The following is a 288,358-nucleotide window of genomic DNA, read 5'->3' on the forward strand; positions in this document are numbered from 1 at the left end:
TATTTGTTCAAGGATCAGTAAGGAGGTCAGTGTCATTGGATCCCACAGTATGATGGAGGGCATAACATCTAAGAAAACTAGAAAGGGAAGAGGGGGCCGGGTTGTGAAGGACTTGGGATGCCAAAGAGCATTTTCTATTTGTTCTTAGAGGTGATAAGGAACCATTGCAAATTCTTGGGTAGGGGCCCATGCTTTAGGAAGAACACTTTTACAGCTGAGTGGGAGTGAACTGGAGTAGAGACAGATGATGGAGGTGGAGCAGCCAGCAAAGCTATTGTCCTGCTCCAGATGTGAGATGAAGAAGGCATACAACATGGTAGTGGCCAAAGTGGAGGAGAGAAGGAAGCATTTACAGGGTATTTAATGAAGAGGTGAGTGTGAATTCAGGGACACCTAGGTTGCAAGTCTGGGTGACTGGGAGGATGGGGGTGTCCGAAGAGAATGGGGGCACTAACATTAAGGGGGATAGGAAAAGGCTTCCTGGAGAAGGTGGGATTCCTAGCTAGGACTTGAAGCCAAGGAACCCAGAAGATGGCATTCAAGAGGGAGACCATTCCATGTATGGGAGAGTGCTGGTGAAAATGCCCAGTCAAGAAATGAGTAACTGCAAGAAGACCAGTATCTGCTGACCTTGGTCAGCAGAGAAGGGAGAAGGATAAGGCATAAAAAGACTGGAAAGTAGTGGGTGGGAGTACAGATTATGAGGACATTAAAAGCCAAACAGGATCCTGAAGGCAATAAGAAGCCACTGGAGTTTACTGAAGAAAGGGACGATATGATTAGCCCTGTGTTTTAAGAAGATTAATTTGATAGCTGAGTAGATAATAGACTGAAGTAGGGGAGAAGGATGTCCAGCCAGAAGCCTCTTATAGTAGTTCACATGTGAGGTGATGAAGAATCTGCACCAGGGTGCAGTATCAGAGACAGAGGAGCATGTTCAAGAGATGTTACAAAGGTAGAAACTACAAGACTTGATTACTAATTGGTTATAGGGGATGAGAGAGAGGATGACCATCATCTGGAGTAGCTATTAGATCTCTGGCCTCCTAGAGCAGAACCAGGAGCAATGAGTGAAAGTTGGAAAGAGGGGAATTTAGTCTTGATGCCAGGGAAAATTTCCTAAAACTTGGACCAGTCCCAAAGTGGAAATGACTTACCTCTAGGCGTGGTGTATTCTCTCTCTTTGGAGGTCTTCAAGCAGCAGCTGGATGACTGCTTGTCAGATATGTTATAGTGGGTTGGACTAGATGGTCAGTAAGATCCTTTCCAATTCTCAAATTCTGATTCAGACACAGCTGGAAGAGTCTTCAGGAACCCCCATCTATTGAATCCAGCCTCACTGTACAAATGAGAATACCGAGGCCCACTGAGGCGAAGTGAAGTTGCCCATGGGCAAACAGTACAGTGGTTCTTGTTCATATCCTATTTTGGAAAGGAAAGTTTACATTAAAAAAAAAGGAAAGGGCAAAGAATGTGGATTTGAAAACAAATCTTTCAACGTAAAAGGAAGAGAATTTCTTCTGACAGGTTTCTTGAGTCACACTTTAAATCCTCACTTATTTCAGGAAGGATTCCCCATGCCCCTTCATCATTAGTTATTGGTGTATTCCTAGAAGAATCCTCTCCTTTGGATTTGAGAGGGTGAAAATGTCAGGAGTCCAGCCAGCTTTATTGTGTAAGATTTTACTGGTATTTTTTTAAGTGCCTGTATCTGAGGCAGAGGGTGGCAAGTGTGTAGTCCACTTTCCCCTCAAACTGTCAGATCTGTGACTGAATAGAATTGGCACAGTGCCACCTGGGTTCTGCTAACATCAGCTTTTTTTTTTTTTTGCTCTGGTGAGGACTGAATCAGATTAAGAAGAGAAAGTACTTTCATAGCTAGATTCTTATTAGATTTCCCAAGTATTTGAAGATGGAGAGAGAAAAGATGAAGAACATAGGTTTTAAGGCTAAAAGGGACTGTAAAGTCAACAAGCATTTATTAAGAGCCTGTTTTGTGCCCACCACTGTGCTAAACCCTGGAGAGGGGAAAAATAAAGCCAAAAACACCAACAAAACCTAATAAAATAGTCTCTGCTCTTAAGTAACCCAGAGTCTAATGGAGGTGACAACAAGCAAACAACTATGCATAAACAGGCTATTAAAAAAAGGATAAAAGGAAATAATGACTGAGGGAAGGCACTGGTATTAAGAAAGATCAAGAAAGGCTTCTCACATAGAAGGTGGGATTTTAACTGGAACTTGAAGGAAGTCAGGAGACAGAGGTGAGGAGAGGGAGAATTCTAAGCATGAGGGACAGCCAGTGAAAATGCCCAGTCAGGAAATGGAGTGTCAGGTGGGAGAAACAGGAAGGAAACCAGTGCCACTGGATCCAGGAATATGTGGAGGGGGGTGAAGAGTAAGGAGACTGGAAGGATAGAAAGGAATCAGGTTATGAAGGGCTTTAAGAGCTGAACAGAGGATTTTATATGTTATCCTAGAGCCACTGGAGTTTGTTTATTCATCCATCCATCATTTGCCACTGGAGTTTATTGAATAGAGGAGACATGGGTATGTCCATGCTATGAAAAGGTAAATTTGACAGCTGAATGGAAGGTGGACTAGAGTAGAGAGAAACAAGAAGCAGGAAGATCAAACAAGACTATTGCAATAGTCCAGGCCATGAAGCCTGTGCCAGGGTAGTGACAAAGTCACTGAGAGCATGAGAGATGTAAAGGTAGAATCCAGGTCAAGAGAGAGGTGAGGGCTGGATTAAGCAGATCTGAGAATCATTTACGTAGAGATATTTGTTTGGGGTGGGGCTGGGGCAATGAGGGTTAAGTGACTTGCCCAGGGTCACACAGCTAGTGTTGTGTCTGAGGCCAAATTTGAACTCAGGTCCTCCTGATTCCAGGGCCAGTGCTTTATCTACTGTGCCACTTAGCTGCCCCCCATTTATGTAGAAATATTTATTAAATCCAAAGGAACTGATGAGTGAAATAGTATAGAAGGAGAAGAGAATAGGCACCAGGGCAGAGCCTTGGAATGCCCATAGCTAGTGGGCCTAATTTAGAAGATCCAGTGAAGGAAACTTTAGTTAGACAGGTTGGGGGACACCAGGAAAGCAGTGTCACACAAACCTGGAAAGGAGAATATGTAGGAGAATGACTGACAATGTCAAAGGCTGTAGAGAGCTTCAGAAGGATGAGAACTGAGAAAAAAGCCTTTAGATTTGGTGATCGAGAGACCATAGGTAATTTTGGAGAGAGCACTGTCTAGGCCACCTCCCTTATTCTGCAGGTGACCAAGCTGAGGATGAGAGAAATGAAGTGATTTTCCTCAAGTAAGAATATAGCAGAACAGTTTGAGCTGCAGTTCTCTGACTCCAAATCTTTTGTTCTTTCCACTGTACTAAGATGCAGTCCAAACATTAGCAATCCTCTCTAACATCTCAGGATCCTCCCTCACCAGTTCCCCTCAAAAAATTCACATCCAATCCCTGCAACCTCCAGCTACCTCCATTGTAGCCTCAGAGGAGCAGCATCAAAGTAAAATAAGGGGACTGGGCTTGTGGCAGTCCAAACTTCCCATGTCCCTTCTCCTTCCTCTCAGGTTTGTTTTTGCTGTTTCACACCTTTGGCATCTTCCACACCACTTTTCAGATTTTAGAAATAAATTCCCTTCTGCACTTACCACCATAACCTGAGGGAGGGGCTTCTAGATGCAGAACTCTGTGACTGTAGAAAGTCATTTAAAGGAATCCTGTAACGGGTAGTGCACAAAACAACCTTATCTGGCCTGGGCAGCTTCCAGTCTTAAGAACTGAAATTTCCTCCTTATCTGATTTCCCTCCTCTCATTTTCCCCTGACTCATTTCTGTTTCTGGAATGACAAGCTGACTTCCAAATGTATAGGACAGACTTCCTTGTTGAGGGAGGCCAGGGCTTTTTGCAAGACATTCAAATCTCTCGGGCAATATCTCAGCTGAAAAAGAAGAGGGAGAAAAAGGGCCTGAGGGTGCCTGCCTTTGAGCCTACGAGGCTTGACTTGATGCCACATTTGGTAACAGTAGATGTCTTCCTTCATGTCTTCTAATGTAAAAGTTAGAGAGATGTACTTAATTGTTCTTGAGTCCCTGACAGAGCTGTTCATGGTGTACGCTTGTAATGGGGCCAATCTGGGTAACTCCACAAGGGTATATGACTGCTGCTTATGTAACACCCTGTGGCTGTGCCTTATGGGCTTATGATGAAAGGCACTGGAGGAACATTCAGCTGGTTCACTTGCTTCTAAATGATTGCAGGGCATCCATTTTTTCCATGGTGTGCCAAGGCTTGGAACTCTCTTTTCCCAAGCTGTCCCTTCCCTTTCCCTCACCAGCCCCATTGTTTACCTTCAATGTGGGAAAATAGCACTAGTGTGTTTTTCCTTTTAACTTGTAAGAAAACATGTTATTTTGACATTTTCTCTAGATCTTGAAATTCTCTTCCACCTGGGAAGGGTTGTTGGTAGCTGTGAAATGAAGGTGACATCACATGAGATGTGAGGTGTAGTTATGGGAGTTCCTGGGAAGGTCAGAAGTTGAAAAAATCGAGAAAGAAAGAAGCTAGGGGTATCAAACAAAATAAGCACCAACTTTGGGGTGGACAATAAAAAAATGACCCTGCTTCTCATTCGAATAATAGACTCATTCAAAAGATTTTTAATTCTGGAAGAAGGTTGCATGGAGCTGCTGTTTTTTACTCTTGTGTCACTTGGAGCCAAGCCTAAGCACTCTTCTCTGTGTGGTGGCAGGTCTCAAGTGTTCTCTCTCCTCTTGACCTCTTTCTTCCCTCACCCTACTCCCTTGTTTGGAGTTTCAGGGCTTCTGGGAAATCAGACAGATTTTGTATTTTTTTTAAATGACTGGCAAGAACATCATGAGGGAGCAGCCTGATGGAGTTTGGATCCTGATGTATTCATGGCCATTTCAGAAAAGGATATTTTCATTTGGAGAAGCTGCACATCTTTGGGCACGTCAGAGGCTCATCTTTGCTACCTCAAAGATGAGAATACTAATTATCATTTCTCTTTAGACAGATGATTCTCAGATCTACTTATCCAGCCCTGACCTCTAGACTCACATTTCCAAATGCCTAATGGTCATCTTGAACTGGATGTCCTTGTAGATATCTCAAACTCAATATATCCAAAACAACCCATTGTCTTTCCCCCTAATTCTCTCTTAATTTCCCTATCAGTATCAAAGGTATTTCTATCCTCTTGGACACCTAAGCTTAAAACCTCAACATCAGCCTCAGCTCTTCACTCTTACTCACATATCCAGTTCATTGTCAAACTCTGTTGTTTCTGCCTTCACAAAACCTCTCCCAAATCACCCCGTTGTTCCCACATAGCTGCCACCCTGGTGCAGCAGGCCAGCATTAGTTGGACTATTACAATACCCTTCAGGTAGGTCTTGCATACTTAAGTCTCTCCTCATTCCAATCCATCCTCCACTCAGCTGCCAAACTTATCTTCCTGGGGGCAGCTAGGTGGTGCAGTGGATAAAGCACTGGCCTTGAATTCAGGAAGACCTGAGTTCAAATCCAGCCTTAGACACTTGGCACTCACTAGCTGTGTGACCTCGGGCAAGTCACAACCCCCATCGCCCCCCCACACACAAAAAAATTATCTTCCTAAAGAGCATCTCTAACCACGTCCCAGTTTAGCCTTCTGGGGTTAAATAGCACAAGTCTGATCCCCTCCCACTCTTGCCATTGTCCCTGGAAAGACTCAGTCAGACGCTGTTCTGTGTAGAAGAAGTTTGGCATTTTTATTAAACAGTAGCAGCAAGGTTTCTGAACAGGCCCCCCCCCTCCCCCCAATCAGCCACCCTCCTCCTTGCTTGCCCATTATCTATGCTTATAGTCTTAAAACTAGGCTTCCCCAGTGGGAAGGACAGCAGGACCCACATTCTGCCCTGGAACTGTAATATAGGTTTGGACAATGGCCCTTGCTTCTGCATATAAGTCAGTCTCTCCTGCCAGAGCTCAGGAAACTTTATTCTTCCAGTTCCCAGTAACAAGGGCTGATGGTTGAATAGCCTGACATCAGGCTTTTATTGTTTACTTGTTCTCAATTAAAAATTTAAAAGCAGCAGGACTTGGAAATTCCCATTTCTCTCTATTTCCATAAAATACAAAAAGTTTCATGCTTATGGGATAATGCTGCTCCTGGCAGCCATAGATTTAGCAGTGTAGGGGATGGTAGAGAGGAATTCAAAGTAGAAGGAGGATTTGTAGAGACTGAAGTGATGGTTTGTGCACACAATGTCATGCCTACCATTAGGGTGGTAGTGGGTGATGGTGGTTTCCAATCTGTGATGTCTTTGATGTAGGGCATTCTTGGTCAGGAAATTCCATCTATAAGTCCTCTTCAATTTAGAGATTTCCTGGGCCCCTGAGAGATAAGTGACTTGTCTAAGGTCACCCAGACCCTGGGTCAGAGGCCAGTCTTGATCCAATACATTAATGTAAATAGGACACCTGAGAAACTACTCTTTTTTGCCCACAGTTTGTCTGTGGCAGGTTTTGGCATATTCTACTTTTGGGGGGGGGATATGGAGGAGAAAGAAGTTTCCTCATATGAAAGGGGGGCCAATAATGTCACTGTCATCTAAATCAGGTTCTTAACCTTTTTTGTGTTATGGATACCTTTGGCAGTGTGGTGAATCCTCTGGACCCTCTCACAGAATTCATCACCTATAGTCACAATTGGAAGAAATGCTAAATTTCAGTTAGACGTTAGTGAAAATAAAGATGCAATTTTTTTTCCACCCAAGGTTATAGACCAAGTGAAATCTGTCTAAGGAATCCTTAGGGGTCCTGAGTTACTTTAATCTCCACTAATGGGTAGTGTGGCAGTGATGTTAAGAGGGAAAGACGCCGAGATTGATTGTGGCTTTTGTTGCTCATACACCATGGGCTGAATGATCCCTTCCCTGGAGTCAAGGGCTTTCCCTGTGAGAAGGGGAGAAATTAAGTACACCTTGGGTATATGTAAGTTAATTACCATTTGAGGGAGGTGAGAGAGCTGGGTATTTTCCCCCTTGTCTAAGAGCAGGTGCTAATTAAGTGACTAAGGAGAAAATGAGGTGGCCATCTTGGCTCAAGAGCAAGGTATCTGCAAGAAGAAAGGTACTTACACCTGAAAGTCAAGCTAGTCTAGACTGTTTTGAACCAAAGTCTAAAATTTCCTAAGGTGTTTGGAATTTATTTTTAGGGAGTTACAGAATTTCTTTTTCAAATGGAAGGAGGAAGAGAAACAAGGGCAATGATCTGCTTTTAGAAAGACTTTACTCTCAAAGCCCAGGCCTGTCTTTGACATTCCACCTCCTCATTAAGAAGGCCAGCTGCTGAGAGGTTGGGTGTCTGCCTGGATATACTGGGTTCCACTACAACCAGAGCTTATTGGAGCCATATGCATGTTGACTAAATTTATGCATAACTACCAAGAGTCAGGCTCACACCTGTCAGCAGGTGACTGTGTTTCTGAAGCCTGACTCTCCCGCCCCCCCCCCCCTTTTCTGGTGGTGTCTAGGTGGCTTAGCCTTAGGTTGCATTTTCTTGGCCTTGGGGCCAAATCCACAAAGGGGCTCCAGTCCACATTTCATCTCAGGATGACTTAACTAAATAGCTTATGTACAGTGGAGCTGGATAGTATTGACCTTGTTTTCCAAAATGAGCTTCCCCAGCTGTATTCCCCCCTCTTGTCTCCCTTGTCCACAGGCTAATTTACACACAGCCGACTGAGGAAGAAATGGCTCCTCTTTTCCCATTGTTTTGGGGGCTGGCTTGGCCATGCCCTCCCTGGCTTTCCATTAACAGCTCCTCCTGGAGGCATGATTTGCCAGTGCCCATTGTTGCTCCAGGGCAGCGGCAGCTGCAGGTCCCCCAGGTAGGAAGGAGCTATCCATTGCCTGAGAAGAACTGTCTTCTGTGTGGGACCTGGTGCTCTCTTCCAAGAGGTGCATCTCGTGATTCGAAGCCCGCTGCTGCTGTTCTTTTAGCTCTGTGTAGGAACGAGAGAAGGTATGGAAGATGGAAGTAACTGGAAAGGCCATCAATAGGATGCCACTGAGGATACTGCTCAGAGCCACCACCTGCCCGGGGATGCTCCGGGGTACCATGTCTCCATAACCCACAGTGGTCATGGAGATGACTGCCCACCAGTAGCTGGTAGGGATGCTGGTGAACTCCTTCCCAGCTCCTAGTTCACTTTCTGCCAGGTAAACCAATGGGGAGAAGAGGGCCATGGCCACACAGAGGAAGAGGAGAAGGAGCCCAAATTCACGGGTGCAGCGGCGGACAGTCAGCCCCAGGGTCTGGAGGCCCAGGGAGTGGCGGGCCAGCCTCATGACGTACAGGATGCGCAGAGCTCGAAGGAAACGCAGCACGAGTCCCACGCGTTCCAGGTATTTATTCCCAGCCCCGCCTGGCTTGCTATTTCGGGCGGAAGCCAGATCCACAATAAGGGAGATGTAGAAAGGCAGGATGGCCAAGATGTCAATGATGTTGAGTGGTGTCCGGAGAAAGGCGCACTTACTCTCGGCCTGGATCGAGCGGAGGAGGAACTCAAAGGAGAACCAGGCCACGCAGACGGTCTCCAGCACAAAGAGGTTGTGGCATTTGGGGGAGCATTCACCCTGGGGAGGAGAGGGACACAGAATTGGCCATGGAGAAGAAAAAAGAAAGCAGGAAGCAGCAGGGAGACAAACCCTGAGTTCATTCTTGCCCGGGTGTGAGAAGATTCATTCACCAGTGTACACCTCCCTCCCCTCTCCCACTCACATGTTTACCTCCCCAGCTCCTTCAACCCTGAATGGTATTCAAATACAAGGGAATAGAAAAATGCCTTGCATTTATTTATTTTGTGAATGTGTGGTTCCCTTGTTTTAATTAAAATACCCGTGTTTAGGAGTGAGTATGGTATAGAGTCGGAGAGATCTGGGTTCAAGTCCTATTTCTGACACATGATGCCTGGGATCTTAGAGTCTTCCCTTAACCTCCCAGTGTTGCAGACTCTACATTGCCAAATAGGTATTGGCCTGCACTGGTAGAAGTTTCTTTATCAGGAGTTCCCTGTATCAATGAAATCACAGTTCTGGTATTCCCTTGTGTGACTTCCACCTTCTCTTTCCCGTGGTGGTAATAAAATCAACTACCAAACTTGATTTTGTTTTTGTGGGGTTTTTTGTTGTTGTTGTTGTTGTTGTTTGGTGGGGCAATGGGGATTAAGTGACTTGCCCAGGGTCACACAGCTAATGAGTGTCAAGTGTCTGAGGCCGGATTTGAACTCAGGTCCTCCTGAATCCAGGGCTGGTGAACTACCAAACTTGAACTGAGGAGGATGGGATAGATCAGGTACTTTGAGAAACAGAGGGAAGTCTAAATTTCTCTCCCCTGGACCTAGAGGCTATTGGATGCTTGTACTCATTGTGCAATGCCCATACATACATAAAGGGCTTTATAATTTTCTCTGTAGTTGGGTTAAAATACAAAGTGTGATTGGAAAGGTGACTCTTAGTCATGCTGTGTGTACTGCTTGGCTGTCAGTTTGCCACACTGAGATAAGTTATATTTTATGTACACTACCTTATCTGTAATATCCTTTCCAAGTTCATTTTGGCCCATCAGGAGAGTTTTATTTGGAATCCTCCCCACTGCAGCAAAGCAGGACACTCTTCTGAGAAGCAGCCCAATGTTCTCTTTGGACAGAGCCTGTTGCCATGTTCAAGGACTAACTTCTGTTCTCATTTATTCTTTTCTCAAATCTTGGTTTGCTGTTGTGTAAACAGGAGCTATAATTCTCTTTTTTTTACATTTAAACAACTAGTGGGCAAAGGAGAAGAACCAAAATTTTACACTGCTGTGTGAATTTTTTCAAATGGCATTGCCTTCTTTTCATGAGTCATTATTGACCACACCAGCAACACGTTTTACTCCGAAAAGTAATAGCAGGAATTTGCCTATTTGTAGATCAGGAGCTCCCTCATTCTTCTGTCAATGCTCACACTTGAACCTCTTCCTTCAGGATTCAAATGCAAGTTGCATGAGGAAAATGGAACCTGGCAGCAACCTAGCAGTGCCCCCTGAGCAAACACCTACTTTCTTTTCTTTAAGCTATGTTTGTGCCAACAAATGGCCCCTGACACAGTGGGTAGCACACTTCCATTCTTCTTTGGTCTAGAGAAAAGGGTTTAGGCTGAGTTGGTCAGGTTATCGACTTGGCCTCAGAAAGGGCCATGGAAAATAACTGGAGACGGGCAGAAAAACCACCTCTGTGCTCCAATGAGGGGCCAGGAGGGGGATGCCTAAATGGTGAGATGGACCAGAAATTGAATCTGCTAAAAATGAAAGAGGAAACAATCTGAGAGAAGTTATTGGTTGTTAACCTTGTTCATAACCTAATCCAACTTTGATTTAATGTCGCTGTCCAGTGGGCTAAGAGCACACAGTAGGCCTGGCTAAATAAACATCAAATTTAGCCATAGTACTATCTCGCCTGTTGTGGAACGCAGCCAGCAGAGCCCTTTGTTGATGCTGGGAGGGCCAACATATTTCACCAGCCTTCCCCCTTCAGACTGAACATTTTTACAGGGCTCATGGACACAAGATGCTGATCCTTTGTAAGATGATTTCAGTAGGGACAAGAGTCCCCATAAACAATACTTTAAAAGCAAACAAACTAAGCTCACTTCAGTGCCTTAATCAAGGAATTGAATATGAGAATTGCAGAGGACCATGGAGATTATCTGGTCCAACCATCTTATTTTACAGATGAGGAAACTGAGGTCTGGACAGGGTCACAAAGACTTGGAATAAGAACCCAGGCCTTTATCTTCTTTCCTTTTTCCTAACTCCCCTTTAGGCTCCTCCTTCAGATTACATCCTAGAAAGGTGTAGTCTCTTAACCATAGAGTCCTGTTGGAGTTTGACAACAGAGAAACAAATCTATTTGTATCACCACACTTAGTACCTTGCAGGACTGCTGATGCTCACAGAGTTTATGGCAACACACCATGCTTCCCATACATTGTCTTCTTCGATCCTCACAAAATCCTGGGAAGGTGGCTAGTACAACTATTATTATCCCCTTTTCACAGCAGAGAAAACTGAGGCTGGGAGAGTTTGAGTGACTTATTAAACTTGGATTTGGGTTCAGATTTATACCTCAAGTCTCCCCTCACTCCAAACCATTCTCCATGCAATGACCAAAGTGGTTATATTAAATTATAGGTCCCTCTACTCCAAAGCTTCTTTAACTATGGGTCGTGTAACTGAATGTGGGGGTTGAAAAAAATTGGCAACAGTAAAAGGTTATGTGTACCTATTTTATATACCTATATACCTGGGCTCGTGTAAACATTTCTTGGGCAAAAAGGGGTTTCAAGTGGAAAAAGTTTAAGAAGCTCTGCTCTACTCCACAAATTCTACTAACTCCATTACCTCTAGAATCAAATACAAGCACCTCCACTTGGCATTTAAAGCCCTTTATAACCTGGTCTGACCTACCTTTCCATCCTTATCACACATTGTTCCTATCCAAGCACCCTAAGTTCCAGCCCAACTGGCCTTTACTGTTCTTTATACACAACACACCATTTTATGTCTTCATACCTGGAATGTTCTTCCTCCTCACCTACATCTCAGAATTTGCTTCAAGGCTCAGCAAAAGTGCTGCTTTCTCTGCGAAGCTGTTCCTGATCTCCTGGCTGCTAGTGACTCCCTCTCCATATCAACTCCTATCTGTTTTGTGTATACACATATTATCTGTGTATGTTTGTACCCATGTATATACACATGTGTGCTATGTGTATGTGTGCCATATACTTCATATCAATAGGCACATTGCATGTATTATGTATTCATATATTGCATGTGCATTGAACACACATTTAGAAGCATACATGCATAATTTTGTGTACATATATGTATGTAACATATACAATCAGTGTATACATAAATGTATATACATATGCCATCAAATGTAAGTCATGAGGGTAGGGCCTGCCTTTGATTTTTTAAAAATCCCTAGTCCCAGCACAGTGCCTTGCGCATAGTGAGAAATCGATATTTGTTTACTGATTAATTGATATTACTCTTTCCCCAAACATGGTGTAGTAAATAGATCCCCTTGGAATCAGTAAACTTGGGTTCTAGTCCCATTTCTCACATTTCCTATGTAATCCTAGGCAAATTACTTAGCCTCTCAGTATAAGATCATTGCAACTCAGCACCGGGGGTCAAGAGGACTTGAGTTTGAATCCAGCTTCAGATGCTTACTAGCTGTGTGACCTGAGGCAATTCACTTACTTTATTTGCCTCAGTTTCCTCATCTGTAAAATGGGCATAATAATAACACCTACCTCCAAAGACTGTTTTGAGAATCAAATAAGATAATATTTGTGAAGAGCTCTGCAAACCTTAGAGTCCTGTGTAGAGGAGTTTTCTCTCTGAGAATTCCCTATATCAATGAAATTATGGTACAGATTCTTAAAAATGTACAAATATCATCCACATACTAACTTTGATTCTCTTGATCAAATAGATATTATTTGTAAAAAGCACTTATCACCATGCCTGGCACATAGTAGGTTCCATATAAATGCTTATTCCCTTGTCTCCCCTCTTGATTATCGATAACCCCCTTTTTTTTTTTGCAGGGCAATGAGGGTCAAGTGACTTGCCCAGGGTCACACAGCCAGTAAGTGTCAAGTGTCTGAGGCCGGATTTGAACTCAGGTCCTCCTGAATCCAGGGCTGGTGCTTTATCCACTGTGCCACCTAGCTGCCCTGATTATCGATACCTTTTGAGTTCACCTCATGCTTTAGCTTCTGGGAGGAGCCGATGTCACTATACTCTCCTATGCACTTACTCACAGGACCATTTAAGCACACAGAGTAAAGAAGCATCCCTGTCCAAAGTACAGCTATTAACTTGTCACTTTGTGAAGACTAAAGGAGCTAATTCCATTCTAGTTAATTTCTCTTCAAATATTTTTTTAAAAGAAGGTCAAAGGGGCAGCTAGATGGCTCAGTGGATAGAGCTCCAGCCCTGGAGTCAGGAGTATCTGAGTTCAAATCCGGCCTCAGACACTTAACACTTACTAGCTGTGTGACCCTGGGCAAGTCACTTAACCCCAACTGCCTCACTAAAAAAAAAAAAGAAGGTCATCACCACCTATTGCTCGAAGGAATATGTATGTATTGAACATATCTGGGCTCTTTCCATTAACTTTAGCATTGTTAATGAGCTGTCAAAATCCAATATCCTACCCTCTACATAAATCACCATCTTCTCTTGCTTAAGGTTAAATATTGTACACTTGCTTATTACCTTGCTCAGAGGTGGTGCCGACTGAACTGCTGGATGGTGCTTACACTGGTCCCCTAGGGATTGATAGAGTTTGGCTGAGGAACTCCTGACTGTGATACTGTTCCCAGCAAAAAATTCTTCTTTCTTAGTAATCTCCTTCCCCTCCCCCACTCCCCCTTCCAACATTAAACAAAAATAACTGAAATGAGACAAAGTACTCTCTTTGCAGAGAAAGTGGAACAATCACAAAAAATTCTAATTCAGGAAATTCTTTTACTAAAATCTGCTTTATAGTGTCTGCCCAAGTTAGTCTTATTTTTGTTTTCTGTAGCCGCAGAGAATAAACATAACCCCTCTTCCGTGAAAAAATTTTCATAGAGCTACAACTATGGTGGGAAAACCAGCACTGAATGCCAAGGCACTAAAATTTAGAGGGAACTTATAACACCTGCTTTCCTCCAGCAAAATAAAAGCAACTGAGCCTACCACCTAGTTAGCAAAATCATTACTATAGTTATATATTAAACATTATTAGTTAAAAGAGGAAGCTATATGATGGTAGGATTTCCCCTAACCCCCTGGGATAGTTACATCCCAAGTGACGGTCTCTCTAATCCCTTCCTATTTTGCTTCCTGTCTAAGCAACCAAAAAGTGTTCCAGGGTTTCTGTCTTCATACCCTCAAGCAAGGGTCTATCTTTCTTGCTTTTATTTTGTGGGGCAATGAGGGTTAAGTGACTTGCTCAGGGTCACACAGCTAGTAAGTGTCAAGTGTCTGAGGCCAGATTTGAACTCAGGTCCTCCTCAATCCAAGGCCAGCACTCTATTGCACCACCTAGCTGCCCCCAAGGGTCTATCTTTCTTGCAGGGGCCATCTACAGTTGTCCTGATAGTATATCTTGTCACTGGACCCAGATGGTTCCAGAGGAGAGAGTGAGGCTGGCAACTTTGCACAACCCTTCCTCACTTAAATCCAGTTCACTGCAAGGCATGACATCTATCATGGTCCACTTCAAGAACGAAGGACAAACAGCAACAGCAGCAGTTATTCCTTGACGTTTCTCTGCATCATGGTATTTCCTCATCGGCTAGGTGGTATTTACTCCTGATTAGGCAGTTGATACAACTGGTCTTCAATAAGTTTGCTCTTTGCAATATGATCTGGATCTAGCCAAGAGCCTTGCTGTGTTTTTCATTTGATTTCTGGCTCCCTACCTCCCCGCTTAGTATGAAATGGCTCTAATCCCCTTGTAATGTATTCTGTTATTAAAAAGTCATAAGCTTACCATTTAGCCAAGGTAAGTGATTACAGTAGCAAAATGCACTTTTGGAAAATAACTAGTTAATTCAAATGGTATAGGAAAGAGTGCAGCAAGTGGGCAGCCACTTCTTTAAGGCACCTGCTACTAAATAGAGGTGATTTCCATGAGTCACCCTCTATCTACCCTGTCTCAGACAGTGGAAACCCTAACTCAACTCCCCTCACCCCTTCCAATGTACTGCTTGGGAAGCTACTGCCTACTCCTCCCCCACTGCCTACAACAGTGCTAGAGGAAGATGGCTATCACCAATTATCTGGGACCAAAGCAGAGCTGCCTCAGATGCCAGGTCCTCACCTCTAGATTCTAAGCCTATGCACCAGACTTCCTGCAGACAAGAACCTCTTTGAAGAATAAGGCCTTGAGCACGGAGCCCAATCTCTCCTTTGCTCTGGAGTCTGAGAGAAGACTGACACCTATCATAGGACTTTTGAATGCCAGTTAAATAGTACTACCTTCCTATCCCAGGAATAAGCAAATGCCCATCTCTTCTGGTTCTGGTCATTCTTAGGTGCAGGCTGCCAATGTAAAACAAATGAACAAACCAAAACACCCTTCTTCTTTGACAGCAATAGGGCAGTTTTGAAGAAAAGAGGGTTTTTTTTTTTGCAGGGAAAGATAAGTTCAGTATTAGATATGTTGAGTATTAGGTGCTTTTACAACACCCAGTTTGAAATGTCTAGTGGGCGCTTAGTGATGTGGCATAGAAACTCAGGAAATAGATTGGGACAAGATATATAGGTTTGTGAGTCATCAGCATAATTAATAGTGCCGTTATTCAGAGGTGATAGTTAAATCTATGGGGGCTAATGGGGTTACCCATTGAGAGCAAAGAGGGTCTAGGACAGAACCTTGGGACACTCCTACAGTAAGGGTGTGAATGATGATGAGCCATCAAAGGAGACTCAGGAGTGCTCATAGAGATAGGAGGAGAACTAAGAGGGAGTGGTGTTATGAAAATCCAGGGAGGAGAGGGTAATCAATAATATCAAATGCAACAAACAGCAGGTTAAGAAAGATGAGCACTGAGAGAAGAGCAGCAAATTTAAGAGATCCTTGGATAACTTTGGAGAGAGCAATTTCACTTCAGTGATGAGCTCAGAAGACAGATGCCAAAGGGTTGAGGGGTGACTGAAAAGATAAGTAGTGGTGGGAATAAGTGCAAATGGCTTTTTCAAGGAGTTTAGTCATGAAAGAGAAAAAAAAAGCATAGGGCAATAGCAGGGATGGATTCAGTGAGGGGTTTTTTAATCCTAGGGAGACATGGGCATGTTTGTAGACAATAGGGAAACATTCAATAGCCAGAGATGGAAGATGAGTGAGAGTGGAAATTATAGAGTGGGTGATCTACTAGAGAAGATGGGATAAAACTGGACTACTTGTGTATTTTTTAAGAGTTTGAGAAATGGAGGGGAAACGGAAGATTATAGCTTGAGATGATAAAGGGCCTAGTGAAGGATTCTTAAGGATGGGGAGACTTGGGCATGTTTGAAGAGAATAAGGAAAGAACAAGGAGGAAAAGGTTGAAGATTTGAAGGGGAAGGAGGGGTTGATTGAGTATGCAGTCTCCTGGAGAAGAGAGATCTAGTGTCCATATAGAGAAGCTAACCTAGGAAAACAGAAGAGGGAAACAAGGAGAGAATGAGAGATGATGTCAAAGAGTTTTGAGATGAAAAGAATGGGAGAAAAGAGAGCTCATGTTGAATGGCCTAATTTTTTTTTCTTCAGAAAGAGGCAAGGTCCTCAGCTGTTACAATAGAAGGTTTAAAATAACTTCTTTGGAGAGTAAGACAGGAAATCAACTGCCTTGTTGCAGTGAGGGCCCAAGTTCAATTGCATAACATGAATTTCTAATGTTCCCAGTCAGCACAGTTGTAAGACTCTCTTCAGCTCTGTTCAAAAGCTTTTGAATAGGAGCAGAGAAGGCATGGCATCGGAGTGATTCATAATTAAGGCTTAGCAAGAGATGAGCACTTAGAGGACAAAGAAGTAAGAGATTTAAGAGCAGAATTCAGCATAGAGTTGAAATCACTATGGGGTTGAAATTGGAGTTGGAAGAAAATGAAGTCAGAGCAAGGTTAATAGTCTGAGAAGGTACTGAGAGGTAGAAGGATTGGAGGTCTTAATGAGGGTGAAAAAATATGTTTAGGAGGGGTGAGGCATAGGGAGAGGTGACATGATAGGAGGTTGTGGTCAGTTCGGGGAATGTCTGAGTTTTTACTCAGGAAAGTGGAATGTTTGTGTGTGATGGTGAGATCTAAAATGCTGCCACCCCTATGTGTGGCTGAGATGGAGTGAAGGCACTATCCAAAGTCTCCATTTTCTCACATATCCAGTCACCAAATCTTGCCCTATCTACCTCCACAACATCTCTCAAATCTGACCCCTTCTCTCCACTCACAAAACTATGACTTTAACTCAGGTCTGCATCACCTGTATTTCCACAGCCTCCTAATAAGTAGGCTACCTGTGTCTCTTTCCCCTCTATACTCTGTCCTGGTTACTGCTGCAAAAGTGACTTTCTTTAAGCGTAGAGCTGACCATGTGATTTCTCTACTCAAGCAACTCCAGTGGCTTCTTATTGGTTCTGGGATAAAATATAAACTCCTCCTCTATTGAGCTTTTTAAGCCCTTCACAACTTAGCCCCAACATAAGGGCTTTCCAGTTCCATTGGACATCCTTCTGCATTCTGTGATTCAGCCTAACTGCTCCCCCCCCCCACCCAAGCAATGCTCCATCTCTTGTCTGTGTCGCTTTGTGCTGGCCATCCCTCACACCTGGATTGTATTCTCTCTTTGCCTCCAACTCATATGGTCCCTTTCTTCCTTTAAGATGGAGCTCATGTTGGGGGTGGCTAGATGGCACAGTGGATAAAGCACCGACCCTGGATTCAGGAGGACCTGAGTTCAAATCCGGCCTCAGACCCATGACACTTTCTAGCTGTGTGACCCTGGGCAAGTCACTTAACCATCATTGCCCCACCAAAAAAAAAAAAAAAAGATGGAGCTCATGCACTGTATTTTGCATGAACCCTTTCTGTCTCTGGTTTCCTTGAAGTCCTAACTATAATCCCATCTTCTACAGGAAGAATATCCCAGCCTCTCATAATTCTAATGCTCACCCCTCTTAATTAGGTCCTATTTGTCATATATAGTTTGTACATGTTTATTTGCTTGTTATTTCTCCTATTAGATTGTGATCTTCTTGAGGTCAGGGATTGCCTTTTACCTTTTTTTTGGGGGGGTATCCCCAGTGTTTAACACAGGACCTGACACATAGTAGGCACTTGATAAATGCATATTGACTAACTGATTCTGCAAACTGCTAGTGCTCTCCCTCCCAAGCTACCTTGCATTTAAATACTTTGTATATATTCACTTTATATTTATGCTGTATATTGTTTTATATACTTGTTTGCCCATTCAAATGTGAAATTGCAAATCAAACACAAACTCCCTGTGAGTAGGGAATGATTCATTCTTTATACAGACTGTTCCAAAAGTCTTAGTACAATTTAAACCTTCAATAACTTAAACTACTTTAAGCTAGCCTTCTGGTTAGTTTCCTTGCCTCAAGTATCTCCCTATTCCTATCTATCCTCCACTCAGCCATCAAAGTGATATTAAAAAGCAAGTCTCACAATGGCCAACTAACTTTAAGCTACTAGAGCTTAAAAGTGCACTATGACTTTTGGTACATCCTGAATTGGTATTCTAAGAAACTAGCATTTTTTCCTGGCACATATTAGGCACTTAATAAATGATTGCTGATTGATTGAGACAACTCTGCTCTCATCCCCATATGCATTAGTCACATATAGCTCTATTCTCCCCCTTTAGAATGTAAGTTCCTTAAGGTCAAAGATTGTTCCCCTCTTGGTCTTTTATTCATATTCCCAATGCTTAGCATACTTCCTGCCTTAATAAATTCTTGTTGACTTCTCCCTAATTCTACACCCCAAAACCCCTTGACAACTGATTCCTATTTCTTTTCTCTTTTGCTCAAGTCTCTGCCAAAGAGATGATCCTCCTTACCAGGACCAATCCCTCCACTTGTGTCACAGCTCCCATCCTCTCCCTTCCCTTCCTGTCTATACCAGCAGCTCACCCCTCAGCCATTATCTATATCTCTCAGGCATCTGCTCTTCTTTTTAATCCTCAATCTGTCCCTCTCTACTGACCCTTTTTCTGCTGCTCACACCCATGCTTAAAACTCTGGCATCCCCTTCAAACTATTGTTTTGGACTTCTGCCTTTCATGATCAAACTTCTAGAAAAAAAAATCATCTCACTGTTTTCAATTTTTTCTCTTGTCACTCACTCATATTGAAAATGGAAATAAATGATCTCTTGATGAACACTTTATGATCCTTTATAATCTGGCTTTTGACCTCACTACTCAACTGAAACTGTATGCTCCAAGGCAACTAATGATCTCTTAATTGCTAAATGTGACCTACTCTAAGTTGCCATCCTTCAGGACCTTTCAGCATCACTTGATACGACTAACCATAAATAGGCCCTCCTTCCTAGGTACCATGACTACCATACCCTGGTTCTTCTACCTGTCTGGCCACCTAATCTTAGTTTACTTTGCTGGATTTTCATCAGTGCCTCACCACCTGTGAGTATAACCCATGGCTCTTTACACACTCTCTCGAGATTACATCAGCCCTAATGAGTTCAGCTATCATCTCTGTGCAGATCTTGTCTAGTCTCCCTCCTGAACTCTGGTCCCACATGAATGAATGAATGAATGAATAAATAAAAAAATCTAAGTGATTACTATGTACTATGCCAAGTACTGAGGATACAAAATATAAGCAAGAAAGTCCTTGCCCTCCAAGAGCTTACATTCCAATGAGAGAAGATAAAACAAAGGGGAGCTAGAAAGTGAAGCTAGGGATTATTACATGTCAGAATGATTTTGGGGGGGAATCCTGGTTTGGGGCAAGATAAGGTAAAATTTTTTCCCAGGGCACAGAGTGCAGGTCTGGTGGGAAGGGGAGAAAGAAAATTGGCAGAGTAGAGGTGGAATGGTTGGGAAATTGCCAGGATATCCCATGGGCATCTTAAACTCATTATATCTGTGAAAGAGAACATATTATTTTCCCTCCCAAACCCACCCTTCCTCCAAACTTCCCTATTTCTATTGAGGATATAATACTCCTATTCATCCAGATTCCCAATTTGGGAGTTATCCTTAACTATCCCCCCTACTTTGCCTATTTAATCAGTTGTCAAGACTTGTTAATTTTATATATATATATATATATATACAACATTTCTCCAATCCATAATCTCTACCAGCAGAGCCATCGACTAAGTTCAGGCTCTCATTACTTTTTGCCCAGAAAAATACAATAGTCTCCTAATTGGTCTCCCTCCTTACACTCTCTTCCCTCTCCAATCCATCTTCCACATAGCTGCGCAAGTGACATTTTTAAAGTGCAGGCCTATGTCACTTCTTCACTCAATAATCTTCTGTGACTCTCCATTAACATTAGGATAAAACACAAACTTCTTAACTCTGACCTTTAACTCCTTCACACTCTGGTTCTAGCCTATCTCTGCAGGCTTATTACACATTAGTCTCCTTCACATTCCCTATGTTCTAGACAAATTGGTGTGCCTCCTGCTTTGACATTGGATTTCTTGCCTCTATACCTTTGTATAAACCATCCCTCATGACTGGCATGCACTGCTTCCTAATCCTCTTCCTAATCCTCCTTCCTCTTAGAATCTCTAGCATCCTTTGAGACTCAGCTCATGTGATAACACCCTACCAAAAGCTTCCCTAATTGTGCTGTTGTTAGTGTTTTCCTTCCTGAAATAATGCATTTATTTAGATGTTGTATCTCCTCCCTCTCCCCCAACTAAAGACTATGCTTTCATTTAGGATAGGGAAAATTTTTCATTTTATCTTTGTATCCCTGGTGCCTAACATAGTGCCTTGCACACAGTAGGCACTTAACAAATGCTTATTGGCTTGATATGATAGGTGTCTCAGGTAAAGAGGGACACAACTACCACAGGCAATGGTTCATTTTTCAGCTGCAAAATTGTTTCCCCTGAAGGAATGATTTTAATTTTGTTCAAGAGGCTTGTACAAACATGACAACCAGTTCAAGAGAAAAGGACAGATTTTTAAAAATACCTGAACAGGGAAAGAGCAGCCAGGTCAAGTCAAATGACATTAAGATATCTTTTTGACTTCTACAACCTGTAATACTAGTGGCAGCTGCATCCTATTTATAAGTTTGAGCTCTTCAAGAGTCAGGCTGTATGCTTCTACTGGGGCACAGCTGAGAACAGAGAAGGAATAAGAACTGAGCTTCTGAGGAGTGAGAATAGATCTCACACAGCTCATGCTGAACAACACATGCATTTTACAAAGAGAAAAGGGGGGAGGAGGAGAGACAGACAGAGACCCTTTAGGTCTTCAATAAGCCATATTGAATTATTTTATACACAATTCTAACATGTTTACTTGTCTAATTCCAAGCCAACAAACAGATTAAAAGCAGGAAATTAGAAAGGAGAAGGGGTACTGCTATAAATTGGCACACTGACAAAATTAAGAAAAAACAGGTGAGAGACTCACCAGAGAGAAAAACCATTAAAATAAGGCACAGCATCCAGGACCCTTTTATACAGGGGCAAACAACTCTACTATGATTCAACAAGCCCTGATGCCATCACTCAATTACAGCACAGACCAATAATTGAGGTTTCTGGTCCTCAAGAGGTAGATACAATTGAAACCCAAGGCCTCACAAATTTGTATAGAAATATACAAAGAATGGGTAACCAACTGGATAAACTAGAGACCGCCATAATGAGGTAAAACTTCCTAAGTGTCACTGAGACTTTTTTTTTTTTGCAGGGCAATGGGGGTTAAGTGACTTGCCCAGGTTCACACAGCTAGTAAGTGTCAAGTATCTGAGGCTGGATTTGAACTCAGGTCCTCCTGAATCCAGGGCTAGTGCTTTATCCACTGTACCACCTAGCTGCCCTTGTCACTGAGACTTTTTTTTGGTGAGGCAATTGGGGTTAAATGACTTGCCCAGGGTCACACAGCTAGTAAGTCTTAAGTATCTGAGGCTGGATTTGAACTCAGGTCCTCCTGAATCCAGGGCTGGTGCTCTAACCACTGCGTCATTGAGACTTTTAACAGGAATTTAGTAATAGAATTTTATATTTTAATAACAAAGGACAGAAGCAGTGGTAGGGAAGGGACAGAGTAGATTTGTACATTAAGAAGATACATTCATGTGAGGAAATCTAGGAACCAGAGTGGGGGGCGGGGAGGCATTGTGAATGCTATTTGGATAAAGGTGAATAGAAGTAGAATATTTCAATAGAAGTATACTATAATCAACCTGGACAGAAAGAGGAAACAGATAAAAAGTTGAGACAACAAATCATGGAGGCACAAGATGATAGTAATGGGGGATTTCAATTATTCAGAGATCCATTTGAGTTCTCTGCCAAAAAGAGAATGGCTGATAAATTCTTGGCTTGCCTTAATTTAATTCTTCAAAAGTTGGAGGAAATGAGAAGGGAACCTGCTAATTTGGAATTGATTCTGACCAATGAGGAGTAACTGGTTGAAGTTGAAATAATAGGAACCTTGGGAAGAAGTGACCACTTTATCTTAGATGTTGCAATGAAGGAGGGAAAAGCTAAGCCTAGTCTGACATGCACTCCAGATTTTAGGAGAACAGGTTTGAGAGTTGAGAAAAAAAAAAGCTAGGTAGGATTCAATTACCTAAAATTCAACAGGAAAAATCATTTCAAGAGGAATGGGAAGTACTCAAGAATGAAATTACAAAGACAACAGTGGAAATTTTCAGTTCCAATGAGGAAGAAAAAGTGAGCGGGGAGCTGGTGACAGAAACTAAAGTGGACACACAGTTCTCTACTAAATTAGATGTTTAAAGGACACATACAATTGAATTCAACAAGCATTTTTTAAGATCCACAAAGAACCAGGGACATTGGCTGAACAGATTATAGTGTATGAGTGGAATGGAATACTACTGCACCATATGAAATGGTGAAAGGGATTATTTTAGAGAAATCTGGGAACACTTGTATGAACTGATACAGAATGAAAAGGAAAAGAACTAAGAGAACAGTTTATATGACAGCATTGTAAAGACAAAAAACTAAGACTTTAGAACCTTGATCAATACAAAGACCAATCATGATTCTAGGGGATGGATGGATGGATGGATGGATGGATCTATGTATCTATCCATCTTTGGACAAGACAATGTCAGAATTCGTTTTGCTTGATAGATTTCTGTTAAGTGAAAAAAAACGCCATTAAGAAATTAAAGCAACTGGGGCAGCCAGGTGGCGAAGCAGATAGGTAATCCTGAATCCAGGGTGGGTACTCTGAATTCAAATCTAGCCTCAGACACTTGACATGTACTAGCTGTGTGACCCTGGGCCAATCACTTAACCCCAATTGCCTTACAAAAAAAAGAAAGAAATTAAAGCGATATAAAAAGATATCAATAAAAACTGGGAAAAAAAGCAAACAATGGTCTCTGCAAAAAGTGTCAGGCACAGGCTCTCCCCACCAGCCCTTCTGGAGAATCACCGACATCCCTCTAAAGAAGTGGATGTCATTCTGAATCCCAGTGTCTTGTCCAGAAAAACATAGCTTGGGGAGTAAAAAAAACTCCACATGAAATATGAGAACTTTCTCTTGGAAACACCAGTATTTTCCTTCAAAGATCAAGGTTTATCATCATCTTTGGAGACCAGATTCTGTATCTGGAAAATATGTTCCTTGTTTTGATAAAGCAATGCTTAGCACTGAAAAGTTAGAATTTTCTGTGCTATGCACATGATAAGCTATTTGAAGGCACAGGGCATGTTCACTAAGCCTTCATTGTTAACTTGGATCAAACTCATTATTCAGGTGTCTTCAGCAGGGATTGTGAGGCTTACATGTAGACAAAAGGACAAAGCAGTTGATGGATTCCAAGTTGGAACAATGGGGCAGTATTCAGGTCCAGGTGGTAAATGCCGCCCATTGTTTCTTCTATGATACAATACAAATTCATGAAGCATTGCATTTTTAGTACTCTCCCTCCTTCAAAAAAAGTTACTTTGTATATATTTTGTATTTCGTTCTTTGTGTCATTCTGTATTATCTACATAGAATACCTTTTTTTTTTTTTAGTATCCTCAGTGCAACAGCGGATTCTTAATGGCTATTACTATGTGCTTTGAACCAAGAAAGCACTTAAAAATGCTAATTTAATTGTAATGAAAATCCAGTGGAGAACTACACACACACACACACACACACACACACACACACACAGTATGAGCAAGACTTCAAATTATGAACCACAAGTCCTAAAGAAAAAGAAAAATTATTTTGAAAGAACTTTATCCAGATTATCAATGAAGTAAGTGAAGAAATGAACCTGACATGCTAGGTCTTCTGGGTTTAGGGAATATTCAAGTATGATCTAATTGCTGCAAATGACAAATCTGAAGCTACCAAAACTTATCACAATCATATAGAATTGATAGCAGGATTATAGTCCCTCCCATTTTCTCCTCACCACCTCATCTATTTTACAGATAAAGAAATTGGAGCCTAGAGAGCCTTATGCAAGTCCAAGGCCACTCAGCTAATCATTAATACAGTCAGGATTTGAACTTGGGTCTTTTGGCTCCAAATCCAACACTTCCTAACATAGCATGTTACCTTCAACTTCAAAATGCTGAGAGGAAAACAGACCATCTGAGAGGTCCCATGAGGAGGAAGAATTTAGATAGAGAACTTACTCTCCTGGGAGCAAGATCTCTAGATATCTGTTCCTAGGTCTTATCTGACAATTAGAATATGTCCTGAAGAGCCTTTTCTTGAAGACAATAGATTTTTGAAAATAGGAACTGATTTTCTGTGGTAGCTTTTTAGCTACCTGTTGGTACAGAGTCAAAACTTGTGCCACATCATAGAGGAGAAATAGAAACTGATGTAAATTATAAGCCTATATTCAATGACTGCCTTTTAAAAAATTGCCAATGTAAACAGTAAGAATGCAGAGGAACTAACTGTCAAAGGTCTGGGAAATGATGTGGAATTTCCAGCAAAGGCAATCCTGCCTGCCAATCTCTGATGCTGCTAGCTGGGCCCATAAAATCAGCACCCATGGCACAACATTAGCAGGGTTGTTTATGCATTCGGTCCCCATCAAAGAACCTTCCACAGATGTTACTCCTGCTTTGTTTGTTTGTTTGTTTTTTGTTTTTTTTTTAGTGAGGCAATTGGGGTTAAGTGACTTGCCCAGGGTCACACAGCTAGTAAGTGTTAAGTATCTGAGGCCGGATTTGAACTCAGGTACTCCTGACTCCAGGGCTGGTGCTCTATCCACTGCGCCATCTAGCTGCCCCTGTTACTCCTGCTTTCTTGACAGCAGAAGCATGCTTTCTGTTACATCAAACTGGTTCTGAGGTTCCTAACATTCCCAGGGAGTCTGATTATGCTGGGAAAACCCAGCAAGATGCCAGATTTGGCATTGTATTTTGATGGGGACACCCTTCTGGAATAGCTTTTCCACCAGAGATCTGTGATTACCTATGAAGGTTTCTTCATTCCTAGTGACTTGGTGACTGGTATTAGAGCTGCACCTGCCAATGAGTGTTGAAGATGATCAGGGAGGTTAAGAAGCTCTCAGATATTTCTCAGGTCATATGACTTAATGTACTAGGTGAGCATAGAATATGGTTTGGGTGTGTCCTCAAGAGTCTGGAGGAGCATTCCTATTGACCCTTGACCTAAGAGACAATGGAAGAGCCAGTGGGGATACTCTCTCAAGGAATGGGTAGCACGATGGACGCCATGCATGACTATGCCCTAACATTAAACTGCTCCAAAAAATCATTAAGCAAAAATAATATACCTTTTCTATTAAAAAAAATTAGTGCCAGAAGTGATAAAGCTCAAACTGAGCTAAACCTTACATTGAATTCTAAGGACAAAATGGATTATTTAACTATGCCAGGGAAAAGAGGAGAGAACTACTGCTCTGAGTGGATGGGGAAATGAAAATAGATGACAGAGCAAAGGCAGAAATGTCCAACTCTTCCTTTCTTTTCATTTTCTTTGCCAAGATGAATGGTCTTCAGACTAGGAAGAATAAAGTAGAAATAACAAATAGGAAACTGAACCTAAAGATATGTGAGAAGATGTTCAGTGAGTCCCCATTGAGTTCAAGCCACTAGATCCAAACAACTTATGTCTTAGGATTCTGAAATAATTGATGGATGTATCTACTGTTACACTGGCATTGAGATCTAAAAGATTGTGAACAGTACTTGAGAAAGCCAAACATCATGATCTTTAAAGAAATGGAAACAGGCAGAGCCTTTAAACTATAGCCTCAAGATATTTATTTTGATTCTTGGCAAAATTCTGGAATGTATTATTAAAAGGATGACTTGTGAGAAAGGGAAGCAGTGATCATTAAGAGCCAGACTAACCTCAGTTCCTTTTTTGATGGGGGCAACTAGAGTGGTAGACCAGAAAAATACATTAGACACAGTGTGCTAAAATTTCAATAAAGCGTTTTGGATGTTTATTTGCTATTCTTTTCATTAAGATTGAGAGAGGAAGGCAAGATAAGAAGTATAGGACTCAAGGAGTAGTGAGTTAATGTCATTTTGGAGACATGTTGCCAGTGGAGTGCCTCAGGGATCTCTCCTTGGCCTGATGCTGTTTGACATTTTTATCAATAATTTGGATGAAAGTATTGACAGCACATTCATCAAATTTGCATTTGCTAATTGGCTAAGGGAGATAGCTAATGCACTGAACCAGAATTCTAAAAGATCTTGACAGGCTAATTAGGGTGAATACAGTGAGAACAAATTTGGTGGAGTTAAATGTCCATTCATATACTTGGCTGCTAGGTTGTGCAGTGCACCACCTAGAGTGTAGACATCATCTTCCTGAGTTCAAATCTGGCCTCAAACACTTACTACTGTGTGACCTGGGCAAGTCACTTAACCCTGTTTCCCTCAGTTTCCATATCTGCAAAATGAGCTGGAAAAAGAAATGACAAAACACTCCAGTATCTTTACCAAGAAAATACCAAATGGAGTCACAAAGAATTGGACACAACTGAAAAAAAATGACTCAACAACAACAACAAAATACTTTGGTTAAAAAGGCCATCTGGGGCAGCTAGGTGGCGCAGTGGATAGAGCACTGGCCCTGGAGTCAGGAGTACCTGAGTTCAAATCCGGCCTCAGACACTTAACACTTACTAGCTGTGTGACCTTGGGCAAGTCACTTAACCCCAACTGCCTCACTAAAAAAAAAAAAAAGGCCATCAACGTGCATGTTCAATATGAGCCAGCAATGACATAGCCACCCAGAAAGCTAATGCAATCTTAGACTGTGGATAGTATACAGGCATCAGGTTCAGAGAGAGGAAGATGATGCCCTGGTCAGAATACTTGAGCCCAATGTCTTAGGAAAGCCAAGAAGGAACCTTTCCAGATGAGGGTGACCTAGCACTAGCCCTAGATTCAGGAGGACCTGAGTTCAAATCCAACCTCAGACACTTGACACTTACTAGTTGTATGACCCTGGGCAAGTCACTTAACCCTCATTGCCCTGCCCAAATAAATAAACGAATAAATAAATGCATAGGTAGATAGACAGATAGATAAACAAACACACAAATAAATAAATAAATGAAGACAAAGGATAACTCCTGCCCTCAAGGAGCATCCAATTTAATAAGATGAGAAGACTTATCAGGATATGATAACTCTCTTCAGTAACTTAAAAGGTATGGAAAAGGGATTCAATCTGTAGTGACTGGCCCCAGAGGGCAGAACTTGGAGCAACTGATGGTAGTTGCAAAGAGGTAGATTTAGGTGAGGTGTCAGCAAGAACTTCCAGAGTATTAGAGCTTTCTGGAAGTAGAATGAGATGTGTCATTAGATAGTGGGTTCCCTTTAAGAGGAGAGGTCTTCAAGCAGAGGCCAAATCAAAACTGTCTCCAGATATTTTAGAAGGCATTCTTGTTTGGATGTACATTTACTGGCTCTGAGACTGTGAGTCTATGACTGAGGTATGTTATAGTATATTCCACATATGGAATTTAGGGCAACAGGGAAGGGAAAGATACATTTTAGACAGATTTTCATACAAAAATAGTCCAAATTAATTGGGGTACAAAAAAGTAAGCTGTTGGGGATCCAGAAACCTTGGGAATAAAGAGTCACAGAGAGCAGAGAAGACACTGAAGGCAGGAGGGGGATCTCTCTTCCCTGTTCAGCTAAGGTTGGGGGATAGAAGACAAAGGAATCCTTATGGCTGTATGTGGAGAGGGAAATATTCACAAGATAATAATAATAATAGCTAGCATTAATAGAATTCCTTAAGAGATATTTATAAATATCATCTCATTGTATCCTCACAACAACCCTTGGAGATAGGTGCTATTATTATTTCTCCCATTTTACAGATGAGGAACCTGAGGCAGACAGAAGTTAAGTGATTTGCTCAGGGTCACACAGCTAGTAAGTGTCTGAGGAGGGATTTTAACTTGTCTTCCTGTCCCCAGGTCCTGCTCTCTATCTACTGTGCCATCTCGTTGCCTCTCTGCCTCTCTGCCTCTCTCTCTTTTTTCCCAAAGGCACACCTTGGTTTATAAGTAAATCAATATGAACTGGTCACCTTTTAGAACTCATCACAAATTTTTTTCCCGGATCACATATAGTTAATTCAGTCAATGAAACTCAAGAAAGCTTTCCTAATCAAGTGCAATCAAAGAAAGAAACCCTTATTACCAAGTGGCAGTAACTTAGTGAACATTTCAGAATGGAATCAATGCCAATTACAATTCTAAAAGAGATTGATTTGTATGGGTTAAGAAACCTGTGCCAATGTATACATGTTTATGTACATATAACATGTATATGTGTGTGTTCTGTCCTTAATTTAGAAAAAAAATTACTTTGGAGCATAATCCAAGTGAATTCTTTTTATATCTTTTAGCCCTAATGACCCTATTCAGTTAGTCACCAATTTGGGCATGAAGCAAAGTTTTGCTTTAATTGATCTTACTCATCCTGCCTAAGGTGCTCACTCATTCTTTTCTTCTGCCTAAACAACAAACATGAACCATACCATGCACTATGCTAGGTATTGGAGATGCAAAGGCAAAGAATTTGATAGTTTTTGCTCTTAAATACCTTGCATTCTACTTCAGAGGGGGATCTATGGGGAGAACTGTATGTATACAATACACACACACACACACACACACACACACACACACACACATATATGGGCTTTGAAAGGCAAAGGGATCTGTTGAGGTTTGAATTTTACTGATGAGAGTTTTAATTAAACTTTATGATTATAAATGCCACCTATATGAGTGTTCACAATTTGACATAAATTCCATTTATTAGCATGTGAACTCATTTCTTTTCAGTGACAGATTCTGTGTCATTTTTTTTCCCCTGGTAGTTTGATGGATTTTTGCTGATCCATCTGCTATATTTTCTGGTCAATCTTGTGACTAGGGGCAGGTATTTAGCAGAAAGCCAGGGTTAAAATATAGTCTCTGGGCATGGAAAATTTCAGGGTAGGAATTGAAATTTGACACTTGCACTATATTCTCATCATAGTGTCATAGGATTCAGAGCTGAAAGGAACCTTTTAAATCATCTATTCCATTCTTCTCACTTTTCAGATGAGGAAACTAGAATCCAGAATGGTTAAGTGACTTTCTCAAAGACAAATACCTATTAAGTAGCAAGGTCTGGATTTGAACCCAGGTCACCCATTCATTCATCCATCCATTGCTCTTTCCACTAGACCATTATGGCTTGCCTGAGCTAACTCCCTTCTTCCTCCCCCCTAGTCCTTGCTCTACATTTTAGTGTCAGTTATTACTGTTTGGATTTTCAATTCATATATTCAGAGACTGGTTGTCTTGTGAATTGGTTATTCATGTCCCTGATAATCTAATATTCTTGTTTGTGGTCACGTTTTGACCTTTCTATTCCATATTCTGGGTGATTTTTCTCTTTGGGGAGATGATGAAGAGAAAGAGTACCTTTAAATAATATTTCTAGGGGATGGTACAGAGAATGTGAACCTAATAACTATTTACTGAGTGACCTTGCTCACTTTGCCTCTGTGAGTTCCAGTTTCCTTATGTGTAAAATGAATTATACAAGATGTAAGGTCCCTTCCAGTTCTGAATCCTTTGAACTGAAAAAAAAAAGTTTGGGTACTCCACTTATTCACTCTGTACTTAACCCCCTCCCCCATTATCATTATTTGATGAACATATCACAAGGTCTTAAGATCTAAGAACTAAAAGGGACTTTAACAATTGCAGAATCTTTTTTTTTTTTTTTTGCAGGGCAATGAGGGTTAAGTGACTTGCCCATGGTCATACAGCTAGTAAGTGTCAAGTGTCTGAGGCCAGATTTGAACTCAGGTCCTCTTGAATCCAGGGCCAGTGCTTTATCCCCTGTGCCACCTAGCTGCCCCAACAATCACAGAATCTTAAGAGGAAAGGGCCCTTTGAAATCCAGTTCCCACATTTTACAGACTAGGAAGCCTTGACAATATCAATATTAGCTTCTGAATACATATTTGTTGTGCTTTTCTGTGTGAGAGAGTTCACCTCTTTGACAGTCTCTTAAATACCTTATAGCATTTTTCTCAAGATAAAAGGTGAGTTTGTGCATCCACACAGGAATATTTGCCCAAAGATTTAGTATTTCTAATCCATAGCTTCTCTCTATGGTGATGACAGCTCAGGAAATAGAAAAAAAAGAAAAAAAGCAGTTTGAATTAGCAGTACTAGTCCATGAAGCCAAATTCAAATGACTGTATTTCATAGGCTTTTCAGATTTCTCTTGTCAGGGAGCCAACAGCAGTAGTTTTCAACTCAAGAAACTCATATTATGCCAATGCAACAATTGAAAAAAAATTTCAGAAAGAAAAGCTTATGTCCCTGAAGCTCAGCCTCACTACATTTCTCTGTTATATCTGTCCTCTTCTGAAATTGTAAGCATTTACAGTACCATGTAGCAAATATAGAATAATAATAGTAATGAAAATCCTAAGTCCAAGATTTGTCTATGTTTGTTTGATCTTAAGGGCTTACCACCATGCTGGAATCCTGCCTCCTGCTGTGTGTATTTGATTTCTTCACTTGCTTTTACTCAAGTCCTTTTATCTCTAGGTGACAAATATATAGCACAATTTCACTTCTGCTCCTGGATCTAAAGTTTTTGACTAGAGACTTCAACTTCTTTTCAAATGCTTCAAGACATAATAGTATCTAGTCTGTTGAACTCAATAACTTCATAATATATGAAAAGGATATATTAGAAAGGAATGAGGAATGGTGAGGTCCTGCCATGTACAATGTGCAGTTGCCATTGGGAACATTTATTATGTGTCTATTTCATATAGTAAGAACTTTGGATGTTTGTTGACTTAATGAATAAATAAGATTGTACCTCTGACCAGCATTATTAATAAATCACATTTCTGTACTCCTTCCTGTGAAATGGTTGTTTCAATCTTGACATTCAACAGTCTTCACAACTGTTCTGTCCTTAAAAGTAAATATCATGGTCCTCATTTGGCATGGGGAAATGGTAAGCAAAAAGCTTGGGTGACTGAGTTCAGAGCACAGAAAAAGGATAGAGACCACCTCACTTTTGTACACTCTTGGCCTTGTACACAGCTTTGGAATTAAGTTGAGAATGTCATATTAGAGGATGAATATTCTATGAATGACGGTTAAATGGAAGCCAACAACATGTTGATGGAGAAAATACCAAAGTAGATTCCTTGAGAGGATTATTGGTATTGCTACTAATTAAAGTATATTTGAGAGGTTAAAGGCATTTTCTATAGTGGTGAATTAAGTATCTAAGCATTGAATATACATAATTGTATGCAAAAAAGATAGAAGGTAAATTAAGTAAGCATTAACTATATATACATCTCTATGCAAAAAAACCCAAAGACATAGGATCATATATTTATACCTGTAAGAAACATTAGAGATCTTCTAGGCCAACACCTTCATTTTGCAAATGTGTCAAGATTGAATTAAGTGAGAGTGATTGACTGCTGATTAGCCTACTTCTAGTTAACTAGATTGCAAACACATCTGGCTGGCCCTTAAGAGGGTATTGTTCTCAGAAGCTAAAAACTTTGAATTTAACTCTAGACCACCTTCACGTCCAGTGAACCAATGGATTTGAATGATGCTAGCCAATCAGCTTGAAAAACCTCCCATTTCTGGGAGGAGAACAAGAAGTAGGAAGTGGATGCTGGCTGAGGGTGGAGGTACTCTTTTGGTTGGAGACAGCAGCTTGGTGGCAGGATGTCAAGTGGGAGGATTAGGAAGGCTAGGATTTCCATGCTATAAGAAATCTGTTCTCAATCTTTCTCTCTCTTTACTATCTTATATCTTTTAATAAATCCTTAAAAAACCTAAACTCATTTATCAGTGATTTTAGCCAGTTTCCCCCCAAAACTGGGGGTACAGATTAGAACCCATGTTTAGAATTTTAAAATACACACAGATAAGGAAACTGAGGCCCAAAGATAGGAAGTAACTTGTTTGAAGTCATACAAGTAGTAAGTAGTTCCTTGAACTTTTTAAATCAAAGGAACACATTAATCTGCCTATTTTCATTTCTTATTTTTCTGGTATAGCTGACCTTTCTATTAAAAATTCAGCGTTGAGCCTTCATTAAATGCACATTAAATCATTTAGAAATGCAAAATTAAACTGTCTTCTACTTCCTACTTAAGGAAAATCCTAGCTACCTTTCAAAGCTTTGCTAAAATTCTAAAGCTTATACTTGAAGCCTTGATTGATTGATTGCCCAGTCAACACTGATTTCTCCTTTTATTCAGCATCCTGAAGCACTACTTTTCTGTAACACTCATTTAGTATTTCTAGTCTTATAATACTGTTAATATCTTTATTTGTTCAATTCTGTTTCCTTACTCCCTCCCTTCCTTCCTTCCTTCCTTTCTTCCTTCCTTGGGTTAGGACATGGGTTTGAGGTAATTTTCCTTGAGAAGACAAACACACCTTGAAGCAAGATAGATAAGTCTATTAGGCATGGCTGCTGCCATGCCACTTTACCTTGAGAAAAATCCAGGGACTTCTCTTTTGGTTTCCTTTCTCTAGTGCCTAAATAAAATATTATTTTATTGTAATTGGATTTGTGTGCAAGGGGGTATAATTCTTTAAAGAGGAATAACTAAGGACCTCCACACCAATCATTTCCCCATGACCCTTCCTTCCTTTTGCTAACTACACTGTGACCTACTAGAGGGAAGTGATGTATTATCCTTTATTGTCCCTACACTAGAGTTCCTAGACTTTCTCTGTCTACGGTACCCTTAATGGCTCAGTAATTTTTTCCATGGTGCCTCAGGGCCAAAAGAAATACTTAAAAGTTCTATCGAGTGGTTATGACAAAAATTTTGATGTCCCATGGGGCCCTTTCTGAGTTTGCTGTTGTGGCTACACTTTGGGAACAGTAGTCCTATCATAACTTAAACATCGTAGCACCCAATAAATATTTGTTAATTAATTGCTCAAAGTAATAACAGCACCTTACATTTATATAATAAAAGTGCTTCTCATATTCTGTACCTCTGTTTTTGCATAACAGATCTGTGAAATAGTTACTATGGGCATTATTATTCCCATTTTCTAAATGAGAACACCGAGACTCCAGTAGGTTTTGTACATGCTCACAAAACGACTTGGTGTCAGAGTCAATATCTGAGCTCAGAACTCTTCTCATTCCAAGTTTGATATTCTTTCTACAATTCCATGTAAACACACACACACACATCACAGTTACATACATTGTGATCCTTAGATGGAAAAATGATAATTCTAATTTGATGCTTTGAATGGACCCATGACCTCACTGATGTAGGTACTCCTTCCACTTCCACTCCATACTCACAATCCCATTCAGTCAAATTCTTGTCCAAGTCCTCCCATAAATCTTTTATAGAGGACCTATCCTCTGTACTGAAGGCTCTTCTGTGAGTCTGATAACTCTGAAGAATAATAAAGCTGGTAAATAATAATAATAAAAGCTCAAAATGGCACTAAGACTTTTGGTACACCTTGTGTTCTGCTCACCCTTGGATTGTCACTCTACTGTCCTTCCCCTAGGTTCTTTTCCAGCCATGTATGGTGATCTCTTTGATACCACTTCTAACTGAAGTTTTAATTATTAAAATGAGGCAGCTTCCTCAGACCCAAAGACTGATATATAGTATAGAGTACATAACATAGGTTTTAAAAACCACTTATTTGTTACCTGTTTGTTTCACTGTGTGGCCTCATTTCCAGATACTAACTTGGGGCAAACAGTTCTTTTTGAAACCTTATTACAAATTCCCATGGAGAAGCAACCCTAAATGTCCAAGGCTTATGACATGGGATAAGTGCTATTTCTCCTTTAATTTATTTTGTTCCTGATTTAAGAGAACTGAGCATACCTAAATTACCTGCAGCTCAGGCAAAGGAGGAATAGCTGCCGTGAAAAATAAACTTCTCCCTCCCCATAAGCTGTTTGAATACAAAGTGACCTAAGGGAATCAGTACATTTCAGCAACACCTCCATTTCAAAATGGAAAAGAAAAAGGAGCCACTAGCACATTATAACAAGGGCAAAATCTGATGAAACCAAATGTTTCAATTCCAAGAACCAAAATAAAGACAATTATTCACTGGGGGAAAAAAGTGACTATGAACCTCCAGAATTTGCCTTTTTCTAATCCCATATAAACTGAATATTATAAGGGTTTCTAGTCCCTATAATGTGAAGCTTATGATGACATAACTGACATAGCCTTAAAAGTAGCCATTCCTTGGCTTAGAATTCATGGAAGAATCAAAAAGAAAGGAACCTTATAGAGATCCCAGTAAAGAAAATGTCTAGCCAGGCAAGTAAACAGGAATCCCAATTATTTTGTTTCCCTACTGCCTCTTCTGAGGAAGTCCAGGGCTAAGAGGAAAGGTAGATCCAGGTATATATACTTGCTGTCAAGACTTTTAATAAGGTCTCATCTCCATCCCAATTGCAGGAGAAGAGGGAACATCATCAGGCTAAACTGAGGCTTAACTCTAGGGTCATTTCTGGTGCCCAAGACAAGTGTCACAAAATCTGTCTCTGTTAATTTTAGAAAAATATGGAAAGACTTGGACCTATGAAAGAAAATGCTATCCACCTCCAGGGAAAGAACTCATAATTAGAAGTATATACAGTATGGTTTTACATAAATGTATATATGTGTGTATATATAGTTGTATGTGTATATATATATGCATATATATTCATGTTTAATTGTAGTCTTCCCTAGGATGAGTGGGGGAGGGAGGGAGGAATAAAAAGTACACAGCAGAGAACAAAAGAAAACTTAGAAGGAAACACAAAATAGCTGCACAGCTTTGAAAATAACATGTAGTATTTATTACATAGTTTTTTTTAAGTAAACAGTCTGAAGTCAAATGCATGGTTTTATATCGACCCTTCTCTTTATGTTCTGATTTGTACATGGAAATGTTCTTTTTTCTCACTTTTCATTTAGTTTAAAATGAATAAAAATTTTTTAAAAGCAAAAAAAACTCCCCCAAAACCCCAAACCTGCCTCTGGCAAGAAACATGACTGACTTCCTCAAATATTTAAGGTGAATTCATGAGTAAAGGGGAGAAGCCTTGGGACACAACAATTTGTGCAGGTTAGAGACTTCAGGATACTAATCTCCTGTGGGGGGAAGGCAGACACCTTCGCTACACCCTAAGGCTGCTACTTATGGTCAGATCTGGGGAGGCGTTGGTGCAGAGGGAGAAGGAAACTGACCATCTGGCAGCTTCCTGTTTTATCTCTTTCTTGTTATCTCACTGCTGTATTCAGTTGTTTCTCTCTTCTAAAGGAATATAAGTGCTATCAATGCCCTCTAAATTTCGGCCTCCAAGGGTAAAGTCCTTATCACCTAGCTCAGGTTACAGCTCTGGAAGCAAGAATATTCAAATTCTGTGAAATGTGTCTGCCTAGTCAGTGAGTACAATATTAGAGATGGGAAAGGCCTTTAACAGTAGGTTAACACCCACCTTTTCCAAATAATACTAATAATAGGAACATTTATATAGCAATTACCAGGTGCTAATCATTTTACAATCTCATTTGATCCTCACAACTCTTGGTGGTAGGTGCTATTATTATCCCCATTTTTACAGATGAGGAAACCGAGGCAAACAAGAGTTAAGTGACTTGCCCAGTGTTACTCAACTAGTGAAGTGTCCAAGGCCACATTTGAACTCAGGTTTTTCTGACTCTAGGCCCAGAACTCTATCCACTGTGCCACCCAGCTCCTCCATAGTACTAATTACTTACTAAGCTTCTCTGGAGTTCCAAGACCTGGGTTTGAATGTCTAGTCCAGCACCTCACTACCTGTGTGACCCTGGACAAGTCATCTTACCTCTCTTAGCCTCAGCTTCTTTGCTGATAAAATGTACATCTTGCCACATGTGTCTATCTTGAGGATCACATAAAAGAACAGATGTAAAAACAATTTGTAAGTTATAGAGCACCATATAAATGTCAACTGCTATTATTAATAGAGACCTTGCTTCAGTTCAGGTGACAGTTTCTATGCTGATGGATGGCAGAAGATGAGAGCTGGTTAATTTATATCATCAGTAATTTAACTCCATCTGGAAAAAGTGGAATCCACAGAGGTGAACTGCCTGGGTGTGATGGTCACATGTCCCCTCCTTTGGACACAGACAGATCATTATCTGGATATACACAAGCTCTTTTATGCGTAAACATTGTCTTTGATCAACTAAATTAAAACAGAACTCATTATCCTCACCCCTTCCCACTCAAAATCCTCTCCTTTAATAAACTTTCCTATTTCCAGTGTCCCAAGTTTATATGAACAGCATTATCCTTGCCTTATTGATCTCTCTCACCCCCACATGTCCAATTGGTTGCCAAATCTTATCCTTTATCCTTTCACAATATCTTCTGTATCCAACCCTCCTCTTTATTACCTCGGCACCACTTTGGTTCAGTTTCTCATCTGGACTAGTTCAATGACCTCATTAGTCTTCCTGTCTCAAGTCTCTCCCCACTTGACTACATCCTCAACATAACTGCCAGTGATTTTCCTTAAATGTAGATCTGATCATTGTTGTTCAGTTGCTTTCAGTTGTGTCTGACTCTTTGTGATTACACTTGGGGTATTCTTGGAAAAGATACTAGAGGGAGTTTGCCGTTTCCTCCCCCAGATGAGGAAACTGAGCTAAGTAGGTTAAGTGCCTTGTTCAGGGTTACACAGCTATTAAGTGTCTGGGGCCAGATTTGAACTTGGGAAGATGAGTTTTCCTGACTTCTGGCCTCTAGGCCTGGTACTCTATGCACTGCACCACCTATATGCCCCAGATTGGCCATATTATTCCCTTATTCAGTAAATGCCAATATCTCCCTATTGCCTCAATGATTAAGTATAGATTCTGGCTCTGAAAGCTCTTAATAATTTGATTCTAAACTATCTTTCTAGCTTTATGCAAAACTAGCCTTCTCACTGTCCCTCACACAAGGCATTTCATTTACCTTCTCTATTCCTTTGTACCTTTGTACCCTGTGCCTAGAGTACACTCTCTTTGCCTCATGGATTCTTAACCTTCCATCAAGATACAGCTCCAAGCTACCTTCTATCTACTTTCTTTCCTAATCCCTCCAAGTGTTGGTGCCTTTCCTAAATGGTGCTTACCTACTTTAAATTTATTATGTATTTGTTCTTAACATATTTATTTTGTATCCACCTAGATATGTACCTGTTGTCTCCCTCAATTCAATGCAATCTCTGAGAAATCAGGGACTGTTTCTTTTTTTGTTTTTGTATCTCTAATATCTAAAATAGTGTCTGCACACAAAGCAGATCATTAATAAATGTTTATTGGTTGGGCTGATCTTCAGACTAGCTTCCTTCCAACTATTTAAAATTTTAATTGATGAAATACCTGATCTTTCTCATATATAGCCAGGGCACCAGGAGGATTTACTCTCTTGGGAAATACTCCTGTCAAGCACTGAGCCCATAGGGAAACATAATGAATCTAAAGGATACTTGATTGAAACATGATTGCAAGACTCATTTGAAATATTTTCTGGGTAAACCCACTGGTCTCCAGTGAAACTATCAAAATTAAGTTCTCAAGGTAAGGTACTGTGCAGACCCATATCTCCAATGCCATCTCCTGAAAGATAGGCAAGTATAGTGAAAAGAACCATGAATTTGGAGACAAGAAGACCCAGATTCAAATCCTAGTTTTGGTACTTACTTGGCATGTGAACTTGGACAAGTTATTTCATATTTTGGGCCTCACTTATCTGTGAAATAAGAGTCTAGTGTAGAGGAGAAGGAATTGGATTTGAAATGAGGAAGACCTAGATTCAAATCCTACCCTAGGGGCAGCTAGGTGGCGCAGTGGATAGAGCACCGGCCCTGGATTCAGGAGTACCTGAGTTCAAATCTGGCCTCGGACACTTTACACTTACTGGCTGTGTGACCCTGGGCAAGTCACTTAACCCCAATTGCCTCACTAAAAAAAAAAAAAAATCCTACCCTAAACACTTAATAACTCTGTAATCCTGGGTAAATCACTTAATTTCTCTCTACTTCAGTTTCCTCATATGCAGAATGAAAGAATAGCCCTCAGTGGCCTCTGAAATCCATCATAATTCCATATCTATCATCTTATGATATTATTACTAGATGATTTCTTTGGTCTTTCTCAGCTTTAGAATCTTAGGAAATTATGCCTTAGCCACTGATACCTCTGAAAAGACTAGACTTATTTTAGAGGTACCCTGCAAAGACCTTTCCTTTGTGAAAATGAAAATGTCATGTGATATATGTATCACATGATATTTCATACACACACACACACACACACACACACACACAAGAATAGGAAAGAGCTGCTCTAGCTGAAAACATACTTGATATCAGGAGCAAGAACTAGCCCCATTCAATGATATTGGTCTCCTAAAGAGGGAAGGGAATTGGTACAGTATTGAGAAGAATTCTGTATTCAGCCCTTTACCTGGGCAGTGTTTAATTTAATGCTCCTCTGTTTTCAGAGCCACCACTGGGAAATGGTTTCAATATTACCCTTAATGTCCTAGAGATTAGCAGTTCTGAATATTAGTGATAAAAGTCTGGGGTCCCATATCTAATCTCTCAGTTTGTGTGAAGGGTGGCTAGGTCTGGGAAAAGACAAGCAAGGTACTTTTCTAGTAAGAAAAACAACTGATTCAATATCCCAGTCTGTTTCTACTACTGTCCCATTCACAAATGAACTATGGATTCCAACTGAACTTGAAATCAACCAACTCAAGTTCTGATTTTTAAAAATTTAAAAACACTTCCTGAGTTTACTCTGCGTATATGTGTGCCAGTAAGTCTAGCTGGTCTGGGAAAAGATTCAAGGCAGAGAAATTATAGAAGTTATAATCACATAGTTTTAAAGATGTTTCTTTACATGGATCAATTTGGGCTGAACTAAGAGATGTTAGGTGAGGTACTTTATTGTGTTCACCACCCTTAAGTGATAAAATGGATCTTGGAAGTTAGGGGATGTTTCTAGAAGAAAAGGATAGAACCAAGGAAGATGTAATTAAGTTGTAACAAAGTTCATAGATCATAGAATTCGAGATGCAAACTCTCCTACTTCAAGGATCTATGATTTCATCAGTGAGGATACTCCCATTAGGGCATTGTCTGCCTACGTCTTGGTTGAGGGGCTCATGAGTCGCTGTGGCTAAAAAACAAATCACCTGGTGGCCAACTCTTTGATGACTGGCTTCTTTGCATGGATGGGTTTCCATTGCTGGGTCCATAAACCACACAGCTAGTAAGTATCAAGTGACTGAGGCTGGATTTGAACTCAGGTCCTCCTGAATCCAGGGCTGGTGCTTTATTGACTGTGCCACCTAGCTGCCCCCTCAAAGTCCCTTTATTGTGCAAGTCCTAATCACCTCATACAATGATACATCAGAACCACAGCATCATAATTCAATAAATATTAATCCCTTTATAGGTATAAGATGCTGTACAAAGCATGTCACAGAAAAGTAAACTTACAGGACATCGAATCCAACCCCTTCCTTTTAGAAATGAAAAAAAACTTAGAGAACTGAGTATCTTGCCCAAGCTCAGGGCCTGTGTAGAGGACTGAAGGATGTTGGATGATATCATGTTATAATAGGGACAATGGAGCAGGGTATGTCCTTGGGCTTAGAACTGAAAGATTTGTGCTTTGGGGTGATGCAGCAATACCTCAATGGTACCTGTGATTGTGGGCTAAAGAGGACTGGCAACTGACTCAAGAACTGACCCAAAAACTGAGAGGAGACAAGATAGTCAGCCTCTCATTTGGGATATAGCAATGTCAATTCTCCCTTTGACTTCCATCAAATTATGGGAAGAACAACAAGCTACTGTTCCAGGTAACATGGCCCAGATTCCAGTTTTTACCACTAACTAGCCACATAATGATAGGAAAGCCACTTAAATTTCCCAGGGTCTCAAATTTTTTGTACTCAATTTAACCAAAATTATTTCTTGCCTTTTAGAAGCCAAGCACTATATTAAGTGCTAGAGAGATAAAGACAAAACTTGTAACAAAACAAGCAAAAACCCCAGCAAACAAAACCCAGCCATTACCACAGAGGTTATATTAATCTGTATAATGAGAGAGTTTGACTAGATAGTTTCACCAGTTACCAATGATCTCTTAATGGCCAATTCTAATGGGATTTTCTCAATCTACATCTTTTTTTAAAAAGTTCTGCAGCATTTGTTGGTGCTAGCTACCTTTTCCTCTGGCACAATCCACCATCATTTTTTTGGTGACATGTCTTTCTCCTGGTTCTCATCCTATCTGGTACAGGTCAGCAGGCAGGTATGTGAGCTCTAAAACTCCTCATTCCTAAGATGAATTTCCAATATGTTGCACTGCAAATAATCAGGCCAAAATTTTTTTCTTTTCAAGGTTTTTAGATTCTCTGACTTGAGCATTTTACTATTTATCAAGAATCTAGTACCATCTGCCACATCTATGGGCCTTGTTTATTCTCAGTGAGGTATTTACCACGACACTGAGTAATCTAAACAAAAAACATGCAACATTTAAATGGGAATTAGTGAGTGAAATAAAATGTAATTTGGTCTTCAGTAATCATTTGGAAGTAAATCCATCTGTGCCCAGTGATGTGGTGTGGGTATTTACTCATTCAATAAAAAACATGATTCAGAGGCCCTACAGAATACATTTTGCCCCAAATGTTAAAGCAAAGCAATAAGGGATGGAAGGTAAAAATTGCGTGGTAAAAACATTAAGGTTTGGCTAGGGATTTGATGTCTTTGCTATTTGTTTATTTAGTTTGTGGAATTTTTGTGTGAGATTATAATTACTACCTATTGCATATTTCCTAGTCTCTTGTTCCCAAAGCCTATACAATCATCCATTCTTCCATCCATCCATTCATTTATTTATCCATTCATCTTTTATACATCTGACAAATTTTTATTAGGTAATTCATATGAATAAAGCACTGTGCTTTGTTCATGTATTCAAAGGGGAAGATACAAATATAATGATGTGACTATGCCTTTGTGAAGCTTACTGTTAGTTTAACACAGGTAACAAAATATTCACAAAAATATTGTACTGTACAACACCTATAGCCAACTAGGTGGCACAGTGCACAGGGTGTTGGGCCTGGAGTCAGGAAGATTCATCTTCCTGAGTTCAAATACTTCCTGAGATACTTACTAGTTAGCTGTGTGACCCTGAGCAAGTCATTTAGCCCAGTTTGCCTCAGTTTCCTCATCTGTAAAATGAGCTGGAGAAGGAAATGGCAAACCACTGCAGTTATCTTTGCCAAAATGGGGTCACAGAGTGTCGGACATGACTGAAACAAATAAACAACAACAATAACCATACAGTAATGATAGTGTAGAATATTATATAGTAAGAGCAAAAGAGAAGTATAAAGTACTTTGTAAGATCAGAAGAAAAGCATTTTTCTGACTGCCTCAAGTTTCCTCCCTCCCCAATCCATTCTCCACACAGATAACAAAGTGACATTCCTAAAGTACAGGTCTGACCACATCATTCCTTTGCTTGGTAAACTCCAGTGACTTCCTACTACCTTTAGGATTAACTACAAATTCCTCTGCTTGACATTTAAGTACTCTGTAATGTGGCTTGAACCTACTTTTCCTTTAAATCTGAGTTGTAGATTGTCCAAGTTATTAGGAGTTTAAAAGTTTATTACAGGGGCAGCTAGGTGGCGCAGAGGATAAAGCACTGGCCCTGGTACCTGAGTTCAAATCCAGTCTCAGACACTTGACACATGCTAGCTGTGTGACCCTGGGCAAGTCACTTAACCCCCATTGCCCTGCAAAAAAAAAAAAAAAAAAGAATTAAAAGTTTATTGCAGACTACTCTTTGTTACTCACTCTAGAATAGAGCCAGACTGGCTTTCTAGATATTCCTTATGCATGACATTCTGCAGTCATCTCTTTTCTGTCCTTGCAGAGAATGTCCTTCATGCATTGCCTCCTCACTTCCACCTATCAGAATTCCTGTTTTTTCTTTTTTATATGATTAATTCCATTTTTATTCTTACTAGTACTTTAATAGTATTTTTCCAATTACACGTAAAGACAATTTTAAGAACCATTTAAAATTTTTTTTGAGTTCCAAATTTACTCCTTTCCTCCCTAAGACTGTAAGCAATTTGATATGTTATATATGTGCAGTTATATAAAACGTATTTCCATATTTGCCATGTTGTAAAAGAAGAAACAGATCAAAAGAAAAAAACTACAAAAAAGTCAAAATGGTATTCTTTTATCTGCATTCAGACTCTACTAGTTCTGTCTCTGGATGTGAATAGCATTTTTCATCATTTTTCCTTTGGAACTGTCTGTCTTGGATCATTGTATTGCTGAAAATAGCTGAACTGTTTATAGTTGATCATTGCACAGTGTTGCTGTTACTGTGTACAGTGTTCTCCTGGTTCTGTTTACTTCATTTTGAAACAGTTCGTGTAAGTCTTTCCAGGTATTTCTGAAATCTGCCTGCTAATCATTTCTCATAGCACAATAGTATTCTATTACATTAATATACCATAACTTCTTCAGCTATTCTCCAATTGATGGGCACCTCTTCAATTTCCGATTCTTTGCCACCACACAAAAAGAGCTGCTAGAAATATTTTTGTACAAGTAGGTCTTTCCCCCTCCCCCACCCTTTTTAATATCTTTGGGATACAGACTAGTAATGGTATTGCTGGATCAAAGGGTTTGTACAGTTTGATTGACCTTTGGGCAGAGTTCCAAACTGTCCTCCAGAATGGGTAGATCAGTTCACAATGCTACCAATAGTGCATTAAAGTGCTCCAATTTTCCCATATCCCTTCCAACATTTATCATTTTCCTTTTCTGTCATATTAGTCAATGTGATAGGTGTGAGGTTGTTTTAATTTGCATTAATTGTGATTTAGAGCATATTTTCATATAACTATAGATAGCTTTGATTTCTTCATCTGAAAACTGTCTCTTCATATCCTTTGACCATTTATCAATTAGGGGATGACTTGTATTTTTATTAATGTGACTCAGTTCTCTATATATTTGAGAAATGAGGCCTTTATGTGAGATACTTACTGCAAAAATTGTATCTTAGCTTGACTAGTTTTTAAAAGTCCAGCTCATATACTACCTCCTGCCTGAAGCCTTTCCTGACCTCTCAGCTCCTCAAAAAAAAATCACCTTCACTTTTTTTATATGTACTGTACATATGCTTATATGTATACATATTTTATCCTCTAATAGAATGTAAGCTTTTTGAAGGGAAGACCAGTTTAATTTTTATCTTTGTGTTACTAGTGCCTAGCAGAGGGGCTGGCACAGAAACTGACAATTCAGCTGATCAACCAGCCCACACAGCATTGTGCCTAGTGGGGAGTATTGTGAGGATTTTTTTTTTTTTTTGGTGAGGGGCAATGGGGGTTAAGTGACTTGCCCAGGGTCACACAGCTAGTAAGTGTCAAATGTCTGAGGTCGGATTTGAACTCAAGTCCTCCTGAATCCAGGGCCGGTGCTTTATCCACTGCGCCACCTAGCTGCCCCCCGTATTGTGAGGATTTTAAAGGAGAGAAAGGACTTTAGGATCACTGAGAAGTTGCATTACCTTGGTCATAAGTGCTCTCTGTATGTGGCTTACTGTAATCATACTTTAAATTTATGCCTCTCTTTTCCATAGATTCTAGATTTATTTATGTGAGAGAGTACCCTAGGTTTATAGGGGGTGGGTAGTGGGTGGCAGGATTTTATAACCACTATTTTTATAATGCCATTTTACTAAATGCTTTGATAAGAAAAATCTAATAGGTACAACTGGCCTATTGTTAATTAATGAGTCACTTGTGGTAGAGGCTTATAAGCTATAATTGTAGGACTGGGAACTTGAAACCTGAAGTACCTGAAGTAGTAGTCATCCTGTGGAGACTTAAAATATGAGTGCATGTTGGGAGAGTGACACAGAGGGAGGGCTACATGTGAATTATAGTCACAGTTCTTTTATCAGGGATAAACAAGTAAACCCCATATTAATGAATTTGCTAACATTTATTTGTTAGCTACCTATAAACATATATAATAAAAGTTCATTGATTCTGATTCCATTAATTCAGAATTTGTAACAGTTGCTCAGGTTTATTTATTTGTAGTAGTTTTGAAAAAAGAGCTGACAAGCAAATTAGTGGAAACAAAAATGTAAGTGGAGAAAGGGATATTTAACCTATTTAAGGGAATTGTTTTAAATTTATATATAAACCATCTATGTGCTCATTTAAAATGATCATTTTTTCAAGGTAAGACCTCAGTTGTCAACTTGCCAGCAGGACTATTGATTATTTTGTGTGTCTCTGAATATGCAATAACATTCTGTAGCATGAAGGTAGCTTAGAGATCCATCTAACTAACCCCCTCACTTTGTAGGAGAAGAAACCGAGGCTCAGAGAAATTAAATAAATTGCTAAAAGTTTCACTTTTAGCTGATGGCAGTGCTAAAACATAGACTCAGCTCTCCTTATTTCTGGTCCAGGAGAAACTTTATTACTTTTAAAAAATAGTCTAAAATTCTGACTTTCATTGAATCACAGTGTCCTGTTCCCTAGAACAGTATGGTATTTGTAATTTTTGTCGCATGTTTTGGATAGCCCAACAAGCCTAAGTAATGTTTTCTGTTATTGTTGTTGTTTTTGTTTTTTGTCAGGGCAATGAGGGTTAAGTGACTTGTCCAGGGTCACACAGCTAGTAAGTGTCAAGTGTCTGAGGTCAGATTTGAACTCAGGTCCTCCTAAATCCAGGGCTGGTGTTTTATCTACTGCACCACCTAGCTGCCCCATATGTTTTAATTTTCTCATGTGATACAATTTTTAAATTTGAAAATATGTTTGATGTTAAGAGGGGGCAAATTAATTTATAATGAAATATAATATAATTTATAGTAGTGGATATATAATAATCTGTAATATTATAATGGATATGTAATAATATAATATAATTTATAATAGTGAAGATACCTTGGATACCTTGATTAAGAACTTACATGAAGATAATTAAACCACCAGGTCCAGTACACACTATAAAATGAGTAATGAAGAATAGAAAAAGACTTTATTTCTTCATGTAGTTCCTATTCAAAGTCATCAAATATTCCATTTGATCACCAACCTGGGATATTTTAAAAGTTAGATTAGGGTGCCAGTCTTGATTATTCAGAGATTGTTACCAGCCTAGATTAGGGGTTCTTGACTTTTTTTATTTGGTGGTGAAGCCCATGAGTCTCTTCTCAGAACACCTTTAAATGCACAAAGGAAAATACACAGGATTATAAAGGAAACTAATTCTATTGAACTACAGTTATCAAAATACCAGAAACAAACACACCAACCTCATGGACCCCAGGTTAAGGATCTCTGGCCTAGACTGACCCCATCATCCAGAATTAAAGTAGGCAATAAACAAAGTATTTAGTCTGATTGATATGAGAATATAGCCCCAAAGGTGCAGTATGTTGCTTTCACTGTGGTTTCTTCATCAATGATGCAGCAAAGACTGCATGGATCTAGCATTTACTGATGTTGTGTTCAGAACATGGCTTAGGGCTAGTAAGCCTCAATTGTCAAAATTTCACATGTTGGGCTGTTCTTCATAGTCAAAGCTTAATGAAGGGAAATCCATTGATGTATTGTTGTGTAAGAACAAGAGCAGGCTTACCTGCCTAAACAAGTATGGTGGCATAACCAGAGTAACAGAGTGATTGATTGGCATTGTTATGTATTTGGTAAAAGGTGGGAAACCTCTCAGGAGTCACAATGAAAAAGCTGATATTTGTGAAGAAAGTTAATTTCCAAACCTGGCCTATGTGTTCCAAAATGTAATCCCATAATGGCAAAGCATATGCAACAATCTTGAAATGCTACCTGAGAAACTGGATCCATTATGATTTAATTATGGGTTTGCGTAATGTTGTGCAACAAAATACTATGTCTTCTGAAATGGAAAAATTGTCTCAATAATTGCTGATTTTGGGGCAGTTAGGTGGCTCAGTGGATAGAGCACCGGCCCTGGAGTCAGGAGTACCTGAGTTCAAATCTGGTCTCAGACACTTAACACTTACTAGCTGTGTGACCCTGGGCAAGTCACTTAACCCCAATTGCTTCACTAAAACAAACAAACAAACAAACAAACAAATAATTGCTGATTTTACTGACTATGGACACTGTGAACAGGTATTCATTGTGGTGTAGTATTTTGACAATGAAAAACATAGTACAATTAAATATTTCATGCCTATTCAGAGGTTATTAACAACTGGTATTCAGTCAATATCTGACCAGTTGAATGACTCCCCCTTGACATTTTAAAAATTGACTGTACATCAATGATGTCTGCTTGTTAATATTATATATGTACTATTTCTAGACATACTTTTAAGAGTGCAAATAACATAAGGAAATAATGAAATATCCTATGTGTACTGATGTGAATATCATTTGATACTCACTCTAATAGTTGAATACACCTTAAGCAAACAACACATAATTATCTTTGATTTTTTTGTATTATTTATACTCTTTATTTAGTCAGGGAGGGGAGACCTATGGAACACACAGTAATGGAAAAGACTCAATGAGAAACAGATATCAGTTGAATATTTTGAAATGATAATCAAACACAAGACTGGGAGCATATCTACCCATCACCTGCTAAAGCTTATAGATAGTGCTGAAACAATTTACCTAATTGAAGCTAAAATAAAATCCAGGGGGTTTTAATTACAAACTAAATTATTTTAAATTCATCTTTGATCTTTATATGACATACCATATTCTATAGGTGGTGATAAAAATGAAAAATACTCTTTAAGCTCAGATCTCAACTCATTTATGTCAATGAATAACATGGATGAAGAACTTTTGAAATTCTTTGGCTTCAAAGAGAAGTGCTCCAGAAAATTTTCAATCTCTTTTCAATGAGGGTATGAAAATGTGTATAGAGAACAATATATTGATTCTCCCAGCTAACAAGAGAAAAAATGTCCACTTGTATTGATGCTGCATTTTAGTCCCTGCATCTCTTTGATACAAAAGAGGAGAAAGAAAAAATAGCTTCATTTTAACTACTCCTAAGCTCAATGATTGCTGGGAACTGAAAACAACAATTGAAACAAGAGACTTAGAAAATTGTGTCTGTCATGAGAAAACTACTGAGTTTAGATAGATACTTGGAGAGACAATATGAAAGTCATTGACAAGAACTTTATAGTGCCCTTGGATGAATTGAAAGTCAAAGTCAAATTGCTTGAGTATTGTCATGGATCTGTTCTAAAGGTAGCACTATGAAAACCCTCAGAGAGGCTTGACTAACAGAATTAGATCAGTCTTCCATGTTCCAAGCCTCTTACAAATCTACTTAATGTTTTCCAGTCCTATCTTATAAGCTAGCTCAAATAAAAGTGCCTTTGCAGAACTAGCACATGTAAAAAACAAAGAAATACAGTATTCCTAATTACAATGACATGATTGAGGAATTTAAGTTTATAATGCCCAGTGATTCTTTCTGAGTAATACATACATACATACATACATACATATATATATATATGTATGTATATATTTCAATCACAGTTAAGCAAAGCCAATTGCAAAACCAATCAACACATCGTCTACATTTGATGACATTTATAACATTCCATTGTACTGTTTCTCCAAGGAAAAGGATATGCTTTTTTCTAATCTCTTCCCCTTTTCCAAGCTTGGTCATTATAATTACACTCACTGCTCATCTTTCTTTTAGGCATTTTGGTGGCTCTTATAGGCAGAGAGAGATGGAAAGAGCCCAAAGATGAAGTTAACTGGTCTGTCTTTTCCTATAAATCATGGTTCACTGTTGCCTCTATAAGACAGCTATTTGCATATCTGTGGCTTTGAATTCACAATTCTGATGCATGCTTCTTTTTGGAGTCTGAGAAATTCTAGCATACAAGGTGCTGATAGATGAATATGTAATTTCTCTAGCATTTAAAATTGATGAGAAAATTCTTACCATCAGCTCTAGCATCAGTCTTGCTTTTTTCAATATTTGTCTCTTTTCCTTATTTCTGAACTTCCAGATTAATGGGCAGTGTGCTGCTATGAGGAAAGTACTGGACATAACACTAGAAGAGTGTTTGAACTCAACCTTTGATAATTCCTGGGTGCGTAACCATTGGCAAGTCACATAACCAATCTGAGCCTCAATTTCTTTTTTTTTCTCAAAGAAATTATTTATTTAAAAACTCTTTTCTTTTAAAATTTTTAGTTCCAAATTCTCTCCTTCCATCTGGTCCCTTCCCCCATGCACTGAGAAAATAAGCAATATATCAATTGTGCATGTAAAATTATGCAAAATATTTCCATATTAGCCACATTACCAAAAAAGACAAAAAAAAAAAAAGAAAATGAGAAAATTATACTTCAATTTGTCATCCAAGTTCATCCAGGTTTCTCTCTGGAGGTAGATAGCATTTTTTTTTCCCCGTAATTGTCTTGGATCATTGTGTTGATCAGAGTAACCAAATCTTTCACAGTTGATCATCATTACAACATTGCTGTTACTGTGCACAATGATCACTCAGTTCTTCTCATTTCAGTTTGCATCAGCTCATATAGATCTTCCCAAGTTTTCCTGAAACCACTCCTCTCATCATTTCTTATAGTACAATAGTACTTCATCACAATCATATGCCATAACTTGTCAAGCCATTCCCCAACTGATGAGTATTTGCTCAATTTCTAATTCTTTGTTACCACAAAAAGAGATGATAAAATTATTATTTTTTTACATATAGGTCCCTTTCCTTTTTTTCCTTGATCTCTTTGGGATATAGACACAGTAGTGGTATTGCTTAACAAAAAAGGTAAGTGCAGTTTGATAGCCCTTTGGGCATAGTTCCAAATTATTCTCCAGATTGGTTAGCCCAGTTCATTACTCCATCAAGAATTCATTAGTGTACCTATTTTCCTCCATCCTACCCAGTGTGTCAAGATAATGCAATGTGATAGATGAGATTTAGCAGATATTCAGGGGCCCACCTGGAGACTGAGTTAAACTGATTGAATTGGATAAGGCAACTGACTGTTGACTGCTTACTAGATTGTAAGCACATCTGGCTGGTACTTAAGAAAGTAATTGTTCTTAGAAGCTAACAACTTTGAACTTTGACCACCTTTGAGCCCGGTGAACCAATCAGCTTGAAGAACCTCCCATTTCTGGGAGGGGAACAGGAAGGAGGAAGCAGATGCTGTCGAGAGGACTGGGCCTCTTTGGCTGCAAGAGATCCCCGTGGTAGCGGGGAACTTCACAGTGGAGTTTAAGAAGTTTAGGATTGCCAGGTTATAGGAAATCTGTTCTCAATTTTTCTCTTTCTTTTACTATCTTTCAATAAACCCTTAAAAAACCTAAACTCGTTTATCAGTGATTTTAGTCAGTTTCCCCCCAAAAGTGGGGGGGGGGACAGATTAGAACCCACATTTAGAATTTTAAATTACACACCAGCATTTGTTATTTCTGATTGGTAGGATCTCAGAGTTGTTTTAATTAGCATTTCTCTATTCAATAGTGATTTAGAGTATTTTTTTTTCATGCGGCTATAAGATAACTTTGATTTCTTCTTCTGTAAGCTTGCCTATTCATATTCTTTGACCATTATCAATTAGTGAATGGCTTGTATTTTTATGTTTGACTCAATTCTCTTTTTTTTTGGGGGGGGGTGAGGCAATTGGGGTTAAGTGACTTGCCCAGGGTCATACAGCTAGTAAGTGTTAAGTGTCTGAGGCTGGATTTGAACTCAGGTACTCCTGACTCTAGGGCCGGTGCTCTATCCACTGCACCATCTAGCTGCCCCCACATTATTGTGTTTTGAGTTTGTCTTGGTCTTAGTAGCCTTTTATAATCAAGTTCTTTTTTATTGTTTGTTCATTTTTTCACCCTATTTCTTTTTTTTTAAAGTGAGGCAAATGGGATTAAGTGACTTGCCCAGAGTCACACAGCTAGTAAGTGTTAAGTGTCTGAGGCTGGATTTGAACTCAGGTACTCCTGACTCCAGGGCTGGTGCTCTATCCACTGTGCCACCTAGCTGCCCCTCCACACTATTTCTTGACTTTGAGCTTCATGTTAAGTTGAACCCTGTTAACCTGGGGGTAGGGAGGAATTGTTCCAGGCTTCAGGCTTTTTCATGCCACTGTTTTCAGACCTAGTTCTGGGGACCTGTAAGTTTTTGGTGCTTCTAAGGTGATGTGATCCAGACAGGTGTGGTTACTGGTCTCTTGGTCTGTGCTCTGATGTTTATGAAGGAAGGGCCCTTGATCCCCCCGCAGTTGCAAGAAATAGAATTCCTCTTGGCCCTGGAACTGTGACCAGGGACTCTGCTCCCTTGTGACCTACCACAAGCACTCCTTTCTATCCTGGAACTGCAAACCAGAACTGTGTATTAGCAATAGAGCTGCCAATCAGTGCCTGCTGCATCCAGTGTCAGCAAAGGGTTCCCTATGATCTCTTTTTGACCAGTTGTCTGACCCCCTTACTGTCTCTGAGCTGAGAACTCCTGAACCTGCTACTGCTGCTGGGGCCACTATTGCTGTCCTCAATTGTGTGTACTCTGGACAGGTCTTTACTCTAGTTTCACAGACCTCTCTTCCCAACCTCCTTAGTTTTTTTAGGCTGGAAAAAAGTCTCGTCCTGAACTTTTGTTGTCTCTGCCACTCCAAAATTTAATTTGAGGCATTATTTTAAAGTTTTTGGAGGGGACTGTTGAGAGTTCAGCCGGGTTGCAGCCTTTAATCCTCCATCCTGGCTCTGCCCTATGCCTTACTTTCTTCATTTGCATAATGCAGACAATAATCCTCATGGTACTGATCTCATGGGATTTTTGTGAGGCAAAGTAAGTAAAAAAAGTGCTATATGATCGTCACTTCCTGTCCACCAGAGCCAAACCATACTGCCTCCATCATCTGTATCTCTTCCCTGTAGAGCCTTGGATACTACCCATAGCACTATTCTGAGCTCTGATAGATTAGCTTTTACTTTATATTGCTTGAAACCAAGCCTTGATTTTGCTTCCTGGCCACCAACTCCCAAGACAACCCTTCCTACTAGCTCTCTTTTATGTTGTCGCCCCCATTAGAATAAGAATTAATTAGAATTAATTAATTAATTAATTAGAATAAGCCTCTTGAGAGCAGGCACTGTCTTGCTGGCTTGTATTTGAATCCCTACTTAGTATGGTGCAGAGCCCATAGTAAATACTTAATAAATGTTTGCTGTTTGCATGTATGTATGTATTTATCTATCTAGCCGTGCCTTGGACCTATCAGTTTAGCACATTATCTTTGCAATGTTACTTCTCCCTGTCCTAGATTATTAGTTATGACCACTGTTTCTATCCAAATATTGGGGCCAAAAAGCAGGGCAGGAGGACACTCTACCATTTCATTCATGTCCCTTCTCCATTGCATTCAGAGCTTTAGTAGGAGGGAGCTGCCTGGTGGCTTTGCCAAATGAACAAAAGCAACCTAAACAATTGCATTTTTGCCAAGGAAGTGAAGCTTGGCGCTTTTCCCTTGCCAGATTAGTCGCTGCCAGAGAAGCCAGAGCACTCTTCTAGTCTGTTTAAGTTACTTGCCATTTTCCACCAGGAACTGTAGCACCCTTGCTTCCCAGAAACACCTGGTGTACCAAGAAAGGCAATTAAAGTCACCATAAAACTATAGTGCAGCAAAGCTATTAGTGATTGAATTCCCTAATACAGCCAGCATCCCTTAATAGCCAAACTGGCTGAGACCTAATCATTTCCTCCTTCCTGGGAGAAGTGGGCTATTGCTTGGAGAACAAAACACAACAAAGCACCACTGGTTGCTCTGAAGCAAATCAACCAATTATTCATTTTCACGTTGTTGGCCAAAAAGTCATAGTTGTGTTCAGACAAAGATATCCTAACCAAAAAAAAAAAAAAGAAAAGGGTAGGAAGAAGATAACTATTACAATCATACTTTGTCTAGTGCTATATGTCTGTTTTGCAGAGGAGGAAATTGAAGAATCTGAGATTCTGAAACAGAGAAGTTTCTTAAGCAACACAGGAAAATCAGTTGGATTACCATATAGTATAGCATACTATAGTGCAGTATGGCAAAGCAGAGCAAAGTTAGTATAATGTATTGTGTTTTCATGTTGTTTATTTTTAAGATGGATGAGATCCTCAGGATTTTAGATATTGTAGGTGAGATGGAAAGAGAGAGAAAACTTGACTCAGTAGACTGTAAGCTCTTTTTGAGGGCATGACCATAGCACTCGTGTTTTGTATTGCTATAGAACTGAATCAATTATTTGGGCAGTGATGATTACAATAAAAAGGTAAAAAATTTCCTGTTCCCCCCATATGAATAAAGGGAGTTAAACTAGCATTTTTCTTTCTAGGAGGAAAACATCATGGAGGGAAAACAAAAGCTAATTTTTTACCCAGAAGGAATAAACCTTCAGCTGAATGTCTCACGGAAAATAGTGCATAATCTGGCTACGGTTAAAACAAGCACCATATTCCACTGTACCAAAAAGCTCAGCATTTGCTGGAGCATCAGTTGACAAATGCTGATTACTCAGTCCAGATTTAATTTCAAGACTTGGGCTGTGTGACTGTGAGAAATTTCTGTTGTCTGAGTTAAAAAAGAATGGCTTTTGGGCCATCTTTTCTTTTTTCTTCAATTGAAAGTTCTCAGAAATGGTTTACTTTTTCTTCTTCACATCTTGTTCTGCAGACTTCTTGATTCATTTTGCCCAGATTCTAAAAAGATGGGCATTGGCTTGGGCCATTCAAGAGACTAGCAAATGCCTTGAAATTCTTGTCATCTTCAGTAATCATGCAAGCTCTCTCTTTCTTGTAGACATTTCTGATGGGTATAACTGGTGCTGAAAGCTGGGTTACCAACTTGACTTCTTCAGCAGAGCCATCTCCCTTCTTGGGTACAGATAGGTTCCTTGGGAAAAGGGTCAGTTTGGAATGATATTCTTTCAGTCATTGCACTTTGCCTGGACATACTGTACACTTATTTCACTGACAAGGGTTCACAGAGATAACAATGGTCTGTGCCACTTTTTTATGGATACCAGAAACTTGAAGCTCTTCCCAGCTTAATCCTCTACCAGCATGTACTTTGGTGTGGCACCAGACAGTAAGGAACTTTATGATAGGCTAGAGAGGACTAAATGCAGGGCAAGGAGCAATTTGACCGATTTTTACTCATTGAGCCTTTTGTCTTCTGATCTTCCTGGCTGTTTAAATAATATGGAAACTTGCCGTTGCCAATCTTAGTGGAAATGGGACTTCAGAAGCATGCCATTTTGGCTGGACACCATGGATGCTTAGAGCCCTCCTCACAGGTGCCACAGATGAGTGGAAAGGAAAGCAGTGTTCCAAAGCACATTGGGATAGTGATGATTTCCCACTTTTTCTTTTTAAAAAATGTTTCTTAAATTTTTGTTTATTGTTTTCTGTTGCTGTGTCATCACATCTATTTCTGAATACATCCCCTGATTCATCCCCATTGGCTTTGTTTTTTTAGTTTGTGTTTTTTTTTTTTTTTTTGGTGGGGCAGTGGGGCTTAAGTGATTTGCCTAAGGTCACACAGCTAGTAACTGTCGAGTGTCTGAGGTCAAATTTGAACTCAGGTCCTCCTGAATCCAAGGCCAGGGCTGCTTCTTCTTCCTCCTTCCTTCTTCCTCCTTCTTCTTCCTCCTTCTTCTTCCTTCTTCCTTCTTTCTCTTCTTCTTCCTTCTTCCTCTTCTTCTTCTTCTTCCTCTTCTTCTTCTTCTTCTTCCTCTTCCTCTTCTTCTTCCTCTTCCTCTTCCTCTTCTTCTTCCTCTTCCTCTTCTTCTTCCTCTTCCTCTTCCTCTTCCTCTTCCTCTTCCTCTTCTTCCTCTTCTTCTTCTTCCTCTTCCTCTTCTTCTTCCTCTTCTTCTTCCTCTTCTTCTTCCTCTTCTTCTTCCTCTTCTTCCTCCTCTTCTTCCTCTTCTTCTTCCTCTTCTTCTTCTTCTTCTGGTGAGGCAATCGGGGTTAAGTGACTTCTTTCCCAGGGTCACACAGCTAGTAATTGTCAAGTGTCTGAGGTCAGATTTGAACTCAGGTCCTCCTGAATCCAGGGCCAGTGCTTTATCCATTGGCCACCTACCTGCCCCCCAGATTTCTTTTTAAAGATAAGAAAAGCAGTTCTACAAAACCAACCAACACACTGACCATGTGTGATAATTCAGACAATATTCCACACCCATAGTTCCCCACCTCTACAATGAAGAGAGAAAATTGCATTTTCTCAATTCTTTTTCAGATTAGCCATCTTTTCTTATGCTATGGATTAAGTAAATTCCTTGGACATCATTAACAAACATCCAATTGCCATAGATAGGCATAGCAAGGCAGAGCAACTCCTGCTTTGTAAACATGAATTTGGTCTCAGGATACAGTAGGACTTAGGTTGTTTTGATTCACATTTATAAAGGGTACTAATGTCTCCCCACCTTGTCAGTGCTTTACCATATTCCCTCTTTGCCACCCTACAAGTAAGAACGACTTAATTAATACATCATCCTTCATTCTGGAAGATAAACATGGTTTTTCTTCCCTGTTCAGACCACAGTTGGAGTGTTATGTTATGTTTAGTCAGGGATACCACCTTTTTGGAAAGACATTGACAAGTTGGAATGTATACAGAGAAGGACGATTACAATGGTGAGAAGGCTGGGGACATGCTGAAGAGACTGGAAATGTTTAGCCAGGAGTAGAGAATACTTAACAGTCTTGATAGCAATTTTCAAATATTTGAAGGGCTGTCACATAAAATAGAATTAGATTTTTTTGGCACCTAGGAACAGAATTAACACCAATTAGTGGAACTTGCTTTCTAGTAGGGAATACAATATATACAGAGAGAAATAAATACAAAATATATATGAATATGAAAAGGATCTATGATTTTTCACAGTGAGGGAAATTCTAGGTGTGAGAAGTGATGTGAGTTGTGAGATGTGAAAACCCCTCCACCAACACAGTTTGAAATTGAATTAGATAAATGTTAGGGAATTGTTTGAGACACATAGAGGTTAAGCGACTTGTCCAGGGTTGCAGGACTAGCGAATGTAAGAGTTAGAATTTAAACCCAGATCTTGATTCTTTTTTTTTTTTTTAAGTGAGGCAATTGGGGTTAAGTGACTTGCCCAGGGTCACATAGCTAGTAAGTGTTAAGTGTCTGAGGTCAGATTTGAACTGAGCTGCCCCTCAGATCTTGATTCTAAGCTGTCTGCCTATAGCTGAGGGGCAGCAGCTAGGTGGTGCAGTGAATAGAGTGCTGGGCCTGGAGTCAAGAAGGTCTGGGTTCAAATTCAGCCTCAGACACTTACTAGCTGTGGAACCCAAAGCAAATCACTTGATCTCCTTTTGCCTTGGTTTCCTCAACTATAAAATGGGGATAATAACAGCACCTACCTCTCAGGATTGCTGTGAGAATCAAATAAAATAGTATTCATAGAACATATAGAGTGCCTGGCACAGAGAAGGTCCTCAATGAATGCTTATTCCCTTCCCTTCCCCCACACTGTAGTTGGAGGACTTGAGTTCAAATCCTGAATTGGCCACATATTCACTGTGACACTTTAGGCAACTTCTGGGCCTCTTTTCTCATCTCTAAAATTAGGAGTTTGGATTAAATGAAGTATTAGGTCCCTTCTAGCTCTAGAGCTATGATCTATAAGTTATAGGGGCAAGGGTGGGGGAAGGAAAAGGAAAAAGGCCAGATTTTGGATCAGGTTAGGGAAATACCTCATATCACTTACAACTGTCCAAAGGAAAATGGCCTGCTTTGGGGCATGGGGCCTTATGTCATGGGAAGAATTCAAGCAGAAGCTAGATGACCACTTGTGGGGTCTGCTGTAGCAGGGATTCATGGGGTGGGTAGGGGCTGGACTCTGAGATCTCTTCCAACTCCCAGTCTATAGTTGGATAATATTTCCTATGAAGTAGTAACAGCAGCATACTAATTTCACAGATGAATAAGCAGAGACAGAATATACTTTGCCAAAAAAGTAATTTGTAGATCTTGCAAAAAAAAAAAATTAGGAATTGGTTTCTACTGTGCCATCTTCTCCCATCGTGTTTCTTCCCTTGGAAGGAAGAACAACATCCCAACCTGGTATGTGGGGGTTGGTACTTGGCAGGGTGGAAGTGGGGAGGAGTAGAATGTTGCCTTTGTAATGTATGTAATATGTTTTATTTAAGTTTGCCAAGTTTGTATATAATCTAATTAAAGTGCCTACTCAGCTAATGAAAAAAATTATCTTTGACCATAATATCACTTGGCTTATCAAATTCTTTCAAGTTAGGTTCTATAAGAAATCCAAGATGGAACATGTGGATATAGCATAAAGCAGGGCCTTTTTTTTTTTTTTTTAAGCAGGGCCTTCTTAAACTTTTTTTACTTGTGACCCCTTTTAGCTTGAGAAATTTTTATGCAACCTCGGGTATATAGGTATGCAAAAATTGGTATACAAATCAAACATTTACTGCCAAATTTTTCACAACCCCAACATTCACTTACGTGACCGTATATAGGGTTGCCTCCCACAGTTTAAGAAGCTTTGTCATAAAGTCCTTGTGTTGACTTTTATGAAGGAATAAGAGAAGAGGGTAAGGGGAGTAGGGACAGAAGCCTCTTTAGATGTATACTCTCAAATTTTTTCTGGATCGTGTTTTCAGTTATGAAATATGGCTCTTTAAAACAGAACATATGAACACAACTGTTTTCATGAGTTTAAGGTTTTCATTAATGAAGATTAACCAACTCTTGTGAAAGAATTACTTTTTTCCCCCTATGCTTGTTCAGTCACTTTCCTGAGGTCCAATGAAAGAGTAAATTGCCCATATAAATATCCTACAAGATTGAACCCAGAAGAAATATAAAAAATATGCTAATACTGCACAGTGCCACTGTTAATGTAGGACAGTAAACAGCTGTGCAATGACGGGGCTTTGGTGTTTCATTCCTGGTATCTCTATTAATTGAAGGGCAAGGACAAGGCCCAGATCAGAAACATTGCTGGGGAGAACCAGAGGTTGGGGTCTGACAGCAGGCACTGGGCAGCCCAAAAGCACAAGCTTTGTGTCACCTAGGAAAGAGAAGGGCTTAAGTAGTAGTACAAAGAGGGCAAGATCAGTATATGAGACTTAAAAAACCATTACTAGACATTTTTACTCTCTTCAATCCAAACATTTGGAGCCCTGGGTAGATGGGTAGAGATATAATGATTAAATGAGAGAATTTCTACCTTCATGGACAGTAAAACTAATTGAAGTAGTCATGTCAGAGGTTCAAATTTGGTTTTTCCAGACTTCTAAAAGGGCATATTTAGAAATGTCACAAAAAAGACAGTTTCACAAGGTTAAGAAGGAATCCCCTAACTATTCCTAGCTTCTCTTACTGTTAGGGAATCAGCCTATAATCCAAGAATTCTTCTGGACCTTTTATGTATTTTCATTTGGTACCACCTTGTGAGGTTAATGACTTCTATAAAGTGACTGCTTTCCTACTGGGTAAAGTTGTATTTAAGTCTAGTCACAGGTTTAATTAGTTGAAGAGGCTTATAGGGCACATGCAAAGAAATGACTCCAGGCAAGAATTGGTGGCAGCAGGAAAGAGACAGAAGGAGCCAGCACCCCAACAGCTGTTAGGATGCAATTTCTGTAAACAGCAACCAACAAAATCTCCAAAGCAACTAGCTTTGGTGTGAGGTTGTGAAAGTTGGATTTCTTACCTAAAGTCATTGTCTCACAGTATCTCAGTCCCCACATTGTATAACCCACCAAGTTCCCAGGTTCCATAATTCTCTTAAGAACCCTTTTTTTTTTTTCAGAAAGTATTTGACTTTTCCACAGTATTTAAATTACTCTTCAGCTGTGTTGGTATGCTGACCCTAATATTAGTCAGATAATGGGGTACCTCGCTGGAGAAGGAAATTGTTACAATTACACACCTACACAGGTTCGTGTCAGAACAAAGCCTAGGTATACTGGTGTTCGATCAATAGGGCTCTTCCTTCAGTCTCCTAAGGTGTATGCTAAGGTAGTCTTTTTTTAAAATTGTATTTTATTTTTAAAAACTATTTTCAAATAGTATTTTATTTTTAAACACTTATTTTCAAATAGTTTTTTATTTTTATATTATTTTCAAATAGCATTTTATTTTTGTCTTTACATGTAAAGACAATTTGCAACATTCATTTTTATGAGCTTGAGATTTCCAAATTTTTCTTCCTCTCTCCCTCCCCTGCCCCTACCCTAAGACAGCAAGCAAAATGATATAGGTTATACATGTACTAATGCAGTCTTAAATTTAGAGATAACCTCAATTTTGTACTCTTATGCACTACAGTCTCATTGCATGGCTTCATCCTCTGATCATTGCCACCTCACTGGAAGCAAAGACTTCTAGTTCTCCCATACCTCTTTGCCATGTCCCCCACTCCAATTAGCTAATCTTTCCTCCTTTCCTTTAGCCTCTCTTATTCCCCTTTATATGCTGTCTTTGCCCATTGGGATGTAAGATACTTGAGAGCAGGAGTGGTTTTGTTTCCTTTTATATACATGCTCTGCACTTAGCCCACTACTTGATTGCTCCATTTATATCTACATCCCTTTCCCTAATAGCTCCCTGACTCCATTCCTTTTCTCAGTGTCTCAGATTCTGTTCTGTCAAATGGATACAGCAAGTCTAGGAAAATTATCAATACTCAAAGCAGGGAAAAGCATCTTCCAAACTGAATTGTCCCACATGAACTTGTTGGAGACAGATTTCCAATCAACAGAATTCTAGGAACTTTTCCCTGGTATGATAACTTTCACTCCTAATGTAATAGCATGTAAACCTTTATTAAATGTTTATTGATGAAATTTCTAATAACACATCCTATAGGGTTTTCTTCACAATGAGATAAAGCTGCAAAGAACCTGTTTTAAGAAACAGATTACAAGTAGCTATCAACTAATAAACATTTATTAAGAGATGCTGTGTGGCATGCACTGTGCTAAGCAGTGGGGATACAAAAGGAGGCAAAAGATAGTCCCTACTCTCAAGGAGCTCACAAACCTAATGGAGTAACCATTATATAATAGCAAGTATTTACCTCTGTCTTATGGATGGGAAACTGAGACTGGGAGAGGTTAAAGTTCATATAATTAGTAAGTATAAGGGCAGGGATCTGATTCTAGATCTAAAATTAGGGTCCTTTCCATTGTACAATGATACTACCTCATACTGCCTACAGAGAACCAGTTATTCTTCTAATAGTATCATATGAGAATAGATTTAGAGCTTGGAGGGATCTTAGAGATGATCTGGTCAATAGCCCTCATTTTACAATTGTAAGTTACTTTTATTAAAAATCCTACTCTAAGGGGACAGCTAGATGGTGCAGTGGATAAAGCAGTGGCCCTGGATTCAGGAGGACCTGAGTTCAAATCCAGCCTTAAACACTTGACACTTACTAGCTGTGTGACCCTGGGCAATTCACTTAACCCTCATTGCCCTGCAAAATAAATAAATATAAATAAAATAAATGAAATGAATGAATGAATAAATAAATAAAAATAAAAAATAAAAACTCTACTCTGTTATAATTGAACACATCAAGGTTTGATGGTTTCAGAGTATCTGCAGTCCAGGTTAGTGAGGTCTCCTATGTGGTTCTTTATAACTTATGACTCAATTTGACCCTCAAAGAATGGAGTTTCTAAATTAGACATAATTCAAGCATCACAGAGAAGCAGCAGAGTATAGTAGAATGGGAGCGAGATCTGGTGTCCAAGGGTCTGTGTTCAAAGTCCCAAATTTTGCCATTTAATTTACCTGGGTGACCTTTGGCAAATTACTTCTTTTCTCTGACTCAGTTTCTTCCTTTGTAAAATGAATCAGTTGAATAGGTGACCTCCTGACAACTCTAAATCTATAATCCTCTCATCTCTAAGATCTATTTCAATTCTGAATTATATGGGGAGATGCCAGAGGAAATAAAACCATACATATAATGAAATCTCTGATTCATGCATAGCAGAATACTTTCATTTCAATTTACTCTCAATAATCATTTTTAACCATATTTATTCTTCAGCCTGAAAAAAGAAAGAAAAAAGAAATGTGAGCAGTAAGGTACCTGTAGTGTATAGGAAAGCTAAAGGATGAAATTCGGGCAACCCCTTTTCTTCTCCCAAGTCTGACATTGCTTCCAGGGTGAGGCTACTAAACAATGCCTTCCCGTTAGACTTGCTTTAATTACAATAACAGCTCTTCATAATAATTCTTGAAAGCAATGACTCTCCAGGTTGGTGTAACATAGCAGACAGAGGGTCCTGCACAGCTTTCAGAGGCAATTAGGCAGTGGAAAGGGAAAACAGAGAATGAAATAGCCCGCATTGCAGCTGACTTCCCTATGCTCCACTAATGAAGCTTTTTGAAAAAATAAGAAGCTGGGAAGACATGCCTTCTGCTTGCCTCTCTGGTGTCTCTTTCTTTTCTGAGAAGCAATAGAGAGAGAAGTGGACTTGGACTCAGGAAGAACTGAGTTTGAATCCAACCACAGACACTACTTAGTCATCCTGTGACCTTGAGCAATATATCACTTATGGAACATCCTGGCTCCTAGGGTGGTTGTCACTGCCACCATTCCCTTCTCACTTGCCCCTACAAAAGGGTCATAGTCACACAAAACACCTTCATTTTCTAGAAAATCAGTATCAAGACCCTTCTGATCAGTGTCTAATTGTGTAATGAACACTGGGCTCTAACTTCCCTTAATCTCAGTTATTTCATTTGGGAAATGAGGGGGGTCAAGGACTTCTAAGGTCCCTAACAGAATCTCTGGTTCTATTTTCTTTTAATTCTCATTTTTATTTTATTTTCCAAGTACTGGGAGGGCAAGTAGGGATGTTAAACTGCTGAGATCCCAATGATATGTGACCACCTGGGTTCCACGAATCAGGATCTATTATTTTTAGGTTTGTTTTTGTTTAAAGAAAACAAGACAGAATCTTCTCCTTTAATCAGCATGATGTTGACCAGCATGGTGACCCAGTTTCAGCAACTTATGTATGCTCTGTCCTTTCACACTAGCCTATTACTTTGTTGCTTAGTCATTTTCAGTCATGTCCCACTGTCTTGACCCCATTTGGTGCTTTCTTGGCAAAGATACTGGAGTGGTTTGCAATTTCATTCTTTAGCTTAGATAAGGAAACTGAGGCAAACAGGGTTAAGTGACTTTTTCAAGGTCACACTACCAGTAAGTGTGAGGCTAGATTGGAACTCAGGTCTTCCTGACTTCAGGCCTGGCACTCTATCCACGGTACCACTTAGCTGTCTATTACTCTCGTAACTTATATTGTCATGAAAACAGAACAAGACACAAAGCACTTCTATAAAGAGAAATGGTTGAAGCTTCTCAAGACAATAGCATAAGGACTGGCAATACTTCATAAGTGATAGAGGAAGTATCTACTCTCTTTCCCTCTGCTTTGGTAAGGTCAGATGCTAACTGTATGCTGACTCAGAACAGAGACTCTTAGAAGTACCAACATGAGAGATCACGCCAACTTTTTCATTCAACCCAAGGGTAAGAGAAATGAAGGGATTTATTTAGGATACATATGTAGCTACTGTACATCTAGAGTTAAATTACAGGCCTCTAGAATCCTGGCCTAGTGCTCAATACACTGATTAGAAGGGTCTGGATACTGATTTTCTAGAAGACTAAAGTTTGTTTTGTGTGATGATGACTCTTCTGTAGGGGTGAGAAGGGAAAAATGGCAGTGACAAACACCCTGGAAGCTAGAAGAAATTCTTCCTATATCTCAGTTTTTGGATTGCACAGTCCCTTAAATAACTATATGGTGTGTAATTAAAAATTCTAAATTTGGGTTCTAATCTGTCCCCCCAGTTTTGGGGGGTCAGAGACTTTAAATGAACAGTTTTGTTTTGTTGTTTTTTTCCTTCAGTTATTATATATACCACTTGTAACATGTACTCTCTGCAGAGGCCCTCCCTCTGCAGGCCAGTGTCAAAGCGCTGGTTCATGAGGGACTGCACCTCTGGACAAAACTTTTCTTTCTCCCTTTTCTATATTGTTATTAACATATCGTTTGCTAGCATAGGGTATTATATTCTGTTATTTTTGGCTGTTTCATCAGCAAACCCATATGGGTTTTCCAAAGAAACAAAGGGGGGGGGGATGTGGTAAAAATTAGAGAACTCTCCATAGACAGCTTTTGAAGGACCTCCCCTTTTGGGGAAGGAAAGATTGAACACTTCCTGAAGGGAGGCAGAGGGTGCTTCCAGAATGCTAGGCTGCTTTCAGAACTTGGCCTTTTTTTCATTCTTTGCCCTTGTAGTGGTGGTGCGTGTTCACTCGGTGTGGTGGCTGCTGTTCTGGTGCTGCGAGCAACTGTAGACTTTCAGGTTCGGTGAGTTAATTACAGAAAACCTTAAATTCCTTTGAACTAGCTTAATTGGAAATGGTCTGGGGATTGCATAGAGTTAGTATTTATCTGCATTTCTATTTTCCTATTTCCTTATCTTTGATTTTTTATTAGTTTCACCTTTGTTGTTTAATTAATTCCCAAGTAATAAAATCTGATCCTTTGGTGAAGTAAAGCTTAAAGGCTCCTTCTTATTGGCCTGGGAGAAATATCTAAAAAGGGCAGTTGAGAGGGGAGGGTGAACCTAAAAGGTCCCTCATATTTCCAGGACCCCAATATTAAGGCAAGTCACCCAAATAACACTCCACATATCAAATTTTGGCCCTCACAGGGGAAACTGGCTAAAATCACTGATAAATGAGTTTAGGTCTTTTTAAGGGTTTATTAAAAGATAGTAAAAGAAAGAGAAAGATTGAGAACAGATTTCTTATAGCATGGAAATCCTAGCTTTCCTGAACTCCCACCTGATGTCCTCAACCAAGCTGATATCTCCAACCAAAAGAGGAAGAACTCCTCTGCCAGCATCAATTTCCTCCTTCATGTTCTTCTCCCAGAAATGGGAGGTTCTTCAAGCTGATTGGCTAGCATCATTCAAATTCATTGGTTCACTGGACCCAAAGGTGGTCTCGATTTAAAGTTCAAAGTTTTTAGTTTCTGAGAACAATACCCTCTTAAAGACCAGCCAGGTGTTGCTTACAATTTAGTCAGCAGTCAGTCACTCTCACTTAATTCAATCAGTTTAATCTCCAGGTGGGCCTTTGACTATCTGCTAAATCCCCTTATCTACCACATTCCATTATCTTGACACAATGGGTAGGGAAAAAGTTTTAAAGACACTTTCTTTTTTTTTTTTTTTTTTTTTTAGTGAGGCAATGGGGGTTAAGTGACTTGCCCAGGGTCACACAGCTAGTAAGTGTTAAGTGTCTGAGTCCAGATTTGAACTCAGGTCCTCCTGAATCCAGGGCCAGTGCTCTATCCACTGTGCCACCTAGCTGCCCCTAAAGACACTTTCTAATTATACTTTACAGGATGATACACACACACATTCACATACACTTCTTGATATAGCGTATTGGGTGAGAGAGATTAATGCAAGGATAGAGTCCAAGAAGAAAGAAATGACAAACTTAGATCGATAGTCCAGATTTCTCCATTTATACAATGAAGAATGGATTAGGATCCCAGGATTTAGAGCTACAAAGGAACCTCTCCTTCCTCCAACCTAATTTTTTTTTCAGGGAAATGAAAGTTAAGTGACTTGCCCAGGGTCACATAGCTAGTAAGTGTCGAGATGTCAAGTGTCTGAGGCCTAATTTGAACCCAGGTCCTCCTGAATCCAGGGTAGGTGCTTTATCCACTGTACCACCTAGCTGCCCCCCTCCAACCTCATTTTACAAAAGATGAAAGAGAGGCCTCAGTTGGTAAAGTGACTTTATGATGTTCATACAGATAAACAAAACTAGGATTCAATCCCCAGTGCTTTAGCTTCAGAGCAAATGCTCTTTCCACAGTCTCATTCTGTGTATTCAATAAGGTTCTGTCAACAGTTACAAGGCATCACGTTCTGAAGAACAGGACACAAAGTCCCTGGTACTTAATGACTGTAGCAGGCACAGGTAGAGTTCAGGAAGTGTGGGGTAAACTAGGGGTGGTTTCTTGGCTTTAAAATTGGTCCTTTGAATAGCAGCCTCCTCTCAGACTATTTTTAAATTTTTTATTTTTTTCCAATTAAGAAGTATTTTCTCTCCCTCCAACCTCTTCCTTCCCCATTGGTTTAAAAAAACAGAAAGAAAAAAACAACCCCAAACCTTTGTAAAAATATACCTAGTCAAGGGAAACAAATTCTGACATTGTCTTCTCCCCTAGATCATTAAGTATTTCACTGTGATTTGAGGGGAGGAGGAAACTAAAGGATTAGGGAAAGTAACCTACAGTTAGCTATTATAACAATGTAGAACCCCTCAGGGTAGGTGGTGAACTGGAGCCATGGATGAGTGAGAAAGGCTGGGAGAGGGCAGCTCACAAGCTTGTGCTTCTGTTAGTCCCATTACCCTCAGCTTAGATCTGCCTTGTGTTTCCTCTAATTTTCATGTCTTTACAAAATCACAGAAGTTCCAAATCAGAAGGAACCTCAGAAGCCACTTAGTCTGACTTGTATCAAAACAGGAATTCCCTTTACATCATCCTGAACAAATTGTTCTCTCAGCCTTTTCATGAAAACCTCAAGTGAGGATGAACCTATTTCATCTCCCAAAGCAGTCCACTTTACTTTTGGACTTTCTAAATCGACAGTGGCTAGGATTCTTCCCTCTGGGATAAAGCAGAACATGTCCATCCTTCTTCCACCTGATAGCTCTATAACTACTTAAAGACAGCCATCATGTTTCCCCAAGTCTTTTATTTTCTTTAAAAAAAATTTTTTTTATGGGGTAAGTCTTTTTTTTTACAGGCTGAAGATCCCCAGTTCAGTCTAGTGGGTCTAGTGGGGATTGTGATAGAGATGAAAAAATAACATCAACAAAACACTTAAAAAGCAAAGAGGAAAACAAAAAGAAATGGAAAAGATAAAGCATTTTGTTACTGACTTGTTCAAATTAATACATATGTCCTCAAAAATACAGTATGAGGAAAGTTCATATTTTGAGGTTTTAAAAAATATTTGAATAGGAATGTTTTTTAAAATTCAGAGGAGAGAGTATCCAGGAGAAGAAGATAGTCAAGTGTCAAATGCTGTAGAAGTTTAAGAAAAGTTAGGACTGAGAATAGGCCATCAGATTTGGCAATTAAGAAATCACTGGTAAACTTCCAGAAAGGTGGCTCCCAGAACGCACCACCATATTGTAGATTTGTTTGCTCAGAGCAGAGTATAAAACTATTCATCACTTCCCTCATTCTGGATGCTATGTGTCTCAAAGTAGTTTAAATCTACTTTTGTTTTCTGGGATGCCATGTAAACTGCTGATATGCTGAGGTTAGAGAACCCTAAAGATCTTCAAGAATACAATGCAATTGCTTCATATCCCTGCCTATAAGGTAACTGTTTGGAGATACATCCAAAAAACTCTGTATCATCAGTCTAAATCGGTCACTGAAACATTATTAGGTCAATCCTCTGAATCTGTCCATTTCATCCTCTGCAAAAAGAGGTTAACACTAGATCTAAGTATATCTATCTCTCCAAGAGGATTCTGAGAAGTTTAATTAAAAAATATCTCTAAAGTGCTTTAATCTCTCTCAAGGAACGTTTAACATAAATACAACCTTTTATTAACACAGATGCATTGTAATATATGACATTTCCAAGCAAAGCATTTCAGGGGATAAGAACATACTGAAACATACTGAAAATGCTCAGAAGGCCCATCAAATTGCTCTCAAAAGTGATGGGGTGGGAGAAGGAGAAGAAATCACTGCATCTATATTCTCAATACCTTTGGTTACAAGGATCATTAAGAACATATCAAAAGTGAAGTAAAACAATGGCTCAATTCAGCAAACATTTGTTAAATATTTATTAGCAAGTTGCTGTCCTAAGTGCTGAAGATGCAAAGACATAATGGGATATTTCCTTCCCTCAAGAAGTTTACATTCTGCTTATTGGAGGAAAGGGGACAACATTTCAGCAGAAAAGTAAGCACAGATACTTTGAAGAGAAAGAGAACACTAACTAGTGAGATCAATATAAGCTTCTATAAGCTGTAACAGCTAAGCTTTGCCTTAAAAGTAGCAAGGGATTGATTGTAAAAGCCAAGGTGAGGAATGCATTATAGACATGAGAGACACCATGCAAAGGTATCAAGATGGGAGAAGTGAATGTTGAGTTTGAGGAATAGAAAGTCAGCCACTTTGGATGGAGTACAGAAAGGGGAAATAAGACTGAAGAAAGAAGTAAGAGCCTGATTGTAAAGGTTGTGTTTTTTCTTAGATACAATGAGTAATCCCTTATGATTTTTGAGGATCAGACCTGTTACATAGGAATACTATGGTAGATGATCTCCAAAGGTTAGTTTAGAAGCAAGTTTAAGACTTTCCAACCCATTCTCAATGTCTATAATAATAGCTGCTCATTTATAAAGTGGTTTGAAAAAAATGAATACTGCATGACAGAACAGCATTTGTTCAAGCATCTCAATCATTGCTAAACCAGGATCTGATGTAGGTCTCTGGTATAGGAGCAATTTCGTCAAGACTATCTGTAAGGAAAACCTGCTCAACATGAGGCAGGATGACACAATGGTAGGGACACTACACCATGATTCAGGAAACATGAATTTCTGGTTCTGATACTGTTGGGGAAACTAGGTAGCACAGTGGATAGAGTGCTAGGTTTGAAGTCAGCTAGACATCTTCCTGAGTTAAAATCTGGTTTCAGACACCAGCTGTGTGACCCAAGGTTAAGTCATTTAACCTTGTTTGTCTCAGTTTCCTCAACTGTAAAATGATCCTGAGAAGGGAATGGGAAACCACTTCAATAATTTTGCCAAGAAAATCCCAACTGGGGTCACAAAGAGTTGGACATGAATGAAAGTGACTAAATAACAACAACCACCTGCCTAAGGCAGATCACTTAATTTCTCTGGGCCTCAGTTATCTCTTCTGTTTAAAAATATTAACAGTATTCAGCATAGTAACTAAAAACAAGTTTTCTTCAAGTGAGAGAATGTATCTACATAGTAGCACTGAGGTACAGATTAGCTAACCTAAGGGCACATTAACCGCACCTTGGCAGAAATAAAACCCAGTGTAATAATGGCACTCCTTCACATCACACCCTGGTAGCAGAGCACCTTCTTTTCAAGCTTTAAAACAAGAGCTTCAGAAAATCTGAAAGGTGAGAAAGCAGCTGCAAAAAATCCAGGATCTCTAATTATCTCAAAGCCCAAAACCACACAACCCAAGGCTTTTGTGGGGTGGGTAGAAGATGGGTGTCATTTTGGCTACACTCCCTCCCACAGGCAGCTATCACCACTTTCAAATATCTAGGGAATTGATGAATATGATATAATGCAATCACATAGGACTGCATCAACTTCACTTATCAGTTTAACATATTCATTTCACTTATAATACCTGAGCATTAGTCTATGTCCACAGCATGTCAAAGTGACTACTAGTCCTGGAAGTAACTTTGGTTAACTCACTTCCTGTGGGTCTATTTTGATCAGTTTTTCTTCATGTTATTTCCATAGAACATTACATTTCACTAACTCCCCCTGTGTTATTTAAAGAAACCAACCTTTGGAAAAAAGATAATCATAAAGAACATTTAGATGGGCAGTTTTGTTCACTGAAGAGCCCCCCTCATTGTTTCACCCTCAGTAGCCCAATACTTCAGTTTCTTAATAGTGTTTTTCCCAAATACATGTAAAGATGATTTTCAACATTCATTTTTGTAAGATTTTGAGTTTCAAATTTTTATCCTTCCCTCCCTCCCCCCCAAGACAGCAAACAATCTGATATAGGTTATAGAGTAAAATCATGATAAACATATTTCCACATTTGTCATGTTGTGAAAGAACAATCAGAACAAAAGGGAAAAACTGCAAGAAAGAAGAAACAAAAAACAACAACAAACGTGAAAATAGTATGAGTTGATCTAGACTCCATAGTTCCTTTTCTGGGTGTGAAGAGCATTTTCCATCATGAGTCTATTGGAATTGTCTTGGATCATTGTATTGCTGAGAAAAGCTAAGTCTGTCACAGTTGATCATCACACAATGTTGTTGTTACTTTGAACAATGTTCTCCTGGTTCTGCTCACTTCACTCAGCATCAATGCATGGAAGTCTTTCCAGGTTTTGCTGAAATCTACCTGCTCATCATTTCTTATAGCACAATAGTATTCCAGCACATTCATATACCACAATTTGTTCAGTCATTCCCCAATAGGTGGGCATCCCCTCAATTTCCATTTCTTTGCCATGACAAAAAAGAACAGCTATAAGTATTTTTGTACAGGTGTAGCCCAATACTCCTCAAACACATCTGTACTCACTAAGAATTAACTCATCAAAACTGCCCACCTGGAGCTAAATCCTGCAGTATTATCCTGTTATCCCCATGCTATAATTAGGAAATGATGGTAGAGAAGTTAAGGGATCTGATCAAATCTCTTGCAAAGATGAAGGTTAAAATCAAGCCTTTGCACCTTTTTACCCTGGCCTTTGAGCATGTCTTCCTCTAGACTTAAAGAAACAGTAAAATTGATAGGCTAAGAGCTTTCTAAGCAAAAGTTTTAAAGCCTCAGTGATTGCAAGGTTCTATACAGTAAGCTACTCCCTTTTTTTTTTTTTTTTTTTTTTTTTTTTTAGTGAGGCAATAGGGGTTAAGTGACTTGCCCAGGGTCACACAGCTAGTAAGTGTTAAATGTCTGAGGACGGATTTGAACTCAGGTACTCCTGACTCCAGGGCCGGTGCTCTATCCACTGCGCCACCTAGCTGCCCCCAGCTACTCTTTTTAATCTAAATTCTCTTTTGATTTTGCTCCTCAAAATTTTATTAATAAAATCAACTGATTGATTTTGTTTTTAGAATTTACATTTCTCAACATATCTCTTCTCCCCTTCAGATAGTCATCCATTATAACAAAGAATTTAAAAAGGGGAAAAATCAGTTCAGCATTACTAACCAATACTTTGAAAAAACCTGACACTATAAGCAGTGTTCCACAACTATAGTTCTCCCACCTCTGCAAAGAAATGAGTATGTGTAGAGATAACTGCAATTCTCTTCTACCAGATCAATTACATTATACCTTGCATATTGTATGTATTTCATAAGATTTGTTGAATTTAACTGAATTGAATTAAGAGAAAAAGAAGAATGAGAAATTAAGGTGGTATAGTAGAAAACAAAGGGGCAGCTAGATGGTGCAGTGGTTAAAGTAGCAGCCCTGGATTCAGGAGTACCTGAGTTCAAATCTGGCCTCAGACACTTGACACTAACTGTATGACCCTGGGCAAGTCACTTAACCCCCATTGCCTGCAACAAAATAAAACAGAGTATGCTAGAAAACACATTGGACTTAGGAGTTAGAAGACATGGGTTTTACTTACATACTAGTTGTGTGACTCAACCTCTTTGTGCCTTCCAACTCTAAGTCTATGATACTATGGTACTTACCGGCTGATATTCATAGAGTTAGAGCTGAAAGGGACTTTAGAGATCATGGAGTCCAATCTCCTCATTTTACTGATGAAGCTACTGAGACCTATGAGATGAAATGACAACTTCAACGTCACACTGGTGACAAATGGAGGTGCTGTCATTTCTGAAGCTAGGTGTGGTTTCCATTGTACCACAACACCTCATGTGACCATGGGAGAACCATTTATTATTTCTAAGTTTCTTCATTCTGCAATAGTAGAATTAGAGATAGTGGCACAGACAGCTGGCCTTGGAGTAAAAAATGACCCTCATTCAAGTCACTCTGCAGCAGTAGAAGAAGTTTTCTTACCAGAAGTTCCCTCTACCAATCAAGATGCCCTTCTCCCTTGTCCCTCTCCCTCCACTTTCCCTCTCTCCCTCTGTTGCTGGATAATTCCACTTATTTTCCCTATACCCCCTAAGATCATTTTGAGGAAGGTGCTCTGCTACCAGGGTGTGATGTGAAGGAGTGCCATTGTTACACTGGCTTTTATTTCTGCCAAGGTGCGGTTAATGTGCCTTTAGGTTAGCTAATCTGTACCTCAGTGCTGCTATGTAGATACATTCTCTCACTTGAAGAATATCCAAGAAAACCTATGAGCCTAGCCTATTGCCTTCTACTATGTCCCCACTATTGTCTAGTTCAGACAAAAGCTACACATAAAACTCTCCTAAGGCCACCTCTGTGGCCAGCTCAGACAATAATATCTGACTGCCAGATGACTCCCATGTTCTTAGAGTTAAGTTAGACAAGGGAAATGGGGAGCCTGTAATAAATGCACTGAACTTTTTAAAGATCTATGGCAGTGTTTTCCACTATCCCATTTATGCCTTTCATTTTGCCATCACAGTTATTTTCTGATATTCTACTCCTCACAGTGCATTTTCCCTGGTGCCAACAACAATTTAGCAAAACCAAACAACGTGTCAACTGCATCTGACAAGTGATGCAACATTCCACACCCATAGTCTCCTATCACTCAAAAAAAGAAAGAAAGAAAGAAAAGAAAAGAGGTGCCAAATGCATTAATCTGAGGTCAGATAAGGCTAAATATGCATATTCGTCTGTCTTTCTGATGTCTCTATCTGCATATCCATCTCCTCCTCCTCCTGTAGATAAAAGGGCTGACATAATCACATTGCATTAATTTCTTTATGGTGTCTTTAGGTATAACAAAAGGCACTGGCACTAGGCTCTATAGCAACTTGGTCAATGACACTACTACATAGGCAGTGCCAATAGACACATCCCCTATCTGATGGGGATATGCCTACTCTTGTATTTCTGCTAGACTCCATAGAAATGTGAACCATCTACTGGGTCATCCCTGATGCTAATAAATACTACAGAGAAAGCAGAGATTAAGGAAATAGTGTGAGACCATTGACCTTGGAAGAGCAGGAAATATGTTCCACACATTGCCAATTATTTGCCAATGAGTTATCCAGTTTTTCCCCAAGTGTGGGGAAATTGTCTGAGAGTACAGCAGAACCTGAAGGGCATTTTTACAGTTGCTAGTCATAATTTCCCCTTTGGTATAAGTTTCATATTTCATGCTGAGAGTCAGGGGTTTTGGTCCCTGGCTCAGAACAGGAATTTGTCTTCTGGGTTCCTTGAAAGTATAATATACCTCTGTGGGGTTCCACTGTTCTACACGTGCTATTAGGGGTCAAGGGTTCTTGTCTTAGACACATATTAATTTTTTGTTGTTGTTGTTGGGTTTTTTTAGGCTTTTAAGGGTTTATTAAAAGATATAAGATAGTAAAGAGAGAGAAAAATTGAGAACAGATTTCTTTTAGTATGGAAATCCTAGCCTTCCTAAGCTCCTACATGAAGTCCTACCACCAAGCCCAATATCTCCAACCCAAAGAGGAAGTAAGCCCTCCGCCAGGGTTGGCTTCCTACTTCGTTCTCCTCCCAGAAATGGGAGGCTCAAGTTGATTGGCTGGTAACTTTGCAACAAACATTTATTTTATTTTCCAGTTACATGTAAGGGTAGTTTTCAACATTCATTTTCATAAGATTTAGAGTTCCAAATTTTTCTCCCTCCCTTTCCTCCCCGCTCCACAAGATTGCAATCAGGTTATATATGTACAATCCACAAGTGTTCTTTTTATCAGTTCTTTCTATAGGGGTGCATAGTAAGCTTCCTCATTAGTTTCTTGGGATTGTCTTGGATCATTGCACTGCTGAGAGTAGTTAAGTCATTCACAATTGCTCATTGAACAATACTGCTGTCACTATGCACAATATCCTCCCAGCTCTGCTCACTTCACTATACATCGATGTTCATTAGTCTTTCCAGGTTTTTTGGGGATCATCCTGTTTGTCATTTCCTGTAGCACAAGACCATTCCACTACAATCATATAACACAGCTTCTCCATCATTCCTCAATTGATGGACATTCCCTTGATTCTCAATTCTTAGACTCCACCAAGAGTTGCTATAAATATTTTTGTACAATTTTTCCCCCTTTTTTTCTTTTTCATGATTATTACTGTTAGCTGTTTCCCTTCTATCCTATCCCCTTCCCCATGATATTTATTCTATTATCCATCTTCTTTCATCCTATCACTCTTCAAAAGGGATTTGCTTCTGTCTGTCCCCTCCCCCACTCTGCCCTTCCTTCTTTTGCCCCTCTCTCTTTATCTCCTTCCCCTCCTATTTTCCTGCAAGGTTAGAGAGATTACTCCACCCAATCGACTGTGTTTTTGTTCAGTATTTTATAGCATTAAAGGTTTTTTGGTGGGTTTTTTTGGTGAGGCAATTGGGATTAAGTGACTTGCCCAGGGTCACACAGCTAGTAAGTGTCAAGTGTCTGAGGTTGGATTTGAACTCAGGTCCTCCTGAATCCAAGGCCAGTGCTCTATCCACTGTGCCACCTAGCTGCCCCCAATTGACTGTGTACATTATTCCCTCCTTGAGCCAATTCTAATGAGATTGAGGTCTTTGAGCCAATTCTGGTGAGTGTTAGGCTCATTTACTGACCAAATTAAACAGATTACTCCACCTAGTTGAGTGTGTCTGTTAGTCCCTCCTTGAGGCAGCTCTGATGAGTTTAAGGTCTTTGAGCCTTTTCTGATGAGTGTAAAATTCATTTACTGCCCTGCTCCTCTCCCCTCTCTTCCCCCCCTCCATAAGCCTTTTCCTGTTACTTTCATGTAGGATTTCACTTCTGCCCTTCCCCCTCCCCCAGTGAATTCCCTTCACCCCTCAATTTATTAGACATATATTCATGTTGGAAAAAGAGCATTGAGACTCCACCTCTACTTAGGAACACAAGGGAATAGAACTAGATTCTATTCTGGCATACTGGGACAAAACCCACCATCATCAGGGGTGCCTTTCCCTCTTTTCATTCTCCTTTCCCAGTTGCCCCATGTCCCACCTAGAACCCCTTCAGGATGGCGGGATGAGAGAGTATTAGAAAAACCCATTCCTACCAGGGCTGCCCTGTCCTTTTTTGCTTTCCCTTTCTCCTCTGAGCTTCCTGGAACCGATTTAGACTGAGAGCTCAGTGTAAAGTAGGGGGTAACCAAATATACTTCTTCAGAGGAGAAAGGGCTATCAGGCCACATCATCTGTCCTGCTACTGCCTTCTAAGGTCCTCTAGGTCTCACTATGCACCATGCCTCTGCACTCTGAAGACTCCCTGATGCTTTCATCTGACTGACTGACAGAACTTGTGGATCACGGAACCTTGCCACAGGCCCTTAGAATATCCAGCTTTTCCATAATCCTTGTAACTGAACTTTCTTAAATGTGTCATCTCCCCCAATTAGAGTGTGAGCTGTGGGAGCAGAGGCTAGTTAGCTTTTTTGGGGAGAGGAGTATTTATATCTCCAGCACTTAACACAGTGCTTGGCACATAGTGAGTCTTTAATACATGTGTGATGAAAAATCTACGATCATAGGATCACAGGTATAGAGCTGGAAGACCATCTAGTTCAGTTCTCTCATTTTACAGACGAGGAGCTTGAATCCTATGGGGATTAAGTAACTTGTTCATTGGTGTTCATTCTAACGAATTGTTACAAAGGAATGGTGAGGAAGTTAGCAGCAACCATTACAAGAGACTAGGCTGCTTGATAGTGAAAACCAGCCCTGGTGTTGCCTTATGCATGTATGCAATGGTTTGCTGCTTTTCATCTAGAGGATATTTGATAATAAATAAAATTTATTTTGTTATTCAGGCGATTCCAGAAATATCACACTGGATAGAAGGCCTCTACTCATTTGGTACAAGTTTATACACTATGTAGAATCCAAGTACATTCTCTTTTCCCTAGTAGGGAATCAGCCTATTGAGACCATATGGCCACTAAATTTTATGCCTAGATAGCTCATTTTTTCCACATACTTCAAGCAGTTGACCCCACCCATGATGGTCAATGGTGACTTTACTATGTGGACCCTGCTTCAATGTGGAGGAGATGGAAGAAGATGTAAGTGAAACAAGGCACTACATTGGCAATTTGGCATTAATTTGGTATAGAGATGAACATAAACCAATTAAAACAAAGAAAAATCCCAATGGACAAGTTAATGACCTTGGGCCTTCAATTATGCATTTTCCAAGGCATCTTCTGAGTACAAAAGTATCTTCTGAGTACAAAAAATGCATTCTTTGTGCAAGTAAACTCCTAGCCAGTGGTGTTGAGATTGTTGTTGTTCAGTCATTTTCAGCTGTGTCTGACTCTTCTTGGCAAAGATACTAGAGTGGTTTGCCATTTCTTTCTCCAGCTCATTTAACAGATGAGGAAACTGAGGTAGACAGGGTTAAGTGACTTGCCCAAGGGTTACATGGCTAGTAAGTGTCTAAGGATGAATTTGAACTCAGTTTTCCTGACTCCAGGCCTGGCATTCCATTCTCTGCATTACCTGGTTGCCGTTGGTGTTCAAATACAGTGAGTGCAATATAATGAAAAACCACATTAGATATAGAGTCAGCAGACCTGATTTTGATTCTTGGTTATCTTTTACTAGCTGCATAACATTGAGCAAACCATCATCTCTTTCTGGGTACTGATTTCCTCATTTGTACAATGGGATGTAGAAGGGAAGGATGGACTACATGCTCTCCAGGGTCCTGTTCAGCTCTAAATCCTCTGATCTGAGACAAGTCTTATTTTAGGTACTGTGCTGCCTTAAGAAATGAGTGATGGCTCACCTTCTTAAAGAGTATAGTATAATATTTTATGCAGATAACTGCCATTGACACTAATGAGGCTTATCTAGATGAACCCTCTATATGTCACTGGAAGAATAGGCTTTTTAAAAATAGAGAGTAGGAGAGATTCTTGCTGATGTTGGGCAGAACCTTCTAGTTATGATGATGTTGGCTATGTCAGCTAACAAAGCAACCCCCAAACTATAGGAACTTATGGAGTGATGACCTGGCAGCGGTGGCCAAAAGGAAAGACAATCAATCAGGGCTTTGCCTTTGTAGAATTTCAGCACTGGCTCAAATATTTCAAATGTTTTTGCCTCTAGCTTCTCACATTGCTGAAGTGTTTCTAATGAATTCTGCAGTTGAAATCCATGCCATGAAATCTATAGCTAATTTCTGTTGGTCTTGACTTAATCATGTGAATTTTAAAAATAATCAATTCACATAGCTAGTCAAAATCCCATCTAAATGTAAAAGGAAGTGGTGCTTTTTGAACAACAAAACCCAAACCCCACCTCACAGAACCTCAATGGAGACAAACTGTTCTCTGAGAACCTGGCAAACACACAAACACACATACACACACAGACACACGGACACACACAATCTGTTCCCATTACCAGTCAGAATATAGGCAGGTATTCAACAATTTTCTGTGACATTGCTGTCTCCAAGCAACACAGCCATAATCACTAGATAAAAAGCATAAATTAGTTATTTGCTGAAATAAAAATATCTGTCCATCTTTCTCTTAATAGTTCTGAAGTACCTCTCACCAATGCATCAAAGAGCTCAAGAATGAAGCTGTCACAATAAAATGTTCATCCTGGATCAACCTGTCCTCCTCTGGAAATAAACATTTCAGTTCTTCCTGGGAGTTTACTTAGAATACCAAGGGCCCTTTAAGGCATCAATAATGTGCAGTTTTGTTGACATTACCTTTTAATTGCACTAGTCACCACATTAAAACAAAAACAATAGTCTCTTCTAGAATATTTCCTGAATATTAGGCTCTCTTGGTGAATAAGACATTTCACTGGCCCTTCTTTCACCATGCGCCCCCCTGGGCACCTCTGTTTTACCACCTCCCTTTCAGCTTCCTTTTATATGTTGCCTTCCTCTGTTAGAATGTAAACATGAGGGGGCAGCTAGGTAGCACAGTGGATAGAGCAATGGCCCTGGATTCAGGAGGCCCTGAGTTCAAATCCGGCTTCAGACACTTAACTATCTGTGTGACCCTGGGCAAGTCACTTAATCCTCATTGCCTTGCCAAAAACAAACAAACAAACAAACAAAAAACCAAGAATGTAAATGTGAGTTCTGGGCCTGGAGTCAGGAAGATCTGAGTTCAAATCCAGTAAATATCATGTACTAAGTCTATGACTCCAGGCAAGTCACTTGAACTTATCTGTAAAATGGACATAATGATAGCACCTACCTCCCAGGGTTGTGATGAGGATCAAATGAGATAATTGTAAAGCATTTAGCCTGGCACATAGTAAGCACCATAAAAGTGTTATCATCATCATCATCATCATCATCATCATCACCATCAAGGACAGGGACTATGTATCTTTTGTGTGAGGCGATTGGGGTTAAGTGACTTGCCCAAGGTCACACAGCTAGTAAGTGTCAAGGGTCTGAGGCTTGATTTGAACTCAGACCCTCCTGAATCCAGGGCTGGTGCTCTATCCACTGCACCACTTAGCTGCTCCCACATGGTAAATTCTTAACAAAAGCTAACTTGGTGGTGTCACAACTCCCATGTCTCTGCCTGAATTCATAAGTAGATGATTACTTAGGTGGCATTTTATCATCATACTTGTGGTAGGGAGGGGGGGAAGAGAGATAAACACATACACTCTTTGTCCTTCCAGACTCACTGTTTACTCAAATTGCAGGGAATGTTATGAGGGGGAAACAGGATTTAGATTCACTTTGCCCAAGTGAGTGTAGGCAAATCACCAAACACATCCACTCTGAACTCCAGTATCTTCAGCTATAAAATGAAGTGTTGGACTAGATGATCTTTGAAAGTCATTTCCATCTCTATGTCCATGATCTTATGAAGTCTAAGGAAGTCCATGGGAAAGCCTCTAGTGTCAACACAAGCTGTCTCTTGCATCTCCTCTTGCACAACTGTCAGCCCAGTATTAGCGGAAGCTTCAGGCTTAGTGAGTAACAAAGTAGCCTTTTCTCCATTTCTTATCCCAGCTGCCATTCAAATAATTGTTCCATAGTTTCAGACATTGTTTCTGATTCTTTGTGACTTCATTTGGAATTTTCTTGGCAAATAGACTGGCTGGTTTGCTATCTCTTTCTTCAGCTCATTTTACAGATGAGGAAACAGAGGCAAACAGGCTTAAGTGACTTGCCCAGGGTCACATAGGTAGTAGGCATCTGAGGGCAGATTTGAACTTAGGAAGATAAGTATTCCTGATTGTGCCTCCTAGCTGACCTTTATTTTTCTACACATGACAAATGGGAAGATAGAGGAAAACACTGTGAGTGCCAGCCCAAAGTGGCCAAGTAGCTGGAGTGTTGGACATGGAGTCAGGAAGACCTCTTAGAACCTACCTCAGAGACTTAATAGTGTAAGGGCTAAAATTCTAGCTATGATGTCTAAAGTCTAATGAATGGTCGCCTAAATTAGAAGCTTTAGAAAAAGTTTAGACCTTTAATAATTTATTAAAGTACAATCAGAAGTTGGTGAGAGAGAGAGAGGCAGCTAGGTGGTGCAATGGATAGAGCACTGGCCCTGGAGTCGGGAGGACCTGAGTTCAAATCCAGCCTCAGACACATGACACTTACTAGCTGTGTGACCCTGGGCAAGTCACTTAACCCCAATTTCCTCACCCCCCAAAAAAAATCTAACTATCTCTAAGAGACCCCAGCATCTGACCTGCCATACCGAGGTCAGGAACCCAAGAGGCCAATCTTCTGGGGCTTTCCCCAGAAGCCTCTCATGAAACAGGAAACAGGGCCATCCACACACACACACACACACACACACACACACACACACACACACACACACACACACACACACACAGAGCTTCAAGCTAATTGGTTGGTAGCACTGATTGACAGAACTAACAGGGCGGTAACTTCCGGACACTAAAATCACATGGTTTCTTTATCACATGCTTTCTCCTCATGGTGGAGCTTCCCTGCCATATCTCTCCAGCAGGGGGTGCCATTCCAATTCTCACACTACCAGTATGACTGGGCAAATTACTTAATGCCTCTTAGTCTCAGTTTCTTCATCTGAGAAATGGAGATAATAGCAGGGTTGTTATGGGGTTCAAATGAGAATATGTGAAAAGTCCTTTGTAAACTCTAAAGCACCGTCTTATCTGATTTTGCATTTTTAGTATTTGTATAACAGGTTATTATTCTTTTAAAAATGGTTATCATTTAAATGGCACTATAAGGATTGCAAAACTCTTTATGTATGTTTTCCTATTTCATCTTTTTTTTTTTTTAAAGCAGGGCCATGAGGGTTAAGCGACTTGCCCAGGGTTACAAAGCTAGCGTCAAGTGTCTGAGGCCAGATATGAACTCAGGTCCTTCTGAATCCAGGGCTGGAGCTTTATCTACTGTACCACCTAGCTGTGCCCCACCCCCCATTTCATCGCTACAACATTGGGAGGTAGGTGCTATTATTATTCCCAGTTCACAGATGAGGAAATTGCAGCAAGTGCCTTGTCAAACTAGTAAATATATAATACATAGCTTGAATTCAGGTTTTCCTGCCTCTAAGTCCCATATTCTATATACTGCAACCTCCAGCTGCCTGCTTTATAATGGCTACTTTATTTCACATTGGACAGTGCCATTTTCAGAAAAAATACCTCCACAAGAGCCTTACCTCTTTCTACTTGGCCATAGGCTCCACTCAGCAAACTGGAATGCAGGAAATATGCATGACTTGCTGAATGGAGTTAGTCTAATGTGTCACTAAGGTAAACCTGGAGATTAGCTGAGTTGATGTGGCATGTGAAACTGTGAAATAGGTAATAGTAATAGTAATAGCTTAGAAAAACCCTGGGCTTGTAACCAGGAGACCTTGCTTTGTATCCTGGCGATGACACTTTTTAGCTGATTGTGAGGGAGCCAACTACTTAAACTCCCTGAGTTTCTACTTCTCTTCTGTAAAATGAAAACAGTGATAGGGCATCATCCCACCTTGCACTAAATTTCTATCAGGTATCTCATCATGGTGTGGCAGTGACCCTGGGGTCTCAAAGACCATGCCACTGGACCACTGGCTCTGGCATATCCTATAACAACCTAGGAAGGCCTCACTCAAGGTCCTATGGTGGCCATGGTATGAGAACCAACCTGGGTAAGTTCAGAGAAGGGTCAATGCCAAAAAACTGCCCACCAGGATATGAATATCTTGGGTCACAGAAATTCTTCTAAAGTATTTACTAAGGTATAAAAGGGTTGTGACCTGTATCAGTAAATGGAATATCTACATTGATGAGTTCATAGAATTTTTTTGAAAGCACTGAAGTATCTCTCATAGGATTGTCATTAGGTTCAAAGAAGAAAGTGCTTGGTAACCATGAAGTCCTTTATAAGTATGAGGCATCATGACATAGTGGATAGAGAGCCAGTCTTGGAGTAAGGAGTAAGTTTTAGGTTTGAGTCCTGCCTCTGACACATAATGACTGTGTGACCACAGGCAGATCAATCTAACAGTGCCCCACGCAACTATAAAGACTACAGATATGTTGCTGATCTTTATTACTGAAAGGAGTTTTCACACATGGAATTCTGTGCACCAATAAAATCACAATGTCAGACTAAAACTGGTGCTAGGTTGAGTCTTTGGTTATTCAGGGCCCACTTTGGAAAGCCGGGACAGAGCGGCACCACTCATGATACATGGATCAAAATATTTTAGTTATACTGTTGCCCTCTTTCCTTACCGGGCTGCAGAAGTAGTGGGTGGCCTTCAGTGGCAGACCCAAGGATACTTTATTACACAAAGGAATCTGAAAAACTGGCCTGAGATGGAGGCATTTGTTATTCCTGGAGGTATCTACTGAATAGCTGTTGACACAAGGAAAACGGAGGCTTGTGGTGGCTCTTGGAAATCCACAAAGTAGTTTCATTTATCTCTTGTCTTAGTATCTCAGTGAACCTCATACGTTTGACAGTAGCAAAGGCTTTTGTTACTAAAGTGCGTTATCTCTTTCTGCTGCTTCTTCCCCAAATAAAATCATAATCCTTCCCTTGTGATATTACAGCCATCTTCCACAATGACCCAATATGATGTCACCAACACAGGGTTATGACTTTTGGTTAAATGCCCTCATCCCACAATACACCAGGCACAAGAAAAGAATCCTCACAGGAAAAATCTCTTAGTTCCATTCCGTTGTTGGGGGTTATAAATATAAAAAGAAAAGTATATTAAAAATGCCTAAGCCAATGTTATTCTATAAGAACAACATTTCACATTTCCATAGACTCAGAAGGAGCTGAGAGCACTTCATCAATTAAAGGCAGGCAAATCCAAAATGGGCAGGTGTCGTGCCCAGAACCAGGTGACAGAGCCAACTTTCTTCTGTCACGCTCCTAGCTCTGGCACTCTGATCATGCCATCTTTGACTAATTCTTCCATTCAAGGATCTGGCTCCTGTTTCTAGGGCACCAAATAATAGGCATCCTACAGAGTGGTTGATATTCTTTATGTATTCTCTATTCAGCCGGTACTCAGCCACCTACCATTGCCAGATTTAGTCTGATGGTAGAATTTTGTTGTTGTTGTTTTTCTTTGGGGGGGGGGTTTCTCAGTGGAAGCTAAATAGTTTGACTCTTTACCCTTAACAGTGCCAGAGCCAAGAAATCAGGAAATGGGAAAACTCAATTTATCCACATTGATCAGGACTATTTCTGCCAGCATGTCCAAACTGATTAATAATAACACAGCTAACCTAGAAACAGGTCAATGATTTTTAAATGGTGAAGTCATTTAAGTATGTATTATAATGGCCTAGAGCAATCTCACAGCTCTAAGCTAGGATGAGAATAGTATGGATCCCTATGGGTAAAGTCCCACGGGAAGGGGGGGGGCTTCATGTTATTGTATTGAGTAACATCAATACACTAACAAGGACTGGGAGAAAGGTTTCTCAACATCAGAATTCTTTTTATGCTGAAATAGTAGATATGTTATGGTAGCACTGTGCCATACAGGGCAGTGGTACTTGACTAAATCATAAATATGTATGGTAAATCAACAACAACAAACTACTTCTGAAATACATCCTGGCTGCTCTACAATATTAGGTTTAAAGTCCTCCCTGAGAAATGCCTTCCAGGTTTCAGTGCCTTTTTACCAAAGGGCCAGCACATTGTGACTATCAAAGGGTCAAATGATTCTGAGTTAGAAGGATTATAGGGCCACACAACCAGAGCTGGAAGAAACTTTAGAGAATATCTAAGCCAACCTCTCCATATTACAAATGAGGAAAGTGAGGCATGGAGTTAAAATAACTTTTTAAAGGTCATGTAGGTAGAAAGAAGTGGAACGGGGCAGCTAGGTGGTGCAGGGGCAGCTAGGTGGCGCAGTGGATAGAGCACCGGCCTTGGATTCAGGAGTACCTGAGTTCAAATCCAGCCTCAGACACTTAACACTTACTAGCTGTGTGACCCTGGGCAAGTCACTTAACCCCAATTGCCTCACTAAAAAAAAAAAAAAAGTGGAACAAGAATTTAGACCGAGACTTCCTGAGTACAAGTCCAGTCCTCTTTCCACTGTACCACAGTCTCTCTACTATTTCTCTAGCTCATACTTATACTGCCAACCATTCCCTTCAAACAGTGAACAAATATTAATTGCTTACAGTGTATAGAGTGCTATGACTTACAGAGAATGATTCAAAGCCTAAAAATATTGATGCCAACCATATATACATAATAAAATCAGGAATTTAGAACAAAAAATTGTTCTCATCTTCCATTTCATTTGCATAGGAGAACAAAGAATCTCAGGAAAAAGTGAGGAACCTCAGACACAGGAACTCCATAAAGAAATTAAGTGGGAAGCACAAGGAATTCCTAACTCTAAGTCAAATAAATGTCTGGAACAATAAACAAAGATTCAGTCCTAGAAAGAGAAACTTAAGACAAGAAAAGCACTGCCTGATAAATATGACATTCTTCATGAGGTGAGTAGGGGACAGGCTCAATAAGAAGAGCTCAATGACATCAGCATAAGGGTTGAAGGCATGAGTTGCTCTTACACAAGGATGGCCTGGATACATATATGAACAATGTAGGCCCCTCTACATACCTTCCCTAGGTGCATTGACTCTTCCCACTGGTGCTTTGTATATTTGTTTGAGAGGGTGCCCCGGTTTTGTGTGGGGAGGGAATGTTCTACTACTTTTCTTGCAATGATATTTCATTAAATGCCTCTGCTTTGAACTAATTGTAGCTTTTGTCTGACTGGTAAATTCTTTGGTGGGGGCTTTGTAAGCTATTTGAACACACACAGATTCACAGAATACCTTGAGCCTGGGATGGCTTTTCTGAGGATCCCACAAGAGAGGGAGATGCCCTGGGGTCCCAGACATCACATAGCTATAGTTATGTAAAGTTCTTTCTAGGCTACAGACAAGGCAATGAAGAAAAAATGATGAGTTAAGGGACAGCCCTGGTTGGTCTCTAGTAGACAGGGAAGCTGGCTCTGTTTCAAGTGGTTTCTCTTTAAAACCCTTCATGGAATCTTAGAGTTGGAAGATACTGCAGAGTCCATCAAGTCTAAGTGGTACCTGAACTAGTACTGCTTTGATGATGTCCAACAAGTGGTCATTCGATCTTTACTTGAAGACCTCCAGTGATGGGGAACCTATTGCCTCCTGAGGCTTGTCCATCTTATTTTGCAGAAAGTTTTCCATTCCATTCAGCTTAAATCTTTCTCTCTGAAACTTCCATATATTGCTCATAAAGCACTTAGCACAATGTCTAGCACCTAAGAAGTGCCGTATAAATGCCAGATATTATTATCATTATTAGTAGTAATAGCCTTAGGAACAAGCAGAAAAAAATCTGATCTTTCTTTTCTATAATAGTCCTCTTTAAATGCCTGAAGACAGCCATCTTACTCCCCCTTCCAAATCTTTTTTTCTCCAGGCTAAATATACCCAGTTATTTTATCTGATCTGCATAAAAAATATTCTTAAGACCCCTCACCAACCTACTCCCCTGCCCTAGATTCAAGTTTACCATTGCTTCTCCTAAAACAAGTTTTCCTAAACTCTACAGAGGATCCCACAAGTGGTTTGACTGAGGAAGACATCAGTGGCACCTATCAACTCCTTATTCTTGAATGCCTGGACTCTCCTAATATAATTAAAGAACATATTAACTTTATTATTTATTTTTTATTTATTAAAATAGACTTATCTTGAGCTTGTAGTCTACCAAAAATTCCAGAACTCTTTCAGATGAACTTTTGCCTATTCACATGTTCCCTATCTTGTATTGTTAAAGATTTTTTTAATCCAAATATGACTTTACATTTATCATTGCAAAATTATACCTTAGTAGATTCAGTTCAACATCATCTCTGTTGATATTTTTTGGGATTCTTTTGCATCCTGGCACACTCTCTCCTAGTTATCCAAATAGTCTGTTAGAGATTCATTGGCACTCATTGGCATGTATAATCTCTGGAATGATCACAGCTATTTAAGTGGAGTTTTAGCATGCTCATGGCTGCCTTTCATTATTCAAAGCCCCAACTTGAACTGAGTTGAAATCCCCCATATTCTACTTAGGTTTGTCCTTCCCTTGAGTTGCCCCATACCTCCCAAATAGCTCCTTAGTCTTCAAAGTTTAATGCTGTAGTGTTCATGAACAACTCTCTCTGTCTGTCTGTCTTTATCTATATATAGATAGATAAATCTATATGTGTACATATACACAGATATGTATATGTGTGTGCATATCTATCTATACATACATATATATGTGTATATATCTATATCTATCTATCTATATATATTACTAACAGGTCAGTTTCTTTAAAAATCCTATTTAATTTTTTTGTGAACCTAATCAAACACAAGCATTTCAACTGAACAAGAAAATAAAAGTTTCAAAAATCAACTCAAACAAGTGACTCCTGAGTGCCTCATTTCATCCCATCAAAGCTAAACCAAGAGGATGCTGGTGTTAGAGATGCATCTTCAACACAGGTTTAAAATTTTACAGTTCTCTATTCCCCAATTCCTTGTTCTATGTTTCTGAAGTTCCCTATAATAACAACAATAATAGTTAACATTTATATAGTCCCAGCTTATGTGTTTTACCTATAGTATCTCTCTTTTTTTTTTGGTGGGGAAATGAGGGTTAAGTGACTTCCCAGGGTCACAAAACTACTATGTGTCAAGTGTCTAAGGCTGGATTTGAACTCAGGTCTTCCTGAATCCAGGGCCTGTGTTTTATCCACTGTCCCATCTAGCTGCTTCCTCCTCCCCATGTCCCTCCTTTTAAAGATGGGAGATAGATGAAAGACATGTTGTGTTGGTGAGCCACTTAATTTCTTTGTCAGGGATGTAGGACTAGGTACATCACCCAGTGATCTGAACTAAGCACATCTTAATTATGAGATAACACTTCTGACTGAACTTGGGGAAATTATTTAAGCCATTTAAATTAAAATGAGAAAATAAGATATGAGAGTGATTTTTTTTCAGATAGGGAAGTTTTAAGAATTAATTAGGGGCAGCTAGGTGGTGCAGTGGATAAAGCACCAGCCCTGGATTCAGGAGGACCTGTATTCAAATCTGGCCTCAGACACTTGACACTTACTAAATGTGTGACTCTGGGCAAGTCACTTAACCCTCATTGCCCTGCAAAAAAAGAATTAATTATAATAGTAGTATATAGTATTTGAATTTTAAAGCATTTTACTTTTCTATTTTTCTGAGGAAGGAGTAAACAAATTTCTACCTTGAACACAAAACCAAAATGTACATGAAGAGGGAAAATATGGGCAAATGTGACCCTGATTTCTTAAAGGCATACCCATGCTTGGCAAGCTCTGATAGATCTTACCAAAGGCCAATATTTCAATATTCCTTGAAGGGTCTGAAATAGTTTTGAAATAATATAGCCATGGGCCAATGGAAGAGCTAGCTATATAACTCAAGACACTCAATATTCCATCTTAAGCATCTCTCTGCTGTTTCCTATTTTAAAAGCTACAGAAGTTAATTTTCTCCTCTCCATATTATGCTTTTTAAAATCCCCTAAGCATATTTTAAAAATTAACTGTTCTTATGAACAGCGTTTCTGTTTTGTGAGGAGAGAAGCAATAAAGTAGATATCATTTAGTTTAAAAAGATGAGGGCAATGTTTATATGCAAATTCTATTGACTTAGGTCCTGCTCCTGAGTAGGAAGTAATGTGCCATTTTCCCAGGGTGAATTAATACTTTCAAGGCACTCTAGTAGTCGAGTGGAATCCATCCTTTCTCTATTCATAGATTTAGGGCTGGAAAGGACCTCAGAGATCATTTAGTTAAGCCACGTAATTTTATAGATAAGGAAACTGAGGCTTAGAGACTTTAAGTAATTTACCTAACATCATTTATTTGATAAGTGGCAGAGTCAGGACTGCAAAGCAGGCTTGAAAGGTAAGGTGATTTCAATGGCAAATCTAGCAATTTTTCCATTGCACAATCTCTTTATTCCATCCTTACCCCCAAATGGCATTTTTCTCAGAATATCCTGATGAGATGGTACACGACCATTTTACAGATGAACCAATGGAAACTTAGCAAAGTAATTAACAGTGACTTAACCCAGGATCCTATTACACAGATAGGACTAGAAATCATTATACTGAGGCATGGAATTTGATTTGTTAGGGAATACCAAAGAGGCTCATGACAAAAAAAGTGATGAGGTATACTTAGAAAAAACATATTTTCAGCTGGTAGGTGCCTTACAGGCCATTATGTTCAACCTCTTTTTTTAAGTGAGAAAACTGATGGACAGAGAGGTTAAATGATTTTCCCAAGGCTACACAGTCTGTAACAGAAGAAAGATTTGAATCCAGGTCCTCTGACTCAAAAACCAGTGCTCTGTACCTTCAAGTACTATAGTTTGCTCGGACCTACCAGAGCTTGCCCTCCAAAGACATAATCATCAAGAACCCAGCGTCAGTTCTGTGGCTAGATGAGTCACCGCAAGATTTTAGAAGAGACAGAAATACCAAACCCCAAAGAAGTTCATGAACTAAACTCCCAATGGAATTCTTCCAGGTCAGGCCAGCCCCAACCTCTCTGGGAGGGAGGTGATGCTTTCTTTTCTTTTTTTTTTTTTGATTTTTTAAATTTAATTTTTTTTAGTGAGACAATTGGGGTTAAGTGACTTGCCCAGGGTCACACAGCTAGTAAGTGTTAAGTGTCTGAGGCTGGATTTAAACTCAGGTCCTCCTGACTCCAGGGCCAGTGCTCTATCCACTGCGCCTCCTAGCTGCCCCTGGGAGGTGATGCTTTCTACAAGTATCTCTTAGTTTTTAATTAGTGCAATGCACCATTTCAGGCAAATGAGGGAAATCTTTAGATAAATAAGAGAGGCTCTACCAATGAGGATAGGCTTCTATTGCTCTTGTCCAAGAAGTAGCTGATGAGAGTCCTTTTGCTCTAGGTTTACTCCATAGGCTCACTACTTTGTCAAGGAAGTAAGAACAAAAAGATAACTACCATTACTGACCTTCACCTTGCTCATTGCACCTCATTATGCATGTTCCTGGATGAATCAAGCTGCCACAGCTGCTACTGGGTATGATTTTGATGAGAGGAACTTTTATGTCACATTAAAAAAGACACAAAGAAACTGGATCTTCCAAGAAGCATTTCTTTTTGGAAGGGAGCAGTTTAATGCATCAACATCATTAGGGAGAGCAGCAAAAACTACATAGCTCCAATTGCCTTACTAAGTGGGGATAATGATCTTTTTCTCCAAGCTCTTCTGCCTCAGCTCACTGAAAATAACAATCAATAAAGATGCTGCAAAGATGAAAGCAAACTATCACTAGTTACAGATCGTCAAAAGGGGGAAACTTTTTTCTTTTTTGGTAACTGCATTAAGGCAATTCTAATTGTTAAGAAAAAGCATCTTCCCCCTTCTTTTAAATCCTAAAAAATCCCAATTGGGTAGGCTTAATTAGGATGTCAACTTTAATGTGGATACAAATTAAGGCGCTCCATTAGTGCTTGTCACTGTTCAAGGCACATGAACTTCAGAGAGACTTCTTCTAAGGAGCCTGTCACATGCCATCCAGTTCCAGTGACTCATTGTGGAAGCCAAGTAGCTGGCAGCAATCAGCACTGTTTTTAAAAAGCCAAAAAGTGATTTGTTTAGCCAGTTATTTTTTAATGGAGTCACATTAAAAAAATATTTAAGTCCTATGGTTTACAAGGTTTTAAGTTTGAGTGTAAAAGGAACAAAAAGCAAAATAAAATATTAAAAGGTTGCAAGAGTTCCCCCACTCTCCTCTGATCTCCTACCTGAAAAAGCATTTTTAAAATGTAAAATCTATTTTCTTTAACTGACAAAGAAAAGACGCTTTGAGCAAGTTTAAACTCTTCTTTTAATGACCAGACTGACTTTCAAAAAGAAATCTCCAACTACACAGAGTAATTGAAAAGCTTAGTTCGGCTATATACCCTTTGACTCAGCTATAGTGTTACCAGTTCTATAGCTCAAAAACATTGAAGAAAGGTAAATTAGACTTACATACAGAATGATGTAGGGCTTTTCTTTTTATGGATGTGAAGAATTGGAAACTGAGAGGGTGCCCACTGATTATAGAATGGCTTAATGAATTATGGCATCATAAGTAGTTATTCACAAGGACTACTATTCTAGAGAACAGGAGATGCTTTTATAGGTTTTCTTGATGTGGTTTGTTTTTTTTTGCTACAACTTTGAGTCTATAAAATTACAGGGAAAAGTAGTTATTCATGAAGGGTGGAAAATATGGAAGAGCTGAAGGATGAAACTGACTTATGCTATAAGGGGGCAACCAGAAGGTGATGAGAGTCCTCAGAGTTCTGATGTTTGATAGTATGTTATGTTGGAAAAAGGCCCATCAAACTTGTTTCTAGGCTCCTTACTGCTCCAAGGCCACCTCAGTTCCACTCTAGGATGTCTCTATAAATGGCTGTGCAAAGGAATTAATATATTACTTCAAGAATCTAAATATATAAAGTGTCTTTTTAGCAACAGAATCAGAAACTTGGACTCAGTCAATGCTCCTGGAAATGGCAGTTCAGTAATCAGGTACCTAAACAATGAATGAGGCCAAACCAATTTCTTTAAATTTAAATTAAAGTGCAAATGACAGCCAGAGCTGAAGCCTTCTCACTTGCAACAGCTTTGACTGAGGATGTTCCAAGAGAATGCAAGGACAGTCTATTTTCCATCGGCTTATCTATCTATTCTCTAATAATGATTTGGTTCTTGGGTTCTAAGAGGATGATCACGCATCATAAATTCCTGACATTTTAATGACTTTGGTAGTAGAGTGGCTGGGTCCTTGTTCTCTTGTGATAAATGTGTTAAAGTCATCCAAGCAGTAACTCCTGTGCTTCCCCTGTTATTGGTGAAGCACTCAGTGCCAGAGTTGCCTGGAATAAGGGTGAAATGGGGTGAGAAGAAAGGGAAAAAGGAAGTGCCCATTTAACTTATACCCTAGCCCTATGAAAAATACAAACTGGATTAATCCATCTATTAATTGGTTGGCATTGTGTGAAACAAGCCGTGTATGCACACTCACACAAACACACATATATCCTCACTGCCTACTCTGTCCCTTCTCCAGGTAGAACTAGGTTGGAAAATGATGCCTGACTTCTTAAAGAAGAAGAAGAAAGGGTGCAAAGAGGACTCCATGATTTGGAGCAGAATGGGTTTGGATCTAAATCTGGGTGTTTTACAGCAACTTGAGAATCAGGATCTTTTACCTTCGAGTTGTAAACAAAAGGTGAGACCTCTGGATGACTTGGGAAGGGATGGAAAGTAAATTAGCATTATTAAGTGCCAGGTACTGTGATAAGTGCTTTACAAATATCTAATTTGATACTCATAATGACTCTGAGAGGTAGGTGCTACTTAATGACCCCCATTTTATAGCTGAGGAAACTGAGGAAGACAGAGGTTAAATGATTTGTCCAGGGTCACACAGCTACTGTCTGGGGGTGGGGGGGAGGATCTGAACTCCAGTCTTCTTGACTCCAGGCCCAGTGCCACCTGGCAGTACTGAAGACTATTGAAGTAATTTTACCACTTTGTTAATTTCTTAAAGCCATAGTTATCATGTGTTAGGGCCATGAATAACACTTATCAACTGAATGATATACATTTATGTATTCAGAGTATATATGTAGACCCCCCCCCCCAATCATTGAATGCTATAGATATTACTGAGAATCTGACTGCTCTGTTGGCGTTTGTATAGCAGTAGAGTCCGCAAAGAACCTAAAGTATCAAGTTCAAAGCCTGCACCTGCAGACACACTCACCCGATCCTCCTCGGCTCGAATATCTGGCATAGTGCTCATGCAGAGGCTGACTGCAGTGATGGCCACAAAGGAGACAGAGATGCAGGCAAACATCTTCCCGGGAATCCCAGAGTGAGGATTTTCAACCATGTCCCTGAGCTGTCTCATGCACTGAGCCAGTCGATTGCCCTCCTGGAAGGCACAAGGTGGAGACTCATTCACTATCAGCTCAGTCTCATAGAACTGAGCCTCAGCCACCTCTTCTTCTTTATGCCGGAGTCTCCTAAGGCAGCACCACTCAAGACATTCCTCCTCAATCCCCCAGTAGGCCAGCTCATCCTGGAAGGAGAGGGCGCACATCTCTCGAAGGAGCCTCAGTTTCCCTGCAGTAAGGAAATTCATAATGGTTTTGAAGGCACAAGGGTTGCGGTCGAAGAAGAATTCATTGCTGCTGACGTCATAGTCATCACAGACACTCATGATCTCATCGTGGTTGTGACAGGACTTCAGCCGCTCCAGCCGGGTGAGAGGGCAGTTCTCTAGGGTAGTCCAAGGGAGTCTGTACTTGATGCCACCCACATTGATGATGACGTGCTTGGGCCAGTCTTCACAGTAAGTGGGGCAACAGGAGTCTTCTCCAGGATGCAAGAGCCTGGCTTTCTTGTAGAATAAGCCCTTCTTAGCCTGCACCTTGCATAGCTTCTCGAAGCCATTGTAAGAGTAGGGGGTGAAGTTGGGATCGGGGTTCCCAGAGAGCAGAGCCATTTCCTGATACATTGGTTGTGATCATGGAGGTGTCCAGCCCTCTTGGAGGTGAAAAGCCTAGATCCAGAGAAGAATGAGGATATGGATGTCTGGGGAGACCAGCGTCTGCAAAAAAACATCCAACAACAACAAATGCAATTAGGGCAATGAAAAAAATATTAAAATGCTTCCTTGATAAATGGACTTCTCAATTACTATTCCCTCTTTCCTTTGCTTCCCAACATGTCAGTTTTGAGGACAGATGGATGACCTAGGGACTGTAGTTTTCCCCTACACTTTAATCACTTCTCTTTCTTTCTTTCTTTCTTTCTTTCTTTCTTTCTTTCTTTTTTTTGGTGGGGCAATGGGGGTGAAGTGACTTGCCCAGGGTCATACAGCTAGTAAGTATCAAGTGTCTGAGGCTGTATTTGAACTCAGGTACTCCTGAATCCAGGACTGGTGCTTTATCCCCTGTGCCACCTAGATGCCCCCTATCGCTTCTCTTTCTAACCCAGTATTGGTTATTCAGTCACAAAAGACAAGCCACTTTTATGTCTCCTGGCAGCTAGGTGGGTTTGTAGATAGAGTTCTGTGCCTGGACTCTGGAAGACCTGACTTCAAATTCCTTCTCAGGTACTTACTAGCTGCATAACTCTGGGCAAGTCACTTGATCTCTGTTTGCTTCAGTTTCCTTGAAAATAAAATAGGGAAATAATAACACCTCACCTCACAGGGTTGCTGTGAGGATCAAATGAGATCATCTTTGTAAAGTGCTTAGCATAGTTCGTGGCATGCAATAGGTGCTATATAAATGCTTCCCCTTACCCTGTCCTTAGGCCTCAATTTCTTAACTTATGACAGAGGTGGACTGAATAATCTGTTAGCTCTGTCACAGCCCCAACATTTTATAATTCTAAGATTCTAACTTCCAAATTTAACGGGATGGCAATAAATTATATAAAACTCTCATCTTGGCCAAAGCTTTTAACCCCATCAAACTTCCTACTAGAGCCACTTAAACTGGGTAATTTAATTTCATTTCCCTTTGTTTCCTTTCCCTTGGGATCACAGGAATAACCAAAAAGTCAGCAGTGGCATAAGTTAAGTAAACTTTGGACATGGATAATCTACAAACTAGGAAATTTTATAGCTTGGTGAAAAGTTTCTCAAGGTCCACCACAACTATCCCAAACACTAAGAGAGACATAAATTTCTTCAAAAGCTAATCAGTGTGGGGGCAGCTAGGTGGTGCAGTGGATAAAGTATCAGCCCTGGATTCAGGAGAACCTGAGTTCAAATCCAACCTCAGACACTTGACACTTACTAGCTGTGTGACCCTGGGCAAGTCACTTAACCCTTATTGCCCTGCAAAAAAAAAAAAGCTAATCAGTGACTTGCCATCTTTTTAGTGTTTAGGGTAATTGTTTCAAGGCAAGAAAAGTTATGTTTACTTGTGGCAAAGATTAATTTTTAAAATGCAAAGTATCTTTTTTTTTTTTTTTTTGGTGAGGCAATGAAGGTTAAGTGACTTGCCCAGAGTCACACAGCTAGTGAGAGTCAAGTGTCTGAGACCGGATTTGAACTCAGGTCCTCCTGACTCCAGGGCTGGTGCTTTATCCACTTCACCACCTAGCTGCCCCCTAAAATGCAAACTATCTTAGAAAGTGTTTCCAATACTCTGGGTAATAGTCAAACATATTCAGGTAACATTTATCATTCAGAATTGCCCTCAGTGTCTGTCTGATCACACCACTCAGGCCACCAGATAAAACTGTGGTACTGAAGAGTGAGTGATAACTATGAACACACATATAGTTCTGCAAAAATAAAGCCAGAAATAGATCCAAATCAGCTCCTAAAAGGAATTCTGTTACCATGAATGATTGTTTCTGATGAATTCTTCCTAATGTCCATTAAGCTATTGTGATATCTGTGTTAATGGACAGATGCCCAGCTATGAATCACAGGGGAGGATCTGGGATGTTTAAAACTTCCTTGGCGCTCAGATACCACCCACTTACTAAGCTTGTGGTACATTTGGCTCTTAGACTATGGGATGCCTCTTCAGGAGTAGCTGTCTGTTAAAAGGTAAAGCTTGGAATGGGTTTCTTAGGATACATTTTTACTGAACTAACTTTGTTTTATTTTAGGAAATAAATGAGACAAGCAGAAGGTAGAAATACTATGTTTATCTTTAATGAATGTATACTTCTAGCACACTCAGCCCAGTGTCTCAGACTTGTTAAATACTTTTAGCTTAGTCAACACACTTTGAAAAGGCAGTTTCAGATGACATGTTAATGAGACTAATTCACTCTGGTGCAATTCGGAATCTTTCCATTTTAACTTTTATAGCCAGGGAATAAACATAACAAGCTAATTTGCTAGTGCTGAAACATTCGCTTTCAGTACACTATATCTGTAGTTTGGAAATGATGTTACTGAGACAAAGCTATGGCAGCTTATAGCAATATCACAATAGATCATTTGTTCTTCAGTGCCCACTGTTTGGTTTGTCTTTTTACAGTAGTAGGTTTGTCCTTTCACAGTAGTAGACAGAATCTTTTCTGCCTTGCCTATTTTCCTATTCCTAATTTATTTCCTGCAGTAATTCTATAAAAAATTCCCACTTCTTCAACCAAACCTGGTCCAATTAGTACATACCACTAGAATTTCATGGGCATCATTAATGTATCATCAGTTTAGCTATGAATTAGTCTAGCCATTTTGGAAAGTGACTTGGAACTATGCTCCCAAATTGCATAACTTTGACTCCAAAATACCACTACTAGACCTTTGGCCCCAAAGAGATAAAAGAAAGAAAAGGATTCATATATACATAATTATTTAGAGCACCCCTTGTAGTGGCAAAGAAATGGAAACTAACAAAGTGCCCATCTATTGGGGAATGGCTGAAAAAATTATGGTATATGAATGTAATGAAATAAAACTATACTATAAATAATGACAAAAAGATGATTTTAGAAAAACTTGGAAAGATTTGTATGAACTGATACAGAGTAAAGCAAGTAGAATGAGGAGAACAATTTATATAATTGTTTTTTAGTCATTTTTCAATCATATCTTACTCTTCATGACTCCATTTGGGATTTTTGTGGCAAAGATACTGGAATGGTTTCCTATTTCCTTCTCCAACTCCTTTTACAAATGATTTTCCCATGGTCACACAACTAGTAAGTGTCTGAGCCAAGATTTGAACTCAGGAAGATGAGTCTTCTTGACCACAGGCCCAGCACATTATCCCCTGTGCCACCTCACTGTCCATCTATACAATACTAACAACATTATGAAGAAAAAAATAATGTTTAGAGACTTATGAACTCTAACTGATGCTATGACCAACCACATTTTACATGAATGATAAGAAAATATGCTACTCACATCCTGATAGAGGAGTGATGGACCCAAGATGCAAAATGAGACAGACATTTTTGGACATGGCCAATGGGGGAATTTGTTTTGTTTGACTGTACATATTTGTTACATGAGTTTTATTTTTCTTTTTTCTCCAGTGGGTAGGACTGAGAAGGAGAGAAAATAAATACTTGTTTGTTTTTTAAATTATCTAATTATCTTAGAGGTTCCACTGGCATATACTTTTCAGAATCTTCGTAAAGAAGAAAATTATTAAAAGTGTGCAAATAGGTTACCACCTAGAATGTGACAAATGAGTAGGCAGATGAAAACATCAAAAATACACACACATATATGTATAATGCATATATGCATATATATATATATATATATGTGTGTGTGTGTGCAATAGAGACAGTGTGATGTTACATCTAGGCAGTTTGATTTGGAGTTCAGAAGACACAGGCATTCAAGTCCTGCCTCCAACACGTACTAGTTCTATGACTACAGGCAAGTTATCTAACTTTTCAGACATCTTTCTAAGCCTATAATTTATAGATGATTATGTAGTTGTAGTGTATTTATATACACATATGATAAGTCATGGATATTATAAAGTTAGAATATGTTTATATATACATGCACCTTTATATGTATGTATGTATGCATGCATATGTATTTATTTGTATACATATATACAAAGAGTTTTCACACTGGAAATTCCCTACACTGATGAAATCATAGTCTGGACCAAAGAACCATATGCACACATATATCTTAAATGTAATGGTGATGGACTCAACCTATGATATTTTGAAATATATAACATAATGACAATATTCAAATCATATCATACAGGCAGAAAAAAGTGACCAGTGGAATAGGATATATATAAAAATTATTCCAAGAACTTAATAAATGAAAAATAGAAGTAACACATTAAAGGGGATATAAATCAATATTTAATAATTTGGGGGGAGAACAACTGAAGGAAGAGGAATTAATTTGGTTCTCTTCATACTATAAACTGTAATAAATTATAGGTGGATCAAGGAGTTAACATTTTTTTTTAAAAATCTATTTTAAAAACTAGGAGAAAATGTAATAGCATGCCTCTTCCAACTAGGGAGAAAAGATAAGTTTCTGGCTATGGAAAATGATTTTTTATAGGAATATTATGGATATATTTGAAGAGATTGAAACAAACTTTTGCACAAGTAAAATCATAAAATACAAAAAGGAAACAAACTGAAAAATACACATGACAAACATAATTCATAAAAGTTTGTTATTCAAAATGTATAAAGAATTTGTATAAAGACATATGGCCAATATCCAGATTCCAGGTAATCCAATGGTTTATATGTAAGACAGTAGAAAGAGAACTGGATTTGAAATCAGAAGACCTGGTTCAATCTGGTTCTATTCAACTTTCTAACTATGTTACTTTAGGCAAGTCATTGTATCTGCCTCAGATTCAGTTTCCTCATAATGGGGTTGGGCTAAATAATCCCTTTGGAGACTTTTAGTTTTAAATCCTCTGATCCTAGAGAAAGGAAGTAAGTCATCACATGGAAAAAACTGAATGACTCCAATAGCAGTTATAAAAAAAACCAAACCACTTTTAAGGTACCATTTATACTTATTAGATTGGCAAGAACAAATCTGACAAAAATCCAGTTGGCTAAGCTGGGTAGAAATAAATGTACTTGGACATTGCTACTAATACTGAAAATTATCTTAATCTTTCTGGATGGTAATATCAGCAACATCTAACAAGAGCTACAAAACTGTTCAGACCTTTTGACCTAGTAATTATGCTTCCGGGATTATATCCCTAGGAAAGAACTCCAAAGGAAGAATAAGTGATTTGTACTCATATACTCATAACAGTACCATGAATTACAATACCCAAACACTGTAAATAGTTCCAATGCCCATAATAAGAAGATGACTAAGCAAGCAATGATATGTTGATATCAGGGATAACTAAATAAAATGACAAGTATATGGGCTGCACAGACCCTTGGGGATGTGCATAGGAAGAAAACTTTAAGTAGAAATATGCAATATAAACCCAAAGTACATTAAATGAAAAAAGTACAACACAAAATAACACATACTCATAGAGTGATTACACATATAGAAAATACATGTTTGGGAAAATAATTTGCAGTTATATAAATTCTGATTAGTTTTTTTGCCATATGGAATTAAGTTCCTAATGTGAAAAAAGCACTATTAGAGCTCTGAGGGAAGGAGGAAGGAAGGGAGGGAGGAAAGAGGGAAGGAAGGAAGAAAGGAAGGAAGGGAGGGAGGAAAGAAGGGAGGAATAGAGGGACAAAAGGTAGAAGAGATAAAGAGAGGAAACGAGGGAGAGGGAAAGAAGGAAGGATGGATGGATGGATGAAGGGAACAAAGGAGGGAGGGAAAGCAGTAGGGAGAGAGGAAGGAAGGAAACAAGTATTTATTAAGCACTTACTATATGTTAGGCACTATGCTAAGCACTTTACAATTATTATCTCATTTGATTCTCAAAAAAAACTTATACTAACTCAAACTAATATAATCAACATTTTACAGATGAGGAACCTGAGACAAACAGTGGTTAAGTGCTCAGGGTCACACAGCTACTAAGACAGCTATTAAATGCCCGAGGTCAAAATTAAAGTCAGGTCTTTCTGACTCCTGGGCCTGCACTCAATCCACTGTGCCACCAAGCTGCCTCAGATAATTCAAAAGTAAAGGGGTGCCTAGGAATTGGGAAGTGGCTGAACAAATGATCATATATTCATGTAATGGAATGTTATTGTGCCATAAGATATGACAAAGGAGATGGATGCAGAGAAACCTAAAGAGACTTTCATGAAATGAAACAGGGTGAAGTGAGTAGAACCCAGACTATATACATACTACAACATAGTAAAGAAAAACATCTTTGAAAGACTCAAGACCTCTGATTAATGCAGCGACCAACCACAACTAATGACTAATGACGAAGGACGCTTTCAGCCTCTTACTAGAGGTTCAGAGTGATGCATATATTTTCAGACATGGCCAAAGTGTGGATTTATTTTACTTGATTATGTTTATTATAAGGAGAACTTCTGGGGGACTAGGGGTAGGGAAACTATATAAAGCATAGTATCTGGTATACGGTAAGTGCTATACAGGTGTTTATTCCCTTTCATTCCCCTATGATATAAGAACATATGCATAACTTCATAGCATTGTCATGAAAAATGCAATTTGTAAACTGTGAGCAAATATATATGTAAATTGTCCATATGAAATAAAATTGTGTTTAGGGGCAGCTAGGTGGTACAGTGGATAAAGCACTGGCCCTGGATTCAGGAGAACCTGAGTTCAAATCCAGCCTCAGACACTTGACACTATGTGACCCTGGGCAAGTCACTTAACTCTCATTGCCCCACCCCAAAATTTGTGTTTAATGCTTACAAAATTCTTTCCTCACAACTACCCTGTGAGGTAGAAAGTACCAGTATTTCTCCCATTTTATAGATGAGGAAATTGAGGCAAGGGATTTACCCATAGACAATAAATGTCAGATGATTTGAATCAAGGTCTTCTGACTTCTGACTTCAAGACTCTTTCTATGCAATCTTTTCTATGCTAGTGGCATCAAAGATACAGCCATTTCAATCATCTAGGAGAAAGAAATGGGCTCCAAGCTACCTTATATATATTTTAAAAAGCCAAACTGGATAATAAAATATATATAGCTTTTCTTATTTTGGGAGGGAACACATAAATGAATGAATGTCAAACTCAAAGATATCCCACTAAGTATTATAGTTCTCAGGCATTAAAAACCATACTAATAGACATAAAACAACCAGTATGTTCACTTTTTGTCAAACTATTTTTTTTGTGGGGCTAAGTGACTTGCGCAGGGTCACACAGCTAGCAAGTGTCAAGTGTCTGAGGCCGGATTTGAACTCAGATCTTCCTGAATCCAGGGTCGGTGCTTTATCCACTTCACCACCTAGCTGCCCCCTGTCATACCATTTTAACAATGAATCACTCAAAAATTTTGATAATTGAGGCTTGACTAACTAAACTCTGACTTCATTTATAACAGAAGGCTGCAAGTCTTGAGTCTCTTTTCCCTAGAGGGCAAACCCTCAGAAGTGAGAGAGCACATACTTCTTTTCTCTTGTAGCCATGTGGCAATTTCCTACTGCCTTGTTCCTAGTTGGCCATACCACTAAGGTCTCTGGAGCACCTAAACCCATTTATTTATAAACCTCTGATTACTGGAGGCAGCAGCAGTGGCACACTCCAAGCAGGCTCAGGGAAAATAAAGCAGCTTGGAATGTGTGAAGAAACAAATTAAAGATAAAGTCTCTTGAGGAACTGCTGGAGGTAACACACTTTGGGTGTGTGTGTGTGTGTGTGTGTGTGTGTGTGTGAGTGTGTGTATGAAGTGTGTATAGGACTGGAGGTCTTATTATCCAGGGGAAAGGAAAAGAAAATGAAAAGGAGGAACAAGACAATGGATTTGTTTGAAAGGTTAGAAAATGAATTTGTAGTTAATTATCTTAGAGCTAAACTGATCATTTTGTAGTCAGGATCAAATAAAACATTAACTGGAACTGGCCAAAAACATTTTTAGTAGACAATTATTTATAAATTTCACCAAATCAGGGAATGGATTTTTTTTCCTCTACATTTTTTTTCTTTTGGGAGAAAGCTCTTTCTCTGTGAAAGTTGGGGCAGGGGGTGGTGGGAAGAAAAAAAAGACAACAATCTTAAGATTTCTATTTAGATGAGTTGAATTCTAAGCCTTAAGAAAAAAAAAAAGAGTTCCTCATTATCAGTTGGCCAGAAAAAAAATGTTTGCATATCCTTAGAGTGTTGTATATTTCACAAATGCTGACCACTGTTAAGATGGTTGGATTTAGGTAACAAATGAAATAAGCAGTTAGCTGATCAGCAAGCCTGCTGTAAGTAGGAGGCTCTCTGCACCTCCAACATTGTGGAAACAGGAACATACTAATATTCACTGTTGACATAATGAGAATGTGTCATCAATAGAGTTTTAGTTAAGCCCATAATCTTTTGTTGCTTACTGTTGATAAGAAACTATTTACTGGCACTGGTCTGGTATAAGGGCAGTTAGGCAGTGCAGTGGATAGTGCACTGGGCTTGGAATCAGGAAGAGTCATCTTCATGAGTTCAAATCTGGAGTCAGCCCTTTACTAGCTGTGTGACCCTGAGCAAGTCAAAGTTCTTCATCTGTAAAATGAGCTGGAGAAGGAAATGGCAAACCACTTCAGTATCTTTGCCAAGAAAACCCCAAAATTGGATCACATGATTGAAGTGGTCCGACGACGATTTGGTATCTGGTATTTTTTTTAATGCCTAGCTTTCCATGGAAGAAACCACAAAAGTCATTTCGGATTCTCTTTTGTTCAAGGTCATTAGTCACCTTTTCCCATCATCCTGCCCAAGTTCATGGGCAGAAAGCAATATGGTTACAATAAAATACTTATTTGCATCAAATTCTTGACAATGTGATTAAGAGCTTATGTACTTCGGCTCAATTGGGTCAGTATTAGACCATATCACATTTTAGTAACTCCAATTATGTTACCCCAATTAATTTTAAAAATTATTTGTAAAAAAATTATTTGTTACTTAAAAACCAACAGCAGACCACTCACTGAAAAAAAGATTTTATTTAGTTCAAAGTCTGTAGTGAGGTTACTTCTATACTCACCTCAAGGTTGTTTATACCACATTCTACCCAGTTTTGATTGGCATATAATTGGATGGTGTGCTGCCCAGATGTCAGGATTCAGTGGCAAATGTTGAACTTCGAATTACTGATGACTATCTGTGGCTCTCTGCGGTTTCTTGATATGACCAGTATGGAACATGTTGGTCTTTGGACTTATCAGTTCATACACAAGTAGGGGCTTAACAAATAGCATTTCCTGATGACAATGATAATGCTGTCCCAGTTTTATAAAGTGGCCTTTAATCTCCCACCTGTCTCTCAGGTGCCTTCCAGCTCAAAAGATTCCTGTGCGGGTGCTTCAAAGAACACAATCAACCAGTAGAGCAGAAGGCTTCTTAAAGATGGAGTGGATTTGGGTATCTCTGAAAACCCAATATAATTTGGGGGGGGGGGAACTGTAGGCGTAAAGAAAAAGCTTTTGTAGTCCCTCCATCACCTCCTCAAAAAATCTCAGCAGCATCCATCTGAAATAACTGTAATACTGGCTTCATCAAAAGTTGATAAAATTTTCATTCAACCAGTATTTAAGTACAGTACATAAGATTTTTTTATCACAGAATATGCTAGATATTTTGGGAAATGGAGTCTATACCATGGCCTCTCTTGAAAAAACTAGTTCTTTATCCTCTGATCCTTAGGGAAGAGAGATAAAAGGTTCACAAAACCTCATCCATGATATTGGAAAGCACATTATTTTGTGTTGTTGAGTTATTTCAGTTGTGTCTGACTCTTCATGGCCCCATTTTGGGCTTTCTTGGCAAAGATACTGGAGTGGTTTGCTATTTCCCCCTTGAGCTCATTTTACAGATGAAGAAACTCAGGCAAACAGGGTTAAATGACTTGCCTAAGGTCACACAGCTAGTAAGTGTATGAAGGTGAACTCATGAAGATGAGACTTCCTGATTCCAAGCCCAGTTTTCTATCCACCACACCATCTAGCTGCCCATATTTTGATCCCTGCAATAGACTTACCATCTTATTGGCAGTCCTTCACAAATAGTGATAAGGATGGAGTCATATTCACATTTTAGAGGCATTGCACTTGAGAGTTGTTACATCAGTTAGTCAATCAGTCAACACAACTTTTTTTTTTTGTGGGGCAATGAGTGTTAAGTGACTTGTCCAGGATCACACAGCTAGTAAGTGTCAAGTGTCTGAGGCTGGATTTGAACTCAGGTCCTCCCAAATCCAGGGCCAGGGCTTTATCCACTGTGTCACCTAGATGCCACTCAAAAAGACATTATTAAGGCTCTACTATGTTCCAGGCATTGTGCTAAACACTAGTGATACAAAGAAAGGTAAAAGACAGTCCCCACTCTCAAGGAGCTTACAATCTAATGGTGGAGACAATATACAAACAACTATAAACAGAGAAAAAATACTGACTATTGGGAAAAGCTCTTTTCAGAAGGTGAGATTTTAGCCAAGACTTGAAGGAAGTTAGGCAAACAAGGAGACATAAATGTGAAGGAAGAGAGTTCCATATATGGCGGACAGCAAGTGAAATGTCTGGAATTGGGAGGTAGAATGTCTAGTGCAAGGAGGAGACCAGTGTGACTCATTTGCAGAATTGGGATAAGAAGATTAGAAAGGTAGGAAGGGGTCAAGTTATGGAAGTCTTTAAAAGCTAAATGGAATTTTGTATTTGATGCTGGAGGCAATAGTTTTAGTGATAGATTAAATTTCTTTATGTACTTCAATCTATTATCGGTCATTCAAGTTCCATAACATGGCCTGGACATTGTATCCACACTTTCACAGTAGGGCCTTTGGCCCAAGTCATTTAGAGCCTCATTTTGTTGAAGCCAGACACTTGAGTTTCAAGTAGCCCCTGATTTTCTAGAGCTGTGGCTGTATTCAGTTTTCCCTATGACTGTAAGATTCAGATGTCATAACCTGGAACTTTCCTCAGTATCACTTATAAATTGTACTTACTATTAAATCACAGGATGAGATTAAATGATCGACAATGAATGAGGTAGTGATACTCTCAGTCTATTAGCAATGAAATGAAATTTTTATTGTAACATAGGTTTGCTGGATTGTACCTGAACAGAAAATGAATAAGAGAAGATACCCAGGTGATAGTTGCACAGTAACCCAAAGTAATACCAACTAGAATAAATAGTAGGAAGTACAAAAGCACAATTTTAAACTCCACAATAACTTGGGGGAGCAGTGTGATATAGTTTATAAAGACCCATATTTTAATCCTATCTCTGCCATTAGCTAGATGAGATTAGTTACCTTGGGCAGGTAACTTAACCATCCCAGACCTCAGTTTCCCCATGATATTGTAAGGGAGTTGAACTAGATGAGATCTAAGTTCCCCTTTGAGATGTAACCATATAGATTCTTTAATAATTCCAGAAGACAACAACTGAGAGTATAACCTGAAATATAATAAAAATTATAAGGTCTGTTACTCTGATGACTGAAATTATGCCAGAGGAGGCTAACAAAAGCATTTCTGATCTGATCAATTTATGGCTATACCACGTATTAGCCATTTGACCCTGGGAAAGTCAACTAATGGATAGCTGGGTGGCACAGTGTACAGAGTGCCAAACCTGGAGTCAGGGAAAGTCATCTTCTTGAGTTCAAATCTGGCCTCAGACACTTATTAACTGTGTGACCCTGGGTAAGTAATTTAACCCTGTTTGTCTCAGTTTTCTCATCTGTAAAATGAGTTGAAGAAGGAAGTGGAAAACCACTCTAGTATCTTTACCAAGAAAACCCCAAATGGGGTCAGGAAGAGTTGGGCATAACTGAAATGACTCAACAACAACAACAACAACAACAACAACAACAAAAGTCAATTAACTTCTCTGAGTCACACTTTCCTTATCTCTCTGCAGGCATATGTTGATATGCATAGGTAAATATTACAAATACTTGACCAGCACATCTCCTAGGACATATGCTCCATGGAGGAAAGGACCAAGTCTTACTCAAATGTAAGTATTTTTTTTTCCAGGGCAATGAGGGTTAAGTGACTTGCCCAGGGTCACACAGCTAGTAAGTGTCAAGTGTCTGAGTTGGGATTTGAACTCAGGTCCTCCTGACTCCAGGGGTGGTACTCTATCCACTGCTCCACCTAGCTGCCCCCACTCAAATGTAAGTATTACTCAAGATGTAAATATTATATCACCAAACCCCTAGCATAGTTCTCTCACACAACCAGGGCTTAATAAAGGATTGCTGTATTGAATCACTGCATCAGAGAAGTGATAGAGCAAACACATACAATAGTTTGAGTTGCTGACTAAGAAAAGGGCCTTGACTTTAGAATCAAGGTTGTCTTGAAGGTAGGATAAGCATCCTCCTTCATGTACCATGCTGTTAAGGTATGAAATATTTGGTACTATGCTGCAAGTGAACACAAACATTGTTTCAGTAATTAACATTTAAATATCATATGTGAAATGAAATGCAATTTGCAAATGAACTGGTTGTTGTGACATGATTTGAAGTAAGAGACATAAAACATAGATTAGGTTGAATGTAAACTGTATCCTAGGGAGTTGGAAGAGTTCAAACAAAGCATCTTCACGGCGGGAGATTAATGAGACATCCACATAATTCTTTTTTTAAGGGCATGACATTTACGTACAGCAAAAGAATGCTTATCGTGAAATAATGTCACTAAGAGTGAACCTTGCTTGGTTCCAATTAAATGTCATGATTCACACTCACTCCCCATCTTAGATTCCCAGCAGAAATGTACACAGAACAGCTAAAAGGCTCATTAATCAGCACAAAAAAGGAGGTATATTTTCCCCATTCTTTAAAATCCCTTTGGGGCTTTTGCCTCTCCTAATTTTGTAGAGACATAAAATTAGCAAGAAAAAGATATTTTGTGTAGGCCTTTACAGCTTAACAATTTCTTAGGGGAAAACTTATTATAGTTAAATACGTTCAGGGAGATAATTTTGTTTAATAACCCAAAATAATAAGGTACAATAGATGGAACTAAGCCAAGTTTCTATCAGTGTCAATGAAGCTAGTCTCAGGAATCCCCAAGATTTATCTTTTTTTCTCTCCTAACACTTATAGTCTTTGCTGTTTATGACAAAAATATCCTTACTTTCAATTAAAATGACATGACTATTAGCCAATAGTGAAGGGATATTCTATTTCAACTAAGTAGGCTGGGCCATACAGCTCTGAATGCACATCTGCTTCCTTCATTTGATTCCCCCTCCCCCACCCCCGCAATGAGGGTTAAGTGACTTGCTCAGGGTCACATAGCTAGTAAGTGTCCAGAGTCTGAGGTTAGATTTGAACTCTGGTCCTCCTGAATCCAAGACTGGTGCTTTATCCACTGTGCTACCTAGCTGCCCCCCGCCCCCTAGCATCTACTTCCTGTTAAACTTTTCATATGTTTGCAGAGACAACCTTAACAGAACACAGCAATATTGACACTGGAGTTTTCTTCAATAGTATTATATTTTAAAGGTATTTTTTCAGAAGCTTCTGCTGATCATTTCTGTGCTGGATTGCTAGATGTTCTATTTCAAATGATTGTATTGTTCACTTGGACCAATTTGTTATATTTCAGGTAAATATAGGGAAGTATATATCTTGCCACCAATACAATATAATCACATTTCTGGTCAGTCTTTTTTTCAGTCATGTCTGAGGTTTCATGACCCCATTTGGGGCTTTCTTGGCAAAGATACTGGAGTGATTTGCCATTTCCTTCTCTAGCTCATTTTTATATGTGAGGAAATTGAGGCAAATGGGCCTCAATTGACTTGTCATACTGCCAGTTAAGTATCTGAGGTCAGATTTGAACTCAGGTCTTTCTGATTCCAGGCCTTGTTTTCTATTTACTGCCCTTATAATCACATTAATTCATGTTAATTAGGAGAAAGACTATTTGAATTGTTGGAAATCCTGAATTATAGAACTTTTTACAAAATGTAACTTTATTATTTTCAAGTATGGATAAAATAAAGGCATGAGAGATGATGTGGAATACTGCAGTGTTGTCAAACTAAAAAAGAAATGCTGGTCACTAAACCATATGCAAGGATTCCTCTGGGGTGCATATTGGTTTAGAAAACTATATATTAATGTTATCTATGTTTTGCTGTATTTTTATTTATTGTACCAAATACTTCCTAATTACATTTTAATCTGGTTCAGGCTACACTCAGGACTGTTGTAGTCTGTGTGTTTTACACCTCCGGCAAAGTGGACTTAAGGGCAGCTAGGTAGCACCATAGTGCATAGAGTGGCCAGGCCTGGAAGTCAGGAAGACCCGAGTTCAAATCCAGCCTCAGATACTTATTAGCTGTGTCACCCTGGGTAAGTCACTTAACCCTGTTTGCCTCAATTCCTCACCTGTAAAATGACCTGGAGAAATAAATGGCAAACCCTTCTAATATCTTTGCCAAGAAAACCCCCAAATGGGTTCATGAAAAGTCAGAAACAACTGGAATGACTAACAACAAAAATAATGGATTGAGAGTTGGCTTCAGAGTAAGGAAGACCTAGGTTTGTGTCCAGTCTCTTGATTCATACTAGCTGTGTGACTCTAGGCAAGTTGCTTAACCTCTGAGTGACCCAACAACTCTAAAACTAAGTTGAAGAGCAGGTTCTGTATTGCTTTGGTATAAGAAGTTCCCCAATTGGGAATTCTTTACCCCATAAAATCATAGGTCCAGGGTAAAAATAAAAGTAACGAGACTGAAAAAGAAGTCAAATAAAATTATACTAGAATTTATACATCCAGATGAGTGTTGTTCTGTTAAATAATTCTCTTGGAAGGCTACATAACTTATTCTAATGATGCCATTGCTTAACATTTTCTTTGAAACTTTTCTAGTTGTCCCAGTCACTTATTTGTTGTCTTTAGAGACAGTTTTAGAGCCACAAGAGGAAATCAATCTTGTTGCCTTTTGGAAATTTAAAACTGGATGTTTCATAGGCATCAAACATGTTCAAAACAGAACTCAGTTTTATTCCCAAACTCTCACCTCTTCCAAACTTCCACCATCATCCTCCCAGTGACATAGGTTTGAAATTTATGTGTTACCTTGGGTGACTCCTTACATTCTCTTATTCCACATATAATACGTTTCCTCACCTCTACCTCCACAACATTTCTCTTATGTCCCCTTCTCTCCACCCACACAGCCACAAACTTAGTTAAGAATCCTATCACCTCTTGTTGGGACAACTGCCAAAGCTAGTCTCAAGTCTTTCTCTATTCCAATATATCTATCCTCCACTAAGTTGTCAAGATAATTTTTCTAAAAGGTAGGTCTAATCATGTTACCCCCAGTTCAATGAACTCTAGAGGTTTCCTACTATTTTCAGCATCAAACAGAAACCTCTTTGTTAAACATTTACAGTTCTTCATAAACATGCTACCCACCTCCTGACAGAGAGGTGAGAGAATGTAGATTGAGGCATTTGGGAGGGGATTTGTTTGATTATGGGTGTCTGTAACAGTGATTTCATTTTTCTTCTTTTCTCAATGGTGATAGAGAAGGAAGGGAGGAAATGAGAGTGTGTGGGGAGGACAGCAGATATTAATTGATTGAAAAAAATTTGTAAATGGCCTCTTTCTACCTTTATAGTACTATATGATTCCATTCTTCCTCCACTCCACATACTCTATGATCCAACAACACTGAACATGACACTTTATCTCCAGTCTCCATGCCTTTTCCCTGGCTGTCCTTATGCCCGGAATTCTCTTTCTCCTTACCTCTGCCTCTTAGTTTTCCTGGAGTCCTTTAAGAAAGCTCAAATTTTACCCTATACATGAAGTTTTCCCCATTCTACCAGCTACTAATGCTTTCCCCTCTCAGAATTGCTTTCATTTACCCTGTATAGATTTTGCATATATTTAGTCACTTACATGTTGTCTTTCCCATTAGAATGTAAGTTCCTTGAGGGCAGGGTCAGTTTTTGCCATTCTTTGTTTTCCCAGAACTTAACTCAGGGTCTGGCATATATTAAGCACTTAATAAATGTTTTTTGACAGACTATTCACACCTACCTTACTTTGATTTCAAATGGCATTTCCTGGGTTGATAATCAACTCTATTCACCTGACTTCACAGAAGCTCCCCACTGTAGTCCTGACCATCATCACACAGGTGGCCATCCTAAAGCAAGCTATTCTGCTTCTGGACTACTCTAATTGTTACAATCTTTTTGTTGAAATTGAGTTAAAATCTGTCCTCCTGCAATGTTGCTTTTCCATATGATGGCCTTTCAAATCTTTTCTTCACACAAATATCCTCAATTCCTTCAACCTATCCTACTTTGGCAGGATCTGCAGACGCTTCCTTGCTCTGACTGGGCTGTTTTGGATGCTTTACAGTTAGCAATCTCTTTCCCATGATAGGGCATCTAGAACTCAACACAGTACTCCAGATGTCATCTGATCAGGGCAGAATGGAAGAACTAGTATCTTCCAAACAGCATTCCCTTCTTAATGATGCTTTTTAATGATTTTATGGAATATTCTATGAGGCAAATTACCACCCCCCCAAATTACCTAGTTCCCTAACAAACAGTTAGAATTTCAGTCCTTAGAACTTAGTACCCAAGCTTTTCTTTTTTCTCTCACCATGAGAGCTAGACATAAAATGGCTTAGAGGTGTATCTGAGTTGTCCTCTGAAATTTTTTGCACTTACCAAGTTTCCCCCCCACTATTCATTGTAATCTCTCTCTCCCTCTCCCTCCCTCACCCCCCTCTCTGTTTCTCTCTGTCTCTGTCTCTCTCTCCTCCTCCTCCTCCTCTTTCCCTCTCCCCTTCTTTCTCTCCCTCTCCCACCCCCTTTCAATTTTTTGTGACTCTCCCCCCAAAGGACAATATAGTAGATAAGAGAAAATTCCATCTCTTCATTTTTTCATTTAAATTTTGCTGAGCAGACTATAAATGAATTATAGACTTTAGGACCCTGAAGCAATCTGAAATAAGTAACGGCTTTAATGAAATCACCTTCCTTAATTCAATTTGTATTGAGTCAGCTTTAGTGCACTGTAAGTCAGCACTACTTGAAATGGAGAAACCTTTCCAAAAATTCCAGTAGTACAGCAAGACTCTTGTATGCATATGCCAATTCAAATTAAATTATATCAGCTTTCTAGTTTTCAACAGGGTCTTGTATCTTATAATAGATTTGGGGGGGGTTTTGTTTTGTTTTTTAAAAGCTTATGCATCATTAACTTGGGAATGGCTAAACAAATTGCAGTACATAAATACAATGGAATATAATTGTTTTTGAAAGAGACAAATATGAAGAATTCAAAGAAAATGTGAAGACATATGAACTGATGCAGAGTGAAGTAAGTAGAATGAGTAAAACAATATAGACAATGACCAACAGTATAAAGAGAAAGGACAACAACAAAGAAATTGAATACTGTGTAATTTTAATAATGGAACTTTGTTCTGGAGAAGAATTAAGAAAATGTACCTTTTTTTCTTCATTACAGAAGTAAAGGTCTATGGGTATAGAACATTGTACACATTGTCAGAAAGACCATATGTTGGTTGGTTTTGTTGAACTTCTATCTTTCATTTTAAAACTTTGTTATATAGTCTGGTTCACTGGGTTTGGGGGCAGAGAGCTCTGGAAATTAATGTGATATATATATATTTTTTAAAAGAGTGGTTTTACCCTATAAATTTTTTTTTTTTAGGCTATGGGGGTTAAGTGACTTGCCCACAGTCACACAGCTAGTAAATGTCAAGTGTCTGAAGCCGGATTTGAACTCAGGTACTCCTGAATCCAGGGCCGGTGCTTTAACCACTGCGCCATCTAGCTGCCCCCCCTATAAATATTTTTAAAAGTAAACTAATTTAACTTTTAAATTAATAGCTTAGCATTAAAACAGGTTTTTTGATGACTGCCAAGAAAAGTTATCATGAAAAGAGGAGAGTTTTGATATAACATAATGACACCAGGAATTAGAGCTGGAAGCGACCTTACATGCCAATGTGTCCAATGTTCTTACTTAATAGATGAGGAAACTGAGGCTGAAAGAAATTAAATGACTTTTCCAGAGTCACACAGCTAATAAGTATCTGAATCAGGATTGGAACTCAGTCCTCCTCACTCTTACCTTAGGCAATTCCACCTAACTGCCTCATATACATATACATATCTGATATCTATACCCATTTTGAATTTAAATGAGTTGGATGGCATTCTTTAAAATCATATGAAGTAGGGGGCAGCTAGGTCACACTGTGGATAAACCACCTGCCCTAGATTCAGGAGGACCTGAATTCAAATTTGACCTCAGACACTTGACACTTACTAGCTGTGTGACCCTAGGCAAGTCACTTAACCCTCACTGCCCCACAAAAACCAATGCCCCCACACAACAAAAAAAAACAAAACAAAAAAATAAACAAACCCCCAAATCATATGAAGTAGGCTTTATTATGATATGGTACTATGAAGTGTTTTTAAACCCTTAAGGTATAATATAAATGCCATTTGTTGTTATTATTTTGAAGGTTTGAAAGAAAAAATTGCCCCTTTCTTACTGATTCACAGGTGCTAGTGCTTGAAGCAAGCAAGAGTTCCTCTTTTCTCCTTCACATTTGAAGATTTCTTAGAAGGAACCCAAACTATTTTATATAACCTGGCTCAGCTGTCCTGGAGAAAGATGCATGGAGGAAAGAAAGATAGAAATGAAGACTGGCCATCTGAACCCAGAAATATTTAGTGGCAAGAATCACTGTAAACAAGATAGTTCCTTATTGCACATGCTCTAGGAAGGGAGGCTAGAAACTGACCATGAGCCAGTCCAAAGCAAAAGGCAGATTCATTTGTGTGGTCAATGAAAGAGGCATTCCTTTAATTACCTCCTTTGTATAGAGGGTGGGCCTATGGGATCTGAGTGTAAAAGGGCGGGAGACTTAAACTCAATGTCCCAGATGAAGGAAAGAGTGGCAACCCTGTCAGATTAAATGCGAGATCGGCCAACTCCTCTAGAGCGGGATCATAGCCAAAGAGTCTAGAGGGGCACAGAAACAATGCTGAGAAGGGGCTATGACACCTGCCATGGATAGATAGTACTTGTAATGGGTGGGATCTGCATAAAGGGTTAACATTCTTTATCTTAGATTAAATGATCACTTATTTAGGGTATTAATTGGTTCAACCAACTAATTCTTTGCTTGTTCTTACATGGGTTGCACCAGTCAGCTTGTGAAGTTCCTTTCAATTTAACATTGTGTAATTGTGTGATTCCCTCCTTCTTAGACATTAGAGGTAAGTTTCTGCTCAGCCCAAGACCACAGATTCTAAATGCAGAAAGTCCAAATTTGTGAGGTGTTATTGAACTTCAAGAACTTGCATAATATTATTTTTTTTTCAAGAGTGTAGATCCAGTGCTTGGTTGAAGTTTTTGAAGCTATTTGTGTAATGTGAAGCTTCCTGCTGCAGTAAGTCTGGAGTCCTGATGCTAACCTCAGGATCTGCAATGAATGCAAATGAGTAACACTTTTTTTTTTATAAGATTAGTGGGAGTTGTATGCCTGAATCATCCTAGGAAGACTAGAGCCACTTGTTTTAAACTTATTCCAAAAACAATTTTAAAAAGAAAGATTTGTTTAAAAACTGAAGTCAGTGGGAAGTCACAAAATCTACTTTACATATGTGTCCTTAGAAATAGTCAACCAACATTTCCATGCTACAATTTTGGCAGACCGAAGACACAGTAGAAAAAGCATTAGGCTAGGACTTAAAAAGATCTGAGGTCAGGGTCTAAATCTAACATTAGTTGGGTCATCATGGGCAAGTTAACTTATTGGAGCCTCAGTTTTCTTTGTTAAAATGGAGGTAATACTTGCTTTATTAAAGGGCTGCTTTAAAGAAAGTACTTTATGTTTTAAGTGCTATGTCCATATTAATTTTTATTTAAAAGAGACCACAGTGCAGTATACATAGTAAGTACTCAATAACTGCTGAATGAACTGGGGGAAAGGAGTAAGGAAAAAAATCTTAATTCACTTTTTGTTTTATTTGGCTTCAGAGACAAAAACCTGAGTTCAAATCTGTTGTGCTTAATGGCTCCCTATCACCTACCTTGTAGATCCAATATAAATCCTGTGTTTGGCAACAAATCCCTTCATAACCTTGTTCCCTACTACTTTTATAGTTTACTCCCTGCCCCATACTCTTCAATCCTGTGACACTGGCCTCCTTGCTGTTCCAAGAACAAGACATTCCTCTCTTAGCACTAGGTATTTTCTCTGCTTATCCCCATGCCTGGAAGGTTGTCTCTCCTCATTTCCAACTATTTGCTTTTTTTAAGCCCCAATTAAAATCCCACCTTCTACAAGAAGCCTTTCCCAACCCATCTTAATTTCAGTCCCTTACCTCTCCTATTTATTTTATATTTAGCCTGTATATAGCTTGTTTGTACATAGTTATTTGCTAATTGTTCTCCCTCATTAGACTGTGAGCTTCTTGAGAGTAGTGACTATCTTTGGACTCTTTTTTCATCCCTAGGGTTTACCGTACTGCTGAAGCACATAGTAGGAGCTCAATAAATGTTTATTTTCTGACTGATTGGTGGGTAACTCACTTAATCTCTCTGAATCTGTTTCCTCATCTACAAAACAGGAATGGAAATATTTGTACTACTTGCTCCACAAGGTGGTTGTAGGGGGAAAAAAGCTGTTAACCCCAAATATGAATTATGATGATGATGATCATTATTATTGCTAGTATAGGGATTAGAGATGTGACTTCATTGAGGTAGGTCTTTCCATACCAGATCAGGAAACACCCTCTACTAATTTAGGTCAGCACCTTGCCAGCAATTTATAGTTACTTAGAGTGCTGAGAAGTTAAGTGACTTGTTCTCATTTACACAGCCAGTGTATATCTGAGGCAGGGCTTTTGGTTTTAAGCCCAGCATTCTATACACCATATACCATCACTCATTACTATTACTATTTCAGGAAAAATTAGAGCCTTTTAAAAAAATCTACTTTTGTTTTAAATCACAAAATATGGAAACCTCTTACATTTTCTTTTTAAAGCCATCAGAGAGTTTTGGTTATAAAGCTCTCCTAATGTCATCTTTTTGAAAGGAGGTTGTTATTCCTAAAATTCTATTACATTTTCTGGGTGTGGGGCTAAATTGCATGGTTAGTTCTGATAGCTCTTAATTGGGAAAGAGTTAGAGACTTCTTTATTAAGCTTTTTAGAAAAGGTCAAGAGACTATTAACTTGTGTACTTTAAAAGGTTTGGGATTCAATTTAAATGTATAGTTTAGAAGCCTACTGATATCACTTATAATTTGGATATACTTAATTCCATTTTAAAAACCATATTTGTCACATTAAAAACCTACAAGATGTTCTTTAGCATATTATTTCATTCAGGATGACTTGTTTTTGTTTTGCTTTTTATCCTAAGTAGACCATCAACACAAATAAGAAATTAATAGAAAACAATCAGTAGCTTTCAGTGTATTAAATTACAACCTGTTTGCTGTACTATCATAATGGAGAATAGAAATAGACTTTTTCCTTAACCTAACAGCCCTCATTAAAACAGGCTATACATAAGTACTTTTTTCTGTTTCTCTGTATAACTAATCACCAATTATAGTAAATATAAATATTCTCTCAAAGGAACTGACGAGTACCCAAAGGAAAAGAACCAGTAACAGATATTTGGAAAGACTAGCATGTTCTCTTACAATAGTGTTAGATAGGGCCCCTGAAGACTTGTAGAATTCTGCCTAGGGAGTCTCTTGCTACTTTTCCCAGGTTCAGTGTGGGTTTTTTGAGTAAACAATTATGCAAATCATAGTCCAAGCCCCCATCCAGTATGGCATTCTCTCTAAACAGACCATTCAAAAGAGCAATCCAGTATTGTATATAAAAACCATAAAAGCAGCAAAGCAAGTAATCAAATAGTAGTCATTTCATGCACCCATATGTAAACAGATGTTATCTCTTATTGTCACTTAGACAAGGAGGATGGAATAGAAACGCCCTAAGGAAAACTTATGTAGGGGTAGAAGAGCTGTTTAGTCAGGGGACACAGTTGGTGAGGAAATTAAGTAAGATATCATGCCAGCAAATAGGCATAATTTTTTATCCTCCTTGATTATGTTTATGTTTTTATTTTTCTCTTGTATTGCTATCTTTACAATTGTTATAGTAATGTTAAATAACAGTGGGGAAGTTTACTCCTCAACTTCTTGGAAAACATCTACTGTTTCCCACTACGAGGATTGCTAACTTTTGGTTTTAGACAAATATTTTTGATCATATTAAAAATACCTGTTATTCCTGCACTTTATAGGGTTTTTAGCACAAGTGAGTGTTAGGTGGTGGAAATTATCAATTGGTCTTCTGTTCCCTATTAGCACACTGTCAGTGGCCAGCACAGGGAATTTCTAATCCCTTGGGCAGAGCAGAATCTGCTGAAGCCCAAGATCTAGCATCAAGATCAAGATCAAGGTCATTGGATTCTGCTGGGACTCCCATCTCCCTGAACACTGGTTCTTACTATCTGCTCTGGTTTCTTTCTCTCTCTATAGCAGCTCTGTTTCAGCTCAGTTCCTTCTGCCTATTTGCTACTAGGGAACACACTAGGACTATGGACATTGAACCCAAGCTCTTTTCCATCTCTCTTCACCATGTGGCTCCCTTATTTTTTTTGAAATTAGCAACATCTAATATACAAAAAAAGAGTCCCCCTAGTTGCTCACACCTTCTCCAATGAATAGCAACTCCCATGCCCATTAACATTGGCTTGTCCACACACACACACACACACACACACACACTTTAAATTATAGATGCCAAACATTTCTACATGAATGACAGTCAACAAAATATGGACAATGGGATCATATAACAGTGAGATAAAAAGGCGATTTCAACAAGATAAGATGCCTTTCTCTTTAATCATTAATTTGCAGAGATGCACAATTGGGAGATTTATGGGATGCTTATCAATAAGGTAGAGTGCGGTCTCTGACAAAGGAACCTAAAGCCTTGTACCTAGAAGAGGCATCTAAAGAAAATGTTCAGGGCTGAGGAGAACTGTGCAATTTATTCTTCCCTCCTATATTAGTTATGTTGCAAAAAACCAACCAACCAACCAAACAAACAAACAACAATAAAAAGCAAGAAACATAGAGAAAGGGAAAAAGGATGCTTCAATCTGTATTCAAAAGTCAACAGTTCTCTCTTTGAAGTGGACAGCATTTTTCATCGGGGCCCTTTGGAATTGTTTTGGATCACTGTATTGATCAGAGTAGCTAATTTTTTTTACAGGTGATTATTACAATATTGCTGTTAAGGTATACAGTGTTCTACTAATTCTGCTCACTTCACTTTTCATAAGTTTATATAAGTCTTCCCAGGTATTCTGAAACCATCACCCTCATTATTTCTTATAGCACACTAGTATTCCATCACAATCATATACCACAACTTATTAGGCTATTTCCCAATTGATAGGCATCTCTTCAATTTCCCATTCTTGGCCCCCACAAAAAGTTACTATAAATATATTTTTTAATATATAGGTCCTTTTGCCTTTTCTTTGGTCTCTTTGGGATACAGACTTAGTAGTGGTATTTCTAAGTCAAAGGATATTGTGCTCTTTGTTCTAAAGAGCACCTGGGACAGAGAATCTTCTGCTAGGGAAATGAGAGGTCTCACTAGCCAAGACTCTAAGGGAACAAGACAGGAGAGGACTTTTATTTTTTGTTATTGTTGATTCCTAGTCAAGAGCTTCTGCCCTTTCCTAATGAGCTGGAGAACACTTATGTCACTTTAAATGCAGGGACGCACTTAGCCTTTCTCTAAGGAGATAGTCAAGGAGTTTAGCTACATCAGAAGTTGAAGACTACGTATCTAGCAGAATGACATTTGGTGAAGCAGTGTCCATTGAAGGCAATGAGTCCAGTGAAATAGCGTCTAACAGAGCAACATCTGTCAACCTCTGCAATGGAGACTACATATCCAGATCACCAACAGGGATGACAAGTTCAGCAGGAGAAAGCCTGATAGGAATGGTATAATGATATCCCCATCATCAATAGTTTCCAGTCTCTATGTATTGTGTTCCCTGTGTGTATGTACATTTCCTGTTGGATGCTGCACATATTTTTGGAATGGTAGATTTCAGATTTGTGGGGAAAATGTTTTGTTGCTACTTTTCTTTGTATTTCACAAAATGCATTTGCTTTGAACTAATTGTATACTCCAGCTGACTATTAAAAATAAACACATGGGGCAGCTAGGTGGCACAGTGGATGGAGCACCGGCCCTGGAGTCAGGAGTACCTGAGTTCAAATCCGGCCTCAGACAATACACACTAGCTGTGTGACCCTGGGCAAGTCACTTAACCCCAATTGCCTCACTTAAAAAAAATAAATAAACACATGGATTGGGGTTCATGAGCTATAGTTTCAGGGAAAGTGGACTCTCAGAATATGTTAAATATCAAGTAGCCATTTCTTACAGTATCTGCCTTGTGATTTGGGGACTGTTCACAAGTGCTACAGGAATATACCAGTTAAATCTTTATGACTTTCATGAAGATCAGGAGTTCTTATCCTAGATTCTATGGACTTGTTCTTAAAAAATATTTTAGTAAATCCAATTATATATAATTGGATTCCCTTGTAATGCTATGAATTTTATGCATTTGAAAACATTATTTTGATAAAGAGTCCATAGACTTCACCAGACTGACAAAGGGGTCCATGACACAAAAATAGTTATGAACCCTTGGTCTAGACACAGTGCACTGATTATAAAACTCTGATAACCTTTCAAATTTCCTTCCTTTCCTATGATTCTGGACTTCTGGGTCTATCCTCTTTTCCAGATGAGGAAATGGAATGAATTACTTAATACAATGAATTACTTAGTTAAGAGAGCAGAAGTTATGATACAGAGTATATTAAATGCCTGTTTGTTGGCCTGTGACTAAAAAACTATTAAACAATTGAAAAAGCTTTCCTTAAAATTAAGATGAAAATTCACATGTTAATTTGAATTTAAGAGTTCACAGGTGTGTGTTGCGGGGTATGGACTGGAGAACAGACGTGGAGTATATTTGGACTTCTGATTTCTGAAGGCATGTTTTAAAAAAACTCATTCCTTCCTGTACCTCTAAAACTTAAAATGCTTTCAACAATAAGAATTTAGTAGCTTTTTCTAATATGACTTTTACCTTAAAATAAACCATACAAAGCACTCCTAAATAAAGACAAGGTAATCATCATTCTGCAGGATTGTTGGTGGAATACTGAATGACCTAATTTTCACCATTTTATAACAATAAATTATCCCTTTTATTTCCAGAAGTCCCATTTCCCATTCACATTTTAAACACTACCAACTGTTTATCTAAACTGAAATTGGCTTCAGTTTTATATATCGAGCATTCACCCTTCAAATGGTTAGATAACATTAAAAAAAAATAAAAACTGTTCAGTTCTTTCTTTGTCTGGACAGTTAGTATTTAACTTTTATGCTTTTTAAAAAAGCCTTCAATTACTTTTCCCAAGTGGTAATTCATCCAAGTTGAGTATTTTCATTCTAATTCTATGTTATCTTATCAGATTTCTGTAACATTTTTATCAACTCCTCATGAACTGGTAACTCTTCCTCTTTGAAAAAGAAAGTCTCCCATTTATTCTACTTGCTAATTTCACTAGATTATTGTGGCTACTTCAGTTCTTTGATGAATTTGTGACCTTTTGAAGTTAAGTACACTTTCCACAACCAAACCCTATTTTCTTATACCATGTAAAAGTGGTCCATGTTTTTCTATAAATCCTTCATAGAGGATCTAGGCTCTTCTTCCCTGGGGGAAGGTTTTCCTAGGCCCCTTCTCACTAGGCCTTCCTCTGGCTCTTTCCTAGGCCCTACCTCCCCAGGCTTTCCTCTGAGTCTTTTAATATTTTGTGGACACTAATGGAATTATTGGTGGTACATTCTCTTGCTCATTACTAATCCAGCTCCTTTCTTGGTTATGTTCTAAATATTATCTTTTACATTATTTCCTGTGTGGAAGTCATAATCATTGGTAAGAGGATACAGCATATATATACATATACATACACACACACACACACACACATATATATATATCTATCTATATATATATATCTATATATATATCTATATATATATATATCTTGTACTTTTCATTTCCCTTTGGGTCATGTTTTCATTCTTTGAAGATCATGGTTCTATGATTTTCAGTTATATAGCATTGCCAGAAGAACATTCCTATTGAAAAGAAAGGTTTTTGATGTCAGAAAACTTCTTGAGATGAAAGTGTTATACAATTTTTCAGTTGCCATCTAGCCTTTTTCCCCTTTTATTCAATTCTGAATCCATATCATTATGCATCTGTGGTGCATTCAACTGACAGGAGGACAGGCAACAAGCATTTGTTAAATGTATTTATGGCGTGCAATTTTGATGATTCTGAGTATTAAACAAGGCTTTTGCCTCTGTTATTCTTTAATGTAGCTGAGTTGCAGGGTTGCCCACACATACATGTAGCCTATTAAAGTTGGTATTATATGAATTCTCAATATATTTTCCAACATATTTTTCACCATTTCTTTCTTCCACCTGTACCTGGACCAGTGCCTATTTATGTATTGACACCAATGAATATCAAGGGGGATATCATTTTGATTTAGAAATATTGTCAAGGTCTTCATGGAATTTCTCTATTCCATCTTCTTGTAAAATTCTTCATAGAAATTCCCTACTACTTCATTCATTGTGACAAATACTGGTATATAAGCTACAATTATCTTCATGGTGGCCTTTCAGGTCATCATGAACAATGAAAGTCAAGATGACTAAATGTTCTGCAAAATTTTTTTTTCTATCTTTGAATACAAAATAAACCCAATTCTGCTAACTCTTTTCTTTGCCTTGCTGAGAAGAAATTGTGTACCAACATCTTTTCATTTAGCATCAACTTCTTTACATCTTGTAACTTCATCTATAGTAGGAATGTGAATGTTGGTACTCAATTGCTGCCCTAGTATATTGACTTGTTACTCTTTGGTTTGATATCTCCCAATTAGACTGCCCATAGTTAAATGATCATATATAGATGGTCTAAAACTGTGATTTCTAGCACCTACTACATATTAGATATGTATAAAATAGGCACTTTCTCTCCAATAACAGTTTTGTTCTACCTTGACATGACTACCAATCAAAAAAACATATGTTGGGGGCAGCTAGGTAGCACAGTGGATAAAGCACTGGCCCTGGATTCAGGAGTACCTGAGTTCAAATCCGGCCTCAGACACTTACTAGCTGTGTGACCTTGGGCAAGTCACTTAACCCCCATTGCCCCGCAAAAAAACAAAAAAACAAAACAAACAAACAAAAAAAAAACATATGTTGAGGTTGGAGTTTTGACCAGGCAGCCTGGACTCTGTTTCTTCCTCTTGCCATTGGTAAAACAATAGACATTCAGGAGTACCAAACTATAAAACTCCAAACTTATTCCTGAGATGCTCTGAGATCATTGGATAGTTTCATATTTCCTCAAATTTCTGAAGCAAAAATTCCATTTGCTCATCTCTAATCTTTGCTGAGCTTTATTGAGAATTTAGGCAGAAATTTCCAGTGATTCCTACACTATGTAATCTGGGGATCCCTAACAAACCAGAGAAGCCCTAGAAAAGAGACTAAGCCAAAGCCCATCTCCAATTCAGCTCATGAAATTTGCCACTTTCAAGAATACTTATCACATGCTTTATTGTCAACCTATGGAACTCTGCCAGGGGTCAGTGCTTAGGATGACAGATTTAGAGCTAAGAGGGGGGTGAGAGATCATCTAGTCCCTGGCTCAGGATGATTTGACATTATTATCAGTAACAGATAATGAAATGGAGGTGTCCTCATTAAACCAAACCCATGACTTCCATTATTTTATTCAGAAAATATGGATATTCATAATGAAATAAGCTTGGTTATTAACTTCAATGCTTTCAAAACCTTGGGCTTCAATATTTAATATATCATTAGTAAGAGATTTACTTGAAGGACTTTCCTATTCTGTCTTTCTCACTTAATTATGTGTCACTGTTCATAACGAGCTGCAGGTTTTATTCGATCTTTCTCTGAAGCATCTGACAATAACCACTGTCAAACACAGGATAATGGATTTAAGACCATTGTTCTGTCAGCATTGGAATTCTTTAGGTTACATTTTCAAAGAGAGAGAGAGAGAGAGAAAGAGAGAGAGAGAGAGAGAGGAGAGAGATGAAGTGAGAATGAAAAAGCTGGGTCAAAAAGCTAAGAGAGAATAGTCAGACAGCTTCACCACACAGATTTTAAGTGTCTTGGAAAAAATACCATGAAAACAGAAAGCTCTGAAGCTCATTCTATATAGCTGTCTAGTAAATCAACAAACCATAGGCACCAGCTGCTTATTCATACTTCGAGTTATTAGCTTTTCTTTTTGTGAGTAGCAGATTCTCCCTGGCACTGTGTGAATTCCATTCTCTATACTGACTGATCATCTTTGAGCACATAGAAAACTGAAATCAGTTTCAGTGCCACATGGAATCACTGATATAGGGAGAGTGGCCTACAAAGTTTGTTCAAAGTGACTAAGACAATTGAAAGAGACACAGAGAGAGAGAGAGACAGAGACAGAGACAGGGAGAGACAAAGACACAGACAGAGCGAGACACAGAGACAGAGAGAGAGAGGTGTAAAAAACCACAATGACTGTGTCTGTACAACTCAATTTCCTACTAGGTCTTAACATAAACTCTCTAAGCCAGGCCAGCCTCCACCTACAGTCCAGCTTCTGAACTAGACTCATTTCTGCCTTTGCTGACATTTTTTCTTCCTCAGCAATGGAGGTCTTCTTTTTCAAATCTTACTTCCTCTGTGAAACCTTCCCTGACTGCTCTTGTACTCATTGAACTCAGACTGTTAAGGCTAGATAGGACCTTGCAGATCATTTAGTCCAAGCCCTCTACTTTTTCAGATGAAGAAACAGAGACCCAGGAAGGGGAAATCTTCTTGCCAAATGGCCACACAATAAGTGGCAGAGATGGAACTAGAACCCATATTCTGATTCCAAGTCCAGTCAGAATTCTCCCTATCACACAAGGACACTGTTTACTCTTTTATTCCACCTAGAGTCTGTACCATAAAATCAAGCATTTGAAAATATTCTCTTGTATTTATTTTTAAACTTTTATGTATGTAAGTATTGTTTCTCTAAATAGATTGTAAGGTCCTCAAGGCTAGAAACCATGTTTCAAAACAATACAATGTTAGGTTAAATTGAGAGGCTGTGTTAGAATCTACCATGTAGATACTGATGCCTCATTATGACCTGGAGGTGATCCTGGGTCCATGAATTTCTATTAGTAAGCTTTGACAGGTTAGACCAAGTTGGAAAGGCTTTGTGTATGTTCCTGGCAACAGATTATGATGCTTTTTAAGAACTGGTCAAAGCCATGCATGGCGTAGCTCATCACCAATAGGCCTAACCATTTGATGATGAATCTTTGACTGTAACACCAACCAACAAATGATGAAGAAAAGGACAAAAGGATCCTTAGTTCTGAGTGATCCCCTTCCACATTTTCAATGTGGACATATTACTGGAAGAATTTGATCATAACTATCTTGAAATTCTCACTACAAATGAAACCAGAAAACAAAAAGAAAGTTGCTGCTAAATAAAAGGATGACTCACAAGTTCCACTTGGAGAAGCAAATAAAGGAGATCATGGAGTTGCTTTTTTATCATTCATCAAAAGAAAAAGAAAAATAATTTCACTGGGCACTTGGTCAAATAAAAATAATTTTATTGGACACTTGGTCATCTATTGTAAGTGTCCATGATGAATATTTATAAAAGAATACCATGAAGACAATTACCACTTATGTATTAACATCTGTTACAAAAAATAAAGAAAAGAAATTCTATAGGGAACTTGGTGAGACCTTCCAAAGGGCCAGGTGCTTTTTTTTTTTTTTTTTTTTGGTGAGGCAATTGGGGTTAAGTGACTTGCCCAGGGTCACACAGCTAGTAAGTGTTAAGTGTCTGAGGCCGGATTTGAACTCAGGTCCTCCTGACTCCAGGGCCAGTGCTCTATCCACTGTGCTACCTAGCTGCCCCTGGGCCATATGCTTTTTTTTTAAATTTTTTTAAAATTAAATTAAATTTTTTTTTAGTGAGGCAATTGGGGTTAAGTGACTTGCCCAAGGTCACACAGCTAGTAAATGTTAAGTGTCTGAGGCCGGATTTGAACTCAGGTACTCCTGATTCCAGGGCCGGTGCTCTATCCACTGTGCCACCTAGCTGCCCCAGGGCCATATGCTTTTATGCTTGGTGTCTTGTATGCAAAGGTAGCCATAGGGAAAGATAGCAAAATATTGGAAAATAAAGTTCAGGAAGGAAGGAAACAAGAATTTATTAAACACCTACTATGAACCTGGTACTGTACTCAGTATTTTACTAATATTGTCATATTTGATCCTCACAAAAATCCTGGGAGGAAATTGAAGGAAAAGGAGGTTAAGTAACTTGCCTAGGGTCACACAGGTAGTTTGAGGGGGTGGTGTGTAGGACCTGAAGTCAGGTCTTTCTAACTCATATCCCCAGTGCCACCTAGCTGGTTCAAGAATAATAATAATAATAATAATAATAATAATATCAAATACTTGCAGATCATAAAAAAGTTTCACACTCAATACTGTGAATACTTCCTTCAAGAAAAGTGTTAGGAGGCACTTGTCAAGGCAAGAACAGAATAACATCCAAAAATTGCGAATGATTGTATTTTAACAGACAGGAAACAACTGGCTAAAAATGTGGGAGTTATCTCCACATGAGCCATCTGTGAATGACCAGTCTACTAATTTATCAGACGACAGATTAGAACTAATATTAAATTAGAAAAAATGATAAAAATGAGAAGATAAAGTATTCAATTGAACCAACTCCAATCTCCTCTACTCAAGCTCACATTTTAAAAACGGGAACGAGAAAGGAAAGGGAATAAGCATTTATATAATACCTATTATTTGCCAGGCCTTGTGCTAAGAACTGAAGACAAATAAGGGTAAAAGCAGTTTCTGTCCTCACGGGTCTCACAAACACTTGGTACCCTTGCCAAGCATCAAGATATATTAGCCAAGGGGCGGCTAGGTGGCTCAGTGGATAAGCACCGGCCCTGGATTCAGGAGTACCTGAGTTCAAATCTGGCCTCAGACACTTGACACTTACTAGCTGTGTGACCCTGGGCAAGTCACTTAACCCCCATTGCCCTGCAAAAAAAAAAAAAAGATATATTAGCCAAGAACAACACTGGAACTGGGAGATACAAAGAACACAAGATCCCACTATGTTTATTATTTATGACAAGTAAAAAAAATTTCTCAAAATAAAATATTATCACCTTAAAAACTTTTTTCCAACAAGGTGTCTTCAGACATATGTCAAAAGCAGACAAGATTCCCCAAAGAACAGAGCAACTGAAATAACTTTGCTCAACAACCCACTGGATTATTAATATCAAACAAGGCAGAAAACATGGAAACACATGCTTGCCAAAGGTATCTTCCACTGTTGTAGAGGCTGTCTGGCATACATTATAAGTTGAAGAAGGGTTCTCTTTATATAGTAAGGCCTGACACTTTTATTTCCCCCTAATTCTGGGCAATTCTATAGACACACTTTACCCCTCATAATCAGATTCTCATTCCAATAACCTCCTAACCAAGGGCTTTACTTTCTGCTGGGTAGTTATCTGTGCATCTATCATTTCCAAATTCTAATTAATGAATAAATAACTTCTACATAGAATTCTTTGTGAGCAGTCTTTGGAACATAATAAAACCTTAGAAGCATGTGCAGTTCTTTGTAGGGACTTCTTTTCTCCCATAAACTTTGAATTTCTTTTGATTTCTTTTGACCAATATGCATAGCTAGCTATGTATTATACAACCTGCCTCCAAATCCAGTGCACATGCCAAAACCACCCACTTGAGTGTGTTGCTGCCTGACACCAGCTTACAACACAGATATACTCCCACAGTAAAGAACCCTAAATACCTTCAGATTTTAAAGAGAAGGTGAGACCCAAGACAATGCAAGAGCAGTTAGAACTGAGAATATTGTGAATGAACCCTAATGGTCATAGGAGACAGAAAGTGCAGTTCAAGACAAGACATTATCTATGCTGTATTGGACATTTATCTAATTTTTTTTTTTTGTGAGGCAATTGGGGTTAAGTGACTTGCCCAGGGTCACACAGCTAGTAAGTGTCAAGTTTCTGAGGTCATATATGAACTCAGGTCCTCCTGACTCCAAGGCTGGTGCTCTATCCACTGCACCACCTAGCTGCCCCACGTTTATCTATTTTGTCAAACATTTACCAATTACAATGTAAGTTTAGTCTGCTTCTTGCCTCATTCAAGAGTTTTATAAACTACTTTCCCTCCAGTCTCAGATTTGATGTTTCTTAAGATAGGACCAAGAAGCCTTAACTTACATCTATACCAAGAGAAGAAATAATTTAAATGTAAGCTTTTAAATGCCTGAATCAACAGGGGTTGATGTGGGAAATCATACATCTTTCTTGTTTTTTGTTTGTTTGTTTGTTTTTTGTGTGTTTTTTGTTTTGCAGGGCAATGGGGGTTAAGTGACTTGCCCAGGGTCACACAGCTAGTAAGTGTCAAGTGTCTGAGGTCATATTTGAACTCAGGTCCTCCTGAATCCAAGGCTGGTACTTTATCCACTGTACCACCTAGCTGCCCCCTACATCTTTCTTCATAGGATGCAAGCAGACTTGCACCCTGAATATCATTGCTGCATGCTCATTCACCAACAATGTGGCCATAAATATTTCCCTATTAAAAGGGTTTCTGTTGTCCCTTAGTATTGCCAATTTCTTTTTTTTTTTATTTTTTTATTTTTTTATTTTTTTATTTTTGCTGGGCAATGGGGGTTAAGTGACTTGCCCAGGGTCACACAGCTAGTAAGTGTCAAGTGTCTGAGGCCGGATTTGAACTCAGGTACTCCCGAATCCAGGGCCAGTGCTTTATCCACTGCGCCACCTAGCCGCCCCCCCGCCAATTTCTTTTAATTTATTTATCATGACTGTCTTCTCAGCCAAAAGACAGTAGAGGGATGGCATTTGTGTGCATCTTCAGCATTATCTCCTTCTGGAGTAATGATATTGTCCAGGGGTGGGAAATGCATGCAAAATTCTCCAGTTAATGATTTTGATTACAAATAAAATACAAGCCAAATACAAATTGTGATTGCATTGATTGCCCTCATTTACAATATCGATGTAAAAAATTTTAAATGGCATAATTTTTTGCTGCCTCCACATCTTTGTCACCCACTCGCTCAGTCCTCAACCTTTGTAGTTTGGCATCTATTTCTACCACTGAAATTGCTCTCTGCAAGATCACTGATGACCTCTTTATCTCCAAATTCAATCAGGCTTTTTTCTGCCCTCCTTGAGGTCTCTGTGACACTAGACACAATAGGATCGCACCATCCCACTCCTTTCTTGGTGCTTGTCCCTCAGTTCTCATCATACTTCACTGCTCATGGTACTTCTACAATTTCTCCATAACAGTTTCTTGTGCTAGCTCCTCATCCTTCTTCAGGAGCATCTTAAATGTTGGTTATTCCTACAAAGGTTCTCTCTAAGGCCTTGTTTTGTTTCTTCTCTATGATCTCTCAGTAATCTCATCTATTCCCATAATTTCAATGATTACTTTTGTGTACATGACTCCTAAATCTTCATCTCTCCTTCCCAAAGCTCCAATATCAATTATCTTTTTGGGGGGTGAGGGGGGCAATGAGGGTTAAGTGACTTGCCCAGGGTCACACAGCTAGTAAGTGTCAAGTGTCTGAGGTCAGATTTGAACTCAGGTCCTCCTGAATCCAGGGCTGGTGCTTTATCCACCTAACTGCCCCCCCCAGTACCAATTATCTTTTCAATATCTCTATATTGATGTCCTGCCTGCAACTAAAATTCAACATGTCTAAAATGGAATTCATTATCTTCCTCTGCCCTAATGCTGCCCTTTCTGCTAAATTCTCTATCTCTGTTAATGGCATCAATAGTCTATCAGCCACCCAGACTTATAACCTTGAAATCTTTCATGCTTTTCTACACCCTTGTATCTTATTTCTGATCAGTTGCCTAGCCCAGTTGTTCCTGCTTTTACAATTTTTCCTCATATCTGGCCCCTCTTCTCCATTCCCACTGTGACTTCTCTAGTTCAGTCCATCATTCTTTTTGCCTTGACTATTATAATATTCCCCTAAGTAGTTTTTCTGGATTTGTCTGGATTATCTTCTCTCCACAGTCATTTCAAGAACATAGAATCCTATCATTCCCCTACTCATAAATCTTTAGTTCAGTTATTCTCCATTGCCCAATGAATAAAGTATAAATTTATGATTCTGGCACTCATGTCTTTTTACAATATTGCTCCAACCCATCTGTCTAGACTGTTTCATACTACTCTTTGTTAAGTATACCCCATTTGAATCAAATATGGACAAAATCACGATTCCTTCTTGTGTTTTCCTTTTTTATCTCCATGCTTTTGTTCTCCTTTCCCTCCCATCTCCAATATTTGAAGTACCTCCCTTCCTCAAAGGCCCAAAGGAGATACCATCTATTCCTTCCTGAAACCTTCCCTGAATGCTTCCAGGTCAAAGTGATACCTCTTTCCTCAGGTGTCTCACATTTCTTAATTTAAGTTACTCATTTTCCATTCTTTTTAGTAATGGTTATTCTTCTATCCATAAGATTGGAAGGTCCTTGGAAAGCAGAGTTTGAATTGCATCCATCTTAAATTTTCAGAACCTAATAGAGTACTTTGCACATAGTAGGATAAATGTGTATCGAATTATATCAATCTAGAAGAGGTCAAGCCAGGTCGTTTAGCAAAAGAACATCCAAAAGAACTTTGACAACCACTCTAAATATCTCAATCTTTCTAAAAATAGTGGTGGATCCAGAATGTTATGAATAATAAATTTGACAACAGATTTTTTGAGTGAAAATGAACAGCAACACTTTAACTTGAACTAAGTTAATGTGTCAGAATGTGTCTGAACCTTTTCATATTTTGAGGGGGTCCAGTTTTGAATAAATATGAATCTGAAAATTTTGTTACCCTGACATAAAAAAGAACTAATAAGAGTCAATCGATTTCAAATCAAGAAGATTTAATTCAAGAGAGTAAATTAATAATTGCTGTTTTCAACCATCACCACTTTATACTGGAATGAGAGCCAACACTATTTAAGGTTCAGGAATCATTAACTTTGATTAAAAAGAATAAGAAGAAAGTTTAGAGGACAACTGAGGGAGTATTTATTAGAAAGGATTTAGGGAAAATGGCAGCATGTTAGGACTCAAAAGAGCCCAGATTCCCCCCAATCCAGTAAACCTATAAAAGTGTACAAAAAAGAATGATGATAAAAAGCAAAGAGAATCATATGTAAATTTCTCCCTTTAGTCCAATACTGCAAACAGAGACTGCAAGAATCCTACAGAGGCTCTGATCTGATTCTATCTGAGGTAGGAAGAAAGTGAAGTGCACAAGCAGCCCCATCTCAAAGCAAGTGACAAGGCCAGAGAAAGATCTAGCTCAGGGTGACCCTCAAGGCTGTGCATCAAAAGGACTCTTCTAAGTAAAGATCTTTTGTTTGGTCAAATTCATACCAAAAACATTTTACAAATTAAAAAATAAAGGACCATCACCTAGCATAGATTGTTCCTGGAGTCCCAACCCCAGCAGGAGATAGAGTCAAACTAGCACCCACCATAAGACTTGCTGGGAGCTCCAGAAGCAGGAGAAGATAGAAACAGACCACTACCTAGGGACACTATACCTGACCTGGTATTCTGGAATCCTGGGACTGAACCACAATGAGAGACAAGATTAGACCACTCTTGTAGGGCCTAGTCTTAGCTATTCCACTCAAGAAAAGTAGGGCTTGCCCCCATCATGCAAGAGTATGGGAGGGGACATAGTCTATTAACGAACACAAAGCCCCGATCCAAAAAAAAATCAGGTTGGAGATGTAAGTACTGAGAAATAAGTGTCAAATACAAAGAAGAAATGCCCTGGACTAAGAGAAGCCCAAAGGGTAAAACCTGGAATACCAGAGTTACTTCATAAAAAGTATAAATAGAGCCTTAGAGAAAATAATGTCTTGTCCACAATGACTACAAGAATGCCTGGAAGAGAAGAAACATGAGAGTATAAAATATAAAGTTAAAGGAAACCTTGGTTACTAAGGAAAGAATTATTCATTATTAAGAGCTTAGAACATATGGTAGTAAATCTTACCTAAGAACGAAACTCTTTTAAAATAATAATGTGCCAAAATGAAAGCAACAACTCCATGAGTCAAGAGAAAATACTGAAATAAAATGAAGAGAAAACAGAAGAAAATGTAGGGTATATACTATCTTTTTTTTGGTGGGGCAATGAGGGTTAAGTGACTTGCCCAGAGTCACACAGCTAGTGTCAAGTGTCTGAGGCTGGATTTGAACTCAGGTCCTCCTAAATCCAAGGTCAGTGCTTTATCCACTGCACTACCTAGCTGCCCCATAGGGTATATACTATCAAAAAATGGACAAGAAGAATGATTTAGCAATTTTCAACAATACAATGATTCAAGACAGTTCCAAAGGACTTATGATGAAAAATGCTATTCACTTCCAGAGAAAAATTGATGTAGTCTGAATGCAGATTGAAGTACACTTTTTTAAAAACTTTTTTTTGTTGTCTGCATTCTCTTTTGCAATATGGCTAATATGGAAATGTTTTGCATGATGACTGTATACATATAATCTGTATCAAATTACTTACCTTCTCTAGGACAAAGAAAGAATGTAATTGAGGAAAAAAAGAAAATGTGAAAAAATGGACATAGAAAACAAGTGGAAGAATCATTATTTAAGAAACATCAAAATACCTGAAAATCATGACAAAAAAGCTCAGATACTATATTTCAAGAAATCATAAAAGAAAAATGCTCATATCTCCTGGAAGTAGAGGCCAAAGTAGAAATAGAAAGAATCTATTAGTTACCTTCTGAATGAAATCACAAAATGAAAATTCCCAGGAAAATTATAGCACATGAGGGCAGCTAGGTAGCACAGTGGATAAAGCAATGGCCCTGGATTCAGGAGGACCTGAGTTCAAATTTGGACCTCAGACACTTGACACTTACTAGCTGTGTGACCCTGGGCAAGTCACTTAACCCTCATTGCCCCGCAAAGCAAAGCAAAACAAAACAAAACGAAAAAGAAAATTATAGCACAAACCCTGCATTCCCAGGTTAAACAAACAAATAAAAAATACTAAAAGCAGGCAAAAAGAAAGTTTTAAGTACTAAGGAGTTACATTCAGGATCACATAAGATTTAGCACCTGTTACTCAAAAGGAGAGGAGAACTTGGAATATAATATTCTAAAAGGCAAAAAAAAAAAAAAAAAAAGGCTTACCAACAAAACTATCCTATCTGGTGAAACAAAATATAATCCAAAAAGTGAAAAATGGATCTTTAATGAAATAGAAAGATTTCCAAGGATTCCAGATGAAAAGGCAAGTACTAAATAGACACTTTAAAATGAATGTAAAAGAGTCAAAAGAAAAATAGAAATACTTTTGATTATTGGAAGATATTGTGGTATGGTTGTTTACAGGCTAAGAGGAGAAAAGAGAATTACTCTTTAAGGACCCTAATGTCTTCAAGAGTCATAAAAACAGATAAGACAGGTGGATACCCTGGGGTAGTTTGTTTAGTTTTGTTTTGATGGTCTTAGGGAAAGACAAAAATAGGAGGAAAAGGATACTATCATACCAAGAAGTGAAGGAGGATGAAGGAGAGGGAAGTCACTGTTTCACATAATATGGGAGTGTGAGATTAAGAATATACAAACAGAGATGAAGGAGTAGGTGGAACAGGTATTCCATGATCTGCACTTTCATCTGAACACATATAATTACAAAGTAATACTATACACACACACACACACACACACACACACACACACATACATACATACACACAAAGTAATTTACACAACCACAACCACATATACACACAGAGCATGGAAACAGGCAGTGACAGGGATAGAAGAGAGGAGCAATTATAAGAGGGAGAACAAGATAGATAAGAGGGTGGTCCTAAACAAAACAAACTACAGTGCCTGGGTGTAATCAGGATTAGGGACTGAAGAAAGAGTGAAACTTGTCATTTGGGGTCAAGGAAAGGGGAAAAGAGTTTGGAAAGTGTTTGGAAATAGATTACTCCAAAAGATTGTTTTGTAGGTAGATCATGAGGGAGGCTATTTTTCTTACTATATGCCACAAGTGTTAGGTAAACTCTTTCTTTTATCACCTTCTTTAGGAGGTGGGGGCAAAGAGGAAAAAATACAACAGGAAAGGATGGGGAGAAATACATAACTATCGTAACTGTAGATATGAATGGGGTGAACTCACCCATAAAACAGAATAGAATGGCAGAATGGATTAGAAAAACAGAATCCAACAATATTTTGCTTGTAAGAAGCATATCTGAGGGGGGCGGCTAGATAGCACAGTGGATAGAGCACTGGCCCTGGATTCAGGAGTACCTGAGTTCAAATCCAGCTTCGGACACTTGACACTTACTAGCTGTGTGACCTTGGGCAAGTCACTTAACCCCCATTGCCCTGCAAAAAAAAAAAAAAAAAGGAGAAGCATATCTGAAACATAAATAAATATTCACACAGTCAAAAAGAAGAGCTGGAGGAAAATCTAATTACTTTCAGATGAACTAAAAAAACAGTAGGGATAGCAATCATTTCAGACAAGGATACAATAAAAAAGGTACAATAAAAAGGGATAAGTAGAAAACTACCTTGTGCTTCAAAGGTACAACAGATAATGAATCAATATCAAAACTTTATATAGATGTAATGAGTGGCATAGCCTCTAAAGTTTTAAGAGTTTCTCAACTGAACAAATTTCTGTAGAAACCAGAGTTAAAAGATTTATGACATCTTCTAAATGGGACTGCTAATGAATATATATCTTTCCAAGTACCACATGGGACTTCTACAAAAACTGACCATCTAATAGGACATAGAAATACTTCAAAGAAATGTAAAAAAAAAGGGGGCGGGGAGGGCAGAAATAACAAGCACATCCTTTCAGTTCAGGGAACACAAAAGACAGAGAGCCAAATGGAGCCTTGAATATGAAACCCTAGATAATGATTGCTGGTTCACAGAAAAAAAAATCATAGAAACAGTAATTATATGAAAGAAAATGATAATGCAGCTAACGTGTTTTCTCAGGAGAAAACATATCCCTAAAAACATGCATTAATAAAATAAAAAAAAGATTAATGAATTGGATTTACATTTAAACCATTAGAAAGTCAACTAATACAAAAATCCAAAAGAAGCACAAGAGATATTAAAAATTAGAGAAGAAATAGATAAACTAGAAAACAAAAAACCCCATAAAATGGTAAATAAAGCTAAAAGCTGGTTCTTTGAAAAGACTAATAAAACTGACAAACTTTTTAGTCAATATGATTAAAAAGAAGAGAACATAGAATAAAATCAACATAATAGTAAAAAAGTGAAATAAAAACAAAATCAGAATTAAAATGAAATTATTAGAATCTACTGTGTACAGATGCTAACAAAACTGAGAACACAAAAGAAAAAGAATACTTTAAAAAACTAGAACAAATCATATGCCTCATAACTATGGATAGGACATAAGTCTTTTTTTTTTTAAGTAAGGAAATTGGGGTTAAGTGACTTGTCCAGGGTCACACAGCTAGTAAATATTAAGTGTCTGAGGTCGGATTTGAACTCAGGTACTCCTGAATCCAGGGCCAGTGCTCTATCCACTGTACCACCTAGCTACCCCCGATATAGTCTTAATAAAAAAAAGGATGGAGGCAATTATAGTAGACAAAATAGATTATTTTGACTACATGAACTGGAAAATTTGGACTCAGATATGAATGCACTTAGCATAAGAAAGGGAGAAGTCAAATGAGGGGAAAACCTTTGTCAAATTTCTCTAAGATTTGGTATTCAAGATACATAATCAATGAACTGATATAGCTATATTTACAGATAAAAATAGACGTATATAAGACCAAAAGTAATTTCCTAATAGATAAGTGAGAAAAGGATATAAATGATCAATTTTTAAAAGAATTGAAAACTATTAACAATATGAATGTTCCAAAACAATAATAAAAGAAATGTAAGTCAAAATAACTCTGAGGTTTTACCTCATATTCTTGAAACTCATATTTCAGTATTTTCTCTTGACTCATGGAGTTGTTGCTTTCATTTTGGCACATTATTATTTTAAAAGAGTTTAGTTCTTAGGTAAGATTTACTACCATATGTTCTAAGCTCTTAATAATGAATAATTCTTTCCTTAGCAACCAAGGTTTCCTTTAACTTTATATTTTATACTCTCATGTTTCTTCTCTTCCAGGCATTCTTGTAGTCATTGTGGACAAGACATTATTTTCTCTAAGGCTCTATTTATACAAAGATGTCAGAATGGCTGTAGAAAGACAGGCATAGGGGCAGCTAGGAGGTGCAGTGGATCAAGCACTGCTGGCCCTGAATTCAGAAGGACCTGGGTTCATATCCAGCCTCAGACACTTGACACTTACTAGCTTTGTGGCCCTGGGCAAGTCACTTAACCTTCATTGCTGTTCAAAAAAAAAAAAACAACCTAAAGAAACAAAAACAGGCTTACTGGTGAATTATTAGTGGAGCTGTGAATCAGTACAAACTTTTGGAATTATAAAATAAAATTACTGGGGGCAGCTAGTGTTGCAGTGGATAAAGCACTGGCCCTGGATTCAGGAGGACCTGAGTTCAAATCCGGCTTCAGACACTTGACACTTACTTACTAGCTGTGTGACCCTGGGCAAGTCACTTAACTCTTATTGCCCTGCAAAAACAAAACAAAAAATAAAATTACTAAAATGTTCATATCTTTTACCCCAAAAGCTAATACTGAAGGTTTATTAGGCATATGACCTATGAAAGCCATTGATAAGAAGAAAGTCCTGGCACACACCAAAAGATTCATAGCAGCATTTTTTGTGATAGCCAAGAAATGGAAACCAACTAGATGTACATCAACTCAGAAATGACTAAACAAATAGTAGATCATGAATTTAATGGAATGTTAGTGTATGAAGGAAATAACGAATGTGAGGAATATACAGAAGCATGGAAGTATCTAGATGAACTGATACAGAGTAAATTTAAGCAAAGCCAAGAAACAATATATGCAATGAATATAACAAACGTAAAGAACCACCATTCAAAAGTGAATATTGCAAAATTATAAAGAACAAGCATGGCATGAAGGAAGCATTATGACAAGATACCCATACCCTACCCTTTTGCATAAGTGGGAGATTCACAAGTGTTGTAAATTGCACAATTTTTCAGACTTTTTCAATGTATTGAAGTTATGCTATTTTTTCCTTTTTTCTTTTCCTTTGTCTTAAAAAATACTCTGTTACATGGGATGGCTTTATGGGAGAGAAGGGAAGAGGGAAGGAGAGAGGATGGGATCTGGGGGAAATTATGGTGATATAAAAATATCATTAAAATTATTTTAAAAGTTTATCAAATTGTAAGAAGAAATAGACCACAAAACTGTAATAGTCAGAGATACTTCAACATGCCCCTTTCTAACCTAGACAAATAAAATGAAAAGAAAAAAATAAAGAATTTAGGGACATGGATAGAATTTTTTAAAATTTATAGAATAACTCTCTAGTGATGATTGAATGGGAACAAAAAATAGTTTATACATTTCTTAACCATATATTGCATCTTTCCAAAAACTGACCATGTATTAGGCGATAAAGCCTCACATACAAATACAAAAAAAAAAAAAAGGAAATACTAAACATATCCTTTACAGCCCATGGTACAGTAAAAATTATATTAAAGAGCCTTTAAAGAAACAATCACAAATGGATACTTAATAGCAACCATAAAGAATTGGTTGTTCAAAAACCAAATAACATATTAATGTTATAACATACTAAAATCTTTGTAGTTCTTTGGAGACATTTTATATCTCTAACTGCTTTCATCAACTAAAGACAGAAATAATGTGTAAATGAATTGGGCATGCAGCTGAAAATCCTAGAAAAGTTGTAAACCAAAAAGACACCAACTAAACATCAAATTAGTAATTCTGAAAACTCAAGGAAAAAAAACAAAACAAAAAATAAAAAAATTTAATTGATACAACAAACTAGAAGTTAGTTGAAAAAAATGCTAATAAAATAACTTGCTAATCTGATTATAAAAAATAGAAAAACCAAATTGTTTCAAAAAATGAAAAAGCGTTCACAATTATTGAAGATAAATATGAGCAAAAAGATAAATTATCAGAGTAAATTTTGGCCAATTATATGCCAAGAAAGTGATACCCTAAAGAAAATGAATACTTACAAACATATGCATGTATATATGTATAGACATATATATGATAAGAGAAGAAATGGATTATTTAACCAAATATCAGGAAAACAAATTGAATAAACAAGAAGCAAAATCCCAGAGGAAAACAATCCCAGGAAAAGATGTGTTTACAAGGGAATTTTATCAAATATTCAAAGAATAAATTAATACCAACATTACATAGATTTTACAAAAATAAGGAAAAGGGATTCTTCCAAACTCTATGATACAAATATGATCTCTTTAAAGCATACATATAATGTTTTAGTTTGCAAAACACTTGATATACGTTATTCTCATTATACAAATATGATCTTGATATTTAAGCCAGGAAGAGACAAAGCAGAAAATGCAAACTAGAGGTTGATATTCCTAATAAACACTGACATAAAAAAATAAATGGTGGCAGCTAAGTGGCGCAATGGATAGAGCACTGACCCTGGAGTCAGGAGTGCCTGAGTTCAAATCCAGCCTCAGACACTTAACACTTACTAGCTGTGTGACCCTGGGCAAGTCACTTAACCCCAATGGCCTCACTAAAAAAACAAACAAACAACAATAAATAGCATATTAATAAAGATGCTATGCTATGTATTAAAAAGATTAAAATCTATTAATAGGTTGCATTTATACAAAATGCAAGGGAAACTATAGGCTACATTAATAACAAAAATAATAAAAACCATGTGATTATATCAATATATGCTGAAAAGACTTTTGACAAAATCCAAAACCTTGCCCTTAAGAAGACCAAAAAAGCATAGAAATAAATGGACTTTTCCTTAAATATGTTAAGTAATGTCTATCTAAAACCAAAAGCAAACATTATATGTAATGGAGAAAAATTACAAGCATTTACTATTATCACTATTAATTAACATAGTGCTAGAAATTCTTATTACAGCAATAAGTCTAGTCAACAAGTATTTATAAAGCACGGACTATGTTCCTGTCAAGATGTTAAGCATTAGGGATAAAAAAGAGAGGCAAAAAAGTAAGTTTTCTTAAGTCTAGTCGGTGAGACAAAATCTAAAACCAACTATGTACAAATAAGACATAGAGAAGATGAACTGGAGATATCAGAGGGAAGGTACTAACAAGAGATAAAGAGAAATTAAGGGAATAAACATAGGCAAAGGAATAAAACTTTCTTTGTTTGAAATCAGTTATTTCCAAATAACAAATAATTTTAGAGAAGTTGTAGGATATAATAAATCTACCAAAATGACCAGAACTTCTGTATATTAACAACAAATCACAGCAAGAAGAGATAGAGAAATTCCATTCAAAATTATTAAGAAATTTATAGAATATTTGAGAGTTTATCTATCAAGATATTGCTAGGGACTATAGAAATATATAGGAAACAGGGCTTCTAGGTGGCTCAGTGGATAGAGCACCAGGCCTGGAGCCAGGAAGACTCAACTTCATGAGTTCAAATCTGGTCTCACGACCTGTTTGACCGTGGGCAAGTCACTTAATCCTGTTTACCTCAGTTTCTAGAAAAGGAAATGGCAAACTACTCCAGTATCTTTGCCAAGAAACCCCCAAATGGAGTCATGAAGAGTTGGACATGACCAAAAACTACTGAACAACAGCAATAAATAGGAACACAACTAACAAGCACTACACAGAAATAAAGACAGACTTAACTGGAGAAATAATAATTGCTCATACATATGCCATGGAAATATAATTTAAAAAAGACAATTCTACCTAAGTTAATTTACTAACATTGTAATACCATGCAAACTACCAAAAAGGATTACTTCATTGAAGTAGACAAAATAATAAAATTCACCTGGAGGAACATTCAAGATTGAGAAGAGATAATCATAAAAAAAAGAGAAATAAGAAGGCCTAGCAATAACTGTTTTCAAACTATACTACAAAGAAGTAATCATCCAAATGATGTCTTATTGATTGAAAAACAGAGTATTTGAGCAGTGCAAAATATTACCTGTACAACATACAGAAGGAAACCTATGGTCAGTGTACTTAACCTAAAGAACCCAGCCACTGATTAAGAACTCACTATTTGACAAAAACAACCAGAGAAAATGGAAAAGTTTGGTAGAAATTAGCTATGGATCAGCATCTCACAACATATTCCAAGATAAATTACAAATGGATACATAAGACATAAAAGTTGATATAAACAAGTTGGAGAAACAAGGAAGAAATTGCCTTTTGTATTTGTGGATGGGAAGGAATTCATGACAAATAAAGGATACAGAAGATCAAAGAAGGTAAAATAGATAATTTTGATTACATAAATTCATAAAAACATTGTATGAGAAAACTAAAATGCAGTTAAATTAGAAGGGAAATGGGAAACAGAAAAGAAAATCTTTGTAGCATATTTCTCTTATGAAAGTCTTATTTCCCAGATATATGAGGAATTAATTCAAATTGATTAGAAAAAATCCATTTACCAATAGTCAACGGATATGAACAAGCTATTTTCAAAGAAAGAAATCCAAGCTCTCAACAGCCATAAGAAAAAAAATGCTCCAAACACTAATAATTAGAGAAATGCAAATTAAAGGAACTCTGAAGCTCTACTTTATACTCAACAGATTGGCAAAGATGTCAAAAAAGGAAAATGACAAATGTTGGGAGGGAGGTGGGCAAGCAGGCACACTAAATCCACTGTTAGAAATATGAATTGTCACAGCCATTCTGGAAATCAGTTTGGAATTATCTGTGCATACTCTTTGATCTGGCAATATAGGGCCAATGTCCTATACACCAAACAGATCAAAATGAAAAGGACCCATATATATATAAAAAATATTTGTGGTAGCTCTTTTTGTGTGGCAAATAACTGGAAACTAAAGAGGTATCTGCCAATTTAGGAATGGCTAATTTAATTGTAGCATATGAATATAATGGAATATTATATAGATGTCAGAAGGGACAATTTCAGAGAAAACTGGGAAAACTTGTATGAAATGTTGAAGAGTGAAGTAAACAGGACCAGAAGAATAATCTAACATATATAAAACAAGATTGTTAAAAACAAACAACTTCTGAAGATGTAAGAACTCTAATGAATGCAATGAAAAACAGGATTTCAAAGGACTGATGATGAAGTATGTTACTCACCTTTTCATAGGGATGTACTCAAGATACAGAATAAGACATATTTTTAGACAGAGCACATGTGGGAAGTTGTTTTGCTTGACTATGTGTTAGTTACTAGGACTTTGTTTCTGTTTTTTTTTTTTTTTCCAATAGGTACTGGAGATGTGGAGTGGTTAGAAAGAGATGAGACAGGGTAGAAAAAAAAAAGAAAGAGAACAGGGTCATGGAGGTATCTTTTCTTTTTTAATGCATAGAAAAGAACACAAATAATCAAGAGTACCTACCCCAATTCTTTAAAAAAATTTTTAACCTCTTTTATTTTTTTCTGTACTAGCCAACATGGTTCCCAATTCTTAACACATAAAAGTTATTTAATAAATGTGTGTTTAAGAAGAGAAAGGTTCCTAGGTTCCCTTTTCCTCCCTCCCTCCCTCCCTCCCTTCCTTCCTTCCTTCCTTCCTTCCTTCCTTCCTTCCTTCCTTCCTTCCTTCCTTCCTTCCTTCCTTCCTTCCTTCCTTCCTTCCTTCCTTCCTTCCTCCCTCCCTCCCTCCCTCCCTATTAGGAAACTGCCCTCCCTACTCCCGGCAGACACTCATTCCTTTGCTAGTGTTTCAATTTTTATTAATATCTTTCCTTTATACATCATCTAGATCCCCCCAACATAGTCCTTTCCTTTTCCGCTACCAAAATGCTGTCCCTTATAATATATTTTTTTTAAAAGCAGAAGAAAAGGGGGCAGCTAGGTGGTGCAGTGGATAGAGCACCAGCCCTGGATTCAGGAGGACCTGAGTTCAAATCCGACCTCAGACACGACACTTACTAGCTGTGTGACCCTGGGCAAGTCACTTAACCCCACAAAAAAAAAGCGGAAGAAAAAAATAATTTAGCAAAGCTTATCCATATGTGGGGAAAAATCTGACATCATATGCAATATTCCTCACCTGTAGATTTTTCACTTCTGCAAAGGATTTGGGGGAAGTTTTGAAAAGTTTGTTTTCAAGCACAATTCTTGTTGATAAGCAAAAACTCACTTCAATGAATATATAAGAACCACTGTAGGGTATTATTTGTATGTAAATGAATGGCCCTAAAATATATAGAAAGTCTGATCTCCCAAGAAGTTTTATATATACATACACACACTATTCATCTACTTAATAAGTCACTTATTTATGGATCCTGTAAACCAGGCTTCTTAATCATTTTTACATCATGGACTCCTTTGGGCACCTGGGGAAGAACCATTTTCAGAATAATGTTTTAAATGAATAAAATTAAATACATAGGATTACAAAGGAAACTATACTGAAATAGTTGTCAATTAAAAAAAAAGTTCATGGACACCTCTCCCCCCCAATTTAAGAACTTTTGCTATAAATGTTCAAAAAACCACAGATTACAAATTACTGGGTATTACTATACCTATTACATTTCTCTGGTCCAATGGTAATTGATTTATTATGTCAAGAAAAAGAAAATTGCCTGGATGAGAAAGAACCCCCAATTTGAGGTTCTGAAAGAAATTAATATACTATTATATTAATGACTAATTATTAATTTGTGATCCACCCCTTTTCTTCTAGTTCTGTTAGAAATCCAACTGCTGTTAAGGTCAATCAGTATCTGAAGGGCATGTCTGACTGATGAGATTGTTCCTAGCCCTCAAGGCACGTGTTTGTCAATTTTTTTTGGGGGGGGGGGGTCCCACCCAACTAGGAGACCTAATTTCAGTTTAGAGTATAAACAGAATTCAATCTGGGCAAGCCCTTACCCGGAGGGGAATGAAGCCCTGTCCTTGCTCTCTCCCATTAGAGTTTAAGGTGACCCCGCTTGTGAAAAAGAAAACCAGTTAGAGAGGTCCAATGGAGATGGCTCCTTTTTGCCCAGATGCCTTGAGGTTGTTCACTCCCATGATAAAGCTACCTTCTTAGCAGGAGGAGCTAAAGACTTTTAAGCCCACCTCCTCATTAAATGTCCACCAATCAGGATTGATTTTCACTTGTCAGGGAGTCCCCTTTCAGAAGGGATTTAAGGCATTTCAGAGTCTCCCTTGGTATTTTTGGTCACCGAGAGAAACCACTGACCATAAGTTTATTGATTGTTGGCTAGCCTAATTAATAATTACCCAGAAACTCTGTCTCTCAGATTTTTCATTCATCACAGATCCTTTCCCCCTTAGGTTCTCTTGCATTGGATGTCTTCACTTTCAGCTCTTTCCAAATATAACACACTTTTGAGCTGTAGTACACATATTCACATAGTACAGTACCAGATACCATAATCAATTGATGTCTCAATATATTTGGCTCAACCAACTAATATTGGAATTTTAAGAGTTTTTTTTTTTTTAGGAAATTAAAAGAAAATATAACAGACACAATCATAGAAAATAAAGAGGTCACAATTCTCTCCAGGTCTATGTCTTTTAGTCAGCTAGGCCAGAGCTTAGGCTCACTACGTCCTCCTGTTAGCGGAGGACTTCTCTAATAAGTGTTACAGTATTTGTTGGACAGGCAGCTAGGTGGCATGGTGGATAGAGCACCGGCCCTGGAGTCAGGAAGACCTGAGTTCAAATCTGACCTCAGACACTTACTAGCTGTGTGATCCCCAGGTAAGTCACTTCACCCTGTTTGCCTCAGTTTCCCCATATAAAATGAGCTGGGGGAAGGAACAGGCAAACCACTCTAGTATCTTTGCCAAGAAAACCCTAAATGGGATCATGAAGAGTCGGACATGACTGAAATAACTGAACGACAACAACAGTTTGCTGGAAGATCCTTCAAAGTGTAATACTAACTGTAGACCCAGGAGCTCCCAGATTCTTGAACTCTCAAGGCTGTTTCCAAAGCTATAAGCATCCATCTCACAATCACTGTTTAGTCACCTATACTCAGAAAAACAAACACAAAGCAGAAAATGCAGCCAGTGCCCAAGGCTTAGGCTTCATTCATCTAGGAAAGACTTGAGCACTCTATCATGTACTCACAATGGCCGCATTATATAGAGTGGGGGAAGGTGTCAGAGGAAATCTCAGACAGATAATTTTACATACAACTCACTCTAAAGAAAGAGTGAGGAAACTCTCCTTTTTAAAAAACTCTCCTTTTTAAACTGATGTGTGCCCTCATGCTATGGTTTATAGAGAATAGAGAATTAAACAGTGCTAATGCTAAAGGACAATCCAGCGTTTGCTGTGTCATCCAAAAGTGCCAATCCATTCAACAATAAGCCACTTGTGTCCCCTGAAGTTGCCAGAGGCACTCTACTCATACTATATGGGAGGGCCTCTTCACACCCATCCCCAGGCCTGCTCCATGGTCATGTTCACCAATCCAATCCCCCTTACAATTGATTGTAGAATTTTATGGAGAAGGATCAAACAAACCTATTGCTAAAATGGTATTGGCTTTGTCTTTTCTCTCTTTCCACTTGGCAATTCAGTCAAGTGTTTGCCGACTAAGCCTCTTTTGGTTTCTGCGATGGAATTACATCAATTAAACTTCTGTATGATATTCTTAGAATCTGTGTTTGTCCTTTCTTCCAACCATTATCCATTTAAAAATATCAACTCATTTAAATAGGTTGAGGATGGGGTCCTTCAACTGCATACCATATCTTTTCATTTTCTTCAAACTTTGTACTATTTTTGTTCTTTTCTTTAACCATTGTAAATATATGTATATGTGTATATATGTATGTATATGTATTATGTGTGCATATAAACACACACATGCACATCATAGTATGACTGTACCCAGACCACTGATTCAGGAATTATTTCTATATCTATAATGAACTGTTTTCTATCTGTTGAATCCAATCACACTCTATTTGGGATGTTGTTCAATGCTCATCAGACCCAGTACAACTTATTTAGGTTGAGAGGAGCATGGTAAAATGGACACACTACTGAACTTGGAATTGGGAAGACTTGGTTTAAATTTGGCCTCCAAGACTTACTACCTGTGTGATCCTAAATAAATCACTTAATCTGTCTCAGTCCCAGCTTTCTAATCTGTAAAATGAAGATAATAGCATCTTCCTGATGTACATGTATATATATATACACACACACACACACACACACACACACACACACATATATATGGCGCTTTGTAAACTTTAAATCATTATATAAATGTTATAGTATTTATTTGCCTCAAAGTCTTCTTGATACTTATGCATGAGACTGTGCTCATTCCTTATTCTTGACCTTCCAATATATTTCTTATCATTCTTACATATTCCCAATTTTACATTAAAATCTCTGAGAATAAAAGTACATGTTGATTTAATTTCAAGGGTCTTATTGAATTTCTTTGTAGAATTTATCAACTTCTTGATCCTTTAATATGTTAGTGAATAAGCTGCAAAAATTTTCAGTCTTTTTTTGCAGATAACTTATCATGAGCACTGCAATATGAGATGACCAAATGTCCCATGAAAATGATACTTCTTATTGCCTTTGGGCACACAATATCAACTCCTCCAATTTCTTTTTTGTCTCCTCCAAGGCCAAGGATTTGAAACATCTTTCCATTTAGCTATAACTTCTTTATTGTAGCTTGATATATAGTGGGAATGTTAAGAGGGACATGATTTCATTCTTTTATAAACATCCTCTCACTGGGCATTAGACAAGGACCTCACATTTAGAATACTAATAGCCCAATTAAGGTTTATAGATAGTTTAAAGACTGTGATTCTTAGCATCCTCTCCTCCTTTCTTCCATTACTCTGCCACACTGACTGCAGAAGTGGAAGGGGGACACACGGTATTTTTTTTTTTGTGAGGCAACTGGGGTTAAGTGACTTGCCCAGGGTCACACAGCTAGTAAGTGTCAAGTGTCTGAGGTCAGATTTGAACTCAGGTCCTCCTGACTCCAGGGCCAGTGCTCTATCCACTGTGCCACCTAGTTGCTCCTTTCTCTCTCTCTCTTTTTTTTTTTGGAGGGGGGAGGACACACAGTATTGAGGATCATTTTGCATTTCCCTTTGTTTTCTGGGTTGCCATGGCCAAAGAGTTTATCAACAAGTGGCCAGCCTGTTTATCAGAACACTAGGTCTATTGATAGTACCGTGCTAACCAACTTTCCACCATGGTAGAACTTGCTAGAAATTAGACTGCACTTATATAACCTTCAAGAACCCAAGATAAAATACAATACCACAGGGAGCCATCAGAAGAGGGCTTTGTGAATGTCTTTTTTTTAAGCCTTAAAGTATTATACAGATCTTAGCTATTATTTCCTTCTGATTCTTAGATCAGTGCTTTTATCACTACCTCATATTACCTTACTGAAGTATGTGGATAGATGACATCACCAAACTAAAGAAATTAGAGAGGGAAAGAAAAATAATGTAAGAACCCTAGGGGGTACTCATATTTAGTGATAAGATGAAGAAAAAGCAACTAGCAAAGGTGATAGAGAAGAGAGATAGGAAGAGAATCAAGAGACAGAGGTGTTACAGAAATTACAGAGAGACAATGTATCAAGAATGGGGTGGTTGACAACATCTCATCATTTTCAGTTTGTTTCTTTGTTTCCAAATTCTCAGAAGTTGCTTCTCTACTATCAAAGATGCTTAAAAAATTCCTGGACTGTATTTACAGTTGCTAGACGTTTAACCTCCAAATAAAGTGTTATTATAAGTGTAATTGGCCCATTTGAAGTGACCTGCCTTCAAAGAAATTGCTTCTAAATGGCTCAACCCATGTACTTCTTTTCTGAGCTCTTGGTATGGAAAAACTTCCTGGCAGGTGTGTGGTACCATTTTATATACCTATCATACTGATTTCTCACATCACATTCATAAAGATACCTAACGACATCTCATAGATATAAATGTCTCATTTAATTGCTTCACAACTGCAACCTCCAGTGAGGCACAGAATACATTTGAAAGTGCATTCTATATTCTATAGCATAATTAGGAATTCTAATGAGACTTCTTCTCATAGACTTTAATTTGTGTAGTGGCATACTGTAGGTGACTTTCAGATTTAAGAAAAACAAAAAAATTAAGAAGAAATGAAGCTTCCTGCCAGCAGTGTAAAATCCTGTGTCCCTTCAAGGTCTGAATACCTTTTTGTTACTCTTCCTCATTCAACTGAACAATTTTCATACAACAAATATTTATTAAGCAACTACTATTGTAAAGCACCTTGACAGGCCATGGGAATAATAAAATTAAAAACCAAACCACAGCCCTTCCTAGTAGAAGTCATATTCCAGTAGGGAAGAGAAGATATAGAAATAACTATAATTTAAATTAGAGTGCCTCAATATAAAATCCTCTTTTTTCATATCCAAAGCCTTTCAAAACTTCCTCGCTTCCAGACCTTTCCAGTCTTGTTAAATGTTATTCACCCCCATATATTCTGTAATCCAGTGACACCAACTAAACTCCTTGCTATTCCTCAAACATTTCGCTCCATCTCTTTACTGTTCATTTCCACTGAATCTCTTCTATGTCTGGAATTCTCTCCCTCATCATCTCAATTTCCCATGTTCTTTCAAGTCCCAGGTAAAAGCCCACCTTCCAGGGAGAAGCTAGATGGAGCAGTGGACAAAGCACCTACCCTGGATTCAGGAAACCTTAGTTCAAATCTGGCCTCAGACACTTGACACTTGCTAGCTGTGTGACCCTGGGCAAGTCACTTAACCCTCATTGCCCTGCCCCCCCCCCAAAAAAAGTCTTTCTTCAAGAAGACTGTCCCAATGTCCCTTAAAGCTAGTATCTTCCCTCTGTTGATTGCTTCCAACTTATCCTGCATATTTCATGTTTGCATATGGTCATTTGTATTTTGTCTCCCCTATTAGACTGTGGGCTCCTTGAGAGCAGACTCTCTTTGACTTTTCCTTGTATCCCCAGTGGTTAACACAGTTGTCAGGGAGTCAATCAGTAAATAAACATGTATTGAGTGCTTACTAGTTGCTGTGCACTGTGCCAAGTGCTGGGCACATAGTAGGTTCTTAATAAATATATATTGACTGATTATATTTAAATGTACAAATGAGCTGAAGGGGAGAAAACACATTTAGTTGGTGAGAGTCAAGGAAGGCTTTGCGGGTCTTTATAATAGCTAAGGCTTTCAGCAGCTGATGATATGACAAGAGTTCTAAGGAAAAATGTAAGTTCTTTGGTAGTACAGACTTTTTCTATCTTATATTTTTGTCCCTCACACCTATTATACTTCCTTTCACACTTTGTTTTTGTTGTTCAGTTGTTTCAGTCATGTCCAGCTTTTCATAACTCCATCTAGGGTTTTCTTGGCAAAGATACTAGAGTGGTTTGTCATTTCCTTCTCCAGTCCAGCTTATTTTATAGATCAGGAACTAAGGCAAAGAGGGTAAAGTGACTTGTCCAGAACCACACAGCTAATAAGTATCTGAGGCCAGATTTGCACTCAGGAAGATGGGTTTTCCTAATTCTGGACCTGGAACTCTATCTACTGTGTCACCTAGCTGCCCCTCCTTTTACACAGAAGGCAATTAACAAATTCTTTTCCCCATTTTGTACCCTAAACTGTTTTATATTTATTCTAACATTCACTTTTTAAAATTTTGAGCTCCAAATTCTCTCTTTCCAGCCCCTTCCTTCCTCTTGAAGAATGCTAACAATATGATATCAATTATACATGTGAATAGTTAATAAAATCTTGTTGAGTCAAGATGATATCTGAAAAAGCAGAGAGTCAGGGAAAGGGAAGAGGAGATTTGGGAGCAGCCATCGGTCCAGTTTAGCTGGAGCTAGCTCCAGGATTGGAAGGAGAATGGCATGAAATAAGGCTAGAATGGCAAGTTAGAGGGTCTGTCTTTGTGCAAGTCCATGGATAACTAGCCTGCATTGTATTAGATTATGTTTCAGAAAGGGTTAAGTAATGCAAAGGTGTGTAAAAATCCTTCTCATCCACAAGCAGGCAGGCAGGCAGGCAGGCAGGCAGTCATCAAAATCCCATTAAGCATGTAATCACTGGCTTAGGGCAGCTTTGGAAAAGAAGGAAACCATGAGGATTAAAATGTATGTTGATAGCAAACATGCAGTGGGTTTCAGAAGTGTTAGAAGACAGTAGAATAACATGAATCTAGACAGATATTATGTAGATTTATACTGAACTATACATGAACTAGAGGAATAGACTGTTATTGCCTTAGATTGTTAGTTCCACTTAATGAATGAAAAAAAAATTAGACAAATGCTCTTATTAATTTGAATGCCATTTTTGTGCCTCCTACCTGTGTGACCTTAATCACTGAACTTCTCTGAGTTGTGTTGTCTTCACTTATGTAATAAAGTGGTTGAACTAGATGGCAGCTAGATGGTATGGTGGATAGAGCGTCCAGCCTGAAGTCAGGAAGATATGAGTTCAAATCCAGCCTCAGATATTATCTGGGTGACTTTGAGCAAGTCACTTAACCTCTGCTTGCCTAAGTTCCTTCATCTCTAAAACATAGATGATAGTAGCATCAGCCTCCCAGAGTTGTTGTGAGGAAGAAATGAGATGGTAATTGTGAAACACATACCACAGTGCTTGGCACATACTAGGGACTATATAAATGTTAGTTGTCATCATCATCATCATCATCTCCACCATCATAATCATCATTATCTTTAAGGTCCTTTATAGCTCTTAATCCTATGGTCCTATGATATATCCTAAAAAAGTCATTTCCAGGATGGTGGAGAGGGCCCTGATTTAAAAAAAAAGAATTATCATGACAAGAAGGCTTTATTTGTATAAAATGAACACTGATAGCATAGAGAATTACTTATTTATCCTTTAAAGCCCAAATCTGAATAAGCCTCAGTGCTTGTAATTATCCCACCCTGGTGGTTTTTTCTTTTTCTTTCTTTCTTTTTTTTAATAAACATTATTAGGAACCATGATAAAGTACTCCCTGTATTCTCTGAAATGTTAGGCACTTACAAAATGCTAAATATAGAAAGAGGAAACAAAAGGATTTTAACTGGCTGCATTTCATACCTGCTGGCTGCCAATTCATATAAAAAATTTTCCTTTGTCCATATTTTTCCAAAACTCCAACCTAACATTCTCCCTGTTAGATTTTAAACAAGTCCACACCAGCTGTAAGAGATTTGCTCCTTATTACTATATGCTTTGAATGCATACATTATTCTACATTGTGCAGTAGGACAAGAAAAGATTGAAAAAGATTCCCTTTCTCCTCTGACCCAATGGAATCCCTTTCCTCAATGAAATGCACTTCTCAGAAGCTTTCTTTTTTTGGCCACAAGCACAGTGCCTTGCCTATCTTAGGAACTCAATACACATCTGCCAATTTGTAAAGAAAGAATAATTCAGCATCTTTAGAGACATAATTGGGAAGGGAAAAAAAGGGAAGGATAGGATAATAGAGAGAGAGAGAAAGAGAGGGAAAGAAGGAGGAAGAAATATTGTTTATATCAGAGATTACAATGTATTATTTAACAACCTATAGTGCTCTATGCCTTTGCAGAAGTAGAAGTGTTGTTCCTTTGCAGAAACAGAAGCTTCTTAAATGTTGTACTTCGCACATATTCAGACTTTTTCAATGCATTGATTGGTTATTCTGATTTTCCCTATTTTTGTTTTAAATTATACACACACACACATATATATATATATATTTGGTTTTTTTTAACATGGTATGGCTCTCTGGGAAGGGAAAGGGGAAGGCTACCAGCAAAAATTATGGTAATGTAAAAAAATCAATAAAACAGATATGAAGATGTGTATGTATATTCATGTGTATATGTGTATATATATAATACACACATCCATATACACATACACATGTACATGCACATATACATAATACATATGTATATGTATGTGTATATGTGTATATGTATATGTGTACCTGTGGAAATGGAGACAAACCTTTAGCAATTCACATCAGAGGTATAGGAAGAATGTCACTATGTCAGAGTCTCTCTCAAAATAGCTTACTTATACCCCCAACTAAATCTAAAAGTACTCTTAATTATGCTGTGCTAGCAAAACATCATTTTTATCCCAGTGAGCATTGATGTAGTCTGGGTTAAGTAGTATTTGCTTCAATTTTTCATATCAGATGCCATTTCATTTCAGCCAAAAAGTTGTGCAATTTAAGAATTATTAGGATGCTAAATCTTTGCCTCCCAGCTTAAGGGGGTGGGCGAGAATTGCTCATTTAAAAATGGTTGTCAGTGGTGGCTATGTGGGAAGGTAGGAAAAATGCAGAGAAATGAAGTTCTGAGACTTCTGGACTCCACCACTGTACAAATAATTTAACAGTACAATAATACTTTATTAATTCTAATTCCATGGGACCAGAAGGAGAAAAAACAATAACACCTCATTGGTTTTGAATTAACCAACTTCAGATTAGTCAATACTGTTATTAAAGAGCAATAGGAAAAAAAAGAGCAATAGGAAATTCTATTGGTTGGGGAATAACACATTTTATATTATACCCTATTTTGAATTCACTATATTAAAAAACAACAACACCTTTACTAGAATAGGCAAGGGTCCAAAAGTAAAGAGTTTTCATCAATGGTTATGGGCATATGCTGTCCTTAGTCCAACCAGTTTTTTTCATTACTTTTTCATTACTTCAACACTTGAAGAACCTATATTTTCAATGCCATGTAGTACTACCTCCACAATACAGATCACAAGCTTTTTCAAAACTTAGAAAATGGTCTTTGAAAAATTCTAGTTGAAAAATTCATCACCCTCTGGTTATCCTAATAACTAGCCTCTCTGTTTTAAGTAATAATGAACAGGATAAATTAAAGGATATATGAAAATACCTATTGAAATAATGCAAAGTCCAAGAACAGAGCCCGAAAATGATGGACAAGATTTAATTATTATAAATGAAGACTACTTATTAAAAAAGGAACAAAATTCCAGCCTAAAACAATATACAAAATTGGTACTAACTCATAAAGTGTGTGCTTATCTTTTCTTCTACTAAAATGTAAGTTTGAACTTAATAATCACAATCATTCTCACATGTCACTTTGCTTAACTTTTGGTGGAGTGGAGAAGATCATATATTGTGCAGGATTCAGTTCTGCATATGTATCACATTCTGTATGATTTTTTGAAATGAATATGGTGATGGGGAAAAAACAAAATGAGAAGTTTTAACTAAATTACCTCCAAGGTCTCTACAAAGTCTAAATGTCTTTGATTTTAAAAAGTGTAAGAAACCAGTGACAACTTAAAGTACTAGATATCCCAAGGGGACCTGCATTTTATCAGGGATAAAATGCCTCAAGACAACTGATTGAACTGACTTACTTGTAGGTCAAGAGTTCTTTTATGTGTGTGTCAATGACCCTCTTTGGTAACCTGGTGAAGCCTATGGACTTCTCATAATAATGTTTTTAAATGAATAAAATAAAATACATAGAATTACAAAGGAAATCAATTATATTTGAATAAAAATGTAATTTTTTCTACCCATAGATCCCCTGAAAACTATTTATGGTCTCCAAAGGGTACCAAACCCCAGATTAAGAACCCTTGTCCTAGGGGGCAGCTAGGTGGCGCAGTGGATAGAGCACGGGCCCTAGAGTCAGGAGGACCTGAGTTTTCAAATCCAACCTCAGACACTTAACAATTACTAGCTGTGTGACCCTGGGCAAGTCACTTAACCCCCAATTGCCTCACCTAAATAAATAAAATAAAATAAAATATAAAAAAAAAGAACCCTTGTCGTAGACAGAATTTCAAACCTTAGCAAGGAAGTAAGGGAAAATATTTTAGGAAAAAAGGACAACTTGTGATACTTTTGAAATTATATACTCTTGGAGTGGAAAACTTGCCATAAAGTGGCAACAAACAACATTTTCTGTTTGGTTTCTAATATACTTCATAATTAGGCCCAAAGACCTCAGTAGCAGAAAAACAGAGTCTGGCTATAAAATATTTCTGCTTGGGTATATCATAACAATTTTTAAAATTTAACATGAGTAAAACATCATCTTCCTTTGAGACCTGGCCTTCCTATGACTTTTTTTTTTACATTTGCAAAACATGTGTAATTTTATTCAACCAGTTTTCATATTCTAGATCCTTGAGGGATACAGCATCACTGAGATCCTGTGTCCAATGGCCTTGGCAGGAAGATTGCTTCTGAACTTGGCCCGAACCATTCCACTATTACCATGAGCCCAAGTAACTTTCCCCCAGATCACTCTTGTTCTGTTGGGTTTCCCACCAGGAGTCACTGTGTTATTTTTTGCCTTGTATACATAAGCGCATCTCTTGCCCAAATAGAATTCAGTTTCATACCAAGCATAGACTCCTTCAATTTTCAAAAGAGCTGTATGTTCCCTCTGGTTTTGCAGGCCTCGCTTGTAGCCAGCAAAAATGGCCTTGGACCACAGTCTTCCAGACATTTTGCTGTTCTAGAAGTCCTGTTTCCAGGAGGCCTGAAAGCTGGAACAGGAGCAAAACGCGACTCTTTCCTACGACTTTTTGATTGCTCTTACTAGAACCATCATCTTCTCTGTCACTTAGACTCTTTCCTCTATTTTACTGTTCATCCAGTTTTCAAATATCATTGAGTCTACTTTCATGGTTTTCTTCTCATCTTCCCCCTCCTCTTTACTCATGATGCCACCACCATAGTTTGGGCTGTCAATTCCTCTTGCTTGAACAATTGTAATAGACACCTAAGCTATCTTCCTTCCTTCCTTCAGTTTATCCTTTCTCCAGTCCATCTTTCACAGCAAGGTGAGTAATTTTCTTAATGTTCAGATCTCATTGCGTTGTACACATAATAGAAAACTTGGCATGGCTCCTCATTGCTATGGAATAAAATAAAACTCCTTAGTTTGGCATTCAAGGCTCTCCACAATCTGGTGCTAACCTACCTTTCCAGACTTATCTCATACTTCTCTCATATAATTTACATTTTAGTCAAACTGGACTATTTGTTGAACATCTCCTAATCTTATCCTTTCTTCTATCATTGTAAATTTGGACAGGATGTCTTCATGATCAGAAGAGGCTCCTCCAACATTTTTTCTTATGAAAATCCTTTTCTTTCAAAGTACATGCCACATCCTCCATGAAACCTTCCCTGGAGATACTTCCCCCTTTCAAAGCCCCCTAGGTTAAAGTGATTCTTCCTTAGGACAATCTCTCAAATTACTCTGACTTCTATTCACGTTGATGCTAAGTTGGATAAGTTATTTGCATATAATTTTACGTTTACTTTAGTAGATAAATTTCATTGAGGATAAGGATTGTGCCATTTTTTATCTTTATATCTCCAAGATCTAGCAAAATGCTTTTCAAAAGAAAGAAAGAAAGAAAGAACCTTTTAGATCCCTAGGGAAGGAAAGGATTTATGACCAAAGGATAGAGAGGATCACAGAAGATAAAATAAGTAATTTTGGTTACATGAAATTTAAAAGGTTTTTGCATAGACGAACCTAATGCAGCTTTAGTTAGAAGGGAGATATAACTGGAGAAAAATCTTTGCAGCATGTTTCTCTAATAAGGGTCTTATTTACTCTCTATATGGAGAACTGATCAAAATTCTTAAGAATAAGAGCCATGGGGCAGCTAGGTGGCGCAGTGGATATAGCACCGGCCCTGGAATCAGGAGTACCTGAGTTCAAATCCGGCCTCAGACACTTAACACTTACTAGCTGTGTGACCTTGGGCAAGTCACTTAACCCCAATTGCCTCACTAAAAAAAAAAAAAAGAATAAGAGCCATTTTCCAATTGATAAATGGTCAAAGAATATGAATAGTTTTCAAGGGAAGAAATCCAAACTGTTTATAGCCATATGAAAAATGCTTCAAATTACTAATAATTAGAGAAATGCCAATTAAAGCAACAGAAGTTCCTCCTCACATCTATCAAATTGGTGAAGTTGACAAAAGAAGAAAATGGCAAATGTGGGAGGGCTGACAGGAAAACAGGTACATTAATGCACTATTTTTTTTTTACAATTAAATTCTTTTGGTTTTTTTCAGCAACAAACATTTATTTTATTTTCCATTTACATGTAAGGGTAGTTTTCAACATTCATTTTCATAAAATTTAGAGTTCCAAATTTTTCTTCCTCCCTCCCTTTCCTCCCCCCTCCACAAGATCGCAATCAGGTTATATATGTACAATCCACAAGTGTTCTTTTTATCAGTTCTTTCTATAAGGGTGCATAGTAAGCTTCCTCATTAGTTCCTTGAGATTGTCTTGGATCATTGCACTGCTGAGAGTAGTCAAAAGTCATTCAAAATTGCTCATTGAACGATACTGCTGTCACTATGCACAATGTCCTCCCAACTCTGCTCACTTCACTATACGTAGATATTCATTAGTCTTTCAAGGTTTTTCGGAGATCATCCTGTTTGTCATTTCCTGTAGCATAAGACCATTCCACTACAATCATATAACACAACTTTTTCCATCATTCCTCAATTGATGGACATTCCCTTGATTTTCAATTCTTAGCCTCCACCAAGAGTTGCTATAAATATTTTTTTGTACAATTTTTCCCCCTTTTCTCTTTTTCATGATTACTATTGTTAACTGTTTCCCTGCCATCCTATTCCCTTACCCATGATATTTATTCTATTATCCATCTTCTTTCATCCTATCACTCTTCAGAAGGGATTTGCTTCTGTCTGTCCCCTCCCCCCTCTGCACTTCCTTCTTTTGCCCCCCCCCCTCTCTCTCTCTCTCTCTCTCTCTCTTTTTTTTAAAGTGAGGCAATTGTTGTTAAGTGATTTGCCCAGGGTCACACAGCTGGTAAGTATTAAGTGTCTGAGGCCAGATTTGAACTCAGGTACTCCTGAATCCAGGGCCGGTGCTCTATCCATTGCACCACCTAGCTGCCTTGCCCCTCTCTCTTTATCCCCTTCCCTCCTATTTTCTTGCAGGGTTATATAGATTACTCCACCCAATTGAGTGTGTACATTATTCCCTCCTTGAGCCAATTCTAATGAGATTGAGGTCTTTGAGTCAATTCTGATGAGTGTTAGGCTCATTTACTGCCCAGATTAAATAGATTACTCCACCCAGTTGGGTGTGTGTGTGTGTGTGTGTGTGTGTGTGTGTGTGTGTTAGTCCCTCCTTGAGGAAGCTCTGATGAGTTTAAGGTCTTTGAGCTTTTCTGATGAGTGTAAAATTCATTTACTGCCCTGCTCCTCTCCCATCTCTTCCCCCACTCCATAAGCCTTTTCCTGTTAGTTTTATGTAGGATTTCACTTCTGCCCTTCCCCCTCCCCCTGTGAATTCCCTTCACCCCTCAATTTAACCCTAAAGATGTTATCATCTAGCTAAGTGACACAGTGGACAAATCATCACCTCTGGACCTAGGAGGATCCCAGCTAAAACCCAGCCTCAAACACAAGACAGTCGCCCACTGTATGACCCCAGGTATGTCCCCAGCTCCAATTTTTTATGGTTCTCTAGGGTCTTGTATTTGAAAGTCAAATTTGTCATTCAGTTCAGGTCTTTTCATCACAAATATCTGAAAGTCTTCTTTTTCATTAAAGTCCCATTTTTTCCACTGAAAGATAATGCTGAGTTTTGCTGGGTAGGTGATTCTTAGTTGTAATCCCATTTCCTTTGCCCTCTGGAATATCATATTCCATACCCTCTGGTCCCTTAATGTAGAAGCTGCTAGATCTTGTGCTATCCTGACTGGAGCTCCACAGTACTTGAATTCTTTCTTTTTGGCAGCTTACAATATTTTCTCCTTGACCTGAGAGCTCTGGAATTTGGCTATAATATTCCTAGGAGTTTTCCTTTTGGGAACTCTATCTGGAGGTGATTGGTGGATTCTTTCAATTTCTATTTTAGCTTCTTCTTCTAGAATTTCAGGGCAATTTTCCCTGAGAATATCTTGGAAGATGGTGTCTAAGCTCTTTCCTTGATCATAGTTTTCAGGTAGACCAATAATTTTCAAATGATCTCTCCTGGACCTATTTTCCAGGTCAGCAGTTTTCCCAGAAGATATTTCACATTGCCCTCTATTTTTTTATTCATTTGGATTTGCTTTATTGTGCCTTGGTTTCTCATAAAGTCACTGGCTTCCATTTGTTCAATCCTCATTCTTAGGCAATTATTTTCATCAGAGAGCTTTTGTACCTCCTTTTCCATTTGGCCAATTTGACTTTTCAAACTGTTGACTTTTTTCTCATATCTTTCCTGCATCACCCTCATTTCTCTTTCCATTTTTTCCTCTACCTGTCTAACTTTATCTTCAAAGTCCTTTTTGAGCACCTCCATGGCTTGAGACCAATTCATATTTTTCTTGGAAGCTTTAGATATAGGGGCCCTGATGTTGACATCTTCCTCTCAGGGTGCCCCTTGGTCTTCCTTGTTACTGAAGAAACTTTCTATGGTCCTCACCTTTCTCTGTCAGCTCATCTTGCCTTTTTTTTACTAGACTTTTAGCTCCTTAAAGTGGGGCACTGTTTCCAGGCTGCGATATCCCAAGCTTAAGAAGTCCCAGGTGGTATGATTTAAGGAGAATCAGGTTCTTTACTCACCTGGCCTGTTTCCTGGTCCTAGATAACCCCAGACCAACTTGCTAATCAACCAGCTTTGTGTGTTGTGGCTGTTAGCTCCCACAAGCCTGTGCCCCTCCCCCACCTGGGCCACTGCTACTTGAGCCTACCTCCTGGTTCTCAGCAGAGGTGTAAAATCCAAGCTATTCTAAGCTGTGCCTTAGCACCAGCACAGACCCCTGTAGTCTCTCCCCTGCCCAGGGCTCAGCCCACTCACCAGACTGTGAGCTTAGTTCCAGATGACACTGGTGCTTCAGCTGATTCAGAGGCTCTGGGGGTCTCCTTCTCTGGTGAGGCCTTCCTGGGACTGGATCTTAGTCAGGGTGACTGTGGGGTTGGGCTTGACTCCTGTATTAGCACAGCAGCTCCCTCCTTCTGACCTCCAAACCGTTCTTGGTTAGAAGATGATTTCAGCACATTCTTCGGTGAGTTTTGCTGCTCCAGGCATTTTCCTATGGCATTATTTGGATGTTTTTTGGAGCAATCATGTCATGAGTTCCCATTAATGCACTATTGATGAAGCTGTAAATTGGTCCAGCTATTCTGGAAATCATGTAGAAGCACTAATATTTACCAGCATTTCCCCACCACTAGGGATGAGCCTATTTCTCCTTGACCTTGCCTCCCCCCCACCCCTAACAGGGATTAGTTTTCCCTAAAAGGAAACAAAACTATCTCTGGGACCTGATTAGCTCTTGGCTAGCTTGCTTCAACTTTCTGGTCCCTTAGATGCATAGAAAGTCCCATCCATATGGAGTTCAGGTCTCTAAGTTCCTGCCTTACAGATGTGTTTGTAAGGAGGAAAAGAAGGCTGTATTTGCCAAAGCTGAAGCTAAGTGCTACTATATCCTTGCTGATATATTTTGTAGCAACGAGTATTTTGCAGCAACAAGCAGCTACTATGTGCTAAGCATTGCACTACAGCTAAATCAATATCTTTTCTTAACTTTATCTAAGAATGTCTCATTTGAAAATGCAAATTAAAACAACTCTGAGGTATCACCTGACACCTATCAGAGTGGCAAATATAACAAAAAAGGAAAATATTGGGTGTTGGAGGAGATGTGGGAAAGCTGGGATGCTAATCCACTGTTGGGAGTTGTGAACTGATCCAACCATTCTGAGAGTAATTTAGAACTATGCCCACAGGGCTAACAGGTTTATATCCCAAAGACATCCCAAAAAAGAGAAAAAGACCTATTTGTATAAAAAAAATTTTTAGCAGCTCTTTTTGTGGTGGCTAAGAGTTGGAAATCAAAGGAATGTCCATTAATTGGGAAATGGCTAAAGAAGCTGTGATATATACTTGTAATAGAATATCATTGTGCTATAAGAAATGATAAGCAGGATGATTTCAGAAAGGCCTGGAAAGACTTATATGAACTGATGGATAGTGAAGTGAGCAGAACCAGGAGAACATTGTACACAGTGACAGCAATATTATTCGATGAAGAATTGTGAATGACTTAACCATTCTCAGTAATGCAATGATCCAAGAGAGGCCGAGAACCAGCACACCCAAAGTTGAACACCAACCCACGTGTTTCTCAACTCCTCTCACCTGTGTGCACCGCAATGGCTAGTTTAGCAGCCAGAGAACACCAACTTCTGTTCCCGCCCTCACTTTTATGTTCGAGTCCAGGAAGTTCCTTGAGTTTTAGTTTTCCTCCCAAAAGGGGTGGTCCTTCAAAAGCTGCTTCAGTAGCATGTGCAGTCTCTCAAATGATTCAGCTAAAACTTCCGATATTAATCTTTACCACAAATAATTTTTACCACAGTACAAAAAAAATTTACAGTAGCACTTATTGTGATGTCAAAGTGCTGGAAACTAAGGAAGTTTCTTTCAACTGGGGAATGGTTGAACAAATTGTGGTATATTAATGTAATGACTAAAAGGGACCACTCTTGGGGAAACCCATGAAGACTTGGATGAACAAAGCAAAGCAATAAGAATCAAGATAACAATGTATACAATAACAATATTGTGAACAACAATAATTTTGAAAGATTTAAGAACTATGATCAGTGCAATGATCAATGGGACTGATGATGAAAAATGCTACCTACCTCCTGACAGAGAGGTGGTGGACTAAATGAGCAGAATGAGACAAATATTTTTGGACATAACCAATATGGTATTTTTGTTTGTTCGACTATGCACATTTTTTATGATACTCCCCCACCCCATCCCCATAGTGGGAAACAAGAAAAATAAATCCTTATTAAAAATAAATTTAATCAAAATGTCTTGCATTTACTGATTAATAAATATTTGTTGATTTGAAGGGAAAAAGAACAGATCAGAAAAAAGATGTAAAAGGATTTTTTTTCTCTAGTCATTTTAAAACCCAGGGGAGAAGGTAAACTACTTACTATTCATGGTTTTTTATCAGATGGGTGGCAATATTCTCTTAAGCAAATCTAAAGGTAGCCCATAGATCATTTTAAGAGGAGAAACATCACAGGGTTGAGTTTGAGAAATGAGTGTGTAAAACAGAAAGCACAACATACAGCTGAGTCATTAAACACCCAATTGGAATGACCTAGTTACCTTATGTCACCAATGTCAACTGATTTTTGATGATATTTTTCCAACTTATTCTCTGTGATACAACAAGAAATGAAGGAAGGAAGCTGGGATTCAACAAAGGTTTCAACACAAAGACTAAACCTCCAAAAAGTCCAAGGAGGTAAGAGGTGAATGACCTGACAAAAGGGCAACCATTCCAATGTAAAAGATACTGTGGGCAGCAGGGAATTGTCTCACTTAGGAAGATATTACAAACGCGGCTCTCATACTTAAGAAGCAGCAGCCTTGGTATTCACTCCTCATCAGTACCCTCTGATTGGAGGGTAGAGCCAGGAACTCCTCGACTTCCCTTTCAGGGGCAGATGTCTCCTTGTTTCTCACCTAGCTGTATTCATTTGGGACTTTTGGAACTGCTCTACATGCTCCTGCCCAGCATATCCCCCACTCCCGGCCTTCCCGGGTTCCATTTGTATATTGACTTTCTCCATTAGATTGTAAGCTCTGTCTTTCTATTTCATATTTCCATCCCCAGTGCTTATACGGTGCCTGACATTTTTGTTGTTATTCAGTCACATCTGACTCTTCCTAACTTCATCTGAGACTTTCTTGGTAAAGAAGCTAGAGTGGTTTGCCATTTCCTTCTTCAGCTCAATTTATAGATGAGGAATCTGAGGCAAAACAGGGCTGTGACTTGCCCAGTGTCCCACAGTTAGTGTTTGAGGCTGGATTTGAACTTAGTTGTTCCTAATTCCAGGCCCAGTATTCTATTCACTGAGCCACCTAGCTACCACATAGTAGGTGCTTAATAAATGTTTACTGACTGACTGATAAAACAAGACCTGATATCTGGTATCAAGGATCCTATTGTTTCTTAGTAGGGATAATATATAAACACAAGTAACTATAATACTAAGCAAAATGTAAGGAGGAAAGGACAGGAATCCAAAGTGCTATGTGTGATTTGAGGAAGAAAATGTCCCATTATGTTTATTCATTTGTCATTTTTCTCAGTTCATTTCCCCCAGTTTGTCACAGAGGGAACAATAACATAGTTTTTAGAGCATTTGCAAATATTAATTTAACAGTTGGTACTCTCAATGACCTGACTTCAAATTGTGCTTCAGACAAACTTTTTAGCTGTGCAAATCTGGGCAAATTGTCTCAGTTTTCTCATCTATAAAATGGGGAATAATATAGCACCTATCTTACAGGCTTAATGTAAGAATCAAATGAGATAATATATGCAAAGTACTTTTCTACATAAATGCTGGCTGTTATCATTATCATTATTATTATTAACACAGAATTTGTTCAATGATCATGTTGATTACAGAACTGGAAAAGGGTAGCTATCCTGATTTTTTTTTAAAAGGCATTGGGGCAGTTCAAATTTGAACTTAGGTCCTCCTGACCCTAGGGCCAGTGCTCTATCCACTGTACCACCTAGCTGCCCCAATCCCTTCTTTAAAAAGCAAACAAACAAAAAACCCTTAAGCTGTGTGACGCTGGACAAGTCACTTGACCACCTTGGTTGCCTTAAGAAAAAAAAATTAAGGAAAGGAAAAGCATATGAAAATTATAGGACAGTGAGACTGACTTTAATTCCTCAGAAAATGCTCTAACAAACTCTTTTTTTTGTGGGGCAATGGGGGTTAAGTGACTTGCCCAGGGTCACAAAGCTAGTACGTGTCAAGTATCTGAGGCCGGATTTGAACTCAGGTACTCCTGAATCCAGGGCCAGTGCTTTATCCACTGCACCACCTAGCTGCCCCCTCTAACAAATTTAGGAAAGGAAGCCAGGATTACAAAAAGCCAGGATGATTTCATCAATAGCAGGTTATGCCAGACTATGTTTTTCCTTTTCTCTTCTCTTTTGTTTTCTTTCTTTCTTCCTTCTTCCCTCCCTCCCTTCCTCATTACCTTTTGCTTAGTATTATAGTTATTTGTGTTTATATATTATTCCTACTATGAAATGATGGGTTCCTTGATATCAAGTCTCAGGTCTTGTTTTATCAGTCAGTCAGTAAACATTTATTAAGCACCTAAGTAGCTAGGTGGCTCAGTGAATAGAATACTGGGCCTGGAATCAGGAACACCTAAATTCAAATCCAGCCTCAGCATGGCATGGACTATAGAAAGCATTTTGATTCTGTGACCCATAACCACGTTGCTATTCTTACTGTAACTGAAACCAAAGATATAGCAAAGTTACAAGTTTTCCTTAAAGAAGGGAATAAAAGAGTTGGCGGAGAAGACCTTTTGGAGGAAGCAGCATTTGAAGCGAACCTTGAAGGAAGGGTGGGAATTACATTTCATTTTAGGTATTTTTTCCTCAGTCCCTATTTTCACATTCCTCCTCCTCCTCCTCCCTTTCTTCTTCTATCTGGATTTTGCCAGACAGTAGAAATGGTGTTTTCTTTCTTTCTTTCTTTTTTTTTGCATGGCAAATTACAAGAGATGCCTGCTGCTTTTCTGGTTGACATCCTTTCAAATGGCACCCTCCATGCGACAACAGGTTTGCACTTGTTTCTGTCTGCATAAGCCTTTAAAATCAGAGACAAAGCCCAAAGGAAACTACTACAACTGCATGGTCAACAGTGTGAAGAACATTAGTGTATTCTTTTAGCCAGGGCTGGGACTTAATTGCAGGGCAACCCTGAATACAGAATAAGTGCATAATTGAAGAGCAGTTTAACATCCTTCATTAACCCAGAGAAAGCTGAGTCTTCATAATGGATAGAGCTAGAAACTTTTTTTTTTAAGAAAGCTAGAGAAAAAAAGCTATGAAGGTTTCTATGCAATGAGCCAACCATAGAAAGAGAGAAATCTGCAAATTTGATTAAAGTCTGTTTGAATATATTTCTACTATATCTTCTTAACTCACCTTCTGTTCTACATTATCGGGATGGAGTTTTAAGATGTTCCATCTATAAAAAAATATTTAAATACATACTGTGCAAGTATAAGTGTGTGTGTGTGTGTGTGTGTGTATGTATGTGTGCATGTGTGTTAGAAAATTCCATGCCAGTAAAAAGCATGCTGGTATATATAGGACTTGCTATATGAACACGACCAGACTCTTTCAGGCAACATATTATAGTAGATTGAGGGTTAGATTAGGAGTTAAGAGAAATATGTTTTAGTCTTTCTGCCACTAATCATTTAACCTGAGCTTCCTCCTGTTTAAGATAAACAGGTTGGACTAGATGACTCTCTGAGTTCCTTTCCAGCTTTCACATTCTGTGATTCTATAATTGTCATCATCATAATAGCCTACATTAGCAAGCTACATTTAACAATTCAAATCATAAAAAAGGAGGTAGAGGAGTGTCTTCCCTAGGAGGCATCTGAAAACTAAATGAGTAGTTGAAGAGTGACAGAGGCAGGCAAGAGGAAAGAGGAAAGGAAATAATCTTTTCCCCTCATTGTCTTGCTATCTCGCTCTTTGGAGTGACTAAATATTCACAAATTTGACTATCCTTGGCATTAAAAGGAAAGAGTACCCCTTTTTTAAAAAGGAGTTTGTACATCATGTGCCTGTAAAAGATTCTTCTAAATCAATGTTTCTGATTTCAGCCTGAAATGGGGTTGTTACAATCTAAGGGCAGGATCTGTAGCTTCATTAATGTTCATACTCCTGCCATAGATGCCAAATGAGACCATTCTACTCTTTATCATCTTTTAAGAACCAAGGACAACTTTAAAAAGAGTAGCTGGAGTGGGGTAATTTCAGGATAAACCAGAAGGCCGGCAAAAGACTCTTTGCTGCTGGAATATTTATTCTATCATTCCCTCTATTTTTGTGAAAATAAGATTTGAGAAATAATATGGCTATGACATGCTATCAGTGAAGCTCCTCTTTTGACCTTATCACACTGGAAGAAGTCAGCATGGCTCTTAGTGAATAGAAAATCAGCATTGGACTAAAGTTAGACAATGCTCAGCAAATAATACCATTGGCATTCCGGCAGGCTGTTTTTAACTAGTGATTGCTGCCTTCCTTAGGGGATATACCTCAAAATACTTCAAGAACCTATCATTCAATCATTGTGTGGGTACTACAACTATGAGCACAAATTAAATTTCTTCTAACACTCAGTAGATGGTGTTTGAGAGTTGCTATGGTGGAAAAAAATTTAGAAGCAGCAAGGTGACACAGTAGATAGAGTGATGGGCCTGGAGTCAGGAAGACCTGAGTTCAAATCAGGTTTCAGACAAATTACTAGCTGTGTGACCCTGGGTAAGTCACTTGACTCTCTTCGCTTCCATTTCTTTAACTGCAGAATAGCAGTACCTACCTCACAGGGTTGTTTCAAGGATCAAAAGAGATAATATCTGTAAAAGAACTTAGCACAGTGCCTGGAACATAGCAGTTACTAGTTTGTTTGTTTGTTTGTTTTTTTGGTGAGGCAATTGGGGTTAAGTGACTTGCCCAGGGCCACACAGCTAGTAAGTGTCAAGTGTCTGAGTCCATATTTGAACTCAGATCCTCCTGAATCCAGGGCCAGTGCTCTATCCATTGCACCCCACCAAGCTACCCCCTAGTAGTTACTATATTAATCCTTATTCCCTTTCCCTTCCTTGCCCTTACTGTCATCACCCTACAGCCCTTTGGAGATGATGAACCTCTTAATTTGGCTAGTCTTGTGCTTGGGACAGTCCGACAGTAGGCCAAAAATCTGTGCTTTGGGAACAATGGTTTTTGCTGCTCCTAGTGAAATGATAAATTGTCCTTCTACTTCACTCTTTTGCTTTAAGCCTATGCAAACTGCTCACTGAAGGCAGCAATCATTGGTTAAAGGGGTGGTTGTTAGATAACATTTTCATTGTGTCAGTCGCAATATCTTGGACTCAGGAGTAAAATTGTATGTCCATATGCAATTTGGTTTCTATACCTGAATGAATATCCGTGTACAGAACATGGTAAGGATAGATTTAGCCACTAGCTACAGGATCAATGACAGCAGGGAAAGCCCATGTGTAAAAAACCATGGCTTAAAGCTCAAAATTCATTTGTAGTTTAGAGTCTTCATGGATAGAATGTTTGCTTTCTGAAACTATTAAGGTTTGGAAGGAAGATAGCTGTGAGAGAACAAAGGGTAGTCAGCTTGAACAAGTAGCTTAGTTTTCTTTAAAAAAATTTTTTTTTATTTGGGGGTGGGGAAACGGGCAATGAGGGTTAAGTGACTTGCCCAGGATCACACAGCTAGTGAGTGTCAAGTGTCTGAGGCCGCATTTGAACTCAGGTCCTCCTGAATCTAGGGCCAGTGCTCTATCTATTGTACCATCTAGCTGTCCCAAGTAGCTTAATTTCAGTTACACATCTGTAAAACAGAGATGTTGATAATATTGTCATGGCTTACCTCATAGAGTTGCTGTGAGAAAACCCTTTGTAAAAGGTAAATTGTATGAGTAAGAGGTATCATACTGTTGTGGGCAGCAAGCTCAGGAAGGTCTCAATTCTGCCTTCTGACAAATATTGGCTATATAATTGAGCAATCAACTAAACCTCTCAGTCATCCCACTAAACTCTGGAAGACCCTAAACTTTGGGCCATTTGCTAATCTGCACTTGTTGAAGCAGGTTCTGAATTCAGAGTTAAAGCTTGTATAAAATTTATTTAAAAAAATTTATACAAGTGTGACTCATTATATTATTATGTTATTATCTCACAATCCAACAATTTTAACTGAAGCCAGATCTAAGTAAAAAGTAATAACTGGGCCCACATTCCAAATCTGAAATGATTTGCTGTTGCCATTCTAATGCAGATTACCCTAGTTACTTTCCCTCCCTCCTTCCCTCCCTTCCTTTTTTTTTTTTCTTTCAGCACCTAGGTGGAAAAGTGGATAGAGCTCTGGGCTTAAATTCAGAACCACTTGAGTCCAAATTCAGCCTCAGACATTTACTTAATAGTTCTGTTTTCACAGGCAAGTCACTTAACTACTGTCTGCCTCAGTTTCCTCACAAAAATGGGAATAATAATAGCACCTACCTCACAAGATTGTTGTGAATATCAAGTGAGATAATATTAGCAAAGTGCTAAGCACAGTGCCTGGAGCATAGAATGTGCTTAATAAATGTGGTTCCCTTCTCTGTTCCTATTCTCCATCATCAATACCTTTGAATAAGTATTGGGCATCTGATAGACTACATGCACTAAATATGCTATTTTTAAAAGTTGAAAGTGCTTACATATCATAGATCTATGTCTTCAAAAGCATATGCTGGGGAACAGATGAAATTAATCAAAGGGTCAGTCAGACATAGCTTTTTCAGCAGAGCTGTAGAATGTTTTATGAATTGATGGGATCTTTTATCTTGAACTATGAAAGGCAGTGATAAGGAAGAAAATGAAGGAACTGTCTACATCAGTAGGCATAGGTGGGTCAGTGGACAGCAGAATTCTACACCAAAAACTTGATTATGATGGGAATCAAAGAGGAAAACATTTAAACTCAGACACTAGTGAGCCACCATGACCAACTACAGCAACAACCAAACTAACTCTAAATTCTTAGACTGTACTTTAATCTCTTCTACATCACACAATTCAATAAATTGCTAGTACAAACTTTAGAAGAGAAATATTTCAAGATATTCAGAATCTTAAATGCTTGGGAAATTATTTGTCTCACTTTCCACCCCAAACCCAGAATCATTAACCAAAGCAATTGGTGTAAAGTAGAAAAAAACACCAGGGGCAGAACAGCTAAGTACCAGGGGAGCTTGGGACATGGTGGTGAAGCAAATTTAAAAGCCATACATTTTAATACTGGTAGGTCAGGCATATTTATCTATGAGCTTCAAAGTGAAACAATTATAATATAGAGGAAATGATATCCATTTAGATGGAGCTCCCCCAGCTTTTTACCTCTATTTTATGTAGGAACACCACCCATCCTCTATTTCTTCCTTAGCTGTCTCAGAGAAAAAAAGCATTTCTATATCTTGCTAAGGATAAGCCCTCCACCTGTGCCTTTGATCCTATTCTCTCTTTCCTCTTCCATTTCTTCACTTTAGGAGTAATTTTCTTTCTTCCATGCATCAAACATCCCTTCCAAATTTAAATCCTGTGATCTTTAATATTGTCTTTTCCATTGGTCCCTTCCCATCTGTCTATAAACAAGCATAGGTTTTCACAATCTGTAAAAGTATTCCTCTGAGCCTTCTATCTGTTCAAGCTACCATCATATCCCTTTCTTCCTTTTCATAGACAAATTATGTTATCCACAACTCTAATCAATGCAATGACCAATCATGGTTCCAGAGGACTACAAGGTGATGGACTAATATGCAAAATGAGATGTACATTTTTGAAATGTGGCCAATATGGGAATTTGTTTTGCTTGATTATGTTTTTGTTACATGGGGTTTGTTTTTCTTTTTTCTTTTTCAATTACAGGAAAGGTTGGAGCGGGGAAATAAATACTTGATAATTGATAAGAATGAAATTTATTTTTTTAATTTATTTTTTTAATGACACCATACCTGATGGTGTCATTTTCTTACCACTTACTCTATCTTTCCCCTTTGCAATTTGGCTTCTATCCCTATCACTTTACTAAAATGTTCTCAGAGGTCACTGATAACTTCATAATCACCAAATTAAGTGGCCTCATTTGCAGACTTCATCCTCCTTGACTTCTTTGAAGCATTTGAGACTACTGACATTTGCCTACTCCCCTGCCTCCAGACATTTTCTCTTTCCTTGTCATCAAAGATATTAAATCTTCCAGAGAAATTTTCACTCTCAGACTCCTTGTCCTCTTCTTGATCCTTAAGTTGGGCTTTGGCTCTCTTTTTTTCTCTCTATGCTTTTGCCCTCAGCAAGATACTCTCATAATTTATTTATCAACTCAAGTCAGATTTCATCATTCATTCACTAAACAATAGTCCAGGCAAGAAGAGATAAAGACCTGAACAGAATTGTGGCTGCACGAGTAGAAAGAAAGGGGATGTTTTGAATGGAGAAACTGACCAGATTCAGCAGTGGATTAGATATGTGAGATGAGGGAGACTGAGTAATAGAGGATAACACTGAGGTTGTGGGCCTGGGTGACTGGATATTGATGCCCTTGGTGGAAAATAGGGGCATATTGAGCAGGAGAGATAATGAGTTCTGTTTTAGACATAGTGAGTTTGGGATGCCTACAGGATACCCAGTCTGCGATGTCTAAGAGACAGTTGGAGATATATGATAGTAGTTCAGCAGACAGGCTAGGGTTAGACAGTGATCTGGGAACCATCTTTATAAGGATGGTAACTGAACTCATGAGGTCTGATAATATTACTAAGTAAGACAGTATAAAGTGAAGAGAAAAGGGAAACCAGCACAGGAACTTGGGGGATACCCCAGTTTAGTGACCCAAATAAGAAGGAGCCAAAAATAAAAGACCCAAAGAGAAGACTGAGGAGTGGAAGGAATAATAAGAAGAGAACCAGAGAAGAAATGTCATACATCCTAGAATAAAGAGAGTATCCGAAGGGAGAGAGCGGATTATTGACTGTATCAAATGCTACGTGAGAAGTCGAAGAGAATGATCATTTGAAAAGGCCATTATGTTTGACAGAAGGTTTAGAAGAGTCAGAAGAGAAGGGGAAGTTGCTTTCTCAAGTTGTTTATCCATGAAGAGGAAGAGAAATATAAGACAATAGCTAGCAGGGAAGGTTAGATCAAGTGTTTTTGTTTTGTTTTGGTTTTTTGTTCTTTTTAGGGGGAAAGGGGAAGAGAATATGCATTATTATAGCAGTTTCTATGAGCCAGGTACTGTGCTAAGCACTTTACAGATACTCTCTCATTTGATCCTCACAACAACCCTGCAGAATAAGTGCTGTTAATATCCCCATTTTATAGTTGAAGAAACTTCGGCATGGAGAAACGAAGTAGCTTGACCAGAGTTACACAGCTAGTAAGTGTCTGAGTCCAAATATCAAGTTAGGTTTTCCTAACTCTAGACTCAGGGTAGGTACCTTGATGCCTATAAAGATGAGGGAACACACGCACATGCTTGTGGACATCAGAGACAGAGTAGAAGAGGAGAGATTGAAAATAAAAGAGAGAGGGGCAGCTAGGTGGCACAGTACATAGAGCACGGGCCCTGGAGTCAGGAGGACCTGAGCTCAAATCTGGCCTCAGACACTTGACACTTACTTAGCTGTATGACCCTGGGCAAGTCACTTAATTCTGTGGTAAAAAAAAATATGAAAGATTTTTAACAGTCGGTTAGGATAACTGAAAGACACCAGTTTTTCTTAAGGACCACCCTTTTGGGGAGGAGACCAACGGCATGAGCTATGCATGCCAGTCCGCTTGCTGCGCACGTCAGACTGCCTGCTATGCACTCGACTTCCGGGGTGCGAGCTTAAAAGACAAGGAGAGAACGGAAGTGGGCTTTTTTTCCTGCTCTGCTGGTCTCCTGCCTGCGCTGCACAGACGGTCTCTCTCTCTCTCTCCAAAGGTGCCCTTCGGTTTTGGTGAGTTTTTATAAGGAATATAGACTAAGCTTAGACTTAAGACGATTTGTATTGTGTTTCTACTTTCCTATCCTTCTAATCAACATCACCTTGTGACTACCATACAATAAATGGTCTATCTAGAAAACCAGAAGCTTCTTCCATTTACTAGTCTGGGAGATAAATTAAGGGAAAGGTTAAGTAGGGGAGATTTATGATCTAATATCCAATTTTAAATCTCACAACTCCAATTACCTCACAAAAAAATTAAAAAATAAAAGAGAGAGTGTAGGTAATGCTGGGAACACTCTTCTGGATACATTAGGAGAAAAGGTCATCAAGGGCATATGTATTAGACCTGGCCTAAGCAAAGAGAAAGGCCATTTCTTCATCTGAGACTAGCATAAAGGATGAAAGAATGAAGGGAGATTTCTGAATGATGCAAATAGTCTCAATTTTTTTCAATGAATATGAGGGAAAGTCCTCGGTTGAAACAATAGGGGTGGAGGATGTCATGGAAGGCTTGAAGGAGCAGATTATGGAGAGTGGGATAGCAAATCAATTCAGGAGAAATAGATTGATTGTCTTGCTTCTGTGGGGATCCAGTTGATATACGGTTAGAAAAATTTTTGGTGGAACCAGTCAGAGCAATTTTATGATTTATTCTAGCTCTGTACAGCAGCACGTGGATAGGAGTAGAGATGGATGGTGGGGGCAATCCAGGGTTTGGGCTTGCAAAGGTGTGATCTTCGATAGGATGAAGGTGCAAGGGAATCAAGTGTGGAAAATAGTATGGAGTTGGGATAGGGAAAGGAAGAAGAGGAAAGAACTGAGGGGAGAAAGGAATGGAGAACACAGTGATAATGAAGAATAGGTTTGGGGGGGGTCATCAAATTTAGGGAAATGTGGAATGACAGAAGACTATGATCAGATAAAGGAATTTAAGAGCCCATGAACATGAAACACTTGCAGTTGACTAGAAGATCAAGGATTTGACTATCTGTGGAAAGCTGGGAACTGAGTAGACTGAGGAACTGGGAAGTATTGGAGGGGCTTACAATATGTTGAAGTCCTTTAGTACACAGAAAGAAATCAGGAGGGAGAGAAAGAGTGTGAGTTAGGTAATAAACTTAAAGGAAGAATACATCCTGGGGGCTTAGAAGTGAGTGTCTATAGGTGTTCATCACCTGACCTGGATTGGATGGTAAATTTGGGCAACATGAATTTGAAAAATGATGTAAAATTGGCAATTGGTGAGCAATTCTAAGGCTTTCAACAAGACTGTTGAGTTTAGGGACATGAGAGAAAATGTATACAGACTGATAAAGGTGGTGACAGAAGCAGGGTCATGGAAAACACAGGACTGTGTCTCAGTGAAGTTCAGAAGATGGAAATGTTATATATTTAGATATTTAAAGAAGAATATTTAAGATGAAAGAAGGTTTCTTACTTTTGGAACAGGAATTCCAGAGGGTATAGTATAGAAGGAGAGGGTTGAGGTAGATGGGACCTGAGAGAGGACCCAAGGTAAGGATAGGGAAATGGAGACTGTGCATCAGCAGCTGGGGATTCAGATTTCTGGTATGGGGTGACTACAATGCTAAACATTAAGCAGTGAGTCCAAGCTGGGTATCAGTAGTTGGAGAGAAAGTCTTTAAAGGCAGAAGGAGAATGAATAGACAATTCAATATCCTCCCTTGAGGTTTAGCTTCATAGCAGATGAAGACGTTGTATCTTTTAAGTCACAAGGCTCAGCTCCTCAGAGAAGAGGCATGGGAGCCCAACCAGAAACCAAGGTGTCTGGCTTATCCTGGAGAAGGCCTTGGAGTAGAAAAAGGAGGTCTTAATCTTTAAGAACTTAAAAATGCGCTAAGACTTTTGGGCTACCTCATATTTAATTTTTCTGTTTCCTGGTTGTAAGTGTCAAACATGCCAATGCTACTATTTTCATATAATTTTTCCACCTCCTCAAAAAGGAGATTTTTCTTCTTGGAAAAAAAACCCTAAAGGCTCCCAAACTAAAGTAGCCTCCTGAAATATATTACCTTTATTAATATGCTATGGATATTTTAGCATTAATACAGTGGTTTATAGTTACAAAATGCATACCTCACTTATCCTCACAGCAACCTTTTGAGGGAAATAGTCTAAGAATTATTCCCATTTCAGAAATAAAAAGATTTGTGCCAGCTAATATATCTAATAAATGGCAGAGCTTGGGACAGCACCATTCTTCTCCCTCCTTCCTCTCTGTCCTCAAGTGATATATGAAGAAAAGTATATAGAAGAGTCCCAGCCTCCTCAGAATTTACCAATATCTCATGAAAAACACCGAAAAGGAATACCTTCATTTGTCCATGCAGTTAATCTATACAACTGGCATTAATTTTTGGGGGGTGGAGTGAGGCAATTGGGGTTAAGTGACTTGGCCAGGGTCACAGAGCTAGGAAGTGTCAAGTGTCTAAGGCCGGATTTGAACTCAGGTCCTCCTGACTCCAGGGCTGGTGCTCTATCCACTGCACCACCTAGCTACCCCCTTGGCATTAATTTAATGAATTTTTTTTCTGTCATGTTCATTTAATTGCATTAATGCTGTTAAATATGATGTTCTAATGTGAAATCTCTTATATAATATTTTTTCCTCCTAATAATCTGAAAGAAAAAATAGAACAAAACACATCACTACCCCTCTCCAGAAACAAAACACACCAGAAACAAAAATCTAATTAGTTCCTCTAAGCTATAATTTAGCAAAACTCACTGCTGGATTTAGTGAGGCGCCTTCTTCAAATTCGCCTGAGGGTTTCTTAGGCTACTGTGGGTCCTGATAGCTCTAACCCTTTGATTTTACATTATAGAAATCTAGCCTAAGATTGAAACTTGACAATTTAAAATTGACAACTTTATACTCGAAGAGTCTATTAAATTGTGACAATTTAATCTCCAGAGATTCCCAGCTATATCTAAAACACATTTTGCCTTAATGATGAAAACCTTTAACAAGGGCTCAGGTTATCCTAACGAACTCCTTTCCTGATCTTCCAGAGAGAAGAAACAGATGTCTACCATCTGGAATAGGGTACACTTTGTTAACATGTCTCCAGTAATGAGCCATAGAAAAAACAAAGATGCTGTTACAAGCGAAGAAATGCTACGTTTTTAAACTTCATCCAAAAGCACATTTCCAATGGTTTGGAAGGGACAGAGGAGGGACAGGTAACCTAAGCAGGTTAAGCTTATGAGCTCATCTTTGGAGCCTGAGGAACCAAGGTAGGTTATAAGAAGCTATGTATGTTTCTTATTGTCAGATTTCTCTCTCTCTCTACCTGTGTGTCATTTTTTGTCTTTTTCTTTAGTATGTGAGCAGAACATACAAAACACTTAATATTTACTCAACTGAATTCTGTACTATGCTTCATTTAGTTCCCCATCTTTCCTCCTAAAGAATATCTTTCAAGCTATAAGAATATTCATTTGTGAATATAGTCTTTATTACATCTCCAATGACATGTTTCTCCTCCAATTCACAGTTTTTGACTGATCTCTACACAAGTGAAATAGATTATCTTGCATCCCATCCCCATGACTAAGTAGTCTGGTAGATGTATTTTGTCTTATAAGTAGTTTTATCTGATAATTGTTTTGAGGGCTAAGACTTAGCAAAGGTAGGGTGTCTATTTGCTTGTGGCAGGTGCCCTTAACGTTTTTGTCTGTCATGGATCCCTTAAGACTCTGTCCAATGAAGTCTAGGGGCCCCTTCCCGGGATAAAGTTTTTAAATGAATAAAATCATATACATAGGATTATAATGGAAACAGATTATATTGAAATACAATTATTAATTTAAAAAAAGTTCATGGACACCCCCTCCCAAGTAAAGAGCCCTTGGCACATAATATGAGGGACATAATTTCAGTTCTTAAAATTCAATTATTAAAACTAGTTTATTTATTCTTTCACCTTAACCAATCCCCCCAGCCCCTCCTCATTAGACCACAGGCTTCTTGAAAGCAAGGGCTGTTTTCTTGTCTTTGTTAGTGAATGTGCTTACTAAATGCACATTCACTAACTAATGACTAATTTTTTTTTTAAATCGTGGGGGTTTGAAGCATCTCCCTAATATGATCCACTCTGTCCATGAAACTTTTAAAAACAATAAACACCTGGGGCAGCTAGGTGGTACAGTGGATAGAACACCAGCCCTGGATTGAGGAGGACATGAGTTCAAATCTGGCCTCAGACACTTGACACTTACTAGCTGTGTGACCCTGGGCAAGTCGCTTAACCCCAATTGCCTCCCTAAACAAATGAACGAACAAACAAATAAATAAATAAACAAACACCTGATTATCGATGGTTCAGAAGAAAATGAGGTAGTGTGATATGGTGTACAGAAAACTGGCCTTGGAGTCAGGAAGACATTTGTTCAAACTCTCATCTCTGACAAAAAGTACTGGCTGTGTGACCATGGCTCTAGGCCCTAGCTTCTTAAACTGTGGGTTGCAACCCCACATGGGGTCACGTAACTGAACGTGGGAGTCTCAATAAATTTAGCAACAGTAAAATGTTATGTATGCCTATTTTATATACCTATATACCCAGAGTCATGTATGGAAAAAGTTTAAGAAGCTCTGCTTTAGGCAACTTTCTAAGACTGTAAGTTGTAGGTAAGGGGCTGATTGATTGATTAGCTTGTTTGAAAAAAGTTCCTCACCCTGAATTTGCTTCAGAATAAAATCTCATGTCCAGTAAAACACATACATATTCATACAAGTAAAAACCTAACAGAGCTAGAAGATGCCTTAGAACAAACTATTCCACCATTTTTTATAGATTAGGAACCTGAGACCCAAAAAAGAATAATGACCTGCCCTTGGTACTAATTAGTGACAGTGCTAGAACTTCAGTCCAAGGTCTATTCTAGTGTTCTTTTCACTATACCAAATAACCTCCACACTTTATACTGATAGATAGTATAAAAAGGGGGTCGACCAAATATAAGATCTCTCATTAGCAAACTGACAACATCCCATATACTCTTCTCCTCCAACACCACATCTAACTGAGATAAGAGCTCTCCAGAGGTCAAGTATATTACCCTTAATTTTCCATTTCATTATGCTTTGATCCCTTCACACCCTGTCATTCATTTACTCATCCCCCTTTCAGTGCAATCACATCTTAATTCTGGCCCCATATGTTCCCCTTTTCTCATTCCCACCTCCACACATCCTTCCACACTGGCACACAAGCCTGGAACAACCTCCCACTCCCTATACAACCCTCCGACTCTTCCTGCCCTCTTTTAATATCTCAAAAAAGATGTACTTCTTCAAGAAAACCTATTCTGAAACAATCATTATGAGGAAAATTATCTCAAGGGGACATTTTTTATCAAAGCATCATAAGAACATGTGATTTCCTCCTAAACTTTGTCTCCTTCTCATCTGCCTGGACGACATTATAGATACCTTGCATTTTTTCAAAAAATGTTTTGTCAAGGGGGTACTGGATTTTGCATTCCCATACTTCCACATGTTAGTTATAGAATTGTGGCCTGTAACAACCACTTGAGACTTCAGTTTGTTCCTCTATAAAATGAACGGAACTAGATTAAATGATCTCTAAGAATTCTTAGAGCTACAGAGTTTATGTGACTTTAATTCTTCCACTGAAGTCCTGCTTAAATGCCTCAGCATAGTGGGGAAGTCACCATGACACATAGTCTTGAAAGCTTTGTCAGTGGAAGATAAACTTTGGCTGGCAAGTCCTACCAAGTTAAAAAGGCTTCAAGTAGGGGGCAGCAATGGATGACTTTGCTGTATAGGCATTAGCCTGGCTCAATTAAAAGTGCTCATCATCAGAAGAGTGATTAGAAAGTAATGATTTTTTTTGGGGGGGGGAGTCACAGCAATTCATGAAATTATTTAACTTTCTTTCGCTTTTTTTTATTCAAGTTTTCTTGTACAAAATGATGTGTTCATATATAACACATATCTGCTTACCACTTCAGGGAGGATAAAATTTGGAACTCAAAACTATAAATACAAATGTTTATTATTTTTAAAATGTTTACTTAGACCCAGAATTTAAACTTAGGACATAGATGAACTGGGCTAATAAAGCTTTTGCAGTCTATTTCTGATGATGTATGCAGGATTTCACATCTATTGTCCCCCACCTCTGTGATAAAGGAGGAGAGGTACATTTTCTCAATTCTTCCCCAGGGCCAATAATTATGTAGGGTTAGGTCCTTCCTTCCTTCCTTCCTTCCTTCCTTCCTTCCTTCCTTCCTTCCTTCCTTCCTTCCTTCCTTCCTTCCTTCCTTCTTTTCCTTCTCCTCCTCCTCTTCCTCCTCCTTCATATTTTTTTCAAAGTGGATCCTTTCCAAAATGTTTGCTTAGGGGCAGCTAGGTGGCACAGTGGAAAAAGCACTGGCCCTGGATTCAGGAGGACCTGAGTTCAAATCCAGCCTCATTCGCTTGACACTTACTAGCTGTATGACCTTGGGCAAGCCACTTAACCCTCATTGCCCTGCAAAAGCAAAAACAAACCCAAAATATTTGCTTAGGGTCAGAATTGAAACTTATGATGTATATGAGTAAGGCCAGTACAGTTTTTGCAGGCTGGTAGGTATATCTCCTAGAGTAATCTGTTTATAGAATCATTGGGTTACAGAGATGGAAGAAAGTACCTTGAGATGCCATACAGTTAATAGAGATGGTTCTAATCAGGCCTATGCCTAATTCATCTTTGACAAGATAGAAATCTATAATATTTGTAAGGTTACCCAATGAAGGGAGGATGTCCACAATATTTCTTAGTAGTCTATTCAAAGGTCCAACAGCCATGACTGTTATTATAACCTATATCAATCAAAAAGTATTTATTAAATGACAACTATGTGCCAAGAACTGGGTTAGATACTAGGGACATTAAGGGGAAAAAGGAAATAATCCCTGCCTTCAAGTAGCTTACATTCTATTAGGGAAGATAGCATACACATAATAAAGTATATAAAATTGTTTTTAAAAGGTTTTAAAGTCAGTGTTGGGAGGGAACAGTACTCTCATTGACAAAATCATGGATTTAGAAATCATTCCTGTATTAAGGCATTGTTGTATACAGGAGGAAGTCATGAAATTGGAACCAGAAGACCAGATTATAAGATTTAATAGCTGTATAACCATAAGCAAGCCACAACCTCTTTGAACCTCAGATTTCGTATCTATAAAATAAACATAATAATATTGGCACTACCTACTACATTAAGTTGTTGTGCAAAAAGTGTTTTGTAAACTCTAAAGTTAGATAGATGGATAGATAGATAGATAGATTTGGAGATTATATATGTGGAGAGAGACAACTGTGAGTTAAGTTTCATATTATTTATTCATAAACAGCATATATTGTAATCAACTAATAATTGATTATTAGGTATCTACTATATGCCAGGAACTAAACTAAGTGCTCTCGATGCAAAGACAAAATGAAACATTGAGGAACTTCCATTGGATAAGAAGAAACAACAAGTACACATATAAATATGTACAAAATAAATGTAAGTTAATTTTGATCAGGAGACAATATAGCTGAGGGTGGGGATGGAGAGGAAAGTCAGAGAAGTCATATGATGACATTTGAGCTGAACCTTGAAGGAACCTAGGGATTCTAAGAAGCAGAGGTAAGAAAGGATAGCAGGGACCGCCTGTCCAAAAACACAGCGACAGTAGATGGAATTTCCTGTGAGGAACAGTAAGAACAGGTAGCTGTGCTGAAGAGGTTGCATAAAGAGGAATAAGGCATTATTGTCAGATTGGAACCAGACTGCCAAATGGGATTTTGTATTTTCTCCTAGAGGTTACAGGGGATCTGTCAGACCTTTGTTTTTAGATATCTTGCAAAGCTGTGTGGAGCAGCTGATATTCAACTTGAACTGCCCAAACCAGAATAAAACAGCAATTAGAAAATGTTTAACAAAATAAATAAAAATACAATACAACATAGATAATGTTGACTTGAAGTTTTCTAAATCATTATGTGCCCTGCAGGGATGTTTCTATGAGTGTTTGATACCATTGGTGTGGAGGATGGACTGGATAAGGGACAGATTGGAGTCAGGGGGACTAATTTGGAGGCTATTGCACTCATTTAGACAAGTGTTGAACTAGGGAGGTGTCTGTGGAAATGGAGAGAAGGAACTGGGTTCAAGAAATATTGTCGAGGTAAAAATGAACAAAACTGATTTGATTTATGGAATGAAGTAAAGTAAGGAGTCAAGGATGACTCCAAGGTTGAAACTTCTAGGTTAAAATCACCAGAATCTCTGACTCAAATTAATTTATTTACTGAGCATATAATATGAGCAGGACCCTAAAAGACAGAATACTCTAGCTCTGCTAAAGCATTTTGCTTCATTTATATTGGCTACATTTCTTTCCTTTGCATTCTCACATCTACCAGAAAATGCCATTTTAAAAATTATTTTTAAAGTAGAGTCCCAAATGAGTAAAAACATATACAAAGTAGAACATGAAAACTAAAAAATAAAAGAAACCAAATGTTATTTTGGCTGTGACCTTGAGAAAGAAAATCTGAAAGTTGTTTTCAGCCTTTTCTTTTACAGTTGATATACTATTAAGCTACAAAAAAGTAGATTTTTAGGAAAAACCCAATTACTATATACTTCTTGATGTGTTTAGTGGGCATATGATGAGGTCCCAAACCAAGTGAACTGAATTACCCCAAATATGCCTTCAAAATGCAAAGTCCAGCATATACCATTACAATGATTCCAGTGAACCAACAATAGAATATTTCCATTAATTTATGAGCTATTATTAATAAGTTAAAGTCCTTACATTCAGTTTGCACTCTATTATGTATTAATATTGATAAATAGATGAAAAACAGCAGAAATATCTTTCATCTGAAAGAATGCTTCTGTTTAGTCAGGTACCAATGCCTGCATGTTACAGCAGAAATTAAAACCCCACTGCACTTTGACTACACTGATATGAGAAAATATAAATTGTAGGACAATTTACAGTAATTGGACAGGATATACTTTATAACGAGAATATTTTAAACATTTTGCTTGTTGAAAAAAGTCAGAAACTGAAGAGTTAATCCAGTCTTGCACTTAACAGTTCCATAGGGATCATATCATAATGTAATCGACCCAAGCTTTCCTAACAATGTCAAAATCCATTATTCACAGCATGCCACTTGATCATAAAATTAGATTTGAGCAAGAAGGCTTTATAGCCCTAGAGAAACAGGGGTCCTTGGAGCAAATGGAAGAGGGAAAGGGGAGTGGGAGAGAGGTTTTTTTTAAAAGAGTAAGGAGGAAAGACTCCTAAAATTCATACTATCCACACAAGTACTATACATTACCAGTTCATTTCAATCATAAAATGCCAGAGATTAGTGTTTTCTTTTGTGTTTGGGGAGGTAGAGTGGTGAAAGATGGGAAATAAAGGGAGGATACAATATTAAGCTAACAGTTAAAAATCACATCTGATGCTGTCCCTGTATAAATATCACCCAATGTACAACTACTAGAGATAGGAGGGTTAGGGGATCTAAACTGAAACTGTCAGAATGTCACAACATTGTTATTAGAACATCTTAAAGACAGAGGTAGAGAGAGGAGGGCCTCTATGTAAGAAACATGCAATGGAGAAAAGCTACATCTCAAGTTCTCACCAGAGTACCCCGGTTGTCACCACCGTGGTCCTCTTGGTTACAGGAAAAGGGGAAAGCCCTAACTGGGATGCCTGAACTCATCCACAGCTCCCTCTGATCCGCCTTCACTTAAAGTACGTCCAAGATTACAACGAACCAACGGGAATGGGGTGGTTGTTGCTGACTAGAACAAACCAAAAGAAAACCTAAATCAAAGCCCACGACTCTAGGAGACCTTTCTTTAGTCCTACGCCCGTCTGACCCTTGAGCAAACGTCAAAGGCAAGGCGGAGGAAAAGGAAGGAAGGAGGACGTCCACAGCTCCTTCCCATCAGAGTCAACCCTAAATCCCAGTGGAGTTGATTGAGGTGTAATACTCGGCCGGAGGCAGGGTTTTTATTTGCTTTCATCAAGAAGCATGTCCTCGCTCTCACCCTGAGCCCAGCTGGATTTATCTAAAATTCATATCCTAGTGTCAATTTTTCTTGGTTTTACCTCCTCTCCCGGCCAAGCCACCTCGGACAAAGGGACCAGAAGGAGCCAGTTAGAGTTCCAGCCACTTTGCTTGAAGTTTCAGTCCAGCCTCCCGGGCAGCCCCCAGACGGCGGATAGCTAGCTAGTAACCTTCTTTACCTCCAGGACAGCAGGCTGAGGACCCGCAGAGAAGCCCGGGGATGGTTGAGCCCAACCTAGTGAGAAAGGTTGGAAACGTGGGCTAAGGATGAAGGGGAATGAGAAGCAGCCCATTCAGCAATCGCCCCACTCACTCGGTGATCTTGGAAGTGGGTGAAGGTTTGTGTAGACACAACACCTACATCAAAATCCAATGCACTGTGGGAGGAATCGGCCCACCTGGCGCATATTCCCTTACCTTGTTCTCAGCAAGAGAGGAACCCGGGTCTCCCTGGCAGCGAGCCTCGGACTTCCTCCCAACTGCAGCATCAGCTTTCCCAATACCTCCTCCAACCCCACAAATCCCACACTGGCAAGAGCCCAAGTCCCTTCATCTCACTCTCTGCCTCCCTTCCCGACTTTGACTTCACATTCCTAGGGAAGGAGGTTAAGCCCACCTGTGCGTCCCAATCGCGCTAAGGACCCTAGGTTCACAGAAGCAGAGCTAGCAGGGATCTCAGGGACCATCTAATCTGACCCCTTTATTTTAGAGAGGCACAAGGTCACACAGGTAATAATCATCGGAAGCAGAGTTTAAATCCTGGTCCCCAGACCCCCGAACTAAGGCTCTTTCCCATAGGATGCGCGCGAGAAATCACTGCCAGGGCGTTACCCCAAGACCCTTGCACTGAGTTCAACTCGCTGAAGTCCTCCAGGACAGAACAGGGAAGGAAACTTTTCGTCCCCATGGACTCGTCCCTTTCCTCCCTTCCTCTTCGTCCCCGCGGAGTCCCCTCACCTCCTGGCCGCTTCCTTCGCCTCCCCACCCGGCCGGGGCTGCCGAGCGCAGCGCAGCTGAGCAAGTTGTTTAGGTGCCTGAGGAAAGTCCCGGGTACTTGCTTCTCCCGAGGCTGCCTGCCCCTGCCCCCTGCAGGCGGTGCGGGCTGGCTTGCGGGCAGCGCGGAGACCCCAGGGACTGGAGAGACTAGCCCCGGGATGGCTGCACACGTGGGGTACTGGAGGAAGTTCGTGTTCCTGGTGTCCTCTCGGGCTGCGGCGGCAGCAGCTGGGGAGTGGGCTCCCGGGGAGACCGCGGGAGCTCCACCAAGAAAGGAGCGGGAGAAGCGGAGCTTCCCGAGGCTCCGGCACCCCTAAGTGCTCTCCTCCTCGGCTTTCCCTGCCCCCGGAACGGCCTGCAACCCGGTCTCCCCGCCCTCCGCCCTCCAGATTGCTGGCGCTAGCTGAATGAGCTCCGCTACGGCCGGGCCACCACCTCCTGCGCTGCTTCCCTCCTCCTCCGGTCCTGGGATCAGCCCGAACTGCCTCCGCCCTCTCTTCTCTCTTCTCCCTCGCCCCCGCCCCCTGCACCTTTCCCTCTGCCCTGGCTTACTGGGCGCGAAGGGTCGGTCATTTCCCCAACTTCGCTCCTAGGGTTAACAAATAGGTCAGCGGACTTACAGGTGCTGCTACCGGGAAGAAGGGGGTCCCAGGGTTTCTTGGTAGCCAGAGACTGGGAAACCTGCTTCTGCAGACCGTTTCTCACTCCAAGCTCTCCGCCCCCTAGGAAACTCACTCTCACGCTTATTCTCAGTCTAACTTACTGGCGCCACAGTCGGGCTAAGTGAGGTGGGCAACAATACGTCCAAACATGACCCTCTCTCCATCCAGTCTCTCCCCCCTCCCAAGCCCATTCCTCAACATACACCCCAATAAAGGGGGCATCTGCTGTTGGAAATCCTGGCATTAGATTGCCACAACTTGGGTCTTTCTCTCTGTCTCTTTTTCTCTCTCTGTCTCTGTCTCTCCCTCCCTCCCCCCCGCCGCGCCCCATCCTCTGTCTCTGCCTCTGCCTCTCTTCTCTCTGTCTGTATAAGTCTGTTTGTCTCTGTCTCTCTTTTTCTCTCTGTCTCCCTGTCTCTGTCTCTCTTTCTCGACAAATAGCAATATAATAATACCATACCCTCGACAGGGGAAGCAAACAGAAGGCCGAGTGCGGTGTAAAAGCAAATGTGGAGGGGCAGCTAGGTGGCACAGTGAATAAAGCACTGGTCCTGGATTCAGGAGGACCCGAGTTCAAATCTGGCCTCAGACACTTGACACTTACTAGCTGTGTGACCCTGGGCAAGTCACTTAACCTTCATTGCCCATCAAAAACAAACAAACAAACAAAAGCAAATGTGGAAAGAAAAACTTCACAGGAAAGCCTGGCCACTTATTTCAGCATCCTGAGGGTAGTTTCACATACTTTTCTTAGAAATCTTACAAAACTGGATATCTACAGTAGAATATTTTGTTGGCAGTTCAGAAAGGAAGAGTCTAGACACTTGTCATATCACTGAGAGAGTACTTTTCCACCCATAAATTATTGTGCTGTAGCAGGACAAGAAGGCCAATGCTGATATAATGAATTAGTAGCTGGTGGATTTCAGTAATAGTGACAATAATCACATCTTGCAGGAATACAGTGCATTCCCTCTGAAAAGGTCAAAGTGTTTAAGTAGATTGTTATATCATTCATTTTTACAATTGGAAAAAAATTCCCCTGTAACCTTGACCTAAAAGGTTAATGACCTTGAACAGGATTTTGGCTCATTTCATAGAATCATATTAAAGTTGAAAGTTATCTTAGAGGTAATTTGGTCCAACTTCATGTTTTGTAGGACCACTCTCTATGATATCCCTAACAGATTTAGGGATCCAATCTTTGTTTAAATACTTCCAGCCATAGGGAACTTACTAGCTCAGCAAGCAGCTTACGCCATGTTTGGACAGCTTTAATTGTTGGAAATGTTGAATAGGGCAGGACCAAGGGCAGAGCTCACTACTAGAGATATCATTCTGGTTCAATATATTCAATAACATGCTTTGGATATTACTGTACTGTAAAAAATGATGGATGTGATGAATAGGGAGGTATGGAAAGATCTGTGCAACCTGAAGCAGAGTAAAGTAAGTAGAGCCTAGAAAACAAAGTACACTATGATGACAGCAGTGTAAAATGAAAAAGGGGTCACAAGATAAAATGTGAATGTTGTAAAACAGTAGGGCACAAAAACATTGCCCCAAAGAAGAAATATGAGAAGGTATTCTCACCCTACTGCTTTGTAGAAGTGGGAGGTCCACATGTATGGTACATTGCACATATTTACAGACTTTTTAGATGTACTGATCAGTCTTTACTGATTTTTGAATCCTTTTTTCCTTAAAAATGTTATTTGCTCCATAGAATGGCTCTCTAGAAGGAGAAAGGATACTGGGAGAAGTTTTGGTGATATAAAAAAGCAAATGGTATCAGTAAAAATTTAAAAATTTTTTGGCTGTTTGAATGATCATTCTATCTATCCTATTATCCAACCTGCATTTCTCCAAAAGAATATGAGACACTTTGAAATCATGATACACTGTGTCTATTGCATTTTCTCAATCTACCGATCTGGTGATCTTATCATAAAAGGTTAGTTTGTCATGACTTTATGAACTGGTGCCAATTACTAGTAATCTATTTTCCACCATTGTGTTCAAAACCATCTGTCAAATAATCCATTCTATAAATGTGTTCATCCAGCTCAGCTTTAACTTACAGAAGCCACTTTTTAAACTTTTTTTGTGATATGGAACAAAATTCACTCATCACTAGACCTTTGGCATCTCTTCTGCCCTCCAGGATTCCTCGGAGATTGAAAACAGTAGTTCTGCAATCACAACTGCAAGGTGTTTTTCCAGGTTTTAAATTCTAACCACCTAAGGTCTCACAGCTGGATATGGAAGAGAAAAAATGAGATGTGGAAGACTGTATGTAGCCTATTTCCTTAACAATTACCCTCTATTTTAGACATATTGTTTCTGGTACGGACCTTCCCAATAATGGTGATAAGGTTATATCCATTGGATACAGATAATTCCAGCTGATAGCAATAGCTCTATTAACACTTATCCCATCCCCAGAAATGATGGAAAGTAAGGAATTTGTGTGAATAGCAGTCATTTGTCTCCATTTTGATCCAAACTTTGCAATAGTTTGATTTTGGCTGGGGGAAAAAAAGAGATTTCCTTTTAATTCCTTGAGGTGGGTGATAAGGATTCTTTCTTTACACTTCCTATCAGTTTCAAAACACTCATGCTATTTTAGGTAATCTGGTACACTAAGATGCTTAAAAAAATAAGGTGTTAATAATTCACTTCACAAAAAGCTTAGCAAAAAGTTAACTTATTTAACCAATTTCATGTAAAAATTTACTGGAAATTAAATCTGCTTCTAATAACAATAGTAAAAATAATAACTGATATTTATATGGCACTTTGAAGTTTGCAAATGTTTTATATATATTATGCTCCTGTTGCTGACTTGATGAAATAGGATTTGCAATATATGTTACCTAGGACAAGGTGATAATATACATTCCTACCACAGTTGAACAATAATGCCACTATACTGATAATTGCGCATCAACTGTGCACTTAATGGAAGCTTATATAGAACCAGGTTCTAGTTAGATGTCATTATCTATCAAATGGGCTAGTTCTGGATTTTTCATATATATTGTCAGATTGTTTTCTAACCCAGGGAAAATTAACTTGCATTCATTTTTATAGTCTCTGATATCCATCATATTAAGGTTATTTTTAGTTCAAGATATAGCAATTTATAAGTCTTTACATCAGAAGTTTAGTTTTAAACTTTTTATAGCTAAATATATATATATATATGCATTAATGATTTTCAAATAGTTTTTAGACTTCTATTAAAGTCCTACTTCAATAGGGCTCCATCAGAGAACATTTTTCCTGTAAATTTTGTTTAGTCTTTAACATTGAGAGGAATTAAATTAGTATAGAAAAGAAACTCTAATGCTTCATTATGTCATAGAGGTGACTCTGGGTATTCTAAGTCTATGCCAATGTCCAGGCTACAGCACACCCTACCATGCTGAAGAAACTTCACATTTAGGGCCAGCATCTATGAACTGTCATAAGAACTTTGCCAGTATAAAGAATTAATTGTTATTTGAGGTTTTTATGACCCCATCTTTTGGCTAGAATTAAAAAAAAAAAACCAAACCCTCAGCATACGCACTGGCCTTTGGAGCTCCGCAAACGGCATGGTGCTCCACCCACTTGTTGTAGACATCGCCATGACGCTGGCACCTCACGTCATCAGCACTCGCCGATGCTTACATGGGCCTGGCAAAATTATAATGATTGGAAGCCCAGTGAGGGCAGTCATGTGACTGTCAGAGCAGCCAGCCAATTGGCTGGGGGCTGTATGTGGTCAGCCTGGGGTCTGCTGGGAAGTTGCCATTCTAGCTTGAAGCTGGAAGGCAACAGGACACTGCTGTGTGTTCTCAGCGGATTCCTGGGCGGTTGTGTGGTTCAGGTTGTATAATTTCCCTTTTCCCCATTTTATTTCCTTTCCCTTGATCCTACTGATCCTGTTTGTGTTTTTTTAAGTTCGTTCTTGTTAAATAAATCCTGCTCTGTTATGAGGGAGGCTGCCAGTCTCCTTCCTTGCCCCAATATTGCAGAGAGCTGCTTAGCTAACACTCCCCAATTAAAAATTGGTCCCCACACCAGGAAACTGGCTTAACTAATTTCAGAGAAACTTGCTGCTATATGATGGGTAATAAATGACTGCAAGTAACAACTGGGATCTCAGATGCTAGATATGTGTGTATATATGTGTGTGTGTGTGTGTGTGTGTGTGTGTGTATACACATTATATGTATATTGGGGGGGGCAATGAGGGTTAAGCAACTTTCCCAGGGTCACACAGCTAGTGTCAAGTGACTGAGGCTGGATTGAACTCAGGTCTTCCTGAATCCAGGGCCAGTGCTCTATCCATGGCACCACCTAGCTGCCCCTGATCCTAGGTATATTTTTATGAGATAGGGTCTGGATCTATGATTTCACTAATGCAGAGGGTTTCCAGGGAAGTAACTTGCTTTACTCATGCAGGTCTCAGAACTTTCAATGCAATTCATAGTCTTAATGAATCACCCAGAACAGTGGTGTCAAACTCAAATAGAAATGGAGATCACTAATCCATACATAGATACCAGTGGACTGCATATGGACTTTGTTTTCAAATGTAACGTTATTTATGTTTTATTGTATTTTTATTTATTTTGTTAAATATTTCTCAATTACACCTTAACTTGGTTCTGGACTCACCACTTGCCAGTGTTCTGGGCTTCATGTTTTACATCTCTGACCTGGAGCAGTAAAGTTAAAGGAACTTACTTTACACAGACATTATGTTTCAAACATGGGACTTGAACCCAGGCCTTTCTGGCTCTGAGGCCAGCTCTCTATCTACTACCCATGACTATTGTTCTTGAAGAATTCTTATACTTGGGGCAGGAGAGGAGTAGTGGGGAAGATACATTTCTAGTTTTATATATGTAGATTGGATTTGCACTTAACTTTCTGGCAGTTAGCAAGGCACGACACTCAGTCTGGGTTCAAGAGGCTACATTAGGAGCATGCAAGCAGAGGGAACTGCAATCATGTTGGAAGGGCTTAGATAGTGGAACCAGCAGCAGATTAGATTATTTATCTGTTCTCTAAAAGCCAACATAATACTTACATTCAGGGGCTGGTCACTAGAAGATTATAGTGATTATTTTATTTTATTTTTTGTCCACAGCAATAAATGAAACTGTCTCTTGAAACATGTGTAAGGGGAGTACCCATGTGAGACTTCAGCAAAACCTCAAGGTATGGCAGAGACATTGAAAAGTAAAAGGGAAAGGCTTGAGATCCAAAATGGCTATTCCCCACTCTAGCAGAGGTGGAAGGTGTGAATACCTTCACTTCATATGAAGAAGCCAGCAAGAAAATTGAGTGTCTCCAGGGTAGAGGGTTCATGTGGTCATACCTAGCCAGTCATCTACATGAGATTCCTAAAGGAGTATGGAAGTGAAAAATTCTAAGCACCAAAATGTAACATGGAGTTGTTAATAGAGGGAAGGGTCTTGTGGGCAGAAAGAATTTGTTGAAAAGGAGAGGCAATTCTTCTTCCATCTCCTTCTTTGGGTGATTAACAACACCAGAGGGGAGACACTGAGGGAGTCAAAGGGAAGACATTTCTGTCAATCCTAAGAAAAGGGCCATAGAACATGGTAACTAACATTCTAACTTAAGAGAGTACATTATTGGAAAAAACTGGAAAGACTCATATGAACTGATGTATAATGCGGTGAACAGAACCAGGAGAACATTGTGCACAGTGACAGCATTATTGTTCTATGAGCAATTGTGAATGACTTAACTACTCTCAGCAAAACAATGATCCAGGACAATCCCAAAAGACTAATAATGAAGCATACTATCCACCTGCAGAGAAAGAACTGATGTTGATTGAGCACAGACTCAAGCATGCTGTTTTGTACTTTCTTTCTTTTTACTTGAGTCTTTTTGTATAAAATGACTAAGATGATAATGTTTTACATAATTGCATATGTATAACCTATATCTAGTTGCTTGCCACCTCAAGTTGAGGGGAGGGTAGGGAGGGAGAGAATGAGAGAGATAAAATTTGGAACTCAAACCTTTAAATAAATAAATAAAATAAAAAGCCCCTCAATTTTCTGTTTAAAGTCCACTTGATCAGGTATATAAGTTTCTAGGTAAATCTATTCTTCTGAGGCTTATTAGATATTATAGTAACAACAACATTGCGGGGCAATGGGGGTTAAGTGACTTGCCCAGGGTCACATAGCTAGTAAGTGTCAGGTGTCTGAGGTAGAATTTGAACTCAGGTCCTCCTGAATCCAAGGACAGTGCTTTATCCACTGTGCCACCTAGCTACCCCTTGTACTTTACTTTTGATGGAGTTAAGTGCTACTTTCTTAGAGACAGACATATCCTGCTGATAAACCCTGTGGAGTACTTGGTTTTCTTTTAGCAGCTTCTAAATTTCCCCAACATTTTTGTCAACCAATCTTTTTTTGGGGGGGGGGGGGCGATGAGGGTTAAGTGACTTGCCCAGGGTCACATAGCTAGTAAGTGACAAGTGTCTGAGGCTGGATTTGAACTCAGGTCTTCCTGAATCCAGGGCCGGAGCTTTGTCCACTGCGCCACCTAGCTGCCCCATTGTCAACCAATCTTAATGTTTATGAGTGTTATATGTCTCAGATGAGTAAATCTGGTGCACTGAGAAGTGTTCTAATCTATTGATATTAAGCCATTAGTCTTCTCCCATGTGACAAAGTGCCTGTACTAATCCTATTTCAGTTGAGATTTAGAAGGCAAGGGGTCCACTGATCATACCAAAGCTGACAGAAATTTTCTGGCTTGTATTGCAAGAGAAGATTATCTCCCAGGAGTTCAAGGATGCCTCCATTGTCTCTCTATAAAGTAAAGGGAAATAAGCCATCCTGTGACATCACTGGGGTGCCTCTCTTAGTCATTGATGACAAGATTCCTGCTGGAGTCCTCCTTAATAGGCTAATCCTTTACCAGGAAGATAGTTTTCTACCCTAGAGGTAGTGTGGCTTCTGAAAGGGCTGATGAACTAATGATATAGTGTTCATTGCTTGACAACTCCAGGAGAAATGCCAGCAGCAGAATAGAAATTTGTACATAATATTTGTCATTCTGACCAAGGCCTTTGATAACTGTCGGTTGTGAGGGCTTGTGAAAGATCATGGCAAAATTTGGTTACCCAGAGAAGTTAATGAGTATTGTATGCCAGTTCATGCAGCATGCTTGTACAGGTTCTGGATAATGGATGATCCTCGTTCGCTTTCACAGTCACCAATGGAGTAAAGTACTTGCTTGTGTACTTGCTCCTCTGCTTTTTAGAATGATGTTTTCAGTGATGTTGTCAGTTGTCTTCTATAAGGACAAAAATGGCATCAAGGTAAGGAACCACATTGATAGCAAATTATTTAACTTAAAAAGGCTACAAGCCAAGACTAAAGTGGAAGGTGAGTCAAAGTATGAGTTTTTTTGCTTGCAGATGATAGCAATCTGTGAGGCTGAGATGCAACAAAGTATGGATTGATTCTCTGCTGCTTGTGACAATTTTGACCTGACAATTAATACCAAGTAGACAAAGGTTCTCCACCAGCCAGCACCACATCATCCATACATGGAACCATTGGTTATAGCAAATGTAAAAATTGTGTGGATAAGTTCACTTATCTTAGCAGTCCACTTTCCAGAGGTGTACACAAAGATGATGAGGTTGATGCATGCATTACCAGAGCTAGCTGAGTGTTCGGGAGGCTCTGCTGGAAAGAGTGTGGGAGAAAAGGTATTAGGCTGCCTACCAAACTGAAGGGCTACAATGCTCTTGTACTGACCTTATGATTGTCTGCCTATAGGGGGTAGCCAGGTAGTACAGTGGATAAAGCACCGGCCCTGGATTCAGGAGTACCTGAGTTCAAATTTGGCCTCAGACACTTGACACTTACTAGCTATGTGACCCTGGGCAAGTCACTTAACCCCCATTGCCCTGCAAAAAAACAAAAACAAAAAAAAAGAAAGATTGTCTGCCTATAAACCTGGACAGTAAATCAGTGCCATGCCAGGAAACTGATTTGTATTTGAATTGTCTTAGGAAGATTCTGAAGATCATCTGGCAAGATGAAGTACTGGACACTGAGGTACTTCCTCCAGCTTAACTGCCAAGTCTTCCAGCTCTATCACAGAGAGCGCAACTCAGAAACATGAGTCATTCTGACCTCAGGTCTGGCATTCTTTCCATGATACCACTTCACTGCCCATCACGCATGAGTCCCACACAAATAGATAACATTTGTGGCTAGAATGAAACCATGGAGAGAACAAATCACATTCCTAACAATGCAGGACTATCTATATTGTCATGCAATCACATGCAATCACTACATCTGCCTCTTTACTAGGTATGGCATCTCTACTGGTATTGAGCATCTGTTAGGGCCTGATGGACAACTCTAAGCACATAATCTCAGCAGGGCATTGCTCTGCTGAGAAAATAGTGTTTTGATGGACATAGACGGTCTTAATAATGTAAGTAACATTTTTATATCAATGAGGTTTATGAAGCACTCTACATATATTATCTCTTAATCTTTTTTTTTGGTGAGGCAATTGGGGTTAAGTGACTTGCCCAAGGTCACACAGCTAGTTAAGTGTCAAGTATCTGAGGCTGGATTTGAACTCAGGTCTTACAGAATCCAGGGCCAATGCTCTATCCACTGTGCTACCCCTATTATCTCTTAATCTTAAGAGAAAAGTGGCTACTAGGTATAATTCACTGCTACCAACTATACTTCTTCTTAGAGTTATCTAACTGTTACCTCAGCTCCATTCTACAATGGCATAGTGACAGGACCCTGTTAGATGTAAGAGAAAGCTGATAGCTCTTTATTCAAAGCTACCATATATGGTGAAGAAAAGGCAGAAATCATTGCTCTTTTCAAAGATGAAGTCTTTCCTCTTTAACTCATTGGCAATCAAAGCTCTCTTTTGTAGACAACTATTTAACTTAGGGTTATACTTATCCAAGAGTCTCTCTAGTTTAACATGGAAATGAATGGCGGGGGGCAGCTAGGTGGCTCAGTGGATAAAAACACTGGCACTGGATTCAGGAGGACCTGAGTTCAAATCTGACCTCAGACACTTGATACTTACTAGCTGTGTGACCCTGGGCAAGTCACTTTAACCCCCATTGTCCCGCCAAAAAAAAAAAAAAAAGAAAGAAAATTAATCAGAGCTAGGAGAAAAAGTAAGCATAAGGAGTCAAAGTTCTCTTACACATTTTCTGTAGCCTTGACTTTATTATTCATACTTGTCAGCAAATAAGGCTCTCTGCCATATGTGGCCAGTGAAAACCAAAAGGTAAGCTATAGAATGCACAGTGTTTGTTCTCCAGGGATATAGTTGATATTCTTGCCTGTGTTATATATGTCAGCCAGCAGTACACACCAGCTTCAATGTTGTATTCTGACCATTCAAACACCAATGAGTAATCAATCAATCAATCAATAAACACTTGTGTGCCAGACACCATTCTTGGCACTGGGGTTACAAGGCAAAAATGAAACAGTTTCTACTTTCAAAGAGCTTACATATTATAAATAAAGGCAATATATACAAAAAACAAGGTGATATTTGAGGTTTGTCACAAGTAGCTGAGGAACTCATGGAAAAGATTTCATGAACTTCTAGACAAGGTGACTGCGTAGATGAAGTAGACCACTTACCTCCCACATATTTACTCTAGTAAAATCTGAAATTAGCACCAGACCAAATAGTGACCAAGAAACTCAATGAGAAAATACAGTAAGTCTCAGAAATGTGTGTATGGATGCATGTGCACATGTGTGCACCAGCACAGTCATCCAGGAGATGATGGGAAAGGATAGCATAGTTGATGCTAGTTGATGCTAGTGCAGTCAAATAAGCCAGCATTCTCCAACTGCAACAAGAAAAAGGCCATAGATACATATAGCCTGCATGGCTCTGTGTATACAGGCAGCAAGGGTGAGTTCTCTCCTAACCATACGAAAGACCCAGAGAGACTGGAAAGCCCCAGGATGGGCATGGTAGAAGTACAGAGGAAGTACAGACCAAGACGAACTAGGCCTAGGGGTTCCAAAGACCCCAGCCCTCTCTCCTGAGATGCTATAGAGGGCCATGAAGATCCAGAACTCAGAACATATAAGATTCAGGGGATCCAACCCTCAGTCCAGCACAAGAGTCTAGGAGACACAAGGTGAGACCAATCAAGGCCAACCACCCTACACAGAAGTGTAGTAGGAGAATGAGTCTGGTGATGGCCCAAAAGTCCAAATCAGGAAGTAAGCTGGAGAAATGAGTAAATAAAAGGAAAATGCCAATTGTTATAAAAATTATTGTAGATTTAGACATGTCCCAAAAGAAGGAGCAAGTAACTCCTAATAGCCACAAGTGGTAACTAAAAAAAAAAAAAAAGCAAGGAGTCAAATGTCACTGTGTCACAGAAGGAATGGAAGGGAATAAAGTGCATGACTGGAAAGGTAGGAGGGAGCTAGGTTATAAAGGACTTTAAAAGCCAAATAGATGATTTTATAATTGATTCTAAAGGTAATAGGTAACCACTGGAGTTTGCTGAATAAGAGAGGAAAAGGAAGGAAGAAAATAAGAATTTATTATGCACCTACTATGTTCCAGGCACTGTGCTAAGTGCTTTTACAGTATTATCTAATTTGGTTCTACAAACAGTTCTGTGAGGTAGGTACTATTTTTGTTCCCATTTTACAAATGAGAAAACTGAGATAGAACATGGTTGAGTGACTTGCCCACATTCACACAGTTAGTAAATGAGGGGGGATTTGATCTTGTCTTCTTTTTAAAAAGACCTTAATAAACATTTTTATTTAAAATTTTGAGTTCCAAATTCTATTCTTCCTTCCTTCCTTTCCCTCCCCCCCTTTCTTGAAAGCAATCATATATAGGTTATATATGTGTAATTATGGAAACTATCATCTTAGTCATTTTTTATAAGAAGACTAGAAAAAAGAAAAAATGAAAGAAAGTGAAAATAGTATGCTTCGGTCTGTGTTCAATCAAAATCAGTTCTTTTTTTGGAGGTATATAGGATGCTTCATCATTAGTCCTATGAGACTGGATCATTGTATTGCAGAGAATAGTTAAATCATTCACAGTTCTTCATCAAACAATATTGCTGTCACTGTGCACAATTTTCTCCTGGTTCTGCTCACTTCACTATACATCGGTTCATATAAGTCTTTCCAGGCCTTTCTGAAATGATCCTGCTTGCCATTTCTTATGTTACAATAATATTCTATTACAAGCATATACCACAGCTTGTTTAGTCATTCCTCAATTGATGGGCATTCATTTGATTTCCCATTCTTAGTCATTCCAAAAAGAGCTGCTAGAAATATTTTTGTACAAATAGATCTTTTTTTCTTTTTTTTGGATGTCTTTGGGTATGCACAGTTTTATGGCCCTTTGGACATAGTTCCAAATTGCTCTCCAGAATGGTTGGATGTTTTCACAACTTCACCAACAGTGGATTAGCACCCCAGTTTTCCCAATCCCCTCCAATATCCAACATTTTCTTTTTTTGTTATATTTGCCACTCTCATATGTGTGAGGTGGTACCTCAGAATTGTTTTAATTTGCATTTCTCTTGATCTTGTCTTCTGACATCAGGCCCAATGCTCTATCTGATATATCACCTAGCTAACTGGGGCAGGGGGTGGGGTGGTGGGGTGGCATAGAAACACCTTCTGGCCTGGGATGGGAAGATATTTGTGGTAGGAAAATAAATCAGAAGGCTATGGCAATAGTTTAGGTGTGAGGTGATGAGGGCTTGGGCCAGGATGGTGACAGTGTCAGAGAAGTGAAAGAGATATATATGAGATATATCATGAAGGTAAAATGAAAAGAACTTAGTGACAGATTGGATGGGGAAGATGAGAGAGTGAGGAATTGAAAATGACATGTAGGTTGCAAGCCTGAGTAACCAGAAAGATGGTAGTATCCTCCATGATAACAGAGAAATTGGGAAGAAGGGAAGATTGGGTAGGGGTGGGAGAGGAAGCAAATGAGATCAATTTTGGAAATGATGAGTTTAATACAATCAGTCCTCAATGTTCGTGTTTAATTTTCACAACTTCAAACATTTGTATTAGTATTATATTAGTATATTGTATTATTATTATTATTTTAAAAAACATGTTTATTTAAAGTTTTGAGTTCCAAATTCTATCCCTTCCTCCTTTCCCTCCCCCTCTCTGAGACAATATGCAATCAGATATAGGTTATACATATGCAATTATGTAAAGTATTTCCATATTAGTCATTTTGTATAAAAAGACTCAAATAAAAGACAAAAATGAAAGTGAAAAATAGCACACTTCTGTCTATATTCAGTCAGTATTAGTTCCTCCTCTGGAGGTGAATAATATGCTTCATCATTAGTCCTTCAGTGTTGTCTTGGATCATTGTTTTGCTGAGAATGGCTAAGCCATTCACCGTTCTTCATCCAACAATATTGCTTTTCCTGTGTACAGCATTCTCCTGGTTCTGTTCACTTCACTAGTGTATTGTATTATTAAGTAACCTTATTTTCACTTTCAGTTGGCAACCCTGCACATTTGCAGCTGTGTGCATTTGAGAAAAAAATCAAAGGTGGCATGTTCACAAGCTTGTGGAGTGGCTGGTATCCTACTAGGTGCTTCACTGGTCTTGTTCACCCTACTGTTGTAAAGAGCTCCTAGTGCATCTGTTGCATGTTTTCATTGTTTACCTTTAAAGCTTAAGTTTTGTATTGCAATTATGCCCCCAAAGCATAGCTTTAAGCCCAAGCATGCAAAGTCAGTGATGTGGCCCATGCAATGACTTAGAGATGGGAGATGGAATTTAGTGTGTGAGGAACAATAAGAATCCCAGTTTGGCTCCATGAAGAGGAATATGACTGAAAACGGAGGTTGGGGCCAGGTTGTGAAGAGCTTTAAATATTCAACAAAACAGTTTGTACTGATCCTAGGGAAAATAGGAAGTGACCAGAGTTTTTGTGCAGGGAATGACAAATCACACAAAGAAATAATTCTCTGCATAAATAGCCCACATCCATGCCTTGACTACATATTACATACATATCAATCCACATCAAAGGAGGAATTCTATGTAGGTTATAGTGAAAATTTAAGCTATAAAATCTCCTGGAGACTTGTCATTCAATAGGTGCCAATTCTTTCATTTCTACCATGCTAGGGGATAGCAGTGAGAACTGCTCACAGAAAATCAAAGGTGACAGTTTTTTAGAAAAAAGCACCACATCCATAAAAAACCAAAAAACCATAGCAGACAGCACCCACAACATTGAAATCAAATCCTTCCCCTTTCATTACTATGTCTTGGGAGAGGTCAAAGCCCTCTATCACAGACACCTCTCTAATACAGAGTTAGGAATTCCTCAAATCTTCTCTGAATTAGCATACAAATGAATCAAACCCTGAGTTCAAGTAGGCAAGGCTGCTATACTTTGGCTTGCAAAAAAAGTAGGCTAGGACTTTGCAGCTGAATTTTGCCTAGCAAAAAACAATAAACAAACAAAGCATAAAGAGATAAGGGCATTGATATCTACATTCTCAGTCCATTTCTTTTTTTTCTTTCTTTTTTTTTTTTTAGGAGTAGGAAGAAGATCTATGAGTTTGTTAGTATAGTAAAATTTTAGAGGGGCAGCTAAGTGGCTCAGTGGATAAAGCACCAGCCCTGGATTCAGGAGGACCTGAGTTCAAATCTGGCCTCAGACACTTGACACTTACTAGATGTGTTACATGGGCAAGTCATTTAACCCCAATTTCCCCACCAAAAAAAAAAAAAAAAGAGAAAAGACATTTTAGTAAGGAAGCTCTGTCTATCGACCAGTGCAAATTTGCAATTTATAATCTTGGAAAGTTTCCTGAGACATGGATAAGTTAAGTAACTTACCTGGAGTCACATAGCCCCCATGTGATAGAGGCAGGGCTAGAATCCAGGTCTTCCTGATGCCTAAGCTAGCTTTTTTTCCACTATGACATGGTGCTTATTAGCAAAATAGGGTTTAATCTTAAGCAATCAATCAATCAATCAATCAACATTTATTAATTGCATATTTTGTGCCAGGCACTGTGCTAAGCATTGGGGTTATAGAAAGAAGCATAATTCAATTAAATTTAATTCAATACTAAGTGCCTGGGATACAAAAAGAGATAAAAGACATACTCTGCCATCAAGGAGTTTACAGTCTAATGGGAAAGGCAACATACAAACAAATATATACAAAGCAAATTGTATACAGGATCAATAGTTACTAATTAAAAGAAGGTGAGCACTGGAATTAATAATGGTTAGGGAAGGCTTCCTGTTGAAGGAAGGTAGAATTTGACTTGTATGGTTCTACCCACTATTGATCTTATCCTGCAAACCTATCAGCAACAAAGCTCCCTTCCTCTAGTATAATACTTTATTACAGGGACAATATTCACTAGAGGATGTGAGCAAGAAGGCACTAGCCAGGGGCAGCTAGGTGGCGCAGTGGATAGAGCACCGGCCCTGGAGTCAGGAGTACCTGAGTTCAAATCCGGCCTCAGACACTTAACACTTTACTAGCTGTGTGACCCTGGGCAAGTCACTTAACCCCAATTGCCTCACTAAAAAACAAAACAAAACAAAACAAAACAAAAAAAACAAAGAAGGCACTAGCCATCTCATCTCTTCTCTGCCGAAGTGTGAACAGAAAACATGGCCCCAGAGTCAGGAAAATGTGGGTTTAAGTGACCCAGAGAAAGTCATTAAACCTTTCTAGGCTTTAGGCAATTCTCTAAGGCTATAGAGAAAGTAGAGGAAGTTTGCTCTTCCAGGGATTCCTGCTATCAGTGAAATCACAGGTCTTGTCCCTGTCCCTATAAGGAGCTGTCAGCAATAGAACTCCTCCCCTGGCTTGTGGGCCCCTCCCCTTCTCCATTTAGTGTAATCTTATGGACCAGGGGAAAATCTCACTGATTTATTAAGACACTACCCTTAACAGCTAGAATCTTACTCAGCTCGTGTCTCATAGGGCACCGTAGTCAGAAATTCTCTCAGGCCAATGGCAGCTGGTAGTTCTTGAATTATAACTGTGATGTTTAAAATCTATTGTGTGGGGCAGCTAGGTGGTGCAGTGGATAGAGCACCGGCCCTGGAGTCAGGAGTACCTGAGTTCAAATCTGGCCTCAGACACTTAACACTTACTAGTTCTGTGACCCTGGGCAAGTCATGTAACTCCAATTGCCTCACTTACAAAAAAAATCTAATGTGTGGTGGTCTATCTCTGTCCCCAGTATAGGGAAAACTAGCTAGGGTTTGCTTATAAATGAGAAGCTTTAGTACCAGTTTTGGGTCATTAAGCATTTATTAAAGAGTAAAGAGAGAATATGTGGAGTTCAGAAAGTTAAGAAACCTATCTACCCTAGAGGAGAGATAAGAGTTCAGCCTGGCCTGGTTCTTCTCCCAAGTCCTCCACCATGAGGTTGTCTGAGAAACCAACTGAGAGAGGAAGCTCTTCCTGTGTCCCCAGAAGAGGTAGTCCTTATGTACTACTTCAAGCTAATTGGCTATCATCACCCAAATCCATTGGTTCACTGGACTTTTGAGGGTGGTCTTGTGTTGAGGGTAGCTGAGAACAGTACCTTCTTCAGAGTCAGGCAGGTGTGGCTTCGATCGAATTAACTTTAAGTGGGTTAATCAGTGAAATCATTTTCAGTCAATCCAATCAGTCCAAATCAATCTGGGGTCTTTGGGCAGTGGCAAAAGCCCATGATTTTCTTACATAACCACACACTGCTTACAGATGGCAGGCAGAGTAATCTAAGGGCTGATGAAGTTTCTTTTCAACAGAGATCAAAGTCCTTTATTGCAAACAACTATTTAATTTAACTTATTCTTAAGATTCTCTCTGGTTTAGCAAGCAAATGCATTTGAGCCTTCAGAAAGGTTAGGTTACAAAGGAAACATTATTTTTCTCTATCCATACCTGCCTTTACTATCTACATCTCCCAGCAGCAAAGACCCCTGCTTTGTTACTATATTTTGGCCAACGATAAACCAAAAGGCAAGTTTAAGGAGGCAGTTTCCATCTACCTTGCCCCCATTTCTGCCTTTATTATGCATATATATCATCTGCATGATCCTCTTCTTTAAGTGATTGATATGGTCAGCAATTCCTTACAGTCTCCCCTCTGTAAAGAATTTCTAGTCTTAGCAAAGTACATGGAATATATAGTGGTGTGTGCTGGTAACTGTTTAACAACAAGCTCCCCCGCTAAAAAATATGCACTACACACTTTAAAGTATAATCAACATTACTTCATTTTATCCATCACTTTCTTCAATCTAGACAATCAGGGAAACAATAAATCAAGCCTTGATTTGTAGTATTTTCCAATTTCCTAGGTGTAAATTCCCAAACTAAAAATTTAACCATCAGCCCCCACAAGTTGGTTGTAGTATATCATTGAGTATACATGAATATTTGTGAAAATATACAATAAGTAATATAAGTTTGCCCATATCTAACTATTTAGAATAAGGCACATTAAGTTCAATATTACTTAAGTGGCACATGATCAATAGCATAAATTACAAACATGAGCATACATAATTCAAGACACAAATATCTACATTATATAAAAAAATACAACCTGACATTGCATCATAGCACACAGGGCAATGACATTTAACACAATGAAAGTATATTGCATAGCAAACAGATCATATGCAACACCTAATAACATATTATCAGTAGGTGCAAAGTATAAATTACATGCACTGTGATAACTGACATAATTTACCTACATAGATAATCTTTTCTCTCCTTTCTCCCAAAGTATCATACCTGACACTGGGCACTGACCTAACAGGGCTAACACTTGTACAAAGACTTTCTTTCTTTATGACTATATCTGCAGATCTAGTTCACAGTCACAATTCTGATCTCATATATAAGTGGGCTTAATTATCATTGTCCCCTGGCTCTGTGGGTACCCTCTATTCACTAGGGAGCTTTACAAATGGAACATTAGGCAAAAAAGGAGGCCATGGGCCAGCATTATCAGACCTCCTGTCCTCTAGTTTCAAACCTGAGTTTGGTGGATACCTCAGGCTAACCATCTCTCTTGTCAGGCTGTATGGGTGCCCTCTGTTTCCTAGGAATGATTCTTTTCTTTTTTTGCTCCCCTAATTCTATGTAGAGATCTAAGACCTTTGATAACAGAAAACTATCTAATTTAGGGTTAGACTTTCCCAAGACACAGTCTACCCCAGAATACAAATAAAAGGGAGCCAGAACAGAAGGTACATTTATTTATTTTTAAAATTTCTGCATTAGTCATGTTGTGAAAGAAGAATCAGAACAAGAGAAAAACCTCAAAAAACAAAAAACAAAAACAAAAAAAGTGGAAACAGTATGGTTCCATCTGCATCCACTGTTCTCTTTTCTGAATGTGGAAAGCATTTTCCATCATGAGTCCTTTGAAATTATCTTGGATCGTTGTATTGCTGAGAAGAGTTAAGTCTATCATAGTTGATCATAACACAATGTTGTTGATACTGTGTATAATGATCTCCTGGTTCTGTTCATTTCACTCAGCATCAGTTCATGTAAGTCTTTCCAGGTTTTTCTGAAATCTGCCTGCTTATTATTTCTTACAGCACAATAGTATTTCATTACATTCATATACCACAACTTGTTCAGGCATTCCCCAATTGATTGGCATCCCCTTAATTATCAATTCTTTGCCACCACAAAAACAGAAGCTATAAATATTTTTATACACATGGGTCCTTTTCCCTTTTTTATGATCTTTTTGGGATAAAGACCTAATAGTGGTATTGCTGGGTCAAAGGGAATGCAGTTTTATAGCCCTTTGGGCATTGTGAGATTTAAACTTGGATATAAGAGCATTAAACTCCTCTCTAACCTTTCCCTTATATATCTCCCAGACCAGTAAGAGAAAGAAACCTCTGAGCTTTAATTAGAGATGGATTACTTAGCTTTTATTGTTTGGGAATTAATTAGCCAACAAACAGGTGATGCTGATTAGAGAAATAGTAAAGTAGAAATACAAATAAATAGTCTTAGATCTAAGCTTAGTCTATAATTCTTTTATAAAACTCGCCAAATCCCAAAGCTACCTCTCAGCCTGAGAACCAGTGTCAAGCACGTGCTGCCACCGAGAACCAGGGCCGATCACCTGAACACGCCATGAAACCTGAGCCAGTGTGTGTGTGTGTCGAGAGCGAGAGAGAAAGGCCTACATTTATCTATCTATTAAAGGGAGAGTGCATGTCTAGCTCCCTTCTCCACTGGAATCCTCAGGAAAAAAGAGCAAGACAGAGCGCCAGTCTCTTCCTTCTTCCTCCCATTAGCCAATGTCACTTCCTGATGCCAAAGAAAAGACTCCTGGTCTTGCCCTCAAAGACCTTCACTTCATTGGCGGAACTCTTCTACAGTAAGTCTCCAGCAGGTGGCATCATTCCAATCATTAAAGCATAGTTCCAAATTGCTCTCCAGAATGGTTGGATCAGTTCACAACTCCACCAACAATACATTAGTGTTCCAATTTTTCCACAGCTTTTCCAATATTTATTATTTTCTTTTTTTTTGGTCATATTAGCCAATCTGATAGGTATAAGGTGGTACCCCAGAGTTGTTTTAATTTGAATTTCTCTAATCAGTGGTGATTTGGAGCATTTTTTTCATATGGCAATAGATAGCTTTGATTTCTATGCATGAAAACTACCTGTTTATATCTTTTTTCCATTTCTCAATTGGGGAATGACTTGCATTCTTATAAATTTTATCATTTCCTATATATTTTAGAAATTAGGCCTTTATCATAAATACTGGCTGTAAAAAATTGTCTCCAAGCTTTCTGCCTCCCTTCTAATTTTGGATGCATTGCTTGTTTGTACAAAACCTTTTTAATTTAATGTAATCAAAATCATCCATTTTGTATTGCATGATATTCTCTATCTCTTGTTTGGTCATAAATTCTTCTCCTCTCCATAGATCTGAGAGGTAAACTATTCCTTCCTCTTCTAATTTACTTATGGTATCACCTTTTATATCTAAATCATGTACCCATTTTAACCTTATTTTAGTATAAGGTGTAAGATGTTGGTCTATGCCTAGTTTCTGCCATACTATCCTCCAGTTTTCCCAGCAGTTTTTGTCAAATAGTGAGTTTTTATCCCAGAAGCTGGAGTCTTTGGGTATATCGAACAGTAGATTACTAAAGTCATTTACTACTGTGTCTCTTGTGCCTAACCTATTCCATTGATCCACCACTATTTCTTAGCCAGTACCAACTAGTTTTGATGACTGCCACTTTATAGTAAAGCTTCAGATTTGGTACAGCTAACCCACCTTCCTGTGCATTTTTTTCATTAGTTCCCTTGATATTCTTGACTTTTTTCCAGATGAATTTTGTTATTATTTTTTCTAGTTCTATAAAATAATTCTTAGGTAGTCTGATTGGTATGGCATTGAATAAGTAAATTGATGTAGGTAGAATTGTCCTTTCTATTATATTAGCCTGGCCTATCCATGAGCAACTGATAGTTTTCCAATTGTTTAGATCTGATTTTATTTGTGTGAAAAGTGTTTTGTAATTGTGTTCATAGAGTTCCTGTATTTGTCTCGGCAGGTAGACTCTCAAATATTTTATATTGTCTACTGTTACTTTAAATGGAATTTTGCTTTCTATCTCTTGCTGCTGAGCTTTGTTGGTCATGTATAGAAATGCTGATGATTTATGTGGATTTATTTTCTAACCTGTAACTTTACTAAAATTGTTAATTGTTTCAAGCAGTTTTTTAGTTGATTCTCTAGGATTCTCTAAGTATACTATCATATCATCTGCAAAGAGTGATAGTTTTGTTTCCTCCTTGCCTATTCTAATTCTTTTAATTCCTTTCTCTTCTCTTATTGTTATCGCTAACATTTCCAGTACAATATTAAATAATAGAGGTGATAATGGACATCCCTGTTTCACCCTTGATCTTACTGGGAATGCCTCTAACTTATTTCTATTACATATAATGTTTGCTGATGGTTTTTGGTAGATACTGCTTATCAGTGTAAGGAAAGCTCCATTTATTCCTATGCTTTCTAATGTTTTTTAATAGAAATGAGTGCTGTATTTTGTCAAAAGCAATTTCTGCATCTATTGAGATAATCATATGATTTTGGTTAGTTTAGTTATTGATGTGGTTGATTATGTTGATAGTTTTCCTAATGTTGAACCAGCCCTGCATTCTAGGTATAAATCCCACTTGGTCATAGTGTAATATCCTGGTGATGATTTGATGTAATCTCCTTGCTAATATTTTATTTAAGATTTTTACATTGATATTCATTAGGGAAATTGATCTATAATTTTCTTTCTCTGTTTTGGCTCTACCTAGTTTAGGTATCAGCACCATATTTGTGTAGAAGGTACATTTAATGAGGCAAGGACATTTTTCTCCACTCACCTAATCAACATTGCTGCCTTTATTATGCATATGTCAGTGACAAAGCCAATTGTTTTTGTTGTATTTTGTCTAGGGAAATTGCTTTCTCTAAGTATTTAAAGGGTTTTAAACAGTGATCAGAGCTTTGTCTTTCCTTTTGTCTAATACTTTCAGAATTATAGAAGGCATCTTATCTGGTCCTAGAGTTTTGTCTGTATTGTATTTCTTTGTTGTATGGCTGGTATTATCTTATTCCCCCGCCACATACACACACACACACACACACACACACTTCTTGTTTAATAGGAGAAAGATGTCTGTCCCTGAAAACTGTGACCCATTCTCTTCTCTAAATGCTAAAGCAAAAAGAGCCAATCTTTTTTTTTGGTCAATCTCTGCTTTTGTCGGTAAATCACCCTTGCCATCTCCATGCCCTTCTCTGATTCACTGAGCTCTTGTGACTTATGTAACATGCTTGAAAACATTTATTTTCTATGATTCTATTTTCTGATTCTTCTTTTCCTCTAGTTCTTGACCTCGACATTTTTGTACCTCCAGACTTCAGTATGCAGTGTTTCCTATTTCTAAAGTTGTGCATCTTTCCCATGTACTCACCTCTGCCAATGGCTACTTTGGGGCTTCTTTTTTCATCTACTTTGTCATTCCTATTTATTGCTAGAACAAACACATAGCACCATAGGGCATATACAATCTATCTTTGGTTTTTTTTTTTTAATTTTCCTTCTGTGTCTTTTGCTTTTATTTCTTTTTTTCCCCATTTAAATTCTCTAGCACTAGCTGACTGTTTCTAAAATTTGCTGTGTTGTTCTATTTCTCTGCTTCAGCCTAAGTTCTAAATAGGAATATAACTAAGATTTAGACATAGTCTTTTAAATATTTCTTCTGGTCTTCTTACCATGTTCTTCAGGAAGTCGAGGATTGTTTTTTGCTTTGTCCTTATATTTATACATGATTTAAAGAGTAAGAAAGCAGATATGATCTTTAAATGCCATGTGGAATTTGAATTTTGATAAGTCAAACCATATTTTAAGTGTGTTAAGGAATGCTCACTATTTAAAGGAACTCTAGTGAAGCCTTTGTAATGTGAATAATTAGCCTCCGATTTATCTGTTGGGCAAGTTCCAATGTGTATATTTGGGATTTCTCTCAGCCAAAGGACTACCTTAGTCATATCATAGATTTATTTTAACCAGTTCCCATCTTTACTTCAAATAAGCAAATTGTATGTTCATATAGTTGATTCTTTCTGCCTGTATTGCTTCACACATTTTGATTTCTACATTATTTTAAAATTTTATACCTGAGTAATCTACCTAACACATCTGCAATATCACTTTCATTAAGTCAGTCATGATTCAGTCAGTAAAACTATAATTCATCTATGGTCTTTCATCATTTAGTTTAGATCTACTATATATAGTAGGTTCTTTCATTACCTCCAGGAATTTCTTATTTATAAATAACATGTTCATTTTTTTTAGCTTTTTATAGTAAATAATTCAGTCTATTTATAGGAAATAGATCCTCATCTGTATGTAAAATGTTTTTAAATTAGCTGAATTGTTTATTCCTAGTTCTGTGTAACATTATATTTTACTGATTTGGGGATTTATTGTTGTTCAGTGGTATCTGACTCTTCATGACCCCATTCTTAGTTTTCTGGGCAAAGATACTGGGGTGATTTGCCATTTCCTTCTCCAGCTCATTTTACAGATGACAAAACTAAGGCAAACAGAGTTAAATGACTTGCCCAGGGTCACACTACTAGTAAGTGTCTAAAGCCACATTTGAACTCAGGTCTTCCTGACTCCAGGCCCCTGTACCATTTAGTTGGGGATCACTTTTCTCTTAATCATATAAGAAGAACTACAATAAGAGCATCTTTTACCAAATGGTATATCATGTCTTTCCTCAGTGTTGGTGGCAGGGAATAGGTTGTTGGCTAAGCGATTTAATTCACCATTTAATGACTAGAACTTATATTGCACTTTATGGCTTGCAAAGAACTTTGTGGGGTAGATACTTTTATTATTTGTATTTTCTGGAAGAGGAAGCTGAGACTGAGAAAGGTTACACGACTTACTCAGGGCTATGATTATTAGGTATCTATATGCCAGGCATCACGCTAGACTCTGGCTATACAAAGAAGAAATCAGGAGCTTCCTGATCTGAAAGAACTTTCCATTCTTTTATTAGGTCAAGCTTCTATGGTATCCAATTTTTATGGTTCTGGGAAAACTTCATTTAACCTGTAAATCTGGAGCAGAGAGGTGGCTCAGTGGAAAAAGCAGGGGGCCTGGAGTCAGGAAGACTTGAGTTCAAATTGGACTTCAGACACACAACTAACTGTGTGACCCTAGGCAAGTCATTTAACCCTGTTTGCCTCAGTTTACTCATCTGTAAGATGAGCTGGAGAAAGAAATTGTAAACTCTTCCAGGATCTCTGCCAAGAAAACCCCAAATGGCATCAAGAAGAGTCAGACCTGAATGAACAACAACAAATATGTAAATCCACATATTAATGGATTTCCTCTACTAATAATCTTCCAAATGACTATGATTTTTTTTTTAAGTGAGGCAATTGGGGTTAAGTGACTTGCCCAGGGTCACACAGCTAGTAAGTGTTAAGTGTCTGAGGCCGGATTTGAACTCAGGTACTCCTGACTCCAGGGCCAGTGCTCTATCAACTGCGCCACCTAGCTGCCCCCAAAATGACTGTGATTTAACTACTTAATAATTTCAAAATTATTTTATCTGTTTCTCCAGGGCAGCTAGGTGGTACAGTGGATAGAGTGGTTGCCTAGGGTCAGGAAGACTCATCTTCCCAATTTAAAATCTAGCTTCAGACATTTACTAGCTGTGTGACCCTGGGCAAGTCACTTCATCATGTTTGCCTCAGTTTCCTCATCTGCAAAATGAGCTGAAGAAGGAAGTAGCTAACCATTCCAGTATCTTTGCCAAGAAAACCTCAGATGAGGTCACAAAGAGTTGGACATGACTGAATCACAACTGCAACCTGTTTCTCCACCCTCATTTCTGGATAAAATGCATCCTCTGGGGGGCAGCTAGGTGGTACAGTAGATAGAGCACTGGTCCTGGACTCAGGAGGACATGAGTTCAAATCTGACCTCAGTCACTTGACATACTTACTAGCTGTGTGACCCTGGGCAAGTCACTTAACTCCAATTGCCTCACCAAAAAAAAAAAATAAATAAATAAAATGCATCCTCTGATTTAGTTAAACCAATCTGCTCATTGTATGCCCAAATATCTCCAAATCCTTCTTACCTCCTTGTGTTTGTTCACTGTTTATACTTTTCCACTGTTTGAAATGCTCTCCCTTCATTTAACTAAATCAAAGCTCAAGTATTATCTTCTCCCTAAATCTTTTCTGACAATCCTGTCCTCACTGCCTACTCCTGACTACTTAGAACCTATAATACTTGCTATCTGCATTACTTGTTAGCTGCCTAGCCAAGATTAGTCGAAAGAGTACTAGTTCAGGAGGTAGAAGGCCCACCTCTGGTGCTCTCTGCCTATGTGCTCTTGAGCAAGACAAGAAATCTTCCTGGGTTTCACTTTCCCTATCTGTAAAATGAAGGAGTTGGACTAGAGGGTGTCTATAATTCCTGTTAGCTTTTTGTCATAGTTTTAAAGAATAAATGATCCTGGGCAGCTAGGTGGCGCTGTGGATAGAGCACCAGCCCTGGAGTCAGGAGGATGTGAGTTCAAATCTAACCTCAGACACCTGACACTTACTTACTAGCTGTGTGACCTTGGGCAAGTCACTTAACCCCAATTGCCTCACCCCCCAAAAAATTATAAAAGCAAATAAAGGGAAGTCATAGATAAAAAAATAAAGAATAAATGATCCTTTTATGTTCTGTCTCCCCAACTAGTTGCAAGTCCCTCCAGTATAGGGAATCTGACCTATACCTCAATACATCCTCAACACTTACCTTAATACTCCACAAATAGAAGTAGTTCAGTAAATGGTTGTTATTATTTCTGCCTTACTTATAACATTTCAATTTCTATTATTATAGTGGATTATGCAAAGTGTTCACTTTTCAGTTAAGGATGATCTGGTATTCAGCTACTTAAGGGGTCCCTCAATTTTGACCATATGTAACCCATACTGATAACATCCATTCTAAGCTCTAACGTGGCATGCCAGAAACACATTCCTTTAGAACCCAGCCCAACAAATGTGAACATTTTTTCATTTCCATGGAATTGAGCGAAATATTTGAAAACGTTTATTTAATATTTTCTTTTTTCCTAATTACATAAAAACAATTTTAAGAAAATAAATGTTAAATTAAAATAAACCCTAAAATGAAAGGTTTCCTCTGATTACAAAAGCTGTGAGATCTTCCTTAATTATAAATGCTTTTTTAAGTAGAAAAATAATTTCAAAAGAACCCAGTCCTACAAATAATAAAAAATTTTGTATACATGTTATCAAGAAACAATAAAATAAAAATTAAATGGAAAAAAGTTCTAAAGTGGAAGGTCTCTTCTGTTCACAAAATCTATAAGATTTTCTATAAATGTTATTTTAAGTAGATTTTTTTTTTCGTGAGGCAATTGGGGTTAAGTGACTTGCCCAGGGTCACATAGCTAGTAAGTGTTAAGTGTCTGAGGCCGGATTTGAACTCAGGTACTCCTGAATCCAGGGCCGGTGCTCCATCCACTGCGCCACCTAGCTGCCCCAGTAGATTTTTTTGTTTTGGTTTTTTTTGGGTTTTTTTTTGCAGGGCAATGGGGGTTAAGTGACTTGCCCAGGGTCACACAGCTAGTAAGTGTCAAGTGTCTGAGGCCAGATTTGAACTCAGGGACTCCTGAATCCAGGGCTGGTGCTTTATCCACTGCGCCACCTAGCCGCCCCCTAGATTTTTTTTTTAAAGAACCTGGTCCTACTAGGGTGAGGGGTTTCCCACCAGACTGCCTTCCAGTCTTCTATCATGGTGTCATCAGTAAGAAGAGAGAATCCACTGGTTTCCCCAGCCAGGAGAAAGAGTGACAGTTATTGCAGATGAAGAAAAGGGGATATATGGGAGAGGTGTTGTGAAGGCAGATGATTGGATCTGTGGGGTGTGTGAGAATAAGCAGACAATAGGGATGCAAACCAGGGTGACTGATTTGCCCTGGACAATAACAGGGAAGCTCAGAGGAGAGGAGTTTACAAAAGGATGGAGAAAAGAGATGGCTTGTCTTGCATGAAAATAGCACCTCCAGTACTTGGCACAGTGCGGGGCACACAGTAAGCATTTAATAAATGCTTATTGATTGATTGTTGAAAGCTAATTTGGGGGCAGCTAGATGGTGAAGTGGATAGAGCACAGGCTCTGGAGTTAGGAGTACCTGAGTTCAAATCCAGCCTCAGACACTTAACACTTACTAGCTGTGTGACCCTGGGCAAGTCACTTAACCCCAATTGCCTCACTAAAAATTTAAAAAAAAATAAATAAATAAAAAGAAAGCTAATTTGGCTGACTGAAAAATGCTTAAAGGAAAGTTAAATATAATAAACCAGGATAGGTAGGTCTGAGCTAGTTTGGGAAGGGTTTTAATGCCAAACAAAAATTTGTGTTTAATCCTTAGAGGATATAGGGAGCCACTGCAGCTCTTTGGGCAGGGAAGTGACATAAAGAGATCACTTTGGTAACTGCCTTGGAGGATGGATTGGAGAGCAGTGATGAGGTAAGGAGACCAATTAGGAGTCTATTACAACAGTTCAGGCAAGAATTGATAAGGAGTTAAATTAGGGTAGTTGCCATGTGTGTGTGTGTGTAAATAGTGATCTACAGCTGCTACTTCCACTTCTCTCATTCTTCAAACCTTTTATTTTTTTAAAAAATGTTTAAACATGACTAAAGCAGAAATATGTTTAATATAATTGTACATATATAACATATATCAGGTTGCTTTCTGTATTGGGGAGAGGGGAGGGAGAAAAATTTGGAACTAAAAATCTTATGAAAACAAATGTTGAAAACTTTACATGTAACTGGAAAATAATAAAATACTTTTATGATAAAAAATAAAAAATGTTTAAAATAAGTTTTTATTTGTTATCTTTTGTTTATTTATATCACCATAATTTCTTCCTCCCTTTCCCAGAGAGTTATCTTCAGTAATAAATAGTATGTTTAAAAGGAAAAAAAAATATAACTGACCAATGTATTTTAAAAGTCTGAAAATATATGCATTGTACCCCACTTGTGGACCTCTCACTTCTACAAAGTGGGATGTTGGGGGTGTTTTCTCATTTCTCTTCTCTTAAGTTATGCTTATTTTTAAAAATTCTGCAACATTCACTTCTGATTTTTTGAAGGGAGGATTGTCTTTTCCATTTATATTGTTATACTCATTGTGTGTATTGTTTTCTTGGCTTCTACACAAACAAAATTAATATACCTAGCCTAAGAAGGGAAGTAGTCAAATGGGGAAAAACCCAACAACTTTGAATCAAATTTTTACATGCATACAGAGAGACATATCTAAAATGTATGAAAGTATGTACATATATAAATATACATAATCACATATGTGTGTATATATTATATATCTTATGTATATATAAAATATATGTATGCATACACACATATACATATACATCTATATATCTATATTTATATATGGTATATATATAGATTTATATAAGGTATATGTATATGCATTTATTTCTATGTATGTATACATATACATTTTAGATATATGTATGTGTGTACATGGATAGGAGTGACATGGTCATATCTATGCTTAAGAAAAGTCATATACACTTGGAGCAAGGAGAGACTTGAGGCAAGAGGATCAATAGTTCTCTCTTTCTCTCTCTCTCTCTCTGTAACACCCCTTTGGGCTCACTCTCTTAATTCCTCCTCCCACAGGTAGTTTGTGTCCCCAGAGCTGATACTATTGCCCTCAGCATTACCCATAGAACTTTTGGGGTTTTATGAGTAACTGGGGGATTACAGGTTATAATATGGTGCTTATAAGCACCATATCCAGTGTGCTCCTTACGTTATCAATGAACATAAATGAATTAATATCAATTGGTTTATCTGAATTTATATTTACTGAGAAGGTATAGCCAGCACAAAGTTACAAACACCCCCCCATATTTGGGATAAACCTTCCCTTTTGTCCACTTAGTCCCTGAGGAGAGTGGGCTCCAACTTGAAGCACAAAGGTGCTGAGGTGCCAATCCTTTTCTCCCTTCTTGGAGCTCCACCAAATTTACTCCTGACTTGCTTTCCTCTGTGCAATTCAGAGTCTTGGCTGCAGGTTATACCACCTTCTGGGCTGAATCAAGCAGGTCAGTCAGCTGCTGCATAGTACCCTCACCAGATCTGGCTGTTAATGGTCATCAGCAGACTAGGCTACTCACTCCATTTGCTGAACCACTCATGACCCTTCCAACCTTTTGAAACTCATGAGGTTTTCACTTGATCAATTATGTTCTTGAATACCCAGTAATCTATGAATAGAAAAGAATAAGCACAAGAGAGAATAAACAGAGAAGCTATGCATCCATGGAAACATGCATTTATGGACACTGATGTCTCTTTCCCTTCCAGGGGCTCATGGCAATTTTCTTCATTTGAAAGCTTCCAGAGATGAGGGAGATCATGCACTCCCACCTGTTGTTTGCATACTCAGTTCCAGCTCAGCAGCCAATTTTCGTTTGTTTTCAGTCACCAGATATTCACTCATGACCCCTCAGTTACTCATGGCTGGAAATGGTTCCCTAAAGTTCCATGTGTTAGAATGGAAATAGGCAGAGAATATTGTGGATACTCTGTATAACTTACCAGGAAGGGCAAATTGAAGTATGCTTTAAGGACTGGGCCCTCAGCAGCCAGCTCCCCCCCCACTTTATATCCCATACATGTGTCTATAAATACACACACATGTGTATTTAGGTGGTAAAGTGGATAAAGCACCGGCCCTAGATTCAGGAGGACCTGAGTTCAGATCTGGCCTCAGACACTTGACACTTACTATCCGTGTGACCCTGGACAAGTCACTTAACCCCCATTGCCCCACAAAAAAATACACACACATGTGCATATATACACATGTGTAAGTGTGTATATATGTGTATGTATCTATGGATGCATATTGTCTACTCTAATATTACATGTATTTGTAGCCTTAATACCAAGCACAGTTCCTGGCATACAGTAAGGGTTTAATAAAAAAATTTGTTGATTTAAGGATGTAAGACATGTTATGGTAGTGGAATCACTAAGATCCAGAAACTGATCAGATTTAGGACTTAACATTCATGTGCTGTTTAATATACCTTACATGTATGACCTCATTTGATGCTCACAATTACCCTGGGAGGTAGGTGTTATTATTATCCACATTTAACAGATGGGGAAATTCAAGCTAAAAAAGTGACTTGCCCAGAGTCACAGAGCTAGTAAGTGTCTGAGATAGGATTTGAACTCAATTCTTGCTGACTCTAAGCTCAGCAGTGAATACACTAAGTCACAATACCTCCAGTGGGGAGAGTATGAATAGTAATTATCTCCCTCTCCTCCTATTCTCAAGGTTTTCCACAAATTCAATATTCATGTTTCTTCCCTTTTTTACATGTACTTTTCTTTTGCTTAACAATCCCCGACAATAATCTACCAATATAATAATACATGGCATTTATATAGTGCTTTAAGTTTTGCAAAACATTTTATATGTGTAATGTAAGGGGCAGCTAAGGAGTGCGATGGATAGAGTTCTAAGCCTGGAATTACGAAGTCCTGAGTTTAATTCCGGACTCAGATACTTACTAGCTGTATAACACTGGGCAAGTCATTTAGCCTCTCTTTGCCTCAGTTTCCTCATCTGTAAAATGGGGATAATCATAGCACCTACCCTCCCAGGGTTGTTGTGAGGATCAGATGAGATAATTATTGCAAAGCACTTAGCACAGTGCCTGGCACATAGTAAGCACTATATAAATGTCAATTATTATTATGTACTCTTATATGATCCTTATAACAACCCTGTGAAGTAGTTGCTATTATTTTTGTTTTTGGCAGGGCAATGAGAGTTAAGTGACTTGCCCAGGGTCACACAGCTAGTAAGTCTCAAGTGTCTGAGGTTGGATTTGAACTCAGGTCCTCCTGACTCCAGGGCCGGTGCTTTATCCACTGCACCACCTAGCTTCCCAGTGGATGCTATTATTATCCTCATTTTAAAGATGGGGAAACTCAGGCTAAAAAAGTGACTTGCCCAGAGACACACAACTAGTTAAGTGCCTGAGGTAGGATTTGAACTCAGGTCTTCCTTACTTAAAATCTGACATTCTAACTCCACGATGTCACCTATTTGTTAATTGGTCATTTGGGGGCACATTTTAAAAGAGATAATCCTATGTAAAAAATTGTCAGTAAAAAAAAATGTTAAAATTCTTTGTCAAATTGTATTATTTTGCTTCATATCTACCAAGCAACAGATATCCTTCTTACCTGCCTTTCCTATCTAGGAAACATCAAATTTTAAAAGGTTTACAGATGGGGAGGGGGGCTCAAAACAATATCATGCCTAGTGAATGTAATCAGTTAAGAAAAATTTGTTCCAGTCATTATTTGTCACTTTTTAGTTGAGAATAACCTCCAATCCAGTTGGGAAACATTGTAAGTGGAAGAAGCAGGAAGCTCTTCTCTTCATGAAATGAAATCCCATCACACACTCAGTCACTGTGTTTCCTAATTGCTTTTTGCTCTAAGTTCAATCCTTTGGTGGCAGTGATGGGATTGATAGCTGCTTTAAAAAAAGATGATTACAAGATTTTAAAAGCAAAGAAAATTGCAAGAAAATGTTCTCTTCAGTAATAAGCCTCTGTGTAGCTTTAGTAGATTTTAATTTACTTAAGAAAAATGTCTCAGACAAAATATAGCTTTAGAGACAACAGATGAAAGCTGTTGAAAAATTGTCTGAATCTATCAAAACTTGATTCTTCGAACCAGTTTGAGACTTCTGCAGAACAGTGAAGAAATCAGTTTAAAAATGTTTAGAATATTTTGTTGCAGAGACAATGAAGTTATGGAGCATAACCTTTAAAGAGAATTTGCCTTGAAAAACATTTTCATCTTGATTTAGTCAGCAAACACCATAATGATAATTTACTGCACTGAAAGCTGTCACCTTGTCATTTTCGTTCTGAAATTTGGGCATTGAAAGAGTTGATTTTTATTTTAGTTCTGGTTGTTCTACTTTGTCTGCTACTCCCAGAGGGGCAGTAGTGTGTGATAGTCATAAGATCTAAGATTCGAGGTATTCACTTTTTCTAAAATTCTAGATGGTAGCTCTCTCATCAAGCCATTTGTTCATTCATTCAACAAATGTTTGTTGAAAATAGGTATTCTGGGGCAGCTAGGTGGCACAGTGGATAGAGCACTGGCCCTGGAATCAGGAGGACCTGAGTTCAAATCTGGCCTCAGACACCTAACACTTACTAGCTGTGTGGCCCTGGGCAAGTCACTTAACCCCAGTTGCCTCACCAAAAAAAAAAAAAAAAAAAAGGTATTCTGCAAAGCACCATAACAGGTACTGTGACACATACAGAGAAAAAGAGGACAATCTCTGCCCTCAAGGAATTTCCAACCACTCAAATAAATATATTAAAGGAGATAGACAACCATGTAAATAACTAAAATAAAAGGTCAATGTGCTAAGAACCATAGGAGACATACAAAGTTTTACATAGTCAGGGGATTCCCAAATAAGTTTCAAGGCCAATGATAGAGATATCAAACTCCCTAAGCCCTACTCACTCACCGGTCAGATCGTGAAAAGATTTATGTTTTTAATCTTTGTCAGTAGACACAAGGATTGAAGAATGAAAGAGAAAGAGGTTAAAGGGTAGATAAGAGATTTGAATGCTAAAAGAAAATATGTATAGAATTCTAGGGCAGGAAAACCCCCATAAATCTGGGGAGTTGGTAGAAAAGTAGAGGCACTATATTAATTTCTCTTTATCATTATCATCACTACCATCAACACTCCTGGGTGATAGGGCCATGCCCCACTTCTCTTTCATCTAAAAATATTAACCACGAATCAGTTCTTTTTTGAATCAAAATTGTTTATTAAAAAAGTTATTCTCAAGAAAACTTTATATGATGACCATAGTGATTTTAGAGCACCCCAGTGTGAAGGAAGTAAAATTCCCAAGATCTAGGATTGCACATATCTTTTCCTCACTAATTGTTAACTCTTTCTTCCACAACCCATTTAATAGGGGTAAGTATAAAGTCTTATACTTAGGTTCAAGAAATCAACTGCAAAAGTAGACAGGATGAAGGAAGCATGGCTAGACAAAAGTTCACATAAAAAAAAGTTCCAGGATTTTCATGTACTTTAAGCTCAGTATAAATCAAGATTAAAATGTAAACTCTGGTCTGATCCTGGGGGCTGACCCATAAGGGTCATCAGTCAATAAGCATTTATTAAGCACCCATTCTGCTGGGCATGGTGCTAAATGCTGGGGATACAAAGTAAGGCAAAAAAACAGTCCCTGCCCTCAAGAAGCTCATAGTCTAATGGAGTCTCTTTGGCTATTATCTCTGCCTTGAGTGTTCCAAGAAAACTTCTTCTTCTTCTTCTTTTTTTTTTTTTGCGGGGCAATTGGGGTTAAGTGACTTGCCCAAGGTCACACAGCTAGTATGTGTCTGAGGCTGAATTTAAACTCAGGTACTCCTGACTCCAGGGCCGGTGCTCTATCCACTGCGCCATCTAGCTGCCCTCCAGGAAAACTTCTAAATGTATTAATGTCTAGATTTCCCCAAATGTGGATAACAGTGTTCCTAATACCTGTACAGATACTAAATATATGTTCTTAAGGCTGCATGAGACAGCCTTTATTTTACCACCATAGCAAATGTCTAGGAATCAAAAGACTCTAAGGCATCCCTAAAAAGATACAGAGACCTGACAATCAAAGAGTCTGTTAGAGATCCCACAGAAAGTAATACACTTTGGGAATTCTCCTGAACAAGTATTCCTTTACCATTAGACCTGCACAGTTTGAGTAGTTTATATCAGTAGTGGTAAAGATGTGAAGGTGTATATATTCTAGTCTCCCATGTCAAATCTCCGATTCTCCAGATATAAGAACCACGTTGAAATTGCTCTTCCTTATCCAAAAAACATGCTCAAGGGAATCCATTGTCCCCAGGAGGCTGGTATCTGGACTCTCAAGCTTAGAAATTCTCAAAGTTGGGAAATTAAAAACTTGAGATCACTCAAAAGGTAACCACCAAATCACTTAACCCCAACTGCCTCACCAAAATAATAATAATAAAAAAAATAATAATAATAAAGAAAATCTAGGGGGCAGCTAGGTAGTGCAGTGGATAAAGCACCAGCCCTGGATTCAGGAGGACCCGAGTTCAAATCTAGCCTCAGACACTTGACACTTTCTAGTTGTGTGACCCTGGGCAAGTCACTTAACCCCATTTGCCCCATAAAATAATTGCTTGCTGAATGACATAATTGAAAGAAAATCTATAGGCAGAAGGCAGCTAGGAACTTGAAGTTCATATACTTACCTATCAGGTCAACTGGACAAGGACATTGTCCTGTAAGTCATTATTAGTTACTACTTAGGGAAAGGAGGAGAAAGGGTAAATATCCTCTTCCTCCACCCAGTTGCTTCATTGTGGAAAAAGAAGGTACAAGGAAAAAGATGAAGAGGAAATCCTGAAGAGAGGGGGAGTCTCTTCCAGATTACTTTAAATAGACCTAGAAGGGGTGGTTCCTTGAACAAGAGTCTCTCATAAGACTTAAGAAACAACTTCCTCTCCTCCACTGGTATAATAGTGATTACTCTGGTCCCCACTGTCAGCCAGGTGTTTTACATTTCATTCCTCCCCCAGGGTTCTCCATAGATACTCAGGGGTTGTGTGTATGTGTGTGTGTGTGTGTGTCTCCTTTTTAGCATTGACTTAAGTCCCAACTGAGTGTGTTCTCCCCAATTTTAGGGGTCCAAGCACTCCAGTTCCCTTTTACCATTTAATCAAATTAGCTTTTGGGGGAGGGGCGGGGCAATGGGGGTTAAGTGACTTGCCCAGGGTCACACAGCTAGTAAGTGCCAAGTGTCTGAGGCTGAATTTGAACTCAGGTCCTCCTGAATCCAGGGCCGGTGCTTTATCCACTTTGCCACCTAGCTGCCCCCTTTCAAATTAGCATTTTAAAAGGAATATTTACTTCAAAGATATAACAAGAACAAAATATATACAATTTACCCCCAACATTTTGGGGCAAAATCCCCCCCCAACCCACCTCATTCTTTGGGGAAATGAGGAGGATGACACCCACAGTTTATCTCTTACCAAGGTCCAGGTATGTAGTTCCCCTTGTACTTGCATCCTAGGACTCTGATTTCTGCGCGTTTCCCTACTGGGTTGGTTGCAACATCAAGCCTGGAAACCTGGGTTCCAAGGTCCCCATGACTCAAGCTTCCACATCTGGTGACTCTATTCCCAGAACCTGGAACTGAAAATGACAAATTAAACTAGGTCAAAACCCCAAGTCCATTTATCAGGGCCATGTCGCCTGGGGGAAGACAAAGGTAGCACCCAGACCTTTTCCTGTTACTACATGGTGTCTGTGCACTATCTGCCATGAGTGAATGAGTCCTTTACTCCTAGAAGCCACTGGGGGTGGGGGTGGGGGGAGAAGGAGGAAGGGAAGAGGGAGGGGGATGGGGAGAGAGACAGGGAGGGGGAAGTGGAGGGGGAGAGGGAGAAAGAGACAGAGACAGAAAGACAGAGAGAGACAGAGACAAACAGACACAGAGAGAGAGAGAGAGAGAGGGGGGGGGGGCTAGGTAGATTTAAAGGCCACAGCTCTAGCTATGTTGTCAATGGAAAGAGGCTGCTCCATGGTGGTGTAGCAGCACAGGAATAAGCCAGCATTTCTATCTCACAGGAGCAGGTCCCAAGAATTTCCTACATTAGTGCCTTCATTTTAGGTGATTTGGACATGCTCCAAACTCTCATTACACTGGGATCAGAGGAGGTCTCAATAGGACACTTGTATGCGTGTCTATCCTTCATGGTGAGATGCCCCTTAGATGTCCATGCCTTGTTTTTTGCAGGTATATTGGAGAAACTCATCAAGGTGACCAGGATTTCCTTTGGTTCTTTCTTTCAATATGGCAGCCAAGATAGCTAATGCATCCTTAGGTCACACTATGAGTGGAACAGCTCCAGGAAAATGGAGGTGATTCTTTGCTCTGATTAGCCCATCCCCCTGAATATTCTGTTCAGTTTTGGGTACCATATTTAAAGGGCATTGAAAAGCTAAAGTGCATGCAAAATAGAGTACCTAAGATAGTAAAAGACCCCAGTGAGATCCTTCCATAGTTGTTTTTGAGCCATTTTTCAGTTGTTTCCAATTCTTCATCATCCCATTTGGGGTTTTCTTGGCAAAGATACTGGAGTAATTTGCTGTTTCCTTCTCCATCTCCATCTCTTTTTACAGATGAGGAACTGAGGCAAACAGGCTTAAGTGACTTGCCTAGAGTCATACAACTAATAAGTGTCTGAGGCTGGATTTAAACTCATGAAGATGAGCCTTCTTGATTCCAATCTCAGTGCTCTATCTACTGGACTATTTAGCTGCCATTATATCAAAGACAATAAGTTAAAGTAATTAGGGATGTTTAACTTCCATAAGCAAAGGTAAAGGGAATTCAGGCATCCAAAGGGCTGTCATTCAGGAGAGAAATTAGCTTTGTTCCATGTTGCTTCATAGAGGGAACCAGAAGAAATAGGTAGAAGGTAAAGAGATAGATTTAAGCTTAAGAGAAGGAAAAACCTCCTTAATAATAGCTAACATTTGTGTAGCAACTTAAGATTTGCAAAGCACTTTATAAATCTTATTTGTTTCTCACAGTAACTAATAGTAAGATATATGCTATCAAGATTCCCTTATCATTATGAGTCTTGAGTGAAATTAAGTGACTTTTGGGCCAGCTAGGTGGCGCAGTGGATAAAGCACCAGTCCTGGATTCAGGAGGACCTGAGTTCAAATCCAGCCTCAGACACTTGACACTTACTAGCTGTGTGACACTGGGCAAGTCACTTAACCCTCATTGCCCTACAAAAACAAAAACAAAAACAAAAACCAAATGAAATTAAGTGACTTTCTCAGGCTAACACAACTAGCTGAGGCAGGATTTAAAGTCAGTTCTTTCTGTCTTTTGATAGGCAATAGGGGTTAAATGACTTGCCCAGTGTCACACAAGCAAGCGTCTCAGGCCAAATTTGAATTCAGGTGCTTCTGACTCCAGGCCTGGCACTCTATCCACCATACTACCTAGCTACTCCCAAAATAATTTCTTTCTGACTCCAATTCTATCCATTTATCCACTAAGGCATCTATCTACCTGTATTGCAATTGGAATTACAAACAAGTTTACAGCTGTTTCAAGGGTGTGGCAGGCTTGATCTCACTGGAAGATAAGAAGCAAAGGCCAGATAAGAGGGGATTCTTAGTTGGGTATTGGTTGGATTAGATGGTCTCAGAGCACCCTCCCAGCTTTTAGGTTCTGTAATAGTCTAGCCCTGAGCTTACCTATAACACTTAAATAATAACCTCCGTGATTCATTTTGAATGTTAACTTGGTTTCACAAATCTCCCCTTTCTGGAGCCCTAGTTTTGGCTTTAAAGCTTATTTCTTTCTCTCATGAAATTTGCATATCTTGCTAAAAATAACTTTCTTCTCCAAATCCTCTGAGTTGATTAAAGAGACACCTGTCGTCTCTAGTACTCTCTAAGATGAGCTAATTGACCTCTGAATTCACTTATTACTCTAAGGATATATCTGCTAGATAGGCTATCCTGGCAAATTATAAAGAAGGAAGCCTAACAGTCAGGAGACCTGAGCTGTAGTCTTTTTGTTGTTGTTGTTGTTTTGGTTTTTGGGTTGTAGTTGTTTTTTTTTGTTTTTTTTTTTGCTGGGCAATTGGGGTTAAGTGACTTGCCCAGGGTCACACAGCCAGTAAGTGTCAAGTGTCTGAAGTCGGATTTGAACTCAGGTCCTCCTGAATCCAGGGCTGGTGCTTTATCTACTGTGCCATCTAGCTGCCCCTGACCTGAGCTATAGTCTTGAGCTTTCTGTCATGAACTTCCTGTGCTGCTGAGCAAGCTCTTAACCTCTGTGACCTTCACTTTCCTCTTTTTGCAAAATGAGTTAATAGCTAATCCCTAGAGTTCCTTCCAGCTCTAAAATCCTGTATTCTTCAAAGGATGAATCCCTGCTCCTTACTAGAACATTCATTCCTGTACCTGACATTTGCTTTTTGGTCCTCAAGGAGGTGAAGAGAGCAGTCTTTTCCCTCTCATGTTTGCCCTACATTGTTGCACCTTCATGTACCTGCAAAGCTCTGGATCTAACTTCTTTTATCTCTTGGCTTAAATAAAGAATTTGAGGGTTACCTCTCACAACAGAAGACCATTTGGAATAGAAAGCTAAACACAAAATAACTTGTTTGGTCACTCTGTTGTACTTTGAAGAAAAAACAGACCAAACCCTCAGGTAAAAAACCCAAACATGTGTCTGTTGTGTGTCATTGTTCCTAGAAAGAGTATATCGGGGCAGCTAGGTGGCGCAGTGGATAGAGCACCAGCCCTGAAGTCAGGAGGACCTGAGTTCAAATCTGGTTTCAGACACTTAACACTTACTAGCTGTGTGACCCTAGGCAAGTCACTTAACCCCAATTGCCTCACCAAAAAAAAAAAAGAGTATATCAGTGGCTCTCCCACATGTCCACTCACCATGCTTGGTCACCCCTCTTCTCTATGTGTTGTCTTCTCTTATTAGAATATAAGCTCCTTGAGGGCAGGAATTGTCTTTGTTTTCCATATTTGTGTCCCCAACACTTAGCATTATGTGTAGCACATAGTAAAAGCTTAATAAATGCCTTTTCATTAATTTATTCATTCATTTTCCAAAACAGATATATTTGGTTAAAAATGCTTCATCATAGGTTGTTTTTACTTTTTTTTTTTTTTGTGGGGCAATGAGGGTTAAGTGACTTGCCCAGGGTCACACAGCTAGTGTCAAGTGTCTGAGACTAGATTTGAACCCAGGTCCTCCTGAATTCAGGGCCAATTCTTTATCCACTGAGCCACCTAGCTGCCCCCATAGGTTGTTTTTAAATAATATACTTTTCTACTGTATTTAAAACACAATTAAATTTACAAAAATTCTATTTCTCTACAACTTTTTCCAGGAAAATATCCATTATGTCAGACTAGGTATTTCTGATTTCAGCTTTCCTATACAGTGAATTCACCCAGAATTCTCTCTGAGCATAAACAGGAATCAAATAAAGTCTCAAAATAACTCAAATAAAATCAGATGTGTGGTAGAAGCAAAAGAGGAAACTGACTTATTTTCACTGTTGTAGGATTAGTTTTTGATCTTGAGAATGTACATGGTGGGAAAATAATGGGATAAATAGGCTATAGAAATAAAACCATGTCCAGGCATGCTTCCCTCATAGTCCACAAAGCAGAAACATCAGTGAGAAAATGGACAGCTGAGGTAAAAAAAAAAAATTGCTTCCTAATAGTCTTCCAAATTCCCAAGCCTTCAAAATGGGAATTGCAGAGACTAAAAATAGAGATGTGAGACATTGCAGGTAATGAACACAGCCTGTCTTATCTCTTCTCCAGGCAAAATAATTCCAATTCCCTTAGCAATTCCTCAAAAGATTTATCTGCCAGCTTTTTAATCATTCTTGCCACTCTCCACTAGACTCATTCCAAGTTCTCCTCGTTTCTTCCAAGTTGTGGAATCCAGAACCACACCCAGTATTTAATGAATGCACAACTAATGCTGAATATAGTATGAGGAGTGAACTCCCTGATCCTGAAAGAGAGTTTGCTTGGACTGAAATAGATTTTTAACCAAGGTAACTCAGAGAAAAATCTCTCACAGAATTATCTACAATGAGAATCTGGCATTATATGATCTCTTTCTTGTGCAGACATGCACACATGAGGCATAGAAGAGTGAAATGACTGGAGCTACCACAGAATAACTCCCATTACTATGTGACCAGATTTTCTAACTTTTAGTTTTCTTTCCACAAACCGTAATGCTTCTAAAAACAGCTCCTTTTATTTGGTTGATAACTGCATATCAATTTATTTTACAATTAACGTAATTGCAGAAGTCCCAGGCAACTCAAATGAATCACAACTTTATTACAATGTGTGAGCTAGTCTAAAATCAATTTGGAAGGATAATGGAGCTCAGGGTCATTGGATGAAGGCAGATAATGCCACACAGGAAGCATCTCATGGTTGGTTGAAAGAATTAAGTATACCTATATATAAATAGAATAGTTAGTCAATTGGTGAGCCAATCTAGGGCTAGATGACTCTAAGTTCAAGAGCTGAGGATTCTGGTTCCAGGGTTGTAGCCAAATCCTAGAGAGGGAATTGATCTTGGGAGAAGAGACAATTTCTCTCTCTGTCTCTGTCTCTCTGTCTCTCCGCCCTCATTCATATAATCAGAGACACTAGACAAGGAGCAGATAGTACATCTAAATAGGATAAAAAAAGATGCAACCAATAGGAGTCAACATATCCAGCCAGAAGCCATGAGAAGGAGGACAAACTGATGCTGAAAGACAGCTAATTCAGGAAGGAGGAGCCCTCAGAGAACATAAACCTCTTGCACCAAGATGAATGCCAGCTACAGACTCAAGAAGAATTCCAGCTCATAAAATGATGAGTCATGAGCATGTGCCTCATTGCCATTTTTCTCTAAGCTTGAGTTCACTCTTCCCATGGATGTATATGTGTTTATGGGACATTTTGTCCCAGGCTTTTGGGGGGACTTTTTAGTCAGTTTTTCTTACTTTGCCATCTCAGTAAATACTTTTGCTTTTCATTGATAATTTGTGGAAGGCACACCAGGAGGGCTCATGAAATGATAGCCCTTCTGGATTACCTGCTAGAACCATGTTAGTAGCGGTTAACCACTTTCTAAGGATCTCAAATCATGGGATCAAGGGCTATTTGGGAGACTTATCCCAGAAGGGCTACCATGTTTATATTTTGCATAATATAAGTTGCAGAGAATTAATGATCTATACTGGTGGGAAAAGTGTCTCATTGTATGTTCCCTTATGACGTAAACTGAAAAAGAACAGTCTTTGAAATCAAAGGACTAAGGTTCAAATCCTGATCCTGATACTATGAGGCCTTGGGCAATGGACATAACTACCTTGGATGTTAGCTTTCTTCTTATTAAAATGAAGTAATTAGAGTAGATGAGTTCACTGAAGCTCTAAATATCAATTTGGGTAAAAAACAAAACAAAACAAAAAAGCATACTGGGAGTTGTGTAGAGGAAATAGGAGAGAGATACATTTCCAGAGTGAGGAAGATGTAGGTTCAGTTCTCACCCCTGACCATTACCCCTCAGTTTCCTAGGAAACTATTTTTTCTATTGTTATTTTGATTTTATTATTTATTATTATTTATTAGGACAGTGGTTCCAGGATGCACTGTCCCAAACTACAGGGGGTCCCAGGTGGTATGATTAGGCTTGTTCTCAGACTGTATGGCCTGTAAGTAACCACAGCCTGCTTTCTCTTTAACCCAGAAGCAGAAATCTGATTGAAATCTAATTCTCTATGGTCCAAAGCTTGGCATGCCTGTGCCCCTCCCCACTGGGCCTCTGCCACTTAAGTCTGCTTCGTGGGCAACATACTCCACCTCTGCTCTCACAGAGATCCTCACTATTTTCCCCCAGGGCAACCCCTGGACGCCCTCTCCTATCTGTGAACTGAGTTTCAGAAGAAGCTGCTGTTGCTCAAGATTACAAGGCTCTGGAGGTGTGGCCTGCCTGGGCTGGATGTGCACCAAGCTGAGCTCCACTCTCTCTTTGTACAGCACATGATCCCTGCCACCTATTTAAGCCGTCTTTGGCTGGAAAATAGTTTCACTCTGTTCTTTTCTGGTTTTTGCTGCTTTAGGAGTTGCCTTATGGCATATTTTTGGAGGTTTGTGGATGAGTTTGTTGGGAGCACAGAGAGTCACAACCTTTCCTCCACCATCTTGGCTGAAAACTCTTTAATATTATAAATTGCAGAACAATTGCTGGTCTGCATTAGGAAAGGAAGATTCCTCACTGGTAATTTTCCTACACCAGTGAAATCATAAGGACAGCCTTCCCCAGTCTCTCCCTCCCCTTCTCCCCAAAATGCTGTGTTGCCCAAGGACATTAGCAATCATGGGACACCTGTTGTCCTAGCCACATTAAACAGGTTTGACTATTTTGGCTGATTTGCCTAGTTAAGTCCATTAAACAGTCAGTTTGGGATTATTTCTGGGATTTGAGGGTTAACTAAACTGCTCTGTTAATTGATTTAGTGAATGTTTGACCAGTCAAACTCGTCCAAAGAGTTAAATTCTCTCTCTCTTTTTGTTTTTTGCAGGGCTATGGGGGTTAAGTGACTTGCCCAGGGTCACACAGCTAGTAAGTGTCATGTGTCTGAGGCTGGATTTTAACTCAGGTACTCCTGAATTCAGGGCCAGTGCTTTATCCACAGCACCACCTAGCTGCCCCTAAATTCTCTTTTTTTGCATAGAAAAAATTTATATTTAATCCAATTCAGTTACCAAAAATTCATTTTTCCTGATAACAGTATTTTGTAAAGCCTAAAGACCCCTAAAATGTGTGATCTTATTTTGATTTATCCACCAAAGTTCTATTCCAATTTATCATCATGGCACAAAAATGACCCTGGGATCTTGAAGACCATATCAGTGTATCACAAGCTGTGGCATGTGCTTCAGGCCAAGGTGCAAAAACTTCTAATCTTAGACTATTTATAAGTCTGTTGTCTAAAGAAAACAGAGAGATTCATGGCAAGAATGTTTGCCAGCAAGTGATTTTTAAAAAAACAGAAATTGGGGCAGCTAGGTGGCACAGTGGATAGAGCACCGGTCCTGGAGTCAGGAGTACCTGAGTTCAAATCCGGCCTCAGACACTTAACACTTACTAGCTGTGTGACCCTGGGCAAGTCACTTAACCCCAATTGCCTCACTAAAAAAACAAAAACAAAACATAGAAATTAATAAAAACTTTCTAAAGCACAGATAGGTCAGAATAGGCCTTGATGGAGGTAGGACCCATGTGAATGAACTCATAGATCTTTGAAACATAATTCTTATCATTATTATCATGATCTGTTGTCTTCCAGGTTAGAGACAATTAAAGAAAGACAATTTCTCCTTCTTTTCCCTGCCTCTTCTAAAATGAAAGGACAATATAAAGACAGGTTCAAATCCTACTTCTTCCACACATCTGAGTAATTCTGGGTCAGTTTCTTAAACTTAAATTCTCAGAGTCCACATCTTTAAAATGATAGAAGTGATCTAGATGACCTTATTGGTTTCTTCTAGCTCTAGAAGTATAATCAAATGATCCTATTTTTTTTTTGCAGGCAATGGGGGTTAAGTGACTTTCCCAGGGTCACACAGCTAGGAAGTGTCAAGTGTCTGAGGCTGGATTTGAACTCAGGTACTCCTGAATCCGGGGCCGGTGCTTTAACCACTGCGCCATCTAGCTGCCCCCTCAAATGATCCTATGACAAACAAAAACAGGATGTGTTTTTTTTTAACCATGCCAATTCATCAAAGAAATCATAGTTTCCTTTTTATAGCATCCCCACCCTTTTTTGTGAGGCCATCTGACACTGTATTTTTCTTTAATCATCATTAATTTCAAGGAAAACAAATGGTGTCTTTTGACTTTTTTGTGGTTTTTAAAAATCCCAATACTTTGATGAATCTGAGATTTTATCCTTGATGCAAATCATAGCCCATCCATATTTACCTGTCTCGTGTGACTCTTACTCATGTCTTCTCATAAATTTGCCACTTATTGGTCACCTCTTGTGCTGAGTGCTGCTGTCTTCAATTCTCTTTACATTATTTATGTACCAATGGAACACAGTTATCCCTCACTCTATGAGACCAATGCATCTTTTTTTTGTGTCATTCATTTCTTTGATAATATCTTACTGTGCCACTTTTCACCTACAATTACAATAAAGGCAACATGATTTGTTTTTTTTTTTTTCTAAATAAAAGCTCATATTTTATATGGTAAACAATCTGGCAGTTCAAGAAAGCAACCTATCTGAAGACTTTTTCACTAATCTCTCTTCCAGTTCCCAGGAGTACTGATGTCACATTCATAATGGAGTACAGTACTTAATCTCAAACAATGCCTTCAGGACCACCATCTTTCCTGTTGACACTTTCTCAGCTCAATCTGGTAGATCCATGCTAATTTGTATGGTTACCATAAAAACCTGGAGCTCTGTGGTCTAATCCCAACTCTGTTCTGAATGTGAGGTACTGGAGGCACAGTGGGTAGAGGGCTGGATTTGTAAGCAGCCAGACCTGAGTTCAATTCCAGACTCCAACACTTACTACTAGCTGTGTGACCTTGGACAAATCACTTAGCTTCAGTTTGCCTGGGTTTTCTTATCTGTAAAGTGGGAATAACAATAGCCCTTGTTCCCCCAGGGTTTGTTGTGAGAGTTAAAAGATAACACACAAGTAAATCACTTTGCAAACCTTAAACTCTTATATAAATGCTAGCTATGGTTATTATTGTTCTGTTGTAGTTGGCCTCAATTTCCTTCTCTCTCTCTCTCTCTTTTTGGGCAGGGCAATGAGGGTTAAGTGACTTGCCCAGGGTCACACAGCTAGTAAGTGTCAAGTGTCTGAGGCCAGATTTAAACTGAGGTCCTCCTGAATCCAGGGCTGGTGCTTTATCCACCTAGCTGCCCCCCATTTCCTTATCTCTTAAAAAAAAGGAATGCTGCTGAAGGCAGACATGATCTTAGAAGGAACCTCCACTGTAGAAAGAAAAGTCACAGCTCTGAATTTCTTCAACATACTAGCTTAACAAAAAAAAACAAAAACAAAAAAAAAGAGAAAATACTAGCTTGTCAGAGTTTTTAATCACAATTCTTTTGTGAAATGCCTCTTAAACAGAGTAGTACCTAGAGAGCTGATTTGCTTGTTGCTAAGGGAGAAAATGATAATAGCCATTCTTCTGACACCACAGAATGTATACAGACTGAGATGGTTCTCCAAAGCACCAGGAGGGGTTTATGCATTCAAGTACAAGAAGTCCAATAGCTTGCTGTTGTTGGGGGGTAGGATGCTTAGGGAAGACTAGTACCTCTGGTGTGAGGGCTTCTGAGCCCTTTTCAGAGCTACTTTCCACCTTTGGTGTCCACCTGATTAAACCAACTCTCAGCTCCAAGAAGCTGTAGCATGCATAGCTATCACACCTTGGTAAACCATTTTGGCAGATAGGTTAAAGCAGGTTGAGGATAAATGAGGGATCTCAAATCCATTGGTGAGTTGTGTGTGTGTGTGTGTCTATCCCAAGCATGTTAAGATTTACCCCCAGTAGAATGGGTGTATGAAGGCAACTTGTTCCAATGGTCATGAAGGTGGCAGAAGCAGATGCTGTGGAGTGCTTAGAGTTTGGTTAGACGTAGAAAATGAAATGATCATCAATTGCATCCTGACCCACTGCCAGTTGCTTTGACTTTTGCCTTGCTATTGGACTTGGATGACACTGGAAGAGAGAATGAAGCCAATGACTTCAAGCAACTTGATCTCACTTAAATCCAATTTACGTTCAAGTCAAAGAAAATTACCCATTCCATTTTACCATTTTAACCTACCTATAAGTGTTGTGATGACAGGTAAGTTATTAAGATGCCGGTACAGATACACTGGGATCTGTAGTCACAACCCTGTATACATGTGGCACAGGCCATAATAGTTGTCTTCTCACTAAACCGAAGCAGCAGTATGATTTGGCAGCCCTCCTGGTGTCTGAGCAGCCTTTTAAAAAATGACCATACATGAAGAAGGGGCTAGAACAAGTGTCCTAAAAATTGTCTGCTTCACCCAACTCTGGCCTGCTTCACAAAGCAGGGGGGATCCCACTTTGTGGTTGAAACACAAAAAAATTTACCAAAACTTTTGCAAAGATGATTCCACTTACCATCGATACATGGAATGTGCACAAGCTTATGGACAACATGAAATCCAGTAGAACTGTAAGATGGACAACTCTTGTGAGAGAATTCAGTGGGTATTGCATCCAAATAGCAGCTTACTAAAGTCAGAGCTGGATACAAGTTTTTCTGGAGTGGCATCAATGATGGGGAGTGTTGTGAAGCTGGATAGGTTTCACAATCAAAACTAATCTAGTCAACAAGCTTATATGCTCCCATGATGTTTTCAGCTGTGTTGTCAAATGCCCTCAATGGGGACAAAAATGGCATCAAGCTAAGCTACCACACTAATAGTAAATTATTTAACTTTATTTATCTATCTATTTAATTGTTTATTTTTTGCAGGGCAATGAGGGTTAAGTGACTTGCTCAGGGTCACACAGCTAGTAAGTGTCAAGTGTCTGAGGCTGGATTTGAACTCAGGTCCTCCTGAATCCAGGGCCAGTGCTTTATCCACTGTGCCACCTACCTGCCCCCAAATTATTTAACTTTAAAAGGCTAACTTGAAAAGACTTAAAGTGAGAGGAGGGAGAGGAGGTATGCAACTTTCTGTTTGCAGATGATTGTGTACTCAATGCAGGCTCTGAGACTGAAATGCAACAAAGTAGGAGTTGATTCCTGGCCACTTGTGCTAATTTTGGGGTAACAATTAATACCAAGGAAACAGAGGTTCTTCACCAGCCAATACCATGCCATTTATATGTGGAACCATTAGTTCCAAAATGGTGAAATTTTGAATGCTGTGGATAAGTTCACTGAGCTTGGCAGTGTACTTTCCAGGGATATACACATAGATAATGAGGTTCATCCATGCATTGCCACAGCCAGCTCAGTGTTTGGGAGGCTTCTGAAGGAAAACATAGGAGAGAAGAGATTTTAGATTGTCTACCAAACCGAAGGTCTATCGAGCCATTGTGCTGACTTCATTGTTGTCTGCCTATGAAACCTGGACAGGAAACTGGTGCCATGGCAGGAAATTGAATCACTTCCATCTGAATTGCTTTAGGAAGATTCTGAAGATTACCTGGCAAAATAAGGCACCAGACACTGAGTTCCTTTCTTGAGGTGAACTGCTAAGCACGCAAATTCTGCTGCAGAGAGGACAACTCTGATGGGCTGGCTACATTGTTGGAATGTCAAACATATGTTTACTTAAAAGAGTATTTTAGGGGGTACCAGGTGGCGCAGTGGATAGAACACTGGCCCTGGAGTCAGGAGTACCTGAGTTCAAATCTGGCCTCAGACACTTAACACTTACTAGCTGTGTGACTCTGGGCAAGTCACTTAACCCCAATTGCCTCACTAAAAAAAAAAAGAGAGAGAGAGAGAGAGAATTTTACAGAGAACTTACACAAAGCAAATGCTTACTTGGAAATCAGAAGAAGCAATACAAGGACACTCTCAAGGTTATTCTGAAGAATTTTGGAATCAATTGTGAGACTGGCACAAGATTGCCTAGGATGGCGTTCTCACAGCAAGGAAGGTGCTGTGCTCTATGAGCAAAGCAGAATTTTAGTAGCTCAAAAGAAATGTGAGATGCTCAAATTTAGAGACATCTCCACTCCAACTAACTTCATATGGAATATTTGTGCCCAACAAGGAGTAGAGCCTTCAGAGCTGGTATTGATCTAATCAACTACTGTCAGACACACTGTACCTCGACCCCAACATAGCAATGTCATTTTGGTCTTCTTTGAAGAGTGGACAGCATCTATAAGAAGTTCAATAGTTTTCTGCTACAAACTAAAAAGTATATAATTGGGAAGGGAAGGGAAGGGAAGGGGTCAAAAGTCTTTGATTTTAATACTAGCTTTACCACTAGCTGAATTGAACTCAGGTAAGTCACTTTTCCTTCTAAGCTTTCACTTTGCTCATTTGTATATCAGAGTGGGAGAGTAGGGTTGGATATGATTTCTAAGGACTCTTAGAAAAATGTAACCTTCTTGAGCACACGGACTGAATAATTTTCTTTTTAACCTTTGTATTCCCAGCACCTGGTTACAGTGCTTAAATAGAATAGGTGCTTAGTAAGTTTATGTATTTGAAGTTGAATTTCCAGCTCTCATGTTCCATGATTCCAAAACTTTTAAAAGTATGTCACTCTTAGATGACAACAGTATGTCTGTCTAGAATTTCTCTGGTTTATTTTTGATTGGATAATCCCCAAACCCTCTATAACTTAAGCCCAGGAACCACACTACTGCTTTTTGAGGGAAGAGTTGAAATTCCCTTCAAGTCCATGGAAAAATGGTTGACTGCTGCTGACCTTTAGTATTCATTCTCGATCATTCATTTTGATACTATAATGGCATTCCTATCACCAACTTATTTCCAGACAGAGATAAAATAAGCCCCAGGTAAGAAGCCTTAAATAAAAATCTCCTTTAGTTTGTGGCAGAAGGTCAGGCTCTAAGATTATTGTTTTTGATATTAAATTTACTTTTTGAGATGGTGGAATGATAAATTTAAAAAAACCCAGTATAGCTTTCTTTCAAGAAAATTAAGGGGTCCTCCAGCATTTTTCCATTAGGTCCCAGATGTTAAATAAACTAAATCCACAGACTGTCTATATTTCTAGGTTGAGAGTTCCTTCAGGGCAGGGACTATATTAATCTTTGTATCTCAGAGAAGATGGCACAGTGCTTTATCTCCTATAAATGCTCCTTAAGTTGCTATAGGGTGTATAATACACACAGACACATGTATGTATATATGTAATAATCCACACAAAACAGGTAAGTTTTCCTTATACAGTAGATATACAAAATGTAAGTGGGGTTGTATGTGAACATACTAGGAAAAGCTGCTATTTAAAGAAATCACAGTGCATTATATTTTTAAGCAAAAGAACCTTTAGTAAAGCATCTACCAGTTTGTCTGTTTGTTGATTGCAATTTCTGTATATTGAAGTATGAGGTCTAGCAGCAAGACATTTGTAGTGGGGGGTCAGGAGAGTTCCATTCTTACTCTGTCGCTTAATGGCTATATAACTTTAGGCAGGTCATTTAGGCTAGATGGCACAGTGAATAGAGTACTGGGCTTGAAGTCAGGAACACCTGAGTTCAAGTTCAGGCTCAGACATTTACTAGCTCTGTGACCCTGCATAAGTCTCTTAACCTCTCTCTGCCTCAGTTTCCCCATATGTAAAATGGGGATAATAAAAGCACCTACCTCCAAGGAGTTGTTGTAAGGATCACATGAGATAATGATTGTAAAGCACTTAGTCCAGTGTCTGGCAAACGTCATATAAATGATACCTATCATCATCACTACCACCACCACCATCATCATCGGTAAAATGAAAGTACTTGTCCTGCCTTCCTTATCACGATACTCATATGAAATAATAGATATAGAAGAAATCCAGAAAAGGAAATTGTTTCAGCCTTTTGGTTCTATGGTGTCCCCATGATTTCATCAGTACAAGTGTTTTTGACTGACATAGACCAGTCCCATTCTATACACTGCCGTTGTATAAGATAGAGCTGAGGACTGGACCAATGGCTTAACTGTTATGGGGAAATTCCAGGTGAGGAAAATCCCTTTCCCAGTATAAGTTGCAATCTCTCTGCCAGTTATGGTTGCAAAGAGTTACCTAGAACACTGTGAGGTTAGTGACTAGCCCCAATCACATAATCAATATGTGTCAAAGACGAAACTTAGAATCTAAGTCTTCCTGGCTCTAGGCTGGCTTTTTACTATTTCACGCTGGCTCAATTCTCATCTATTCATAACTCTTACATAGGGAAGTCAAGTAGTATGGCCTCCCTAATATTCTTTTAGTATCTCTGGGGTACCCACATATCACTAGAGCTATCTAATTGCTCTCTATCATTCTCAACACATGACTGGCCTGCCTCCTCTTGTGGTCATCTAGAATCTTTCATATTTATGTTGCAAGTCATCATTGGCAATGTGCCTACTAATGCCTATCATATATATATCTCCATTGCCCTTTGGATGATTCATAGTTTTAATCTTTCTGAGGCAGTGATATTCCATTATTTTGAAGCCTTTAGCTTCCCTAGGAAAACATTGGCATTAAAGAGCTGGACTTTAGCATCAATGAGAAGGTTAGGATTGTTGAAAATACTGCCATTTCCTTAACACATCTAGCCTAATCTCTCCCTTCTGCTCAATTTTGTGCTTTGCTCATAATCCATGTTCAGTTCTGAGTCAAGATATACATACTGACAGACTGACTCAAAGAACTTCCTATCCAACACTCTGCCATTGTGTGAGCAACACATGTTTCTCACTCATTTTGTTGCCTTTACTTTCCCAGATTGAATGATTAAATGTATCTCTCTCATATTGGCATGCATTTCACTGAGAAGGCTTGGGAGTTTATTAGATATCAAAGCAAGTAGCACAATGTCTTCTGTAGCTCTGAATGTTTGGAGAACTTTACCTATCAGTAATGAATCCTCTCTTTGTTGGGATACTGAACAGGAAATTTCCCATACCCTGCCATGCCATCAATGACTACCTTTTATGAACTATATCTCCTTGTTTTATATGCCATTTGATGCTAATAATCATTAAACTAAGTTATCGTCAAAAGCATATCTATCATAGTCTTATGTGATCCTTAACTATACGTGGGAGATAACTTGTCTTAGGAAAGCCTTAAAGGCCACATTTTGTTCTATTGAGTCAAATGCTTTAGAAAGACAACAAACAATAAATAGTAGAATATTATAATCAGTACACTTCTGAATTTTGTGACTGAAAAGATGTGGTCTGCTGTTTACTAGCTGATAGAACACCTATAGAAAGCTTGCAAATTTATTCCCTTCTCATGTTTTTGTCAAGGATAACCTCAAGAGTATGTGTTAAGGGGCAGCTAGGTGGCGCAGTGGATAGAGCACAGGGACTGGAGTCAGGAGTACCTGAGTTCAAATCCAGCCTCAGACACTTAACACCTACTAGCTGTGTGACCCTGGGCAAGTCACTTAACCCCAATTGCCTCACAAAAAAAAAAAAAAAGAGTATGTGTTGATCCTTCTCATAAATATTTTATAGATGTGAAAGTAGGTACAAAAGTCAATTATCATGTCACTTCCTTTCAATAAACTCCCACTCAATAAACTCCGGTGGCTACTTATCACCTCCAGCATCAAATATCAAATCCTCTTTTTGGCATTTAAAATTCTTCACTACCTGGGCCCTGCCTACTTTTTCAGTCTTCTTACACTTTGCTCTGCCCGTGTAAACCAGCAATGTAGAACCACCTGCTTTCTTGCTGTTCCTTGTCCCAGACACTTCATCTCCAGACTAGGCATTTTCAGTGACTGCTTTAAAAACCTGGCATACTCTCCCTTCTCATCTCTGCCTCCTGGTTTCCCTAGTTTCCTTCAAGTCTTGCCTAAAATCCCATCTTTTTTTTTAATTTTTCATTTAATATTTAATTTTTCCCAATTACATGTAAAAATGATTTTAACATTCTTTTTTCAAAATTTGATGTCCAAATTCTCTCCCTCCCTTCTTTCCCTACCTCAATGAGAAGGCAAGCATTTTGACATGGGTTATACATGTGTAATCATGCAAAATGCATTTCCATGGAAGTCATGCTATGAAAGAAAACACAGACAAAAAAACCCCCAAGAGAAATGAAGTAAAGAAAAAAGTATCTTTGAGCTGCATTCAGGCTCCACCAGTTCTTTCTCTGGAGATGGATAATACCTTTCATCATAAGTCCTTCAGAATTGTAGGGCAGCTAGGTGGTGCAATGGATAAAGCACCAACCCTGGATTCAGCAGGACCTCAGTTCAAATCGGGCCTCAGGCACTTGACACTTACTAGCTGTGTGACTCTGGGCAAGTCACTTAACCTTCATTGCCCTGCTCTCCCCTTCCCCCCCCCCCAAGAAAAAGATTTGTCTTGAATCTTTGTATTACTGAGAATAGCTAAGTTATTCATAGTAGATCGTCACACAATATTGCTGTTCTCCTGGTTTTGCTCATTTCATTTTGTATCAGTTCATGTTAGTCTTTCCAGGTTTTGCTGAGAGCATCCTGCTTTATCATTTCTTAGAGTACAATAGTATTCTCTCACAATCATATACAACAACTTGTTTAGCCATTCTCCAACTGATGGACATTCCCTCTGTTTCAAATTCTTTGCCACCACTTTTAAAAAAGAGCTGCTGTAAATATTTGTGTACATATAGGTCCTTTTCTTTTTTATTTTTATCTCTTTGGGGTACAGATCTAGTAATGATATTGTTTGATCAAACTTTTCCTAATCACCCTTAATTTAAAGGGGCTAGTGCCTTCCCTCTATTGAGTACTTCCATTTCATCCTATATTTACCTTGTGTGTACATAGTTTTTTTGCATATTATCTCCCCTATTATACCATGAGTTCCTTGTGAAGGTCTTTTGCCTTTCTTTGTATCTGCAGCACTTAGCACAGTGCATCACATGACAGGTACTTGGTAAATGCTTATTGACTTACTTATTGCCTAACATTTTATTGGCTGCTTTTCTTTGGAAAAGATACCATTTGTGATCTCCTTTGACTTTGTAATCTTCCCCTCATTTTGATATCTTGAGACTTTATCCTTGAATGCCATTTAGAAATGGTTCATTTCTACCAATTTCTTCCTATGATACCTTATCATATGAACATGGGATTCTTATACAAATTTCTGTAGCTTCAACCAAGCCAAAAGGATTTGGGTATAGACCTGCTGACAGACTATTTCTGTTGTTATAGGTCAGCTCAGTGAAGTTTGGAAAGGACTATCGCCATGAAGTGAGCAATTAGATGATGATTTTGAGTGTGTGTGTGTATGTGTGTGTGTGTGTAAGTCCAGTGATACATGAGATGGACACAAAAAAAGTTGCAGTGTATTATTGCTATTGTTGTGAGCGCAGTGTCTAGGACATAGTAGACATAATGAACGTTGTATTGAATGTATTAAGCATTTTTATGTTTTTGGAGCAAGCATCTCTATTAAAGACAAAACTTTACATTATTGAAAGGTAATAGTTCATATTTATATGGATAACATATTAAATAACATTTAACTGAAAAATTAGCCAAAACCCCCTAAACTCTGAGAAAAAAACAAATCATGAAATTAACACATAAAATAAAGACCACCACAAACAAGAGTAAAAAGTGCCACACCCCTCTCCTCCCCCCTATTTGGGATGTAAGCAAAACACAATCATCTCAGTCCCCTTGAATTTTGCTTTAGATGTTTCCCTGCAGTAACCCTAGAACAACCAAAGCAATTAGGGAAATATTTCACCATAACAGAGAGAAAAAATAAAATGCTGCTAGATTTCAATTTTATGAAAAACTAGAATCTAGCCAAGTCATAAAGCCTTGAAAATATGAGTTTTAAAAAGGAATGCAATAGACCATAAGTTCAGGAGTAATACCAGGTCTTGCAGGAAGAGAAATGCTATTCTGAGACAGACTAAAAGAAAAAGTGTCTTATGAATTGGTGCTCCTTACTCTTTCCATATGTAACCTATGTATATTTGAAAAGAAGGTTTTTTATGTTATTTATATTCATTATAACTTTAGATGTCTGTCAGTTTTACTTTCTCCAATGGGATTTGTAGTCTATCCAAAAGTGTTCTCTTATATGCTATCAGAGATCTCTAAGAGCTTCCATTTAAGATTTTGTTGTTCAGTCATTTTTCAGTTGTGTTCAACCCTTTGTGACCCTATTTGGGGTTTTCTTGGCAAAGAAACTGGAGTGGTTAATCATTCCCTTCTCCAGCTCATTTTATAGGTGAGGAAAATGAGGTAAACAGGGTCAAGTGACTTGCCTAGGTCATACAACTAGTAAATGTCTGAGGCCAGATTTGAACTCAGAAAGATGTCTTCCTAACTCCAGGCTTGGCATTGTGTCACAGTGGATACAGTGACTCATTTAAGATAAAACATTCATTTATCTTTAGTTAAAGATATTAGGAATGTAGTTGTATATGGCCAATTCTATTGTTCCCTTTAAACCAATCAAAGGATACTGGGGAAAATTTTTTTAAACAATTATATCCTATTAAATTTGCCACAGGAAATAAGAGGTTTCCACTTTTTAGCACATCTTCAAATGAAGGCTGTTTGATAATTTGTCAGGACTCTTGCAATTGTCATTGTTAGGAGATTATCTAATTTTGGGGAAGTGTTTTCTTTGTAATTGGAACCTGAAAATAATTTGATTTGGTTATATATTTTGTTCACAGGGTGCTTTCTCAACTTCTGAAACTAAAGGAATTTACAATTTCATAGAACACAGGCCAGAAGTTTTCCTGTAGGGATAATATGAGAAAAAAAAATTAGAAAGTAGAGCAAAGCTTTATATATACACTTATGGAGATCTTAGGAATATACCCTTCAGGGATCATGTTTCCTTTCTTTACTCTTAATTCATAAGTAATGGGTAGATTATTACTGCTAAAATGAAAACCTGAAGAAAGTGGAGAATATAATTTTTAATTCATTTCAGTAGGTAAGATTACTATCCTACTATAAAAAGCTCTGCATATTGCATATCATTGAACTAAAAATTTTAAAAATTTTAAGATGAGAAGCATTCCCACTTAAGTAAAGATTTCTTTGTGTGTCTAGTAATTCTATTCTTTATCTCTGTAATACTCTCTTGGAAACTAACTGAAATTTTGAATAAATGTTAGAAAGTGAGAAAAGGATGCACCAAAAGGAGAATGAGTGGAAGAGGACACAAAACTTTTTTTAAGGAAGAAGAAAAAAGAAGAGAATAGAGAAGGGTGAGTTCAGTCTTTCATTTAAAGAAAAGATGTTGAGATGTTTCTTCACTACCATATTTAGCATACACTGAACACATTTACTATTCTGTAAAATGACTCTTGTGAAAGAAACCCTAGAGTTTTAAAATCACTCTATTAATGTGAAAATTTAATTATCATGACATTTAGTAAGGGTCCACAGCGCACTACAGAATAAATAAACAGGCCACTTTTGAAGGCATCCTAAGAGAAAAATTCACAAATGGTGTGTAGCATCTAGGGCCCTCTTTCACCTGTGGGGCCCCCAAAGTGCTCCCCCAGTCTCATGATACTGTGTGGATCAAAACCCAGTCAAAACTGTAGCTAATGAGGGGGCGGCTAGGTGGTGCAGTGGATAAAGCACCGGCCCTGGATTCAGGAGTACCTGAGTTCAAATCCGGCCTCAGACACTTGACACTTACCAGCTGTGTGACCCTGGGCAAGTCACTTAACCCCCATTGCCCCACAAAAAAAAAAAATTAAAAAAAAAACTGTAGCTAATGAATGAGATCCACCATCATGCTTTCTTTTTTACCAGCCAACAAGAGTACATGTTAATTAGCAAAAGACGATTAGATAAAAGATAATCAATCATTGCAGCGTAGAAAAAGAACACAGAAAACATTGTGGCATAGCAAGAAGATTCCCTCCATGCTCACATTGGATGTACTTTCTCAAAGGTTACCAAACCACCACTATGGAAGTACGCATATGACCAGGGAACACATATGGATGTAGGAAATATATGGCCAACAAGCCTATGAGAAAGAGCCCACACAAGAAATCTGTGTAGGTGGGGAACATATGGGGAAGGCGCATATGTCAGGAACCCATGTAGCCAGAGCTCATGCGTGGTCATGGCAACTTATACTTCCAACGGTACAGAGCTGCCAGGGTCCTCCGGTTATGCCATTTCATTTTTCTCTGATAAACGATGCATCTCTGTTGTCCACATGGCATCTCTTAGTCTTATGATTGCCAGGCTGTTCTCTGCTACTATCTGCTGAGTTTCTATTCATTTCTAGTTATCTAGTTATTTCTGTACTGCCTACTATTCTCTAACAATTATTTAAGGGGATATGGAGAAAATACAGTCCCTTGGTATGGAGAATTGTGGTGTTTTTAGCACTTAGCTAAGGATGATGGGATTATAGATTTATAGTTGGAAGGGGCCTCAGAGATTAGTCCAACTCCTTGTTTTATAGATGAAGAGACAAGACTAAGAGTAGTGAACTGACTTTTCTAAGTTCACATACATAGATATGGTATCAAGGCCAGTACTTGAACCTCGGTCCTCTGTGTCCAATACCAGTAAGCCTTCTGTAAGCCTTCATATTCATTCAGGCATCCAAAAGAACTGACATAACACTCCAGGATAAAATTAATGGTATGTACCAAGGGTCCACAGTGTACTACAAAATTTACAGAATAAAATTGTCTCTATAAAATTATAAAAGCTATATAAAAATTAAGTCTAACCTTTTTTTGTGGGGCAACGAGGGTTAAGTGACTTGCTCAGCGTCACACAGCTAGTAAGTGTCAAGTGTCTGAGGTTGAATTGGAACTCAGGTCCTCCTGAATCCAGGGCCAGTGCTCTATCCACTGCACCACCTAGCTGCCCCCAAGTCTAACCTTTTGACCATTCTTCCTCTGGTGCCATCTCCTTTACACTCCTGTTAAATCTGATAATGGCACTATAACTCTAAAATCTCTTTTGGGGAATTTTCTCCAAACACTCCCCCCTCAATTGAAGCTGTATAAAGCTTGTAGAAATAGGGCACCCCTCTATTTAAAGATCCTCTTTGGCATGCAAATGAAGCTAGAGGAAAGGATAAAAACTAAGTGACCATCAACCTCCTGCCTTAATTATGTATTTCTGCCAACAACAAAAATGCTAATCCTTTATTGTGCTACATTTAGCCCTATCACAACCTTGATAGTTTCCCTACTTCATTTATGTTCTCCTTACTTCCTATACATTGTATATACACAGGCACACAAAATATACACCTAAATTATATCTCCATTACATTCCTTTTGAGTCTAAATATGATTTTCTATTATTTGTCTCCACATTTGTATGGGAAAATGGTAGAAAATTCCGAGGTTGATAGGCCTAACATTTCCAGAGTTTGTATACTCTAAGTCATAATTGTACACTTCCATTTAGACATTTTTTGATCACTTTAAACTCAACATTTTTTGTTTTTTAAAAACATCCTGGGGGTAGCTAGGTGGCGCAGTGGATACAGCACTGGCCTTGGATTCAGGAGTACCTGAGTTCAAATCCAGCCTCAGACATTTGACACTTACTAGCTGTGTGACCCTGGGCAAGTCACTTAACCCTCATTGCCCTGCAAAAAACAAACAAACAAACAAAAACAAACAAAAAAACCCATCCTTATCCATTCTAGCCACCCAATTATAAACTTTAGGGATCATCCCTGACTCATCCCTCTCCTTTGTATCCCCTTTTAAATTTATCAATAAGCCTTGTTAATTTTGCCTTGGAGATGTCTGGCATGCACCCCTTGCCCCATTTCCATTGCTATAATCTGTACCCTCATCACTTCATGTGTAGATTATTGTAATAAACTCATAGAATCTGAGTTAGGAGAGACCACCTCAATAGTCATCTACTGAGACCTCCCAAAGAATCCCTAGGCCAAAATGCTTGTCAAATGATACTCTAGCAGAGGCAGCTAGGTGGTGTAGTGGATAAAGCACTGACCCTGGATTCAGGAAGACCTGAGTTCAAATCCAGCCTCAGACACTTACTAGCTGTGTGATCCTGGGCAAGTCACTTAACCCCTGTTGCCCTGCCAAAAAAAAAAAAAAAGGATGCTCTAGCTTCTTCTTGAATACCTTCAGTGAGGAGGAACCTACATAATCATCCTATCTCATTTTTTTTTTTGATGTTCTAATTGTTAGGAAATATGTCCTTAAAACAAACCAAATTTACTTTTTTGAAACTTTTACCCATTTGGTCCTGATTCTTCTCTCTGGGGCTAAACAGAACAAATCCTAACTATGAGTCTATTAATCAACAGGAATTTAATAAACATTTTGCTGGCCATTGGGCTCGGCATTTGGGGTACAAATGTAAGAGTGGGGCTCCACCTCTCACTTCAACTGGATTAATCAATAAGTAGACTTTATGAAGTTTAAAATGTATAAATGAGATGTTTTACACTCTGTGATCTCCTTAAAAGTTATGATTGGGTGAAGAAAGAAAGCAAAACTACTGGTGAGAAGATCACTCACACTTATAGGGCCCATTTATAAAAATAACAATCAGTCAATTGATAAACCAATCTAGTGATGAATGAATTCTAGGTAGTACTCCATGAAGACTTGAAAGAAAGCAATGAAGAGGTGGCTCACTCTTCTTGAATACCCAGCTATGGCTCAGAAATCCCTAAATCATCAGTTATTTTGGCTCTGCAACCAGTCAGAAGATTTTTGGTCATCATGCTGTACAAACCCCTGAGTCATCTCTGTGATTGCTTAGATGGAAACCAAGTAGGAGAATATAGGTGCGTTCATCACCTTGTCACTACCCTCAAGGGACTTATATTCTAAGGGGAGAGACAACATGTAAATAAATAGGTATTTGTAATATATATATATATATATATATGTATGTATCTCTCTCTCTGTATCTATCTATCTATCTATCTATCTATCTATCTATCTATCTATCTATCTATCTATATAGAGAGAGAGAGAGAGAGAGTAGGGGGCAGCTAGGTGGTGCAGTGGATAGAGCACCGGCCCTGGAGTCAGGAGTACCTGAGTTCAAATCTGGCCTCAGACACTTGACACTTACTAGCTGTGTGACCCTGGGCAAGTCACTTAACCCCAATAGCCTAACCAAAAAAAATAGATATATACAGAGTAGATAGATTGTGAGTTTAGAGGAGAGGGCTCTAGCAACAGGGGAGAATGGGAATGACCTGCTATAGAAGGTCATATGACTAGAGCTCTGTCTTGAAGGAAACTGAGGTAGAGATAAGGAGGGAGAATATTTCAAGAATAAGAGGGAACAGACAGATGCTCCAAAGGCATGGAGATGGAAGATAGAGCATCATGCACAAGGAACATCAAGGGCCTTGGAGGACAACCATGGTGAACAGACATGACCTAAACAAACCTCCAGCAATGGAGACTGAGAAGGAGTGAGCAAACAGGTAGGAGGAGAACAAGAAGACACCAGTGTAGAGGAGAGAGTTTTAAGGAGACACGAGTGTCAACACTGATAACAAATGACCAATGAGCCACAGCACCTCTGCACCTGCTGGTAACTCTAAAAAACAACAAACAAACAAACAAAAACCAGAGAGCTTATGCAGGTTGTCAAAACCACAGTTTACTCCAAAAATAAAATGAAACACACACACACACACACACACACAAATCCAACAGTGGTCATAAGCAAAAGGTTTTCTTTATTCTGTTGGAAGAAGGAAACTAGATACATGTGGTAGCCCCCCATCTAGTAGGAGACCCATTTTAGTGTGGGCAAGTCTTAATTCACATACTAGTGGCTATGCACTGAGCTGTAGCCCTGACAATGAGGGGAAACAGCAACAATGAGATAAGTTTAATTTACAGACAGACTTCATTACTGGAAACCTGGGTACTACAGGCACTTGTCTGATCCCAGGGACCACCTGATGCTTCTGTGAAACAATTCTGGGATTTTGTTGTGGCTAAGATCATACAGAGGGTGAGCACAAAGGATTGTTGCTATGCTAAGCTCAAGGCACAGCTTGCTTGCTGGGTCTCAGCTCTGGAAAACAGGGTGTCTCCTAATAGTTAAAAGAGAGAAGTAAAAAGAGAGGAGTAGTCTTAGTATAGGGATCCTGGCACAGGTGATCTACAGTGTCAAAGATCACAGAGAGATCAAGAAGAAAGAGGATTAAGATATGACCATTATATTTGGCAGAGATTTGAAGAAAGCAGTTTCAGTTGAATGATCAGCTCATAAGTGTGTAAATGTCATACAAAGAACATAGTAGATATTCAATTAGTACTTTTTTTGATTGCTGGAAAAGGTGAGAAGCAATATGGTATAGTGGATAGAAAACTGGCCTTGGAGCCAAGAAGACGTAGGTTCAAGTCATCCCTCTATACTTACTGGTTGTGTGATCTGGGGCAAGTCACTAAATACTCAATGCTCTAGGCAACTCCTTGAAGAGAAGGGGGCAGTTTGCATTGTTAATAGGAGTTGCCTAATTTCATTGGAATTATAGGTCTGGTCTCTTGATTGCAGAAATGATGGAAATTTTAGTCTGAGTAGACAATGTGTGTGTGTGTGTGTGTGTGTGTGTGTGTGTGTGTGAGAGAGAGAGAGAGAGAGAGAGAGAGAGAGAGAGAGAGAGAGAGAGAGAGAGAGAGAGAATGATGTCCTGTCAGATGTCTCCAGAAATGGAGAGGTCTGAGGGCATGCCAGCCTTCTCACTCTCCCTGAAACTACACTACACATATCACCTCCTACTTTATAGAAAGACAGAGCCAATTTTGCTTGAGTGGATCTCTTTTTAACAGTGAATTTTAATTTCATTTTCTAAATTGAAAACATGACATCTCTTATAATTCTCTAAGTTCCCATGGTTTAAATATTTCTGAGTATTTCTTCTTATCAGCCCAGAGTTGAGATTTAGTTAGCATAGGGCACTCTCTTTACAATTACAGACTGCATCCTATATATACCTGGGTATATCAGAGGTCATAGAGCAAGAACTATAAAGGACCTTGGAGGCCATATAATCCAATCGCTTTGCTTTACAGATAAAGAAACTGAGGATCAGAGAGTTTAAGTCATTTGCCTAAGGAGACACAGGTAGTGAGCATCAGAAGTAGAATTTGAACCCAGATCTTCCAAACTCAAATCCAGGGCTCTATCCTTGATGTTGCCTCTATTACTAGGACTCAGTTCTAGGTCTGGACTCATACCTGATCTGGTCAACTTATGTCCTTCTATTTAGCTTACTCTCAGTCAGTCAATAAACATTTATTAAGCAGCTGTTATGTGCCAAGCACTATGCTAAATTCTGGATATTAAAAAGGTAGTCCCTGCCCTCATGGAGCTTACAGTCTAATAGATGACAAAGCAAGCAAACAAACATATACAAAATAGCTATGTGAAGGATAAATAGGAAATCATTAAGAGAGGCAAGGCACAAGAATTAAGAGAAGTTGGGAAAGGCTTCCTGTATAAGATGGGACTTGAAGGAAGCCAGTAAAGTCAGTAGGCAGAGATGAAGAGGGAGAGCATGACAGCCATGGGTACAGCCAGAGAGAACATTCAACACTGAGAGATGGAGTGTCATGTTCATGGAACAGCTAGCAGGCCAGCATCCCTGGATCAAAGAGATTGTATTGGGGGAGTAAGGTGTAAGAAGACTGGAATGGTAGGAGGGGGCTAAGCTATGAAGGGCTTTAAATACCCAATGGAGGATTTCGTATTTAATCCTGGAAGGGATAGGGAGGCATGGGAGTTTATTGAGTAGGAGATGGTGACATGGTTGGACCTACACTTTAGGAAAATCATTTTGGTGACTGAATGGAGGATGGATTGGCCTGGGGAAAAACTTGAGGAGGTAGGCCCACAAGCAGTTCAATAGTCCTGGTATGACATGACAAGTACCTACAAGGGAGTGGTGGCAATGTTGAAGGAGAGAGTGGGGTATATTTGAGATATGTTGCAAAGGTGAAATCAGCAGGTCTTGGCAACATATTGGAGGGGGGAAGGGCAGTAAGAAATAGTGAGGAGTAAAGGATGAACCCTACCTAGGTTGTGAGCCTGAGGGACTGGGAGAATGGTGTTTTCCTCCACCATAATAGGGAAGGTAGGAAGAGAAAGGGTTTATGGAGAAAGATAATGAGTTCTATTTTGGCCATGGTGAATTTAAGATGTCTACTAGACATCCAGTTTGAGATGTCTGAAAGACATTTATTTGGAGACTGGGGACTGGAGATCAGAAGAGAGATTGGGGCAGGATAGGTAGATTTAAGAATCAGAGCAAAGTGTGGGGGGGTGGCTAGGTGGCGCAGTGGATAGAGCACCAGCCCTGGATTCAGGAGTACCTGAGTTCAAATATGGCCTCAGACACTTGACACTTACTAGCTGTGTGACCCTGGGCAAGTCACTTAACCCCCATTGCCCTGCCAAAAACCCAAAACCAAAAAAAAAAAAAGAATCAGAGCAAAGAGATAATAATTAAATTGGTAGAAAGTGATGAAATTGCCAAGTGAAGTAGCATGAAAGAAGTAGTATGCCACTTAGGGGGCATGATTAGGATGAGGACCCAGGAAAGGAGATTGAGGAGTAGTTAGCTAGATAGTTAAAGAGCCAAAAAAGAATGGTGCCCTAAAAATCTAGAGAGAAGAGAGTATTAAGTAGGAAAGAGTGATCAATAGTGTCAAAGGCTACAGAGAGGTGAAGGTTAATGAGAATTGAGAAAAAGCCTTTGCATATGGCAATCAAGAGATCATTGGTGACTTTAGAAAGAACAACTTCAGTGAAATGATAAAGTCAGAAGTCAGATTTTAAGGAGTGAGAATGAGGGAAAAGAAAGTATAGGTACCTGTTGTGGAAAACCTTTTCAAGGAGTTTAGCTACAAATGGCAGAAGAGTTATAGGATGGTAGTTAGCAAGGATAGAAGGATCAAATAAGGGATTTTTGAAAATAGAAGAAACATGAGCACATTTTAAGGCACTAGGGAATGGGCCAGTAGACAGGTAGAAATGTAAAATAATTATTAGAATGGGAACAACAGAGGGGAAAATCTGTTGGAGGAGACCAAGTGGAAGGGTATCTCTTGAGCATGTAGAGGGGTTAGCCTTGGTAAGGCTTAAGGCCACCTCATTATGTTAGAAAGGGATGAAAGAGGAGATAGTGGCAGAAGCCAAATAAGTGATATGAAATGAGGTAGAAGGAAAAAGAGGGAGCTCATGGAGAATGGTCTCAATTTTTTTTTCCTGTAAAATATAAGGCAAAGTTCTGAGATGAGATGGGGAGGGAAAAGGAAGCCATGGGATGTTTTAGGAGGGATGAAAGGGTTTGGAAGAGCCCCTGCAGAAAGTAGGATAGTGCGTCGATAAGTTGATAAATGAGTTGAAAGACAAGACTGTATTATTTCTAATTGTTTCTAATATATATTATGTCAGGGCAGATAGGTGGTACAGTGGATAAAGCACCAGCCCTGGATTCAAATCCAGCCTCAGACACTTGACACTTATTAGCTGTGTGACCCTGGGCAAGTCACTTAACCTTCATTGCCCCACTCAATATATATAATGCCCTTGATAAATATTTGTTGCAGGTAATTTTATATATATATATATATATATATATATATATACATATGTAATAAAGGTATTTTTATTAGCAGGCTACTTTCTGTGCATATATTATGAGGGTAAACACACTTCAACTATCTTTCAGTACAGTAAGCACATATGTGTGTATGTTATATGTGTGATATACACAGATATAAAATATATGTTCATATGGTTAAAATTTTCCTCTTTGTAGCCTTTTCTGAAGCTCATATGGGAAATTAGAGCTAAGTATATACATGGTCTACTGTGACATCTGTCGTGTATGCGTTGTTCTCATATCAAGCTGTTTCAATAGATTTCAAATATCATTGGCATAGCATTTATGATGAAGAACATTTTAAAATATCATTTCAATCTTGCCACGTAATGATTTACATCTGCCATTTTGTGAGGCCTGTTGGATTTTTCCCCATCTCTTAAAAAAAAAATGAAACAACTCTTTGTTGTAGAAAGATCAACTCTGAGAGAATGGTAGCTTTGTAATTTCCTCCTTTATTAGACAGTAGCTGTGTTACTACAACTTTGCTGAAAGGCACTGCAATGAATACATGGAGTGTAATCTTCTTTCCCTAGTTCCGGTTCCAGGAATTGTAGTAGGCAGAATAGAGGCTGCTCTCCTGCTCCCACTGAAGAAAGACATACTGGATCTTTGAGACTTAAAAATAAAAAGGCCATCCTCAAAATAGAATCTGCCTTACAGAAGATTAAATAGGTTCCTTTTCAGTAAGTGTACTGTTCAAAGTAATAAGGTAAAGGTTTCCTGGAGCCAAGACCAATAGCTAAGTAATTCTACCAGGGGAAATAATAACCAAATAATAACCAACCTCAGATTGGTCAAAGAAAAACTCCATAATATCCCACTGAATTGTCATATTTCAGATATTTTGCAGAAGGTGATGTAGGCTGAGGGGAGAAGGGCTCAGATGTGACCCAAGAGCAATCATTCTATAGAGATTCTCAATATTTTCAAATCTGTCATTGCTTCTTTTCCTAAAGTAAGGATTCTCTTGAATGATTTCTCTTTTTAACAACAATTCAACAGACATTTATTAAAGATCTACTAAGTACAGCTGCCTATGATAGGTGTTGGGAATCTAGAAATGTAAAAAGATGCAGTGCCTGTCTTCATGGAGCTCAGAATCTTAGTGAAGCCTTTGTTTATGCAACTAAGTTTTTGAAAATGATTTTTACTTAGTTAAATACTTGCCAATTATATATACATTTTTTTCAATAATCATTTTTTCAAAAAAATTTTGAGTTCCAAATTCTCTCCTTCTCTCCCACCCCTTCCTGTTCCTTGAGATAGCATGTAATTTAATAGAGATTGTACATGTGAAATCATGCAAAGCATATATCTATATTAGTCATGTTGCAAAAGAAAACACAAACAAAAGAAAACAATAAAATAAAGCAAGTTTTTTTTTAAAAAGTATGCTTCAATCTGAACCCAGAATTCATTAGTTCACCCTCTGGAGGTGGACAACATTTTTCATCAGGTGTCCTTTGAAGTTGTCTTGGATCATTGTCTTGATTAGAGTAGCCCAGTCTTTGACAGTTGATTGTCTTTACAATATTGCTCTTACTGTATACAATATTCTCCTGATTCTTCTCAACCCACTCTGTATCAATTGATATGTCTTGACACATTTTTTTTCTGAAACCATCCCCCTCATCATCTCTCATAGCACAACAGTATTTCATCACAATCATACCACAGCTTATTCAGCATTCACCAATGGGCATCCCCTTGATTTCCAATTTTTTGCCACCATAAAAATAGCTGATGTAAATATTTTTGAACAAATAGGTCCTTTTCCCCTTTTCTTTGATCTCTTTAGGACAGAGAATTCGTAGTGGTATTGCTGGGTCAAAGGGTATTATGTAAAAATAAACAAACAAAAAACCCCAAAGGGTATTATGTACCTAAGTAAAAAAATTCTTTCCTCACAACCATATGAAGTAGGCAGTACAAGTTTTATCGTCCCCATTTTATGTTTGGGGAAACTAATGCTCTGAAAAGTAAAGTAGCATCCTCAGCATCATAAAACTAGTAAATGTTAAGATTCAGCATTTGAATTCAGGCCTCCTGACTCAATTCAAGGCACTTAAAAAAACCAACTATATCACAGGGGCAGCTAGGTTGGCACAGTAGATAGAGTGCTGGGCCTAGAGTCAGGAAAACTGGGTTCAAATCTGGCCTTATACACTAGCTGAGTCACTCTGGGCAACTTACTTAACGCTGTTAGCTTCAGTTTCCTCGTCTGTAAAATAGCTGAGAAAAAAAAAAAGACAAACCTCTCTAGTATTTCTGCCAAGAAAACCCCAAATGGGGTCATGAAGAGTTGGACGTGATTGAAAAAAACCTTAATAACACCGTCACAGACTAATAGAGGGACAGTGTGATGTAGTGAGGAAAAACACTGGGCTTGAAGTCCAAATATTTGAGTTGAAATCCTACGTCTGAGACCATCTAGCAGAATGGCCAAGGGCACATCATTTTCTGTCCCTAAGGCTCAGTTCCTTCATCTGGAAAATAGAAATAATAACATTTTCACTACACATCTCTCAGGGTTATTGTGAGGAAAGCTAATTACAATCATTAATATATAGAAATAGAAATTGTCAGTAGGGGGATTATGTGATACACACATAGATAGATAACATGAAGTAGATGAAGAGGACCAAAGGGTGCTATCAAAATAACATGCTATAAGAAAATCTGATGAGGGAGAGGCCTTTTAGATCCATCGGGTGGGAACCTTTTAAAAAGGGTTCATAAGTCTGAATGTGGTCATTTAAGCTATCCCATTCTCTCTGTGCTTTAAGTGATCTCAAACAAACTTCGAAAAACAGAATCAAAATTCTGTCCCTTGTGAATTCCTACTCTCTGTCACATACATTAGAAGAGAGCATCTTGAGAAAAGGATTAACTTGAAGCTTCATGGGAGTAATGAAATAAGCACAGAAATCTGTGTGGAAGATACATGTTGTCAGCAGAGATTTAAAGGTGGGTGGGGAAAACGAACAGAAGAAGAGAAATGGCAAGCTGTTCTTCGAGTAGGAGGCAGGCCAAATGGGTTAGGAAGAAGAAAACAAATATGATAGTGAAAAGGACAGAGAGGGAGTAAAAAAGAAACAAGGACAGAGATACTACCAGGAGTCCAGTTATGGGAGATTTGGTGGGTGAGAATGTCAGCTATCTTTTACCTTCTATTTCATTCTTAAATCTTAATTACTTTACCAGAGCATAATCCACTGCTTCATGGTGTAGTGGGGAATGCTCTGAACTCGGAAGCAGAAGTCTTGGCTTAATCAAGTGAAATCCTATGGATTTGATCCCAACCACATTTCTCACAACTGTCCCCCTTTTTCCATTTACGTGGCTGCCAACCTATTTAGGCCCTCTTTGCCTCTACTGGAGTCTACTGTAATAACCCTCTCTTTTTATCCTTTCCTCAATGCCTTCCTCCTCTCAGTCTTCTTATATCTTCCTAATTTTTGTTCCTAAAGGACAGATTTGGCCATGTCATTGCCCTGGCTCATTATTTCCTCTAGGATAAAATATAAAATCCTCTGGTATTTAAAGCACTGCACAATCTTACTCGTGTCTTTCTAGACTGATTTCACAAAATGCTTCCTCACATGTTCTGTGTTCTCACCAAAGTAGCCTACTTCCTACCTCCATGACTTTGTATAGGTTACTCCTATGGCTAGAGTTCCCCTTTTCTCTCAGTTCTGCCTCCTAAAATCCCTAACTTTGAGGCTCAGCTGAATCGCTGTTTCCTATACAAGGGCCTTTCTGATTCCCCCAATCATTTGTTCTTTTTCTCTTGGCCTGGTTGTTACACTGTGTTTACTTGTCATATGCAGCATGTGCATGGGATGGCTATCCACCTTGTAGTGTCTCGCACCTTTCACAAAGGATGTATGGACCCACTTTTTTAGGCCAGAAAGGTTGTTTCAACCTGCTGCCACACAGACAGGCGCAGGTTTCCAGAAAAGGATATTAGTTCCACTCAAATTATCCTGGGATCTTTGGTGTAACCCTGTTGTGGGAGAACATATTCCCATTCCCCTCAACTATCAATGCATTTCCATTTATACAAGGCCAGCTACTCACAAAACAATGACACTTTTATATCTTAATTATAACCATTTACCTAACAATAAGGCAAAGGAAATAATAAAAACGCCAAAGGTACAAATGCAAGAATAATTAGCATGGTTGGCAATAAACTTGGGTCATACTCAGTATATTTGAGAGAAAGTGAACGCACACTTACAGAAACCTTCCATAGAGTTATGCAAGTAAGAAAAATCCTTATGTCCATAGTAACTCACAACTCTGGAAATGTACACTTGGCTGTCCTCCTTCTTTCTCAGCTCTTGTCCACAGAAGTTTCTTGATGAACATATCTTTGGTACTGAACGGATCCTTCTACTGTTAAATGGTCAATACTGCACTAGTCACAGTGTCTCAGCCTTTGAGATTTCTGATTCTCTGCTTCCAAGTTGTTCCTCTGCTCAACTAGACTAATTCCTCAATGGCATTTGTAGCATCTATTACTGGCGGCTTTAAATTTAGCTGATGAAGTTCTAAAATATATCCTCTCACATCGCTCTCCTCTTATCTTTCTGGATTCAGACTTTGGGTCCTCTCTGTGAATTCTCCCACACTAGCTTAAGGTGATTAACTAAATTCTCATCTTTTGTCTATAATCAGAGAAACTACATTTGCCCCATAATTGCAGAACAATTCTGGTATCTGGTTCTCCAGTATAGTACTGATTGTCATATTGAAAATGCAACAACCACTTCAGAACTCTGAAACAAAGTAATTGTTTCTTTTAGAACTCTGAACAAAATAGATTTAACTCAGCAACAAACTTCTCCCTTTGAAAGGGCAGTACATTAAAGAAAACTTTACAGTCTTCTTGATAAAATCTGAGGTAATGATAGTGAATAGTTTAAGAATCTACACCGGAAAAACAAAGCATATAAGAAAAATTACCTGTCTGATTACTCTTCTCAGTCTCTTTTGTTGGCTCCTTATCCATGTTGTAGCCACTAATTTGGGTATCTTCAGAGGTTCTATCCTAGGCTCCCTTCTCTTTTCTTTCTATACTATCCCACTTGGGGATGAGATTAGGATGGAACACTATTGTGCTATAAGAAATGATGAGCAGGATGCTATCAGATTACATTTTTGAAAAATGTAATCCATCTATAGAGAAAGAACTGATGGTATCTGAATACAGATTGAAATATAATTTTTTGTTAGTTCTAATGTGAAAGTGTTTTGCACAACTGCATGTGTATAACTTATATTGAATTGCTTGAGTACTTAAGGAAGGATGGGGAGGGAGGGAGGAAGAGAATTTAGAGCACAAAGGTTTTCTAAAAATCGATGTGGGGCAGCTAGGTGGCGCAGTGGATAGGGCAGCTAGGTGGCACAGTGGATAGAGCACCGGCCCTGGAGTCAGGAGTACTTGAGTTCAAATCCGACCTCAGACACTTAACACTTACTAGCTGTGTGACCCTAGGCAAGTCACTTAACCCCAATTGCCTCACTAAAAAAAAAAATCGACGTGAAAATTTGTTTTTACATGTAACTTGGGGAAAATCCTAAATAAATAAGATTTTATAAGAGAAAAAATAATACTATCCCACTTGGTGGTCTCATCAACTACCCTGGGTACAGTTATCACCTCTAAGCTTATGATTCCCAGATCTGTCTACCCTAGTCTCTCTCATGATTTTTAGTCCCACATCACCTCTCCTCAAGCCCTCTAAATGTCTCACTATTGCCTACCAAGCAGAGTTTAGACTCATTAGCCTTGCATTCAAGGCCCACCCTCATTTGATGTCATCTCTCTCTCTGGTCTTATTTTGCAGCAGTACCCTCCCAGGACTACTATAATTCTGTGTAAATTCCCACAGATTTCTACCTCCAAGCTTCGGCTTACGCTGTCTCCTATACCTAGAATATCTCTCCAAATAATCCTCCCTTCTACTAGCCTGTTGAATTCCTGAATTTAACTTTTAAAAACCCAATGCAATCTTTCCGTAACAACCGGCCCCTTTCCTGCTGCCTAGAAACATGACTGTATTTCAGCCATCTTAAAAAAACAACAATCCTCATTTGATTCTGTAATCTCTGCTATCATCTCTTATCTCTCCTCTTCACAATTAAACTCCATCATGTATATTTGTGCTTCCTCTACCTCTCTTCTAAACTCTCTGCAACCTAGTTTCATAGTTCAATATTCAAATGAAAATGCTTCTCCCTAGTTTACCAATGATCTCTTTTGTAAAATTTCAATTTTATTTTGTTTTCAAATATGCATCCTAATCTTCCCACCTCCTCTTCCCCTCCAATCCCGTCCACCATTTAGAAAGCAAGAAAAACCAAAACCCTCATTCCAAACATCCATAGTCAAATGAAACAAATTCTGGCACTGGCCATATTAAAAAAAGATATCAGTTGGACTCTCAGTCCATCATAGCTCTATCAGGAGATGGGGAGCATGTTTCATCTTGAATTCTTTGGGATCATGGTTGCTCATTTTTTAAATCAGAGTTCCTAAATATTTCAAAATTGCTTGTCTTTACAATATTCCAAAAATCTCTTAATCACCAAATTGAATAGCCTTTTCTTAATCATGATCCTTCTTGATGTCTCTGCCAGGTTTGACACTGCTAACCATCTTTTTTCCCCTGAATAGTCACTCCTCACTAGAGGAGTCATTATTGGATCTCATCATTTCTACCTTCACAATATCTCTTCCATACAGCCCTTCCCTCTAATCATATAGTCACCACCCTAGTTCAGGCTCTAATCCCCCCTCACTTATACTATTGCAATAACCTTCTAATTAGTCTCCTTCCAAAGTGATTTTTCATAAAGCATAGATCTGACTGCCCAATAATCTTCACTCACGCTCCATTATATTGAGGAAAAATATGAACTCCTTTGTTTGGTAATTAAAGCTCTTCCCAACCTGGATGCTCTCTCCTGGTTCTCTTATTTGTCTGACCGTTCCCCCCCATTCATTTCTATTGCTGGTTCTTTATCCACTAACCATAGGTATTCCCACAAGGGTATGTAATGGATCCTCCTCTTCACAAACCTCTATATTATCTTGATAGGTGATTTTTTATCAATTTCCATGGATTTAATGTTCATCTCCATGCATGTGACCTAAATCTCCAATTCTAGTGTCTCTCTGGAGGTTCAGTCCCACATTACCAACTTTTGGGACATGTCTAATAGATGTCTCATAGGCACCTTAAACTCAGCATGTGCAATGCAGAACTCATTATCTTCTCTTCCCTTCTCTAAGCCTCCCCTCTTCTAAAATTCCCTATTACTTTCAAGGGCACCATCATCCTCTTGGGCATTTTGGCTTGCAACCTTGGTTTTATCCTTATTTCCTCACTCTTGTAACGATTGGAATGATGCCACCTGCTGGAGACTTACTGTAGAAAAGCTCTGCCATGAGGTGAAGGTCTCTGAGGGCAAGACCATGCGTCTTTTCTTTGGCGTCAGGAAGTGACGTTTGCTTGTGGGAGGAAGAAGGAGGAGCCTGGCTCTCTGACTCTCTCTCTTTCTTGAGGACTCCAGTGGAGAAGGGAGTGAGAAATACGCTCTCCCTTTAATAGATAGATGAATCTAGGCCTTTTCTTTCTCTCTTTATCAAATTCTTATTCTCCTTAATAAATGCTTAAAAGTCTAACTCTTGCTAAAGCTTATAATTTATTGATGACCACTCATTAGATATTTTCGACAGTATAGCTAGAATTTTAGCCTTAAAACTCTCACTCACTCCATATATTAAAGCCCTTGCCAAAGTTTATTGTTTCTACACTCATAATATCTCTTTTATATAAGACTTGCTCTCTATCCATCCATTCACTACCCTAGTTCAGGCTCTCATCCCCTGACCTAGACTATTGCAGTGGCCTTCTACTGGTCTCCCTGCTAAAGTGATTCTCATAAAACATAGATATAATCACTTTATTCCCCTACTCAATGATCTTCAGTGGTTCCTTATAATCCCTTTTTTTTTTTTTTTTGGCGGGGCAATGAGGGTTAAGTGACTTGCCCAAGGTCACATAGCTAGTAAGTGTCAAGTGTCTGAGGCTGGATTTGAACTCAGGTCCTCTTGAATCCAAGGCCAGTGCTTTATCCACTGTGCCACCTAACTGCCCCTGTTCCTTATTATCTTGAGGATAAAATACAAACTCCTTTACTTGGCATCTAAAGCTCTTTGTAATCTTTATGCTTTCTCTCTCTTTTCTAGTTTTCTTTCACATTGCTCCTGTCTCCCCCACCCCCCGCGGCCCCCTCCCCCCCCCCAATACTTCATCCAGGCTTATTTGCTATTCCTCACACACAGTGATCCATCCCCTAGCTCAGTCTCTTTGCACTGGTTGTTCCCTATATCTGGAATGCTTGTCCTCCCCATATTTATCTCATAGAATCTTTGGTTTCCTCCAACTCAGCTCAAATGCCACTTTCGGCAATAAATGATTTTGAGTGTTGCAGCCACTTGTGCCTTCCTTCTAAGATTGCCTTGCAACTACTCTGAATGAATATATACATATAAAAATCATACATACATATATGTATCTACATGTGTATAGATGTTTTATAGATATATCCATATATGTGTTTCTACATACGTATATATATATATATATACACACATACATATATATATATATATATCTTCATTATTTACATGTTCCTCCTCCCATTAAATTATAAACTCCCTGAGGGCAGGAATGCTGGAAGATGGATTCCAGGAGAATTATAATGATGTATAAAGGAAGTGCCTTGGAAAGATTGTAACACATTTGCAGACAAGGTAACTGGTTTTGGTTGGTTAAGGATATGGTTGGAAATAGTTTTTTTCTATTGTCTGCAAAGCCAGAACTGTTGGTGTCTGACTGGGCTTTGGTAACTCTTTCAGTGAATTTGAGTCTGGGGGAGTATGGTAACTCCTTCACTCCCTAAGTGTGAGACTGTACTATAAGGGGAAAGGTCTCAGGGCTGTCTTCCTTCTCTGAGGCTATATGGTGCAAGAGAAAATAGCCCTGCCCTGCTTGATCTTTTCATCGTTCTTTGCTATTCCAGGTGAAGAGAGTTTAACTAACAGAGAGAGCCACAGGAAACAGGACGTCTGAATGCAGGGCTAGTGTTGCAACAAGATTAGTATGAATGCCCTGCAAAGCAACCAGTGATCTTTGAGGGTACCCTGTGAGACTGCTTCAGGCCACCCTTGGATATGAACTTGAGCAACTGAACTAAGAATGAGTCTATTTCCCCCGAGACTGAGGGAGGAGAGCTATCCCAGAGTTGATGAGGGAAATGTTTATGTATTTGTTCTTTCATTATCCTTAAAGTAAATATCCCTTTGTAAACCACTTAGAATTAAGTTGTTATATGGAAATGGAGAACTAATCACTGACCCCTAACAATGGGGTTTGGGGTATGGGGTTTGGAGAAACACTTCAGATAGGCCCTTTAGCTAATGGCAGAGAAGAGACATTCTGCAAACTACTCCAGCTACCCAAGAATTGAAAAGGGAGTTGTAGTCAGCTTGATTCTGGAACAGAGGGCCAGCACACACATGTTACAAAGACTAATAAAGATAATTTGATACAGTATTTACACAGCTCCTTATGTTTCCCAAGGTAGATAATCTTTTTTCCCCCTCTCAGAGACTGGTCTTTTTAGCATTCATTGATTTTTGGGGGGGTAGCTAGCTGAGATGAGTGGGCTGTATTTTCATTATTCATTCATTAAATATACATGTTTTGACATCTTGAAGGGAAATGAATTAATCTAGTAACTATGTTTATGTGATGCTCCTCCACAGAAGTTGCTGCTAAGCCCATTCACAAGGCAAGAACCTGACATAAGAAAATTTGGTTTTCAATAGAATGAGTCTCTTCATTTTGAATGCTTTTTGAGGAAAATCACTGAGTTAATCAACTATTACATCTCCTGTATAAATTCTGAGCCGTTTGTCTCACTTTGATTTCTCTGAAATTAGCCTTTGAAATAAAAAAGAGAATAGACAAATACATACACAATTACACAGTACAAACCACCTTTTCTATTGGAAGCCCTACTTAAAATCACTACCTTGCTTAGTAAAAGACAGCTACCTAAAAAAATGAAATCACTTTCCTTTTCTAAGGATCTTTAAAAGCCAATGATTTGGACAGGTAAAAAGAAGCTAGAGTTTAGTAGTAGCAGCTTTCCATTCCCAGAGGAGATAGTGAAGAGAAAAGAATATTAAGTCTGGAGAAGAGACATATTGGACAAGTCATTCAGCAGAGATGTTAAATCATGAAGGACAGAAGGAATTGCTGCCTCTTCTTTTTTTCTCCTGTTCTATACTTAAAAAGTTGATATTTATAGGCAATGACTGAGAAGACAGTGAAAGATAGAGGCATTCAGTTGGTGGTGAGTACAGAGAAGAGATTGAGGACATGATCCAATTATTTGTCATCTTGTTTAGAAGGAGAGATGGAAGGATAGGACCTCAAGTTGAGGTGGGCAGGCAGTGAAAGGGGGAGGGAAAAAAAGAGAAAAGAAGACAGAGACAGAGATACAGAGAGATTTCAGAGGCCAGCATTGAAGAGGTTGTACAGTTAAAAGTAAAGGAGAGGGGCAGCTAGGTGGCGCAGTGGATAAAGCACTGGCCTTGGATTCAGGAGGACCTGAGTTCAAATCCAGCCTCAGACACTTGACGCTTACTAGCTGTGTGACCTTGGGCAAGTCACTTAACCCTCATTGCCCCCAAAAAACAAAAAACAAAAACAAAAACAAAAGTAAAGGAGAGGGGATCAGCTAGGTGGCGCAGTAGATAGAGCACCAGCCCTGGATTCAGGAGGACCTGAGTTCAAATCTGATCTTAGATACTTGACACTTACTGGCTGTGTGACCCTGGGCAAGTCACTTAACTCCAATTGCCTCACCAAAAAAAAGTAAAGGAGATACCTAAGAGATAACCATCACTGTGGTGACCCTACAGGTCTCAGTAGTTGAGGAGGCTGATTCATGGGGAAGTTAGTGTGTTAAAAGGCACCTCAACACATGTTATGGGGGCAGAAGAGAAGACTCTGAACCAGATAATGAACTAGAGAAAGGACAGAAAGTGACCTGATGTTTGGTACATGACTATTCAACATGATTAAAACCAGGTGATGTGGATAGATAGAGTGAATCTACAAAGAACAGGTTTCTGAATAATAATTACAGTCTGGAAAGTGGCAGTGAGGATCAAGGAGTGCTTACAAAGCCTCCTAAGTCAGAGCATTGGGAGACCCGAGAGAAGCAACACCCAGTCGTCTTGGACATTTTCTTCTTGAGGGGAACCATATTTCTGTGAACTCAAAATTAAAAGAAGATAGAGGAGGAGTTAATTTAGAATAGAACGGAGTTTCATGTGATACAATGGAAAAGGAGGACAAAGGAAAAATAGAGATCTGTAACTGGCAGGGCTGAGCTAGGAGATGAGAGATATTTCCACTCATGGGGATGAGGATACTGTCAAATCAGAGAGAATCAAAGAGAAAATGGGTTAGAGGAGGTAGGATTTTTCTCTTCATGGGGCAGGGGCAGGGGCAGCATAAGTTTATTTAGCAAAGTTCCTTAATAATGGAGGATAGCATCACCTTATTACTCTCCAAACAAGAAGAAATAGTAAATGGAGGCAGCAGGAAAGTCAATTCGGGACTCTAGGTTGAAAAATCCATGGTGAGCAAGTGCCCCATGTTTCAACTAAACTTGTATTTTTAGCACTTAACATGGCACCTTGCACATAGTAAGTACTTAATAAATTCTGGTTGACTGACTGACTAGGGGTTGGGTAAGAAGAGGTCGAGTGTCTACACTAACAGCTTTTCTCAGATGGTTCAGTAAAGATAAAAGAGTAGGTCCTTGCACATGGACAACCTGTTCCAGGATGAGAAATCTTTCAAATACAGTTCCTGAAGGAGACCACATCTGGAAAGGTACCTTCCTTTGTCCACTGATGTAATAAGTGTTGCATCAGTCTTGGCAATGACAAGCCCTGAGTGTTCAGTGGATGAAAAGCTTTAGGCATCATTATTTTCTTAGATGTTTTGGAAAAAAAGACAGTGGTAGGTCCTAAAGCCTAGAGGCCTACAAAGCTACCAGGACAAGTCAACTGATGGGGGTAAGAAGCCCAGCACTGATGTTGGCAAGGCTCACCATTATTCAATTTGGGGGACGGGCTTGCTACCTTGGAGAGCTAGGTGGTACAGTGGATAGAACACCAGACCAGGAGTCAAGAAGATTCATCTTCATGAGTTCAAATCTGGCCTCAGACACTTACTAGCTCTGTGACCCCGGGCAAGTAACTTAACCCTGTTTACCTCAATTCCTCATTTATACAATGAGCTGGAGAAGGAAATGACAAACCACTCCAGTAGCTTTGCAAAAAAAAAATCCCAAATGGGGTCACAAAGAGTCAGATGACTGAAAAATGACTGAATATCAACAACAAAAACCAAAGGGTTCAGAGCTGTTATTTCCATGAAGTATCTGCAAGTTTGCAGGATAGTTGCTGATCTGTATCCGTAGAAGGAATTTCTTTACTGGGAGTTACCTACACCAAGGAGAAGTCAGGTCCATGCCCTTCCCTTGACCCACCCTGTACCTCCATGGTCAATATTCACTTTTGCCAAGTCCATATTGGTTACTGGCATATTTCAGGGGTCAAGTTTTATATTTGTTCATTTTCCTGCCATTTCTCTTTAAGGTACAGCATTAGCTACTGTCTACTGCTTGAGAAGTAACCTAACACTAGACAGATCCTTGGGCAAATCTGCTAGTGCATCTCCTGGTCCCTGCTGAGTTTCTGCTGACATTAAAGCTGCCTGAATGGTTTTGAAGAAGAGTGGGAAGCAGAATGGGGAAAGTGCCAATGCAGGCTAGAGAGAATGTGTTTTACTGTCACAGATGAAAGCTTGAGTGAAGAACAAAGCTGTGTATTCCTCACTATTTAACTTCTTGAAGAAGCTACAGCTAGCAACTGATCAGAATGAGCTATGTCCCCCCTTCAAAATAAGGGTCACATTTTGTCATTCAACTTTTTTGGTAGTAGCCAATGCTGAATATGGCCCAGCACTCAGAAGTAGGCTTAAATTGATGTCAACATATTGGCAGGATGCAGCGTGCTGTAGTATAAAGGATATTGTCTCTAGAGCCAAAGGACCTGTATTCAAATCTTGCCTCCTATATTATCTTATTATATTATCATGGTGCTAAGTTAACCTTGGGCAACTCACTTAGCTTCCCTGACCCTCCATTTTCTCATCTATAAAATGATGTGTTGGTCCAGATGATTTCTAGGGTCCCTTCCAGTCAATCTTATAATACTGTGGTATACTATATAATGATCTGCCTCAGGTCTGAGTTGTTGGGACATTTGTAAGTAGACATGGCTAAAACATTCCTACATTTAGGAAGCATTTTCTATGTTCATGTCCTTGTTCTAGGTCCTGAATATACCAAGACAAAAATTTCTACCCTCAAGGAAAATACATTCCTTGAGTTCTGGGAAAGGGGGCAGAATACAGGAAGTACACTGACACCCACCACGAGATAATCTTAGGGGAGAGAGACAGACAGACAGAGACAGAGACAGAGTGACAGAGACACAGAGAGACAGACAGAGACACAAAGACACAAAGAGAGACAGAGACACAGAGACACAAAAAGAGACAGAGAGAGTGACAGAGAGACACAGAGACAGAGACAGAGAGACACAGAGACATAGAGACACAGATACAAAAAGAGATACCGAGAGAGAGAGAGAGAGAGAGAGAGAGAGAGAGAGAGATACTGAGAGGGGGGAGGGGGGAGAGAGTTTTCAGTTGAGAGGGGTGCTTAAATTAAACCTTCAAGGAAGACAAGAATTCTAAGAGGCAGAGATGAGGAGGGAGTGTGCATTATAAGCATGGGGCTGATGCAAATCTTTAACTATTAGGAAATGGTTTGGGGGTTTATTTTTTTCCTTGTTTCCACAGTCTTCAGAAAGAAAATCAAATTCACACTTCACTCCCAGAACAAACTCTATGGCATATGGGAGAAATCAGCTGGTCCTAATCATGTAAATACTGATTAAAATGAGTCTTTCCTGCATAATCACACAGTCACAGATGACTAATAAGTACATTACTTGTAAAATCACAACTGGGCTTCAGCGACATGACACTTCATCCTCTGCCCTCTCCCCATCCACTAAGAAGGGATGAAAATTGAAACACAAAACCCAGTCCATCAGTGGGTTTGATTCAAATGATGCCAACCAATTTGTCAGACTAACTCTTGTCACTTCAGTGATTGAACTGACAATGGTTCCATTATCATGTAGACAGGAACTAAAGAATGTGTATTTTCATGTTCTAGTCAGCATTCTAATGCTACAACTCAAATTCAATTGTAATGTATCAGAACAAAATTGTTGATTTACTCTTCTCTGCATTGACAAAATGTTTGAAGTGGAGACTTTACAATTTATGCTGATCTCATTGTGCATTCTGTTTGGTTAGTCTGAATTTTTCAACAAGGCCATCTTATTAGAATCCTTTGAGGTGACAAGTTAGATTGCTTTGGCTGTTGTGATAAAGTGAGTAATAAAGAGCAGTTAAAGAATATCCATCAATCCCTGATGCAAAAATTAAATGAATGAGCCTAATAGCTAGAATGTAGTGTGATTCTGACTTCTTAAAATACAATCTGACATGCATAATAATTAACTAATTAAAATATAGAACACAGAGCAAATTTAAGAGACTCAAAAGGGAAAACCAGTGGAAAGTTATAGCTTTTCTCTGGAAAGACAACTAAATTGTTACCTGTGTGTATATACTGTATGTGGGGACCCAGATAAAGAAGGGAATCAGAATTTTAGGCCTTTAGAATTCTGATTTGGAAGGAAATTTGCAGAGGAATAAGACCATTTTCCTCTACAGGATTATAGTCTCCCTGTGGGGTGAGAATAGGTCTTACTTAGATGAATCCTGGCTATAGTGTTGAGAGTATTGGACTTGAAGTCGGGAGATTGAGGTTTTAGTCCTAGCTTTGCTTTTTAGTACTTGTGAGACATTAAGTCAATTCAATTTTCTCTCCTATAAAATGAAGGACTTGGATTAGATGTCCTCTAAGGTTTTTCTCCAGGTCTGATTTTTCTACGATCTTTATATCTAACCAACCCTCCCCTCTCCTGTTCTCACTCAAGGAATGGCCAATTCAACCAACATCAGTCTTTAAGTATGAGACAATTATTGCATGTCGTGCAGCAGGCAGGCAGGCAGAAGCAAGCATTGGTGGGCAAAGCACTGTGTTAGGCATTAGAGATAGGAGTCTTTGTCATTAAGGTTCTTACAGCATAGCACAATTCTTTGTAAGCAGTAGGCAAGATGGTTCTAGTAAATGTTGGTCCTTCAAGACATGCAGCTTGAACTCTCTATATAGTCCTTGGAACTGTCAAATGTTTCAGTATCAGAAACTGATAGGATTTTATCTGTGGAAATAACATTAAAGAAGATACATAACTTTCTGCTTTCCCTTTTCACTGTAAGGACTATAGGATCTTTCCATCTGACTTGCAGCTAACATTTTCTGCCTTGGTAAAATATAAGCTCCTGGAGAGCATAGACTGTTATTTTTCTATTTGTATCCCCAGCATTTAGTACTATGCATTACACAGAATAAGCACTTAATGAAGGCTTTTTATCCATCCATTCAACCATCCATCCATCCATTCCTGAATGATGCTCTATTTAATAATTCTTGTTACCTTACTCTGTGTTATGCATAAAAACCCTTGACTTTGTGATAAAACTAAATGAAATCAAGGAAGAAAAATTTTGTATGGCTTCTAGGAAAAGATACACAAGCCTTCTCCACTGACAACTTATATCTTCATTGAGCAGGACAGTATCGTACTTTGCCACCTCCCCCCCTCCACCTGCCAGTCCACCCTCCAAAATAAGGGAATTGGCTCTTTTCTAAAACAAACAAACATAAATATTTATAAATTATTTGAAAGTGTTGCTGGAGTCCTACAGCTTAATTGTAGACAGATTGTTGTTTGCTGCTTTCATTTAAGAAGTAGGTTGGAAACCTTCTGGGAGCCTGCTAGAGGAGTTAATAGATAATCTTAAGCAATTTGGTGCCAAATAATTTCATAGAACCTTATGTTTCAAAGGCCAGGGAGCCAGGGAAAAGAAGTCAGGTAGAAGAAAAAGATTTCTTCTACTTCTTGAGCTGCCCCAAGTGAACAAAAACTAAAAGGGATTAATGTTTTACTTGGTGGCTGGACTAGTTGATCTCTGGGGTCAATCTAGTCTAAGAATCTATCTTTGACCCAGCTCTACCTACTGTTCTCTGAGAATCCAGGCCCCTCAGCTAGGAAGACTGCAAGAAAATCTAGAATGTGGGGACAGGGGAATAAAAAATATATAATTTATATCATTATATTATATATTATACACACAGGTATATAATGTATGCATATATTCACATATAGCTATACATCTATACACATATTCACATATATATTTATATAAACATATTTACATATACTGTATATACACATATGTATACATCTAAATGTGTAAATATGTGATTTCTCATGCATTCATTTTTTCCTTGCATAGTAGTTTTAAAAAGTTAAAGTTCAAATGGAGATGCAAATATTGCTTTCCAGAACAGTTGTTATTATTTTAATGTTTTTGTTTAATGAATTTTAAAAGTACTTTTTTAAGAATTGGAAAGAACTTTATTTTTATTTTTTAATTTGTTTTTAAATTTTGACTTCCAAATTCTCTCCTTCCTTCCAGCCCCTCCCCCATCCATTGAGAAGGCAAGCAATATGATACTCATTATTTATGTGATATCATGAAGAACATATTTCCATATTAGCCATGTTGGGGGAAAAAGCAAGAAAAATAAAGTGGGAAAAAACATGCTTTAACCTGCACTCAGAGTTCATCAGTTCTCTCTCTGGAGGGCAATAGCATTTTTCATCATGAGTCCTTTGGAATTGTTTTGATTGTGTTGATCACAGTAGCTAAGTCTTTTATAACCGATTACTGTTAACAACATTACTGTTACTGTGTATAATGTTCTCTTAGTTCTGCTCACTTCACTTTGTATCAGTTCATTTAAGTCTTCCCAGGTTTTTCTGAATTCATCCCTCTTGTCACTTTTTTTTAGCACAATAGCAAGATTATATAACAATCATTTGGCACAACTTGTTCAACTATTCTCTAATCGATGGGCATCCCTTCAATTTACAATTCTTTTCCACCACAAAAGGGCTGTTATCAATATTTTCGCACATTTAGATCCTTACCTTTTTTTCTTTGATCTCTTTGATATTGGCCTACATATTGTTATTGGTATTATGTTAATGATATTGCTGGGTCAAAGGGTATACACAGATTTATGGCCCTTTGGGCATAGCTCCAAATTATTTTCCAGAACGGTTGGACCAGTTCAAACTACACCAATAATATATCAATGTTCCTATTTTTATACAGCCTCTCCAGAATTTGTCATTTTCCTTTTCTGTCATGTTAAGCAATCTTATAGGTATGGGGGGTATCTCAGAATTGTTTTAATTAGCATTTCTCTAGTTATTAGTGATTTAGAGCATTTTTTACACAATAATTGATAGTTTTGATTTCTTATTCTGAAAACTGACTGCATTCTTTAACAATTTTTCAGTTAGGGAATGGTCCTTATTTTTATAAATTTGGCTCAGTTCTTATATTTTTGAAAAATTAGAAATTTGTTGTAAAATCACCCCCTTTCCTGCTTTCCTTCTCATTTTGATAGCATTTGTTTTGTTTATGCAAAATATTTTAAATTTCATATAATCAAAATTATCCATATCTCCCATAATCCTTTTTTCCTCTTGTTTGGTCATAAACTCTTCCCTTATTAATAGATCTGACAGGTCATTTTTTCTGTGCTCCTCGAATTTGCTTATGACCCTTTATGTCTAACTCTTGTAGCCATTTGGATCCTATCTTGGTATATAGTGTGAAATATTCATCTGTGCCGACTTTTTGCCGACTACTTTCCAGTTTTCCCAGAAGGTTTTGTCAAATAGTGAGTTCTTGCTCCCAAAGCTTAAATCTTTGGATTTTAACAAACTGATGACCGCAGTTGTTTACTTCTGTATATTGTATATTGTGGATCTATTCCACTGATCAACCATTCTATTTCTTAGTCAGTACAAGGTTGTTTTGATGATTACTACTGTGTAATATGGTTGAAATCTGGTACTGCTAGACTGTTTTCCTTAACATTTTTCTTTGATTCTCTTGATGTTCTTGATTTTTTTTCTTCCAGATGAATTTTGTTATTATTTCCTAGCTGTATAAAATAATTCTATGGGAAGCTAGGTGATGCAGTGGATAGAGCACTGGCCCTGGATTCAAGAGGACCTGAGTTCAAATCCAGCCTCAGACACTTAACACTTACTAGCTGTGTGACTTGACTATAAATGGAATTTCTCTTCCTATCTCTTCCTGCCGAGTTTTATTGGTAATATATAGAAATGCTAATGATTTATGTGGGTTTATTTTATATCCTGCAATTTTGCCAAAGTTGTTAATTGTTTCAACTACTCCTTTTTTTCCAGTTGATTCTCTAGGGTTCTCTAATTATACCATCATATCATCTGCACAGAATGATAGCTTTGTTTCTTCATTGCTTATACTTATTCCTTCACTTTCTATTTCTTGACATTGCCATAGCTAACATTACTAATATAACATCAAACAATAATGGTGATAACAGACATCTTTGCTTCACCCTTGATTTTATTGAGAAGACTTCTAGTTTATCCTCATTACAGATAATGCTTGCTTTTGGTTTAAAATTTTAAATAATTGTTACTGCCCACTCCCTGTTTCTGAGGAAGTTCCAAAATAAAATGTGGATTTAGGCTTGGTGTAAGGAAACCCTTCTTGATAGTTAATAACACTTAACATGGATATAGAACTTAATATGTATGAGGTACTATCCTACATGTCTTATAATTATTATCTCATTTTATCCTCACAACACCATTTGGAGGTAGGTGCTCTTAATATCCCAATTTTATAGGTAAGAAAACTGAGGCAAACAGAGGTTAAATGAATGACTTGTCCAGGACCACACAGCTAATAAGTGTCTGAAGCCAGATTTTAATTCAGGTCTTCTTGACTCCAGACCCATAATCTATCCTCTATACCACTTAATTGCCCCATCAGAGCCATCCAAAAGTGGGGGTAGATCGCTTCAGGAGGTATTCGGTTCTTCCTCATGGGAGGTCTATGATTAAAGCTAAATGACACCTTGTCTAGGATATTACAGAAAGGAATCTTGTTCAGGAATGTTTTGAAGTAGATGGCTACTGAGATCTCCCCCAATTCTGAGATAATGCGAAGTCATAAGATGAAGCCCTGTGCCTCCTGGTCACCAAGTTTCTGACATGAAATTATGTTAGAATGCATCCTTTTTATTCAGATGGATGTTACTATAGTTTGAAGGGTTGTTAGGTGCTGGAAGGTAAGGGCCCCACGTTTGCTTTATGTTGTGAAGTCCTCCTTCACAAGGCTCAGCACTTGTGTGCATGTGATCAATAGATATTGAATGATGATAAAAAGATACATTTGATGAATCCAAAGAACTCACAAACATTTGATAAATGCACGTGGAATGGGTCCAAATGAAAATCAGTTTTCACTGGTTAGCATCTTAAAGAATAATTCATCAACATGCCGACTGGCCTATGACTGAGGTTGAATTTAAAGGCCAGACCTAAATAAAGTGGTAAAGCAGGCAAAATGCGTCTCTGTCTCTCTTCTGTCTCTCCTGTGGTAGAGGGAAGAGAGTTTTGATTCTATAGAAAGAAGACATGGGTTCAAATTCCACCTCTGTCACCTCCCTTAGTTTCAGTGTCTGCATCTGAGAAATGAAGGGATTGGATCAGATGATCTCTAAAGTCCCTTCCAGCTTTAGATCCAGGATCTATTTCAACCCATGATACTTGCTGGCCTTGTACTGCCACTGTAGGAGTCTACCCAAATGTGTCTCTCTATGAATGTTCTAAAATGACTTATTCTCCCGCCATTTTTCTCTTCCCTGGCTCTAATGAAAACTCCCATCCCCCTAGTCCCAGAATCCCAGCTCTCAGAGGAAGAAAGCAATTTTATAGCAGGCATTTATATCTAAAGGAGAATCAGCTCAACAACTTAACTCTGGCATGTATTTTAGAAGCAGGCACTTGTCAGTTCCAAGGATGGGATTGCACAAGCATGGCAAGTGGGAGGGGGAAGCTATTTTGAGGCAGGTGGGTTTCTTGATTCTATAATATTTTATTATGTAGGTGGCTATCTACTTTGCTTAGATATAAAGTTGACCCTATACATGGATAGAGCTTAATCCTTCATACTTAATGGATTGTATTCTCCCTAGTGTCTATAATCTTTCCAACTGCTTTGTTAAGCATATTTGGAGGAAGACCCCGTCCCAGGAAGAGTTCTTTATCAGGTACAAGAGAGGATTAGGAAGTTAAAAGACCAGACAAACAATTATCTGAGTAAGCATTTATACAAGGGAGCACAGCTTCCCTCTGTCTTCCATGAAGATGTGCTCAGTGACTCCCCAGGTGAAAGCTGCCTGCACCAAGTTCTATTTGGATTGAGAAGCCTGAGCTCAATTCCAATAGGTAGGAAAGGCCTTTCCAGGAAAGCAGAGATAGGTCATGTTACTCTGACTGATCATATTCGAAACTGGGGTGAAGTGAGTGAATCATATATAGGGTGATTTAACAGTTTACAAAATTAGGTTTGATTTAGCCACAACAGGGAAGATATTTATCATTGATGCAGAGCATAACATCCCTGCCTCTGTGTGGGTCTGCCTATCAGATGCCTAAGAAAGCAAGAGGTTACTCCTCATTCATTGAATCATTTTTATTTAGGATACCAAGGAGCTATATCAATGACCTGAACCTTTGTCCTCTGAGCCAAATAATTAAATACAGAGAACAATTTAAATACTTTTAAAGAAAAGCTAGCTTAAGCTTCATGGAGTAAGGTCTGAGGAGGATAATGCTCCCATTTGTATTTTTTTGGGGGGCAGGGCAATGAGGGTTAAGTGACTTGCCCAAGGTCACACAGCTAGTAAGTGTCAAGTGTCTGAGGCTGGATTTGAACTCAGGTCCTCCTGAATCCAGGTCCGGTGCTTTATCCACTGCGCCACCTAGCTGCCCCCCCCCCTCCATTTGTATTTCAAGTTGATCCACCTGGGAGGAGAGTTAACTTAAACTGCTCAGGGTAAGGGTCATGGTGTCCTGGCCTCCCCCAGATACCTACTACATTGAGTGGACCTTCACTATCAAGGATTTAGGGAAGGATATAGACAAGAGTAGTATAGGGTAAGAAGGCATGTGTGGTTTGTAGCCTATGTCCTTGAAGGGTAGAACCAAATCTTGAGATCACAGATCCATCAGTAAGTTAAACTAAGTTAAAGCCAGCCTAAAGCAGCATGTGAAGGAATTTGTTTCATCTTTAGAGCTTAACTACATGACTGCTTTCTAGACAGTCCTTTGTTCTAAGAACCCAGTTGTAATCTTACATGACATATTTTCTGCTTGCGCTGGGTCCCTCTGTGATAGGACTTCAGCTAGATTTGCCTTCCCCTGTTGTATACTTGGCTCATAACAAGGGGTGTGCTGGAGCCAGCTCTAACTAGTCTTCAAGAAACCCATTGTGAAAATTTCAGTATGAACAATGAAATTCAGCAACTGCTACAAATTGGGGCTTGATTTATTGTTGCTTTCTAGACTTAAGAAAGCAGACTATATTTAAAAGTATGTATGCAGACTTTTGTTTTTCTGGAGAGCTTGCTTGTTAAACATTTACCAGCACATCCTTGTACTCCTCCAAAAACATTATTAGAACTCAGCAAGAACACAGAAGAAGGCTCAGGGAATGTCAGCCAATAACAACAAAAAGAATAACAACTCACATTCATTTATAAAGTGCTTTAAGATTTGTGGAGTGCTTTATTTCACTTACTTCATTTTATCATCAAAACACTGCTAATTAAAACCTTTCCTTTCTCCTCACCCTCCATCCCCATTCGAAACTTATTGTCCTTCAAACTCATTCTTTTAGTGGTCCTATTGAAGGAATTAGCATCTATTCATTATGGACTGGTTTATGTGCTTCTTCCAAATAAGATATTTCTATCACAGTAGGAGACTTCTGGAGTTACCTTAGCTTGAAAGAAACAAAGATGATTCTGGGAATTTCAGATACTGAGGCAGATCTTTTTGAATCATGTAGCCTTCAAAATGTATGGCAGCTGGTAGGTTGCTTGAAAATGGAAGCTCAAAGGGGAGCTAGGTTATGGATAGAGCACTAGTCCTGGAGTTGGGAGAACCTGAGTTCAAGTCTTGCCTCAGACACTTACTAGCTATGTGACCCTGGGCAAGTCACTGAACCCCGATTGCCTCTCCACTCCCAAAAAAGTGTTTAATTAAAAAAATGGTGGCTCACATTACTTGCAGAGAACAATTGAGGCACATGAGAAAATCCAGATCATCATAGTGATTTTTTTTTTGGCAGGGCAATGAGGGTTAAGTGACTTGTCTAGGGCCACACAGCTAATAAGTGTCAAGTGTCTGAGACTGAATTTGAACTCAGGTTCTCCTGAATCCAGGGCCAGTGCTTTATCCACTGTGCCACCCAGCTGCCCTCAACATGGTGATTTAACAGCCACTGAGCACTTGACCTTATCAATAAATTGGGTGAGACAGAATCAACAATTGTGAGATCTTTAGAAGACCTGGGTGCTTAGGTCTTGCCTCTAACATACCTAGACTTATAGAATCTCAGTTGGTTGAGACTTTAGAGGACACCTAATATAACTCCTTCCCCATAAAATTAAGCCTGATATTTATCAAATAAGGATGATAATACTTAATGTTACCTTCTTTTCCATCTCTACAAAGGGACATAATGGTATATAAAAGTGATTTGTAACCATAAAATGCTAAAAACAATTTTAGTTATGATTATAGCCAATGCCTTTGAGAGATGGCTATGATGCAGGGCATAGAGCTCTTCTTAGAATCAGGAAAGCCTGAATTCAAATTTCACCTCTGGCACATGCTAACTGTGTGATCCTGGGCAGCTCTCAGTGTTTCCAACAACTTTTTGGGACCATAAGTTACAGAGAAAGTGCCAACCTACATTGGTAGAGGGGGTTCCCTTATTTGGGATTTCTCTACATCAATGAAGCCCCATATCCAAAACATCTAATTATCTCATGATTCCCATGTCTTCTTGGGCACTCAGAGCCAGCTTCTAATCATTTTTCAATATAAAAGCATTAATTCTTAATGCAAAATACTTGGTGATCTCATAGGTATTTACCAGAACAGAAAGGAGGCCAGATCTCATGATGAGTTCCCTGAATGTTCCCTGGCTAACAACCTTGCTGCAGATTTGAGTGGCCCTGAAGAGCAATTTCCTATTGTCTAGAGTCCTATTTACTAATTTACATCTTTGGTACTTCTATTAGAAGAAAAAGCAGTAATTTATCCTCTGGAAATGAAAGGTCCTGCAGCATTCTAAATGCTAAACTCTGTATCTCCCCCACCATCTAGCCTAGAGCTTTGCATTTAATAAGTGTTTGTTGAATGAATCAACGAATGAATCAGTGAATCAATATATGAGTTATGCCCCCATCCCCTATTATACTGAAAGTTTCTCTAAATTTCATACCCCCCTTAGCAACCAGCACAGTGGTCTGAGCTTGGGGGTCTTTATCATTGCTCCTGTGCTATATTAGTGATTGGGCTTCCCTTTGTAAATGCTCCCCCCAACTTGATGGTGCTCCCTCCCCTTCAAATTACTCGGTATTTATTCATCCATGTACATATTATATCATTGATAGAATGCCAACTTCTTGAAGACCATGATTTATTTATTTATTTTTTATATCTCCGACACCTAGGCTCACACATAGAAGGTGCTTAATATTTGCTGAATTGAATTAATCAATCTTTGTTGAATTGTTGGTGAACAGAACTCTGAGTATTTTAGTACAACAGGGCGATGTTACAAAAGCTCTATAAATAAGATGAAAGTTATAAAAGCAGTTAAGTGTAGGTGGGAAAAATCATTTCTTTTTCAGCTGAGCAACTGAAAAATACATGTCTAGATTCCACAATATATTAGCAGTAAGTAATCAATTATTAAGCATTAGAAATCCAAAATGTGCAATTAAATAATGAATTATCAATAAAGAAGATGATGTTCCTTCCCTCCTTTCTGCAAAGATCTCCCAGCTCATCACAGATGACAGCTAACCCAGTCTTACAGTTTTAAAAGAAAAAAAAATTTAGTTAGTAAAAAAAAATTTAACCATAAATAGCCACAGAGAAGAATTAACCAAGTAGAAGATTTTGACCTGTTGGCACACACACTCTAACCATTTGTGTTTAAGTAATTGACAATTGGAGTGACGCCCCCTGCTGGAGAGATACTGTAGGAAAGCTCTGCCATGAGGAGAAGGTGTCTGAGGGCAAGCCATGTGGCTTGGAAGGTCAGTTCCTTGGCATCAGGAAGTAACGTTTGCTCGTGAGTACTGTCGATCAAAGCTACCAGCCAACTGGCTTGGAGCTGTGTGTGTGTGTGTGGGGGGGGGGATGGGATGTTTCCGGTTTTCACAGGAGGCTTGTGGGAAGAAGAAGGGGCAAGGCTCTTGTTCTCTCTCTCTCTCTCTTTCACCAGGACCTCATGGGGAGTGGAGCAAAAATGCTGGCTCCCTGAGATAGGCCTTTTTCTCTCCACCAAATTCTTATGCTCCTTAATAAATGATTAAAAGTCTAAACTCTTGCTAAAGCTTCTAATTTATTGGCGACCACTCATTAGATTTTTAGACAGTGTAGCTAGAATTTTAGCCACTTTACAGATAGCAACTTTACAGTAAGAAAATACGAAGGTGTTTTTTTTTTTTTAATCACAGCTGCATCTGGGGCTATATCAGTTTCCCTTTGTGTTTGTCATTTCTCATTAAGAGAAGTGTAAGCTGTGTCATGGTATCACATGATCTCAGAACATCAGAGCAGAGAGAGACTTAAGAGATATTTATTGTAGTGTGGCCATTTTTTGGTTCACTTGGAATTTTTGAAAAGTTTTCTTTTTTCTTTTTAGGAAAATGATACTTTTTTCCCCTGAGTGTTTGTAATTTCTGCTAGTGTTCTCCACCTTTGTGATTCTACTTCTCTCATTTGGAGTTGTTGCTAACTAATCCAAGACTGTAAGGGGGAGGGGGGACTGGCCACTGAAAGTGTATAAGGAGTCCTTAGGAGGATACAAGGTTATGTGCTCTGCCTGATGCAATTCACCACCTGGAATCTAGGTGAGCCATATTCTGAGCATGCAAAATGGAGAGACCTTTCGATCTGTTGCTGAGCTGGAACTGAGGATGCATACCAAAGTCACTAACCAGACAAATTGATCTCTCTCCCTGGCTGCACTGGAGTGAGGGAGGGAGGGGGGATGCTCTGAGCCTCCTGTGGAGAAAGAAGCATTAGGCCTTCATTTTTCCCAGTAGCCACTGCCAGGAGGCTCAACAATGCATGACTGCTCTTGTATCTCACCCTATTGTGTATCTTCTTTGCTACTCTTCCACGGAGGGGTAGTGGAGATATAACAGACCACACTATGACTGTAAGCTTGAAAAGGTTGGGAAAGACATCAGGAGTCTTGGAAGCAGAGTCTGTACGAGTCTGCTCACAACTCTACCTGGTGAGGCAGCTGCACAGCCCTGAAGAGTGATCATAAGATCTAGCCAAGAGTGAATCAGCTTTGTAGCTGTGATGCCATGTCCTGCAGTCAGAGAGGTATTCATCCAGTGGATATGTCATATTCAGAAATGAACTTGGTGGGGTTAATTCTTTTGTAATAGCCACCTTCAGTCTGAGCCCACTATCCCTAGGGACTGAGGCAATATAGGGGAGAGTATACCCCTATACATTTTGAGGAATGTTTTATACTTTGGTGTTGGCTTTATCTTTTCAGGAAATATCCCTTGGTAAAAGCTATTTTATGTTAATTGTCAGGGTGCTAATAACCAGTGGTTGATGCTTAGGAGAACACATCAGAATAAAAGGTTGAATTAGTAAGGTTAAAAGAATCACTCAAACCCTTTAAGAATATCTCTAGAACTCTGATGGGGAGATACAGGGATTTGATTTACCAAAGCACGTGGGAGCTGGGATAAAGAACTGTACCTCCCTTCCTTGTCCCCAGATTCTATCTGGGCTACAGGTGTCTAAAAGCCAATTCAGAAAAAAAGAAAGCAGTGAGTTTTTGTGACATTTCTCCTATAGGGCAATCATGGCACAGAGGGATCTAGTTAACAGTGTTGAAAGCTACCATTCTTAGAAAATGAGGGGCACTTTATGAGAAGCTAATACTTTTTTTCCTTTTAAAACGGATACTGGGGCAGCTAGGTGGTGCAGTGGATAAAGCACCAGCCCTAGATTCAGGAGGACCTGAGTTCAAATCCGGCCACAGACACTTGACACTTACTAGCTGTGTGACCCTGGGCAAGTCACTTAACCTTCATTGCCCCACAAAAAAACCCAAAACAAAACAAAACTGATACTTTATTTTTGAAAGGAGACTATTCAGAGATCAGCCTCATTCCCAGAATGATGTACAGTAGCAATGCATTCCTGGGGTAACTGGTCTGAATACCATGTTTCATGATGTTTTGGGACCAGACAGCATACTCTTCATTGGGGAAAGGTCCTCACAAGGGCAGAGAGGCACAAAAAAAATTTAAATCATGCTACAAAAGAAAACGTCACCCCAAGAGAGATATAACAGCAATGGAGAGAGTTTACCATTCCTGAGTTTGCATTACTAGGCCAGTGTTCCCTACCTGCCCCCTAGACCATCAGCCATGTTTTCAGCTGGCCCCCACAACCATCATTGAGGGAAGAAATAATGGGGGGCAGCTAGGTGGTGCAGTGGATAGAGCACTGGCCCTGGAGTCAGGAGTACCTGAGTTCAAATCTGGCTTCAGACACTTAACACTTACTAACTATGTGACCCTGGGCAAGTCACTTAACCCCAATTGCCTCACTAAAAAAAAAAAAAAGAAAGAAAGAAAGAAAGGGTCCACTTTCCTAAAAATGCTAATACCAACCACTGACTAAGTGCCATCAATGGGCAGGTAAGCCCAAGAACCCTGGGAATTCCAGTGCCTCCTGCCCCAGACCAGTCTCTCTTCCAGCATTGCTTGAGAGCCATCCATCCCTTTGGAGATATGACGTAGTAACTACTTTTTTTCAGATGCTGTAGCCCCAACCTCCTCAGTCAGAACAACTACTGAAGACCCAGAAAAGAAAGTTCTTAACACTCAAGTCCTTGGCACTATTATATGGTTCAAAATAGGAAACAGGATTTTGTAAGCAGAAATAATATTAAAGATGAGGCACTGGGGCAGCTAGGTGGCACAGTGGATAGAGCACTGGCCCTGGAGTCAGGAGTACCTGAGTTTGAATCCAGCCTCAGACACTTAACACTAGCTGTGTGACCCTGGGCAAGTCACTTAAACCCAATTGCCTCACTAAAAAAAAAAAATGAAATAAATTTTAAAAAAAGATGAGGCACTGATATTTGCTTTGCCACTGCATGATAAGGACTATGGGAATTATCCATCTGACTTGCAGCTAAAACCTACTATATGTGTTGTATTCCCCAAAAGAATAAAAAAAATCCCAAAAGAATACGAGCCCCTTGAGAGACGAGCCTATTTCTATTTTTCTATTTATATCCCCAGTGCTTAGTACAGTCCCTTGCATCTTTTGTTGTTCAGTCATTTCAATCATGTTCAATTCTTCGTGACCCCATTTGGGGTTTTCTTGGCAGAGATGCTAGAGCAGTTTGCCATTTCCTTCTCCAGTTCATTTCACAGGTGAGGAAACTGAGGCAAACAGGGGTAAGTGACTTGCCCAGGGTCACATAGCTAGAAAGTGTCTGAGGCCATATTTGAACTCATGAATATGAGTTTTTCTGACTCCAACCCTGGTGTTCTATCCACTGTGCCACCTAGTGCCTTCTTTGCATATAGTAACTGCTTAATTAATGCTTTTTATTCACTTGAAGAATGTAAACAAAATACCAATCTGCTAGCTAGATGGTGCTCAGGGCAAACTTGCATAGCTACTTGTTTTCCAAATATAAGATAACTAGGAATGTTTATTAGTTCTGGACTTAGGAAGACCTGTATTCAAGTCTCATATCAGACATTTACAAGCAGTGTGACCATGGACAAGTCACTCACCCTCACTATGTTTTGGTTTCTTCATCTATAAAATGAGGAGGCTGTACTCAATGGCTCCTTATAGCTTTAAATCTTTAATTCTATGATTCTAAAAATACTTCTGACATTGATGTCAATATATTACCAAATTGACACAAATGGCCTCAAGTATATTGATTAATGATCTCAAATCCCACTGGCTGTACTGACCATAAGATCAAACTACATTGGGTCCAGAACCCACTTTTTTTTTTAGGATATACCAGCCTGTCATTGGAGTACTAAGATCAACATCTTTAGGTCAGTAGCACACTCAAATAGCTCCCTGTGTTATGAGAAACAACCCCAGAAGCCCCCTGGCTGTCACAGAGCCCACAGATAGCTAACTGCAGTCAAACATGTTACTGCATTTGCTGGTACCTGGCTCTCGATCATCATTGTCCACAGCTCTAGACCTGATTGCCTTGAAACCACTTCATCCCTGCATGGTACTGGACCACAGACTTGCAATTCTTATTCGGTTATCTTGGGCATGGTAATGTAGCTTCTTGGGTAGTATGGTTGATGCCTGACTAGGAATCCCCATTTACTAACCTTAGGGAAATTGTATTGTATGATGTGGAAACCTTGGTAGGAGTTTATCCCCTCTTGGGTAATCAATCCAGTAATCCACTGCACCAATGGGACTCAAAGAGATTGAAGCATACCCAGCATTTTAAACTTACACTGTGTCTTGTCTCTCCATGGCAGGTACCCAGTAAATCATGGCTCTTCTCATAATATCACACCTTGGATAACTGTACTAAGGAAGCTAAGAAACAAATCCAGGACATTAATTAAGCTTTTTAAAAAGTATGCCCTTTAGGTCTACATCAATGTGAACAGCCTAGATCTACTAGACAGAAGTAGTGGAGGTTGGGGAATGAGGGGAAGGGTAATATGAGCTACTAAGTGATAGCAGTGATTAACAGATAACTCCTAGGCTGAGCCTGAGGATTAATAGGGGGAGGGGAGTGCTGAGTGATTGGCAGTTCTCCTGTAATCAATCAACAAGCATTTATTAAGTGTATACTATGCTAACCACTGGAGGTATAAATATAAAGAATGAATCAATCTCTGCTCTCAAGGACCTGACTTAAAAAGGAGCTCATATTCTAACATGGAGAAACAACAATTATGTGTGCATATATACATAGACACACATGTGCATATACACACATGCATACATGTAAATATAGACATGTGATTGTGTATAAATAGATATTTTATTATATATTATATTTTATTACATTATAAAGTAAAAGATAATAAATACAAGGTAGTTTGGTAGGGAAGGCAGCTGAGGGATGGGATGAGGAAAGGCTTTGTGTAGCTGCCACTTGAAGCTGTATCTTGAAGGAAGAGTGAGACTCTATGAAACAGATGTGAAGAGCAAATGAACTCCAGTCATGGGGAGTAGCCAATGCAGAGAGACAGAAAATGAAGTGTCATGTATGATGAACAAAGAAAAAAACCTGTTAGGAAAGATTGAGGAGTATAAGAGTGGGTGTAAGGTACAATGAGGCAGGAAAGGTGGGCTGGGGCCAAGCTGTTAAGGGCTTTAAAAGCTAAGTAGAGGAGTTTCTACTTTATCCTAAAAGCAATATGGAGGCTCTAGAATTTATTTAAGGAAAATCCTTTCGGTGGCTATGCAGAGGATGAAGTGGAATGGGAAGAGACTTAGGGCATGGAAACCAATTAGAAGACAATTGTAATAATCTAAGCAAGAGGTGATGAGGTCTCTCACCACAGTTTGTGGCTGTGTGAATGAGAGAAGGGATTGGATGCAAAAGATGTGAAGGGGAAATGGCAAGATTTGGCAACTGATTGGCTATGTGGGGTGAAGGAGAGTGAGGAGTCCAGAATAAGGCTGAAGTTATGTATCCAGGAGACTGAAAGAATGGTGGTGACTTTGACAGAAATAGGGAAGTCTGGAAGAAAGATAATGAGTTCTATTTTGGGCACATTGAGGCTGACATGTCTCTGGGACATCTAGTTTGAAAGAATCAGTAGGCAGTTGGTAATGTGGGACTGAAGCTCAGGATTAGGCCTAGACATATACATCTAGGAGCCTAATTAAATCCATTGTAGATGATGAGGTCACCCAGAAATAGATTGTGTAGAGGGAGGAGAAAGGTGAGCCCAGGACTGAGCTTTGGGGAAAACAATATTTTTACCTCCTCCATGTTTCTGTTACAAGAGCAAGCACCCATGGCCCTGACAAGATTGCCCCTGTTATATTTTCATTCTTCTTCCTCCTTACTATCCCCCATGAAAGGTTTGTCCCCTTCTTCTTTTTCTATCACCTAACACTCTCATAAAAGAAAACATTCAAATGTTGTAGTTGTCTTAAAATGGTGGGGGTTGGGTTTGTTATTTTTTTTTTGAAGGGGGGAGGAGTTGGACCATTGGGGAACTCTCTCTACCAATATAGATTCACATCTCATTTGTAATGCATGATCTTAGATTGCTGTCTGGGTTACTAAGAGGGTAAGTCACTTGCTCAGGTTCACACAGCCAAGATTTTTCCTAAGCAGGACTTGAATTTCTATTTTTCTGACTTGGAGGCCAGCTAGTTATCAAATTCCCTAATCCATTTTGCTCTTTTTAAAAAAATTGTGTTAATCCAGGGCAGCTAGGTGGTGAAGTGGATAGAACACCAGCCCTGGAGTCAGGAAGATCTGAGTTCAAATATGACCTCAGACACTTACTACCTGTGTGACCCTGGGCAAGCCACTTAATTCTGATTGCCTCGACAACTAAAAAAAGATGGTTGTTAATCCAGGCTAAATCCTCAAATGTGGGGTAAGATTCTGGGTATAGACAACCTGAAAAAAAATAAAGCTTAGAAACAAGAAACAGGAATCTTAGAATCACTGATCAGAATCTAGTAACTACTCATTTATTATAAAGAAAAAAGCCCGTTTTTATTGTTCTTTTCTCCTAGAATGGGTAACCTGGTGAGAAGAGGCAGTAACTGTCTGGTTTGACAAATGGATACTATTCAGTGATGTTTCTGTTAAAGGAAAAACATGTTTCCACTTCTGCACAATCCTCAAAAATGTTGATGATAATTCTTACCAGCTTTCCTACTGCTGTCGGAGGATGAATTCCCAATCTTTTTTGTTTATAAAAAGAGGCATGGTGTGTTGAGCAATATAGTAGAAGGGGCTTAGGACTGGGAGAAAGGATGTGGGTGGGTTTGGCTTCTCTCTCTGCTACTGACTAGATGTGGGAACTTGCACAATTTGATTAATTTCATATAATCTCAGTGTTGGGACCTCAGGGGCCAGCAAACTTAATTCATATCTGACCCCAAATCCCCCTAAGCCAACCCTAGCAAGGGAGCATCCAAGCTTTTCTAGAAGACTTCCAGAGAGGGGAAACCCACTATTTCCTGAGGCAATCTATCCTACTTGTGGATAATAGTTGGAAGGTTTTTCCTTATATCAAGCCTTAATGTATCTGTCTGCAGTTTCTATACATTGTTCCCACTTTTGCCCTCTGGGGCCGATCCAGCCAGGTATTTACACGTCTTAATATCTTTGTTATTGTTGTTAAATGATAGGGTTAGATAGTTGGACTAATTCGTATTTAAGGGCCCTTCTGGCTTCTAAAATCCTTTAATTCTGAGTCATCAAAAAAATCCCAATCAATTAAGCATTTATTAAGTGTTTACTACGTGTCAAGCACCGTGTTCCTCATTTTTTTTAATCAGAAGGGTAAATTTCTATACATCAGGCATCTGTTTTTCCTTAAATAAGTATTCAGAACCCCACCTGACCCCTTTTGTGTGTGTGTGTGTGTGTGTGTGTGTGTGTGTGTGTGAGAGAGAGACAATTGGGGTAAAAGTGACTTGCCCAGGGTCACACAGCTAGTAAGTGTTAAGTGTCTGAGGCCGGATTTGAACTTAGGTCCTCCTGAATCCAAGACTGGTGCTCTATCCACTGCACCACCTAGCTGCCCCTACCTGACCCCTTTTAAAAAGGGTGAGACATAACTTACTTGTCCATTTATGATTGTGTTCATAAGCTCAGTTTCCTCAACTGTCAAAGAAGGGGGTGGACCTGAAAGTCTTTCAATTCTCTTCCTGCTCTAAAGTGCTGTCACCATATGACTTTAGCACCACGAGAGCTCTCAGTTTCTATTATGATAACTTAGTAGGTGTAAATGTAACATTATTTCCCCAGGTCTGAATCTTCCTAAATGTAAAGATGAATCTAAGTTGCTCCTGGATAATTAAACTTGCCTGGTCAGGAATATTGAGATAAGATTTGTGCTTCAGGATTCGGTGGTTTCTGAGGTTCCTTGCAACTCTAAGATTCTTTGGTTCTGACATTCACAAGGCCCAGCTTGCTAAATTCTACTCAATGTATCATTGAGACCAGTCATGTTGAAGCAATCATAGTCAGTGGTGACAAACTGCTAACCTTGAGGCTGTTACACACCCTCCATATCAGACTGGACAAAATGTAAAATCAGATTTATGACTCCACCAGATATTTCTGCTCCTTCAATCCCTCTCCTTTCTTGACCTCACATTACCTTTTAAAAAAATTATTAGTTATTTTCTGTTGTTCCTAACCTAGGTCTTTTGAATTTGTTTCTCACTTTTTCTGTCTCTCTATCTGTCTCTGCCCCCTGTATTTCACACACACATACACACATAAACACACACACATATATTTGATCAAATATGTTATCAAATACATATATATTTCATAGTTATATTTCACTATAATTGTTTTACTTTAATACCCCATTGTATTTTAGTTTGTGCTTTTAAAGGCATTATACTTTGTTCTATTTAAAGGCATCTTCTCAGATGGCCAAAGGGGACCAGGACACAAAAAGTTCAAGAACCCCTGATTTAAATCTACTTTCATGGACCAGCAACTGGGGAATGACTGAACAGAAAATAATGACTGAACAGGTTGTGGTATATGATCGTAATGGAATACTATTGTGCTCACTTGAACTGATGCAAAGTAAAGTGAACAGAACCTGGAGAACATTGTACACAGTAACAGTAATATAGTATGATGATCAGTTGTGATTGATCTGGCTATTGTCAGCAATACAATAAATGAAGACAATTCTGAAGGACTCATGATGAAAAATGCTATTCATCCCCAGAGAAAGAGCTTATGGGTATAAATGCAGATAGAAGCATACTATTTTCACTTTATTTTGTGTTTGTGTGTTTTTCCCTTTAATTCTGTGTCTTCTTTCACATGGCTAATATGGAACTATGTTTTGCATGATTATACATCTATAACCTATATCAACTTCAGGGAGGGGGGAAGTAAGTGAAAGAGGAAGAAAATTGTAGCTCAAATTTTTTTAAAAATGAAGGTTAAAATTATCTTTACTTGTAATTGGGAAAATATTTTTTTTAGAAAGCTACATTCACAGCATGCCTTTCTACTGATTAAAAAGTGAAAAACTAAGTCAAGCCTCTGAATTAGTTTCTGTATCATGAAAAGGTTAGTTTTGTTTGTTTGTTTTTGCTGAACCATTATCTGGGGGCTCTGGAGACTGGCAAGGACTAATTCTATTGTTTTAGCATCTAGAGTCATAATTCATCTGGAATGGGTAGAAGAAAATAAAACCAAGCAAAACAAAAGCTGCATCTGCATCTTCTGTTCTTTCAGGTTCCTTTCACAGCATTTTGTTTGTCCCCATTAAAAGAAAGCTGTAAGTCTTCTTGATTTCCAGGAAAGATTTGCACAGTAGGGAAACAAAGTAATTAGACTTAGTAAAGTAAGCAGTGTGGAATCCACATTCAGCCAGTGAGGTCCTTCAGCTGATTAGAAATGAGTGATGTAATGCTATGCTGGGCTATGCACATATGACAGAGAGAAGGCTGAAGATGTAGGAGCTGGCTCATCAGAGCTCCTAAATGAGGATTGGCCTTAGGTGTCTGAGAGGACCTGATATGTAAGGTGGGACCATAAAGTAATGAGGCATTATTTATGTAACAGCTCATACTACAACTCATCTACTCCAAATGAGTATTTTCTTTCCAAATATTCCCCTTGGGAAGCCAATCATGTATCCCAATGATGCTCGAAACATATTCAAAAACTGCATTTGGAGCTACTATGTGAGACACAAAAGACAATGTTTCATCACTAATTTTTGACCAGAAATGGCACTGCCCTCTTGAAAGAATATACTATAGTCTCTGCAGGAAATTCCCAGAGCAGCTCCAGAAGTACTCTGAAACATGGCTGCATCAATAGGATAAGTATAAAATGCCTTATGCAAAGTTTATTAGCCTTTTTTGTCTCATGGACCCCTTCAGAATTCCAGTGTATTTGTTCTTAGAATACTGTTTTTAAGTGCATAAAAAACATAGGATTAGCAAGGGAACAAATTATACTGAAATAATTACTAAAAAAAGTTTCTGGAAGAAAACTAACCCAAATCATATGATTATCTCAATAGATGCAGAGAAAGCTTTTGACAAAATACAGCATCCATTCCTAATAAAAACACTAGAGAGCATAGGAATAGGTGGAGCTTTCCTTAAAATAATAAGCAGTATCTACTTAAAACCATCAGCAAACATTATAGGTAATGGAGACAAGTTAGAGGCCTTCCCATTAAGATCAGGGGTGAAACAGGGATGTCTATTATCACCTCTATTATTTAATATTGTACTAGAAATGTTAGCTTTAACAATAAGAGAAGAGAAAGGAATTAAAGGAATTAGAATAGGCAAGGAGGAAATGAAACTATCACTCTTTGCAGATTTTATGATGGTATACTTAGAGAATCCTAAAGAATCAACTAAAAAACTGCTTGAAACAATTAACAACTTTAGCAAAGTTGAAGTATATAAAATAAATCCACATAAATCATCAGCATTTCTATACATGACCAACAAAGTCCAGCAGGGAGAGACAGAAAGAGAAATTCCATTTAAAGCAATGGTAGACAATATAGAATACTTGGGAGTCTACTTGCCAAGACAAACCCAGGAACTCTATGAACATAATTACAAAACACTTGACACACAAATCAAATCAGATCTAAATAATTGGAAGAATATCAATTGCTCATGGATAGGCCGAGCTAATATAATAAAAATGACAATTCTACCTAAATTAATTTACTTATTCAGTGCCATACCAATCAGATTATCTAAAAATTATTTTGCAGAGTTAGAAAAAATAATAACAAAATTCATCTGGAAAAAAGTCAAGAATATCAAGGGAACTAATGAAAAAAATGCACAGGAAGGTAGGTTAGCTGTACCAAATCTGAAGCTTTACTATAAAGTGGCAGTCATCAAAACTAGTTGGTACTGGCTAAGAAATAGTGGTGGATCAATGGAATAGGTTAGGTACAAGAGACACAGTAGTAAATGACTTTAGTAATCTACTGTTTGATAAACCCAAAGACTCCAGTTTCTGTGATAAAAACTCATTATTTGACAAAAACTACTGGGAAAACTGGAGGATAGTATAGCAGAAACTAGGCATAGACCAACATTGTATACCTTATACAAAAATAAGGTCAAAATGGGTACATAATTTAGACATATAAGGAGATACCATAGGTAAATTATAAGAGGAAGGAATGGTTTACCTCTCAGATTTATGGAAAGGAGTACAGTTTATGACCAAACAAGAGATAGAGAATATTATGAAATGCAAAATGGATGATTTTGATTACATTAAATTAAAAAGGTTTTGTACAAACAGAAGCAATGCATCCAAAATTAGAAGGGATGCAGAAAGCTGGGAAACAATTTTTATAGTCAATGTTTCTGACAAAGGCCTCATTCCTAATATATATTGGGAGTTAAATCAAATTTATAAGAATCCAAGTCATTCCCCAATTGAGAAATGGTCAAAGGATATGAACAGATAGTTTTCTGATGAAGAAATCAAAGCTATCTATTGCCATATAAAAAAAAATGCTCTAAATCACTATTGGTTAGAGAAATGCAAATTAAAACAACTCTGAGGTACCACCTGACACCTATCAGATTGGCTAATATGACAAAAAAGGAAAATAATAAATGTTGGAGAAATTGTGGAAAAATTGGAACACTAATGCATTGTTGGTGGAGCTGTGAACTGATCCAACCATTCTGGAGAGTAATTTGGAACTATGCCCAAAGGACTATAAAGGTGTGCATAACCGTTGACCCAGAAATACCACTACTAGGTCTTTTTCCCAAAGAGATCATAAAAAGGGAAAAGGACCCACATGTACAAAAATATTATAGCCCCTCTTCTAGTGGTGGCAAGGAATTGAAAATGAGGGGATGCCCATCAATTGGGGAATAACTGAACAAGTTGTGGTATATGAATGTAATGGAATACTATTTTGCTGTAAGAAACTATGAGCAGGCAGATTTCAAAGAAACCTGGAAGGACTTACATGAACTGATGCTGAGTGAAGTGATCAGAACCAGGAGAACATTGTACACAGTATCAACAGCATTGTGTGTTGATCAACTGACTCTTCTCATCAATACACTGGTCCAAGATAGTTCCAAAGGACTCATGATGGAAAATGTTCTCCAAATCCAGAAAAAAAAAAAGAACTATGGAATCTAGATGCAGATTGAACCATACTATCTCTATTTTTTGTTTTGTTTTCCTTTTTTGAGGTTTTTCCTTATTGCTCTGATTCTTCTTGCACAGCATGACTAATGCATAAATATGTTTAATGTGATGGTATATATATAACCTATATCTGATTACTAGCTGTCTTGGGAAGGGGGAGGGAGAGGAGGAGAGGGAGGGAGAAAAATTTGAAACTAGAAATCTTATAAAAACAAATTTTGCAAACTATCTCTACATGTAACTGGAAAATAATAAAATACTTTTATGGGGAAAAAAAGTTTCTGGAGTCTTAGCTAGATTCTGGTATATTCTTTAAGAGCTACCTCATTACTTTACCAAGAAAACCCCAAATGGGCTTATGAGGAGTTGAACATGACTAGAAAATGACTCAACAATAAAAATTGTAAGATATGGTGTTTGAAGGGAGTATGATAGCCAGGTCAAAGACATGGAGAGAATTGTGTTTTTCCCATCTTTAGGATTATTATTAAGAATTCAATTTTCATTTTTGCAGTGGCAAAGAAGTGGAAGCTAAAGGTTTACCCATCAATTTTATGATGTACAAACACATTATGACATATGAATGTAGGATTCTACTGTGCCATAAGAAATGAAAAAAAAAAGAGACAAAAACCTCAGAAAATTTGTCTGAATTGATATAGATTAAAGTTAAAAGAACCAGCAGAACACTTTACTCAACAACAACATTGTAAAAACAACTATGAAAAATAAGGAGTATAACTAGAAGACTGATGATGAGGTCTGCTACCCACCTCCATACTAAGAGGTAATTGACTCAGGTGCAGAATTGGACATTTTTTAAAAAATGTGGCTCACAATTTTTGGATTCTGTTTTTCTTTTTCTTTTTTTATCACAGGTAGAAGGACATGGAAAGAAGAGAAAATAGGTCTTTGTTCAATGACAAAAATTAATCAAATTTTAAAGGAAAGGATTCTATTTTCATTATAATCATTTGTATAGTCATTTGTCATATTGTCATTTGTACAGTTATATTGAGGTAGGAACTACCTCTAATAATGATAGCATGCTGATAGTTCTCAATTTATACTTATAATGAATGAAAAAATGAATGTATTAAGAAAGAAAAAAAAGGGGCAGCTAGGTGTCGCAGTGGTTAGAGCACCGGCCCTGGATTCAGGAGGACCTGAGTTCAAATCCGACCTCAGACACTTTACACACTTACTAGCTGTGTGACCCTGGGCAAGTCACTTAACCCCAATTGCCTCACCAAAAAAAAAAAAAAGAAAGGAAAAAAGAATATATTAAGTACTTACTATCTGCCAGGTACTGTATACCATACTTAGTTTTAATGGTTTCTATTAAACTAAGAATTATCCTAAAAGTCCATGTACTTAGTGGTTCTCTCTCTTTATTCTCTCTTTAGTCAAACTATCATGTTGTTGGGCCTGCCAAGATCTCTACTGGCCAGGACTTAGAGGATTAGTAAAGTTCTGGTCTCTGCAAGAATAGGAGAACTACAGACTCATTACCACAGACACTCTCCCAGTTGTTAACCATTGGTTGACATCTGCAGCAGTGGATCACTCAGAGGCTGAGGGTTCCAATAATCAATTCCTTTAATAACAATATATACAGATTGCAGCACCATCTTGGAACTCACTTTTGGTCTGGACCCATGGTTGGTTGGTGAGCACTCTCCTCATTAGCCAATTTAAAAATCATTCAGGGCAGAATGTACTGAGATCATTTTCCAACTAAAGATGGCTTAGAAAGTCAGAAGGAGGGAGCTGCTGTGCCAAGACAGGAGTGGAGCCAAACCCCACACTCACACTGACACAGATCCAGTTCTAGGAAGGTCTCACCAGAGAAAGAGACCCCCCAGAGCCTCTGAATCAGCTGCAGTGCCAGTGTCATCTGGAACTAAGCTCATGGTCTGGTGAGAGGGCTAAGCCCTTGGAAGGGGGGAGATTACAAGGGTCTCTGCTGGTGCTGAGGTGGAACTTGGGTATTTCACCCCTCTTGGGAACCAGGAGGCAGACTTGAGTAGCAGTGTCCCAGGTGGGGGAAAGGCATAGACTTGTCAGAGCTAACAACCACAGCACATAAAGTTTTGCTGTTTGGTTAATTAGCAAATTGGCCTGGAGTTATCTACAGACCAGGGAACAGGCCAGGCAAGTGAAGAAACTGCTCTTCCTTAAATCACACCACCTGAGACCCCCTGAAGCTTGGGACAGTGCAGCCTGGAAACAGGGCCCCACTTTAAGGAGCTAAAAGTCAAGTAAAAGAAAGACAAGATGAGCAGACAGAGAAAGGTGAGGACCATAGAAAGTTTCTTTAGTGACAAGGAAGATCGAGGTGCACCCTCAGAAGAGGATAGCAACATCAGGGCCCCTATATCTAAAGCTTCCAAGAAAAATATGAATTGGTCTCAGGCCACAGAGGTGCTCAAAAAGGACTTTGATGATAAAGTTAGAGAGGTAGAGGAAAAAATGGAAAGAGAAATGAGGGTGATGCAGGAAAGATGCGAGAAAAAAAGTCAGCAGCTTGAAAAGTCAAATTGACCAAATGGAAAAGGAGGTACAAAAGCTCTCTGATGAAAATAATTGCCTAAGAATGAGGATTGAACAAATGGAAGCCAGTGACTTTACCAGAAACCAAGACACAATAAAGCAAATCCAAATGAATAAAAAATAGAGGGCAATGTGAAATATCTTCTGGGGAAAACTGCTGACCTGGAAAATAGGTCCAGGAGAGATTATTTGAAAATTATTGGTCTACCTGAAAACCATGATCAAGGAAAGAGCTTAGACATCATCTTCCAAGAAATTGTCAGGGAAAATTGCCCTGATATTCTAGGAGCAGAGAGTAAAATAGAAATTGAAAGAATCCACTGATCGCCTCCTGAAAGAGATCCCAAAAGGAAAATTCCTAGGAATATTATAGCCAAATTCCAGAGCTCTCAGGTCACGGAGGAAATATTGCAAGCTGCCAAAAAGAAAGAATTCAAGTACTGTGGAGCCCCAGTCAGGATAGCACAAGATCTAGCGGCTTCTACATTAAAGGATTAGAGGGCATGGAATATGATATTCTAGGGTGTAAAGGAATTGGGAATACAACCAAGAATTGCCTATCCAGCAAAACTGAGTATAATCTTTCAGAGGAAAAAATGAGATTTCAATGAAAAAAAGAAGACTTTCAGGTATTTGTGATGAAAAGACCTGAACAGAATAGCAAATTTGACTTTCAAGTACAAGACCTGAGAGAACCATAAAAAGTTGGAGTTGGGTGACATGCAGTGGTACTGCAGTGGGTGAGTGTCTTGTGTCTGAGGCCAGATTGGGGCTGGGGTCATCCTGGGTCTAGGGTGGATGCTTTCTCCACTGTGTCATCTAGTTGCCCCATGATGACATCTTTAAGGTAAAATTGAGGGGTGAGAGGAATGCACTGGGGAAGAGGAAGGGGAGAGGTAGCATGGGGTAAAATTCCACATGAAAGAAACAGGAAAGGGTTTATGGAATGAGGGAAGCGATGGGGAAGAGCAGGGCAACAGATGAACTTTACACTCATCAGAATAGGCTCAAAGACCTTAATCCCATCAGAGTTGACTCATGGAGGGATTAACATACACACCCAATTGGGTGGAGTAATCTATCTAACCCTGCAGGAAAATAGGAGAGGAAGGGGATTAAGAGGGAGGGGCAAAAGAAGGGAGGGCAGCTTAGGGCAGGGGACATTCAAAAGCAAATCCCTTTTGAAGAGGGATAGTGTGAAAGAAGATAGATAATAGAGTAAATATCATGAGGAAGGGAATAAGATGGAGGGAAATAGTTAATAGTAATTATGAAAAAGAGAAAAGGGGAAAATTGTACAAAAAAATATTTATAGCAACTATTTGTGGTGGCTAAGTATTGGAAATCAAAGGAATGTCCATCAATTGGGGAATGACTGAATAAGCTGTGGTATATGATTGTAATGTAATATTATTGTGCTATAAGAAATGACCAGCAGGATGATTTCAGAAAAACCTGGAAAGACTCATATGAACTGACGTATAGTGAAGTGAACAGAGCTGGGAGGACATTGTGCATAATGACAGCAGTAAAAACAAAACAATCCCAAGGGACTAATGATGAAGTATACTATTCACCTCCAAAGAAAGAATTGATATTGATTGAACACAACTAAAAAAAGGAGCACTTGTGTATTGCACATATATAACCTATATTAGATTGATTGTTGTCTTATGGAGGGGGGAGGAAAGGGAGGGAGGGAGAAAAATTTGGAACTCTTAATCTTATGAAAATGAATGTTGAAAACTACTTTACATGTAACTGAAAAAATAAAATAAATGTTTGTTACAAAGTCTAAAAAAATAATAACAATATATACAATTATCCCCAGGTAAAAACAATTACCTAAAGTCAAAGCAGTTTGGAAAAGTAAAAGCAGGGGCCAAGGGGATTCTCTGAGGTTTCCAGCACTCTGAGCTAAAGTCCTATGAATGTCTTTTATATTCTTGCTCAGAGGACCCATTGCTGGGTCCCAGATCAATCCATCTGTTGCCAAAGCTAACTGACTCTGTCTCCAGGTCTTCTTTGGTCATACACTAGTCTGGGCTGGTGCTGTGAGAGTGTGAGGCATAACTCTCACCTGTCCAGTTCCACCAGTGATCTGGCCCTCATCAATCACCCACTCTCACAATTTTATGAAGTGACATGAAATGCATGGGACTTCATCCTTCAAGGGCCCATTTCTGTTCGGTCTACTGGACATAGTATTTGAATGTGAAGGCTCTTGGTTTCAACCCTGGTCCAGGTAAATGAGAAAACAATGTAGCCTCTCAGCACCTCCATTTCCCTTTTCATTAAAGCAGACACTAAATCTTATGCTTCCCTTGATCCCCCATTATGGCTGTAATATGTGCACAGTCCTCTGATTTCCCTGGGTGTGCAAAGATATATAGTTGCTAAATCAAGGAGGTGTATTACACCTAGAGCAAATCAGGGGCTCCAATGCCCTGCTTCCCCCAGCCTAATGTTTTCTAGAAGACTGAAAGCTACTCACCACTTTGCTGATTGTTGCAGCTAACTTTGGGATCACTCACCTACATTAACCACAGCATGTACTGATGGAACTACATCCTCTAAGGTTTTCAACTGGCCTTCCCAACATTATTAAATAATAACACTGAACAATCATATTTAGTCTCAGGAGGAAATTCACTGGAGTTACAGCAGTTCAACAAAGGAGGTTTAAAAAGAACTCCTGTCCATTGTATTCCAAGTTCCATAAGGCTCATAGGTTACCTGCTGTTTCTGAGTCACTGCTCTTAAGCAAATTGCTAGACTCCATTTTAAGCCCTTCCCAGCTAGGAAACAGGATAGGCTACTGGATAGAGACAGCCTGGAATCAGGATAACCCGAGTAAAAGACTTTCTTCTGACACAGTCAATGTGGGCCCCTGGACAAGTTATTTGACAACTTATTGGCCCCAGGCAATTCTCTAAGACTTTAAAGTGAAGAACAGTAGATGGGTAGAGAAACTTTTCTAACTTGGGAGTTCTCTGTAACAATGAAATCATAGGATGAAGCCAAAAAAATATTTCTGAGTTTGTCATGAGGCAGTGAAGTAAAATACTGGATAGATTGCCAGACTTGGAGTCAGGAAGATCTGAGTTCATATCCTACCTCAGATACATAAACTGTGTAATCCTGGCTTTTGGGACTTCCTGCAAGGCCCAGATAAAATTCTACCTTTGATGGGAAGCCTTTCCCATTGCCCCCTTATTCCAGTGCCTTTTCTCTATTGCTTATTTCCAATTTATACTGTATATTTTCTGTTTGTTCATAGTTGGGTTCATGTTTTCTCCTTCAGTCTGTGAGCTCCTTGAGAGCAGAGAATGTCTTTCACCTTTCTCCATATCTCACGAACTTATCACAAATGCCTGGCACATAGTAGATTCTTTTTTTTTTTTTTTTACGGGGCAATGGGGATTAAGTGACTTGCCCAGGGTCACACAGCTAGCAAGTGTCAAGTGCCTGAGGCCGGATTTGAACTCAGGTACTCCTGACTCCAGTGCCAGTGCTTTATCCACTGTACCACCTAGCTGCCCCCCACATAGTAGATTCTTAATGTTTATTGACTGACTGATAACCTCTCTTAGCCTGTTTTCTCAGTTGTAAAATGGGAATAATAATAGCACCTGCCTCACAAGCTTGAGATGAGAATCAAATCGAATGAGATAATACATGTAACATGTTTTACAAGCCTTAAAGTGCTAGATAATTATTAGGTATTATGATTATTTGTTATAACATTGTCAGTTCATTTCACTTTTATTTAGTAAACATTTATCGAATGCCTATTATACAAAACTCTGTATAAGAGATGCAAACATAAATATCCATCAATCATTTGTAAAATGCCTGCTGTTTGCAGATAGCTGGGGTGAGAGCTGAGGAAGATGCAACAATTGCAGTCTAATGAGGGGAATGAGACACTAAGACAGAAAGCCATAAATAAAACAAGAATATCAATTAACTAGAAGAAGAGACAAGACATTCACAAATAACTATAATAAACTAGAAAATTCCATAGAATTTTAGAACTGGAGAGGGGTTTAGAAGAGATAATCTGATCCAACCTCTTCATTTCACAAATGAAGAAACTGAGGTCCAGAGAGTATAAGAGGCTTGCACCAAGTCACACTGGGGTAGTGAATAGCAGAACTAGTACTAAAATCTAGTCCATCTCTTTCCTAGTCTACTACTCTTTTTCCTCTACTAGACTTTCTCTTTGAAGGAGAGACACAAAGTGCTTTCCAGTTGGATTTGATACATATGATGGACCCCTTAAAAATTCCCCCGGGCTTAGAATTCTCAATATGACAAATTTACTGTATAGTGGGATCATTGCTTCAACTGTTAGTAGTATTTATTTCACTTATACTTAGTGCTCTTTAGCAGCCACATTACTTGTTCCCTAAGTCTTCTAATCTTCCCTATTTCTGTCAAAGATAACAACTTCTTCTGATCTCGTAGGTTGAGAACCCTGTTGTTATTCTTAATTCCTCACTCATTCACTCAATATATTGAAACACTTGCCAAATCTTGTTGATTCTACCTCCACAGCATCTCTCCTAGCCACCATTTTCTTTCTGCTTATATGGCAACCATCTTGTTTCAAGAACTTATCACCTCTTACATGGACAATGTAACAGTTTCCTTGTTGGTTTCCCAACCTCCAGCCTCTCCTATCTCTAATTTTTTAATAATACTCTAACAATATCTCTAATAATACTTGGAGAAAGAAATGACAAACTACTCCAGTATTGTTGCTAGGAAAACCCTGTGGACTGAATGATCTATGGGGTCAGAAAGAGTCAGACATGACTGAACAACAACAACAACAACAACACTTTAACCTTTTCACTCACTTGCTTAATAAACTTTAGTACCTACCTATCATTTCTGTAGTATTTGCCAGACACCAAATACAAAATGTTCTGTTTAGCATTTAAAACTTAATTTGGCTCCAAGCTACCTTTCCAAAACTTATTAAATTTAATATGCATTGATTAAGAAGGTAAAGAGAAACCAAGGAAATGGGCCAGTGACATAATTTGGAAGTCAAGGAGAAAAAAAGTCTTCTCTTTTCCTTTTCAGGAATGTTTGAAGAAATGAGACTGGATAACAGAGGAAAGAGCTAGAAAGTAGCTAGAAAGAAAGAGGTGTAGGGGAGCAGCTAGGTGGCACAATGGATAAAGCACTGCCCTGGATTCAAGAGTACCTGAGTTCGAATCTGGCCTCAGACACTTGACACTCACTAGTTGTGTGACCCTGGGCAAGTCACTTAACCCTCATTGCCCCACCAAAAAAAGAAAGAGTGTGTTTGTCTAAAGCAAATCTATGTATATAAACTGCAAAGATGAAAGATATATAGATGATGATAGATCAATAGAGCATCTAATACTTGTTTACTATGAACTAGTTAATAACCATGCAAAGTTTCAGGAATATAAATATATGCAAAAAGACAGTTCCTACCTTCTGGAAGCTGAAGGCAAAACATGAAAGGGGAGCAAAGTATAAAGGTCTGGATAATTAGGGCTGAGATCATGTCCCAAGTCCCCATTTCTCTGGCTTTTCTTTACTTTCACGCACTCTCAAATCTAGCTAAACCAACCCATTCCCTTTTCCTTTACAACTGACATTCCATCTCCCATCCCCATGTCTTTGCTCAGGCTGTGCCCTGTGGCTGGAATTCAGTTCTTCATTTCAATCTCTTAAAAATCCTTCATTTCCTTCAAAGTTCAGATTATGTGAACCATTGCTTACAGGAGGTCTTTCCTGATCCCCTCACTTTCTAGTGTCTCTGCCTGCCCCAAGTACTTGTCTGGCAATTATTTTGCATGTAGTTAAATGTGTACATGCTATTAGAGGATTGGGAAAGCTACTTCAACCATGGCTAAGCTTGCAAAGCGTGTCTGGGCAAACAGTAAATGGACAAGATGAACCAAATTTGCCGTCTATAGAGCATGTGTCCTGAGTACCTTACTGTATGGCAGCGAAACATGGACTACGTATACTAGACAAGAGAAGAAGCTTAACAGCTTCCACATGCGCTGCCTTAGGTGCATCCTTGGCATATCTTGGTCAGATAGGATCACCAACACAGAAGTGCTCCAAGTGCGCAACTTCCGAGCATCCACACGCTACTGAAACAAAGACAGCTGTGCTGGCTCAGTTAAGTGCACCACATGCAAGATGGGTGCATTCCTAAAGACCTACTCTGTGGAGAGTTAGCCTCAGGCCAAAGACCTGCTGGACGCCCCCAGCTTCGCTACAGAGATGTATGCAAGCGAGACTTGAGGGCTCTGGGAATAGACATCGGCAGCTGGGAAGAGATGGCCAAGGACAGCACCCGATGGAGTTCAGTACTCAGGAGCAGCTTGCGTGCAGCTGAGATGGGCCTTCAAGCTCGGAAGGAAGAAAAATGAACGAGATGCAGGAATCAACGGGCAACAGAGAGCGCAGTTTTCTGATGTCCTCGTTGTGGCAGGAGCTTCGGCTCCCGTATCGGACTGCACAGCCACACTGTGGCCTGTGGCTCTTCAAGGCACTGATCCATGGTCCTCTGCGACTGGTGAAAGCCTACTACTACTACTACTACTACTACTACTACTACTACATGCTATCTGATCCTGTAGAATATAAGCTACATGAAAGCAGGGAACATTTCAATTTCTGTCTTTTTATTTCCATGCATAGTGTCTGAATGAGAAGTGCATGTTGACTGATTCACTTGGTTGAACTCAGAACACCAGAAAAGAACGCCATTGACTCTTAGGTGTCTTAGCTTTTGGCTTCTTCCAACCATTCCAGGATTGCCTGTTGTGAGGAATGTCTTTAGGGTATAGTAGCCATATGACAGATAAAAAAGATGGGCCAGTAAGGTTTGGGGATCAGGAAAACAAAGAAAATTACTAAGAAAAAAAGAGTTAGAAGAAAAGGATCAGAAATAGAGACTGCAAAGAGCTGTGAAGAATAATGTGTAGATTGGGAATAATTGGCTTGAATTGTGGGGGAAGCACTGTTTCCATTGTCTCAGGAGCACTCAGTACCACCAGTCATCACATTCTCTTTGGATTCCTCCTAATAGCACTGCTTTTTGCCTACACAGAAGACCAGAATGGAGAAGGAAGTTTCTGATATTCAGAGCACCTTACTCCACCAATCCAATCAACATTTATTAAGTTCCTACTATGTGTCAGGTACTAAGCTAAGTGCTGGGGATACAAGTAATAAAAAAACAGTAATTGCCCTTAAGGAGCTTAAAATCTAACTGTGGGGGGGCGGGGAACACACTAAAGGAGACAGGAAAGGGGCAGGGGAGGAAGATGGACACCACAGGGCACCTTGTTCCATAGAGTTGAAACCAAGCAGAGCTGCAGATACAAATTGGAATGAGCTGAAAATCCAGTTTCTGCCTTCTCTATAAGAATGTATTGGTGGAGCCAAGATGGCAGAGGAAAGGCAGTAAATGGTCAGACTTCCTGACACAATTACTCCAAAAAAACCCTCCAAATTCCAAATACAGCCAGAAAACAACTCCCAGAGAAGCAGAACCCACAAAAAGATGGCTGAGATTACTTTCCAGCCAAAGACACCTTGGAAGTTCAGCAGAAGGGGTAGCCAGGCTGGAAGTGCCCTTTAAAAAAAAAACATAACCCCCTGGAGCTTGGGACAGTATATCCTGGAAGCAGGACCCCACACTAAGAAAGAGTTAAAAGTCAAGTGAAAGATGGGCAGGATGAGCAGGCAAAGAAAGTTGAGAACCATAGAAAGCTTCTTTAGTGGCAAGGAAGATCGAGGTGCACCATCAGAAGAGGATAGCAACATCAGGGCCCCTACATCTAAAGCTTCCAAGAAAAATATGAATTGGTCACAGGCCATAGAAGTGCTCAAAAAGGACTTTGAAGATAAAGTTAGAGAGGTAGAGGAAAAAATGGAAAGAGAAATGAGGATGATGCAGGAAAGACATGAGAAAAAAGAATGTATTGTAAGGAATTTGGTACTCTACCCTCCAGACCCCAATCAGAGGTGATGGGGAAACAGACAGTAGAGAGAAAGATTCCATATTAGTGAGAGAAGGGGTATGAGAGAGGGAGTAATTTGCTGGAGAAGATAGGATGGAATGGAATAATTTGTGCACGTAGAGGGGTTTGTCTTAGCAAAGAGAGGGCAACCTTTTCATGTGAGACAGACATGAACAAAAGCATAGTGGTGGAATGCCTCTGAATGACGTGAGATGTGGAGCAAGGGATGAAAGAGGGCTCTTGGCCAATGACCTCCATTTTAAAAAGTGAAATATAAAGCAAGGTTCTCAGATGAGATGGTGGCAGAAGGGGAGCAATGAAGGTTTCAGGAAGGATGGAAAACACGGAAGAGCTTATGTGGTGAGTGGGATAGTGATTCAGTAATGGAGATATAGTGATGTAGTGATGGGACAAATTGATATTATGTGACAGAAAACTGTAGATCCAGTTAGCATCTAGTTTTGTGGGGTTTCTTTGCAGCTTCATTCAAAAATGTCTGAATGGAAGCGAAGGCAGGAGATGGGGAGAGCAATCCAAGTTTAAGGCTTAGCAGGGTGAAATCTTTGATAGAATAAAGGAGGCAAGGGACTCAAGAGAAGGTTCAACAAAGGGTAGAAATGGGAAAGGGAGATTATATTTAGTTGCAGGGGTAATGGCCTGGGAAGAACTAAAGGCTGGAAGAATTTCATCTGGGAGGTCTAGACCCTGTCTAGACCCTCTTGTTTTCTCCCTTTATGCTATTTTTCTTCACAATCTTATCAGTTTCCATGGATTCCATATCATCTACATAAAGGTCTATTTATCCAGCCCTAAACTCTTTCTTGACCTTCAGTTTCACGTCTTCAATTGCCTATTCAGTATCTCAAACTGAATATCTCATCAACCAAAACTGAATTCTTCATCTTTCCTCCCAAACCTTCCTTTCTTCTTAATTTTCCTGTTACTATTGAGGGTATCACCATCCTCCCACTTTCTTAGGCTCACAATCTAGGTGTCTTCCTCGATTACTCATCTTCTCTTACTGCCCTCTCCTGCCCCCTCCATCTAATGAGTTGCTAATTTCTGTTGATTCTACCTTTGTAACATCTCTTCTATGTCCTCTTCTCTCCTTCAACACTCTAGTATATATTTTCATCACCTAAATTATTGAAATGGCCTTCTGATCAGTCTTCCTACCTGTGTCTCTCCTTATCTAGTACATTTTCTATGCAACTGTCTTCCTAAAGCATAGGTCTCATCATGTCACCCCCTACACAATAAACTCTAGTGACTCCCTATTATTTTCAGGATCAAAAATGAAATCTTCTGGGGCAGTTAGGTGGCAGAGTGGATAAAGCACTGGCCTTGGATTCAGGAGGACCTGAGTTCAAATCCAGCCTCAGATACTTGACACTGACTAGCTGTGTGACCCTGGGCAAGTCACTTAATCCTCATTGCCCTGCAAAAACAAACAAACAAAAAATGAAATCTTCTGTTTGGTTTTGAAAGTCTTTCATAACCTTTCCAGTCTTCTTATACCTTAACTCTTTTCCAGGTACTCTGAAATCTAGCAACACTGGCCTCTTTGCTGTTCCTTACACAAGATACTCCATCTGCAGATTCCAGACATTTTTACTGGCTATTCTCCATTCCTGAAATTCTCTCCCTCCTCCTGGCTTACTTTACATCCTAATCCAAAATCCTACTTTTTGTAAGATTCCTTTTCCAATCCCCCTTAGTGACACTGCCATTCCTCGGAGTTTATCTCTAGTTTATCCTATTCATATTTTGTTTGTATGTTATCTCCCCATCAGGCTGTTAGCTCAAAAGCAGGGACTTTAAAAACATTTTTCTTTGAATCTCCAGGGTTTAGCACATTGCCTGACACATTGCAGCTTTTAATAAATGCTTGTTGACTTGACATTAACATTTGCAGAATTTGTTGTCTGTCATTGTTAAATTTAACCCCTATACGTGTCTTGGAGTTTGCAGTATAGGGTTGTTGGGTTTTTTTTTTTTTTCCTGGAAGGCAATCTATGGTTTTTTAAATTGGTGCTTCATTTTTCACATTCAGAAGTTCTAAGCAGTTTTCTTTTATTACTACTCACTTTGGGGTATTGAGGTTTTTGGGGTTGTCATGTTCTTCTGAGAGACATAGGATCTTTAATTTGTCTCCATGCATCCTGTCTTTGAGATCAAAATATTTTGTTTATGTAGAGATCATGCTTTCTTTTTAATAATACCACATTTTGTTTTTCTTCTTCCAGATTGGCCTTCACTTTGGAATAGCTTTATTCCCAATTAGTTGTTTTCTCTTGTGTGTCTTTGGAGATACTAACCACCATGGATTCAAATTTTTCTATTTTGCTCATTATTTCTACCATGCTGAACATAAATTCTATTGTTTGTTCCCTTTTCACTTCTGCTTTCAAGATTATTTCTCTCTT

General features: G+C 38.9%; 2 protein-coding genes and 1 pseudogene across 6 annotated transcripts; all 3 read right to left on the reverse strand.

Annotated features, from left to right (window-relative positions):
- Positions 1 to 7,840: 7,840 nt before the first annotated feature.
- On the reverse strand, positions 7,841 to 176,792 carry KCNG2 (potassium voltage-gated channel modifier subfamily G member 2). Of its 5 annotated transcripts, XM_043999612.1 has the most exons (4): positions 176,571 to 176,792; positions 174,996 to 175,189; positions 89,796 to 90,644; positions 7,841 to 8,665 (listed from the first exon to the last, which is right to left on the reverse strand). In XM_043999612.1, the coding sequence occupies exons 3-4, from the start codon at positions 90,549 to 90,551 to the stop codon at positions 7,841 to 7,843; spliced, it is 1,581 nt and encodes a 526-aa protein (XP_043855547.1). In that variant the 5' UTR covers positions 90,552 to 90,644; positions 174,996 to 175,189; positions 176,571 to 176,792. The 5 variants fall into 5 exon arrangements, with proteins under 5 accessions (XP_043855547.1, XP_043855416.1, XP_043855485.1 ...); XM_043999481.1 differs by lacking the exon at positions 174,996 to 175,189; XM_043999550.1 differs by lacking the exons at positions 174,996 to 175,189; positions 176,571 to 176,792 and adding an exon at positions 175,912 to 176,030.
- LOC122752880 lies at positions 53,142 to 53,771 on the reverse strand (annotated as a pseudogene).
- On the reverse strand, positions 148,365 to 148,738 carry LOC122752943 (60S ribosomal protein L35a-like). Its single transcript, XM_043999992.1, has one exon. It carries the CDS (start codon positions 148,695 to 148,697, stop codon positions 148,365 to 148,367), a length of 333 nt encoding a protein of 110 aa, XP_043855927.1. The 5' UTR covers positions 148,698 to 148,738.
- Positions 176,793 to 288,358: the final 111,566 nt, after the last annotated feature.

The sequence above is a fragment of the Dromiciops gliroides genome, chromosome 1 (genome assembly GCF_019393635.1).
Source record: "Dromiciops gliroides isolate mDroGli1 chromosome 1, mDroGli1.pri, whole genome shotgun sequence".
NCBI classification, from domain to species: Eukaryota; Metazoa; Chordata; class Mammalia; order Microbiotheria; family Microbiotheriidae; genus Dromiciops; species Dromiciops gliroides.

What these genes read in the sequence shown, in the direction of transcription:
- KCNG2 (XM_043999481.1), bottom strand. Translation starts at nt 90,551, where the DNA reads ATGTATCAGGAAATGGCTCTGCTCTCTGGGAACCCCGATCCCAACTTC. An exon ending in TTCGAGCCGAGGAGGATCGG is followed by an intron (nt 8,666 to 89,795) that starts GTGAGTGTGTCT and finishes TCTCCTCCCCAG; the next exon opens with GGTGAATGCTCCCCCAAATG.
- LOC122752943 (XM_043999992.1), bottom strand. Translation starts at nt 148,697, where the DNA reads ATGTCTGGAAGACTGTGGTCCAAGGCCATTTTTGCTGGCTACAAGCGA.